Genomic DNA, 285,141 nt, shown 5'->3' with positions numbered 1-285,141 from the left:
GCCAACCTTCTGATCAGCAAGCCCTAGACTCTGCAGTTTAACCCACAGTGCCACCTGGGTCCATACATACATACATACATACATACATACATACATACATACATACATACAAACATAATTGAACGTTAAAAAACTTCCCTCTACAGGGCTGCCTTCAGGTGTCTTCTAAAGGTTGTATAGTTCCTTATCTCCTGGGCTTGGGGGTCGCATAACTCCAAACCCTCCAACATTTAGGAACGTCCTAAGGAAAAGCGAGACGTTCCAAGATCAAACGGGACGGCTTCTGTAAATCTGGGACTGTCCCTGGAAAATCAGGACACTTGGAGGGTCAGCAACTGGGTGGGGGAGGAGAGGGGTGGTCTAGAAGACCACATTTGGCCCCCAGGCCTGAGAGTCTCCAATCCCTCCTGAAAGGATTTTGACACCACCATTTCATACGGTCGCAAGAACATGGCTTTCTCGCGGCAATTTATCAGGGCGGACTCAGTAGCTTGGGCAGAAAGATGCAAGCGAAAGAAAGGAGCTGAAATATGGAGCCAGCTGGGTTCACCCTCCGAGTCTGGAGCTGATATTAATTAGCTGTTTTAATTTTAATGTTTTTATGCTGCTGCCTTCTGTGTTTGATTTTTGTGATATTATCGGAATTTATTGTTTTGGATTTTAGACCGGGTGTCTCATATGTTAGGGTTTTATCTGGTGCAGGTCCCCCTCCAGCTCACATTTTGTGTGTGTGTGTGCTTAGAAGATCGCTAACTTGCCCTTTAGGAAAATTTAGAAAGGAAAGCAAGGTGCAGATTATTAAAGTTATTATCTGGGTTAAATCAGGATTCAGGCAGGGCTGAGACGCAGAAGCAAAAGAACTTAATTCTGTTTAACAAATTTCACTCGATTAGTTCAAAAACCTCTGGAAAAACCCAGAGGCAGTTCCTATAAAGCCTTGACACAGTAGTTCATCTGTTGATAACTTCACGGCTGGACTGCTACAATGCCCTTCATGTGGGGCTTCCCTCGCCGTTGATCCAGAACGGGCAAAATGCTGCAACACAATTGCTGACGGAAGTGAAGCCTTGTCAGAATGCAATGCCTGTGCTCAGAGATCTGCACTGCTTGCCGTTTTGCTGCTGGACCAGGTTCGTGTTTCGCTAGCAGTATATAAAGCCATTAATAACTTGGGACCAGTTTACTTACGAAATCATAGAATCATAGAATTGTAGAGGGACCCCAAGGTTCATCTAGTCCAACCCCCTGCAATGCAGGGATCTCAGCTAAAGCACCCATGACAGATGGCCATCCAACCTCTGCTTAGATACCTCCAAGGAAGGAGAGTCTGCCACCTACCGAGGGAGACCGTTCCACTGTCAAACCACTCTTACTGTCAGAAAGTTATTCCTGATGTTGAGTTGGAATCTCCTTTCTTGAAGCCATGAGTTCAAGTCCTACCTACCAGAGCAGGACAAAACAAAACAAACTTGTTCCCTCCTCCATGTGACAGTCCTTGAGATATTTGAAGATGGCTCTCATATCTCCTCTCAGTCTCCTCTTCTCCAGGCTGAACATACCCAGCTCCTTCAACCGTTCCTCATCAGGCTTGGTTTCCAGACCCTTGATCATCTTGGTCGCCCTCCTCTGAACACCTTCCAGCTGGTCAACGTCCAATTGTGGTGCCCAGAATTAGACACAGCATTCCAGATGTGGTCTGACGAAGGCAGAACAAAATGGGACTATGACTTCCCTTGCTCTGGAATAGCATTAGCCTTTTTTGCTGCTGCATCACACTGTTGACTCATGTTGTGGTCCACCAAGACCCCTAGATCCACTTTTCACATCTACTACTAGCAAGCCAGGTGCCCCCCATCTAAGCAGAGGCTTGGCGGGATTCTGTCAGAGTTGCTCTCTTGCCCTCTTCCATGGGGTGGACTAGATGAACCCTTAGGTGCCTCGCCGCTCAGGATTCCTGCAATTCTGCGGCTTTTTGCTGGGGAAACGAGGCCTCGGCTAGAAGGGAAGCCTTTTCCTTTTCTTTCTTTTGCAAAGAGAGCCGTCATGCCTTTGGACACATGTGCCCAACATGTGGCTATCCCAATAAAAACAGTTGCCCGTAGCAACAGAAACTTGAAAGCGTTTTGCTATTTCCTCTGAGTTATTGGTACGAAGAAAGCGGGGAGGGGGGGAATCCAGGCTGGGAAGCGATGGCTTAGCATGGGGGGTGGGTTGTGCCAGACAATAAATTTTCAGGGCAAGGGAGTGCATGCGTGAGAGAGCAAGGGGATGGGGTCCCCTGCCATGGGAGTGATCTGTAAGGCTGGAGACAGATGACGGGTTTATATTCATAGCGCTGAAAGGACTATGATAGAGACATCAGGGGCTGTGTGTACACACCATATTGCCTCTGGCAAACAGATTTCACAAGTCTTCGTTGCAGCGCCTCCAGAGTTGACGAACGGGCAAAGGAAATGGGCGCATGCTCGGTGGAGGGGGTGGGGACGGATCCGCCTCTTAGTATTTCCTTTTTCCTTCCGAAAACTTACTTTTCCATTTCAGAAAATGCACATAATAAATCCCCAACAAATACCCTACGCGTATGAATGATCCCATTTTTCGTTTTTCTGGTCTTAAATTCGGTTCCCCGCATTTGCAAAAAAAAAAAAAGTTCCAAGTCCTCGCGGAAATTCCGCAGCATTTTAGTGGAGATCTGTCCTGCCGTACATATTTTTGCATGAAATCTTCCCTAACGGCATGCTATTTTCATGAAAATGCTTATGTATTTTATGAACACTTAAAATACTTAGGATACTGACGAGCTGGAACGTGTCCAGAAGAGGGCAACCAAAATGGTCAAAGGCTTGGAAACAATGCCTTATGAGGAACAGCTTAGGGAGCTGGGTATGTTTAGTCTGGAGAAGAGAGGGTTAAGGGGTGATATGGTAGCCATGTTCAAATATATAAAAGGATGTCATATAGAGGAGGGAGGAAGGTTGTTTTCTGCTGCTCCAGAGAAGTGGACATGGAGCAATGGATTCAAGCTACAAGAAAGAAAATTCCACCTAAACATTTGGAAGAACTTCCTGACAGTAAGAGCTGTTCGACAGTGGAATTTGCTGCCAAGAAGTGTGGTGGAGTCTCCTTCTTTGGAGGTCTTTAAGCAGAGGCTTGACAGGCATATGTCAAGAATGCTTTGATGGTGTTTCCTGCTTGGCAGGGGGTTGGACTGGATGGCCCTTGTGGTCTCTTCCAACTCTATGATTCTATGAAAATATGTGTTTCTATACAAACTGCTTAACAGTCTTAGGGGTGCGGTCGGTAGAGCGTGATACCTCTTAATCTCAGGCTCGTGGGTTCGAGCCCCATGTGGGACAAAAGATTCCTGCATTGCAGGGGGTTGGACTAGATGACACTCAGGGTCCCTTCTACAATTTCATTAATTATTCTGCGAATGGCAGAATTGCAAAATTCAGAGAATTTTGAATTTCAAAGGACTGACTGATTAGGACCAAGTATAACATGCCACAGTAGGCAGTTACAAGTTCTCTGTGCCACAAAAATGGCCCACCAAGCTTAAGCACAGAAGAAGACCCTTTTTGGATCTGACCAAAAATCCCCCTAAGTCCCAGCCTCCTGTTTCTCACAGCAACCAAGCAGGTGCCTCTGGGGAAAGCATTATAAGCAACACCTCTCCCCTGCTGTTTGTCCCTAACAGGCAATGTTTGGAGGTAGACTGCTTCAGAACATGGAAGTTCTCCAAGTTCTTCTGTATATTTCTCTAAAGCTTTCTAAATTATTACCCAGCAGCCAAATCTGTTGCTTTTCCTCATAGAGAAGGAGTTCCGTCCCTTCAACTGGGAACTGAAAGTTGTTCAGTGTTACCAGGGGTGCAAACTTGAATAAAATATTTTTTGGGGGGGAGGAGCAAGTAAGCTCTGTCCTGCATAATCGGTCACATGATGCAGTGCACAGACACCATTTGAATGGCAATGCCCCTCAACTTGGGGTGTGTGTGTCCTGGCCCCCTAAAATATCTTATTGGGGAGCAAAGACTCTTTGGCCCCTAGGAGTTGGCTCTTAAGAGTGTTACAGCAACATCCCAGAAAGAAAGACAAGCTGGAAGGTGTGGAGAGGAGGGTGACCAAGATGATCAAGGGTCTGGAAACCAAGCCTGATGAGGAACGGTTGAAGGAGCTGGGTATGTTCAGCCTGGAAAAGAGGAGACTGAGAGGAGATAGGATAGCCATCTTCAAATATCTCAAGGGCTGTCACAGGGAAGAGGGAACAAGTTTGTTTTATCCTGCTCTGGAGAGTAGGGCTCGAACCAATGGCTTTAAGTTACAAGAAAGGAGATTCCAACTAAACATTCAGAATAATTTTCTGATGGAGAGAGCTGTTTGACAGTGGAACAATCTCCCTCGGAAAGTGGTGGACTCTCCTTTCTTGGAGGTTTTTTAACAGCATTTGGATGATCATCTGTCATGGATGCTTTAGTTGAGATTCCTGCAGTGCAGAGGGTTTGACAAAATGACCCTTAATTGTCTAAGAGTAAGTGATCCACGCTATCACCTTGCTTACCACAGTAGCTTATCAGATGCCTTTTGGGAAGCCCATTGCCAGAATATCAAGGCAACAGTCTTCTTACTAACATAGGAAGTTGTTCATCTAACCCAGTGTTGTCTGCACCAACTGGCAGCATCTTGCTAGGGAGTCTTTTCTGGCCCTACCCAGAAATGCAAAGGATTGAACCTGCACACAAAGCAGATGTTCCACTGCTGAGCTACTGGCTTTCCCCCCATTGTTTGGCATTTACAGGTAGACTGCTCCTGTACAGGGAGAGCTCAGACAACCACCATAACTAATAAAAAGAGGTCGTCCACAGGGACAACTGGGGTTTACATTTAATTGTTTATTGAGCCTGCTGTTTGGCTCCTCCAAATTACCGGGGGAAATGCCTGGCCAGAGAGGGATCCCACTTCTGACACAATGTTGCCCCAGGGCTAGCAGCTGGATACTGGAGAAACACATTCCGACAATAAATAGCCAGCATCGTCTAACCTCCGTGCAAACAAATCAGGATGGATGCTCAGTAGGGCAGTTGCCTGGGAGTGCTCTGGCTGTTCCCAGCATCCAAGACCGTCCTTTTGCCAACGGAGATATGATCCTCAACTCACCACACCTGCGCAGAATTAGTTTTGTTTTAGAAGCAGAATTAAATTATCAGGCTTCAAAACAGCTGCCTGGGCCCTGATGGTCCTGGATGTTGTTGTTGTTGTTGTTGTTGTCACACCAGTGTATAAAACCTACGTGCCTCTCCTCCTTTCCCGGCCTCGAGCTGTAATAATTTCCATCTGCAGCTCACTGTAACCCGATCAGCCGGGGGACCTCGCAAAGTGCGCTTTCGCTCAGATCTCGCGTCCCCCGCGCTCGCAAATCTATTTTAAATATTTAGGCTGTCTTGTTAAATGGAACATGATCACAAATTAACTGGAGTCTTGGCAATGCAAGGCGGGACACTCTCTCTCTCTCTCTCTCTCTCTCTCTCTCTCTCTCTCTCTCTCTCTCTCTCTCTCTCTCTCTCTCTCTCTCTCTCTCTCTCTCTCTCTCTCGGTTTCCCTGCTCTCTCCCTAAAGGGAGAGAGGATCCTGTTTGCTCAACTCTTTCAATGAGATGTGGCACAGAAAACGTTGTGCATCCTTGGAGACCTAAGTCCATTTTTGCTGACCAGGTGAAGGAAGATTTGGGCGGGCTGGTATTTATACCCACAACTTTCAGCAGTAGCTGGGGGCAGCTTTGCACAGCCCCCCACCCCCATTCCTTTCGCTTGGGGACTGGAGTTAATATTGTCCCCCCTGGTTCAGCCGAGCATCAGAGCCACAGATTCTGAACTCGAGCACCTGCAGAAGCTACCCGATAATGTGCAGTGCGACCGCAAGTCAGGAGTTAACAATGGATTTCTGTCCGCACCCGCCGTTATAGTGCCGTTGGTCACAGCCAGGAAATCGGAGCCGTGTCGACACGTGTTGCCACAGTTCCTACACCAACTCCCAGATGTTTTCGGGGCAGATGTTGAAAGTCAGAGGGGCCACGTGCACAAGTGCTAACTCCAAACTGAGCTGCGGGAGAACATGCCGTGCAGAGGAGAAACCCATAACTTGGCGCCGTGCCACTTTCTTTCTGTGCGCACGAGGCACGTAACGGTCAGCCCTGCTATGCAACGTGGTCAACGGAGGGTTGACCAACAGGCCCCCTTGCTCCACGACATATTCATTGCCTCGGCTCCGCTGCATCTGTCCTGCATTCCACAACTCCCGGATTTGAATTCAGCCACAAGAATTTCGAAAATCCATTTCCAAAAATGAAGCGTGCTCGGTTTGGCACAGGGCTCCTTGCCTTTGAATCATTTGTGTTTTCTGCATTACTGAGCTACAGGCATCTCCCAAGCAAAAATAAAAAATAAAGTTAAGGGCTCATCCACACTTACCTTTTGCCCTGTATTTTCTAGGCATAAGTCAGTGCTTTAAAGCCCTGTGTCTGAGTGCTTTCCCTGCCCCCCACTGCCTTTTCCCCCTAGGAAAACCCGCTCTCTAATGCTGAATTGGAACAAACAGCAATTTGGTCTTCCAGTGTTTTACCATTTGCTCTGATGCAGCTTTAAAGTGCATACCCTCCAACATTTCTCTGCTTAAAATAGGGATGCCCTATTCAACAACAACAACAACAACAACTTTATTATTATAAGACTGAAAAAATTCCCTATACAGGGCTGCCTTCAGATGGCTCAGGCATCGGATAACTCCATACCCTCCAACATTTCTCCAGTGAAAATAGAAACGTCCTAAGGAAAAGCAGGACATTTGGGATCAAATCAGAAACGAGGACAGCTTCTGTAAATCTGGGACTGTCCCTGGAAAATAGGGACACTTTGAAGTTCTTCTAATGTGGCAGAATTCATGTAATCACCTTCAAAAGTCAATTGTACTGCCAGATTGATTGATTGATTAATTGATGGATGGATAGATGGATTCCCAATACAGGGCTGCCTTCAGATGTCTTCTAAAGGTTGTATGGTTCCTTACGACCTTGGCTTGGGGGGTCACATAACTCCACCCCCTCCAATATTTCCCCGATGAATATTGGGACGTCCTAAGGAAAAGTGGAGCATTCCGGGATCAAATCAGAAACCGGGACGGCTTCTGTAAATCCAGGACTGCCCCTTGAAAATAAGGACACTTGGAGGGTCTGAAAGCACAGGCCTATACCTGGAAAGAAACACAGCACAAAAGGAAGGGCAAATGAGCCCTAAGATCGCAGTCCTCGTGATTCTGAACAGATTTCAACAGGAGCAGATGCTCTTGCCATTGAACTGCAGCCTTTCCCATTCCCTTTGGTCCGCAGGAACTTTTTAAAATCTTTGGTTTTCTTTCTCACGGCCCGTCAGCCAAGCTCTTGCCTGGCTCGGCGGTGCAGCCCAACTCCTATCTTGTGAGAGAGAGCTTGGAAGATTGAAAGCCCCACAGTCCTTATCAGTCTGATCTCCTGGTGGCAGCGGCTGTGACCTCCCTTTCCCTGGTCGTGACTGATCCCCGAATCACGCTGCCTCCTCGTCTAATTTCGTTTCCTTCACATCTTCCAGGACCAACTGGGAGCCTGAGAAGCGCACGGCTGACCTTGACGTATTTTTGATCTCCTCGCAGAGCCTGGAAGAAACCGGAGGCCCCTTTTCCCACACGTTGTCAGGGCGGATTTTTGCAAACGCAAGTGACGGGCCTTGAGTGGAACATGCGCCCCCCACCCTGCATGCGCACACCCCTGCCCATCGGGGGCATCTCTCTGCCAGCATCTTCGAGGCTTCGGCATGGGCCACGGAGGAGATGCCCAAACATCACGTTTTTCTGCCCCCTGGAGGATGCCGCTCAGATGCAGGCGGGAGACGGAGAAACATGTAGGCTATGGAAAATACCACACTGAGGCCAACTTTCCCATTTACAGGCGTGTCAACAGCATGGGCCAGAATCGAGCTGTGCCCCCTTCTGCTTCCCATCCGCCCCAATAAGGTAAAGGTAAAGGACCCTTGGACGGTTAAGTTCAGTCAAAGGCAACTAGGGGGTTGTGGCGTTCATCTCACTTTCAGGCCGAGATAGCAGGCATTTGTCCACAGACCGCTTTCCGGGTCATGTGGCCAGCAGGACTAAACCACTTCTGGTGCAACGGGACACCGTGACGGAAACCAGAGCGCACGGAAACGCTGTTTACCTTCCCGCCACAGCGGTACCTATTTATCTACTTGCGCTGGCGAGCTTTCGAACTGCTAGGTTGGCAGGAGCTGGAAGAGAGCAATGGGAGCTCATCCCGTTGCGGGGATTCGAACCATCGACCTTGAAATATACTCGGAGTCGAGAGTGAATTTCATGCTCTTTATTCAGCTCGTAGCCATCAAGGAGAAGAAGAGGAGAAGAATGCCCTTTTCCCCAAACCATCTGCTTATATACATTATTTACACAATGGGCTCTGCGTGATTGGCTACTTCAGGGCTACACCTGTGGGCCAATCAGTTTGTGTATTGACTTCTGTCAGCAGCCTGATTGGCAGCTCCTGCAGGCCAATCAGGTTGCAGATTCACTTCTGCCAGCCGCCTGATTGGCTGCTCCTGCAGGCCAATCAGGTTGCGGATTCACTTCCACCTGGAGTTGGATTGGGTGGCTCCTGCGGACCAATCAGACTGCTGATTCTGGATCCTATTGTTCTATGATTCAGCTCAGTACATAACAGACCTTCTGACCTTCTGAACGTCGGCTCCCTTGGTCTGAAAGTGAGATGAATGTTGCTACTCCATAGTCACCTTTGACTGGACTTAACCGTCCAGGGGTCCTTTACCTTTACCTTTTTACCTAAGGCCGCATACAAATAAAATTGAGTATGGATGGATGGATGAAAACAGGTGGAAAGGGAGGGGGGGTGTCAGAAAAGCTCAGGGCATTTTATCACACCCCAAACGGGGAGGGAACAAATGTCCACAAGCATTGAAGGGGGGCGGGGAGAGAGATGAAGCAACTGAGTCATCTGAAATGTCAAGCAGCTCCACATCGCGACACAAACAGATGAATCAAAGCAAAGGCATTAAGAAAGTCCTGGAGAACTAACAGGATGTCATGATTAATCCCTGCCCATTCCGGGACAATCATACTTACAAACACAGCAAGGAGTAATAAAAATTCTTGGATGAGAGTCACATGAAACAGAGATTCCGCAGCCCTCTCAAACAACGCTGAGACATTAGGAGCCATAGGCACCGACTGCTAAGAGCCGAGGCAGTTTGAATATATATATATATATATATATATATATATATATATATATATATATGACATCTGTCATGGATGATTGAGCTGAGATTCCTTCATTGCATGGGGTTGGGGTAGTTGACCCCCAGGGCCCCTTCCAGCTCCACGATTCTAATAATAATAATAATAATAATAATAATAATAATAATAATAATAATAATAACTTTTATTTATACCCCGCCCTCCCCAGCCAAGACTGGGCTCAGGGCAGCTAACACCAGATACAGTATAAAACAATTGATTAAAATACAGCTTAAAAACAAGATTTAATACAACATTAAAATGCAGCCTCATTTCAATAGAAATTCACACCCAAAAATGTTTGGGGAAGAAAATGTCAAATCTTCACCAAGGCCGACTATCCAGGCTGGCCCCACGTGGGCCAGAAAAAAGCCAGGGAAGTCTCCAAATATGAGTTCCATCACAGAGGGGAAAAGGAAAGAGGGGGAGGGGATCGAGTGGATTCCAGGCCAAATGCCAGGCGGAACTGCTCTGTCTTACAGGCCCTGCGGAAAGAAATCAGATCCCGCAGGGCCCTGGTCTCATGAGACAGAGCGTTCCACCAGGCTGGGGCCAGTGTTGAAAAGGCCCTAGCTCTTGTTGAAGCTAATCTGACCTTCCTTCGGGCCCAGGACCTCTAAGGTGTTGCTATTTATGGACCTTAAGGTCCTCCTCGGGGCATACCGGGAGAGGCTTTTTCGTTCCAACAAATACTTTTTGTTCCGAAAAAGGCTTTTTCGTTCCAACAAATACTTTTTGTTCCGAAAAAGGCTTTTTCATTCCGACAGGCTTCTGGGAGCTGACTGCTTCCAATTAAAGCCCTGGTGTGACATGATCTTTTCATTGTAATTCTCTGCATGGCTTTAATAGATTTTATGTGTGTGTGCCTGTATATAGATGCAGAGCTATTTTTCTGGAAAAGGAGGCGCCAGAACTCACCATGAACAACTCCCTTGATGTCTTAGAATTGCAACGGCATCCACCTGAGAGGCACCGGAACTGATTTCTGGCGAGTTCTGCCTGAAAAAAGCCGTGTGTGTGTGTGTGTGTGTGTGTGTGTGTAATTTCTATACCACTTTTTTTAAAAAAATCTCAAAGCAGTTTACAGAATATTAAAACATCAATAAAACAATTCAGAATCAAACATTTCTGAAGAAAGTCTAATATAGAGTAGTAGTAATAATAATTATTTGTTTATTTATTTATTTATTTATTTATTTATGCCCCGCCCTTCCTGGTTTAAAAACCAGGCTCAGGGCGGCTGACAACAAATATAAAATATTGATTAAAATGTGCCTTAAAAACAGCATAAAATACAACATAAAATGCAGCATCAATATCAATAAAATTCAAAAATCAAGGGGTCATTGGGGGGGGGAATCCAGTCAATAGACCTCAAATGATGTACACTATACAGTCAAAGCAACACAGTTGACAGAAAACTAAAATATTATCTTAAAGATTTCAAAATAAAACATTACAAAGGAGGTCAACTATAGAATACAAAGTTGCCAAAAAAAATCTTAAGCATTTCAAAGAACAACAACAACACCATTGCTAAGTGAAGTCAAATATAAAATGCACATTTAAAACAGAGAATAAAATATTATCATAAGCAAGGCACTGTGGCAGTGGCCCAAAGGGCCGCAATAAATATGATGATATGCACCCCTGACTACAGTTAACACAGGTTCCCAACATGCACCATAGCTGCCAAGTCTCCCGTATTCCCCGGGAAACCCCCGTTTTTCCAGCTGTCCCCAGCCGAAAAAACGGATTCTTTTTTGTTTTTTCCCGGTTTATTCTGGCGCGGTGGCCATTTTGGAACTGGGCGGAGCATGCTCAGAAGCGACTTTTGATGCTGCTCTGCCCAGTTCCAAAATGGCTGCAGCGCGACTTCTGGTGCGGCGGCCATTTTGGAACTGGGCACAGCAGCATCAAAAGTCACTTCTGAGCATGCTCCGCCCAGTTCCAAAATGGCGACAGCGCTACTTCCGGTCTGCTACTTCCGGTCCGGTCCCTTATTTTTCAGAGAGGAACTTGGCACGTATGACATGCACACTAACCCAATGTAAGAGAACATAGTGGGAATCAGAACGTAATCAGCAAAAATTGCCAGTGCTTATTGCACATGCGTATTAAACATGAAATGAGGCAATGATGTACTGTATATGATTGGTGGAAATTGAAATGCTTTGCTTGAAATTTTATGAATACCACTGGCTGGACCACCGGGCCAGGTTGCAGTTTTGCGGAACGATCCGACTGTAACCTATTGCTTCGCAATAAACGACGCTGGTCTCCAAACTCCTTACGTTTCTGAGTTTTATCGCCGTAAACGCAGGAAATAAGCTATTTTCTGGCTTACAGCAACACGTCTGTTTGGCAGGCACGAAAAGATGAGGCAAAAGAATCCAATAATTAGGATTTGTTGTCAGGGATAGCGATGTGCCTCTGGTCTCACCAGGAGCTGGTGAGTCTGGGCCCATACGCATATATGTATGTGTATATAGTTTTAATTCTAGCAATGTTTAATTGTTTTTAATGATTCCCGCCCCCCATGTTTTAAGTTGTTTTTGTTTTTATCTGTAAGCCACCTTGAGTTCCTGTCAGGGGAAAAGACAGGACATAAATTAGTAATAATAATAATAATAATAATCAACAGCACTCACAGTCTGAATATTGGGGATATGGGGGAATGATCTATGAAGACAGCAGTGTCGAGAAATGCCACCCCCGGAGACGAAAGCAGCTAGGAAGAGAGGTCACAGAAGCTGTGCCAACTTCCAAGCCACGGTGGCAGGCTTTGGTGCCCCGAGCTATTCCGACTTCTCTGCCTTCTGCGCCAGGAAATATAATTGTGTACTCCTGGCTCCCGGTGGAGTGCAGGGTCAGGTTCAAGCCAGTGGTTTTAAGGTGCTGGTTTTAACCTTTAAAGCCCTAGGACCCTCGTACTTACGGAACCACCTCTCGTGGTATGCCCCATGGAGGACCTTACAGTCCACAAACAATAATACTTTGGAGGTTCCGGGCCTCAAGGAGGTTAGACTGGCTTCGACCAGGGCCAGGGCCTTTTCAGCCGTGGCCCCAGCCTGGTGGAACGCTCTGCAAGATGGAGCTTTTCCACCGGGCCTTTGGTCCAGGCCCAGTCTGACCCCCTTCTTTTTTCTATGGGACCCTATATGTAAGTGGCCCCCTTGGGTCTTTCTATCGGCCCATATGGGACCAGCACGAGTGGCCGGGCCTGGTGAACTTATAATTCCTTACCCCTACAGTTATGATTCGTGGGTTCCCACTTAATTTTATTTTTATTTTAAATGTGATTCGAATTATATTTTAAACTGTAATCATTTGATTTTGTGTTTTTAATGTATTATATACTAGCTGGCCCGGCCACGCGTTGCTGTGGGTCATTCCTGTGATTCCCCCCACCCTGTCCCGGCCTGCGATCCAGGCGCTCGCCCTCTCCCCTCCCCCCCGGGCCTAGTGGGGGCCTAGCAGCCTTGCAGGGGCCCCGGGGGCTGATAATGGCCGCCTTGGTGGTTTTAGTTGCTTGGTTGATGATGTCATAATTTGGCGCTGCTCTTCAGAGCTTGCAATCTGCCTTTCTATTGGATGCTGCTGGAGTCTTCAGAGCTTTTTCTGGTGATGTCTAATTTGTGTGCCACTTTTTTGCGTTTAATCACTATTTAATGAATGAAAGTGGGCTTTTGGGGGGGGGATTATGCCAGATCCCTCACTGATAGGCAAGGTACGCTTTGTCCTAATTTGATGCAATTTGGTTCAGCGGTTACGGAGAAAGGCTGTGACCTCTGTGCGCGCAATGCCTACGTTTATATATAGATAGATAGATAGAATTGAGACCTTAAAATCCCCATAACAATTGAGTAACGTGTCTTAAGAAGTCGTAACCCACCACCAGGGATGTTAATCGAGGGCCTTTCGGGTGCTACTGTTGCCACGGCGCCCAGTCATCCTATCCAGCATGATGCCAAAAGAAGGTAACATGTTAACTGAGAGCCTGCATTCCCCATGGATAATTGTAGGAAAAGGTGAGCAATTAAATATTGGGAGACAGAGATGGGCAAGAGCAGGACAATGTCTGGAGGGGGCGAGAGAACACATAACCCAACACAAATGGGATTAAATTTGACAGGAAGAAATTAAGCATCGCTTAATCGCCAAGCAATTAAAAAAAACGTTTCCTGGAAACTTTTGGCTCGCGATGAATGCTCGTAGGTGTCTCTGCAGAGCGTTGCAAGCAAGCCAGCTAAGACTCCTCAGAGCCGACGGCAGGTCCTGAGTGTCGCAACAAGTCCAAGCATTTTCCTACAAAGGGGGCTTAAGAACCAGACACATTTTATGCAATGTTGTCGTAACATTGGTTTGGAACATCCAGGAGGACGTGACCCCGAAACATCAAAACAGCCATGAAGGATCAGGCCAGTGGCCCATCGAGTCCAGCATCCCGTCCTCCAGATGTTAGGTACATGCGTGGTGCTGTGGTCTAAACCACTGAGCCTCTTGGGCTTGCTGATCGGAAGGCCGGCAGTTCGAATCCCCGCGACGGAGTGAGCTCCCATTGCTCTGTCCCAGCTCCTGCCAACCTAGCAGTTCGAAAGCACACCAGTGCAAGTAGATAAGTAGGTACCGCTGCGGCGGGAAGGTAAACGGCGTTCCTGGTTTCCGTCACGGTGTCTCGTTGCGCCAGAAGCGGTTTAGTCCTGCTGGCCACATGACCCGGAAAGCCGTCTGCGGACAAACGCCGGCTCCCTCGACCTGAAAGTGAGATGAGCGCCACAACCCCAGAGTCGCCTTTGATTGGACTTCATCGTCCAGGGGTCCTTTACCTTTTTACCATTAACTCCAGATGCCAACCAGTAGGAAACCCAGAAGCAGAATTTGGGCATAAAAGCCCTCTCCTGTGGTTTCCAGCAACTCGTATTCAGAAGCATTACTGTGGAAGCAGAGCAGAACCACTGTGGTTAGTAGCCCAGACCCTCCAAGCGTCTCTACGGTATTGTCCAGGGACAGTCCTGGATTTGCAGAAGCCATCCTGGTTTCTGATTTGATCCTGGAATGTCCCGCGTTTCCTTAGGATGTCCCTATTTGCATTGGAGAAGTGTTGGATGGTTTGGAGTTATGTGAACCCGCCCCCGAATATCACTTGCCCAAAAATGGAAAGAAGAAGTCCCAGCGAAAGAAGAATAGATACAAAAACTCATGGAATACGCAGAAATGGCGAAAAAACGTACCGGAAAGATAAGAAATCAAGATAGCAACCTTTTTAAATAAAAGAACGGAACAGGTTTATGGAATATTTGCAAACAAACTATAAAGAGATAAGAACATTGGCAGGGTTATTGTAACAACCTGCAGTTTTGTAAGAGCGTTTATTTAAAGCAGATGAATATACGAGCAAATTAAGTTAATTTGGCTAGGCAGAAAATGTTAAAAATAAATTTAAGGAACTGCAGAAAGAGGGGGAAGGAAGTGGAGTTTTGAAATGTTAAAACGATTGAAATGTATAAAATTGAAAATCATAAAGCAAAGGGTTATGTAAACCCCACCCCTCCCCGAGTCAAGGAGATAAAGAATTGTACAGCCTTCAGAAGACAGCCCTGTATAGGAAAGTTTTGAATGTTTTATGTTTTACAGTGGTACCTCGCTAGACGAATGCCTCGCGGCAAGAAAAAAATCGCAAGACAACAACGTTTTGCGATTTTTTGGCAGACTCGGAAGACGCCCGGCTTCCGCAGCAGCCAGATTTCCCCTCGCTCACCTTAAGCCTGCCTGCTTGCGCACGAACGGCCTGGCTGTCTTGTTGGGCGCGAGGGTCCGGCTGCTGGGAAAGGAGGGAGGGAGCCTCTCCCTGGCCCTCCTCCTGCTTCCCCCTCCCCAGAGCCTTAAAAACTTCCAGAGCGGCCATGGTGGGCGAGTCGGCGCCTTTTTTTGCACTCCCCCCCCCATAGGAACACATTGATTAAATTTCAATGCATTCCTATGGGAAACTGCACTTCGCAAGATGAAATTATCGCAACACAAAACGACTCGTGGAATGAATTCATTTCGTCTTGCGAGGTACCACTGTATTATGTTTTTATATATGTTGGTAGCCACCCAGACTGGCTGGGGCAGGGGTCCCCAAACTTACCGTGCTTCAGGCCGGTGCCCAAAGCACCAATCACGTGGTGGGCCGGAGGGCGGGGGAGCGCACGCCCATACGCGCGCCCATACGCTATTTCCGGCGCACTTCCGGGTCGCAGGAGCACTGGAAATAGCTTGTGTGCATGCGCACGGGTCTCCTCTGACCCGAAAGTGCAGCGGAAATGATGCTTGCGCATGTGCACAAGCTATTTCCGGCCCTCCTTCGACCTGGAAGTGGGCAGTCGCGCCGCGCCAGTAAGAGGGGGCGGCAGCAGCGGGCGGCGGGGCCGGATAAATGAGGCCTTCAGGCCGTATCTGGCCCCCGGGCCGTAGTGTGGGGATGCCTGGGCTAGGGCAACCCAGTCAGATGAGCGGGGTAGAAATAATACAATTATTATTGCCATTGTTGTGGAATAGGAAGTCCCTGTTTTCACCGGAGAAATGTTGGAGGGTATGTCCTGGACACGAGCTGGCCAGCCCCACTCTGAGACTCAGCCTGACAGATCTCCAGAGACGGCAAAACACACACAAGTGCTCAAGAAACCCCCCACGTGTCATTCAACCCGCCGCAAACCTTGATTGTTTATTTGCACAGCGGTAATAAGATATAATTACGCAAAGAAACGCTTGCTTTGGCTCACACGCTCTCTCTCACACACAGAGCTCCTGCCAAGAGCAACTCGAAGGGTCTCGTATAACAGCCCCTTGTATTTATTTTTAGGAGAGAAGCACACAAACGGAGGAATGAAGTTTAAGCGTTTGGGCTGCAGGAGTCGCTCTCCAATAAAGGGAGGAGGGGCTGGGAGGGCAGGTGCCTAGACGGGGCTGGGGTGGGGTGGTGCAATGGTTAGAGTGTGCAAAGTGCTGCACCAACAAGTACAAAACAACTCCTCTGCAGCGCCACAAATCCAACTCAATGGTGTAATGTTGGAAAATGTCAATCACTCTTCCTACCTGGGCAGTTATCTTTCCACAAGGGCCGACATTGATGCCAAAATCCAGCATCGCCTGAGCTCTGCGAGTGCAGCTTTCTTCCGATTGAAGTGCAGAGTGTTTGAGGACTGGGACATTCGCAGGGAAACCAAAATGCTTGTTTACAAAGCTATTGTACAGTACTACCAAACTTACTGTATGCTTGTGAAACATGGACCACTTATAAACGCCATCTCCAACTCCTTGAAAAATTCCATCAACGGTGTCTCCCAAAAATTTTTACACATCACTTGGGAAGACAGGCGAACTAATGTCAGTGTATGGGAAGAAGCAAAGATCACTAGTATCAAAGCAACGATTCTTCAACATTCGTTGGACTGGTCATGTTGTGCAGATGCCTGATTATCGTCTTCCAAAGCAACTACTCTATTCTGAACTTTAAAATGAAAAGCGTAATGCTGGTGGTCAAAAAAATAGGTTTAAAGACTGTCTCAAGGCAAATTTTAAAAAATGTAGTATAAACGCCGGCAACTGGAAAACACTGGCCTGTGAGCGCTCCAGTTGGAGAACAGCCTTTACCAAAGGTACCATGGGCTTTGAAGACGCTCGAACTCAGGACGAAAGGGAGAAACATGCTAAGAGGAAGGCATGCTTGGCAAACCTTCACATTATCAACTCCTGCCCGGAAACCTATGTCTCCACTGTGGAAGGATGTGTGGATCCAGAATTGGCCTCCACAGTCTCTTACAGACTCATTTTAAAGACCGTGTTTGTGGAAGACAATCTTACTCAGCTATGATGGATCTCCAAAGAAGAAGAGCGTTGAAGACCCAGGTTCAAATGCCCACTCAGCCACTGACTCTCAGCCTGGCCTACCTCACAGGGTTGTTGTGAGGGTAAAATGAGGGTGAATCATAGAATTGTAGTGAATGTCCCGGTCCTCAAACACTCTGCACTTCAATCTGAAGAAAGTTGCACTCACAGAGCTCAGGCGAGGCTGGATTTCCATGCTTTGCTTTGCTGCATATTGTGTGGCTTTGAATCTCCTGCTAGGGGTCTCTCACCGAAGAGTACTTGCGCAAAACTCGGATCCTGGCATCCAGAAAGTTTGCCTTTTATCCCTATTATTTCCTTTCACACCAGCACAATTCAAGTGCACACCAGAACTTTAGATTGGTAGAATTAAAGCGGAGTAATGCTACATTGCCTTGGCACAATAAATCCACTTAAAACGACAACAAACAACTCGGATTTGTTTTGCATTTTGGAAAGTCGCAAGGTTACATTAATAAAGGAACAATGATTTGAATGCGCTTTATACATGCAACACCAGAGGGCTCCAGAGAGCAGGAATTTTTATATGCAATTTCCCATAGGGTTTTTGATTGTTTGTTTGTTTCTGACTTATTTATATTAGGTTTTGGTTTTTCCCCACCCAGGAAACACATTGAAAAGTGTGGGATGGAAGGATGATTAATTGGGGGGAGTGCAAGCACCCCTCAAGCAGGCATTATGTCTGCATACACACCAGTTATTTAAAGCACATGGCTTCCCACAGAGAAGCCTGGGAACTGTAGTTTTCAAGAGGGCTGAGAATCATAGAAGTTGGAAGAGACCCCAGGGGCCATCCAGTCCAAAGCCATGCCAAGCAGGAAACACCATCAAAGCATTCTTGACATATGCCTGTCAAGCCTCCGCTTAAAGACCTCCAAAGAAGGAGACTCCACCACACTCCTTGGTAGCAAATTCCACTGTCGAACAGCTCTTACTGTCAGGAAGTTCTTCCTAATGTTTAGGTGGAATCTTCTTTCTTGTAGTTGGAATCCATTGCTCCGTGTCCGCTTCTCTGGAGCAGCAGAAAACAACCTTTCTCCCTCCTCCATATGACATCCTTTTATATATTTGAACATGGCTATCATATCACCCCTTAACTTTCTCTTCTCCAGGCTAAACATACCCAGCTCCCTAAGCCGTTCCTCATAAGGCATTGTTTCCAGGCCTTTGACCATTTTGGTTGCCCTCCTCTGGACACGTTCCAGCTTGTCAGTATCCTTCTTGAACTGTGGTGCCCAGAACTGGACACAGTACTCCAGGTGAGGTCTGACCAAAGCAGAATACAGTGGTACTATTACTTCCCTAGATCTAGATGCTATACTCCTATTGATGCAGCCCAGAATTGCATTGGCTTTTTTAGCTGCTGCATCACACTGCTGACTCATGTCAAGTTTGTGGTCTACCAAGACTCCTAGATCCTTTTCACATGTACTGCTCTCAAGCCAGGTGTCTCCCATCCTGTATTTGTGCCTTTCATAAATTTTTTTGCCCAAGTGTAGTACTTTACATTTCTCCTTGTTAAAAGTCATCAAGGAGAAATGTAAAATTCAGGGTTCCTCCAGAATTCTTTGGGGGAAGTCACAATCCTTTCACAGATGGGGTGCATGCAGTCGTCAAACTTCCACCACCAGTCGTGGGCAAGCAAATCAGAATGCGCACCAAATAAACCTTGAAGAACCCGAAAGGCATTTGTATTTTCGTTAATTTACAAACGGCTCGAAGGTAAGCAAAACTCTCTCTTTTTTTTTTAAGACTCAGATGAGAATTTATTTGTAGCCAACAGGTACTAAGAAATCAATGGGTGGCAGGTGTTTTCTTAGAAGATTAAAATATTAAACAGTTTAAAAATAAATATAACTCCAAGTGGTATATCACACACTGTTGTTGTTTAGTCGTTTAGTCGTGTCCGACTCTTCGTGACCCCATGGACCAGAGCACGCCAGGCCCTCCTGTCTTGCACTGCCTCCCGCAGTTTGGTCAAACTCATGTTCGTAGCTTCGAGAACACTGTCCAACCATCTCGTCCTCTGTCGTCCCCTTCTCCTAGTGCCCTCAATCTTTCCCAACATCAGGGTCTTTTCCAGGGAGTCTTCTCTTCTCATGAGGTGGCCAAAGAATTGGAGCCTCAGCTTCACGATCTGTCCTTCCAGGGAGCACTCAGGGCTGATTTCCTTAAGAATGGATAGGTTTGATCTTCTTGCAGTCCATGGGACTCTCAAGTGTCTCCTCCAGCACCATAATTCAAAAGCATCAATTCTTCAGACACACACAATCACTCAATTTAATTAAAACAAAAATACAACCCAAGAAAAATAAAACAAAAGCATAATAACATGTGAAAACATAAAACAAAACTTCAAGCACACAAAACTAGATTTAAGCACACAGAACAGTCATTATATGGCAGAGGCGAGGGCATTCTATGGTATAGGAGCAACAGCAGAAAATGCCTGTTTGGGGGGCTCTGCCCTATGAAATTCTGTAGGGTTCGGTCCTGCAGGTAGAATTTCCCCAAACGACCTAAGTGATCTTACTGTGGGAATGTTCAGGAATGTGGATGAGGAAATATTAAATATATCCTTTCCCAGCTTGTGTTAGCAAGCTCCAAACCTAGCAGAGTAACATTCCCTTTCAATGCACAGCAGAAAACGGCCGTACAGGTTTGCTTAAACCTCTAGAATAAAGTATATTTCCTGGATTTTCCCCTTTATCCCTCTTAAAAGAAAAGACACGACACAGTGCTCTTTTAAAAGTATAAAAAGAGTTTACTTACAAGCTTCTTGAGATACAGCACAACTCAAGAGGTAGACTAGCTTAGATAAAAGTAGTACTGTATATACATGTGAAGTTCACTTATATGAAGTGAGACTCCATTTCCTCTCTCTCTTGGCTGGAAGCCTAGAGAGTGTCTCCTCACTAAAATGTTGCTTGCTCGAAGTATGTGGTCCAAGAGAGGGAAAATGGCTACTGGCCAGTGAATTTATCTGCCACCCTTCTCATCTCATTTGCATGTGTGGAGGAACAGGAAACTGACCTGGTCAGGTGTTCCTCCATGTGGTTCTCCGTGTGGACACTCTAGGAACTTGTTGTGGCTTGACTGCACCTGTTCACATCCCACACTTACAAGCCTGTGCAGGGCCAGGTGGTCATCCAGGTAACCCGGTTCAGAGCTTTTTATACATTTATTGGATACTATTTATTTGGTGGGACGCGGGTGGCGCTGTGGTCTAAACCACAGAGCCTAGGGCTTGCCGATCAGAAGGTCAGTGGTTCGAATCCCCGCGACGGGGTGAGCTCCCGTTGCTCGGTCCCAGCTCCTGCCCACCTAGCAGTTCGAAAGCACGTCAAAGTGCAAGTAGATAAATAGACACCTCTCTGGCAGGAAGGTAAACGGCGTTTCCGTGCGCTGCTCTGGTTCTCCAGAAGCGGCTTAGTCATGCTGGCCACATGACCTGGAAGCTGTACGCCAGCTCCCTCGGCCAGTAAAGCGAGATGAGCGCCGCAACCCCAGAGTCGTCTGCGACTGGATCTAATGGTCAGGGGTACCTTTACCTTTACCTTTATTTATTCCAGGGGTCCCCAAACTAAGGGCCGGGGGCCAGATGCGGCCCAATTGCATTCTCAATCCGGCCCGCGGACGGTCTGGGAATCAGCATGTTTTTACATGAGTAGAATGTGTCCTTTTATTTAAAATGCATCTCTGGGTTATTTGTGGGGCATGGGAATTCATTCTTTTCCCCACTTCAAAATATAGTCTGGCCCCCACAATGTCTGAGGGACAGTGGACCGGCCCTCTGCTGAAAAAGTTTGCTGACCCCTGTTATTCGGTACTGTTCATTAGGGTCTGAATAGAGGCAATAGGGCAATGCAAAGATGGTTGTGCCGCCACCAACACTTGTCATAAAAGAACCTTTGATGATAAGCAAAACTCTCCGCGCCAAGGAGTTTAGCAGGTCTGAGGCAGGCAGCAAATCGAAGGGTGTGACACACTGCATAAGAAGAGAAGGTGAAAAGGCTTCTTATCCTTGAGCCAAAGGACCCCACGTCCATCAAGAGGACCCCGGAACCGGGATTTCCACCAGCTGTGGACCACAGCTCTGCCAAGACCAGCCTTTGTAGCCCTTTTGCTACACCGAGCCCTTCCTCCGCACAGCACATGTCTAATTTCTCCTGGTTTTGAAACAGCAAAAGAACAGCTCCAAACAGTTGTTTTCCCCGCAAGCAATACGATGGCATTTTCTTGGGGAGGCCCTGCTGGAACATTCTGGAAGGGCTGTTGTTTTTCCGCTTCGCAACAGCTGCTCGCAAGCAGCCAGTTGTTGCGAAAACAGAAGATCATTCGGCGTGACCTCCTTTCCTGCTTTTCGCAGAGCACGGAACAACAGAGGGATCCCAATTCATCGGCTCCACTTTAGGGCAATGCCCAACAGCGCAATGAACAGGCATCGACAGCCCTTGGTGGCTGGTGGCTACTAGCTAGCCACCAAACAAACGCACCGTCCCTCGGAATGAGCACCGGAGAGCAGAAAGCAACCAAAATCCAGGGAGAAACTTAGATGGCGAGGGTTGTGGAAGCTTCCCTGCTCAGACCATTTAGCAATTTAGACATTGGCGGCTTGAGATGGGACCCGTACGCTGCAGAGGCCAGAGGGCTGGCTCCCAATGTGGGTTCTCAAAATAAGCCCTGGTCTATCTGTGTGCTTACGCTCCAGCAACTGTTTAGATTAACTAGATGAAAGCCAGCTGCGAGCAAAAACGGAGCAGCTATAATGGGGTGTTTATTTTTTTGTAATTGGATGAATTTGCGGCTGAAAAGGAAAGAAGCCAGGAGGGGAGGACAGGGGTGCAAAGGGGAAAGGAAAAGTCCCAGCAACTGATCGACACAGGTCTTCTCTTTCAAACTACCATCTGCCCTGGTCTCTCTGCAACAGGGGATCTTCCATACAAAACGGATCTCGCAGTAAGGCAACGGGGAGAAGCTCCTGGTTGATCCGCAGTCTGGAAAGACAATGGAGGTCCCTTAAAAACATGAGAAAAGCCTGCTGCATCAGGTCCACAGTCCAGCATCCTAGAATCATAGAGTTGGAAGAGACCACAAGGGCCATCCAGTCCAACCCCCTGCCAAGCAGGAAACACCATCAAAGCATTTCTGACAGATGCCTGTCAAGCCTCTGCTTAAAGACCTCCAAAGAAGCAGACTCCACCACACTCCTTGGCAGCGAATTCCACTGTCGAACAGCTCTTATTGTCAGGAAGTTCTTCCTAATGTTTAGGTGGAATCTTCTTTCTTGTAGTTTGAATCCATTGCTCCGTGTCCGCTTCTCTGGAGCAGCAGAAAACAACCTTTCTCCCTCCTCTATATGACATCCTTTCATATATTTGAACATGACTATCATATCACCCCTTAACCTTCTCTTCTCCAGGCTAAACATACCCAGCTCCCTAAGCCGTTCCTCATAAGGCATTGTTTCCAGGCCTTTGACCATTTTGGTTGCCCTCTTCTGGGATCCTCTTGTTACCTGCAGGAAAACAGCAAGCAGGATTCAGCTGTTATAAGAAAAAACTGCTCACTTTCCCTTAGGGGGTATTCCGGAGCCCATGCAGAGTAGTTAAGTGGGTTCCCTATTGGCAGGAGAAAACGACAGAGGCCAACCAAAGAATATTGAGAAGCAAAGTGGCTAGTAAGCCTGATCTTTATTAACTGTTGCAACAGGGTCCCCACTCCCCACACGCAGGAGGGAGGAGAACCCTGAACAATGGTAAGCAAGCCCTTATATAGACTTTTGAAATTGCCCACCCTGCAGCCCAAGACCACCACCCCAAAACATCATACATACATCACAGAAGGAGGTGGTCTACAGCAGAGGAGGTGGTCTACAGCAGAAACCCTGCCTGCCAGGATACCTAATAATGGTCACTGATTGCATTGCCTGGGTAGCCTGGCCATTCTTCTGTAATGGTTAATACTGTTATACTGCGGGTTACGAACCCTGCGGGTTGCGCGTTTTCGGGTTGCGGACCGCACCGAACCCGAAAGTACAGGAACAGGTTTCGGCGCTCGTGGATGCACATGCGCAGAAGCACAAAATGATGCCATGCGCAGAAGCGCCGAATCGCGTCACGCGCATGCGCAGCGCTTCAGGCTACAAACGCTGCGGGTTGCAAACGTGCCTCCCGCACTGATCACGTTCGCAACCCGAGTTATGACTGTACTTTAGTTCCTGAGTCCAGGTCACAGGCTCACCTTGTTCGTACACAAACATGCACCTAAGACAGGTAAGCAAAAGACAATGGAGAAACTTTCCCATTTCCTTGCTCCTTTCATGTGAGGGACGTTGCAGGGTATGTCAGCTGATGGGCAGTTGGGTCCGCTCTGAGCGAGGATGGAAGGCTTTGTGGGTCGAGCGGGAAGCCCTGTTGGGCCAAACCTGGCCTGACGATTGAGACAGCCCACGCCCCCCCCACGCCCCACCTCTGTGCTACTCCTCAATGAGCTGAACAGATGACCGTGCTATCACTGCTGTTATGTACTGAGCTGAATCCTAGAACAATAGGATTCAGAATCAGCGGGAGCTACCCAATCCAACTCCAGGTGGAAGTGAATCCGCAACCTGATTGGCCTGCTGGAGCAGCCAATCAGGCGGCTGGCAGAAGTGAATCTGCTACCTGATTGGCCTGTAGGAGCAGCCAATCAGGCTGCAGGCAAAAGTCAATCCACAATATAATTGGCCCACAGGTGTAGCCCTGAAGTAGCCAATCACGCAAGGCCCATTGTGTAAATAATGTATATAAGCAGATGGTTTTGGGAAAAGAGCCATTCGTCTTCTCTTCTCCTCCTTGATGACTATGAGCTGAATAAAGAGCATGAAATTCACTCTTGACTCCGAGTATATTTCACTGGCGACGAAGGTGGGATCCTGCTGAGCTGACCGCCACCACGCACTGCACCGCAGCACCGCCACCTGCTGCACCGCTGCATCGCACCGTGCATCCAGGCTTCAGCTCCAGGACCCAAGGAACCCAGAATGGCAACCGACAGCAGCTTCTCGCCATTCAAACCAGCATCAGGAGACTGGGAAGGGTACGCCGCCCGTTTCAACTTCCTCCTGCAAGCGAAAGAAGTCACCAACGATGCCATGAAGAGGGCGACATTCTTCAGCGTCTGTGGAGAGGAGATGTTCGAAATCGCCCGGGCTCTCCTTGCACCTAGAGATGTCGCTACCGTCTCTTACAAAACAATAATGGAACGGCTGAAGGAGCACTTCTCACCACAGCCCTCGGTGGTAGCTTGCCGAAATGCCTTCTACGCAAAGCGGCAAGCCCCGGGGGAAACCATAACTGGGTTTGTGACCTCCCTCCGCCAAGCCGCCCGGCTATGCAACTTCTCAGAGTTGGAGAACATGCTTCGTGACCGCCTCGTTGGTGGCCTGAGGGACGAGATGTTGCAACGACGCCTCTACGCCAAAAAAGACCTCACGTTCCAGATTGCTCTGGAGGAAGCCCTGGCAACCGAAGCAGCCGAGAGGTCAACGCAAGAGGCACGACCGGCCCCGCCATCCCAACCGAGGGTCTACCACGAAGACCTCACCGACGAATCCGAATCTGACAGGGAGGAAGTACACCGAGTACAGCGGCGCACTCAAGCAGCACACACACCACAGCAGCCTCGACGAGAAGGAGGGAACTGTGCAAGCTGCGGGGAGAACCACGAGAGGAGGACCTGTCGTTTCCGCAACGCAGAGTGCAGGCAGTGCAGAAAATTGGGACACATCGCCCGGGTGTGTCGGGCTCGACTCACCCGTCGACAAGCATCAGATGACCGACCCAGGAGCCCCAGGTCACACGGCACCATGCACCAAGGCAACTCGACGGAGATCACGGACTACCAGGTATTCCAGTTGCCCCATCCCAACACAGAGAAAATTTATATAGAGGTACAGATAGAGGGAGCCCCATGCCGCATGGAGCTGGACACGGGTTCAACTCTATCCATAATCTCGGCCCGAACATTAAGGGAACTGTGCCCTAATGGGGGTCCCAAACTAAGGCCGGCCCCATTCACCCTCCGGGACTTCCAGAAACGTAAGGTCCCTACTATGGGGGTGGGGACCTTCAGGGTGCAATATCGAGGGCGAAAGCAACAATTGGACTTGCTGGTAGTTAAGGGCCCCTACGTTAGCTTACTGGGACTGGCATGGTTTGGACCTCTGGGGCTAGCCGTTACCGGGGTGAACCGCACTAGCTTACAAGTGGACGTGGACGCCATATGCAAAGAGTTTCCAGGGGTTTTCGATGGGGCATTGGGACGATATACAGGACCCCCCATTGCCCTACAGCTAGACCCCGCTGTACGACCCATCAGGCACAAGGCCCGCCGGGTCCCGTTTGCCCTGAAACCCCGCATAGACGAGGAATTGGACCGGCTCGTGGAGCAAGGAGTGCTGGAGCCGGTGCCCAACGCCCCCTGGGAAACTCCAATTGTCACACCCGTCAAGCCTAACGGTTCGGTCCGCATCTGTGCAGACTACAAATGCACCATAAACAAGGCTCTCACGGCCCATGCATACCCAGTGCCAGTGGTCAGCCATGTCCTCGCCACCCTGGCTGGGTCAAAAATCTTTGGCAAACTGGACTTGGCCCAAGCATATCAACAGTTGCCTGTGGACGAAGCCACAGCAGAGGCTCAGACGATTGTGACGCACAGAGGGGCATTCAGAGTAAAGCGGCTGCAATTTGGCGTTAGCGTGGCACCAGGCATATTCCAGAATCTAATGGACTCTCTCCTTAAAGGGATTCCTGGTGTCACCCCCTTCTTCGATGATGTACTGATCGCCGGGCCCACACCAGAGGAATTTGAGGACCGCCTCCGCTCCGTCCTGCACCGTTTCCAGACGGCGGGCCTCAAGGTGAAGCGGGAAAAGTGTTTACTGGGAGTGCCGCAGGTGGACTTTCTGGGATTTAAGGTGGACGCAGAAGGGGTCCATCCAACCGGTGACAAGGTACGGGCCATTTGTGAGGCCCCAGCGCCCAAGAGCAAGCCCGAACTTCAGTCATTCTTGGGACTATTGAACTTTTACCATGCCTTCCTTCCCCATAAGGCAGCGGTAGCGGAGCCCCTACACAGACTCCTAGATAAAAGGGCCCCTTGGGTGTGGGGCCAGCGACAAAGGGCCGCATTCCAGGCAGTCAAGGACTTGCTCGTCTCGAACTCGGTCTTAGCACACTTCGACGAGAGGCTGCCAGTGGTGCTGGCATGCGACGCCTCTCCCTATGGCATCGGCGCTGTCCTGGGACACCAACTCCCGGATGGAAGAGAGGTGCCGGTGGCATACTTCTCCCAGACGCTTGCTGCAGCCGAACGAAACTACTCACAGATTGACAAGGAGGGTCTGGCAATCGTGAAGGGCGTAAAAAAATTCCATGATTTCTTGTACGGGCGGCCCTTTACCATAGTGACTGACCACAAGCCGTTGCTTGGCCTGTTTGCCCCTGAGAAGCAGACCCCCCAAGTGTTGTCTCCACGTGTCCTCAGGTGGTCAATTTTCCTTGCCGGCTACCAGTATGCACTAATCCACCGCCCTGGGAAGGCGATGGGCCACGCAGACGCCCTCAGCAGGCTACCACTACCAGAAACAGGCCCCGACCCAGCGCCTGCGCAAGAGGTTATGACCCTGGAGCTGCTTCCCGACCGACCCATTCAGGCACAAGAAGTTGCGCACCATTCCACAAAAGATAGGGTCATCTCCCGGGTCCTGGACTGGGTGTGGCGAGGATGGCCCAGCAGCAGCCCCGGGCCAGAATTCGCTGGCTACACAAACCGCAAACATGAACTGTCGGCCCACAAGGGGTGCCTGTTATGGGGAAGCAGGGTTGTTGTTCCCCAGCCCCTCCGCAAAAGGGTCCTCACAGCCCTACACGAGACACACCCAGGGGTAGTGAGGATGAAGGCCCTTGCCAGGAGTTATGTGTGGTGGCCGGGGATTGACAGAGAGATAGAGGCCTGGGTCCAACACTGCCAGACCTGCCAAGAATCCCGCCCGGATCCCCCAAGGGCCCCAGTCCAGCCCTGGGAGTCCGCCCGACATCCATGGTCACGCTTGCACGTGGACTTCGCTGGCCCCTTCCAGGGAAAAACATTCTTCATAGTGGTGGATTCCTACACCAAATGGCTGGAGGTCGCACTGGTACCATCCACTTCTACGGCGGCAGCCATCCGGGTACTACGTAAGCTGTTTGCGACCCACGGGCTCCCTGACACCCTCGTCTCGGACAATGGAACCGCATTCACGTCAGAGGAGTTCCAGACCTTCACAGCGCAGAACGCCATCCGCCACATCCGCTCAGCACCATTCCACCCTGCCACCAATGGCCAAGCGGAGCGCATGGTGCGGACCACCAAGGACAGCCTCCGCCGCATGACACAAGGGGACTGGGAATACCGCCTTGCCGCATTTCTTCTAGCACAGCACAGCACCCCAAGCACAACGACGGGCCGGAGCCCAGCTGAATTACTAATGGGCCGGCGCCTTGCAACTAGACTGGACCGACTTCACCCCGACAGAGCTCAGGATGAGGTAGTGGTGGGGAAAGGCAGGAACCCCCGGACATTTGTGGCCCAGGACCCAGTGTATGCAAAGAATTTTGGGGCAGGCCCAGCATGGGTACCCGCCACAGTCACCAAGGTGGCCGGTCCCGTGTCGTACGAGGTACTAACGGAAGGGGGGGCAATGTTGGCGCCGCCACTGCGACCAGATACGGCGACGATTCCCAGGAGGAACCCGGGAGGAGAGCGGGACAGAGGGGTCCCAAGGGGACAGCAGGGCAGTGAGGCCTGTAGAGCGAGAGGGGTGGGCAGAGGAAGCAGAAGCAGTAGGCACAGAGGGGCGCCCCGAGGCTGGAAGGACACCGGAACCAGAGCTACAACCTAGTGGTTCAGTGGCGCCAGACCAGACAGCCCCGGCACAGCCAGCAGCCTCGGAACACGAGCCAGAACCAGAACCCCTGACCAAGGAACACCCCAGGCCACAACGCACACGGAGGCGGCCAGCACACCCAGAAGGCCGAGGGGCATTCGCTTTCTGCAATATGCCTCTCGGCTCAGCTGGTCCCTCGCCCATCTGCGCTACAGATGTCAAGATTCGCAACAGGGAGTGTAACACCCCCCACCCCCTGCCACGTCATTCCTCCTGCTGCTTCTCTTCCCCCCCCCCAACCCTGCAAGGCCCGTAAAGAACACCAGGAGATCGTACCCTCCAACATTTCTCTGATGAAAATAGGGACGCCCCATTCCATAAGGATAATTTTACTACAGTATTTATACCCCCGCCGCCCATCTGAGCTGAGCTTGGGAGACACTCTGTAGGTTTTGTGGCTTTGTCTTTTGGGGCTGTGTGTTAGTAAGTTTGTGTGCTTATTTGTTTTCTTACTTGTTTGTGTGCTTGTGCTGGTTTTCTAGGGCTGCTGCCTCTTGGATTTGGGTGACTGTCCAGGCGTGTGTGGGTGTTTGTTTCTGGCTGTGACCTTGTTTGTTTCTGGCTGTGACCTTTCACCTAGAAGTGTGAGTCAGGAGGGTCGGGTGATTAGCTGTGGGCGGAGCTAGTCAGAGCTTGGAGTGCAGTTTGACCCATCTTTTTGATCTAGGGCAGCAAGTCTCACACGTTTGTTAGGGGGGACCTAGGCCTCTTCCTCTTTCCCCCTTGACTTCAAGGTTTTCAAGATGGAGGTGGAGGGAACAACCGTTGTCACCTGCAATTCCTGTGCAATGTTTGTTTTCTTGCCAAAGGATGTGGGTAGCTACACGTGCAACAATTGCAAGTTGGTTGCCCTACTAGAAAACAAGGTTGCCCTTCTGGAAGAGAAGGTGCAGCAGCTTCAGGGGCGTGTATCTACGCTCCAGAGAATTAAAGAGCTGGAGCTTTTCTTGGATGCAGCAGAGCACACTGTCTGCACCAAGGAGGAGACAGGGGATCTCCCTGAGGAGGAGGTCAGTTCCCCAACACAGCAGCCAGATGTATGGAGGAACGTGACTCATAGAAGTAGAAGGCCCAGGGATCGCTCTGAGTGCTTAGAATTACGCAACCGTTTTGAAGTGCTCATGGAAGACGAGGAACAGACTCCACCTGAGGATCTCTCCCTCATCACAGTTGATGAGGAATATGAAGACGAGCAGCAAAGTCAGTCCTCCGGGAATATGCAGGTAACCTTGGAAGGGACAGCACATGGAAGAATCCCAACCAAGCCTATGAAGAGGCGTGTAGTGGTGATAGGGGATTCCCTACTGAGGGGTACAGAAGCAGTGATCTGTGGGCCTGACAAGATGTCTCGAGAGGTGTGCTGTCTACCTGGGGCCAAGATCAAAGATGTAACAGAACGGCTGCAAGGAATCATAAAACCCACCGACAAATACCCCTTCCTTTTGGTGCATGTGGGAACCAATGACACTGCAAGCCATAGCTTACAGAAGATCAAAAATGATTATGAGGCTCTGGGCAGGAAGTTGAAGCAATTAGATGCACAAATTGTCATCTCTTCTGTCCTCCCAGTTGAACGACATGGCCCAGGGAGAGAGGGAAAAATAGGGGAAGTGAACAACTGGCTTCGCAAATGGTGCAAACAGGAACGGTTTGGATTCCTAGATCACGGTCTGCAGTTTCTTGAAGATGGACTTCTGGCAAGTGATGGACTGCACCTCACAAAAGTTGGGAGGAATGTTTTTGCCACAAAACTCAAAAACCTCATCAGGAGGGCTTTAAACTGACTTATGTGGGGGAGGGAGACAGTGGTCCTGAAGGTAGGAGTCTATCAAATGCTGAAGATGATCATCCAAATGTCAAGGACCAAATGGAGCAAGCAGCATGCAGACCTAGTGGTGGGACGAAAATATCCTTAAATAAGAGACATGGGGGAATGATCAACGGTCTTCAATGTCTGTATACTAATGCACAGAGCATGGGAAATAAACAAGATGAACTTGAGCTCTTGGTACAGCAAACTAAATATGACATAATAGGCATCACTGAAACCTGGTGGGATGAGTCTCATGACTGGAATGTAGTAATAGAGGGATACAATCTATTTAAGAGAAATAGACCAAACAGGAAAGGAGGAGGAGTAGCTTTATATGTTAGGGATATGTATACCTGTGAAGAGATCCAGGATTTAAAACTTCAAAGCCAAATTGAGAGTATCTGGGTCAAAATTAAGGGAGAGAAAAACAACAGTGATCTCATTGTGGGAGTTTACTATAGATCCCCAAGCCAAACTGAGGACACAGATGATGCCTTCCTGGAACAGATGGCCAAGCATTCCAAAGGAAGTGAGATAGTAGTAATGGGGGATTTCAACTATCCTGATATTTGTTGGATGTCAAACTCAGCCAAGAGCATAAGGTCGAACAGATTCCTCACTGGCCTTGCAGACAACTTCATTGTCCAGAAAGTGGGAGAAGCAACAAGAGGATCAGCCATTTTAGATCTGGTCCTAACCAATAGTGATGACTTGGTTAGTGGGGTAGAAGTGGCAGGATCATTAGGTGGGAGTGACCATGCTCTTCTGGAGTTTATTATCCAGCAGAAAGGAGCAACCAAGCATACTAAGGTCCAAATTCTAGACTTTAAGAAAGCCGACTTCAGAAAACTTAGGGAAACGCTGGGTGAAATCCCATGGACAGTAATACTAAAAGGGAAGGGAGTTCATGATGGTTGGGAGTTTGTTAAAAGGGAGATATTAAAAGCACAACTTCAGGCAATACCAATGAGACGGAAACATGGAAGGTGCCTAAAGAAGCCAGGGTGGCTATCTAAAGAACTTTTGACTGAGTTAAGATTTAAAAGGGATATGTACAAAAAATGGAAAAGGGGGGAAATCTCCAGAGAGGAATTCAAACATATAGCCAGCACGTGCAGAGACAAAGTCAGAAAAGCTAAAGCACAGAATGAACTCAGGCTCGCTAGAGAGGTTAAAAGCAACAAAAAGGGCTTTTATGGGTATGTCCGTAGCAAAAGGAAAAACAAGGAAACAGTGGGGTCACTCAGAGGAGAAGATGGTGAAATGCAAACAGGGGACAGAGAAAGGGCGGAACTCCTCAATGCCTTCTTTGCCTCAGTCTTCTCCAAGAAAGAAAACAACGCCCGACCTGAAGAATATGGAGCAGATGATTCAGCAGGGGAAACACAGCCCAGAATAAGTAAGGAGGTAGTACAAGAATACTTGGCTAGTTTAGATGTATTCAAGTCTCCAGGGCCAGATGAACTACATCCAAGAGTATTAAAAGAACTGGCAGAGGTGATTTCAGAACCACTGGCAATAATCTTTGAAAATTCCTGGAGAACAGGCGAAGTTCCAGCAGACTGGAGGAGGGCAAATGTTGTCCCTATTTTCAAAAAGGGGGAAAGAGAGGACCCAAACAATTACCGCCCAGTCAGCCTGACATCAATACCAGGAAAGATTCTAGAGCAGATCATTAAGCAAACAGTCTGTGAGCACCTAGAAAGAAACTCTGTGATCACTAAAAGTCAGCATGGGTTCCTGAAAAATAAGTCATGTCAGACTAATCTGATCTCATTTTTTGACAGAATTACAAGCCTGGTAGATGAAGGGAACGCTGTGGATGTAGCCTATCTTGATTTCAGCAAGGCCTTTGACAAGGTGCCCCATGATATTCTTGTAAAGAAGCTGGTAAAATGTGGGCTAGACAATGCTACCATTCAGTGGATTTGTAACTGGCTTACTGACCGAACCCAAAGGGTGCTCATCAATGGCTCCTCCTCATCCTGGAGAGTAGTGACTAGTGGGGTGCCACAGGGTTCTGTCTTGGGCCCAGTCTTGTTCAACATCTTTATCAATGACTTGGATGATGGGCTTGAGGGCATCCTGAGCAAGTTTGCAGATGACACCAAATTGGGAGGGGTGGCTAACACCCCAGAGGACAGGATCACACTTCAGAATGACCTTAACAGATTAGACAACTGGGCCAAAGCAAACAAGATGAATTTTAACAAGGAGAAATGTAAAGTACTACACTTGGGCAAAAAAAATGAAAGGCACAAATACAGGATGGGAGACACCTGGCTTGAGAGCAGTACATGTGAAAAGGATCTAGGAGTCTTGGTAGACCACAAACTTGACATGAGTCAGCAGTGTGATGCAGCAGCTAAAAAAGCCAATGCAATTCTGGGCTGCATCAATAGGAGTATAGCATCTAGATCAAGGGAAGTAATAGTACCACTGTATTCTGCTCTGGTCAGACCTCACCTGGAGTACTGTGTCCAGTTCTGGGCACCACAGTTCAAGAAGGATACTGATAAGCTGGAACGTGTCCAGAAGAGGGCAACCAAAATGGTCAAAGGCCTGGAAACAATGCCTTATGAGGAACGGCTTAGGGAGCTGGGTATGTTTAGCCTGGAGAAGAGAAGGTTAAGGGGTGATATGATAACCATGTTCAAATATATAAAAGGATGTCATATAGAGGAGGGAGAAAGGTTGTTTTCTGCTGCTCCAGAGAAGCGGACACGGAGCAACGGATTCAAACTACAAGAAAGAAGATTCCACCAAAACATTAGGAAGAACTTCCTGACAGTAAGAGCTGTTCGGCAGTGGAATTTGCTGCCAAGGAGTGTGGTGGAGTCTCCTTCTTTGGAGGTCTTTAAGCAGAGGCTTGACAGCCATCTGTCAGGAATGCTTTGATGGTGTTTCCTGCTTGGCGGGGGGTTGGACTGGATGGCCCTTGTGGTCTCTTCCAACTCTATGATTCTATGATTCTATGATTCTATGGGTTGCCCCAGCCGCTCTGGGCAGCTTCCAACATATATAAAAAACGTAATTAAACATTAAACAGCTTCCCTGCACAGGATTGCCTTGGGGGTCGGATAACTCCATCCCTTCCAACATTTCTCCGATGAAAATGGGGACATCCTAAGGAAAAGCGGGACATTCCGGGATCGAATTGGAATCCGGGACAGCTTCTCTAAATCAGGGACGTCCCTGGAAAATAGGGACACTTGGAGGGTGTTGAAGATCTCTGGTGGCTCAAAGCTGTGTAGCCCATTGTTTGAAATACCTGCCGAGGGCACCTAGAAAGTTATTTCTGCACACTCTCTAGCAAGTCAATAGTCTTGCTGTTTGTCACCAGCATCTGCTGTTAAGGGCTAAATTGCTAATGATCTTCTTGTTCCAACAGGCTTTTGGGGAATGAATGGGCTGGTGCCCTGCTGTTTCTGTTATCTGTATGTTTTTCATTGTTGTTGGTACCCGTCTGTCTCGAAGAGCAATGGAGTGCGCCTCCCGGGGTGAAGTCAAAACAATCCGTTAGAAGTACAGTGGTACCTTGGTTGTCAAACTTAACTCATTCCGGGAGTCCAGTCGACGCCCGAAACCATTCAGAAACCAAGGTGTGGCTTCTGATTAGCTGCAGGAGCTTCCAGCCCCGAAGCAGAAGCTGCGTCAGACGTTCGGCTTCCAAATAAAGTTTGCAAACCGGAACACTTACAGTGATACCTTGGTTTACAAACACAATTGGTTCCGGAAGTCTGTACTTAACCTGAAGCATACTTAACCTGAAGCGAACTTTCCCAATGAAAGTAATGGAAAGTGGATTAATCCGTTCCAGACAGGTCCGCGGAGTACTTAAACTGAAAATACTCAAACCGAGGCATACTTAAACCGAGGTATGACTGTACAATGATACCTTGGTTTACAACCATAATCCATTCCGGAGGTCCAGTTGTAAACCAAAACAGGTTGTAACCCAAGACGTGCTTTCGCCAATGGGGCCTCCCCCCTCTGGTAGTTGTTTTTCTTTTCGACATCTGGTGGGAGGGCATTCCACAGGGCAGGTGCCACTACTGAGAAGGCCCTCTGCCTGGTTCCCTGCAACTTGGCTTCTCGCAACGAGGGAACCTCCAGAAGGCCCTCGGTACTAGACCTCAGTGTCTGGGCAGAACGATGGGGTTGGAGACGCTCCTTCAGGACAACCAATCTCTGCTGGGGTTCTCTCACCAAGGACTACTTGCCCCAAACTTGGGTCTTGGCTTCCAGGATTTCCATCAAGAATGCAGCTGCCCGTGTTCCCAAATGTTCCTTTTATGTTATGGTTTCCTATTAGGAGCTGGCAGGAGGTGCAGTCCAGGCACTTTCTCCTGGGAGTGGAGTCTGGTGTCCAGGCCTCCCACAGGGCCCAAAACAACTGCTGCCCCTTGGCAGACCTGCTGGTCCCTTCACCATCTCGCTCTGGTTAATGGATTTCCCCGTTCAAGGCCCAGAACTAAGGTTTCGCTTTCCAGATTAGAAGCACACAAAGCAAAGCTCTCCACCCGCATCGGTTTCAGCTACGGGTCAGCGCTGGTTGAAGACAGCTGGGAAAGGCCAGTGTTATCATTCCCTGGGTCTCAGTGACAGGACGAGACAGAAAGCAGACAGGGCACTTGAGAATCAAAGAAGCTTCATTCATCAATGGCTATCTCCATCGGCACGTGGGGGGGAGAGTGGGGAAGAAGCCATGTGACCTTTAATAGGATGGCGGTCAAAGATTTCCATTAGACGCTCCTCTGAGATCTTCCGTCCCAACGGCTGGCTGCCGCAGTGAGCTTTTCTCCTTGAGTGACCTCCAAGGCTTATCTTGACAAGGTGATGACTGAAGCCTGGCCGGAGATCAGGGGGAGGCTTCCCCGGTACATTGAAACCGCACCGTGTGTGGCCTCCCAAACACCGCCACCCATGTTCAACACAAGGCCTGATTAGATAACGTCAACATCGGAGCAAAGCCATGCTTGCTTTGACCAGCGTGGAGACAGGGCAGGATCAAGGCTGCTGCCTTGGGCGGTGGTGGCAGAAAATGTTGAAAGCAGTTATTACCAGGGCCTTTATACCCATAGAGGCTAGTGGCGCAGGGCGCCAGGGCGCCAAGTTCCGGAGGGCACCAGAGAAGAGGAGGAGGCTGGACGCGGCGCCTCCCGGCATCAGCTCGCCGCCCTCGCCCGCCTCCGCCATGCTGCGCCTGCGCCCAGAGCCTCCGTCTGCCGTGGCTACCGCGGCATGAAGCGCCCAGCTGAGCTGGGAGGCAATGCATCCAGCCTCCGCCTCTTCCCCGCCGGAGGAGCCGCCCTCCAGCCGCTGCCCCCTTCCTCCAGCCCCGCTGGCAGCTCCGTCCTCCCTAAAAAAGCTCTGGGAGACGGGGGGGGCGCCAGAGGGAGCTTTGCATCACAGCGCCGGATATGCTTAAGACAGCCCTGGTTATTTCTATTACTATTAGAATCTTAGAATCACAGAGTTGGAAGGGATCTAATACGTGACCTTATGTCCTGGTTGATCCTTAGATAACCTTTGGAGTATTTCTCTTGATAAGAAATCAAGGGACTAATAAATCTATTACCGAACAGGTGGAAACGTACCTGAATGTTGCAACAAAACTGTTAAGATTGCTAGCTCCTAACTTGTTTGCTTTGCTTCCCTAAGGCTGTGATATTATGTTCTATAGATCTTTCATTAATGGCTATATGCCAGTAATAAACATTTGATTGATTTTTACATGCTACAAATTCTAGCAGAATTCTTCCATTATTATTTCTTCTTTGGTCATGCCAGACCAATCTGATCACTCTATTTTTTGTTGTTGTTGATGATGATGGAATTACAAACTTGGTGGATCGGGGAAATGCTGTGGACATAGTATATCTTGATTTCAGTAACGCTTTTGACAAAGTCCACCATGATATTCTTGCGAGGAAGGTGGTAAACTGTGTGTTGAATGAGGTAACAGTTAGGTGGATTTGTAGCTGGTTGACTGACCCAACCCAAAGTGTTCATCGTCATTCTGGGGAAAAGTGACAAGTGGGGTGCCACAGGGTTCTGTCCTGGGCCTGCTGTTGTTCAACGTCTTTATAAATGACTTGGATGGAGGAATTGAGAGGGTGCTCATCAAATTAGCAGATGACACCAAACTGGGAGGGTAGCTAATGCCGCAGAAGACAGAATCAGAATTCAAAATGACCTTAATGGATTGGAGAACTGGGTGCAAGCTAACAAAATGAATTTCAATAGGGACAAATGTAAGGTTCTGCACTTAGGCAGGAAAAACCAGCTGCACAAATATAGTATGGGGGACACCTGGCTTAATAGCAGTACATGTGAAAAGGATCTTGGGGTCTTGGTGGACCAGAAGCTTAACATGGGTCAACAGTGTGATGCAGCAGCAAAAAAAGTGAATGCGATTCTAGGCTGCATCAACAGAAGTCTAATGCCTAGATCAAGTGAAGTAATAGTCCCACTCTATTTGGCCTTGGTCAGATCAGACCTGGAATACTGTGTCCAGTTCTGAGCACCGCAATTTAAGAAGGATGTTGACAAGCTGGAAGGTGTTCAGAGGTGGGCAACCAAGATGACCAAGGGTCTGGAAACCAGACCATATGAGGAACAGTTGAAGGAGCAGGGCATGTTTAGCCTGGAAAAGAGGAGACTGAGAGGAGATATGAGAGCCAGCTTCAAATTTCTAAAGGGCTTTCATATGGAATAGGGAACAAGCTTGTTTTCTCCTGCTCTGGAAGGTAGGACTTGAACCCATGGCTTCAAGTTACAAGAAAGGAGATTCCGACTCATTATCAGGAAAGACTTTCTGACAGCAAGAGCTGTTTGACAGTGGAACGGTCTCCCTTGGGAGGTGGTGGACTCTGCTTCCTTGGAGGTTTTTAAGCAGAGGTTGGATGGCTGTCTGTCTTGTATGCTTTAGCTGAGATTCCTGCATTGCAGAGGATTGGACTAGATTCCCGTTGGGTCCCTTCCAATTAAGATTGTATGATTCTTTTTTAATGTAAGGAACAATTCCGCCCCCAAACACTTGGTAGATGTGTGTGGTGTCACCCGCCTGTCATTCACTTCCCAGGATATTTGTAACACCTTCCATTAAAATTAGATGTGTCTATTTTTAGATCTGCTCTGGCTGCCATCTTGTTGTTCGGGGGAGAGCGAGAAAGAGAGAGAGAAATGACATCATAAGTGTGTGAGTCAACGGTACGAATGAGCAAATGTTTCCGTTGTGTCCCGGTTCTAAGGCAATAACTATCGCAATTCAAACTCCATATTTCAAAAGGGCCAATTTAATAATTCAGGGTGTTGATGGCAGGGCAGTGGCTGAAAACTCTCTTACTTCACTTTTTCACAACATCTGTCTGCAAGGAATGCCAAACAGACAATATGTGTGGGTTGTAGCCATCTAGTTCAGCCTCAAAACTGAGCCCTGTCCATGGATTCCACAGGGTGAATTTGGGCAACTGGATCTAGCCAGCAGTCGCCACCCACGGGACATGTTTGACGGATGGGCAGGGCCACAACCCACCTGTCAATCACCTGGTGTCACAAATGACATCAAGCTTAGGCTCATATGTTGGTATGAAAGCCCATGAACGACTTGGATCCAGGGCATGCCAAAGTATATCAGAGTTGAAGGTCCCAAAAAGTTCCCCGTTGAACATTCAGACTACGGATTGGTGAAGGAGTCTTTTCATTGGAATCTATCTGCAATCCAGACCGTGGCTCTGTGGGACTGCACAATGCATTTCTCATATATATATGTATATATGTTGTGTGTGTGTGTGTGTGTGTGTGTGTGTGTGTGTGTGTGTGTGTATGTGTGTGTGTGTGTGTGTACATATATATATATATATATATAAAGGTAAAGGGACCCCTGACCATTAGGTCCAGTTGTGACCGGCTCTGGGGTTGCGCGCTCATCTCGCATTATTGGCCAAGGGAGTCGGCGTATAGCTTCCAGGTCATGTGGCCAGCATGACAGAGCTGCTTCTGGCAAACCAGAGCAGCACACGGAAACGCCGTTTACCTTCCCGCTGTAGCGGTTTCTATTTATCTACTTGCATTTTGACGTGCTTTCGAACTGCTAGGTTGGCAGGAATATATATATATATAGAAAGAGAGAGAGAGTGTTCAAATTTTGACACAATGCTGCATGCGAATATGAGAGTGACCCCGTACCATTTTCAAAGACAGATGTCACACCTGTGCCAAACCCCATGTTTCAAAACACACCGCTCAGACGAAAATGCATGCTGGGAAAAGAACCAAGTTGCAAACCAGCACCCTCTAGCATTTGCTACACTGGTACTGCACCTATAGAACCTTCCCTCTCAACAACACCTAGGCCGAAGCCTTTACAGATAGGCCAAAGCCTTTACAGACTAGGCCGAATGGAGGTACTGACTCACCTGGGTGGGGGTTTGGGGGAGGGTGGGGGGAGAAGGGGGTGTGATACATCATGGATCGGAACAGGGTGGGGAAAATCACAGGGATGACCCACAGCAACGCGTGGCAGGGCCAGCTAGTACTGATATATTAATAGGTTAATATTAATAAAATAGGACATCCCTATTTTCATTGGAGAAACGTTGGATGGTATGAAACAGGTGGAGATACATGCTCAGTAAATGGGGACTCAGCAATACAGCTGCCGGTAAAATGTTTTAAATGTGATGTGTAGTATACAAAGGTGACACAAGATGGCGACAGTGAGCTATGCAAAATTTAATGTATTTTTCAAAACGTGTTTTTTTAAAAAATGCATTTTCACAGCATTCTTTTTAATAGGCGTGTAGATTCCACCTGGGTCACCCGGGAGCTACCGAAGAGTAACGAAGCTTGGATCCGAACCTTGACCCGTGATGCGGCTGGACAGCAGCCGGAATTTCTTTGCCACATTCTGGCACAGGCTGGGCTTCCGCACATCTATCTCTGCTCTCAGAGCAGCAAGGCCTATTTTGGAAAGTTAAAACAGAGAGAGAGAGAGAGAGAGAGAGAGAGAGAGAGAGAGAGAGAGAGAGAGAGAGAGAGAGAGAGAGAGAGAGAGAAATAATGAAAGTACACGTGAGCGAGTTGCTGACATTTACAAGGTGATGAAGCGATAGGTCTGGTAACTGGAGCAGGCAGTTGATGGCAGAGAGGCAGCCAGGCCACATGCTTGTTCCATCCAGCTTCCACTTCAGCAGAATCGAGCGCTTATCTCCCAACACTGGCCAGAAGGGAGAGGGCAGCTGTGGAGGGTTTGACTCATGAATGTGGGCAGGTAGTGGGAGAGGAACGGGCCGGCGTCGTTTTCTTGGACTAAAGTGCTTTCTGTCACGCCTCTGTTGGTAACTGTTATAGGAATTCTAAGGTCTTATACAGGAGTCAGCAATTTTTTTCAGCAGGGGGCCGGTCCACTGTCCCTCAGACCTTGTGGGGGGCCAGACTATATTGGGGGGGGGGGTGAATGAACGAATCCCAAGCCCCACAAATAACCCAGAGATGCATTTTAAATAAAAGCACACATTCTACTCATGTAAAAACACCAGGCAGGTCCGACAAATAACCCAGAGATGCATTTTAGATAAAAGGACACATTCTACTCATGTAAAAACACCAGGCAGGCCCCACAAATAACCCAGAGATGCATTTTAAATAAAAGCACAAATTCTACTCATGTAAAAACACCAGGCAGGCCCCACAAATCACCCAGAGATGCATTTTAAATAAAAGCACACGTTCTACTAATGTAAAAACACGCTGATTCCCAGACCGTTCGCAGGCTGGATTTAGAAGTCGATTGGGCCGGATCCAGCCCCAGGACCTTAGTTTGCCTACCCACGGTTTACAATCTATCTGTAAATATTCAATAAACCATTTCCATTCTTTTATAAAAATTCTGTTATCTTGATTTTTTTATTCTTCCGGTAAGTCTCGCCATTTCTGCATATTCCGTACGTTTTTGTACCCTTTGCCGGGTCTACTTCTTCCTTCCATTCTGGGGCAAGTAACATTCTTCCCACCATAGTCGCATACATGAATAACGCAATGCGTTTTGTATGCTATTTTCACGAATGCGCACATTTTTTTTTGATGCATGCAAAATTTGTGTGCATTTCCCCCCTGCATTTGTGCACTCATTGTTTGGCTGGATAACTGCGCTGCAAGAGAAGAGCATGTTTCTGTGTTTCAGTATGTGTGCTGTTTCAGAAAGCGCAGGTTATAGTGTAAAGAATATTAGATAAGATTGGATATTTTTTTCTCTTTGTTTTCTTATTTCTTTTTTTTAAAAAATTCTCTTTTTTGTCTTTTTTGTGGTTTTTCTTTTTTGTAAGCTTTTTTCGTTTTTCTTTCTCGTAGTTTAAATTTTTATGTTATGGTGTTATGATAAACGTGTTAAGTTGAAAATCATCAATAAAAATTATCAATAAAAAACAGAAAGCGCAGGTTAGGCAGGTTTAAATGCAGACTTAACCAATTCCCCACCGCCACTATCCCTGACCCAGGGGATAAAGACAAAGACGCAAAAGGCGGGGTATAAATATAATAATATTAATAATAATAATAATAATAATAATAATAATAATGTGAATTTAGGCGATGGAGTTATCTCGCCTGTTTTGAATCTGATTGAGAAATGCTGCCCTCTAGGGGTGTATTCCAGTAGCACCCCTAACATTTAAAGCAGCCTCGTCCCACTTTAAACACTCACAGCTTCCCACAGACAATTCTGGGAACTGCCGTCCATTTGGGGTGCTGAGAGTTGTTAGGAGCCAGCCTATGAGCCAGAGCTATAGTTCCCAGTGCTCCCTAGGAAGAGGGATTGGTCGTTTGACACGTTCTGCAGCTTCATGAAGGGAAGTGGGGGGGGTCTCCTAAAAACCCTCGGCGCCGTTCGCAAACTACAGCTCTCAAGGTCATTTGGGTGAAGATGTGACAGTCGAAAGTGGCGTGGGATTGACAAACTATGATAGCTAGGACGTGGAAGAGGCAAGCAGAATATGAAATGGAAGAATGGTATAAAGAGGTGTGAGATATATAGCTATTAGTGACAAATTAACATGTGCCATTAAGGTAAGGCGGGGAACATAGCTGCCAAGTACCCCGTATTTCCCGGGAAACCCCCGTTTTTCCTTACTGTTTCCCGGAGGTCTCCCGTTCCAGCTCCTCTCCCATTAATTTCCCTTATTTTTGTTCCTGTTGGTGGCCATTTTTCTGGTGCCGCTTTGCCCATCTATGGGCGCTGAAAATGGCTGGCGCCGGAAGTCACATCTAAGCATGTCAGGAAGTGCTTAGACGCAACTTCTGGTGTCGCTTTGCCCATCTATGGGCACCGAAAATGGCTGGCGCCGACACCGGAAGTTGCGTTTACACACTTCTGGACATGCGTAGACGCGCCTTCCGGCGCCGGCCATTTTCTGGTGCCCATAGATGGGCAAAGCGAGACCAGAAGTTGCGTCTACACAACTTCCGGTGTCGCACGGCTGCCGATCCTGGATTTCTCCGCGGGGTGCTTGGCAGCTATGGCGGGGAATACACAGGAGAAATGATTTGGAAGAGATGTGGAAGGTGTTTGTAGAATTTGTACTGTTAAAATAGAAAGGGGTCAAACCGTCGCAAGAGGTGTTGAAATTTCGGGAGGCCAAGACTTACCAAAAGAGATGAGGACAATATTTATGTACGCTACAACTGCGGCGAGAATTTTGGTAGCACAAAAGTGGAAGACTGGAGAAATACCAACTAAAGAACAATGGCAGGAAAAGTTGATGAATTATGCAGAAATGGCAAAATTGACGGACAGACTTCAGGAAAAAGACAACAGTGACTTTGAAAGAACCATTTATAGTATATTTGCAGAAGCAAAGGAAGACTACTGACTTGATGATAGGATTTATATAAACTCTCACATCTTCATTAATAAAATAAGCAGAAGATAAAAAAAAGAATATAGTGTACGTTTTAGAAATAGCAGTGTGTAATAAGGGGAAATAAATCAGAAGGGGGCGTTGGGGGAGGCCCAGGAGGGGAGAGAAGAGGGATTGCAATATGAATTTATGGATATGTGATGTATGTATCAACAGAAAATAATAATAATAATAAATTTTAAGAAATTTTGGGAGGCTGGATAGTTACATTGGAATGGTCTCGGTGGTGGGGTGCACATTTTTATTCTTATTTATTTATGATTGTTCTGGGGAGAGACATTCACCAGACCCTATCAGCTCCCTATCAGTCTCGCTGTTCCTTCAGAGGGAAACATAAGAGACCTGATGAATCAGGACAAAGGAGCTCCATCTAGTCCCCAAACCTGGGTCTCCAGCTGCTTTTGGACTACAATTCCCATCATCCCTGCCCACTGTCTTGCTAGCTAGGGATGATGGGAGTTGTAGTCAAAAACAGCTGGAGACCCAAGTTTGGGAGACACCAATCTATTCCAACTACTTGTACTCACAGTCGTTAGCCACATGCTCTGATAGGAAGACCAGAAGAGAGACCTGATCTCAGCAGCACCCTCTCAGCTTGCGATTTCCAGCAAATGGGATTCAGAGGCACCCAGCCTTTGTACAGTGTCCAGACCAAGGGAAGTCATAGTCCCACTCTGTTCATCCTTGGTCAGACCACACCTAGAGTCCTGTGTCCAATTCCAGACACCACAATTTAGGAAGGATGTTGACCAGAGGAGGGCGACCAAGATGATCAAAGGGTCTGGAAACCAAGCCTGATGAGGAACGGTTGAAGGAACTGGGTATGTTTCGCCTGGAGAAGAGGAGACTGAGAGGAGATATGAGAGACATCTTCAAATATCTCAAGGGCTGTCACACAGAAGAGGGAACAAGTTTGTTCTGTCCTGCTCTGGAGGGTAGGACTCTAACACATACCGTAATAATAATAATAATAATAATAATAATAATAATAATAATAATAATAATATATTTATACCCCACCCATCTGGCTGGGCTTCCCCTGCCACTCTGGGCGGCTTCCAACATCAAATATCACAGATTAAAAACTTCCCTAAATAGGGCCGGCTTTAGGTGTTTTCTAAATGTCAGGTAGTTGTTTATCTCTCTGACCTCTGATGGGAGGGTGTTCCATAGGGCGGGTGCCACCACCAAGAAGGCCCTCTGCCTGGTTCCCTGTAGCTTTGCTTCTCGCAGTGAGGGAACCGCCAGAAGGCCCTCAGCACTGGACATCAGTGTCCGGGCAGAACAATGGGCGTGAAGACGCTCCTTCAGGTATACTGGACCGAGGCCGTTTAGGGCTTTAAGGGTCAGCACCAACACTTTGAATTGTGCTCGGAAACGTACTGGGAGCCAACGTGGGTCTTTAAGAAAGGAGATTCCGATTCAACATCAGGAAGAACTTTCTGACAATAAGAGCCATTTGACAGTGGAACGGTCTCCCTCGGGAGGTGGCAGGCTCTCCTTCCTTGGAGGTTTTTAAGCAGAGGTTGGCTGGTCATCTGTCATGGATGCTTCAGTCGAGATCCCTGCATTGCAGGGGGTTGGACTAGATGAACCTTGGTGTCCCTCTACAATTCTTTGATTCTGTGATCTTGTAAGTAAACTGGTCCCAAGTTGTTAAGGGCTTTATATACTGCTAGTGAAACCACGAACCTGGTCCAGCAGCAAATCGGCAAGCAGTGCAGATCTCTGAGCACAGGCATTGCATTCTGACAAAGCCCCACTTCTGTCAGCAATTGTGTTGCAGCATTTTGCCGGTTCTGGATCAACGGCGAGGGAAGCCCCACATGAAGGGCATTGCAGCAGTCCAGCCGTCAAGTTATCAACAGATGAACTACTGTGTCAAGGCTTTAGGGGAACTGCTTCTGGGTTTTTCCAGAGGTTTTTGAACTAATTCAGTGAAATTTGTTAAACAGAATTAGTTTTTTGCCTCTGCGTCTCAGCCCCGCCTGAATCCTGATTTAACTGAGATAATAACTTTAATAATAATCTGCACCTTGCTTTCCTTTCTAAATTGGACATTGTCCTAGAAGGCAAGTTACTCATCTTCTAAGCACAAAAAATGTAATCTGGAGGGGACCTGCACCAGATAAAACCCTAACATATGAGACACCCAGTCTGTTAGGGAATTTTATAGGGGGGGCACCCAAACGAGGCTTCATTTGGGAATCAAGATTGGCACAAATGCCCTCAAGGGGACCCCGTCTGATCCTACAACACCACTCTAGTATTGCACCAACACGAACCCCTCAAGATCAAGCCCTGTGTAATAAAGGCTCCCTTTCCTACCCCTTCTCTGTTGCCTGAGACTCTATGTAACCATATTTCTTTATGAATGAATACCGTGGATCTTTATTTCTAAATGAAACCCCCTTTTGCGACTCTGGCCAAGGGCTCTCAGGGATGCAGGGAACAGCCATAATCCTTTAAGCAAGAGGTCAGGTAGCCAGGGTGGTGCTCCTCTGCATATCCATAATCCATTCAGGTACCATCTCCTGCCATTCCCGACCCTCCGAAGCCAGAGGCAATACACACACCTGGACCCATTGTTTTTCCCTGCCAGGTACTCAAGGATCCCCTCCCAGATACTTACTGGTACTTGCTTATCAATGTCCTGGGACATCATGCATTGTTACCTTATGCTAATCCTGTTTACCTCCTGTTTACCTGTATGCTAATGCCCCTTGCACCTTCCCCTTTTCTGACGTTTTACCCTGTCACAAGTGACGTATGTATGATGCTTTCGATGTGCATTATGGGATGGTGGTGGGAACTTTTAAAAGTTCTTGCAGCCCTGTTCACGGTGTTCAGTCTGGCATTGAACCTGCTGCGCAGTAATAAACCTTGCTGTTTGCTCCGGATCATGGCTGGACTCCTTCCTTTTATACCCCGCAACGACCACAGGCCCTTGCCTGATGAGCTGGGTGGCTGAGCATTCTCGCACCCAGAATTTTGCCCTAACACAGTCTAAAATCCAAAACAATAAATTCCGATAATATCACAAAAATCAAACACAGAAGGCAGCAGCGTAAAAACATTAAAATTAAAACAGCTAATTAATATCAGCTCCAGACTCGGGAGGATGAACCCAGCTGGCTCCATATTTCAGCTCCTTTCTTTCGCTTGCATCTTTCTGCCCATGCTGCTGAGTCCGCCCTGATAAATTGCCGCGAGAGGGTAGGACTCGAACCAGTGGCTTCAAAGTCCTGGAACGAAGAGTGCGGGGAGCCCTGACCAAACCAGCTGGGAACTTGGTGAGGAGCGGCATGGTTTGTACCTGTTGAGCCAGAAGAGAGGGGAGATAAGTGGGGGGGGGCTCACGGTGGCTCAGGCGGGGAGGCCGAGGGTAGAGTAGGCAAGTGAGCAGAAGCAGGCTTTTAAGACTGTAAACATTTTGAGGCATGGATGAGCCCCAAGTGTGGGAGAAGAAGCAGAGGCCATTTCAACAGCAGAGGTGGAAAGGACCAGGGACAAGGAGATTAAGTAGGATGTTCCAAACAGGGGGAAGCCCTTAAGTGCATTCTAGGGCAGCAGGAATTGCCAAGGCAGGCCTGGCTAGGGAAGAAGGATGGATCTGGCAAAGAGCTGACATGACAAGAATCATAGAATCGTAGAGTTGGAAGAGACCACAAGGGCCATCCAGTCCAACCCCCTGCCAAGCAGGAAACACCATTAAAGCATTTCTGACAGATGCCTGTCAAGCCTCTGCTTAAAGACCTCCAAAGAAGGAGACTCCACCACACTCCTTGGTAGCAAATTCCACTGCCAAACAGCTCTTACTGTCAGGAAGTTCTTCCTAATGTTTAGGTGGAATCTTCTTTCTTGTAGTTTGAATCCATTGCTCCGTGTCCGCTTCTCTGGAGCAGCAGAAAACAACCTTTCTCCCTCCTCTATATGACATCCTTTCATATATTTGAACATGACTATCATATCACCCCTTAACCTTCTCTTCTCCAGGCTAAACATACCCAACTCCCTAAGCCGTTCCTCATAAGGCATGGTTTCCAGGCCTTTGACCATTTTGGTTGCCCTCTTCTGGACACGTTCCAGCTTGTCTGTATCCTTCTTGAACTGTGGTGCCCAGAACTGGACACAGTACTCCAGGTGAGGTCTGACCAGAGCAGAATACAGTGGTACTATTACTTCCCTAGATCTAGATGCTATACTCCTATTGATGCAGCCCAGAATTACATGACAAGGGAGTAACAACTCCCAGAGGACCAGCTGGGATGCAGCAAAAAGGCTGTTGTGCAGCAAAAAACCCCGGCCCCTGGGAAGGCACAGCTGATGGATTGTTGCACAAGCAATGTGGAGAGGAGCCTCAGAGGGACGAAGGGAGGTCCAAAAGGCATGTTTCTGTTCAGAGCGTCAGCCAGCCATGTCCTCCCTCCAGAGTACTCCATTCCGTCTGTCCCCCGGTTTCCCATTCCCCTCTCCTCTCCAACTAGCATTACAGGGGTACCTTGGTTCTCAAACGCCTTGGTACTCAAACAACTTTGAATCCAAACACTGCAAGCCCGGAAGTAGGTTTTCCGGTTTGCGAACTTTTTTCGGAAGCTGAACGTGCTCCGTTTTGAGTGTTACGCTCCTGATTTGAGTGCCACACTTCCGTTTTGAGTGTTAAGCTGAGGTCTGTCTGTTTTTGCTATTTATTTTGCGTTTCTGTTTCTGCGGCTCTTTTATGTTTTGTTTTTGTGACTGTGTGGAACCCGGTTCAGCTACTGGTTGATTGATTGTGTGACTGCAGTACATTGTTTATTGCTTTCATTTCATGGATCAATGGTCTCGTTTAGATAGTAAAATTCATGTTAAATTGCTGTTTTAGGGGTTGTTTTTAAAAGTCTGGAACGGATTAATCCGTTTTGCATTGCTTTCTATGGGAAAGCGCGCCTTGGTTTTGGAATGGACTTCCGGAACAGATTACGTTTGAGAACCAAGGTAGCACTGTATTGGACTACTGAACATGCAAATTTCTCATTGGGTTGCTGTCTGCGAGCAGAGGCTCTTTTAGGTTTCCCTTTCAAAATAACGTTTGTACTTCTGCAAACCCTGGGTTTTGCACACACATGCATGCACACCGCGACATGCTGCTCCCTCCTGCTCTTATTGGAGCCCTTTTGGGCTCCAATCGTGTTCACCAGCCATGATTGCAGTTAGAATGTCACCAGCCCCACGGGATTGTCTGGCTTGGATGCAGGAGGAAGAGGAAGAAGCAGGGTTGGACGACAAGGCATTTCGCTGGGAAATGCCTGGTAATGAAGGGAGAGATTGGCCAATTGTGTTATTGAGCTAAATCTGATCATATAGTCTGCATTGTATAATTCTGAGTGCATGGTTTAGCCACCCTCCCCCCATTGCTCTCTTTGCCTCTCTGTGTGCCAAAGGGTAAGCCAGACAGAATGCCCTGCTAAGCTATCAAGGCCAGATGACTGTCTTGTCTGACACTATCAGTCTGACGCACAGAACAGGCATTCAAGGCTGCTGGAGGATGCTACCGGGGTAGCATGAGTCAGTATGTGTTTATGCATAGGACTGGACACGGATCTTCCTTAGATGTACTTGTGACCCCCTTGCGTGCGCACATTTACAGAGGAGGGGGAAAGGAGCCCAAGAAGTGTATAAGAAGCTTTGCAATTTGTGTTTCTTTACTCTTGTCATGAGCTGATCACCTAGAGTCTCTTATTAATAAGAAATTAAATTCTTTCTCTGAATTCAACCCTTGGAGTCTTGTTGACTATCTCTGTCCTTGCCTGGGCGCAACTTAAAGGACCCTTAGTAGCTGATAAGGCTACAGTAACTTTCTGATGACCCCAAAGATTCATAGAATCATATTGGGTTCATTGAGCTGGCAGGGGACTTATAGGTTGTCTAGCCTAGACCTTGCTTATCGTAGGAAAATGACAGCCTTCTTCCTCTTCTTTTTCCTCTTTTTATTCGGCGACCACTCATAGCTGAGTAAGATTGTCTTCCATAAACATGGTCTTAACAGTGAGTCCGTATGTGACTGTGAAGGCCAATTCTGGACCCACTTCCACAGTGGGGACATAGGTTTCTGGGCGGGAGTTGATCCTGGTGAGGGTTTGCCGAGTGTGCCTTCCTCTTAGCACATTCTTATAAATGCCACCTCCAACTCCTCGAAAGATTCCATCAACGGTGTCTCCGAAAAATTCTACACATCACCTGGGAAAACAGGTGAACTAATGCAAGTGTACTGGAAGAAGCAAAGATCACCCGTGTCAAAGCGATGATTCTTCAACATCAACTTCGTTGGACTGGTCATGTTGTGCGGATGCCTGATGATCGTCTTTCAAAGCAACTCCTCTATTCCCAACTTAAAAATGGAAAGCGTAATGCTGGTGGTCAACAAAAGAGGTTCAAAGAGTCTCTCAAGGCAAATCTTTAAAAATGTAGTGTAAACACCAACAACCGGGAAACACTGGCCTGCAAGCGCTCCAATTGATAACCACAGTATCCATAAGGATATAAGGAAGACCTGCAGGATCAGGCCAAAGGCCCATCTAGTCCAGCGTCCTGTTCTTGAGCTAAGATGGCAGCTGAAAGGACTTGTTCACTGCACTTTTTTGTTTTGTTTTCTAAGTTAAACACAGTTATTGCTTCGATAGCCTTGGCCTTAAGGCAGTTTGCACATGAGATTTTTTGACAGGCAAAGGCAAAAGAGAGCCATTTGTTAAAACAAATTGAGCAAACCGGGTCTAATAGTTGCATAAACTACACAGGGCTCTTGTTCAAGGGCAAAGCCGAAAGGGGATTAAGAGGCCATCGCTCCTTGAAATCCTATCCCTCCAGCAATACGCTAAAGGCTGGGGGTCCAAGCCCCAATTTGCTTCAAAAGATCTGGGCCCCTGAACACACAAGCAAAAGGAGTAACTGATATTCTTAACATATATCTCATACTTGAAGCCACGTCCAGATAATAATCCCCCTTCCTTGCCCTTATGGAGAGCTCTCAATGACACAAAATGCAAAAACCTTTTAGCACAGGAGACGTTTGCTGTTCGAGCAGGTTTTCTAAACATTCCCATCCTTCAGGAGTGAGGAAAGTGTTAAGCCCAGAGGACCACATTTCCTCCGGAGCAACATTCCCAGGGGGCTGTTTGCCCAGTAGTGGGTGGGACCAGGGGGGAAAAGGTGGGGAAGAAGAGAGTCAAAAGTGCGAGGAACAATGGATGTGGTTCTTGCCCTTGTGCAAACCCCTACATTCCAGTTGCTGCAAAAGTCAGGTGCTTTGATATCCCACACATCTCTTGATCCGTGGGTGTAGCCAGGATTTTTGTTCTTTTTATTGTTGTTGTTGTTGTTGTTGTTGTTGTTATTGTTGTTAATACATAGGTAAAGGGGACCCCTGACCATTAGGTCCAGTCGTGACCGACTCTGGGGTTGCGCGCTCATCTCGCATTATTGGCCGAGGGAGCCGGCGTATAGCTTCCAGGTCATGTGGCCAGCATGACAAAGCCGCTTATGGCGAACCAGAGCAGCACACGGAAACGCCGTTTACCTTCCCGCTGTAGCGGTCCCTGTTTATCTTTGACGTGCTTTCAAACTGCTAGGTTGGCAGGAGCTGGGACCGAGCAACGGGAGCTCACCCCGTCGCAGGGATTCGAACCGCCCACCTTCTGATCAGCAAGCCCTAGGCTCTGTGGTTTAACCCACAGCGCCACCTGCGTCCCCTTGTTAATGCATAAAGGTAAAGGTAAAGGGACCCCTGACCATTAGGTCCAGTCGTGACCGACTCTGGGGTTGCGCGCTCATCTCATTATTGGCCGAGGGAGCCGGCGTACAGCTTCCAGGTCATGTGGCCAGCATGACTAAGCCGCTTCTGGCGAACCAGTGCAGCGCACGGAAACGCCATTTACCTTCCTGCTGTAGCGGTCCCTATTTATCTACTTGCACTTTGACGTGCTTTCGAACTGCTAGGTTGGCAGGAGCTGGGACCGAGCAACGGGAGCTCACCCCGTTGCAGGGATTCGAACCGCCGACCTTCTGATGAGCAAGCCCTAGGCTCTGTGGTTTAAGCCAGTGGTCCTCAACCACCGGGCCACGGACCGCTACCGGTCCGTGGATCAATTGGTACTGGGCCGCCCAAGGAACATTAAATACAATTAAATTAAAATTATTAAATCAAAACAATCTAAATAAAATATAAATAATCAACGTCCCCCCTCGGCGGGCCGCGAAACAATCAACGCCCCCCCCCCTCAGCGGGCCGCAGTAAAATGATCAAACGTTGACTGGTCCGCGGCGATAAAAAGGTTGGGGAGCACTGGTTTAAGCCACAGCGCCACCTCCCTATTTTCATCGGAGAAATGTTGGAGGCTTGCTTGCAGCCGTATAGCTGAGTTCTTCAGGAACTCCTGGAACAAAATTATTTTTTATTCGTTTGTTTGTTTGTTTGTTTTAAAAAGAGTGCGATTTTATTCCAAATGCAGAAATCTGAATTTCCTTGAGGCAGGATTTGCGGGGAGCGAGGACATTTGCACACATTGCAACTGGTACTTTGGACGTGGGAGACAGACATCCCACAGAATTATGTAAGGATCTGGTTAGAATGAACCAGAAGGCTGAAAGAATTCCACCCACCTCTTTCCCCAAGCTAAGCATGGGAATAGGAAAGGCATGTGCTGCCCTCTTCAGGTGATGACGCCAAATTCCATGCAAGCATTTTTTTTAAGGAAAATAATTTTCATTTATATTCAACTCTTTTCTCCACAGAGCTTTGCACGAGTTTTTAATTCGAGGCTTTAGCCTATCCCATTGCGGCTTTGACATTCTGTACATTTTAAAATTGCTATTGCAACATTTCGTTAGTGGTAGTCTTATTGAGGTTTTTTTTAATAAACGAATGAGTTAATGAATGAATGAATAAAATATAAAAAAATAAAATAAAATAAAGTTTTTCTTTTTTTCTTTTTAAAAATAAATTTTATTGTTTAAAATGTTGCAAAAAATAACATATATGTGACATAAATTCAACTTCTTCTCATTCAATCATATACAAAAATAATACAAAAAACAAAATACATAATTCAACATAGGTTCTTCTTCGCAATGTGAACAGTATACCATCCTTATATTTCATCCTATTTCTTCCCTCTTAGATAAAGTTTTTTTGAATTTTTCTTTTCTTTTCCCGTAAAACACTGAGGGTTGCTGCTTCCCAAACACAAAATCAATGCCATTTTTATTCTCTCTCCCGTCTATCATTTAAGCCCCGCCCTCCGAGGCCCTGCCCTCCCGCTTTCCCCAATCCCAACCCGCCCTTTCCGCTAAGCCCCGCCTCTCCCTCCTTCCCAACCTTCTCTCCCGCGCAAGGTAAAAAAAAGCTTAGACGGAACCTCCGGCAGGGGACGCTAGAATCCTTTGCTCTTCCTCCTTCCTCCCTGGTCGGCGTCGCTCTAGTAACTCGGCCTCCACGCTCCAGGCAGAGGAAGCGGAAGCGGCCGGGTAGGTTCCGGTTTGGTACCGGAAGCGCTCGAAGCCACGCTGTGCGGCTGCTGCGGGGGTGCTGAATGCCGCGCGTGATCGCGCTGCCTGTCTGAATTGCTCGGAAGGCGGAGGGTGTGGGCCTGGGGAGGGCTGTGGGTGTGTGGCTCTCGCCCCCACCCCAATGGAGGCTGCTGGGGTGGCCCCTATCAGAGCCCAGTGAGTATTAGGGTGCCCATCCTCCGCACCCCAAACCTTCCTTAGACCCCCCCTCCCTCGTTCCCTTCCCTAGTTCTGCACCCCAAGGAACATAGGAAGCCGCCCTATACTGAACCCATTGGTCCCTCTTGCTCAGTAACTCCTGCACTGACAGGCAGCGTCTTTTCGGGGGTGGGGCGTGTGGCCTTGGAATGTTAATAATAATAATTATTTTTAGCTCCCATTAGAATATTAGCATGCCCATTCCTAGGCTGATGCCCAAATAATAATAATAATAATTTATTTTTCATACCCCACCCATTTGGCTGGGTTTCCCCAGCCACTTTGGGCAGCTCCCATTAGAATATTACCTTGGGCCTGCCCATTCTTAGGCTGATGCCTTAATAATAATAATAATAATAATAATAATAATAATAATTTTTATATATACCCCACACATCTGGCTGGGTTTCCCCAGCAACTGTGGGCGGCCCCCAGCAGAATATTAAAAACATGATAAATACACCAAACACAAACAACTTCCCTAAACAGGGCTGCCTTAGGATGTCTTCTAAAAGTCAGATAGTTGTTTGTTTCCTTGACATCTGATGGGGTGGGTGGGCGTTCCACAGGACAGGCACCACTACCGAGGAGGCCCTCTGCCTGGTTCCCTGTAACCTCGCTTCTCGCAGGGAGGGAACTGCCAGAAGGCCCTCGGAGCTGAACCTCAGTGGGGGGTGGAGATGCTCCTTCAGGTATACTGGGCCAAGGCCATTTAGGGCTTTCAAGGTCAGTACCAACTTGGGGGGGGGGGTTGAACCCGAGCTCTTCTGCGTGCAAAGCAGGCAGCCCTCCTCTCCACTGGCTATAACCCCCCCCCCAAAAAAAATAACCCAACCACCATCATTTTCCCTTTCAACACCTCTACCCCCAATTTCAGTCTGCTGACCTTGGCTCCTGCTGCCTCTACTTCCCCTCTCAACCCCCACTCCAGTAGGAAGCCGTTAAAAGCAACAGCGCAGGGCAGCAGATCGGGGCTGGGGGATTTTTTTATTGGTATATAACTGGTTGAAAGGCTCTGAATGGCGGTGTTGGTTTGTTTTTTTAAACAAAGTTTCTGATCAGATAAAAATAGCGATTGGTTTTAAAAAGCGGGAAGGTGAGGAGGGTTAAGCTCTCAGTCACTTTGCGAAGCAGACCATATACATCCCCCAACATAACTCTTTGCCTAGAAAAGGCTGTCTCATGCCAAGTTGGACCACTGGGACTGCCCAGCACATTTCTGTCTGAGGGAGTTTGCCACGGTCTAATGCAGGCCTCCCCAAACTGCGGCCCTCCAGATGTTTTGGCCTACAACTCCCATGATCCCTAGCTAAGAGGACCAGTGGTCAGGGATGGTGGGAATTGTAGTCCAAAACATCTGGAGGGCCGAAGTTTGGGGATGCCTGGTCTAATGCAAAGCAGTTAAGACCCTTTCCAAGGAAATGAGCCTGGAGTTTCCCCACATGCAAATCATGTGCTCCGTTATAGAGCTAATAATAATAATAATAGTAATAATAATAGATTTTATTTATACCCCGCCCTCTCCAGCCAAGACTGGGCTCAGAGTGGCTAACACCGGATATAAAACAATTGATTAAAATACAGGTTAAAAACAAGATTAAATACAACATTAAAATGCAGCCTCTTTTCAATAGAATCTCAAATCAAAATTGTTTGGGGAGGGAAATGTCAAATCTTCACCAAGCCAACTATCCAGACTGGTCCTACGTGGGCCAGAAAAAAGCCAGGGAAGTCCCCAAATATGAGTTCCATCAAAGGAAAGAGGGGGAGAGGATCAAGTTGATCAAGCTGCAGCTTCTGGTAATCTGCTCACCAAGTAGTGCAGCAATAAAATTGCTAGCACATTTGCAAAGCTAAGCCAAGTCCGGTATAGTTTCAAATTGGATGGGGGACGACGACTGCATTTTGGGCATTCGTGCATTGCAGTGGGTTGGACTAGATGATCTTTGGGGGTTCCTTCCAACTCTACATTTCTATAATTCTATGAAAGATTTAAGATTGTGATTAAGGGTTGCAAAGCAAATGGTAACTTGGTAGCTTTGCAACATGTGCCGCAGGGCTTCCCTTACAGGAGGATTCCAACTCCTATGAATGTTTCCTAAACCCGTAACCTTCGTTCATGACGCAAATTTCTGATGGGTCATTTTCTCTTTTAAAAAGACAAAGCGTCTCAGACACGTATGCACGGAGCTTCTTGGAGCACGTGTGGGGTTTTCATTTTTATTTGAGAGCCCACAGGGTGGTGTAAGTGACTAGAGTATTAGACTAGGACCTGGGAGACCAGGGTTCAAATCCCCTCTCAGTTATGAAGCTCAGTGGGTGACCTTGGAGTCAGTCACGGTCTCTCAGCTTTTGCAGGATTGTGGGAAGGATAAAATGGGGAGGAGGCAGAGAAACATGTTTGCAATCTTGAGACCACTGGAGAAAAGATGGAAAATAAATGCAATAATAAATAAACTTTAAAAAAATTATTGGGGGTTGGGGTGCAGATTCATCTGATGGGAAGTATTTTTGTCACCGTGTGGTAAAACAGAACCCTTATTCTTGAATATTCTTGAACCCTTGGTTCTTGAATTTAATCCGTTCCGGGAGTCCGTTTGACTCCCGAAACCGTTCGAAAACCAAGGCGCGGCTTCCGATTGGCTGCAGGAGCTTCCTGCACTCAGTCGGCAGCCGTGTCGGACGTATGGCTTCCGAAAAACGTTCACAAACCGGAACACTTAGTTCCGAATTTGCGGCGTTCAGGAGCCAATTTGTTCGACAACTGTACTGTAGTTAAGTTCTGATTTAAAAACCGGTAAATCGATAAATCTCAAAAATGTAGCCCTCTACTGACTTAACCCCCCTCATTGTCTCTATGAAGCATCACCCGTAGGTAATGTGGTGTGGACACAAAGCTTCGTAACCTTTTTCCCCTATAGGTACCTCTCTACAAAGGAAAAGTTCCACACGTACCTTGATCGGGAAGGGGAGGTGACGAATGAGAAAGATGTGCTAGCTGCGGAGGACAGTGCAGAGAATAATACCAGTGGAGACCTGAATGAGCCTCCTGCCAAATTGCAGAAGCTGGGGAAAGATGGAAGCAATGCAGAAGAAAGGAGCCCGGCGGAAGAGGAAAACAGAACTGCGAAGGAGCCTCAGGGCCAAAAGAGGGCCCGGGGGCAGAATAAGGGCCGCCCTTGCATGAAGCCGACTCACTACGAGAAGAACCGCCTCTGCCCATCAGTCGTCCAGGTAAACTGTGTGAGGATGATTAGGACTTGATGAACAGATTGACAAAATTTGAGAGCTAGCCCTCTTAATGGCATGGGGATGCGGGTGGCGCTGTGGTCTAAACCTTGCCGATCAGAAGGTCGGCGCTTCGAATACCTGCGACGGGGCGAGCTCCTGTTGCTCTGTCCTAGCTCCTGTCAACCTAGCAATTCAAAAGCACACCAGTGCAAGTAGGTAAATAGGTACCGCTGCGGCAGGAAGGTAAACGGCGTTTCCGTGCACTTCGGTATCCGTCACGGTGTCCCGTTGCGCCAGAAGCGATTTAGTCCTGCTGGCCACATGACCAGGAAGCTGTACGCCAGCTCCCTCGGCCTATAGAGCGAGATGAGCGCCGCAACCCCAGAGTCGTCCACAACTGGACCTAACGGTCAGGGGTGCCTTTACCTTTAAAATGGAGGTTGCTGAAGCATAGGGTGTAAGATGATCAGGGCACGACCTGCAACTTCATACTGTATATATTTAAAAACCTATGCTACCCTCCTTTAAAGCAGCCTTTTTCTCTTGTTGAAGGAACGGGCCGATAAGTGCTTCTTTGGCTCACGCTGCCGTTTCCTACACAGCGTCAAAGAATATATGGCCACCAAGCCACCAGACCTTGGAGACAGCTGCATACTCTTCAAGATGTTCGGCAGGTGCATGTACGGGGTCACCTGCCGGTTTGCTGCAACCCACCTGGGCGAGGACTACGAGAACGTCGTCAATGAAGGCCTTTTGAAGCAGCGGGAAGGGAATCCGCCGACCGTGAAGAACAGCCTCGGCAAAGACCTCCAGCAGCAGCTGCGCAAGAAGAAGTTTCCTTTCGACAAGTCCAGCCAGTACCTCTGCCGCTTAGCTAAGCCCAACCATGCGAAGGGGGCTGGGAGCCAAGTGGCGATCACACACCCCGCTGTGGGGAGAGAGGCCGCGAACTCTTCTGCCTCTCCAGGAAGTGTGGATCTCAGAGCTGCAGAAGAAGAGGTGGCAAAGGTTGTTCCTTCGTCGCCAAAAGAAGGTCCCACGGTGCAGGAACTAGAGAGTCCAGGTCAGCCGCTGGACACAATGGAATCCGCACTCAAAACGTCTGGGGTTGTGACAGATGAAGATATTGTGAAACTCAGACCGTGTGAGAAGAGAAAGGTAAGGGCTGTTTGTGTTACCATTTTCCTTTTAGTTATTCAGAGCGATGCAGAGGTTTCGCCCTCAAACCTCAGGGATGAATTAGACCAGGCATCCCCAAACTGCGGCCCTCCAGATGTTTTGGGCTACAACTCCCATGATCCCTAGCTAACAGGACCAGTGGTCGGGGAAGATGGGAATTGTAGTCCAAAACATCTGGAGGGCCGAAGTTTGGGGATGCCTGAATTAGACTCCACACACAGGACTTGGAAGATGAATCTTTACTTGTCAGGATGGCAACAAATGAGCAGTTTGCATTATTCATATATATTAAGTCCAAGGCAATGCATTTCTTGCCCTTGAGCCCAAGAGAGGGTTTAGTCCTTTTGCTTTCAAAACTCATTCGTGTTGTTGTTTAGTCATTTAGTCGTGTCTGACTCTTCATGATCTAAGTATAGACATTCCTTCTCCATGGTCAGATTTAATGTACTCCCCTCTGCCCTGTTGTAAGGCAGGTACGAGGGTAAACCTTATGAGACACGTATTTGCCCATGTGGCTCATCGGAAGGAGAAACAAATACACATGTATTGCTATACTGCAGCCTCTACGAGGATTTACGTTTGTCCTTTATTACCCCAGTTTTTCAAAAGTTCAAGTACGTAGCAGATGCCCAACGCCTGAGAGCCCTGGTAGAGGACAAGGACCCCGAAATCACGACCAATGTTGCAAAATTTTGTGTATCTGCTATTAGACGTAGGAAACAAGAGTTTCCCAACGGCAATTCGCAGGGGAATGCTAACATTTAATCTTATTATGTTTTTTTAACTCTAAAGTGTAATCGTTGTTCAATTTGTACTGAAATTGTCCCTGGTATCTTTTTATGTTATGCTCTGCCGACTCGCCACATGAGTCGAATTGGTCTGTGACCGTTCAATAAACTTTGATTTGATTTGAGAGACTCTTCATGACCCCATGGACCAGAGCACGCCAGGCACTCCTGTCTTCCACTGCCTCCCGCAGTTTGGTCAGACTCATGTTGGTCGCTTCTATAACACTGTCCAACCATCTCGTCCTCTGTCGTCCCCTTCTCCTTGTGCCCTCCATCTTTCCCAACATCAGGGTCTTTTCCAGGGATTCTTCTCTTCTCATGATGTGGCCACAGTATCCTTCATAGCAGTGCATAAATTATTAGCCCACAGTTAATAACCTCACCCTTCCCGACGCATGACTTACATATTCACGATTTTGTCTTACAGCTAAATCTCTGCGAGAAGCTTTATTTAGCTCCTTTAACAACGGTAGGTAGATGTTTGTTTGTTTGCTTGCTTGCTTGCTTTATAGACTTTCCTTCATCACAAGATCTCGGTGGTTCACAACCTAAAAATACAAGGTAAAAGCACACATAGTTAAAACAGAAACAACAAAACAATAGCCCCCTCTCCCACTAAAACATTTAAAAGGCTGTAGAATGTTAATTAGCCAAAGGAATGTTTTCACCTAAAGATACGTAACAAAGGCACCTGGTGAGTCTCTCTGGGGAAAGCATTGTTGCCACCTTCTGGGCCTCTGGTGGTGATTTCAGAGTCCTGGTTGGTACTTGAAGTATTACAGTACTACAGTCCTGAGCCATTCAAGGCTTTATAGGTCAAAACCAGCACTTTGAATTAGGCCCAGAAACTGACTGGCAGCCAGTGCAGTTGGGCCAGGATCAGTGCTATACGCTCAAACCGCCTTGTCCCGGTGAGCAGCTTGGTTGCCAAATTCTGCACCGGCTGAAGTTTCCGAACCATCTTCAGAGACAGCCCTACTACGTACAATGTGTTGCAGTAATATTACCTGGAAGCTACCAGAGCACAGATGACAGTAGTTAGGCCACCTCTGCCCAGATAGGGACGTAGCTGGGCCACCAGCGGAAGCTGGTGGAAGGTGCTTCGTGCCACTGAGGCCACCTGAGCCTCGAATGGCAGCAAGGGACCCAGGAGTTCCCCCAAGCTATGAACCTGCTCCTTCAAAGGGTGTGTAACCCCATCAAGAGCAAGTAACCTCCCATCCATCTGGTCTAGGGAACTGCCCGCTAACAGTGCCTATAACCGTGTTCTGGGTCGTGCTTCAGTTTGCGTGTCATCAGCATATTGCCAACAACGTACCGCAACTGGCTTTCCAATTCCCCTTTCTTTACCCGAGAATAGCTGCCCTCGTTACTCATACGTAGCTGAATCTTTGTCACCTTTCCCAATTCTTAAAACAAAACCTGCATGCCCCCTGGTTGCTGTGACAATTAAAGCATGCTAGTTTTTTTTGGGGGGGGGAGTTCTGCTTAAAAAGGTAAAGGAGCCCCTGACCATCAGGTCCAGTCGTGTCCGACTCTGGGGTCGCGGCGCTCATCTCGCTCTATAGGCCGAGGGAGCCGGTGTTTGTCCGCAGACAGCTTCCGGGTCATGTGGCCAGCATGACAAAGCTGCTTCTGGCAAACCAGAGCAGCACACGGAAACGCTGTTTACCTTCCCGCCAGAGCGGTCCCTATTTATCTACTTGCACTTTGACATGCTTTCGAACTGCTAGGTAGGCAGGAGCTGGGACCGAGCAACAGGAGCTTACCCCATTTGCAGGGATTCGAACCGCCGACCTTCTGATCAGCAAGCCCTAGACTCTGTGGTTTAACCCACAGCGCCACCTGGGACCCTTTTTGTTGTAAGAATTGGCTACTTTGGCCAATTCTTACAACAAAACCTGCATGCCCCCTGGTTGCTGTGACAATTAAAGCATGCTAGTTTTTTTTTGGGGGGGGGGAGTTCTGCTTAAGGCTTACAAAAACAAGATACAATGATACCTTGGTTCTCGAACAGCCAAGTTCATGAACAACTTAGAACCCGAACGTCCCAAACCTGGAAGTGAGTATTCGGTTCTCGGGTTTTTTTTAAAAAAAAGTAGAACGTGTTCTGAGCTTCCGCTTTTAGTGTTGTGCTTCCGTTTTTAGAGAGATCGCGCTGATTGGGCCGGTGAGGAAAAGCGTCCCAGCAGCGCTCTGAAGCCCAGCTGCTTTGGTGTGTGTGTGTGTGTGAGAGAGAGAGAGAGAGAGATCTCGAATGATTGCGTTGATTGGGGTGGTGGGGAGAAGCATTTTAGGGGTAGTTTTTCAACAGCCTGGAATGGATTAATCCATTTTGCATTACTTCCTATGGGAAATCGCGCCTTGGTTTTGGAAGGTTTTGGTTTCCAAAAGGGACTTCCGGAACGGATTAAGTTCGAGAACCAGGGTACCACTCTATCGGAACATTTGGCTGCGGTCTGGTTAGGAACAGGTGAAAAGCTGGAATGGTGAAGTTGCTGAAATGGATGGAAAGAGCCCTGGCGCTTAGCTGCAGGGTTGCAGCGCCAGCAGCTATTCCCGTTCAGCCCTCAAAACGCCGCACGCCGCGAGATCGGGCCGTGTCTTTGTTTAAACGCGGCGCCTTGCTTGTGCTGGCTCGAGACCTGCCCCGAGGCAACCGTAACCCTCCATTCTCCTGATTTCTTCTGGGGAATTTCAGTGCGGCAACCTTCCTTTCCGAAGAATATGCAAGCGGTTTGGGGCGGACGTCACCTGCGGCGAGATGGCTGTTTGCACGAACCTGCTTCAGGGGCAGTCGTCCGAGTGGGCATTGCTGAAGAGACACCACACAGAGGATCTCTTTGGCGTTCAGGTAGATTGACGGCGGACTTGCAATATGGCCATACTGGGGGCGAGGGGGGGGGAAGCGAGAACAGGAGCAAGCCGCTTCTTCTGCGGCTGATGGAGATAGCGCTGCTGGTCTTCTCCTGGTTGCCGTCTTCTGCCTGGCTGCCATGATGCGCAAAGTGGTCCCAGTTCCCCATGGCTGGTGGCAGAGGCTGGACTGTGCTTCCTTTCACCTCTGCCTTCCCACAGCCACTGGAGGTTGGAGAAGGGAGTTCTTCCTAGTTGGAGGAGAGGGAGAGAGAAGGCTCCCTGTAGCTCCTGAAGAAGCGTCTCCATCCCCATTGTTCTGCCTGGACACTGAGGTCCAGCTCCGAGGGCCTCCTGGTGGTTCCCTCCCTGCGAGAAGCGAAGTTACAGGGAACCAGGCAGAGGGCCTTCTCGGTAGTGGCACCCACCACCCTGTGGAACACCCTCCCATCAGATGTCAAGGAAATAAACAACACTCTGATGGCAGCTCTGTTTAAGAAAGCTTTTAATATTTGATGAATTATTGTATTTTAGTATTCTGCTGGAAGCAGCCCAGGGTGGCTGAGGAAACCCAGCCAGATGGGCGGGGTATAAATAATTTATTATTATTATTATTATTATTATTATTATTATTATTATTATTATTATTATTATTCCTCCGGCTGATAGATGCTCCCCCATGAGAAGCTAATAGGTCCTGATAACCCTCCCCTCCAGGTATTCCCAAAAGCCATTGCCAGCTCCATTTGGTAGTTAGCAGAAGTGAAGGTGGAAGGAGAAGATTCCCTTTTGTTCGGGGGTTTCTTTCTTTGTTTTTCATATTGTCTCCCTAGTTTGGGATACAATAAGCGCCTGTTTGGAGTTGCCTTGTTCTCCTAAATGATGGTTGACACTGGCCATAGTTTGTTGGGTTTAGACATAGCAAGTTAGGGCCGAGGCAGGTGCTCCCAGCCTCCTTGCAGCAGCACTGGAGGGAGGAGATAAGCCATGAAGCTCATGTGTTTTACTCTAAAACAGGCATCCCCAAACTGCGGCCCTCCAGATGTTTTGGCCTACAACTCCCATGATCCCTAGCTAACAGGACCAGCGATCGGGAAAGATGGGAATTGTAGTCCAAAACATCTGGAGGGCCGAGGTTTGGGGGTGCCTGCTCTAAATCATAGTATTTTAAGTCTCCCATATACCTGTCTGTCTTTTCACTGTATTCTATTGATATGTTTTGTTTTGATTTATGTAATACATGCTGAGTGGGGGTGCAAACCTCAAAAAGGCGATGTCACAGATGTGACAGGCGAGTTGGGGAATTCTTGCAGATAAATAATGCATAGCTGCCAAGTTATCCCTTTTTTAAAGGGATTTTCCCTTATGCTGAATAGGCTTCCTCGCGAGAAAAGGGAAAACTTGGCAGCTATGAATAATGTGGCACACGTGCAATGCCTATAAGCTGCTCTCGTGAGTTGGTGCACCCCTTTGACCCTCTTTCACCCTACGCCTCTGCAGCTGGAAGGAGCGTTCCCAGACACCATGACCAAGTGCGCAGAGCTTCTCAACCGGACCATCGAAGTGGATTTTGTGGACATCAATGTGGGCTGCCCTATCGACCTCATCTATAACAAGGTAGCCCGTTGATCCCTTCAAGCATGCTAGTGCTTTCAAGCACTAGGAAGTATCAAAAGTATTAAAAAGTGTCAAATGCAGCGTCATGTCTCAGAAGGCCCATAGATCAGTGGCGGAGCATTTGCTTTGCTTGCAAGATATCCCAGGTTCAATCTCTAGCATCTCTAGGACAAAGAGCTCCTGTCTGAAGCCCTGGAAAGCAGCTGCCAGTCAACATAGACAGCAGTGAGCTAGGTGGACCAGTGATTTGGTCTGACTCACTATCAGGCAGTTTCCTATATGTATTCCATTTCCAGCCTAGTTCCCACAGAGCTTGCCAACCTGTTTCTGGTCTAGGAAGGGCTCGCAGAATCGATAAATATCCCTCCACGTAGAAGCTTAGCATGTCAAGGAGAAGGTGCCTAGAGCAATGTAGTTTGACTCCCAAACACGTGGCTCCAAACTTTTCCCTTCTGATTTGTTTCTGAGGGTGCCGCACTTGAAATGAATTCCCCTGAGTCCCCTCGGATTAGACCCCCCCCCATTTACCTTTAAGGGACGCAGGTGGCGCTGTGGTCTAAACCACTGAGCCTAGGGCTTGCCGATTAGAAGGTTGGCGGTTCAAATCCCCACGACAGGATGGGCTCCCGTTGCTCTGTCCCTGCTCCTGCCAACAGGGACGTAGCCAGGATCAAAATTGGGGGGGGGCAAGGGGGGCCAAGGCACGGGGGGAGGGGCCACAGTGGGGCAAAGAAAGCCATGGTCGTTCAGGGGCGAGGGGGCGCCAGGATCAGCCCGAAATCGGGCTGCTCCGACCCCACTCCTCCCCCTCTTCAACCGACAGGGGCGAGGGGGGCCAGGATCAGCCCGAAATTGGGCTGCTCTGACCCCCTCCTCCCCCTCCGCAATCGGCAGGGGCGAGGGGGCGCCAGGATCAGCCCAAAATCGGGCTGCTCCGACCCCCTCCTCCCCCTCCGCGATCGCCGGGGCAGGTGGAGGGAAAGCTGGCTTTCCCTCCACCCGCCCCACAGCCAGCAAGGGAGAAGGGAGACGTCCCTTCCATGTGCTGCTCTGGTTTCACCAGATGCGGCTTAGTCATGCTGGCCACATGACCCGGGGAAATTGTCTGAAGACAAACGCCTGCAGCTCCCTTGGCCTGTAAAGTGAGATGAGAACTGCAACCCCAGAGTTGTTCGCGACTGGACTTAACTGTCGGGTCCTTTTCCTTTACCTTTAATTTTCCCTTCAATTCAATTCAACTCAGCCCGTTACTTAGCTTGAAAGCGATGGGGAGCCTAAAGGAACTTCTCCAAGTCTTACAAAATTGCAGCTCACCTTTTTTTCTTTTAAAGCAAAAGTTCTGCCAAGTTTGGCACTTCTCCCTCCTTCCAGCTGATGGACCTGTGGCAAAACCTATGGGAAGCCCAGACCATCAAGGACTGAAATCAGTTCTAATAATAATAATAATAATAATACCTTTATTGTCATTGTACAACCTGTGTACACTGAGATTAAATGAGCCTCCCTCCAAACATTCAATCTCTTATCGAACAACACCCCTCCTCGCAAGTCAGTTTCACTATGTTATTTTTTGTTCAGCAGCCTAACAACCCACGGATAAAAGCTATTTTTTAGCCTGTTGGTACGGCTGATTATACTTCTATACCTCCTGCCCGAGGATAAAAGATTAAAGAGGTGATGGCCGGGGTGTGAGTCATCCCTGAGAATTTTTCTCGCTCTCCTAAGGCAACAATCCCTTGCAATGTCATCTAGCGCAGTGTTTCCCAACCTTGTGCCTCCAGATGTTTTGTGACTACAATTCCCATCATTCCTGAGTCTTGCTAGCTAGGGATGATGGGAGTTGTAGTCCAAAAACAGCTGGAGGCACAAGGTTGGGAAACACTGACCTAGCGGACTCAAGGGACAGCCCATGATACCATGTGCTGTATTCACCACCCTCTGTAGGGACTTTCTGTCCATGGCTATCAGGCCAGCATACCACACTGTGATACAATATGAAAGGACACTTTCTATTGTGGGCCAGTAAAAGGAGTTCATCAGTTGTTGTTTAACATTATTCTTTTGCAAGACCCTGAGGAAATGGAGTCTCTGTTAGGCCTTCCTAACCACCTGAGTTATATTGTTTTTCCAAGTGAGGTCTTCACTAAGGTAAACTCCCAGGAATTTAAAGGAGGAGACTCTCCACACAGCCCCCCCCCAATATACAACAGGGCAGGTTCCCCTCTCTTCCTCCGGAAGTCCAACACTATCTCCTTTGTCTTACTAATATTTAGGTGCAAGTTATGATACTTTTTGAACCTCTCCCCTGTACGCTGTTTCATCTCTGCCTGCATTTAGGCCCATTATGGTAGTATCATCTGCAAACTTAAGAATTACTGTGGATGGATCAGATGATATGTGTGCAATGAGTACAGGTAGGGACTTAGCACACATCCCTGTGGGGTGCCAGTGCTAAGCTTCAGGGAGGTAGAATGTAACAGTCCCAATCCTCACTGTTTGTGTCTGATCCCTCAAAAAGTCTTTAATCCAGTCACAGATGGTAGAAGAAAGTTCCAGATCTGCCAGCTTTTTAATAAGAATGTCTGGGAGAATGGTATTAAAAGCCAAGCTTTTAATCAATAAACAACATTCTGATAATGAAATTATGACCTTAACCCTCCCTCACCTCTCCTTTCTCTTCCAAGGGGGGAGGATGTGGCTTAATGAACCGCCCCAACAAGTTCGAGCAGATTGTCCGAGGCATGAACTATGTAAGTTGGGTTTGGGTGTGGTTTTTTTTCTTGGCTGGCTCCTAGCAGTCCTGGATTTCGTTCATGCTTCTGATCCTCCACGCTGCTCCTTCTTGCAACCACAACCATCCCCTTCGTCTCACCTTTGCACAGCGTTGCATATTCTTCAAGCTTTGAGCTGTTTATTGGCTGCTTCTTTGTGATGAATGTGTCCAGGGCCCAGGGCAGACCAGCAAGATGGGTGGGGTATCATAACCATCGCAATATTATTAATACAAGGCCCTTGTGGTGGGGCGTGGGGTTCTTCCTGCTTCTCTCAGTGGTGGAGGGCTGGCTTTTGAGTTTCCCATCTGGTACAGAAGTCGCTGGTCTCAGAAAGGGATTATTCTACTCTGTGGCCCCCTCTGTGCATTCTCAGAGCAGCCGTTGGTGAAAGATTTCGGCAAAGGAATCTCCAAAGAGTCCAGCTTCTTTGCGCTCAGGTTCGGCTTCCGAGGCGCACTTCGCTTGGCTCATTGTTCCTCTTTTCTTTGGCAGGTGCTGGATGTTCCCTTGACTGTGAAGATCCGGACCGGGGTGCAAGAGAAAACCAACCTGGCTCACAAGCTAATTCCCAGCATCCGGGAGTGGGGAGCCTCTATGGTCACGGTACAGTAGCCTTCTTTAACCCACATTCAGATAAGCAGTAACTTCATTAAAAACAAAACAAGAAACTGCATCCACCCTACTACCATCAGACTAGTCCAGGGTTTATCAACCTGGTCCCTACTGCCCACTTGTGGTGGGCGTTTGAAGATTCTAGGTGGGTGGTAGGGGGTCCTATGGCACAAGCTGAATCCTTCCATCGAGCACTGGTGGGCGGTAAGGGAATCTTACCATCAAGAAAGATGCATTAGTGGGAGGTAGGTATAAAAAGGTTGACTACCCCTTTTTGAACCAGGGACCCAGGTGGCGCTGTGGTTAAACCACTGAGCCTAGGGCTTGCTGATCAGAAGGTCGGCGGTTTGAATCCCTGTGACGGGGTGAGCTCCCGTTGCTCGGTCCCAGCTCCTACCAACCTAGCAGTTCGAAAAAACGTCAAAATGCAAGTAGATAAATAGGAACCGCTACAGCGGGAAGGTAAACGGGGTTTCCATGTGCTGCTCTGGTTTGCCAGAAGCGGCTTTGTCATGCTGGCCACATGACCTGGAAGCTATACGCCGGCTCCCTCGGCCAATAATGCGAGATGAGCGCCACAACCCCAGAGTTGGTCATGACTGGACCTAATGGTCAGGGGTCCCTTTACCTTTACCCCTGATCTAGGCCAACATGCTGTTGTTTCCAGCAGTGGCCAGCCAGATTTTAATTTTATTTTATTTTATTTAAAGGTAAAGGGGCCCCTGACCATCAGGTCCAGTCGTGTCTGACTCTGGGGTTGCGGCGCTCATCTCGCTCTATAGGCCGAGGGAGCCGGCGTTTGTCCGCAGACAGCTTCCAGGTCATGTGGCCAGCATGACAAAGCTGCTTCTGGCGAACCAGAGCAGCGCACGGAAACACCGGAGCGGTCCCTATTTATCTACTTGCACTTTGATGCGCTTTCGAACTGCTAGGTGGGCAGGAGCTGGGACCGAGCAACAGGAGCTCACCCCGTTGCAGGGATTCGAACCGCCGACCTTCTGATTAGCAAGCCCTAGACTCTGTGGCTTAACCCACAGCGCTGATTAAGTTTCTTAGCACAGGACAGTTTACAGTATAAAAACACGAAAATGCATAACATAACAACATACAAAACAATAACACTTCCCCCCTCCCCAAGCATACACATCTTAAAAGGCCATACTGTCAGAGACTGAGCAGAGGAGGAATGGTGGAGAAGAGCGGGACGGTATAGATTTACAACAGTGGTTTGCAGGAGGTCATAGCTTAGAGGCAGACGGGAAAGCTGGGAAATAATGGGACAGGAGAAGGAAGAAGCAGCACCAGGGGAGAGACAGCTGACAGATTCAGTGTCTTTAGAAAGCATTCCAGGCCCCCACCCCCAGAACATGGTGGGTCTTGAAGGTAGGAGAGCAAAGAGCTCACAGGCAAAAGGCACTTTCCAGCACCTGTAGCGATGACTCATGAGGACGTGGAAGAGACGGACGGAGTGGGATTTCACTCAGAGCAATGCCATTATTCTGAGAGGCCACATTCCCAAGTTTCTCTCTGTGAATATTGAATAAAAGCAGATGGTAAGGACTTTCCCTCGCTTGTCCAACCTAGACGTTAACCCAGGCATCCCCAAACTGCGGCCCTCCAGATGTTTTGGCCTACAACTCCCATGATCCCTAGCTAACAGGACCAGTGGTCAGGGATGATGGGAATTGTAGTCCAAGAGGGCCGAAGTTTGGGGGTGCCTGCGTGAACCCCTCGTGTGTGAGAGAGATCTCACACGCGCCTTACAATGCTGCCTTTGAGAAGCCCCTAGGCGAGACTCAAAGGCTTCAGCCTTCCCCTGCTCTTGCCCTTTGGCAACCAGTATCCTAAAGTAGACTGCCTCTGCATGTGGAGGTTCCATGTAGCAATTGCACCTTGTGGGGGTTGATAGACCACATCTCTGTTCTTACCTAAGCATTTCAAAAATGCCATTGGAATCTGTGACGGAGGCGTTAACTGTCCCTTTTCTGACCCCGTTAGCTTCATGGCCGGTCGAGAGAGCAGCGGTACACAAAGGCGGCAAACTGGGAGTACATAGCAGAGTGTGCAAAAATTGCCAGTCCGATGCCTCTTTTCGGTAGGTAGTTCTGTTCTTTCCACGTGCCGGTTTTGCTTCCTTTGTGTTGAATCCGGCGCTGCAACGTATTTGGAGCTTGGATATGTAATGCTTTGCTGCAATTTTGGGGTTTGGATTGCTTGGGCTGGGTTTGCCTCCCTCTCCATCAAGCCGCCTTTTCCTCCTCCTGCTTCTGCGAATCTTTGGAAAATCCATCTTTTCTCTTGCCATACAGTTAACCTTCCCATATTTGCACTACCACCCTGCCCCAAGCACAAGAACTCAAGGATGCTCAATGAAGTAAGTTCAGGACAGCCGAAAGACGCCTAACTTGTGGGATGAATTAAGATGATCAGAAATGTCCATGGGGGAGGAAGAGAGGTCTGCCAGCTATGACCACTAAAACCTCTGTATTCAGATGCACTTCACCCCAGTTCCAGTTGCTTGATGATTGGTAGGGGGGCGGGGGCAACAGCAGAGGAGGGTTGTTGTTTTCAGTCTCTTCCTGGAGGCATCTGGCTGGCTACTGGTCAGAAACAAGATGCTGGTCAATATAGACCTTCCTTAGTCTGGCCCATCAGAACTCTTCTTCGTTGATCAGTGGTCAGCAGCCGAGCTAGCCTGTGGGCTGGCACAAAGAACATCACAGGGGTCACGGAGCAATTTGTCTCTTTCCTCCTCTCTGAAATCTCTAGTTTGGACTCCTGCCTCTTCTTGGAGGTGAGTGGAGACTACAGAAGACGTGCGGCTCGTTGTTGCCCGGTCATTCGGAACAGTTTCCCTCTTTCCTTGAAGACATCAATAAATACTTTGGATTGGAGAAGCTCTTTTTAGTGCCATCAGGAAGGGGCAGGCCTGGTGGCAGTCAGATCTGGGTCAGATCTGGACCGGAAGCTGCCTGCTGGTTCTCCTGTTTCTTAGATAGTAAGCTTCCTGGGCAGCGCTCTGCATGCTGCCACCACAAAATAAAAAGGGAGGAGGAGGAGGTGTCTTAAGTGTTAGTGGGTTTTTTTGTGCAACCTCAACCTCGTTTACAGACAGGGCTGTTTCAAATCCATTTACAGTCGTACCTTGGTTTTCAAACGCCTTGGGAGTCGAATGTTTCGGCTCCCAAAGATCGAAAACCAGAAATGATTCTTCCAGTTTTTTCAAAAGTTCTTTGGAACGCAAATGTCCAACAGGACTTCCGTAGCTTCCAATTGGCTGCAGGAGCTTCCTGCAACCAATTGGAAGCCACGCCTTGGTTCCCGAACGTTTTGGAAGTCGAACGGACTTCCAGAACAGATTCAGTTTGACTTTCAAGGTACCACTGTACTTGCAAAAGGCATCACTGTGGCCAGGCACAGTTGAATGAGCCATAAATAAGTGGTCAGAACTATTAAGAGAAGCAGCAAATTTTTATTAATAATAATAATAATAATAATACCCCACCCATCTGGCTGGGTTTCCCCAGCCACTCTGGGCGGCTCCCAACAGACTATTAAAAACACGCTAAAATATCAAACATTAAAAACTTCCTTAAACAGGGCTGCCTTCAGATGTCTTCCAAAAATCAGATAGTTGTTCATTTCCTTGACATCTGATGGGAGGGCGTTCCGCAGGGAGGGCGCCACCACCAAGAAGGCCCTATTGCCTGGCAAAAGTGTATCTGAAGTATTGGGGATTTCTTTGGTGACCCCTGAATTATTATTATTTTCCTTTTGGCACACAGGGAACGGAGATATCTTGTCTTTCGAAGATGCTGATCAAGCCATGCAGAGTGGAGTTTCGGGAATTATGATTGCTCGGCAAGTGTCTTCCCTTCGTTTTGGGTGGTCTGGAGGAGAAAACACCCTTTGTTACCCTCGTGGGTTCCCCCCCCCCCGCCCCCCAAGCAGAAGGTCCAGGTTCAGTCTCCAGCTTCTCCAGCTATGGCTGGGGGAAACTCGCACCTAAAACCCTGGGAAGCCAGTCAATGGCTGGGTTCAGTCAGACACAACTCTAAGCCTTGGATCAGCCTTGAGCAATTTAGTCTGTGTGTGATCTCTGCGCTAGTGCACGCAGCTGCTCAAGTTCTCCTGCTCTGCAGGGAAACAAGCTGCAGAGCAGGTAGCTTACATTTCTGCAGTTTGCCTTACTCCAAGCTGCAGCACGCATTAGCATGCAGCTCATGCACAGACACAAGGTCCTTTGTGGTTTAGGGGTTGTGTCAAAGCTCAGCCCGTGAAGACAGTACAGTCGTACCTTGGTTTTTCAAACAGCTTAGCTCTCGAACGTTTTGGCTCCCGAACTCTGCAAACCCGAAAGTGACGGTTCCAGTTTGCAAACTATTTTTGGAAGCCGAACGTCCGACGGGGCTTCCACGGCTCCCGACTGGCTGCAGGAGCTTCCCGCAGCCAATCGGAAGCCGCACATTGGTTTCCGAACGTTTTGGAAGTCGAACGGACTTCCGGAACAGATTCCGTTCGACTTCCAAGGTACGACTGCAGTAACTTACATGGTCTGGCACAGAGTTCACCGGGCGGTTCGGGTCACTCAGTTCCAAGGCTAAAAACGTACCTGGTGTAGCCCTGGGATCGGTGTATGAAGGCAGGTTCATAACTTCATTTCCCAGCCCCAAAGGACTAAGGTTAAGATTGCCATTACAAAATCGTGTCCAGCTGTAATAGCAGAAGCAGGCGTGGTTGTCACAGAAGGCAGGAGTGGCAAGGATCCTCATTTTGAAATAATGCATGGAGCTAAACAGAAAGAAAAGAGAATAATTCTGGACCTTGCTGAACACAACACTATACAGTAATGCTCGGGGGGTGGGGAGGAGGAGAGACTTGCTTAAGATCCATGTGGTTGAACATACGGTAGCCTAAGACCACATTATAGCCACGTCTTCCTAAAGGACATGGGCCAGATCTCTGCCACAGCTGCTGTTGCTACCCCTGCACACAATTCCTGCTTCTGGCTCCGTCTTTTGCTATTGGTCAGTGGTCATGCATCTGTTTGCAAGGAGAACGCTCCAGTTCAGTCCCCGGCATCTGGGAAAAGGCTTCGAGGGGATCACCGACTGGCAAATGGTCCTCTCCCGTTCCCTTAGATTTTGCGGGTGGTGGGGCTGTTTGAACATGAAATCACCTGGGGGTATCAAATCATAACGATGTGTTACTTTTGAATCCCAAAAGTTCCCCTAGTGGGTTCTCGCTATGCAAATCTAGATTGCAAAAATATTCGGTGACGTGCTCGTGTTTCTCCTCGCGGACTTACGTTCTGCCAGGGCGGCAGGCATACCACTCGGGGATTTGGTATTAGAACCTGAGCATTTCCGTGTGTGTGTGTGTGTGTACGCGTAGATTCTGCTCATGGTTTTCTCACGGCTGTCGTTCTTCCGGGCCACAGGGGGGCGCTGATCAAGCCCTGGATCTTCACTGAAATCAAAGAGCACCGGCACTGGGACATCTCGTCGGGAGAGAGGCTCGACATCCTCAAGGACTTCACCAACTACGGCTTGGAACATTGGGGCTCAGACACGCAGGGAGTGGAGAAAACCAGGAAGTTTCTGCTGGAATGGCTCTCCTTTCTCTGCAGGTAGAAGCTCCTCCTCAGCCCTTGCCAAGTCACTGCATTTTGCCTTTCCATCCAAGTAGTAATAGCAGCTGGCCTTGGGTTCCTGTAAGGCGCTTAGGTCAGTTCAGTTTTTGTAAGGAAGGCAAGACTGGATCCTGCAACAAACATCTTAACGCACCACTAAGTTTCTGCTATGTGTGACACGCTGCAGGGACAGCCTACTCAGCATCTGCTTCTCAGGCTTTGGAGATTTTGAGAAACAAGTTCATGTATTTTAAAAGCCTAGCTTGACACCGGGGAAAGCTAGAAACTTGCTGCTAGTGACGACCAGATACAGTGGTTGTTTTTTAAAGCACTATATACAGAATATGCCTGCTAAGTGTGAGTTCATAGTATCACTGCAATTAAAATTGGGGAAGCATCAAGAGAGATAGCTGCCGCTTCTTTCTTTATTCCTCAGTGGTGTTTTCTCCTCTCAAAAAGGCAGGGCTTCGCAACAGCCTTGTTTAAGACTGCCCTGTATCTCCCATGTTTATAGCTGGATTTGAATAAGCCTAACTTCTGGGGTGAGTGGGAAGAGCGACCCAGATGAGGCTGTTCTCCTACTGTCATGGAAAACGAGTCTTCCTTTTTTGGCACTTTGGCAGGTTGGAATGCGGGATGCCGCTGTGGTCTAAAACCACTGAGCCTCTTGGGCTTGCCAATCAGAAGGTTGGCAGTTCGAATCCAAGCAACGGGGTGAGCTCCTGTTGCTCTGTCCCGGCTCCTGCCTACCTAGCAGTTTGAAAGCAAGTAGATAAATAGGTGGGAAGGTAAATGGCCTTTCTGTGCGCTCTGGTTTCCGTCACAGTGTCCCGTTGCGCCAGAAGCGGTTTAGTCCTTCTGGCCACATGACCCAGAAAGCTGTCTGTGGACAAACGCCGGCTCCCTCGGCCTGAAAGCGAGATGAGCACCGCAACCCCATAGTCGTCTTTGATTGGACTTAACTGTCCAGGGGTCCTTTACCTTTACTTTTTTACTTTGGCAGGTACATTCCAGCCGGCTTACTGGAGCGCCTGCCTCAGAGGATTAACGAAAGACCCCCTTACTACATGGGCCGGGACTATTTGGAGACCTTAATGGCAAGCCAGAACGTGGGTGACTGGATTAAGATCAGGTAAAAAGGGTTTGAACTTTTGCCAAGCAGCGACAGTTTTCTGTGCATGTTAAGCACACAACTGCATTAGCTATGTAGAAGTGGGGGGGGGGGAGAGAGAAGCTGCTTCAGCTGCTATGAAGGCTGATGTAGAACCAGACCAGAAATGTGGGTTTTAGCCCCTGAAGGGAGTGATTAAAGTTAGAACCGGACCCTATTGCATCTGATGCAACACAAGCCATGGGGCTTCCTGTCTCCCAAATCCATGAGGGCCAGTGGCCCCTAGCTGAGGCTTCTGGCCTGTCCCACCCACAGCATCTTAAAAGTAGTCAAGAGTGGAGGTTACAAAAAGCTTGCATCAGCTAGGCAACATGAAAACCATTGATTCCGGCCAAACAGAGAGAACGCAGTGGGTGAATTTGATTTTGCAGAACACACACACACTTTCTGGATGGGTGAGGAGGGTTATGAGAAGGGAACAACTTTTCTTTCCCAAACCAGGACAAAACTCTTCTAGCCCAGCTGTGTGGGAAGGGAAGCTCATATCACTTGGCTGCGAATCTCGCTCAGATGGCCTTGGGCCTGATCTCCCAGCCTAACTTACCTCACATGCTTGTTGTGAGGTGCAAATCTCACTCTGAGCTCTTCAGAGGAACAAGGAGAAGTACAAAAAGGGCAATGCAAATTCTGTCCCAACATCCCAGCTAAATTGCCTTCCTCTCTGTCATTCTTTCCATAGTTCCTTCTAGAAATTGGGAGAATGGCATGCAGCGGTCTAAAATGTGCACCTCTGAGATTTCTGTCATGGCACTTGTGTGCCCTATGGGGTTTTCATTTCATAATAAGAGTTCAGGAGCCTGTCGTGCACAAGCTATCATCACAGGTGTGTGTGTGCTTTTGGAAGAATTTAGAGATGTGTCTGCAGTTTTCTCCATTTCTCCTCCTTGCAGTGAGATGCTTCTGGGTCCTGTTCCTGCCAGCTTCACTTTCCTTCCAAAACACAAGGCAAATTCTTACAAGTAGGAGGGCCATCGTCATTGGGGCAAGATGGGGGAGGCCCTGTCTCCAATGCACATCTTATGTATCCCTTGGTTTTGAATAATAATAATAAAAGTTCTATTTTTGATTTGGCCTCTGTGTGTAGTCTGCCTCGAGGATGATTGCCCCCGACAACCTCTCCAGGACATTTCAAGACGGCACCGATCCAGTTGCTTATACATGCATTTCATTGTCTGATCCAGGGTGAAGGGGACCTGTTAGCTGTTAAAACACATATGGAGTCCAGAGGGGGGAGTCTTAACAATGGTTTCAACTGGGGAAAGGGACAAAGAGGGTTTTGCCCTGCAGGAAGACGTTCAGCGAAACATACAGGAGGAAAACTCCCGCAGAATCGCACAGCCAATTAGAGCAGGTTCAACCTCAGCATCATGCCACTCTCAACTGGTTGTTAAGCAGCAACAACCCCCACTCCCTTAGGTGGAGAATGATTAATCCCTCAAGTTATGAAACTTTTGGGGGGCCAGTCACCACCTCTGTGTCAGCTGAACTTACTTCACAGGGTGGTGGTTGTGGATAAAATGGGGAGGAGGATAAATATGCCTGCCCATCTTGAGGTCCTCATAGAGGGAAAAGGTGGGTAGCAGAAATAATATTGCAGCATATTATTTAGACCTCATGAGAAGAGAAGACTCCCTGGAAAAGACCCTGATGTTGGGAAAGATGGAGGGCACAAGAAGGGGACAACAGAGGACGAGATGGTTGGACAGTGTTCTCGAAGCCACCAACATGAGTGACCAAACTGTGGGAGGCAGTGGAAGACAGGAGTGCCTGGCGTGCTCTGGTCCATGGGGTCACGAAGAGTCGGACACGACTAAACAACAAGTGTCCTTATTTTCCAGGGACACTCCTGGATTTACAGAAGCTGCCCTGGTTTCTGATTTGATTCCGGGATGTCTTGCTTTCCCTCTATTTTCATGGCAGAAATGTTGGAGGGGATGGTTATCCGACCCCCGAGCCAAGGAGATAAGTCACTATAAACAGGGGTGTCCAAACTTTTTCCAAAGAGGGCCAGATTTGATGAATCGTGAGGGCCGACCAAAGTTGTTGAGCTTTTTTAAGGATTGAAGAGCCGGATTAGGCCCCCAAAATGGACTTTGGACATGCTTGCTATAAAGCCTTTGTTTTTTAATGTTTAATGTTTCATTATCGCTTTTACAGTCAAACCTCGGCTCCCAAACACCTCCTTTGCCATACATTTCGGCTCCCAATGTTCCGGTTTTCGAATGTTTTTCAGAAGCTGAACGTCCGGCGCGTCTTTTGCTTGAGTGCAGGAAGCTTCTGCAGCCAATCAGAAGCCGCGCCTCAGTTGCTGAACATTTCGGAAGCTGAACAGGCTTCCAGAACGGATTAAGTTCGACAACCGAGGTTTGATAGTATATATGTTGGAAGCGGCCCAGAGTGGCTGGGGCAACCCAATCCGAAGGGCGGGGCATAAATAATAAAATTAAAATTGGCTGGTATGTATCATTGCAGGCAAGTGCTTTCTCTGTACGCTTGCTTCAAAAAAAAAAAAAAAACCCACTCCTGCTTAGACAACTCTAGAAAGTTGAGGTGGTTTTAATCTGTTTTATGGTGTTTTGACTTTTCTTATTAAAGTATGGCTGCACTTATTGTTATTACTATTATTTGGTCTTTTTGTATACCGCTTTGAAGGTTTGTTTACAATACTCAATCGACACACACACACACAGATATATTATTATTAATTTCATTTTATATATATATATATATATATATATATATATATATATATATATATATATATATATATATATAGAAAATAAAAATAAATGAATGAATGAAAATAAAAGAACACAAATTAATGAAGATAAAAGGGCAAGGAACTGCAACCTCCCCGCCCCCGATTCCCCCCCCCATCACGTCCCTAAAGCGGCGCTATAGCGCCACTTCCATGAGGACTAGTGTCCTCGCTCGCCTGCCTCCCTCTGAGCGTCCGTTACAGGGCAACGGCTCGCGCTCTTTCTCCGCGCGGTCTCCTTGGCGACGCGACACCCGCCTCCCCCTCGCCTCCCTATTGGTCCCTCCTCATCATCAACCCCGCTCCCGCCATCGGTATCTCTCCTCGGCCGGCTCAGCCGCGCCGTCATTGGCCGTGGCGATCCCGCGCCGCCATTGGCCGAGGCGCCTGCCCGTTGCCGGAGAAGCGGAGGGGAAGGGGTTTCCGGTTCCGGTGTGGCGGCGGCGGTGGTGGTAGCGCAGGAGGGAAACGAAAAGAAGACTCGCGGGCGGGGGGGAGGGAAGGGCAAGAGCGCTGAGGAGAGGCCGGCGGGAGAGGCTCAGCAGGCCCCGAACCATGAGGCGGCGGCGGTGGCCTGAGGAGGAGGTGGAGCAGCAACAGCAGCAGCCCTAAGGGGAAGCAAGGCTAGGCCCAAAAGCCCAGGAGGACGGAAAGAGAAAGAGGCGGGCGGGCAGGCCGGGCCCAGCCATGGACAATCAGGTGAGTGGAGGGGGGAGGGGCTGCTCCCGCTCTCGCCCCTCCCTCCCGCTCCACAAGAGGGGGCGTGGCTTGGCTGCATTGGCTGCCCGATAGGCCCCGCCCCCGCCCTGTGAAAGGGGGCGGTGCTTTTGTGCCCCGGGGGGAGGGGGCGTGGCGCGGCTTCCCGTTGCCGCAGAGCCCTGGCTCCTCCCCGCCCCCCGTGGTGGGCGGGGCTTACTGCCGGCAGGGGTCTTTTTAACCTTCGTGGCTACGCCCCTCCCCACACACGGAAGGGGGCGTGGCTCTGCCTCGTGGGTAGGCTCCCATGTGCCAAAGGGGCGTGTCTTGTCATCATTGGATTGGTGGAGTTGGGAAAGGGACCGGGAGGGGTCATCTAGTCTGACCCCCTCGCGGTGCAGGGATTATTGTTTTTTGCCTTACAGTATAGCTCCTTCCTCCAGTTACTAAAATGGGGAAAGAACAGGCCCCTCTCCGCCACAGTATGGAAGGAGTAGCTGCCACGATCCAGGAAGGGTGTGTGGCTTTGCTCCATCCGAAGGCTGGGAGCCCCGCCCCCCCCAAAAGAGTAAGGACTGGAATGCTTGGGGGAGATGAGTGGCTCGTCCTCCTTCCCAGCCATATCTGAGGGAGTAGAGTTTGGTTCTGCTGCCCAAAGGCATTGTTCTTTTCTTTGCCCACCCCTCCATTCTGTTAGCTGTGAACGGGAAAGGGGTGTTTCCATTCTTGGAAGTGGGAGGTTTCATCACTGCCAACCCTTTGATGAGCAGCTCTGCTCCCCAGCTGCTAAGAACTTAAGAAGAGCCTGCTGGATCAGACCAATGGCGCATCCAGTCCAACATCTTGCCCTCACAGCGGCCAACCAGGTCCCTGTGAATAAGCCAGAGAGCTGAACGAGAGCACAAGAGCGCTCTCATGGATTCCAGCAACACATCTTTGGAAGCGTTGCTGCCTCCCAAGTGTGGAGGTTGCGCATAGATAGCCGTGTTGAGGAGGAAGGGGTGTGTCTTTCTGAGAAGGGGAGGAGCTTGCTACTCAAAATTAGGGTAAGTGAGAGAGACTTGGGGGAGTTTTGAGTGCTTGGCCCCTGACCCTTTCTCATTGGGGGTGGGGGATGCTTGGAGAAGGAGGGTGGACAGCTGCCCCTCCCCTTTCATGTACATGTAAGTATATCTGTGTAGACTAGATATACTAGCATGTATATCTGCACGTCCAACCCAAAAATAAGATGAGGAAGGAGAGCTTTGCTTGCACGTATTGTCTTGTTGCAGTCTATGCAGCAGCTTTGTACAGTAGACCAAGTAGTATTGTTTTCATACTTCTCATGGTTGCCCAACGCATGGCTGGCCTAACCCTACCTCTTTTTGAGTTCATGGCAGAAGGCAGTGTTCAAACAAGGAGCTTCACAGCTTTTACTCATAGCATTCCCACTAGGCCTGAATGCCCATGTTGCGCAGATAGGCAACGTGCACCCACCTCATGTCTATATAGCCGATTATATATTGGATCACTATTAATGTGTATCGGTATATACCTGGTTATAAGAACTACTTTGTGTATTTGAAATGCAGTTATTTAGATAGCAACTGGCAGCGTTACTGTATGTGCCATATATGTATATATTCAGCACGTGTGTCTGTATACATACTTTATATTTTATGTTTTTTGAATATCTTCAAATTTTCAAATCAATAAACACAGGTTACATGGGCAGCACGTTCCACACACATGCTGAAATATGCATTATATTGAATACACATTATATAAACTCACAAGCACATACAGCTGGCTACATGTGAATACTTCTGTGTTCATGTAAGCCTGTATCTAATTTAGCTAATACGTTCTGTAGCATGTGAATGCAATGGGAACGTGATGTTTATATAAATGTGTATTTGATACAATTTGTATGTTGGATGTAAGATACGGAGGCAGACTTACACTTGTTGGCTATCAATGAACTGGTACCTACATGGCTGTTCCACCACTTGATAACTGTGAAGTAGCCATTACAGGTCTAACACCAGAGGCCCATTTTTCATATCTCTCCGAAGGCTGTGTGTCTCAGCAGTTCCCAGACATAGAGGTCTGATTCATTCTTGATTTCTTGCCTCCTGAATGACTACACTTGATCACTGGTAGCTGAAAGGTAAACAGACTCCACTGCAAAGCCCTGTGTTTTGAGGAGATGTGAGGAATTCTTGCAATGTTTTATCTGCAATAGCCCATCCACACATGCAAGTTACTTGTGGATATTGCAGTTACCAAGCAATAGCCATGTCTATGTCACCTAGAGCAGTTCTCAAACTCTGGTCTGCAGCCCACAGATTTCATTCAGGTGGTCTGTGGCATTTCTGCAATATATCATATTGATTTAAGCTGCAATTTTATTGCTTATATTGTATTCTATTGCATTACACTTTGTATTTTGTATAATTCAACATGTAATACAATAAAAGATAAGAAATGAAAGAAACAATTAGAAATACAATTAAAAATCATGCAGCGCATTATAATTGCTACAATAGGAAAGAAAACCATTAAGTGATTCACCAAGACCCCCAGCAGTTTTCAAATGGTCCATGGCGAGTAAAGGTTTGGGAACCACTGCCGTAAAGGTAACCAGGACATCCCCCTATTTGCACTCTTCAAATAATGTTCATATTTATGTACATTTATGTGACCTCTCTAAAACACACACTGATGTTCTGGGTGCATCACTGCACATTACAAGGATCCACTGGTAAATACATTTTTTTGTCCTGGCACAAGCCCAAAAAGAGAGTCTCTCTGCCTTTCTTCTGTCCCTGGAGAAAGATGAGGACTCTCTGTGATGCCAGGCAAACTTCAGAAGCATGGAAGATGGAAGTAAAGCAATGACTGTCCCTGGTGTTGTGTTGTGTTGTGTTGTGTTGTGTTGTGAGAGAGCTTCCTGCTGAATATATGAAGCTTAGCTGCCTTGGGAGTTAGTTCCCATCCCTAGGAAGGCAAGGGGCTCACACACACACTTGAGCTCATATCATGTCAGAAGACTCTTATCCTCTTTAAAGGGGAGCATCTTGACAAGATCAGGTTACCAAGGGGAGCCCAGATTTGTTGACCCCTGCACAAATATTGGCCCTTTCATTCTCAGACTGTATTTCAACAATACTATTAAAGGGGAAACCAACCTTTTACCCTTCTTACATTTTTTGGGGTTTACTTACTAGGAAGTGACCCAGGGTCACTTCCCTGCTCTGCCACAAACCTTGTTGGGTGCTTGTGTTTCGGTTGAGGGTGCTCAGCATGACTGATATGGAAGCAGGACAGTACTCAAGCACAATAGGATGCTGAGTGAGAGGTCTGCACTGTGAAGCCTGTACAGTACAGGAGAGAGAAAGTCTTCTGGAAGTAAAATAAATATGTCAGTACCTCATGTTTTGCTGTCATGTGTGTCCACCTTAATGCCCCCAAAGTACCTTGCACAGCACGATGCCCACATTTCAGGTGCATTTCCAGCTTGTGCATCTGTCCAGTGCTGCCCTTTTGACTACTTAACAGTGGGTCAGGAGACCCATTCTTTTTTGGGGGAGAAGAGATGCTTGCTAATTCCAAACATGAAGGGCCTTTGGATATGCACCTTATCCATATATGTGTTGGATCATAGAATTGGTTGGTGCCTTTCAGACTGTCTAGTTCAGGCGTAGGATACCCTTGGTCCTCAGGATGTTGCTAAACTATAACGCCTGTCAGCCCCAGCAGGCTTAACCAATAGCCAGGGATGACGGAACTGGCTGTTCAGCAACATACTGAGGGTCAATGTTTTTGCAGTCCTGACCAGGTCCGGCCTCTTGCATCCCCCAAAGACGCAGCTTCCACTGGAAGACCTCCATTAAGGCCAATGGCCCTATTGTCAAACTCTTTCCATCAAGAAGCTCCTACCGTTCAACAGAACTCTGTTCTCCTGTAACTTCCATCCATTTGATCTAGTCCTGTGCTCTGAGGCAGCAGAGAGCAAATTGTTGCCTTTTCTGTGGGATGGCAGCCCTTTGGGGATGTGAGGAGGGTTATCGTGTTCCATCCTCAGTTCCCCCCGCCCTCTCCAGGATAAGAGTGCACAGTTCTTTACCTCTCATCATGAGGCATACCGTATCAGGGTGCCGTATTTCTTCTTGCTGCTGCTGCTGCTGCATCAACTTTGACATTCCTAGATGTTGCCTGTCTCCTTCCTCATTCCGTAACTTCCTTTGCCTTCCTAGTGCACGGTCCAGGTGAAGTTGGAGCTGGGGCACCGCGCCCAGCTACGGAAGAAGCCCACCACCGAAGGGTTCACCCATGACTGGATGGTGTTTGTGCGTGGCCCAGAACAATTCGAGATCCAGCACTTTGTGGAGAGGGTGGTCTTCCGGTTGCATCAGAGCTTCCCTAAACCGAAACGTGGTGAGTGAGTGTGTGTGTGTGTGTGTGTGTGTGTGTGTACATGCGTTAGCATGTAGCTTTCTCTGTAGGTGTGCTCTGGCATACTTCTGAGCACACAAGTGTTCCCATTGGGGACAGAGTACACATACAAGCCTTGCCCTCCTCCTCCCCCCTCCCCCCAGTATCCCCCTGCTAACACCAAGATATGCTCAGTCCCTGACCATCCCCATGTTGAACGGGATCTGCCAGGGGCTTCTTGTGTTTGCTTGAACACAACCAAGATGCCTCTCGTGGTTGGGGGATCCTACCTGAACTGTCAATGAGCCAGAAATACCTGCAGGCCAGCTGTGAATGGCTCCTTCCTCATTGTAGTCCCGCTCCTTGAGTGAGAACAATTGTTGGCCTAACACAAGGACGCTATGCTTGATGCATTATCATCATCTCCATATTGGACTGCGAGAGACCCTTGCCAGAAACCCTGGAGAGCTGCTGCTGGCCCATGTAGACAGTACGGTACTAGGTGGACCAGAGGCCCAACAAGATACCAAGGTCCAAGGCAGCTTCCTTTGTTCCTGTAATAGGTTATTGTTTTCAATAGTGTATCATTCTGGAGTGTTTCACGTACATGATCTTGTAATCCTTACAACAGACCTGTAATTGCTATCTGTATTGTTCTAGGTATTCTCTATGTAGGTGTGGAGATGCTCAGATTGGCAAAGAAAGAGAAGCTTGCCTAAGGCTACATAGCGTAGAAGCTAGCTACCTGTATGTTTCTTCTGTGATCCAACGGTCCTGAAGTTTTAATACTTAATTTCTGCTTTTCTTCTCAGTTTGCAAAGAACCTCCTTATAAAGTGGAAGAGTCTGGCTATGCTGGCTTCATTATGCCCATTGAAGTCCACTTCAAAAATAAGGTATAATTTCAATCTCTCCTCCTTGCCCTCCCCCCCCCCAAGCTCCCTTCTTGCGTTCCCTTAAAACACATGGCAAACTTAGCGGGCTGGCCAGCCCCTACACTACAGCAATGTAGCTGAACCTCATTGGCCCAGCCAAGTTTTTATCCAGGTCCAGTTATCATTTAACCTGCTCGTTAGTAAGCAATGAGACTGTTTGTGCATTTCACACACATTTTCATGCGGTGATCTATCATGGGACTTCCAGATAAGCAAAGGGCCTCCCTGATCTGCCTCTTGATACTCCTTTTCTCCTTGTCTTTCACATCTCTGCATCTCTTAGCGTGGAGGTCTCCAGTGTGCCGCTCGCAGGCACGATAGCAACTTCAGACACCTCCCAAGACCCTCCCAAATTCTTCTTTTAAAAATTAAATTAGTTTTTGTTGGTGGGAGTGTTCGGTTTTTTCTGTTTGTTTCATTTCTTAAGCAAGTGTATAGATCACTTTGCAGCACGGAGCCACTGAAGCGATGTGCCATGTAACATAAGTGTTGGTATTTGTGGGGGCTGGTTCTGAGCATTGCCAGTTTTCCTTCTGCTAAATAGATGTTCTGCGGTGCCCACAACGGATTATTAGAATTCCAAATGTGTCCCGGGCCCAAAAAAGTTGGGAACCCTGCCGTGGTCTTCAGATTTTAAAAGCAGTGAATAGATTGTGTTGGCCCCAAACCAGCACCTTGGAATATGTAACCTTCCTCTGACTTTGGTTGGTACCTGATCTTTTCATCGTTATCCGTGATGAGATAAAAGTCCAGGCCCGATTGCTGTGAGGGCTGCCATTTAATGCTCATCTGGAAAACCTTTCGGCTCAAGAGTACTGCAGTCAGGCTGCTAACTGGAACCTGTGGAATGGAGCTGTGCTCTTGCCAGTCCTCCAGGATCTTCCCTGCCTACCTCTGTGCCTGGAAGGTGCACTTCAGAGTGCACATTTTGACCTATGCAGCCGAAAGCTTTTGGGCCCGGGGTAGCCTGTTCCCATACAAGCCTGCCTGTGCTTGAAGTTTCGGCTGGGTTGCTCTCTTTGTCTGCTGTGTTTTGTGCTGCAGACAAAAAAAGGAAAAAAGTGTGTTTCAGTATTGTTCTAAGCCAGGGGTAGGCAACTTAAGGCCCATGGGCCACAAGCGGCCCACGGGGGTCGTTTAAGTGGCCCCTGAACTGAGCCGCCCACTCGGTGAGTCCCCGTGCGCTGTGCTATACCAGTGCAGCGCAGGGACTCGCTTCTGTGGTGCTGCAAATCACATCTGCGCATGCTCAGACGCCGGAAATCGTGGATGCTTATGCATGCACGATCCAGCCCACAGAGGGATCTCCGCTGGAGTGAACCGGCCCAGGCGAGGTAAACCTTGCCAACCTCTGTTCTAAGCCATCGCAGGGACCGGGGCTGGAAGACAGCCATGTCTGAATGTCGGCATAGGCAACCCTGAGCTAGAAGTGCCAAAAGTCTGACTCAATATAAGGCATCTCCCTGCGTTCCTATATATAGTTGTTAAAACCCCTTCATGCAGCTTTTCCTCCTTTGCTTTCAGGAGGAACCGAAGAAAGTTTGCTTCACCTACGATCTTTTCTTGAATTTGGAGGGGAATCCGCCTGTCAACCACCTGCGCTGTGAGAAGCTGACCTTCAACAACCCCACCAAGGAATTCCGCCGAAAACTAATCAGGGCTGGTGGGGTGAGTAGCCAAGACAGATGGACCCTGGTCTTTGCATGCTCCATGTAATGATTATTTGCTGTTCTTTGGATTGCTCTAGCCGAAAGTTCATAGAAGAATGGGTTTTGTGAAGTGCTGTTATGCTTCCCCCCCCCCCTAGGCTGGGAAACAAGGTGAGGGTGATAGAGGTTTGTTGTGTGGTGCAGAGAAAATGACTGGATAGGGAATTTCTGGAATTTGCTGGCACAAAGATGTGGAGCAGCATTAATATCCAGGTTGTCTTTCCCTAGGTGGTGGTAATGCCAGAAGGTGCCGAAACAGTGTCCAGGCCCAGTCCTGACTACCCCATGCTACCCACAATACCGCTCTCTGCCTTCTCTGATCCAAAAAAGACCAAACCGCCCCATGGGTCAAAGGTGAGTCACTTGGGAAGAGCGTGGGAATGTCCTTCCAAAACGATGAGGTCTAGAATCTTTCATTGTTCCCATTCTGCAGAGATGCTAAAGCCCTCCAAAGAGGCATAGAATTATGTGCACACTATATATATTCCCTTTGGCCTCCGCATTGCATTATGGTTGAGTTGAACTAATGGCTGGAAATCACAGGGAATTTGATTTCAGGTAAACTTTAAGTGAACCTCCACTAGTCAAGGCCATTCAAGAGTGGGCCAGGCTGCTTAATAATAATAATAATAATAATTTATTTATTCCCCAGCCACTCTGGGCGGCTTCCAACAGAATATTAAAATACAATAATCTATTGAGCATTAAAAGCTTCCCTAAACAGGGCTAGCCTTCAGATGTCTTCTAAAAGTCTGATAGCTGTTTATTTCCTTGACATCTGATGGGAGGGCGTTCCACAGGGCGGGCTCCACTACCGAGAAGCCCCTCTGCCTGGTTCCCTGTAACCTCACTTCTCACAGGGAGGGAACCACCAGAAGGCCCTCGGCACTGGACCTCCGTGTCCGGGCAGAATGATGGGGTGGAGATGCTCCTTCAGGTATAGGGGGTAGGCTCTCCGTCACTGGAGATGTTGAAGTAGAGACTGGGCAGCCATCTGTCAGGGATGCAGTAGTAGCAAGTTGGACTAATGACTTCTAATTCTTTGATACGTTGCATCTGTAGCAGAGAATAGAAGTAGGGGAAAGATACCCTAGGCCCGAGAGGAGAGCCTAGGTGATCCTGCACTTGCAATCGTTATTGCAGAATCCTCAATCTTCCCATTAGTATAAATTGGAAAGACTATGAAGAGTCTAATAGCACTGATTGCAAATATAGAAGGGGTGGGGAAAGGCAAGGTAACTGGCCTGTTTTAATTATTCTTGAATAACTGTTTGAGGGAATGGCTATCCTGAAGCAAGCAGAGCACAAGTCAGGGATAGGAAAACTGTGCCTTGCCTGATGTGAGGCTTAAGCTTGCTTCATTAACGTCCTATAGAATCAAGGCTACAACACCTCTGATGCACATTTCTCGGTCTGTGGTCCAGTAAAGCAGCAGAGTTTATTTCTGAGAATGTGTAGTGAAAAGGGCATTGTGGAACTTGTGTATTGCCCAACTATGGAAATGTGGGGTACCAGTACTGTTTTGGACCAGTGTAAATCTATGGAGGAAGGAGGGGCCTTCCTGGAGCCCCTTTATTCCTTTGTTCCATTGTTTTATTTTCTGCTCGTTTCTGTTCTGTTTACTATTTTGCTTTATTCTGAATTTGAAAGAACACGGCCATAGTGAGATACGACTTAACTGATTATCTGAATGCTTCCTGTATGGTGGCTTTCCCTTTGGAGGAAGATTCCGTTTTCTCCACAGAACCCAATCCTTTCATACAGGATGGGATAATTAAACTTTGCTGGTCTTTTCATTTCTCCTTCGCTGGTGCTTAGGAGGCCAACAAAGACAGCAGCAAAGCTTCCAAGCCACACAAGGTCACCCGGGAGCATCGTGAGAGGCCCAGGAAAGACTCGGAGAGCAAAAACTCCTCCAGGGATCTTGAAAGGGAGCCGGGTAAACCTGCGAAGGACTCCTCCAGGAAACCCACCGAGAACAAGGTGTCCAAGGAGGAGAAGACCCTCCCGAAAGCTGCTTTCAAGGAGCCCAAGCTGGCTCTGAAGGAGCCCAAGCTGGAGAACACGTCGCCAAAGGGTGGTCCTCCGCCGCCGGAGATGAAGCCTTCCAGCAAAAGGCCCCCTGCGGTGGAGTCTCCAAAACCCAGCGCTAAGAAGCCGAAGAAGAGCAGCTCCAAAGGAGCCAAGACCGTCCCGGCAACGTCCCCTCGGACTTCCTCTTACGCCGAGAAGAAGCCAGCCAAGGAGAAGCCGAGCGCCAAAGTGGAGAAGATGAAAACGGAGAGCGAAACTAAGGCGATCAAGAAACCCATGGAGGTGGCGGTGGCAGAGGACTCCAATTCTGAGGATGAAGCTTCTCTGAAGTCAGAGGTGAGGGGCCTGCTCTCTTCCCTGGCAAGGCCAGGCAGGGCTGCGCTGTATGGTGTCTACTGAGTGCAGGCAATTAAAAACAACCCACGCTGGAGACAGTTTGGACCTGGGGCTCTTGTTGAGTTTCAGTCCTGCATCTGCCTTCTCCGCCCTCTAGTCCTGCTAATATTTCTTCTTGGGATTCGTAAAGGTTTTTCAGAATGCAGGGAAACCCTAGAGGTGAGGTACAATGGTGGTTTCCCTCGCTATCGCCCTAAAATGCTTTAAAAATGGCCAGTTCTCTCCCCCCGCCCCAAGATTCCAGTCTGAGAACTGAATGGTTTTTCAAAACTTTTTCTTTAACCGTATTTAAAAACAAAAATGGTCAAGCCACTCTTTTTCCCAACATGCTCAGGACATACATGGCTCCTCCCTACCCCCACCCCTTTCATAATTTTAATATTTTTATTATTCCTATGTCTGGCTTGCCCCAGCCACCCAACAGATATTAAAAATGCAATGAAACTTAGAACATTAAAAACCTCATTGCAGCCACCGCATTGGCTGTCCCAGGCAGCCTAAGCACTGACTAGACCAGGGGTCTAGACCTGGGCCGGTTTACTCCAGCGGAGAGCCCTCCGTGGGCCGCGATTTCTGGCGTCTGTCTGCGCAGACGCGATTTCCGGCACCGCGGAAGCGATTCCCCATGCCGTGCTGTGCCAGTTTACCGCAGTGGGCAGGGACTCGCCGAGCGGGCAGCTCAGTGGGCCGGTTAAACGACCCCCATGGGCTGCTTGTGGCCCATGAGCCTTAGTTTGCCAACCCCTAGACTAGACCCTGGTCACTTTAGCTTGTAACCTGCCCTGGGACCTTAGGGTAAAGGCTGGGTAATAAATTGTAATTGTTAGTAGGGCCCTGTTGGTCCACAGTACCACACCAGACTCTGCATCATTCTTACAACATCCCACTACTTGGGTATCTTCCAGAACTGGGTCATGGAAGAAGGTCTGGCGTTCCACCCTGGGAAACCTTGGCTCCAGTCAAGCCGCCCATGCACCATCCTCGGGCTGAGGGTGGATTTTATTTAAATTAAATCAATTTAAATCACTAGTCAGTAAGACTTGATTTAAGTCTTCTTTTTACAGAAAGACTCGTTCTTGCTGGTATAATCTTAATATTTACAACCAGATGAAGGTTTCATTTTTGGAATAATAAAATTTCAGAGTAGCTTTTACAGTTGTATAAAAAAATACTGATTTGGTTATACTATTAAAAATACTAAATTAACTGTTTATATTCGGACAACTTTTCTGCTGTACTCTATTGGCAGGAGAAAAGTAATCATTTCCTTAATAACAATTTAAACTATCTATTTAACTGAAACCATAACATTATAGCATATGTATCCATGTTTGTTAACTGATGTGGTTAAACCATTTTTTTAAAAAAAAGTTAGACTGAGTTTTAGCACACATGAAAAACTTGAAACAAATTCTTATTTCCTGATGAATAGCCTTTGGACTATAATGTAACTTGAATGGAAAACTAGAAAGATTTCCCCCCCTGGATTTTAAAAATCCAGTTTAAATTAAAAAAATCCAATTTAAATTTTTTAAAATACATTTTTCTCCACCCTACTCTGGCTTTTACACCCTAAGCCACCATTGAACAAGAAAGCAAAGAAAGAAAGAAAGAAAAATAGATAGGATAGGAATGCTTCTGAAGTAGGGAAATAGCAAGATGAATATACCCAGGCCTTTGGCTAATAAAACAATCATGTGGCCTTTTAAACTGGGGGTGGGTAATGTTTCTGTTTGTTACTGTGCTATGTATTTTTGTGTTTAGATTGTAAATTGCTCTGTGATCCTCAGATGAACGGCAGTATAGAAAATCCTATTACAGCTGTTTCCCTCCCCACAACATGAGGATCTAACTTACCCTGTCTTTCTTAAGTCCTGAGAAGAAGGTTGACCAGACTTCCAAGTCTGTGATTTAATCCTCTTGGTTACTAAAGGACAAAACTAAAGAACCCTCCATGGGAAATAAAAGAAATGGGGCTGGGCTGGGCTGCGATCTCTCTCTCTGCCATTCTGCTGTACGGACCAAAGAGTTGAAATCATTCTCTCTCTCTCCCTTCTTCCTTTCTCTGGGTCGACTGAAGTCTGCCCCATCCAGCCCTTCCAACTCCAGCTCCAGCTCCGACTCCAGCTCTGACTCTGATTTCGAGCCATCTCAGAACCACAGCCAAGGTGCGTTGCTGTTTGGAAATCTCACGTGAGTCATGGTGTCAATTAAGCCTACGATGCCTCCCCCCCACCCCCAAGTATAAGGTTTTTGTTTGTCATAATGGCCCAATAATAGCCACTGGTTCATAAAATCCAGCACTCAACATTGTGCTTCCTGAATGTTGAAAGCACTTAACTAAAGACACAGAAAACCTTGGCAAGGGCTGATGTAAGTCAGTTAGGTGGCCAAGGGAAAGTCATTCTCTCTCAGCCTCAGTTGGTGCTGAACTGCATCCACCTACATCAGCCATCTTTTAGCACAGGCATAGGCAAACTCGGCCCTCCAGATGTTTCGGGACTACAACTCCCATCATTCCTAGCTAACAGAACCAGTGGTCAGGGATGATGGGAGTTGTAGTCTGGAGGGCCGAGTTAGCCTACGCCTGTTATAGCTCAACCCTGAGGCTGAGAGAGAATGAGTTGCCCTGGGCCACCTAAGGGGGCCTAAACTGGGCCAGTTTTCCAGCTCAGTCTCTTGACTTACATCAGCCCTTGTCAAGGTTTTCTGTGCCTTTCGTTAAGTAGCTTCCTTTTTTAAAATACCGCCACTGTAGAAAGTCGTGCCGCTTGGCTAGACATAAACGCGACAGCTTCACCAGTTCCCTGAAAACCCCAGAGAGCTGCTGTCTGACAGCATAGACCAGCCTCCCCCCTCCCCCAACCCTGCGGGTTCCCAATGTTTCAGTCAGCATGGCCAGTCATTGAAGAGTTGCAAAAATAACTGCTCACCTGAGGAAATCTTTAGGAAAGTTGCTGCCTTTTCCACCCACCCACCCCTTCGCAAAAAAAGACCGCTAGGGCAGAAACTGGTTTGCAAAGTTAGACATGGTGGTGTACCTGACTTGCTTCACCTGTATCCTCTCCACCTGGCACAATTTCACCACAATTAGGTGCAGTAATTGGGGGGGGGGGTATTCCGCTTTGGCTGGATGTTGCAGGTGTCAATCTCCTCATTGTTCATCTCTGGTTACTTGGGAAGCACCCCACACCTGGTGGGAGCCATAACATGGGTGCTCTTCTGGGGGGGGGGTGTCAACAAACGGAAGCAAATGTGGGTCTACAGCAGGAGCAGCAGTGGTGATAAGTGCTAAGTTTCTAGCCTTTGAGGCTGTAAAGGTGATAGTCCTGATTAATAACAACAAATCGTTAGCACTAATTCTGTCATTTTTTGGTACTAAACAATAAATAATGCTTCGTATTCGTCAAGTGCTTCTCTAAAGTGTTTTACATTATCTTGCTTGCAAGGTAGGTCAGTCTGATCCCCAGATTGTTTGTGGGGTGGGGTGGAGTTTGAGTCTGAGAGAAAACGGCTTGCCTAAGTCTGCCTTTGCCACAAATGCGATGCAAGTGGCAGATGCAAGATTTGAAATGAGGACTTCCTGAATCACACAGCACCATGTCAAATCTGCTGCCATGTCAAATCACCTCTCTGCCACAAGAGATGTGCTTGCCTCTTGCCTCTTCTCTCTCCCACCCACCTTAAAAATGAATTCAGGACACAAGCTGACGGATGGGTTAACCGGCGTGCAGGTGGGGGCACCCAAGGGAGAAGGCAGAGCCATGTGATCACCAATCTTGGAGCGGACAGCTTCAAATAGTCAAATGTTTGCAGCCTTCTCTCCTCCTGAAGAGAGTCTTCCAAGCTTCTACTGTATGGGTGGGAGACCTTTGGCTCTCCATATGTTGCGAAACTACAGCTCCCGCCAGTCATCCCTGGCCACTGGCCATCCTTGCTAGGACTTGTGGGGGGTTGTAGTTGAGTGTCTGGAGAGCTAAAGGTTCCCCACTCCTGCTGTACTCAGCACCTTGTATCACACTTAACTACCACCACCATCGCAGGCGCAACAAACAGAGCAACTGTCCGCACGCAAAAGAGTCTCCACAGATGTAAACAAGGTTTATTTATTACAGGCTTCCCAATGGTGTTTAAAACTCGGGCAAGTATTTTGGAGGCAGGGAACTTGTTACAGTGGAACCTAGGTTTTCGAGCATCTTGGAAGCCGAACGTTTCAGTTTCCGAACGCTGAAAACCCGGAAGTAATTGCTTCCATTTTCGAACGTGCCTTGGAGGTCGAATGGCGTCCGGGGTGCATTTCTCAATTTTCTCCATTGAAATTGCCGACTGTCCAATGGAGCCTCAGTCGTCGAACGTTTCGGAAGCAGAATGGTCTTCCAGAACGGATTAAGTTCGACAACTGAGGTTCCACTGTAGAATAATAATTTATTAGAATAATAATTTATTATTTATACCCCGCCCATCTGGCCGGGTTCCCCCAGCCACTCTGGGCGGCTTCCAACAAAACAGAAATTCTAAAATAAAGAAATCCATCAAACATTAAAATACAGAAATCCATCACACATTAAAAGCTTCCCTAAACAGGGCTGCCTTGAGATGCCTTCTAAAGGTCTGGTAATTGTTGTTCTCTTTGACCTCTAGTGGGAGGGCATTCCACAGGGTGGGTGCCACTACCGAGAAGGCCCTCTGCCTGGTTCCCTGTAACTTGGCTTCTCGTAGTGAGGGAACCGCCAGAAGGCCCTCGGAGCTGGACCTCAGAGTCCGGGCAGAACGATGGGGGTGGAGACGCTCCTTCAGGTATACCGGACCGAGGCTGTTTCTAAACCCGTTTCTTTTTGGTCTGAAAGGTGTGATGGTAACACAATGATTTTGCTGGAGAGATGGCGGGGGGGGAGGGACTTGGGACAGTCGCAAAATGTCTGCTTGCCTGTGGGGCAGACCCAAACCACCTGTGGCCCTCCGTGCTGTGTGAACGCCCCTCTTTCTCCGCATTGTGTCCTGTGGCTCAACAGCCACCCTGTTTACTGTTCTAGACAGGTAGAACAATGAGCTAAGCAGGCCTTGTGGTGGGCCACTCTCCCTGTCTCACTATCAGGCTGTGTTTGGCTTGGGGAGCCCTGGAGCTGTTCCACCCTGTGTACAGGGCAGCCCAGCTGTTCCTGGGGTGGCCCAGTGGGAACTGAACAGAGCCCAAACGGACAGTGCCTGGTAAGCAGCCCAGCACAACTCCGCTTAGCGTTGAACCTGAGTTTCCCTGTCCTGTGCCCATTTTTAAACTGGCTTTCCCGGCTTCTGAACCCCAGGGCCTCTGCGCTCCATGGTCGAGGACTTGCAGTCGGAAGAGTCTGACGATGATGACAGTTCTTCTGGGGACGAGACGGCGGTCAAGGCGGCTCCCATCAGCAGGGATGCGAGGTGAGAGCAGCCCAGGTTTATTTATGTGCTGTTTTTGCCTGTGTTTAAAGCAGGGGTCAGCAAACTTTTTCATCAAGGGGCTGGTCCACTGTCCCTCAGACCTTGTGGGGGGCCGGACTATATTTTGAAAAATATAAATACCCTGCAAGCCAGTCCTGCAGCTGCCTCTGGACCTGGAGGAATGCACTCTGCACGCGCTCAGGAGTGTGTCTCAGCACCGCCCGCTCACCAGCGTTGTTGATGAGCAGCAGTCGCTCCATTGGCCCGTCCCCACAGAGCTCCCAGGCGGCATGCACCACATACTGCGGCCTGTCGTCCAAGGCCAGGTCAGCGGGCAGGCCACACACGTGGAGCGCTGGGCAGGTGGCATGCAGCTCACCCTCCAGCTGTTCTAGCGCGGCCACTGAGCGCGTCACCAGCAGTGCCGAGGCGCGGGTCCAGCAGTCGTGCCAAGCTCCGGCTGAAGCCCCGCGACGCGCCCATCACAATGCCCATGGCGCGGCCCAGACCTGACACCTGTCTCTCCGTCCATGGCTGCGCCGGGTTTACCTCAGCACAGTGGTGGCGAGGGGCTTCCTGCAGCCAATCCAAAGCCATACCAGCGTCGCGGAAGTCAGTCCCCGCGCGGTGAGGCGTCTGCAGCTTCTTTTCAAGGAAACACTGTGCTGGTTTAGCTCAGCGTGGGGACTGACCGATTGAGCGGCAGGGTCCGCAGGCCGGATTTACGAGCCTGGTGGGCCGCATCCGGCCCCCGGGCCAAAGTTTGCCGACCCCTGGTTTAAGGCAATCATGGTCTTCCAAAGCAGCTCGTAGTCTGGCTTACAGAAACACAGAATGAAAGGAAGGGGGCAGGTAGAGAAGTGAGTTTAATCTTCAAGCCCAGAACAGTTGGGGCCACCTGATCTTCCAGTGAGTTTGTTTGAACAGCAGTTGTTAGCTCTTGTACATTTGGCTCGTGAATGGGGTCAGGGTGTCCTTCCCCTCCCTTCTGCAGCCCCGGAGTAGCTGTCAGTTGGCCCACACTACTCTCTCTGGCAAGGAGGGAGTCAGGAGAGTCTGCTCCCTGCAGCCTTCTTCTTTTCTGGCTGATGGCTGGGTGGTCTTCCAGGCAAGCAGGGGGAGCGGCCTCTGGCAGCTTGGTTCGCTGAGCCAGTGGCAGAAGCCAGAGTTCACTGCCCTACTTTTCTGCCTTCCCAGCACTACAGTCAGATGCAATTGGCTGTCTTTTGTGTTCAGAACTTGTAGCTGTTGCCTAAAGCAAACAAAAGATGTGGAGTCAAGCTTTCATGACTTATTTGACCTGAACAGATTGTTCAGGGTTTTCATAAGAATGGGTCATGTTGCGTCGTGGGGCACGTGCTAGTTCTACTCAGAAATGAATGAATATGATTAAATTGGGCCCATTAATACCTTTGAGTGCTCTTGAGTAGAACCAGCATTGGATGCAACCCTTTGCTGCCTATGGAGGGGATGGAAGAGAAGCAGCAGAGGAGGCAGTGTTTTGCCACCACCCCATCAAGCTCAGGATTCTGTGCACCCGGCATTAGCCAACGTAGTGCCCTCCAGACGACGTCAGCCCCTCCCAGGTCCCATCAGCCCCAGCCAGCATGGCACAGTGGTCAGAGGTGATGGCAACTTTTGGCCAGTAGATTCTGGAGGGTGCCACAATGACTAACCTCAGCTCTTCACTGACTGGTTGCTCCATCCTGGGCATTCATCCTGAAGCTGCTTGCTTACAAAGCACTGGCTGTAGCCACTGAGCTACTGGAGACAGAGAGGGGCCTGTCCAGAATGTGGGAGCAGAGCCTCCTGCTTAACCCTGCAGCCTTCCAGGATAAGTGTGGGAAACCTGTAGCCCTCCAGGTGTTACTGAACTACAACTCCCACCAGCCCCAGCGAGCACGGCCAGTGGCCATGGATGAGGATGAAAGTTATAGCTCAGCAACATCTGGAGGGGCAAAGGTTTCCCCACACCTGTCCTGAAAGGCTGCCCCCATTGTCCAGCCCGGACACCAAGGTCCAGCTCCGATGGTCTTCTGGCGGTTCCCTCACGGTGAGAAGTGAGGTTACAGGGAACCAGGCACAGAGCCTTCTCGGTAGTGGCGCCTGCCCTGCGGAACACCCTCCCATCAGATGTCAAGGAAATTAAGAACTATATTTGACTTTCAGAAGACATCTGAAGGTAGCCCTGTATTGGGAAGTTTTTAATGTTTGTTGTGTTATTGTGTTTTTAATGTTTTGTTGGGAGCTGCCAACCCAGTCAGATGGGCAATGTATTATTATTATTATTATTATTATTATTATTATTATTATTATTGCCTCTTCAGACTCAGCCACAGCGATAGCGACAGTGACAACAGTGAGGACTCCTGCCTTCCGAGTCGGGAGCCTCCTCCCAACCAGAAACTACCCCCCTCTAACAATAAGGTAATTGTGCAGCAAAGGCAGTTTGGCTTCCTACTCACCCTAGCTGTCTGGAATTTGGCCCAGGTATACTAAAGGAGTGCAAGGCTGGGGTGCGGGGGGACGGGAGACAGTTGTAGGAGTGGCTGTTTTTGTTTCGTAAGCAGCGGAGAAAGTTGAGAAGAGGAAAGAGAAGGAGAAAGGACCAAAGAGAGAAAGGATACAGAAAGTAATAGCCAGGGAAGATTGGAAGAAGGGTTAGTTCATTTATCGAAGGAAGCAGGGAAGGAGCTGGAGCTCTTTGGTCCTGTCCTCTCGAGGGGACTAAGAACACCTGTGAGGGCAGGCATAGGCAAACCCGGCCCTCAAGATGTTTTGGGACTACAATTCTCTGACCACTGGTCCTGTTAGCTAGGGGTGATGGGAGTTGTCGTTCCAAAACATCTGGAGGGCCGAGTTTGCCGGTGTGAGGGTGTTGAAACAAGGCAGGAACAGAAATAAGGGTGCATTGCTAGCTTGTTTCAACAAATCATTCAACCAACCGCAGTTCGGGTTCAGGCATAAGCTGCAGTTAGTTTTAAGGCAGGCAGAGACTGTTCCCAGTGCCTTCCTTGCAGCCACCCACAAGCCAAAGGCTTGGTCGTATAGGTCAGTGCTATGTTTTGGTGGCAGGGTTTGTAAATAGGGGCACAAGACACCCAAACAATTGATGACCTCCCCTCTTGGCAGAGACGGAGTGCAGAGGCCCTGTAGGAGAAACCACTATCGCCATATTGCCTCCTTCTCCAGACTGGTGTCCTCCAGATATTACTGGACTACAACTCCCATCATCCCTGCCCAGCGGCCATGATGGATCCAGCTCTTAGCATTGAACATCCATGGAGGACTCTGGGTTCAAGAAGGCTGCTGGGTGGCACGAGGGCATCTGTTGAGATCATATCTGAGTAGAGATTTGAATGAGGCGCTTTCCTTCTTTCCTACTCCTTGCCCCTACTCCCATGATGAATCAGTCTTGTTTGGGGAGCTCTGGCTGGTGGTGGGAAAATTCCTCGTGGGGGGCAGAGTTGACTTGCAGTTCCTTTGTTACGAGAAGGGGAGAGAACCTGTTTGCTATATTGTGCCTGGTTTCCAGTTTGAAGGAGCGCAGTCTTTGCACCTTATCAAGGCTCTGCTGCAACGGTTGCCTTTTGTCCCCTCTGAACTGGCTCGTGAGCATGTTCCCCCTCTTTAACTGCTTTCAGGTAACTGGGAGGAAGAGCCCAGAGTCCTGCAGCAAGCCAGAAAAGATTCTGAAGAAAGGGACCTATGACAAGGTACCTCCATGGAGAGGGGCATTTAAATTGTAGGAGGGAGGGAGGGAAGGAGAAGCCATCTGTTGGCAGAGGGAGCCCTTGGCTGCTCAGGATAAACCAAGCCAGCCCTAACGAGGCTCAAGCCACCTCTTTTGAAATGTGCAAAGCTGTCTTCTGCAGAGCCAGGCCATTCGTTCATGCCCAATATTGTCTCCTCTGGCAGGCAGCAGCTCCCTGGCTGCCTTTCCTAGCTAGATTCAAGAGCTCCCAGTACTTTCTCCTCCCACACCCCAAGCTTCTCCCTGTGCAGCACAAAGGGAATATACAGATTCTTTTTTTTCTCGATTTGGTAGGGGGCCCATTTATTCCCTTTCTGCCATCTAGATCAGGGGTCAGCAAACTTTTTCAGCAGGAGGAGAGTCCACTGTCCCTCAGACCTTGTGGGGGGCCAGAGTATATTTTTTTTGGGGGGGGGGGAGGTGGGAAATGAATGAATTCCTATGCCCCACAAATAACCCAGAGATGCATTTTAAATGAAAGCACACATTCTACTCATGTAAACACACCAGGCAGGCCCCACAAATAACCCAGAGATGCATTTTAAATAAAAGCACACATTCTACTCATGTTAAAAACACTGATTCCCGACTGGATTTAGAAAGCAATTGGGTTGGATCCGGGTCCCAGGCCTTAGTTTGCCTACCCGTGTGATAGTGGTGCGGGAGATCATGTTCCTTTTATATATATTTTTCTCCTTTGAAACAAAAGAAGAGGATCTGTTTTTTTTATAAGGAAACTTCATACAGAGTAGGTGCGTTGCTGTTGTTGTTGTTGCTGGAGCAAAGCTTCAAATATCCCCGTTGTTCAGCCCTAGCAGCAACACAGGCTTTGCTACCAGAGGCAGTTTAATGCAGTTGTGGCCCTCCAGACATTGCTGAACAACAATGCCCATCCTCACTGGTCATTGGCCATGTTTGCTGGGACTGGTGGGAGCTGTAGTTCAGCAGCGTCTGGAGACCCAAAGGTCCCCCATACCTACTTTAATGGATGCCAGAGATGCGTGCAAGACTTGCCTTCCCATTTTCTTTTAGGCTGGTTTTTGCGTTGCCGTTTCCCCTCCAACCCCCCAACCCTTTGTACAACTCCACAATGTGCTCATGTGCAATACAGAAGTTCTAATTCACTGGGCACCACTCCTAACCCACCCACCCACCCACTGTGTCCATTTTTTTTTTTTTTGCAAAGGAGGACAAAAACCTTCCCCACTGTCCACCTGAACTGGCAGCAGCATATTTGCCCTTCAGGCTATCGGGGTGTGTGAGCATTAATCAGCACTTTGATGGCGAGAGGACTGAAAACCTCAAGATAGAGGGTTCTCCTAGCTAATCTTCCTTCTTCCCTCTCTTAAGGCCTACACTGATGAGTTGGTGGAACTTCATCGGAGGCTGATGGCTTTACGGGAACGAAATGTGCTTCAGCAGGTAAGGACATGTTAGGTGGTTTTGTGTGTGGGAATGCAAGTTGAAGCCAGAGTGGAATGTTAAACGTTCTCTTTTGCCGCAGTGCAATGAATGGTGCTGCTGTTGTTGTTTTCAGATTATCTTGTTCAAGCACCTTATGCATATATCCAGTTGTAACCTGTAGTTGTTGTTGTTGTTGTTACGTTTTGTGGCCTTGCAAATTCAACGGAAGCTGTCCTGGGAGCACAGACGGGTCTCAAAAGTTGGACAGGCTAGCAGTTTGAAAGCTAAAGACTGAAAAGCATCCCCACCCCCCTAATTACTACATGTAGGCGAGGGACAGGGAGATTTCTGATGAAATGATTCTGTGATGTTTTTTCTTTGAAGTCCTGGGAAGAATTTTTATGAGTCTTCATGTTCCTGCCCCCAGGCAGATGTGGGGTCTGCCTTTGCCCAGCCACGGCTGCCTTCACACCTTTCAAATGAGCAATCCCACTTGAATTACTATTAGCCTTGCCCACAAGTAATGTCTAGTGGGGATAAATACATCTCCAGCCAGGAAATGTGTTCTGCCAGCAGGACTTAGATAAGACCAGTCTTTGAAGTCTCCCAATTTGCTATTGCCTTGTTGTTCCACTGCAGTACAGCAGCCAATGTAGTTTGTGTCCTATGCCTCGAAGCAGCCTTTCATGGAGACAAGAGGGTCAGTCCAGGGGAGGGGAGCACTGCACGTGGCTTTTTAAAATGGTGCACAAAGTGTGAACGATTGGTCCCTGTCTGAATTTCCGCAGTGGGACAGGAAATGAGAGAGAGCAAAAGCAGGGAGCAAACTCTCTGCGTTGGGTTGGCACAGAATATTGGTGTCTCACAGACCTAGCATATAGAATAAGAGAACAAGAAGAACATAGGTTTAAAGAAGATTGGAAAATGTTTATTGAATATATGGAGGGAAATTGTATACATTTGAAAACGCTGGCAGCATTAAGATAAATTCAACTGTGTACATAAGTTTTGGTGGATGCAATAATGGAATGGTTTAGTTTATGTAAAATAGGCAGGGATTTTATGTCATGCAAAATGAACCATGGGAAGAGAAGAAGGCAAGTTCATTTTAAGGTTGTTTAAATGAATATTCTAATATGTAAAACACAAAATTTAATAAAAATTATAAGGGGAGGGGGGGAGAATATTTGCGTCTCACTCTGATCCTTTTCCTCCCCGGCCTAGATTGTAAATCTCATTGAGGAAACCGGACATTTCAATGTCACCAACACAACCTTCGACTTTGACTTGTTCTCCTTGGACGAAACGACCGTCCGCAAGCTGCAGAGCTACCTGGAGGCCGTGGCTACGTGACCCTTGGCTTCTGAAGCGGGACGCTTTTTTTTAAAACCAGAATCCCTGTCTTTTCGGTACCAGGAAATGGACTCGTGGACCTTGGCCGCCGCCTTATCCTCTCGATTCACCTGAAGCACTGCCTTAGGGATCAGCCACGCTCTAGGAACACGCTGCTGCTGCTGCTGCCGCCGCCGCTTCTGCTGCTGCCGCCGCCACCAGCTCCTCCTCTTGGGCTTCAGCCGAGCGCTCGTCCTTGGCGAGCCTGTCCTCCTTCGCTTCAGAAGCTTTGCTTGGAACTGGTAGAGTAAAAGCTGCGCTGGTCCTAGCCGCGACACCGTGCTCTCCTTGGTTGTTTGGTTGTTGCTGTTTTTTTAATTCCGGCTTTTTAAATTTTAGAACGAGATTCTCTTATGTGTGTGTGTTTTTAAAAAAAAGAATGCACGTTTGAGGCATCCTATTTTAAGTTCGGGATAAAACTCAGCTGTCGTTTCTGCGCAGAACCTACGGACATGAAAACAACCTGGCCTGCAGGCGTCGCAAGGCTTGGCGCCCCCCCCCTTGCCTCTTCCCGCTGCCTCACCCCAGGTCACATGGAGAGACTTCCGATCAGATCAGGGCAGGCATTGGTGCAGCCAAATCACACGACTTGCCCAGAGGACAGCCACCCATGTTGGGGCCGGTGGAGTATTGTGGGGCGGGTTCTTTGTGCCAGGTGCAGCGGCGCCCCGGCCTGAACTTGCTCCTCCGCGTGTGGGACAATTTCCGGAACGTACTTGCGCCCACTGACGGGCGCCTGCCATCTCGCACTTGAGGCTTTCGATGTGGTGCTGGATCCAGTTCCCCAAACGAGCCTTTTTTTTTCCTTTCCCCCTGTTTGATCTGCTTTAACTGTAAGGACTATGTTACTGTACGCTGTCCTGTTCTGTCATTCTCACGTACATATATATGAATGACGTATACCTCTATATATGTCATTTATATATATTTACATATATATATATAAGTGTAAGAAGGGCCTAATCGGGTCTTAAGGTCTCAAAAGGGGGGGGGTGTAGGGGTTTTGCGTGGGAGGGCATTGATATTTTGTTTCCGTTTCATTTTTTTAAAGTTGCAGTGGCAGATAGGGAGGGGGGGGTAAAGTACGGTTTGACCTGTTTCTTCAACATACCTGTGGGCAGATAATTTTTTTGCATATGGAAACCAAGCAAATATCCTGAAGATCTCTCTCCCCCCCCCCCCCGTTTCTCCAAAAGGGACAGATCTGTGTTGCTCTTTCTTACTTTCTTCATTTGCCATCAGTGTTCAAATAACTTTTTGCCAAAATGCATTACCACCATTGCCGTTTTGCAAAGAAACGTCCCCCCCCCACCCCACCCCCCCGGTCAGTTTCTATGAAATCAGTTGGCCCAGGGGTGGGGAAGAGATGAACTGACTCAGAGGAGCTTTCGCTTGAGAGTTTGTCTTTCTCCTCCTCTTTATTTTAAAACACCTGCACGGTCACAAAGGTTTTGAAAACAAAACTTTGGCGGGTGCTGGACAACACTAATTGGAATATTTGTCAGTATTCCTTGCTTGGCTAAGTTTTTGTGCATGGGGTGTAGGGGGTGTAGGGGGAAGACCCTGAAGTATGCAGAAACTGCCCACCCCCCAGATGCAAACACACACGTGGTTTTAGCATTTTAGAGGTGCAGCTTACCTTCCAAACAAGAGTCTTAAATCTTTTGCCAAATGTTACAGGACTACTGATGGTGGTGGTGATGCTGTTTGTGTTGCGGCACATGGGGTGGGGGGTTGGCCAGAAGATTTTGCTTTGAGCTCTCTTAGGAGTCCTAAAGTGAGTGCACAGGGGCCCCTTGCGGAAGCGGTGTTTTTAAACCTGACAGTTTTAGTCTCTTCTGGGTTCCTTCCCCTCTCTTCCCCCCGCCTGCAAAAGTTACAACTATTATGTGGCAATAAGCTGATCTGCGTTAGGTCATGTTGACCCCAAATCCTATTTTGAGCTTTCCTTTTTTTTAACTTCTTGTCCGTGTGTCTTGTTTGTCTTTATAAGATGCCAACTTCCAGAGCTGCTCTGTTGCAATGACTCAGCTGTGTCTCATATCTGGCCAGTCGTTCTGAGCCTCAGAATTTGGGAAAATTCCAGAGAAGACTCTGCTGTGCCAACAGAAAAGAAATGGAGAATAGTAGGAGAGCTTTCTGTGCTTGTTGAGGTGCTTCCACTTTGAGTTTGATGGGGGCGCTGCTAGTGGAGGGAGGGGGCTCATGAGCCATGGGCCCCTCGTTCCTTCTGAAAGTTCCCCAAGGGTTTCTGGGTGCCTAATGAATTGGGCTGAAAGGGGTTCCCAGTGTGGCAAAAAGTTACTACTACACCACTCTGTTTGTTACCCAGGCGAGGGACCTACTCTTAAAATAAAACACAGAACCAAATCTTACCACACTGGGCAGGATGATCGAAGAGACTACATAACTTTAAACGTAACCCCTTACCCAGAGATGATTTGAGGTTAATTAATGGAGGGCGTAATGAGGAAGCAAATGGACCTTGAGCAGCATCTGCCGGGGGAAATGGAATTGGGGTTAAATGAGTTGAAGAGAGAATCATTTGGGATGGGATGGGATGCAGTTTAACTGAATTAGTTTATCTGGGGCGTGCCTCTAGCTGGCTTGCCTCTAAATTTGTGTGTATACATATGTTTGAGCGCTTGTATGTATACGTATAGATATATATACACCCACACACATTTGTGCCCATGCCCCCCGATTTTTTTACAAGGACCTTGGCAACACCCCTGGAGCTCAGCAACGCTGCCTTGCTATGCTTGGGGTAAGCAGGCAACATGGATGCTGTGCAGCCTCAGGATGAGGCCTGATTCCAGCCACGGGTACTGCAAGGCCTCCTTTCCAAAGCAAGAACAGGCATTTGTCAACCCCCCTGCACAGCTCTCTCTCCGGCTCCCAATGCCAGTATCCATTCATTCCAGATGTTGTGTCTTTGCGTTTGGAAGTTTCCTTGAGAACAAAAGGCACCCGAGAGGGTGGCGGAGAAGCCTTTCCCCTCCGTGCTTCCTCCTGGATGTTGCCCCCCCCCCCCACCAGGCAGCTGCGTTCTTGGGTGAGCGAGAAGAGGTGGGGCTCTCTTGGGTCAGGGCAGCCTCTCCCGAAACTTAAGTATTAATCGCTCAGGGGGGTGCAGGGGGAGAATGAACATTTGCAAGAAGTTGGGGGGGGAGGTGTTTTCTTCCACTATTAAAAAATGTATTTTATAGATTTTTTTTTAAAAGAATGACCCCCACTTCCTCTCACCCCATTGGTGCCCTTGTAGCTGTTTTGGTCACCAAAGGACTTCCTTGTGATCTGATCACACACACCCCTTTCCTTTCTCCCCCACCCCAACCTCATCTCCTCCTTTTTATTTCCAAAAGCCTTTGAGGCTTTACAGCTGGGACTGGAGCCCAAATGCCGGTTGAGCAGACTTGGGGTTTTATGATACTGGTGTTCCATCCTCCTCCTCCACCACCATTCTGTTGTAGATTCTTTCTCTTAGAATGGCTGCTGTGTTTGTGGGTCCATTGTGGTGTTCGTGTGTGTGTGTGTGTGTGTGTGTGTGTGTGTGTGTGTGTGTGTGTGTGTGTCGAGTGAGAGCATCCATGGGTAGCTGTAACATAGATGGGGAGACTGGATGGTTTTCCCTATCTCTGGCTTCTGGAAAATCACCCCAAAGAGAAGTGTAGTAAGGAATTGGGGGGGGGGGGGTCTTTCCAAATGGGTGTCTTCTTTATGATCTTTCTCTCTCCCCTCCCCTCTTTTGTTCCTTGAAACTGACAGCGCTTTAAGTCTGTTACCTGTCTTTCGGTTTTTGTATTAAGGGGCCTATTTTGGGGAATGGTTAAAATGGATGGTGTTTTTGGTTGGGCAAACCTGTCCTCTCTCTCTCTCTCTCTCTCTCTCTCTCCACCTAAATCTTTGTATACTGCTTGTCCCCTTCATTTTGGCCCAGTGGTGTTAAGTAGATGTGAGATGTTAGGAGTTTTAAAGCTGTGGGATGGGTGGGGAGGGGGAAGGAAGTGTTTTCAGTAGATGTGAAAATTTTAGAGACTTGAAAGCTATTTTCCCCCCTGTTTGTTTTGTTTTTAAGAGAAATTTGGGGGAAAGTAAAATATATGCAATGCTGCCACTTTAAAGAGAGTCTGGAATGAATTCCATACAACTTGGAGCACAAAATCCTACAGCTATAAGCATGGGCTCTTTCCGTTTCCCATTCAAATAATTATAGATACGTTTCAGTGTTAACAGCTGCACAGTACCTGATTCAGGCACCTAAACGGCTGCTTGTATGATCCCCTATGGCAGTGTTACAATCTGGAGATTCTTAAGCCATCTGTGCGCTAGTAAGATTTAACGGGTAGGTCTGGGGCGATAAAGGGCTCTCTTTTAAAAGCAGAAATGCAACACTGTGGAGTGGCAACTTAAAGGCTTGTTTCAAGGGTGCACAAACCACTCCTGAGGTTTTTTACAATCAAGCAGTGTAAACAATTTTATGAAATAAATAAATACGCTTGGCAGCGCTGAGCACATATATAATATTCTGACGAAGAAAGGAGGCAGCCCCTACAGTCATGCTGAGCTTTGGAGGCACTCAGATAATAGGAAATAGATGGAGTTTGGTTTTTGAGACTCTGTGCCATGTCAGATAAGACCCCGACCTTCTGTGATTTGAGGGGAGAGCAACCTGGCCTTATGTTAGGCCCCAGTAGCTGTGCCATTTCAGCTGGCTGCCTACCAAGGCTAACTGATGGAATTGGTGGGCTGCAATCTTGCAGCTTGGCTTCATCTACCAGATTGTTTTAAGTCTGTCTCTTTTTTTGCCACTTAGCAAATAGGATCGAAAATGAAAATAGGAACAAACGGATGGTGCAATTCAACCAGGACGAAAGTTCTCCTTGACCTGAGGTGCAGTAGAAATGGAAGGAATGTTTTGTTTCTAGTGGAGAAAGCTCAGAGGGGAACACTCTTTTTAATGCAACAAACATTAATTTTAGCTATTGCTCAGAACAAATATTTCAAAAGTGTTCGGTTTCCCACACACACACACACCGTTCCCCTCCCCCTCCCCCGAATTCCCTTTTTAAATGCCAGGCAGCAGGAAAGATTTGTGCTCCAAATTTGTTTGGGTTTTTCCCACAGGTCTGGTGTCCATTCCTGGTACTCAGCAAAGATTTAGATAGCTTCCATTTGCTGTACCAATGACTTAACAGGAAGCGTTTTAGCCACAAAAACCTTGGAACCAACTGGAAGTGGAGAGAGCCGCAGCTGTTCCGTTACCCATTTCAGCTGTTCTGCCCTCTTCCCCCATGAGCAGCTGTTGGGAAGTGATGAGGGTCTGAGGTCATAGCTCAAAGAGTAGTGGGACCCGTCTCCCCAAAAAATGTTCTGCCCTCCATGGAGTTCCCCCCCCCCCGCCCCCATGTTCTGTCCAAACAGCAGGCCAGAAGTGCTCTCCAATCTGTTTCCACTTTGGTGATTTTTTTTGAAACACCGCTGCTACTTCAACAACAGGGGAGGTGCACCCATCCATGGAAAGAAATAGGATTTTAAAAGTGTTTTTAATTATGGCCAGATCTGCGCTCCCCAAGCGCAGTCGGAGGTGCTTGTGGCCTTCGAAGCATCCTGGGCAGATGTGTCCGCCGTGTTCAGAGTTGTGTGTCCACTGCCATTTCGTGCTAGAGCAGAACTGAGTATGAAAGGTGCTGCCGGTTCCAGAATTAATCTTCCTGAGGATCTCAGGACTTTTTTTTTCCAAAAAAAAGTTAAAATCAGCAAGATTCCAGTTCATATTCTTACCAGTAGGTGGGGAAATGCCCGGTGAGATCTAGTACCTAGAGGGCTAGCTAAGGTTTCCTGTTGGTTACGGGAGGGGCTTTTCATATGTCTTTGCCACTCCCCATGATTAGCAATACCAGAAGAATATGCAAATTAAGAAAAAATTGCATATAATGTATACAGGTTGCAGTATTCAGATTCCCCCCAATCCCTTTTTATTGTAAAGTACGCATGTCCCTAACCATGCTCCTTGAATAGTCATTACACATATCTAATTTTAATTGGCTGGTGGTGGGGATGTCATGAGTGTGTAAAGGCCTTGAGAACAAAAAAAAGAGAGAGAGATGGGAGTTTTGCACTCTTGAAGGAAGCGACTGAGTACTTGATCCTCTCGCTGGTGTGTAATTTTTTTAAGGCTGTCTTCTGCTGGAAGCAAAGGTATTAAATACCTGTTCTATGTACAGAGGATATTAAAAGTACTTTGGGGCTGGGGGGAGGGGGAAGGGAATTTATTTGCTCTGGTGTAAGAAATGCACCTAGCCCAATATTCCGAAATGAAACCTGGAGGGGCGGGGGGGAATGTTTGTAATAAGTTAAGGGATTGGGTTTTTTGTCCTGACTTTTACGCCTTTTTTTGTTTTTGTTAAATTTGTGAAATTTATGGAGGAGTTTTATAGGAAAAAGAAAACATGAAATAAAGGTGAGAGAGTCACAAGTGGTGGCATTTTTTTGTGATGTTTCTCTTGATGGTTTCCTTTGGACCCGGGGTCAGCAACCTCTTTCGTTTCTCAGACCATGTGGTGGGCCGGACCATTTTGGGGGTGGGGGGGGGGGTGAACAAATTCCTATGCCCCACAAATAACCCAGAGATGCACTTTAAATAAAAGCACACATTCTACTCATCTAAAAACACGCTGATTCCCGGACCGTTCACGGGCTGGATTTAGAAGGCAATTTGGTCAGATCCAGCCCCCAGGCCTTAGTTTGCCTACCCATGCTTTGGACTCTTCTTAAGAGTTAACTCTTAAGAGTTGGACTCTTCTTAAGGTTAAGGGGTGATATGATAGCCATGTTCAAATATATGAAAGGATGTCATATGGAGGAGGGAGAAAGATTGTTTTCTGCTGCTCCAGAGAAGCGGACACGGAGCAATGGATTCAAACTTCAAGAAAGAAGATTCCACCTAAACATTAGGAAGAACTTCCTGACAGTAAGAGCTGATCGGCAATGGAATTTACTACCAAGGAGAGTGGTGGAGTCTCCTTCTTTGGAGGTCTTTAAGCAGAGGCTTGACAGGCATACGTCAAGAATGCTTTGATGGTGTTTCCTGCTTGGCAGGGGGTTGGACTGGATGGCCCTTGTGGTCTCTTCCAACTCTATGATTCCCCCATAAGTTCCCACCCACCTCTTACTGTGGGTTCCAAATTTCTTGGAGTACATTTTTCTTAGAAATGTTAAGAAGGTGGCCACCTCTGAAAAATCTGCCACCATCCTTTCTCTCTCCCACTCTATACACAAACACATATGCTATCCCGGAACAATGCTGGTAGGTCTGTGGCATTGGGGAGGATGCAAAACCCAAAAAGGGTGGGGTTGGGTGCCCACAGTAGCTGGCACTCAAGCGATGGTTTCTCGCCCACCCTCTGGTGAATGGAATACAGCAGTAGACTCCCTTGATATATGGAAGTTCCATTTCAGTTTATTTTGTCTACAGACCATAAACAACTCAGATACAGCAGAGGGCTATCAAGACCGCCATAGCAGAGTACACACACACACACACACACACACACACACACACACACATTGTGCCTTTTAAGTTAAGAGCATGAAAACTCCATGAACAATCAGAAATAGTAGAAAGATACAGACAATTGTGACTGAATTCATCTTCCCTTTATCAGTTGTGCCCTGGTTTTGAACTGCATCTTAGCATTTGACTCTGCCATTTAAGCATAAAATTCATCTGAGTTCCCAAGTGTAAAGGAAATACTGGGGAGAAAAATCAAGGTCTTAAAACCCTGTAAGAATTACAGTGCCAAAGAAGCATTCTGACTGAGCCACCTTTCTTCTGCCCCGGGAAAGTCTAGCCGCTGGCTCAGGGGAAAAAAAGGGGGGCATCTAGTTTGGCATCGCCTTAACTCACGTTGCCCAGCTTGGCAGCTGCCTCCCATGGAAGGAGGTGCAGAAATAAGACAGCTTCTCTTTATTTTGATGTCTAGTGCAGGAGTGGGGAATCTGTAGCCCTCCAGATATTGCTGGACCAGATCCAAGCGTCCCTGACCATTGACCATGCTGCCTAGGGCTGATGGGAACTAGGGTTTAACAACATCTGAAGGGACATTGGGTTCCTAAAAGTTGGGCATGGGGTCCCCTGGTCCAGCACCTTGTTGATGGTTAATGGGGTCTGGGAGCTTGCTTGGGGTGGGGTGGAAAACTATTAGGGAATCCGACTCCCATAACCTTTGGTTTTGCCAGCAGGGTGTGTGTGTGTGTGTGTGTTAGAAATTAAAATGAGTAGCAATTATCTCAAGCACCTGTTTTTCAGAGGTTACCTACCTTGGAACATGGAGGCTGCATTTAATGTTCATGGCTCAAAGGTGTTGGAAAGCAGGAGCTGTGTGGCTTTCAAAGGAGATGACAGAAAAAGCAAAAGGCTACGTTCTGTCTCCACTTTTGGAGGCATTATGCCTCTCAATGCCGTTACTGTACCTCAAGGATCACCTCTTTCCACATGAACCGCCCCAGACCCAGTAGGCACAATCTGAGGCCCTTCTCCGCAGGAGGTTCACAGGGTAGCAACACGAGAACAGGCCTCTTTAGTGGTGGCTCCCCACCAGGGCTGGCCCGCCCATGAGGCAAGGTGAGGCAACTGCCACGGGCGGCGGGATTCACTGGGGCAACAGGTTTTATTTATTTCTTATTAAACTTCTATAGCCTTAGATCTCGGGGCAGTTCACACACACAAAAAGGTCTTTACATCAAAAACACAGAAAATCAAAACAAAAAATATAAAAGAAATCCTTCCAGTAGCACCTTAGAGACCAACTAAGTTTGTCATAGGTATGAGCTTTCGTGTATATCATGGTATCTGAAGAAGTGTGCATGCACATGAAAGCTCATACCTATGACAAACTTAGTTGGTCTCTAAGGTGCTAATGGAAGGAATTTGTATGAGCTTTCGTTTGCACTGGTATGAGCTTTTGTGTGCATGCACTTAAGAAGTGTGCATGCACACGAAAGCTCATACCAATGACAAACTACAGGTAAGTTGGTCTCTAAGTTGCTACTGGAATGGATTTTTTTATTTTGTTTCGACTACGTCAGACCAACACGGCTACCTACCTGTAACAGAAAATCAAGTTGCAGAACAGTTTGTGGGGATTTTCTTCCCAAATTTCCCAACTGTTTTTTTTTAATCGAGAGATACAATTGCCTTGAAGTTTCAAAATGAAGATGGAAAATAAAATAAACCTCCAGCAAGTCTTAATGGTTTATAAACTGGTAACGTTCTGGCTGAATATAGCCTTTCAGTTTAAGGAAAGGCCGGCCAAAGACATATTACCTATAAATGTTAAAATGCCAAAGTCTATCTTCCCCCACCCACCTTGTTGGGGCTTGCAGTGCAGCCCCCAAACACACATCATCAGTGTCATGCATTGAATGCACCTTTATTTTTTATTTTTTTTGTAATAATGATTGTCATTTAATTTTTCAAACATTTTCACTATAATCTTCACATTGTTTCATGAGTTGACTTCCCACCCCAACTTCCTAAGTGTTTCTACTCAAAACCTTTTCTCATTTAATACACATTTAAAGCACATTGGGCTCCCCCCCCCCATAAGAATCTTGGCTATTTTAGTTTGCAGAAGATGCTGGGAATTGCGGTTCATGAGGGGTAAACTATTCTCGGTACTGTTTGGGACGAAAACCGTGTGCTTTGAAAGTGCTACGGTATATGTGCAATGTGTATGCAATTGCCCACAGCTGTGAGACCTAGGCCAGGCATCCCCAAACTGCGGCCCTCCAGATGTTTTGGCCTACAACTCCCATGATCCCTAGCTAACAGTACCAGTGGTCAGGGATGATGGGAATTGTAGTCCAAAACATCTGGAGGGCCGAGGTTTGGGGATGCCTGACCTAGGCCATAATAACAGAAGAGTTTGGACAGGAATACCAAAACAAGCAGCCAGGCAACCTTCAATGGTGATTTCTTCATCTTCCACACTCTGCTGGCAATTCCCAGAAGCCTGCCTGGCTAAGGCAATGAGCCACAAGAGGCTTTGTGGGTGTTTTGCTCCAACTAATCCACGAAATAGCCTGTTAATAATGATAGCCAAAGTCTGTACTGTACTCTGCAGCTTAAAACAGCAACATTGTTAAATACTTTTAAATAACAATTGCAAAATGTTTTTTTAAAAAATAATAATAATAAACCAGTTAGTAAGGGCTTTGTTTTTAAAAGCAGCAGGCGATTAAATACAGCGCAGTAAATGTTTCCGAGAGAAAACTCCCATCATATAATTATATTGCCCTTGCATTTCAGGAATCACAACAGGATACAACAGGGACTCTTACCATGCCCATAACAACATTATTTTTCTTGGGGGAGTGGGTTGTCTATTTTGCTGGAAGATGACATATTTCTGTGGAAAATAATAATCATAAGGGGTGCCGCCTGCCACCTTGAACAATCGTTTGAATACGGATATCATAAGAGTCCTAGTAAATGAGACCATGGGCGTAGCTAGGATTTGGGGGGGGGGCATGACATTTGTTAGGGGGAGGCAGAACCAACGTGCCTGGTCAGTTAAGTATTGTTTTACTTGATTGGGGGGGCAGTTCCTCCCTGCCCCCCCCGGCTACGCCCATGGGTGAGACTATTTAGCTTGGAGGGCGGGTGGCGAGAATCTGCGAACTGCGCTGCAGTTGGAAAAAATAAATAAAACTTCAGCTGCTACTGCTTTCGTTTGTTTTGTAGTTATTTCCGGGCGTTTTGTTAAAGAGTCTTGTAAGCCGCCTTGCTGACGAAAAGACCTCACAAAATAAACAACTTGTGGCATATAGGCTTGCAGCGACCACTACGCCAGGAGTTCCACGGGTCACTCGCCTTATACTTAAAACTGGTCTCTCGCCTCCGGTTAACATCTCCCGTAATTCCCCCGCCCACCTCCTCCAGGAGCCACAATCCAGAGACACGTGGCGGCGGGCTTCCCATTCATTCGCTGCCAGCCGCTGGCCCATTCATTCATTCATTCAACCAACCAACCAACCAACCAACTGGGGAGGTCAATGACCGAGGGTTACTCGGCAGCAATACATAAATACACGCGTACGCGTGCGCAGAAGGAGGGTGTGACAGCCGGCTGGTGAATGAAGCGTAAGCCTTTCGCCAGTTCCCAAGATGGCGCCGCCTGCCTCGCGCGCCCCTCCTCCAGCCAATGGCAAAGGCAGCGGCAGATGTGGAGCGGGCGGGGAAGGCCACGCCCTCCGTTTTACAGGCCACGCCTCCAGCCTTTAAATGGGACCGCGCACGCCGCTTGTTCTGCGGCAGAAGCTATTCTCAACAGGGCAGGTAAGAGAGGTGGGGTGATTTGGTTAATTTTTTGCGGGTGGGGGAGGTTTGTTGAGTGGAGTGCGTACTTTTTGGAGCTGGGGGCAATTTTGTGTGCTTCATTTGCCTCAGTGGGAGGGAGGTTGAAAACATAGACGAATTCAATTAATAATAATAAATTGAATGGCTGCAGTTCAATTTTATTGTACCTTCCCTGATACTTGAGGAAGCTGCCCTGGGATTTTATTGTAGGGAAAAGAAGGGTCGTCGTCCCCCCTCTCAACTTTTGGATAATTTTAAACCGGTTTTTAAATATTGGCGTATTAATATTAACCCGCCCTTGGACCTTAGGTGTGAAGCTATATGAGTATATGATATAAATGATAATATAGCTGCTTCTGGTAGTAAAAATTAAAGAGCGCGTTGCATTTAAATTGGGTGCGTGTGAGGCTTTCCAGAAGGCTTGGGTTGCCTGGGGGCTCTTCATTTTAAACTGGTTGGGGGGGGGGGCTGTGTACCGTGGTTTACAGCTACTTTTTTTCAAGAGCTCCAGGATTTTGGGGGTTAGGGTTGAGGAAACTGGCTCGCAGTGAGAAGAGGGAGGGGGCTGGTTGGTAGCAGAGGCTGCACCTGTTCCATAAAGTTCTCTAATAGAGAAAGCGAAAAAGGGGGGGGGGGTCCACAAAGGGGTGGGCTTTTGTGGTGGGTGGGGTGAGCTGAAGCTTTGTGAGAAATGGGTGGGAAGGGGGGGGGTTCGGTGGCTGGTGGCAGATGTTCAGCCCTATAAACATTTGTACCCTAAACGCTTAAAAGAAAAAGGAAAAACTGGAAATTGAACTGTAGCGGCTGCGGGACATTAAATAATGCCCTGAAATGAGTTCAGGCAGGTTTGCAGGAGTTCAGCAATGGTGGGAGCTTGCAGAGCTCTACCCCGCCCCCCTGCTAAACCTCCCAATTTTATCATCCCAATAACCCTGTGAGGTAGACTTAGACAGATGAAGGAGATTAGTTATCCCCTGAGCATTGTAGGAGGATGGCAGAACTGTGCTTTCCCCCCCCTCCCCAATGTTGTGGGACTTCAGTTCCCAGCAGCCAAAATGATCAATTGTCGAGGAACGATGGGCTTTATTGGGAACTGAATTGACTTTCCTTCTTTTCATATACAATTTTTGAATGCGGTTCTTTTCTGGGTTTTCTTCCCCATTGTACCTCCGTTTCATTTATTTTTCCTGTTTCTTTCTGCATTTTTATCTGTCACACTTACCATTTTTACTGTGTTCATATTTTCTGGGGGGGGGGTGAGAGAGAGCTATCGTTCAGCCACCTATGGAGGGTCCACAGGTTCCCACAACCCTCAGGCAGAGAGAGCAGGGTGCAAGTTGAAATTCTGGGCTCCCATTCTCTCGCCTTCCCCACCCACTGTCTCTTGCTACATGTGCATTTTGTAGGGAAGCCTGTGTGTCTTTATAGAACTACCTCTCCCGCAGAACAGGGTGCTCTTATCCTAAACCTCTGCTCCTCCTTTTAAAAAGAAGGCTGCTAAAAGACGAGCTAGCCTTCTTATTTTGAGAAAGGAGGTCACTTTTTGCAAAGCGTTTTTCATGCCCCGTTCCTCTGTGAGGTCATCCTTTTGGGGGGGTGTCAGATTTTGGGGCTGAGGTCTCCCTTCAGCCGAATCAGACAGGGTGTTTTGGGGGGAGGAACAGGGGCAGCCCAGAGTCGATGTACCACATTTTGAAACAATGCTTGCTAAAGAAGAGGTGTGCCATCCAGAATCTGAAATTTTACCTTTGCTTCAGCACATTTCCTGCGAGAGGTCAGGAAATGTTATTGTTTTTTTAACTTCGAAAGAGGTGTGTTTGTGTCTCTTCTGTGACTGCTGTTGCTGGCTTTAGTCTCCAAAGCAGAAGTTGCTGGTGTTGTTGCAAAAATACAGCTTGCGTTTTCTCTTCCTCTCTTGGGAACTGACACTCTTGCAGACAAAAATGCAGATCTAAGGAAGCCTTCCTTTTTTCGCATTTCATCTGCTAGTAGTTCCTTGTTACTCCTCGTTAGCATCATAAAAGGCTTGCCAGCGGCCCATGTACTCCAGCATTCTGTTCTCCCTATGGCCAAGTAGATGCTTGTGGAAAGATTGTTTTGATCAGTGGTGCTTCTCCAACATGGTCAACTCCAAATGAGGTCCAGAGCCAAGGGCCTTCTGGCAGTTCCCTTGCTGCGAGAAGCCAAGTTACAGGGGACCAGGCCTAGGGCCTTCTCGGTAGTGGCACCTGCCCTGTGGAACGCCCTCCCACCAGATGTCAAAGAGAAAAACAACTACCCGACATCTGAAGGCAGCCCTGTTTAGGGAAGCTTTTAATGTTTAATAGATTATTGTATTTTCACCTTGCCGACAAAGGTCCGTATAGTTACGGACTATTGGTTTTCCCAGTAGTGATGTATGGAAGTGAGAGCTGGACCATAAAGAAGGCTGATCGCCGAAAAATTGATGCTTTTCAATTATGGTGCTGGAGGAGACTCTTGAGAGTCCCATGGACTGCAAGAAGATCAAACCTATCCATTCTTAAGGAAATCAGCCCTGAGTACTCACTGGAAGGACAGATCGTGAAGCTGAGGCTCCAATACTTTGGCCACCTCATGAGAAGAGAAGACTCCCTGGAAAAGACCCTGATGTTGGGAAAGATGGAGGGCACTAGGAGAAGGGGACGACAGAGGACGAGATGGTTGGACAGTGTTCTTGAAGCTACGAACATGAGTTTGACCAAACTGCGGGAGGCAGTGGAAGACAGGAGTGCCTGTCGTGCTTTGGTCCATGGGGTCACGAAGAGTAGGACACGACTAAATGACTAAACAACAACAACAATATTCTGTTGGAAGCCGCCCAGAGTGGCGGGGTATAAATTTATTATTATTATTTTATTATCCTGGGGTCCCTTCCAGCTCTATAATTCTATGATTCCACTTGAAGGGCTGTAAATACCATGAAGATGGACCTAGCTTGTTTTCTGCAGCTCCAGAGGGTAGGACCTGAGCCAATTGCTCAGGATCCCAGCTAAACATGGGGAGTCGTATAATCATAGGCTTGTAGAGTTGGAAAAGTACCCTGAAGATCAGGAGGAAAGGCTAGAGCTGTTTGACAGCAAACTTCCTCGGAAGGTGGTGAGATCTCCTTCACTGGAGGTTTTTAGGTCAAGATTGTATTGGCACCTGCCAGGGATTGTGGAGATCTCTCCCTTGCAGGGGGTTTAGACTCGACAATCCTTGGGGGTCGCTTCCAGCCATACATTTCCATTAAAAAGCTTTATGGCAATTCCCTCCCCCCCCCCAGTTCACTGGAGTGGTAAACAAAGCAAGGCCAAAAATGTAACCAAGAAGATGGAGAGAAATCCCCCTGGGGAGCTCACTAGGATTCTCACCAGAATTCTGGTAACAATGCCATTTGCAGAGTTTTTCCCCAAGAGAGTATGTTATTTGTTAACATTCGATATCTCTTCAAACAGTTGAGTTTTATCGCCCTGCAATAATACCCCAGATCTGGATACAGACCCTCTTAAACTTGCTCTGACCCGTTAAAAAACGGGGGACGTAGGCGACAGCGTCATGCAATTATTCTGAGCTTCTACAGTTCAGAACAGTCCGCACTGACTGTGGCTCTTTTGGAGACTCAGGGCAGCTCTTTGCAAAATGTCCAAAATTCTCCATGCGCATTTTGCGACTGGCGTGGGTTCCAGTTGCGAACCATGTGGAGATCTCTAGATGCCAGGTTGGTAACTGACCTCTCCATCTGGCTGGTCCGTAGAAGAGCTTATTCATTGCGTTCATCTCCTGCCTTTTCCTCCAAGAAGCCCCTCCTCGGTTAATCCCTACAAAGACCCTGGCTGTGAGGAATGCGAAGAGGCTGCGACTGACTCCAAGGTCACCCAGTGAGCTTCATTATGGGGAGTGGGGATTCAAACCCTGATCTCCCAGGTCCTAGTCCAACGCTCTAACCACTACACCACCCTGCCCTCCTGCTATGTGGCATTTTCTATAAATCGAGTAGGCAAGTAAGTATGGGGAAAGCAAAAGGCCCCGTAGAGAAGGATCTTAAGTATTTCCCTGGAAACTTGAATTTGTTTGATGTTTCAATGTGTTGTAAGCCACTTGGAGATTTTTCTTCTTCTTTAAGATATAAAGCAATATAGAAATGAGATGAATAATAAGAAATTTTATTGTGGGGGGAAATGGCATCTAGGCATCCTGTTGCGGTGACCATAACCTAAGTTTAAGGTACCATTATCTTACTGAGTTTTTAACACTTATTTGTTGGCCTTGAGCAAGCTGTTTGGAACAATTGGAGGTTGCAGCGCTCTTGCTCCATGACAAAAGATCTGATGTTTTAACCTGTTTGAGAAGGGCAGCATGGGCTCTTGTGTTCCCTACGCTGCATTCCCCCCCCCCCCAACTGCAGGTGAAAACTCTCTTAAACACCCTAGTGACCAACCTCGGTTGTGTAAGCCATCTCTGTTGACAAATTGCAGCATTGTTTTCGAGTATTTGCATAAGGAAAGGGAAGTGCAGAAACTGGATCTACTTTCCCTCCTTCTAAAAAAGAAACTAGTAGCTCATTGGTCAAGCATCTACATTGGAAGATGAAAAAGTTGGCACCCATCCCCGGGGTCGGGCTGGCAAGGAGCAGTGTTAGAAACTCAGAAATATAGCTAATCTCCAACCTGGGTGGTGGTCGCCACAACGGACTGTCTACTCGCCCTTTCCACTCCCCGTGAAATTGGTTGTTTATTTTTGTGGGTGGGGTTTTTGCAATGGAGTTTATGATTGCTTATTATTTATTATTATTATTATTACTCTTCATTTCTACAGCGGTACCTCGGTTCTCGAACGCTGATGAACGTTTCGGAACCCGGAAGCAAATGCTTCCATTTTCGAACGCGCCTCGGAAGTCAAACTGCTTCCGCAAAGTGTTTTTCAATTTCCTCAATGGATTTTGCTGACCGCCCATTGCGCCTCGTTTTTTTTATATTTTGGAAGTCGAACAGTCTTCCGGGATGGATTACGTTCGAGAACCAAGGTACCACTGTGTTCCGCTTTCTGTTTTAAAGGGAAAATCTCAAGGCAGTTGACAACACGTTAAAACATGGCAATAAAACCTTTGCAGGACAAAACAAATTTGAGCCAGCCAGACGGAGATGTCTGTCGCGAGCCTGGCATCCAGAGATCTCCAGGGCTCCCCATTGGACCTGTGGCCGTTTGGTGCCTGCCTAATTTTGAACATTGCATTCTGCAAGTGTTTTGGGGGGGTTGTGGGGAAGGGGCGTAACTTGGCAACGGAGCACCTGCTTTGCTTGAAGGTTCCAGGTTTGATTCACTGCCGTAGGATTGGAAGGGACGCCCAGACTGAAGCGCTGCTGCCAGTCTGTGTGGACAGTATTGATCTAGATGGGCCTGGTGGTCTGATAGCATAAGGCAGCTCTGTCTGCCGTGGGGTGTGAAACCCACTTCTGTATAAGTCGAAGACTCAGAAACAGATGAGGTGGTCCAGCTCTTCCTGGGGTCTTCAGGCATGGCTGAGGACTCTCGCAATGGCCAGTTTCCTCTGCAAATTAAAATAAAATATCCCTTCCTTGACAGGACAAAAGGTTTCAGCTTTGCCTCCTCCAGTCCTGTTTAGATTCCTGCATTTATGAAGGAAGATTTATGGGGGCTCACAAACCACCAGGTGCTTACTTTGTGCATGCATAATTCTTTGACATCCGAGGCAAAACCACAGGGGGAATTGTCTGTTGGGAGTCACACGCCCCCAGGCAGCGCTAAGCATCTTGGGCCAATGGATTCTGGCTAAGGCAAAGATTCCTTGTGAACCCAGCCAAGCAGAATGTAAGAGGGGAAAGCAAGGGCCTCTGCCCCAAGGAGCATCCAATCTGCATTCCCTCCCTTGAGAGATGCATTGTATTATTTCTGTGTTTTATGGCACTTCCTTGGGCCGCTGTAGAATTTTCATTCATCTCCTTTGTATTCCTTCGAGGAGCTCAGGTGACTAGCATCGTCCGTCGCCTTCCTCCACCCATTTTGCCCCCTCAGCACAGCCTTGTGAGGTATTTAAGACTTGAGAGAAAAAGCAGCTAATTATTTAAAAGAAAGAAAGAAAGGCAGCCAGGATAACATTATCTGGTAGCCCATTATATGGTAGCATGCGCTTAATGTACGATTTCAGAGCTTTGATCTCTGCTGTGTCACTGGATTGCAACTAATTCCCTTGCCGCCGCGTTAGTCACTGAAAGGGAGAAGGAACATTCTGTTAGTTATTCCATGAAGTGGAGGATTATTGCTTCATTATGTTTTAATGTTGTGATCTCCAGATGAAAGGGTGGAATTTGAAGTTAATAAATAATAAAAATTGCTCGTAGCTTGGTGGCTACATCGATGGGTCTGTTCTGAGTCGGGCTTGGTTGAGTGCACCTGGAACCCTGGGACACAGCTGTCCCTATCTGCAACACCCAGGGGGTCACAAGTCTCCTCACCTTCAGCTTTTAAGGGGTTCAGGAAGCTTCCAGCATTCAGACGCTCCATACTGGCCCACCTGCTAGCTGTAGGTGACAAGAATTCCAGGCGGGCAAGCAGGCAGACAAAGCAAGGTTGCAGCCCTCATTGTTTGGAGAGGCAAACGGACATTTTATTTCCACAATTGTGTCGGTGCTGAGGTTTTTAGGCGTGCTTAAAATGTGGTTAAACCACTGAGCCTAGGGCTTGCCAATCAGAAGGTCGGCTGTTCGAATCCCTGTGGCGGGGTGAGCTCCCGTTGCTTGGTCCCAGCTCCTGCCAACCTAGCAGTTCGAAAGCACGTCAAAATGCAAGTACATAAATAGGAACCGCTACAGCGGGAAGGTAAACGGCGTTTCCGTGTGCTGCTCTGGTTCGCCAGAAGCAGCTCTGTCATGCTGGCCACATGACCTGGAAGCTATACGCCGGCTCCCTCGGCCAATAATGCGAGATGAGCGCGCAACCCCAGAGTCAGTCATGACTGGACCTAATGGTCAGGGGTCCCTTTACCTTTACCTTTAAAATGTGGAAATGCACCTGCTCAAAGTATATTTTCTTTTCATTGCGGCTGGCAAACTGGTTTTCTTCTCCCCCCCCTCCCCTTAACATATCTGGAACCCAGAAGCTCTGGGCAGCACAGGATGGGGAGAACGGAAGTCTTGGTGGTTTGGTTCACAGGGCAATTTAAAGCCCCTCTTGCCCCCGGAACCTGCCATTACCATTAAGTCAGAATAAAATGACTGCTGCATCACTGCTTGAGGGTGGCATTTGCAGAACAGAACTGGGGGGGGGGTGTTGGTGTGAAAAGGACACGTTCTATTCATTTAAGAACACGTTGATTTCCGGACCGCCCGTGGGCTGGATTTAGAAGGCGATTGGGCAGGATCCGGCCCCCGGGCCTTAGTTTGCCTACCATGGACTAGTCCAGGCATCCCCAAACTGCGGCCCTCCAGATGTTTTGGCCTACAACTCCCATCATCCCTAGCTAACAGGACCAGTGGTCGGGGGAAGATGGGAATTGTAGTCCAAAACACCTGGAGGTCCGAAGTTTGGGTATGCCTGGACTAGAGACCATATGAAAAAGGAACATGACATTTTAGCTGCACTTCATTTATTTTCAGCTTTGTATTCTGAGCTTCTGTGTTTCTAACGCTGCTTTCCCCTGCAAGGGGGGGGGGAATCTGTTCCGTATATGTGTTTTGGAAGGTGCTATTTTGCATGCATGCACCAAAAACAACTACTGTAGGGCAAAGTGCAAAAGTGAGTCAGATCTGCTGACTGTGGCTCAGGCGGGGCGTCACGGCTGCTGAGCTCACTGCTGCTTGTAGGTGAATGTGCTGTAGTAACCCCAGCTTGCTGCTGCTGCGTCTAGAGACCCGTCTTCACATGACGGGAGCTGGGATGATGCTTTGCAGCCCTCCCATTGGCTGAAACGGCTTGGATGATTTTGGCAGCCGAAGGGTGGCTGGAAGCGAGGAGGCAGCAGGTGCAGCAAAGTCTGCGTTGAGCAACTTGGTTCTCTTCTCTCTCTCTCTCTCTCTCTCTCTCTCTCTTTCCCATAGTGTCAGCTAGGAAGGAAGGAGAGAGAAACTCTATATACTGCAGTACAGTAAAGAGCTTTTGCATTTCCAGCTAGAACCTTCTCAATGGAAGGGGGGGTGGGGAGCTAATAAATCGTGGATAAGTGGCCAGCTCTTTTCTTCTTTTATATTTTTCAAATTACGTTTTCAACAAAAGTAACAAAAATAAAAATAAACAAAAACAACAAAGTATACCAAAAATATATCAAATGCATCAAATGGGATTCTCCCTCCCTTAAATTTTCTTTTCAGCTGCGTACCATTTCTACTCCAAATTATTTTTAACCTCAAGTTTCCTGTGCTGTCTCTAAAATTACAAGTGCTCTTAAAATCCTGCCAATGTATTAACCTGTTTACAGTGTGTCATGAAAAATCTACCCCAAAATGCGTTGCCTTTTAAGAAGGACAGACGCGGGTCGGAAGCTCCAAAATTTGCACTTAAGTTCAGCTCCGCCGGAAAATGGCAGAGACCACACGATGGTGTCAGGAAAAACAAACTGATCCTTTTATTACAGAAAGAAAGAACCACAGCTGTAGGGTCCCTGCCTCAAAGAATGTAGGAAGGAACCCTGGGAAATGGTGAAGCTCCCTCTTATACCCTCCTGTCCCCACGTGAAAGTCCCTGGACTGGGAGGGAGGGGAAAGACAAGGAAAATGGGTGCTGATGGGATTAGCTGGGTGTTGATAGGACTATTTCTTCATATGGTGAAATGTCAATTGTTCTCCTCCCGTTGTTGGTGGGTTTCCCTTTGTTTGATCAGTCTAGATGGGAGTTGAGGTGGGCCGTTCCTAGTGTTTTCCCCCAGGTCATGCAAGGATGAGGGATTATGTAAAAGGTGACACTTCTGGAGGTTTGAATAAACTGTCCCAGGTAATCCATCTTTGCCCATGTGTGTCTTTTGAATCAGGATGGCGATGGGGCAAGGTTCAGGTGGGCTGGGGTCATGCACGGGTTATGCAGCATTTCCTTTTACAGGAGACATATCTAATACAGAGAATTCTATGCAAAAGGTAGTAGTAGTCTTGATATATAAAGGTTCTAAGATATAAAACAGCAATTCTAATACAGAGAGATCCTAGCCTATATAAAGCAGCAATTCAAATACAGAGGCAGCGGATAGATTTCCTAGAAACGTTAAAAGGCACATAATGAGGGAAACGTGTAGAGGGTACATCAAGGGATACGCATAAGGATTTCATAATAAGAGGACATATAATAAAGGCAGGGTTCATGGTAAGAACATGTAATAAGGCTGCATTATTAACGTGAGTAGAAAGGTGTCGCTTTGGATTTGGGCGGTTTCCCCCCCCTCCTTCTCCTGGAGACATTGTTTCGGAGGCTGTTGCAAAACTATCCTTTGGCTGTCAGTGTTGCCTTTGGCTGTTGCAGTGTTGCAATGTTTACCCACACCTCATTGAGTCCTGTAAAAGGATTAGCAGGATGTCGGTGGCTTGAAATGTGAATCGTTGGGAGATGTTTGCATATGCTGTTCCTTAGGGCAGGGTTGCATCCGAGCAGGAGGGGTGCGGGTCTCTGGAGTGGAGCAGAGGTGAAGAAGGTGGCATTGCGAGGGATTCTGGGTAACTTGCAGCTGTCAGATTCGGTCACCCCTCTCTGTTCATTAGTAATGGTGTCCTGCAACACCCCCCCCACCCAATATGATTTTATAACAAGTGCATAATAAACATTTCCCCTTTAAAAATAATAATAAATTTGTCATCTTGGTTTCTGAGCTTTCCACAGTTAGTTTCTGCCATTTCTGCATAGTCCATTAACTGGTCAGCTCTTTATCTGCATTGCTGAAGCAAGACAAAAACATGGGCCAAGTTGCAGCGCGTTGCAGAGTGGAGTGACGCCCTGTCCCAGGTTACTCCTTTCCAGCTCCCTTGAATAGGCCAGTTGCATTCTGTGGCCACAAAGCACAAGCGGTCCCTTTATTGGGGGGCTTCCACACGCGTAATGTTTCTGTTTCTTCTTCTAAAGATGTGTTTGTACTTCTGCGAGCCTTGGGAGTTTCCCAAAGTCTGCTGATGAGAAAGGGAGCGTTGCCAATATTTGGTTAGCTGCACACGCAGCCTGTGTCTCAGAAGTAGGGGAATTGAGAGGTTTCCTGGTAGGCTGGGGGGGGAAGTGGGGCAGAGAGCAGGGCCGGATTCAGGGTTGATGAGGCCCTAAGCTACTGAAGGTAATGGGGCCCTTTATATGTCCAGCTGTCCTTTGTCAGCAACAAATCGTCGCTGTTTTTTGTGTTGAATATATGCAGTATGGTCATTTATGGACCTCATAGGTATCTCAAGCCATTTGCACATAACAAAATATGTATTTTACAAAGACTCATAATCTAGTCTCTAGAAACTGGCTATAACATGAAAAAGTAATAGGTGTAAATATATGATGCAAACTACTAATTATGAATAGCAGAATGTAGGCACCCTATACAGTGGTACCTCTACTTACGAATGTTTTTGTACTTACGAATGGAGCTCTGTCCGCCATCTTGGATGCGGTTTAGATAGGATTTTTTCTACTTACGAATTTTTAGATAGGGTTACTTCTACTTACGAATTTTTTCTCCCAATGCATTCCTATGGGATTCGACTTACAATTTTTTTCGACTTACAAATGTGTGCTCGGAACGCATTAAATTCGTAAGTAGAGGTACCATTGTATATGGAATTGAGCAAACCGGTGATATTTTAGGGAGCAGGCTAGCAGGCGGGGCCCATGACTTACACCATAGGAGCCTACACAACACAAAACACTGTTGCTGGATGTAGGTTTTATCTTACTGTTTTTTATCTTATATTTTGGAAATGTACATCCAGTTTTTCCCCCTTTAAATTTTGTGGGGGCCCCAGAGCTATAGCTTGTTTAGCTTATACGTAAATCTGGCACTGGGCGGTGGAAGTTGTTAAAATTTTGATGTAGCTTATACAGTTCATACGTCTGCTGCATGTTGCGTCTTTTCAGGGTTACGGACGCGCCGAACCTGGAAGTCCTGGAATGGGTTACTTCCGGGTTCGGTGTGTCCGTAACCTGCACACAAGTGCTGCATTGCGTCACGCGCGTGTGCGCAGATGCGGCGCTTCATGTTGCGAATGGGCCGCCAGAACGGATCCCGTTCGCAACATGAGGTACCACTGTATAGTGCCATCCATGTGAGATCAGTGGCCCACTTGGGCTAGCACCCTGTGCCAACCAGATGCCCCTGCCAGCGAGCAAGGATCTGAGGACGGCAGCAGCAACTGTCCCTAGCAACTATTATTATTAAAGTTCTTAGTATATTGCCCAAGACAACCCAAAGCAAATTACAACCGGGGGGGGGGGACCCACCCACCACATAGATATATTAAAACCAGGGGGGAGGGCGGGGGAAATACTAAAATCACCCCACCTATTTTTATTTTATTAAAAGTTTTCAATAATAATAATTTTATTATAATAGATACTTACACCCTGCCCATCTGGCTGGGTTTTCCCAGCCACTCTGGGCGGCTCCCAACAGAATATTAATAATGATGATGATAAAGCGATAAAACATGAAACATTAAAACCTTCCCTAAACAGGGCTGCCTTCAGATGTATTCTAAAAATCTGAGAGTTGTTGATTTCCTTGATATCTGACGGGAGGGTGTTCCACAGGGCAGGCGCCACCACCAAGAAGGCCCTCTGCCTGGTTCCCTGTAACCTCACTTCTCGCAGGGAGGGAACTGCCAGAAGGCCCTCGGAGCTGGACCTCAGTGTCCGGGCAGAATGATGGGGGTGGAGTTACCAGGTCTCCTAAACCTCCCACCCACTTTCAAAAGCGGTGTTAGAAACTCGGATATATAAATTGCAGGACTGGAGTGCTTTTCCTGCTGTCAAGCTGGGTCCAACGGCATTCTAACCGAAGCAAAAACTGTTGGAATTGAAGGACCTAGTGTCCTTTTTCATTTTAGCAGGCTAGAGTTCGACTCGCGCGTGGGTGCGATCTTTCCTTTCCAAAGCTACGGTTCACTGTGACGGGGGGGGGGGGGGCTTTTGCGCTGGGTTTGTGTGGATTGCAAAGTCTTAAAACGGAACTGTGTTTTGACTTGGGTCCCTGCACTTCCGTGTGTTTTGGGTCCTGACAGGTGTAGGTCGTCTCCCCCCTAGCAAACCGCCTCTTGCCAAAACTCTAGAAGTGCTCCTTAATTTTCAACCAGACAAGTGAGTAGATTAAGAGGAACAGGACTGCTGAAACTGCACATCTTCACAGACGTAGGTTTCCTGTGACTGCTGTGTGAACTCTTGTTTGTTCTTGGGTATGTGTGTCTCTTTTTTTTTTGCTCAGACCTGATATGCAAAGAGAGCTATATTTGTATGGATTTTTGCGTCATGTTCCACCCAGAAAGTGTCTCAGTCACAACTAAATTTCCCATGAACAGGACAGAGGAGGTTCTCTGCTGTTGCAGCTCTCTTTGCATAAATGGAAATTGCTTCCATTGAATGCTGAGCTGGAAGATGGAATTAGTTGGGGGGGGGGGTGTGCAGTTCTGCATCCATAAAAGCTGGGGGGAGAATGGAGGACGGTCGGCCAAGGCAGGAAATGCACGTGAAGCCAGTTACTGCCCTCTTTTTGGTGGGGCACCATTCCAGTTCCACAAGAGTCCTCCTTAATCTAAATGGGTGACTTTCCTTCCAGGGAGGTGCTGAGCGAGATGGCAACTCAAGTGGCGGTCGCGAACGCCTCTCTTGGGGTCTCCATGCAGTCTCCTGTCCAACAGCCCTGCAAAGTGTCCATCAATGATGTCTTTGTGGCCACTTCACCCAGGTTGGTTAAACCATTCTCTCTCTCATACGTGTCTGTACATGGAAGTTTTTTTTTGTTTTTTGTTTAGTTTTATATACCCGGAGGTCTCGGGGCGGTTCACAGAAAAGATCACAACATATATAATTGGAATGAAAACAACAACCCAATAGGATGTCAGTCAGATCAACCCAAAGCCTTGGTTAAAAAGGAACGTTTTTGCCTGGAGCCTAAAGGTGTGTGTGAGGGGGAAAGAGTACAGAACCCCCCCCCATCCTGAGGAGTAGTTCCTCCACCAGCAGCGGAGCCAGCGGGGAGGGGGAAGAGTCCAGTGGGGAAGGAGGAAGTAGGGAACAGGGCTCTGGCAGGATAGCAGAGCCGCTGCTACACGTGGGAGAGGAAGAGAGAGCGGGGGGAAAGGGGGAGAAGGAAAACATGGAAAGGAGACCCTGTTTCCCTCCGGTTCCGGAATTACGCAGGAGGAAACGTGGAAGGAGATTTGGGGTGCCCAGACTCTTATGTTGGAATAAAACGCGGGAAGTGCCATTCCAGGGTTCTGGGTCAGACTGAGAACATGTACCCTGTACAGCTCTAGCACTGTAAATAGCCTGCACACAATAAAAGCATGAAAAGGCAACGGTCTGGAGAGTCATTACTTTAGAGTAGTCGCAGCGCACCATCTGTGACAGTGTGTAATGAAGGTGTCAGGCAAACCTCCCCTGGGGAGAGCATTCCACAGATGGGGAGCTACTGCAGAAAAGGCCCCGTTCTCATGTTGCCACCCTCCGGACCGGACCTCTTGAGGAGGAGGCACACGAAGAAGGGCCTCGGAAGATGATCTCAGGGTCCGGGTAGGTTCATATGGAAAGAGGCGGTCCTTGAGGTATTGCAGTCCTGAGCCATTTAAGGCTTTATAAGTCAAAACCAGCACTTTGAATTGGGCCCGGAAACTCATTGGTAGGCAGTGCAGCCAGACCAGGATCAGTGCAATATGCTCAAACTGCCTTGCCCCAGTGAGCAACCTGGCCGCTGAATTCTGCACCGGCTGAAGTTTCCGAACCGTCTTCCAAGGCAGCCCTATGTATAATGCAGGCCTCCCCAAACTGCGGCCCTCCAGATGTTTTGGCCTACAACTCCCATAATCCCTAGCTAGCAGGACCAGTGGTCAGGGAAGAGGGGAATTGTAGTCCAAAACATCTGGAGGGCCGAAGTTTGGGGATGCCTGGTCTAATGCATTGGCAGTAATCTAACCTTAAGGTGACCAGAGTTTGGCTGCCCTTGAAGATGATCTAGAGAGGCTTTAGCTATAAACGTTGTGTGACAATTCAGCATGCTCAGTTCTCATTGAGAGGTTTTTGAGGTTTCTTCCCCCTTGACTTGAGAAGCGTATGTAGCTCAGGTTTGTGTAATTTTTGGCACACACGCCCTCCAAGATCACAGTGGAATGGTCTCCCTCGGGAGGCTGTGGACTCTCCTTCCCTGGAGATTTTAAAGCAGAGGTTAGATGGACATCTGTCATGGATGCTTTAGCTGAGGAATTCCTGCATTGCAGGGGGTTGGACTAGATGACCCTCCAAGTCTATGATTCTATTAATCATGTTTCTTCTAAGCGAGTGTCTGTAGCCATGGTGCAGTCATGACAAACTCTTGGTACTCGGATTACTGAGGTTGGTGGGTTTCCAAACGAGCAATCTTAAATATTGTTCTAGTTACAGGTAGGTAGCTGTGTTGGTCTGAGTCGAAGCAAAATAAAAAAAATTCCTTCAGTAGCACCTTAAAGACCAACTAAGTTTTTATTTTGGTATGAGCTTTCGTGTGCATGCACACTTCTTCAGACACACACTTCAGAAGTGTGCATGCACACGAAAGCTCATACCAAAATAAAAAGACTTAGTTGGTCTTTAAGGTGCTACTGAAGGAATTTTTTTTTATTAAATATTGTATGTTTGATGCATGGGGGTTGCGGTTAGGCTGTATGCCCGAGTGCCTTTTAATTCCCGGAAACAAGGATCCAATCGCTGGAGCAATCAGACAAGTTAATTGGGAATGGCCTAAGTGTGGGTTGTCAAGGTAACAAAGGAACTGGCTCTGTGCCAGAAAACAAATATATCCTCCCCCCCCCCCCCGCATCCCTCGGCTAGCAGGTGCTTTGGAAAGACAAAAGGCAGAGTTGAGGCCGAGACAACATGGAGCCATGCCTGATTTTTCTGGGAATCCCAGGCTGTGGCTATGGGAGAAGCAATACCTTCTTGGGCTTTTCATGCCATGAGCCCCTCTGTCTTAGGATCAGGTTGTATATATGTGTCAAGAAACCATATACAGTGGTACCTCGTGATACAGACGCTTCAGGTTACAGACTCTGCTAACCCAGAAATAGTACCTCGGGTTAAGAACTTTGCTTCAGGGTGAGAACAGAAATCGCGCTGCGGCGGCGGCCCCATTAGCTAAAGTGGTACCTCAGGTTAAGAACACGTTCAGGTTAAGAACGGACCTCCAGAACGAATTAAGTTCTTAACCCTGGATACCACTGTATACTAAAGATAAGACAGTCTCCGCTGTGCCTCATTCCCAAAAGGAGACATGGATCCTGGAATCGGTGTTAGCTCCATCTGGTACCCAGGCTGCATCAATAGGAGTATAGCATCTAGATCAAGGGAAGTAATAGTACTACTGTATTCTGCTCTGGTCAGACCTCACCTGGAGTACTATGTCCAGTTCTGGGCACCACAGTTCAAGAAGGATACTGATAAGCTGGAACGTGTCCAGAAGAGGGCAAACAAAATGGTCAAAGGCCTGGAAACGATGCCTTATGAGGAACGGCTTAGGGAGCTGGGTATGTTTAGCCTGGAGAAGAGAAGGTTAAGGGGTGATATGATAGCCATGTTCAAATATATAAAAGGATGTCATAGAGAGGAGGGAGAAAGGTTGTTTTCTGGTGCTCCAGAGAAGCGGACACGGAGCAACGGATTCAAACTACAAGAAAGAAAATTCCACCTAAACATTAGGAAGAACTTCCTGACAGTAAGAGCTGTTCGGCAGTGGAATTTGCTGCCAAGGAGTGTGATGGAGTCTTCTTCTTTGGAGGTCTTTAAGCAGAGGCTTGACAGCCATCTGTCAGGAATGCTTTGATGGTGTTTCCTGCTTGGCAGGGGGTTGGACTGGATGGCCCTTGTGGTCTCTTCCAACTCTAAGATTCTATGATTCTATGATTCTATGACCCTCCCTGCCTGCAGACTGTTTCTCCAGAGCGGTCCATGCTCTGGTTATCCCCCACTTGGACTACTGCCATGCACTCTCCATGGGGCTGCCTTTGAAGATGACCTGGAAACTGCAACTAATCCAGAATGTGGTAGTTAGACTGGGGACTGGGAGCGGCCGCCAAGACCATATAACACTGGTCCCGAAAGATCTACATTGGCTCCCAGTACATTTCTGAGCACAATTCAAAGGGTTGGTGCTGACCTTGAAAGCCCTAAACGGCCTCAGCTCTGTATACCTGAAGGAGCGTCTCCACCCCTGGCCCTGCCTTCCACCGGGACCACGTTAAAGAATGTTCACATCTAAACCCACCTCCTGTAGGGGGGGTGATATTTGAAATCAACCCCCTTAAGAACAGCCTGCAGGATCACGTCCATGTTCAGCATCCTGTTCTCACAGTGGCCAACCAGGGGGAAACCAGCACAAAAGAATTCTCCCCTCCTGCGGTTTCCAGCAAGTGGTGTTTGGAAGAGAATAACCATCATGCCTATTAACCTTCAGTGGTCCTCTAATTCCTCCAAGATTTAAGAAAGGTTTCTCCCAGTATACCTGAAGGAGTGTCTTCACTCCCATCTTCCAGCCTGGACACAGAGGTCGAGCTCCGAGGGCCTTCTGGCGGTTCCCTCCCTGCGAGAAGAGAGGTTGCAGGGAACCAGGCAGAGGGCCTTCTCGGTGGTGGCACCCGCCCTGTGGAACGCCCTCCTGTCAGATGTCAAGGAAATAAACAACTATCAGACTTTTAGAAGACATCTGAAGGCAGCCCTCCTTAGGGAAGTTTTTAATGTTTGATGCTGTATTGTATTTTTAATATTTTGTTGGAAGCTGCCCAGAGTGGCTGGGGAAGCCCAGCCAGATGGGTGGGATATGAATGATAAATTATGATAAATTATTACTACTACTACTACTACTACTACTACTACTACTACTAGAAACTCAGATATATAAGCTAGTCACCAAATGTCTCCTTAAACCAAGGTTACAGTTGCCAAAAAGGAATGTCTAGTTGCCATTTCTGGGCAAGACGGCTCTAAAGTCTTATTTTTCAAAGGATGGACTGGTTGTGATCAATTTTCAGTTAAACATCTGGCTCGTTCAGAGGACAACCTTGAGCTCAGTTAAGAGCTTTGAGAACTTAAAAGAAGAAAAGAACTTAAAAGAAGAAAAGTCACTTGATCCAAGGGCGGCCCGCGTACATATTGGCCTGTTTCTTAATGGTGACATGGACCATTCATATTTTTAAGAGGAGAGAATTCTTTCAATCCCAAGAAGGAATTCTTATGCCGCTGGGGTTCAATCAACATTTTCCAGGGAAGGTTGCGTGCTCTTGGTGCCTGTGGCATCTTGGGAAAAGCTGGCCAACCTCTCTCTTCCTCAACGCACCATAAATCAGCTCAATTTCTCAATGTTCCCTTCTCTTGAGATCTGAGGGGCTGATGAAGGCAACAAAGGAATCTTGTCCTACTTGAAAACCTTCAGCCACATTTTTGTGGCTTTGAGCTATTTGTGGGACCGAGTCAACTTTGTCAGATGACAGTGGAGAGGCGCAGGATGCGTGGGTGGAAAGAATGGTTTTACTTCGGAACACAGGAAGGCTGTTTCGTGGAACATCGGGCCAATTGGTCCTTTTAGCTCAGTTCCCCAAACTTGGTTCTGCAGCACTTTTTTTACATATATAATTTTATTTATTTATACTTTTCAGGTTTATACATTTCACTAATTCTACAATCAATTGGACATTTCAAAACGTGACTTCCTTCCCCCTCTTTCTGTGGTTCCTTAAATTTATTTTTAATATCTTCTACATATCCAGATTAACTTAATTTGCTGATTCGGCTTATTCTTGCGAAACTTCAGGTTATTGCAATGATCCTGCCAATGTTCTCATCTGTTTACAATTTATCTGTAAATACTCAAAAAAAAACATCTGCAGTCTTTTATAAAAACTTTATATCAATTTCTTATTCTTCCAGTAAGTTTCGCCATTTCTGCATATTCCGTAAGTTTTTGTACACATTCTTCCTGGGACTGCTGCTGCATTCTGGATTAGTTGTCGTTTCTGGGTCACCTTCCAAGGTAGCCCCACATAGAGCGCATTGCAGCAGTCCAATCAGGAGATAACCAGAGCATGCACCACTCTGGCGAGACAGTCTGCGGGCAGGGAGGGTCTCAGCCTGCGTACCAGATGGAGCTGGTGGACAGCCGCCCTGGACGCAGAATTGACCTGTGCCTCCATGGACAGCTGTGATTCCAAAATGACTCCCAGGCTGCGCACCTGGTCCTTCAGGGGCACAGTCATCCCATTCAGGACCAGGGAGTCCTCCAAACCTGCCTGCTCCATGCCCCAAAACAATACTTCCGTCTTGAGTCAGGATTCAACCTCAATCTGTTAGCCGCCCCCCATCCTCTGACCACATCCAGACAGTCGCACAACGTAGGTCTCGAACCCACGCCCCTGAGAGCGGGTGTCTCATGCTTTACCGACTGAGCTATGTCTGGCGATGCATGCTCCTGTTGTCTTTCCGGCGATCAATCCCTGCTCTCGAATGTGTTGCCTTGTGGCTTCGGACTGCACTGCTACTAGGTCTGCAGGACCCACAAAGGGTGGAACCCTGGGACACGGGAGGCTGAGGTTCTGGCGGCGACATCACAAGCGCAGCATTCTAGAAGGGGGGGGGTCCCCTTTGGCCTGCAGTGGCAGGAAGACCTCTGCCGGAGAAACACCCTGGGGGGGAGCGGGCAGGGGGAGGGGGCAAGCTTTCCAAAGGCCGGTGCCAGAAAAGAACGGAGGAAGGAAATATCCCCGCGGCACTTGTTCCCTCCCCACAGCCTGAAAGAGGGGGACGAAATATGCCACATTGACATGGGAAGAAGGCGCTTGAAGACAGAACATCACCCAGCTTCCGTTTCGGAGAGTTGGGAGCAGCGAGGAGGCAGGGTGCGTCTGTGGCTAAACACTGGCATGATCAGTCTCCCCCCTCCCCCCCATTTCTTTTGCTAGCACAGGTTGAGGCATCATTGTTTATACAAGATGCTTTTCTTTTGCAACATGGCGAGGGGGCCTGGTGCAAGTGCGCCTTGGGTCGTGGAAAAGGGGCAGCTTTGCATAACCTGAGCGCAGCTTTGCAATGTTTGCAAACAATGTTTTATTGTGTTTTTAATGATGTTTTATTGTGTTTTTAATATCCTGTTGAAAGCCGCCCAGAGTGGCTGGGGAGCCAGATAAAATAATAATTTTGATTTTTATTTATTTCTATGTATAATTTTTATATCATTTTTTTAAAATGTTGAAGGCAGTTTGGGGGGGGCCCTCTAGGATGCATCCTGGCTTTTTAAAAAAATTATTAAAGGAAGCTTATTGGTTCCTTTGACTTAAAAAGAAAAAAAAACACCTTTTTGAAGTTTTACCAGGCTGCTTTTATATTGCTGTTTTGCTTCTAGTAACTACCCTGTTTCTCCGAAAATAAGACGTAGCCATAAAATAAGCCATAGCAGGATTTTTAAGCATTCAAGGAATATAAGCCATAGTGATAGGCAGTTTAACCTTGTAGGTTAAACTGCACCGTACTTAATAAAAAAAATAAGACATCCCCTGAAAATAAGCCATAGTGGTTGGGGGGGGGTGTTGAGGGAAAAATATAAGACAGTGTCTTGTATTTGGAGAAACACGGTAGATTGCGGAGGATCCTGCTCCCCATCAGTAAATTAGAGCAAAAATCCCTCTATATTTTTTTGCAGAAAGGCGTCCTCCGACAGAGAGGACTGTGCCTGAAATCCCACTTTCGCGAAAGATTAAATAGTGCCCCAGGGTGGGTTGGGGTGGGGATACCGTTCAGGGAATGTGGTGAAAAACAACTTAATCTGGTTCGGGTCGCATTGCTGCAGTGATCTGTTTTGTCTTGTCCCCTCCGCAGCTTTGAAAACCACCACCCACCACCAGCGGCAGAAGAAGCAGATTCGCCAGCGGCAGAGATGTTCCGGTCCAAAGGTAGGCAAAAGGTTTCTGGTGTGTCTGTTGCACGCTGGGGGGGGGGGGCAAGCCGGGTTTGAGACAGTGGTGTAGGTGCAGAATTCTGAGAGGGGCACGGCAGGCTCCCTTATCGAGGCTGCGTGGCTGAGTTCCTGCAGAGCAGCATCCGGGCAGGCAGAAGACATTCAGGCGTCATCCCCAACCTCTGATGGCGCCGTGCTTCAGTTCTGGATTTCTCCCTGCAATACAATGGGGCAGGGTTGTGCCCACTACCCGCCCCCGCCCAACAGCGTGCACCTCCAGCCCGGCTGCCCAGTCCACCAGGGGGGCGAAACACTTTCCCCGCCCCGGGTACCAGCTGTTAGAATACTAGGCCCACAGCCCAGTGTTCTTGTGCTGCGACCCCTCTGGTTAAAGAAGACAGCACACATTTTGTAGTTGCTAAACTACTTTATTATAAAGGTAAAGGGACCCCTGACCATTAGGTCCAGTCGTGACCGACTCTGGGGCTGCGTGCTCATCTCACATTATTGGCCGAGGGAGCCGGCGTATAGCTTCCAGGTCATGTGGCCAGCATGACAAAGCCGCTTCTGGCAAACCAGCACATGGAAACGCCGTTTACCTTCCCGCTGTAGCGGTTCCTATTTATCTACTTGCATTTTGACGTGCTTTCGAACTGCTAGGTTGGCAGGAGCTGGGACCAAGCAACGGGAGCTCACCCCGTCACAGGGATTCGAACCGCCGACCTTCTGATCAGCAAGCCCTAGGCTCAGTGGTTTAACCACAGTGAGATGCAGAAGCGTTCTGCCATCTCCTCTCAGTCAGAAGCGAAAGCAAAGTGTGAAGAAAGAGCATCACATGACAGGAGATCGGGTTATATCCAGCAGTCATATGTAAACAATCAGTCAGTCACATGCAGCTGATGATCCATGTATAGGATTTATGCTAACACCAGCAACCCACGCACCTCTGGGTTATTTGTGGGGCATAGGAATTCATTCATATTTTTTTTTCAAAATATAGTCCGGCCCCCCACAAGGTCTGAGGGACAGTGGAGCGGCCCCCTACTGAAAAAGTTTGCTGACCCCTGGTCTAGGGCTTGCTGATCAGAAGGTCGGTGGTTAGAATCCCTGCAACGGGGTGAGCTCCCGTTGCTTGGTCCCAGCTCCTGCCCACCTCCGTCTGTTGTTGCTATTTATTTTGAGTTTTAGTTTTTGCGGCTCTTTCTTTGACTGTGTGGATCCCAGTTCAGCTACTGATTATGTGACTGCAGTACATTGTTTATTGCTTTCATTTTATGCATCAGTGGTCTTGTTGGATAGTAAAATTCATGTCAAATTGCTGCTTTAGGGGTTGTTTTTAAAAGTCTGGCACGGATTAATCCATTTTGCATTCCTTTCTATGGGAAAGCGCGCCTCGATTTTGGAACGCTTTGTTTTTGGAACGGACTTATGGAACGGATTAAGTTTGAGAACCCAAGGTACCACTGTATATAAAAACCCGCAAGTCAGAACAGTTGATGATCCATTAGCCAGGATTCCTATGATGCCCATTTTAATGCTTGAAGGACTTGTTTAGGCTGCCCATTTAATACTTTTTTTATGGCCCCTGTTTTTCCCCCCTCCATCTTGTTCTCTCTCCCATGGACACCCCAGCTTCCCCTTCTGTAGGAATATGGACCTCCAAAAGGGATGGGGAAGTTCTGCTGAGGATGGACGAAAGCGGAATCGGGTGTGAGACCCCCATCACGATTAATGAACTTCTTCTGAACTCCGTCGCTCAGTTTGGCGACTATCCCGCCCTGTCCTCCAAGAAGGATGGCAAATGGACCAAAATCACTTACAAGCAATACTACCAGGAATGCCGGGGAGCCGCCAAGAGCTTTCTAAAGGTTTGGGGGTTTGTGGGGACAAAGCATCTCTTTTTTTTTGATCCCCCATCTTCTTCCCTTTACCTTCACAGGGATCCTGCAAGGTAGGCCAGGCTAAAAGATACAGTAGATAAATGGCCCCAGGCTTGCCCAACTCTCTGAGAATTTGGGACCTAGAGCTTCCCAGTCTCTGTTTAGTTGGGGGAAACCCAGCCACACAGGCGGGGGTATAAATAATAAAATTGCTCTGATAGCGTATTTAAGCCACCACAAACGGGCGGCCTCTTTTGAGGGCAGAAACTGTATATTCTCTTTTCTATATATAATTTTTGTTCGATTTTACAACTCCGTTCACACTCATAATCACAAATAATAGAAATCACACAAAATTCTTGCAAATCTGAAGACTTCCCTCCTCCCCTCCGTGGGTTCTTTGAATAAATTTTTTTTTAAAAAAACTGTGTTTTATAAGTCCATCTAATTTACAGTCCTCCATTGTATCCAAAATCTGCGTAACATTGCAAGAGCTATTTAAAACCTGCCCAAGAGTTGCAAGTGTTTACAGTGGTCTTTCAGATACTATATGTATATTTGTCCCATCCTTTATTGAAGTTTTGATCCTCCTGGCTTCTGGTTTTCCCAATTAGTCTTGCCATCTCTGCGTAGTCCAATAATTTCATCTGCCGGTCCACCCTAGTAGATATCTTGTCGTCTTTCCAACTCTGGGCAAGAAGCATCCTTGCAGCTGTTGTAGCATATATAAACACTATTTTCAGTTCCTTCAGTATCTCTGCACCTGCAATTCCTAACAAAAAGGCTTCTGGTTTTTTTTAACAAAAGTTATTTCAAACAATTTTTTTTTCAGTTCATTGCAGGGTGGATAAAAATCAATGATTTTTTTTTTACAATTCATTGTATATCACTTGTGAGCATTTTCACCCCTCCCATTCTGAAAATCTGGTGATATCTGCTGTTGGGAGGGAACAGTTAGGAATTGTTACTTTGTTGTTTTTCATTCCTGACTCTGCTCTCTGCTGTGTGCTGTGTGCAGTTTAATATCTTCTGTAGACAAGATGGCTAAGTGAGAGGCTGTAACACTCACAAAGTCAGATCTGTAAATATGCAGTAGTTAATAGAAATAAATGAGGAATGTTTTGAAACCTCTACAAATGCTTCTGCTGTTCACTGCTGATTTGGTGCTCATAAAGCCCAGTTATGAGTCCATGATTCCCGGGTGTATGCTGAAGGTGTTCCAGACGTCCTGCCCAGGCATAGGGGCCTAAGAAGACCTGGACAGATCCTGGCATTTACCCACATATGGTAGCAGGCGGATGGTTGCTGGTAGCAGACTGGTGGTTGCAGATGGCTATTGATGGTTGGATAATTGGATGTTTCTGATCCATTTCCATCTGATGCTGCACATCGGAGTTGAGCTGTGAGCTGAAGCTGTTTTTCAAGCTGCTGTTTGATTTACAGAAAGGTATGTTGCTGGCTGCCAGGAAGACAGCAGAGACGCTTTTCCAGTTTGCCTGTTAATTGTGCTGAGTGGGGAGAGAAGTTGCTGAGAGAGTCAAGAGTATTTGGGGTGCATGAAGGGAAGTGTCTTGCTGTTAACTAAACACAGGCATGGCTTCTGCACATTCTGGCCAGATGTCTCTATCTTTTCCTCTCCTTACACCAGAGACCTATCCTACATGGCAGGTCAAAATGAAAGCACTTTTACAAAGGGAAAAGCTTTACCATATTATAGAAGATGACCCCCCTAATGAGGATGATGATGGATGGCCAGCGTGGCATGAGGCAGACATGAGAGCCAGGGGGACAATTATTCTGAGTGTCCAGGACCAGTTGTTGGTCAACTTGGAGAACCAGCAGACTGCACGGGCTGTTTGGAATAAACTTCGAGATATGCATCTAAGACAAAATGCAGGATCCAGTGTGCTTTTCTTTAAAAAGCTGTGTAGGCTGGAATTGCAGAAAGATGGTGATTTGCCCAGCCATCTAGCCCAATTAAAACGTCTCAGACAGGATCTTGTCCAGCGAGACTTAAATATTTCAGAAGCTGTTTTTGCAATGCTTATCATAAACAGTTTGGATGAATCTTATGATGCTGTAGCTGCTCAATTGTCGTCTTTGCCCAATGACCGTCTAACAGAAGATTATGTGTCTAGCGTGCTCTTGAATGAGTGGGATCGCAGACAGACTGCTAGAGAAAGCAGGGACAAGGCTGTTGGAAATGCCTACAAGCCTTCAACAGGGGAAAGTGAAAGTGTTGCAAAAGCTCTTAAAATGCGCCGCTGTTTTTCTTGCGGAGAGGTCGGCCATTTTAAAAATCAGTGTAAAAACTCTTCAAAGAAGAAGGGCAACTTCAAAGGCAAAGGGGGAGGAGGCCGAAAACCCCAAGGGCCAGCTGCATCAAAGGCTTTGATTTCACGCAGTTCTAATCAACTCACACGTTCTGTTTTTGTTGTCGACTCAGGAGCCACAAGGCACGTGGCCAATGATAAAAATCTCTTTCTTCATCTTGAGAAACAGGGAGGAGCAATTCATCAAGCGGATGGAACGACTATTAAAAGTTTGGCTCAGGGAACGGTTTCTTTGCAGAGCCTTAATGCAACAGTTAAAAATGTTATGTATGCTCCTCATTTGCAGGATAATCTCTTGAGTGTTTCTCAGCTAGACGCTCAAGGATTTAAAGTGGTGTTTGCAAACTCTCGGTGTGAAATTCTTCGAGACAACAAACTCATTCTTTATGCTAAGTGTGTTGATGGTTTATATGTATTGCCTTTTGTTACAGGTACAGCTGCTGGAGCAACTAAAGAAACTGAAAAGGCGTGCTGTAATATATCAGTAGATAAGAATGAGAAATTGCATAACCATTGTATTCATGATTATCATCGTTTGTTTGGTCATTTGCATTTCCAGGCAGTAGGTAAAATGCAAAATATGGTTGAGGGCATGAAAGTTCAAAAGTGTCCTTATCATATGAAATGTGTCTCATGTGCAGAGAACAAAATTAAGCAAGCTCCCAAAGGTACAAAATCTGGGAGGGAGGTTAAGAAACCTTATGAGATTGTGCATGCAGACTTGGTTGGACCTCTAGCGCTCTCTAGAGGAAACTCATGTTATTTTTTGGTTCTGATAGATGCCTATTCTAGATATGTTTGGGTCTATATGTTACAAAAGAAGTCTGAAGCCTTCTCTAAGTTTCAAAAATTTTGTGCATGGCTCAGGAATGTTCACGATGAGCATGTACGTTGTCTTTTTACTGACAGGGGTGGAGAATTTTGTTCAGAACAGTTTGAAAACTTTACTGCTGAACAGGGCATAGAGCACATGACTGCCACGCCCAGATCTCCATGGCAGAATGGTTTATGTGAAAGAGTAAACCAGACCTTGCAACAAGGAATTAAAACTCTGTTGCATGATTCAGGCCTACCCAACCCCTTTTGGGCTGAAGCTCTATCGTGTTTCACCTATATTTACAACCGCAGATATCAATCAGCCATTGATTGCACCCCATACGAAATGCTGTTCAAAAGGAAACCGTTTGTAAAACATTTAAAAATTTTCGGTTCTGAAGTTTGGGTGCACACTCTGCAAGGTGACAAACTGAGCAAATCTGGTCAACATGGCATTTTTCTAGGTTATGAAAAAGGTTCTTATCGTGTGCTGATGACAGACACAAACACAATTAGGCTGACCAGAAGCATGGATTGTAATCCAAAATGGGACAAAGTTGGCATTTTTCAATGTCATCCCATTTCAGATGATGAGGTGGTGAAACCAATTAACAAAGAGGCAAAACCTGTAATTGATGCTGATGGTAGCACAGATTCTGACACTGATACAGATGATCAGAATGAAAAGACCTCTTTTAAGAAATCAGATGGGTCTGACACTGATCTAGAGGTAGAATCTTTGCCAGATACAGGTCACCATTCTCCCAAGGAGGAGGAACCAGACCCAGAGGATCCCAGAGTATTGCGTAGATCTGAGAGAACTACCAAGGGACAAGCACCTAAACGATTTTCTAAAGAATTTGCTAAAGCTGCTATTTCAGATATGGCTGCCACTAGCAATCCAAACTCAGTTTTTGAACCAACTAACTACAAAGAGGTTCAAAATTTACCTGAAAAAGATGCCGAACCTTGGCTTAATGCCATGAAAGCTGAATTGAATTCCCTAAAGCAAAATGACACGTGGGAATTGGTTCCAGTAGAACCAGGCATGAAACTTGTAGACAGCAGGTGGATTTACAAAACCAAGACTGATCAGACTGGTAAAGTGGTCAGATATAAAGCCAGATTAGTTGCACGTGGTTTTTCTCAAGTTCCTGATCAGGACTATCATGAGACATATTCACCGACAGTCAAATTTGAGACAGTTAGGCTGTTGATGAAAATTGCTGCAGAAGAGGGCATGACCATATCTCATCACGACGTAAATACTGCGTTTTTGTACGGAATTCTCAATGAGAGTATTTACATGTCACCGCCAGACGGAGTGCAGATAAAAAAGGGAATGGTGTGTAAATTAAAAAAATCCCTGTATGGTCTAAAACAAAGTGCTCGATGCTGGCACACTAAGCTGACAGAAGTGCTGTTTTCCTTAGGTTTCCAGCAAGGAAAGGCTGATTCTTGTGTTTTTGTTAAAGAATCTAACCAGCACAAATTGTACTGCATTTGTTTTGTGGATGATATTTTGTTTTTCTGGAAGGATGCAAATATTTACAAAACCACTCTTGCAAAACTGCAAAAGCATTTTGATATGAAAGACCTAGGGGAAGTCAGCAATTATCTCTCACTGGAAGTAGAGAGAAATAAGCAAGGTGATGTTTTGCTGCATCAATCACGTAAGATCAATGATGTGATTGAAAAATTAAATCTGACAGATGCCAATTCTGTAGACACCCCCATGGTCACAGGGTACCAACATGATACTAATGCTAATGTTTTTCCTGACACTACATTGTTCAGAAGTGTTTTGGGTAAACTTAGTTTTATAGCAAGGTGCACAAGACCAGACATTGCTGTTAGCGTAAATTTGCTCAGCAGATATGTAAATCAACCTACAGTGCAAGACTGGAAGGCACTGAAACGCATAGTTAGGTATTTAAAAGGCACTATGCATTACAGGTTGAAGCTTACTAGCCAAAAATCTGGAGGTCTTGAGATCTATGCCGATGCCAGTTTTGGCAGTGATACAACTGATGGCAAGAGCACCTCAGGTGTGTGTTATTTGTACAATCAGTGCCTATTTGATTGGTCTTGTAAGAAACAGGCAACAATAAGCATGAGTTCATGTGAAGCAGAACTCAACGCTTTAAATTTTTCCCTCATGAATGTAGAGTGGTTGTTGCAACTATGTGAGGATATGAGAGTAAAAATTTGTTGTCCAGTTCAAGTTTATCAGGACAACAAAGCCTGCATAGAACTAATCCATTCAGAAGGGTGCAAGCAAAGAACAAAACATTTGCTAATCAAATTGCACCGTGCCAGAGAATGCATTCAGAAGGGAGTTGTAAAAGTCTCATATATGCCAGGGAAAGAAATACCTGCTGATGCTTTGACTAAAGCTGTTAATAAGGAACAACTTGGTATATATGTAAAGAAATTGCTTTTGTGCTAGATTTTCATAATGGTCAGAATGAAAAGGGGGAGGTTGTGAGCATTTTCACCCCTCCCATTCTGAAAATCTGGTGATATCTGCTGTTGGGAGGGAACAGTTAGGAATTGTTACTTTGTTGTTTTTCATTCCTGACTCTGCTCTCTGCTGTGTGCTGTGTGCAGTTTAATATCTTCTGTAGACAAGATGGCTAAGTGAGAGGCTGTAACACTCACAAAGTCAGATCTGTAAATATGCAGTAGTTAATAGAAATAAATGAGGAATGTTTTGAAACCTCTACAAATGCTTCTGCTGTTCACTGCTGATTTGGTGCTCATAAAGCCCAGTTATGAGTCCATGATTCCCGGGTGTATGCTGAAGGTGTTCCAGACGTCCTGCCCAGGCATAGGGGCCTAAGAAGACCTGGACAGATCCTGGCATTTACCCACATCACTTCCCAATGTTTTTTAATGCATTTGCATTCCCACCACATATGATAAAATGTTCCTTCCTTTTCCTTACATCTCCAACATCTGTTACTTTCTTTCCTAAACATCTTTGCCAAAAAATGGGTGCGTTTGGGAAGATGCTGTCTTACCCGAGTCTCTCCTCTTTGTGTTGCAGTTGGGCCTGGAACGCTTTCATGGGGTTGGCATTCTGGGATTCAATTCCGCCGAATGGTTCATAGCAGACATCGGAGCGATTCTGGCTGGGTGAGTTTGACCATTCTGAAAGAGGAAGCGTAACTCCGAACGGGACTAGAACCTCCTTGCTGTTTCTTCTTTTCTTTTTTGTAAATTTATTTGTGTTTTTTTTCAAATTTAAATTTTTCAATCTCCTATCAACCAACAATATAAAAACAAGGTTCCATAGAATCTCTAGGACTTCCCCCCCTCCCCTTTGTGGAACCTATTGTCAATCATTTCCTCCTGCATCTTTTATAATACAGTCCAAATCTTTTACATCTCCATGATATCCAAAATTCACCATTAAACTTGTTCCAATCCCACGAAGGGTTTTAGCTGTTTACAATGGTTTTTAAGATAGGTTACAGCTAGGTAGCCGTGTTGGTCTGACGTAGTCAAAACAACAACAACAACAAAATTCCTTCCCGTAGCACCTTAGAGACCAACTAAGTTTGTCATAGGTAGGAGCTTTCGTGTGCATGCACACTTCTTCAGATACACTTCTGTTTCAGTGTATCTGAAGAAGTGTGCGATAGGCATAGGCAAGCTCAGCCCTCCAGATGTTTTGGGACTACAACTCCCATCATCCCTAGCTAACACGACCAGTGGTCAGGGATGATGGGAGTTGTAGTCCCAAACATCTGGAGGGCCGACTTTGCCTATGCCTGGATTATAATCCCCCCCCAATTCCTTATTAAAATTTCAGTCTTCCTGATTTCTGATTTTTTTTCCCCGGTCATTTTTGCCATTTCGGCATAGTCCCATCAACTTGAGAAACCTGCTCGCTTCTAATCCCTTGGCTCATCGAAGGATTCCTGCTGCCTTAAGATGGGCCACTTGGGATGCCTAACTAAATTTGTTTAGTTGCCTCCCTTTCCCACCTGCCGGGCTTCCAACTTGCTCTGCGGAACAACTTTACCCTGTGCCGCTTGGGGAAGACCAGATTTCAGGGCAGTTCACTGAAATAGCATGCCTTTCGCAGAGCCCAGACCACAGTGGTCCACCTGTTGATCACTGCTGCCACACTGACTTGCAGCAGCGCTCTGGGGGTTTCAGAGCAGGGAAGGACTTGATGCCTTTTCCAGCCTTACCTGGAGGCATCTGAAATTGAACCCGGCACCCGCGTGAAAAGCAGGAGTCTCCGTTTAAATCCTCGCCAAGTCTCCATTTAAATCCTTGCAGCCAAAGCCGGATTTAGGTTTGTTGAAGCCCTAAGCCAGTGTTTCCCGACCAGTGTGCCTCCAGATGTTTTGGGACTACAACTCCCATCATTCCTGACCACTGGTCTTGCTAGCTAGGGATGATGGGAGTTGTAGTCCCAAAACATCTGGAGGCACACTGGTTGGGAAACACTGCCCTAAGCTACTGAAGGTAACGGGGCCCTTTCTATCATAGCTGCCAAGTTTTCCCTTTTCTCGCGAGGAAGCCTATTCAGCATAAGGGAAAATCCCTTAAAAAAAGGGATAACTTGGCAGCTATGCTTTCTATGTCCAGCTGTCCTTTGTCAACAACAAATTGCTGCTGTTTTTTGTGTTGAATATATGCTAGATGGTCATTGATGGACCTAATAGGTATCTCAAGCCATTTGCACATAACAAAATATGTATTTTATCAAAGGAATTGTTGAACTGAAATACAATTAAGAAGTACATTAATAATGAAATAATTATGAAGCTCGAACTTAAAATGATTTTTTTATTCGTAACAAACAATAATGCCAACACATTGGCATTTGGCAATAACAAAAGTTCCGTTAGAAACACAGTTTACAAAAACTAATGATCTAGTCTCTAGAAACTTGCTATAACATGAAATAATAATTGTAGGTTTTATTTGTTTTTTTATCTTATATTTTGGAAATGTATACCCAGTGTTTTTTCCTTTGCATTTTTTGGGGGGGCCCCAAGAGAGTGGAGCCCTAAGCTATAGCTTGTTTAGCTTACATGTAAATCTGGCAATGCTTGCAGCGCTCAAGAACAACCTCAAAAGGAAGCTTTTGAATTGTGCACCCCCCGAAATGTTCAAAACCGCCTGTTGCTCATCATTTGGAGGGCTAGGAAAGAGGGCACGGGGCTGTGGTCTGTGTCCAAGTTTGCATCCTCGTCCCTCTGTGTTCAACCCACGTCTCAGATGTCTGTTGCCACCCGGGTTACAGGTCTTCTGCTTTTTCCCACACACACACAGAGGTTTTGCTGTTGGCATTTACACAACCAACTCCCCAGAGGCCTGCCAGTATGTCGCAGAGAACTGTGGAGCCAATATCATCGTGGTGGAGAACGACCGGCAACTTCAGAAAATCTTGGAGGTGACGTGGAGTCGTGAGCTGTGGCTTGGGCATCAGGGCCGTCTCTAGGCCTGGGCTGGGTGGCGCAATGCGCCAGGGTGCCTGGCCACCAGGGGCGCTGCTGCGCCCGCCAGACAGCTGATGGCTGAGCCCTATGGCTCCGCCGCCGCCTCCTCCTCTCCTTCGGCCCGCAGGAATCCCCTCAGCCGCTGCCCGCCGAGCCGCTGTCACCTGCGAGAGCGGCGGCGGTGGGAGCGGCTCCCGAGGGACCTAATCCACATCTGGTGCCCGCCGCCCCACCACCACCACTCCTGGGGCACAGGTGGCGGCGTGGCAACCGCCTCCTGCTCCTCGGGCTGCTGGGAGCCCAGCGAGAGAGCTCAGGCGGAGGCAGCGGTAGACCGGTCAGCCGGCCGGGGAACAAGCGGTGCACTGCGGGACCCGGAAATCACCGCTCATGCTTGTTTCGTCTGGTGTGGATGGTGGCCGCTGGGTCATGCGGGCTCCGGGCTGGGGAGGTGGCGGGGAGCTGCCTTGGCTGGGGTGGAGAGGGGTCGGCGGCGTGACCTGGGCTGGCAGTGGGACAGCGCACAGCAGGTGAGGGGCAGTGGGAAGCCTGGGCTGGTGGCGCTGGGGACCCTGAGCCAGGGCGAGAGAGAGCAGCTTGGGGAAAGGGAGGGGGCGCTGGAGGGTCCTTTGTGCCACAGCGCTGGATTTGCTTAAGATGGCCCTGTTGGGATTTGCTTAAGACGGCATGCTTGGTTGAAGGGGCCTTGCTGCAATCCTGTGGGCATTCGAGTGTTCGGGCGTACCCTAGCTTGAGAAATTATACTTCTAGGGCCGTAAGGGGGGGGGGGGCGCAAAAACCAGATTTGGTAACCCGGGTTGAAATCAAACTCCTAAAACCCTACCGTGTCGAGGGAAACTGCGATCACAACATTTAATTTGCATTTATGGTGGTACCTTGGTTCTCAAACTTAATCCATTCCAGAAGTGCATTCCAAAACCAAGGCGCACTTTCCCATAGAAAGCAATGCAAAACGGATTAACCCGTTCCAGACTTTGAAAAACAACCCCTAAAACAGAAATTTAACATGAATTTTACTATCTAACGAGACCCTTGATCCTTAAAATGAAAGCAATAATCAATGCACTGTACTATAAAACAAGGCAGTATTGTAGATGATAAAAGTTAAAGTTATTTTTTTTCTTACCTGTGCTGATGATAGTCATTGTTTGGAGGGGGGGGCTTTTATCCATTTCCGCAGTCACACAATCAATCAATCACTTGGTAGCTGAGCTGGGTTCCACACAGTCACAAAAACAAATTAACCTAAAAAGCCTCAAAAACAAAAATGCATAATAAATAGCAAAATCAAAAGCGCCAAACTTAATCCATTCCGGAAGTCTGTTTGACTTCCAAAATGTTCGAAAACCAAAGCACAGCTTCTGATTGGTGCAGGTGCCCCGGAAACAATAGCCGACAGCTGCATTGGACGTTCAGCTTCCGAAAAGCGTTCGAGAACTTCTGGGTTTTTTTCAGTGTTTGAGAACCAAGGTGCCACTGTAGTGTATTAAGCCATCGGAGCACAGGGATTTCCTCATTGAAATGTCCGCAAAGCTGCAAGATTCCTGCACTGAGTTGGACTCAGATGGATGACCTCTGAGGTGCCCCCACTCAGTTCTGTGATCTTTCTTGCTCTAGGTTAAGAAGCAGTTGCCTCTTTTGAAGGCAATCATCCAATATGGAGAAGAGCTCAAGGAGAAAATGCCAAATCTGTACACCGTGAGTATCTCCTCTTTTCCTTCTGTTCCACCTTCTCTAAACCTCCCCTGAGTTCTTCATTGAGATTTAGAGTTGGAAGGGAACCCCAGGGGTCATCTAGCCCAACCCCAGCAACTTCTTTTTCTCCCTTTTTTCCTGTTTGAAACCTTGCTGGCCCTGCCTTCTCCTGCATTGCCCCCTTGCCCAGGTGACTAGCAATATCTGGTTTCCTTTTCTTTTTTTAATATAATTTTTACTAAATTTTCTGTTTTACCATTTCAAATAAACATTTTTACATGCTTAAGATATCAGTGACTTCCCTTCTACTCTTTCCATGGTTCATTTTGCACATCTTAATTCCCTGCATATTTTACAAAAACGATAGTCGTACCTTGGTTCTCGAACAGAAGGCGTTGGAGTCTGTTCGACTTCTGGAACTGTTTGAAAACCAAGGCGCTGCTTCCGATTGGCTGCGGGAGCATCGGCGCTGGACACTGGGCTTCAAAAACTGGAACATTCATTTCCGTTTTTTGATCGTTCGGAGCCAAAACGTACTAGTTTCGGGGCATTCGACAACCAAGGTACGACTGTACCAATGGATTTTCCATTAATGCACCCATCAAGGCTTATTTACACTGTTGAATTTACCTTATTGCTGCCGGCGTTTTTCAGCTGTACACAATTATTTCCCATATATTCAACAAACGTTTTCCAGTCTTCTTTAAATGTATGTTCTTCTTATTCTATATCAGGCTTCCTCAACCTTGACCCTCCAGATGTTTTGAGACTACAATTCCCATCATCCCTGACCACTGGTCCTGCTAGCTAGGGATCATGGGAGTTGTAGGCCAAAAACATCTGGAGGGCTGAGGTTGAGGAAGCCTGTTGTATATGTTAAGTCTGCAAGTTGTGCATATTCTCTCAAATTAAGTTGCCAGTCTTCTTTGGTTGGGACCTCGCTCTTTTTTCCATTTTTGGGCTAACAAAACACGGGCCGCAGTTGTTGCATGCATAAATAAACTTTTTCTGACACCTGGGAATCTAAGTCTGAATTATCGCCAAGAGAAAGGACTCTGTTTTTTGGGGGGTGGAGTGGGGGGAAGTACGTTTAAACTTTTTTTTTCAATTCATAACAATTTCCCAGCGCTATATCTGGTTTTCAACTTTGCTAAACATCACAATATACCAATATATCACAATGTCTGGAACAAGGGTGAAGCTTCACGTTTTTCCCTGCTTCGTGATTTTTGCATAGCACACAAACACGCACCCTGATTTGCAATACCGTATTGGCCCGAATATGTCACACCTTTAAAATTCAAGGGGGGGGAGGGGAAAAAAGAAAATACCCAAATATAAGCTGCTCCCTTAAATTCTGCAGGCACACACACCCCATTCCGTTTTACCGTATATCTCTTTCAGCAGCAATATTGTAAAAGCCAGTTTTTGTAAGGTCGCAAATTTAAGCCGCGCTTTAGTCGGAATTTTTTTTTGGGGGGGGGGGAATGAGGCTTATATTCAGGCCAATACAGTATACTGCCAGGTAATAATTAAGAAACCAAGATCATGATATGGACTTCAAACCGGTTTGGGATGGTATATAGATATATCACTCAGCCCTAATGGGGTCCTGAGCCGTGTAAGACTTTATAGGTTAACACCAGCACTTCAGATCGGGCCCAGAAGCTTGCCAGTGCAGTTGGGCTGGAATCGCCTTGTTCTGCTTATCTTGTTTAAATAAATGGTATAAATGGAAATGTAGACCCTTTTAAATCAAGTTCTTCCTGGCTGCGGTTGTGTCTCTTGGTTAAAGAAAGGAGATGGGTGGCGCTGTGGTCTAAACCCCTGAGCCTCTTGGGCTTGCCGATCGGAAGGTCGGTCGGCGGTTCGAATCCCCATGACGGGGCGAGCTCCCGTCGCTCTGTCCCAGCTCCTGCCAACCTAGCAGTTCGAAAGCACGCCCAAAATGCAAGTAGATAGGACAGAAAATTCTCAGAAACAGTGACTTTGGGTTAAATCTTGTTTGAAATCATCTCGGAAGCTGTGACAAGAGAAAGAAAAATAAGAATAGACTTGTTGGGAAAGATCGGGATTATATTGGACTAAAATGAGGGAAAGAATTTGGAATTTGGACTAGAATGGCAGCAAGAATCGTTACTCAGAATCCTCAGATTTTGAAGCATGGGAAGCCAAAAATTTTATGATTTTGTATAATATTTGGTTTAATAGATATGTATTTGTATAATTTGGAACAATTGATATGATATGATTGGCTTGTAATTGAAAATTTAATAAAAATTGATTTTAAAAAAACAGAAAACAAAATGCAAGTAGATAAATAGGTACTGCTGCGGCGGGAAGGTAAATGGCGTTTCCGTGCGCTCTGGTTTCCGTCTCGTTGCGCCAGACGTGGTTTAGTCCTGCCAGTCACATGACCCGGAAAGCTGTCTGTGGACAAACGCCGGCTCCCTTGGCCTGAAAGCGAGATGAGCACCACAACCCCATAGTCTCCTTTGACTGGACTTAACTGTCCAGGGGTCCTTTTAACCTTTACCCTTTTGTCTCTTTCGTTTGTGCAGTGGAGCGAGTTCATGGCGCTTGGGGCCAGCATCTCCGATGACCAGCTCGATAAAATCATCATGTCCCAGAAGCCCAACCAGTGCTGCACCCTGATCTATACCTCGGGGACGACGGGTCAGCCCAAGGGAGTCATGTTGAGCCACGACAACGTAAGTGAGATTCGCTGCTTTGGGAAACTTTCGGAGGAGTCGTCGCAGCCCCTAGGGATGAAATCCGAGTTCTCAAACTGGTCTCCCGTATCAGATACCGGCCACTTGAGTTGTGCAAGAAATCGCCATGGGTGAAAAAGGAAGAATGTGGTCATAATTAAGCCCCTTTTGAAATTGGGGACGTGTGGGTGCCTCTGGTGGGGAAGGGCAACAAGAGACCCTGTCGTGTCCCCCCCCCTTTTTTTATTAGGATCCCCAAACAAAGGAGATCCAAAAGCATGAAGGGGGAGTGTCTTCCATTTTACATGCAACTGTGGCTGCATAGATTTCCCCTTTTCTGCCTTTTGCCTCCCCACCCCCACCCCACCCCCAAAAAAACATTTTAAAAGGGCATAGGATGTAAATTGGATCAACCAAAGGCCTGGTTAAAAAGGAACGTTTTTGCCTGGCACCTAAAGGTGTATAATGAAGGCGCCAGGCAAAATTCCCTGCGGGGAGCATCCCACAGACGGGGAGCCACTGCGGAGAAGGCCCCGTTCCTGTGTTGCCACCCTCCGGACCTCTCGAGGACGCGGCACATGAAGGAGGGCCTCAAAAGATGATCTCAGGGTCCGGGTAGGTTCATATGGGAAGAGGCGGTCCTTGAGGAATTGCAGTCTGTTGGAGGCAGGCATAGGCAAACACTGCCCTCCAGATGTTTTGGGACTACAACTCCCATCATCCCTGACCACTGGTCCTGTTACCTAGGGAGGATGGGAGTTGTAGTCCCAAAACATCTGGAGGGCCGAGTTTGCCTGTGCCTGGTTTAAGGCTTTATAGGTCAGAACCAGCACTTTGAATTGGGCCGGAAACTTAATTGGGAGCCAGTGCAGTCAGACCAGGATCGGTGCAATATGCTTAAACAGTCTTGCTCCGGTGAGCAAAGGTGGTTATGAGTACACCCATTGGAAAAGGGGTTACCTGGACCTTGTTGCGGGCTGCGAAGGGCCCCCCAAAATGTACGTCCAGCACTGTGTAGAGGCAACTGATCCAGCAGGGTGGATTGGATTTAAATCACTGGTCAGTAAGACTTGATTTAAATCTTCTTCTTTTTTACAGAAAGACTTGTTCTTGCTGGTACAATCTTAATATTTACAACCAGATGAAGGTTTTCATTTTTGGAGTAATAAATTTTCAGAGTAGTTTTTACAGTGATATCAAAAAAAATTACTGATTTGGTTATACTATTGGAAATACATAGGCAGGCAATTATGAAATCATTGTCAGGTTTAATAAGTTCACTGTTTATATTTGGACAACTCTTCCGCTGTATTTCCTTAATAACAATTTAAACTATCTAACACCATGACATTATAGCATACGTATCCATGTTTATTAAATGATCTGGACTGCATTGTAACTTAATAGAAAATCTTTAGAAAGGTTTTTCCTCCAAAAGCATTTTATTTTAAAAATACAATTTACTTTTTTTAAAAAAAATCTTTTTGGTGGGCAGCGCATCGCTTGGAGGAAGGATCTGCTTCCCCTGGGGATTCTGCCACCTGAGGACTCACAGCTGTCCATGGAGGCGCAGGTCAATTCTGCGTCCAGGGCGGCTGTCTACCAGCTCCATCTGGTACGCATGCTGAGACCCTCCCTGCCTGTGGACTGTCTTGCCAGAGTGGTCCATGCTCTGGTTATCTCCTGCTTGGACTACTGCCATGCGCTCTACGTCACTTGGAAGGTGACCCGTAAACTACCACTAATCCAGAATGCGGCAGCTAGACTGGTGACTGGGAATGGCCACCAAGACCATATAACACTGGTAATGAAAGACCTCCATTGGCTACCAGTACGTTTCTGGGCACAATTCAAAGTGTTGGTGCTGACCTTGAAAGCCTAAACAGCCCAGTATACCTGAAGGAGCGTCTCCACCCCCATCGTCCAGCCCGGACACGGAGGTCCATCTCCGAGGGTCTTCTGGCGGTTCCCTCCCTGCGAGAAGTGAGGCTGCAGGGAACCAGGCAGAGGGTCTTCTCGGTGGTGGCGCCCGCCCTGTGGAACACCCTCCCATCAGAGCTCAGGGAAGTAAACAACTCCAGTGGTACCTCGGGTTACAAACACTTCGGGTTACAGACTTTGCTCACCCAGAAGTAGTACCTCAGGTTAAGAACTTTACCTCAGGATGAGAACAGAAATCGTGCGGCAGCAGGGGGAGGCCCCATTAGCTAAAGTGGTACCTCAGGTTAAGAACAGTCCTCCAAAATGAATTAAGTTTGTGGCCAGAGGTACCAGTGCACCTGACTTTTAGAAGATACCTGTTTAGGGAAGTTTTTAATATTTGATGAATTACTGTATTTTAATACTTTGCTGGAAGCCTCCCAGGCTAGCTGGGGAAATAATAAAAATAATAATTGTGTGTGTGTGTTGCATTGTCACTGAAGTGCCGTGCCTTTGCAGATCACCTGGACGGCCCGGGCAGGCGGCGACTACGTCGGCCTGAGCAAAGCGACGGAGCGTCAGGAGGTGGTGGTCAGCTACCTGCCTCTCAGCCACGTGGCTGCGCAGATGATCGACATCTGGCTGCCGATCACGTTTGGAGTGAACACCTGCTTTGCGCAACCGGATGCTTTGAAGGTGATGTTCGGGAAAATTTAAAAATGAAACCCAGAACCCACAGCCCCGCAAGAACACACAGAAGCACTGGGGGGGGTTGCTTTATTTCCCCCCATTTCATTTTTATTAAATCTCCAAAAAGATTCCAAAACATTTATCATCATATACAATTTCTTTTTTAAAAAACAAACAACCCCACAAAGTTGTTGTTTCTTCTTTTTTAAAAAATAAATTTTAATTGCAAAACAATATACATAAAACAACACAAACATAAAAAACACAGTTACATCAAGAACTACACACACACACTAACAAGTCTTCTAACTTCACACATACTTTTGACTTCTGAATCACCTTATTGTGCTTTCTGCATATTCTTAACCTATACGCACTTCCTGTTATATCAATTACATATCACAAAGGAATTTTGTAAGTTTCTAGCAATCCTTAATATTCAGGATCCAATCTAAACCTGTCAGGAGATCTGCATCTTCACAATATTGTTTTATATATTGTTTGCATACTATCCATTCTTTACTCACTTTCTGATTTGTATTTTCTCTTGTTCTCCCAGTCATTTTTGCAAGTCCCAAGTATTCTATCACCTTCACCTGCCAGTCATGTGAGAATTAAGTCACCAGTTTTTTTGCTCTTAGGAGTCTAGCTGCTGTAGTCACATACATAGATGGTTCTAATTTATTATTATTATTTTGTATTTCAGTGGACATGATACCTAACAGAAAGGCTTCTGATTTTGGGGGGGAAGGAGAATTTGAAAATCTTTTTAAGTTCATTGTATATTATGTCCCAAAATTCTCGTATCCTGACCCAATCCCACGGTTTCTTCTTGACTTCCCACCCTCCCTTTTTCTGGTGTTTCCATTTTATCAACTGTGTTTATAGCACATATAAAGGTAAAGGGACCCCTGACTGTTGGGTCCAGTCACAAACGACTCTGGGGTTGCGGCGCTCATCTCTCTTTACTGGCCGAGGGAGCCGGCATACAGCTTCCAGGTCATGTGGCCAGCATGACTAAGCCGCTTCTGGCGAACCAGAGCAGCACACGGAAACGCCATTTACCTTCCCCCTGGAGCGGTACCTATTTATCTACTTGCACTTCATGCTTTCAAACTGCTAGGTTGGCAGGAGCAGGGACCGAGCAACGGGAGCTCACCCAGTCACGGGGATTCAAACTGCCGACCTTCTGATCGGCAAGCCCTAGGCCAGGGGTCCCCAAACTAAGGCCCCGGGGCCGGATGCGGCCCAGTCGCCTTCTAAATCCGGCCCGCGGATGGTCCAGGAATCAGCATGTTTTTACATGAGTAGAATGTGTCCTTTTATTTTAAATGCATCTCTGGGTTATTTGTGGGGCATAGGAATTCGTTCATATTTTTTTTGTTCAAAATATAGTCTCGCCCCCCACAAGGTCTGAGGGACAGTGGACCGGCCTCCTGCTGAAAACGTTTGCTCACCCCTGCCCTAGGCTCTGTGGTTTAGAGACCACAGCGCCACCCGCACATATGTTTTTACTAATAATCTAAACTTCAGGTCTCCCCATGGGGATTGAACCTGACCTTTGGCTCCCTCTCTCGAAATGTTATGTTCCGCCAGGGCACTTTGGTGGATACCCTCAAGGAAGTGCGGCCCACAGCGTTCCTGGGGGTCCCTCGCGTCTGGGAGAAGATGCAGGAGAGGATGAAGGCCGCCGGGTTGAAGTTCTCCGCCTTGAAGAAGCGGATCGCCACCTGGGCAAAAGTGGTCGGGCTGGAGACCAACCTGAGACGTATCAATGGGTAGGAAGAACGTGGTGGCGTCGTATTGGGTGCTAGAGCCCTGGGGGTTGCCGGGGGCAGAACAGCAGGGGATCTAATGTATAGTGTACTATAAATTTCATATCTGTGATCCATAATTTCTCCCAAGCTGCCATTTCAATATTATGACCTATAGCGTGGTGTAGTGGTTAAGAGCGGTAGACTCGTAATCTGGGGAATCGGGTTCGCTTCCCCGCTCCTCCACATGCAGCTGCTGGGTGACCTTGGGCTAGTCACACTTCTCTGAAGTCTCTCAGCCCCACTCACCCGGCAGAGTGTTTGTTGTGGGGGAGGAAGGGAAAGGAGCATGTTAGCCACTTTGAGACTCCTTAATGGAAGTGAAAGCCAGGCTATCAAGTCCAAATTCTTCTTCTCAATGTATCATTGCTGAATGAATGAATCTTTATTTGTGTCAGCCATCGGTCATAGCAATAGAACAACAATACAATATACAAAGAATAGAAGTAAAAAGTCAATTATATAAAATACATAAAATAAAATCCTTCCAGTAGCACCTTAGAGACCAACTAAGTTTGTCATAGGTATGAGCTTTCGTGTGCATGCACACTTCTTCAGATACACAGAAACAGAAGTCACCAGACCCTTATGTATAGCCAACAGTGCCCTTCAGCTCTCTATATTGGACAAAGAGGCCAAACCCTACGCCAAAGGATAAATGGACATAAATCTGACATCAGGAATCACAAGACAGAGAAACCAGTGGGAGAACACTTCAGTCTCCCAGGACATTCTATACAATATCTCAAAGTAGCTGTCTTATTACAGAAAATTTTCAGGAACAGACTAGAAAGAGAAGTTGCTGGATTGCAACTCATTACTATGCTTAAAACCATGGAGAGCCCTGGTCTGAATAAAGACATTGGATTCTAATCTCATTATACATGATAAAGCTTTCTTTAGCCATCTCACCCATTGCTTTTTCCTGCAAGACCAGTTGCAGTCGTTAACAGTCAACAGGTTTACCCCACCTATCAGCCAGTCACCCATTCCCACCACCCTTCTGAGTAATATCCCTCCCTACCCTCTGACTATACATAAGGGTCTGGTGACTTCTGTTTCAGTGTATCTGAAGAAGTGTGCATGCACACGAAAGCTCATACCTATGACAAACTTAGTTGGTCTCTAAGGTGCTACTGGAAGGAATTTTTTTATTTTTTGTTTCAACTACGTCAGACCAACACGGCTACCTACCTGTAACATATAAAATACATTTTAGGGTTTTGAATCAATATTCAAATTGTGGATGTTATTCTGATTGCCCCAGCTGAAAACCTTGCTACCTTTGTTGTCCCCTGCTCATCTTGATCTGCCCAGAGAAAGGACACTGGGGCAGTGGCTGGGCGACCCGGAATGGACAATAAAAGAGGGGCGATAATCTCATTCCTCAAGTCTTTATAAAGAGGGCAAGCCAGAAGGGCATGTGCCACCGATTCGGGACTGCCATCTCCACAGGGACAGGGCGTTTTTTGTGTGGAATCTGTTGGAATCGTCCCTTAAGTACAGCCGAGGGCAATGCATTCAATCTTGCGAAAGTAAAAGCACGTCTATATTTTAGAATTGCTCGGTTATGCAGATAGGGTGCATAGATAGATAGTCGAAATGGGAAGGAGGAAAATAGGCATACCATGGGCAAAATTTCCTTATTGTGGCCCAATTTCTCTGGCGCTCGATATAATTTAGGCGCTGACAAATTAGACTGTTTGCTTTACTAAAACCCAAAGTGAGTAGCTGTGGTGATAAACCACAAGAGTGAAGTTTTTGATAGTTTTAGTCCAGACGCTCTTGTGACAACCTTGCAGCACTAGGGATATTAGACGGGGGGGGGGGGGGTGAGTTTAGGCGAAGCCAAAAGTTAAGTGTCCTGTACCAGATCTGTAATTCTACCAAGGGAAGATTAGCCTCTAGGTGCAATGATGCGTTTGGTACACAGAGTGGTGTCCGCCTTTTGTTTCCCATTCCAATAAGACAAAACCAATGTTCTAGTCCTCATGGATCTGGCTGAAATAAGGACATGGGACCTCCCCTTGGGCCAGGCCAGGCTCTCTGCCTGTGTTGTACAGTACTGTCAAATCCAGCCCTCTTAGGACTCCAAATATCCACAGCCACAGTCAGCATGACCAATGGTTAGGGGGGGATAGGTGCTGGGAGGCTGTGAAATTCTGGAGGGTGCAAGGTTGAGAGAGGTTCTTCTGCTGTGGTTCTCCAAAGGCCCGAGTCGCCAGGTTTTAACTGCAGATAGTCAGCGGGGCTGAACTTGGCTCTGGCTTGTTGTGGACCTGTGCTGTACCCATTGAACTTGTCCCCGCTGCAAATTCAAGGATATACAGCCTGCACCGAGTTGCTTATCTTTCAGCCCCATGCCCGCAGAGGAGTGGGCACATGAGCCTACTTCGTAGGGCTGCCGCAAAGGTTGCCGGAACATGGCGCTGTACCGTAAAGTGTGCCAATGCTCGACCTAAATCACGGTTTGAGCTGAACAATGAAGGAAGCAGACAAACAATGGTTTGGAGAGGCTGTCTGTATTTGTGTCGGTGTCGGTTTAGACCTCCTGCCAAACCAGCGTTGCTGCAGACAGGTTGCCCACAGACTTCCTTGTCCAAACCGCAGTTTCCGGTTTGCTTACCAATACAGAAACCATGGTTTGTCCCTCTTACAGACTATGCCAAGCCATTGCTAAGGATGCCAACACCAACATTTCTTCCTATGATGCCAGCAGTTTTCATTACTTTCTAAAGTACTAGGTTTTCTTAAACCCCCAAGAATTTTGTGTGTGTGTGTGTGTGTAAGCCATTAAGGTTTTATATGCTTGCTACGTGGTTTTTTTTACATCCCACTTTTTTTTCCTCCAAAGAGGCCTGGGTCTCCTGCCCCTCCCCCTTGCCATTTTATCCTCCCTTCCCCCTCCTTTAGGAAACATAACTGGAATATGAAGGGAAATGCCATAGATCAAACTAAGAACTTCCAATACTTAGGCATCACCTTCTCTTACAACTCCAAATTATCAGCACATTTGACCGCATCAGCCACCTTAGCAGAAAGAAGTGCTAACGCCATTCTTAGACTATTTAGAAGGAAAGGTGGTGTTTTCCTTCCTATGGCCTTAAAAGTCTTTCAGGCAAAATCTCTGGTCCAACTTCTATACGTTTCACAAATTGGACTCTCTGCCAATCTTAAGATTCTTGAAACAGTCCAATCGAAATTTCTTAGATCCCTATTTGGCACCCCTAAGAGCACATCTAATGTAATATTAAGGCAGGAGGCAGGACTGCCCAGAGTTGAATTTGAAGTCTGGGAACAAACAATATCCCTCTGGTTGAAAATTCATTATCCGAACCCCCAGCCATTTTGAAGAAAGCCCTGTATAGGGAAGTTAAAAAAAAAAACTTTTCATATTTTGTTTCTATATATGTTGAAATATGCCCAGAGTGGCAGTAGTAAATATATATCTGATGATTATGGGATGGGACCTGCCTGTTTTCATCGGAGGAATATATGCCATATGCCAGGGATGTTTTAGATATGATTCCTGCATTGCAGGGGGGGGTTGGATTTGAAGACCCTCCAACTCTTGATTCCATGACTCAGTTCACTGCTGTTAGGTTAACCAGGGGTGGGAAAGGGGCAGTCCTCGTTATTATGTCTCCCCCCCACCCCCGCTTCCCATCCAGCTTACCTAACCACCATGGAGAAGGGGGAAATGTGATTTGCACAAGTTTGGAGATCGTATGGTCCTGGTCCTGAATGGGGTAACTGTGCCCTTGAAGGACCAGCTGCGCAGCCTGGGAGTCATTTTGGACTCACAGCTGTCCATGGAGGCACAGATCAATTCTGTGTCCAGGGCAGCTGTTTATCAGCTCCATATGGTACGCAAGCTGAGACCCTACCTGCTTGTGGACTGTCTCGCCAGAGTGGTGCATGCTCTAGTTATCTCTCACTTGGACTACTGCAATGCGCTCTATGTGGGGCTACCTTTGAAGGTGACCCGGAAACTGCAACTAATCCAGAATGCGGCAGGTAGACTGGTGACTGGGAGTGGCCACCGAGACCACATAACACTGACTGCTCCTGAAAGACCTACATTGGCTCCCAGGATGTTTCCGAGCACAATTCAAAGGGTTGGTGCTGACCTTGAAAGAATTAAATGGCCTCAGCCCAGTATACCTGAAGGAGCGTCTCCACCCCTTTGTCCAGCCCGGACACTGAGGTCCAGCCCCGAAGGTTTTTGGCAGTTCCCTCCCTGTGAGAAGCCAAGTTGCAGGGAACCAGGCATAGGGCCTTCTCGGTGTTGGCGCCCGCCCTGTGGAATGCCCTCCCATCAGCTGTCAAATAAATAAACAACTATCTGATGTGTAGAAGACATCTGAAGGCAGCCCTGTTTAGGGAAGTTTTAAATGACTGATGTTTTAATGTATTTTTAATCTTTTGTTGGAAGCCGCCCAGAGTGGCTGGGGAAACCCAGCCAGATGGGTGGGGTATAAATAATAAATTATTATTATAGTATGGCAGCATTCCGCTTGGAACCTGCAAAACTCAAGAGATTCACAAATTGTGAAACTCCTGATAAGACGAGGGGGCCTTTTCTTCTTCTTTCTCTCTCTTCCCCCCCCCCCCATTCAGACTTAAAACTGGAAGATCACCACACTCGAGTGAAGGAAACAGGTATAACTTAAAGAAGTTTTACGGTTAAACCTGCACTGTTGAGAAGCGCGCGCGCACACACACACTTCTTGTTGTTGTTGTTGTGCCTCCTGATTGGACTCGACAGGAGTTTGAAGCCCTGCTGTAAAAGGCTGTAACTGTTTTTAATATAGAATCATAGAAGTGTAGAGTTGGAAAGGGGACCCTGAGGATCATCTCGTCCCACTGCCCGCAGTGCAGGACTTGTGTAGTTCTCGATCGAATGCTTTCGATTATTTCACCACTTGCTGGTTGTTGCCCTGGTCTAGTCTGGAAGAAAGGGCACAAGATGCAAACTCAATAATTGAAATAAAAAATGATTTTAAAGAAGAAAAAGTTTGCAGGATATTGGTTCGGTTCCACACACACACACACACACCCAGCGATCGTTTCAGCGATTTCCTCCCAGACGGCCAAATCCCAGCTATGTCTGGGAATTTCCGGACGTCTGGCAACCCTTACTTTAAAAACTCAGCGTCAAAATGTTAGGATGCAAATCGGATTTGAAGTGAGAACAGCAGTGGGGAGTGAAATCTTTGTTTTTACTGTGAGATTAGGTGAAGGTATAGAGCAGGCATGGCCAAACTCAGCCCTCCAGCTGTTTTGGGACTACAATTCCCATCATCCCTGCCCATTGGTCCTCTTAAGCTAGGGGTGGTGGGAGTTGTAGTCCCAAAACATCTTGAGGGCTGAGTTTGGGGATGCCTGGTATAGAGTAACTATAATATGCAGCAGAAATTGAAATTTTGAGGGAAACACGGAAGGAGGGAGGGGAAATCATATGAGGAATGATAGATTGCTAAATCTGAAATGCTTTAAAAAAAACCCATAAAAATTAAAAATAAATGAAACGATGATAATATATTGGGAGCGGTTTATCTCCCATCATAGAATTGTAGCATTGCTTGGGGCATCTAAGTCCAACTCCCTGCATTGCAGGAATATTTTTACCCAATGTGGGGCTTGAACCCACGACCCTGAGATCAAAAGTCTCGACCGGCACGAGACAACCACGCAAGCAGAACGAGCGTGGTATTGTTGACACGCACAGACGTGAGGTTTTCTGGAGTTCCAGTCAGGGACTCAACCTAGGTTCTTCACTTCCGTAAATGGCTTTCTGTCCAATCTCCATAGGTCCGACGACCTCCCTCTGAATTTCCGCCTGGCCAGGTCCTTAGTCTTCAAGAAAGTGCGGAAACAGTTGGGCTTGGACCGCTGCACCAAATGCTACACAGGAGCTGCTCCCATCACGAAAGACACCCTGGAATATTTCCTGAGCCTCGACATCCGCATATATGAACTCTACGGAATGAGCGAGAGCTCGGGGCCTCACACGGTTTCGCACCCGAGTGCGTACAAGCTGGGAAGGTAGGGGCATAATTTGTATTTATTTTGGGGGAGGGGGGGATCCTGTGACTTCTGCTCTGTGTTGGCTGGCCCGTCTCGTGTTTTGTGGATTTAAAAATGACAAGTCTCCCCCCTGCCCCTCCAGTTTGCTTTTAAATTGTGCCTGTTCTCTGTCCCGTACCAAAACCGTTTTGCAGAAGCCCATAATCCGACCGACCCCTGTGTTTGGATCTGCATTCTACATTGAACTACCGTGTTTCCCCCTTTTTAATACGTAGCCATAAAGTAAGCCATGGCAGCATTTTTTAGCAGTTTCTAAATATAAGACACACCCCGAAAATAAGGCATGCCTTGGACATGCACGGCGAATGCTCCTTACATAAACATCATCTCTCGGGGAGGATGTATTTTGCAAGGCTGGTATTCTGGTGGCTAGGAGTGAGGGTGATGGTGGTGGTCTCTGGGCAGGTGCAAAGTGCCCTCCCTCCTGCAGCCTAGGCAGGGCATTGCAAAACAGAGGACACTTTTTCCCTTGTCTTTTTTTAAAAGAAGTTGCTCCCAGGGTGGGTCCATAATAAAAAAACTGTAATAAAAATCTAATAAAAAATTAAGACATCCCCTGAAAATAAGACACCTTGTGTTTTTTTGAGGGAAAAAAGTTATAAGACGGTGTCTTAAAAAAGGGGAAACACGGGTAAGTCTTGTTTGCTTTCAAATGAGGACCGCCAGAACAATATCTTTCCCCCACCGCTACTTATGAAAGCATGCGTACGCAACTTTTTGGCCTTTAAAGAACGTACGGGCACACCCCCTTTGCCCGTTTTGGGCAGCGTCTCAAAAAACTAAAATAACTTGCAAACAATAAGAAACAGGAGTTTGAGAAAAACCAACCAAAACATAAATGGGGAGGCTTACTGTAAGCCACACCCGCAAATAAGCCTTGCACCTTTAACAATCGGGGGGGGGGGGAGAGAATGCCTGAATATTAGCCACTCACTTAAAGTTCGGCAGGCACTCACACCCGTAAATGGCAAATGCAGAAGAAAATCCTACAACAAAAAGCCCGTTTTTGTAAGATCGTGAATTTAAGCTGCACTTTAACTTTTCACAGTCATAATTTTTTTGGGGGGGGGGGGGAAAGCGCAGCTTATATTCGGGCCAATACAGTACAGTGGAACCTCGGTTTATGGACACCTCGGTTTACGAATTTTCGGTTTACGAACGCCGCGGACCCGTCTGGTACGGATTAATCCACTTTCCATTACTTTCAATGGGAAAGTTCGCTTCAGTTTATGAACGCTTCAGTTTATGAACAGACTTCCGGAACCAATTACACCCATGCTTCGGGTTAAGTACGCTTCAGGTTGAGTACTCCGCGGACCCGTCTGGAACGGATTAATCTACTTTCCATTACTTTCAATGGGAAAGTTCGCTTCAGTTTATGAACGCTTCAGTTTATGAACAGACTTCCGGTACCAATTGTCTTCATAAACCGAGGTACCACTGTATTTTGTTTTTATTATTCCAGTGATTTTTAACATAGGAAGCTGCCATGTACCGAGTCACACTGTTGGCCCACCTACTTTGGCATTGCCTGCACTGACTGGCAGCAGCCTTCTCTCCTGGCCCTACCCAAGGATGCTGGGGGTTGAAACTTCTAGTGGCATCTTGAAGACCTGACAAAATTCATTCTGGAACAAGCTTGTGCGAACTACAGTCCCCTTTGCCAGATGCGGCGAGGCTTTTGCCATGTTGAATGTGTGGGTGGTCTTTCAGGTTTGTGCCCAACTAGGTCCCGTTAAGATCGTGGGTCACCCCTGAGTAGGGCTAGCAATTGGATACATCCAGGGTGGTTGAAAGTCAATGGGTTTTTTTTATTTTTTAAAAAATCAGATTTTTTAAAAATTTAAAATGGATTTTTAAAATAGAATGCTTTTCGGATCGGAGGAAAAATCTTAAAGTACAGTGGTACCTCGGTTTATGAACACAATTGGTTCCGGAAGTCTGTTCATAAACTGAAGCGTTCATAAACTGAAGCGAACTTTCCCATTAAAAGTAATGGAAAGTGGATTAATCTGTTCCAGACGGGTCCGTGAAGCACTTAAACTGAAGCGTTCATAAACTGAAACATGGGTGTAATTGGTTCCGGAAGTCTGTTCATAAACTGAAGCGTTCATAAACTGAAGCGAACTTTCCCATTAAAAGTAATGGAAAGTGGATTAATCTGTTCCAGACGGGTCCGTGAAGCACTTAAACTGAAGCGTTCATAAACTGAAGCGAACTTTCCCATTAAAAGTAATGGAAGGTGAATTAATCCGTTCCAGATGGGTCCGCGGCGTTCATAAACCGAAAATTCATAAACCGAGGTGTTTATAAACCGAGGTTCCACTGTAGTTTTCTATTTAAGTTACATTCTAGTCCAAAGGCTATTCATCAGGAAATAAGGATTTGTTTTAAGTTTTCCATGTGTGCTAAAACTCAGTCTGAGGTTTGTTTGTTTTTTAATCTTTTAACCACATCAGTAAGCAAACATGGATGCATATGCTATGGCGTTACTGTTTTAAGTAAATTGTTTAAATTGTTATTAAGGAAATGATTATTTTTCTCCTTCTAATAAATTACAGCAGAAGAGATGTCCAAATATGAACAGTTAACTTATTAAACCTCACCATAATTTCATAATTATCTGTTTATGTATTTAATAATAATAATAGTAGTAATAATAATAATAATTTATACCCCGCCCTTCCCAGTCAAGACCGGGCTCAGGGCAGCTAACAACAAATAATATCAACACAAGTATAAAAGAAACAATTCAGTTAAAACGCAGATTAATACAATGTTAAAATTCAATTTTAAAATTAAAAATCTACGAATAAGATAAATCCATTATGAAATGGTTTAATAGTATAACCAAATCAGTAATTTTTTATATAACTGTAAAAACTACTCTGAAAATTTATCATTCCAAAAATGAAACCTTCATCTGGTTGTAAATATTAAGATTATACCAGCAAAAATAAGTCTTTCTGTCTTAAATGAGTTTCTGTCTTAAATAAGTCTTTAAAAAATGATTTAAATCAAGTCTTACTGACTAGTGATTTAAATCAAATCCAGCCTGGATACATCCCTAAGATGCCATGGGACTCTTAAATTAAACACAAGAAGATTAAGGCACAAGAAAACTTGACTTTAAGCCCCATCAAGAAGGGCGGGGGGGGGGGGGAGAGAGAGAAAAAGAAAGGATGAAATACCTAAAATGTGTTATGTTTTTTGAAATGTAATTTGGAAATGTCTGTAATACTGAGCAGCAAATAATAAGGGTGGTTAGTGAAGCATCAAGGCAGGAAGTTGACTTTTAAATTTGTATTAGATGTGAATTGATTTGATGTTAGTTCGTTTTGAAAAAAATGGAAGGGGATAAAAATCAATTGGGGGTGTGAGGGGGAACCCCCATCTTTTGGGAAAGGGGCAAGTCGGTTGGCTTCGACTGCTCACAGGTTGCTTTTTCTGCTTTTTCCTCAGTTGTGGCAAAGAGATCACGGGCTGCAAAACCATGCTCTTCAGGCCGGACAATGAGGGCATTGGCGAAGTTTGCTTCTCTGGGCGCCATGTCTTTATGGGTTACCTGAACATGGAAGAGAAGACGAAAGAGGCCATTGATGACGAGGGATGGCTGCATTCGGGGGACCTTGGCAAGCACGACGCAGAAGGGTTCCTCTACATCACGGGAAGAATCAAAGGTAAAAAAAAGACTCCCCTTCTCATGGTCCTCGGAAGAACCAGAATCCTTAACTATAGGTGAAGTTTAGCTTTTTCCAAAACTGGATCTGCTACACAGGTTGGAATATAGTTCAGTGTACATTATTATTATTATTATTATTATTACTACTACTACTACTACACTATTTATACCCTGCCCATCTGGCTGGGTTTCCCCAGCCACTCTGAGTGGTTTACAGCATATGTAAAAACAAAATAAAACAGGCTTCCTCAACCTCGGCCCTCCAGAGGTTTTGAGACTACAATTACCATCATCCCTGACCACTGGTCCTGCTAGCTAGGGATTATGGGAGTTGTAGGCCAAAAACATCTGGAGGGCCGAGGCTGAGGAAGCCTGTAATAAAACGTCAAACATTAAGAACTTCCCAATACAGGGCTGCCTTCAGGTGTCTTCTAAAAATTGTGTACAGTCGTACCTTGGGTTGCGAACACCTCGGGTTGCGAACAACTCGGGTTACGAACTGCGCAAACCCGGAAGTGTTTTCGCCGCTCGTGTGCAAAGTGCGAAAATAGCGCTTTGTGCATGCGCAAAACGGCGGTTCGGGCCTTTTTCGGGTTACGAACTTTTCAGGTTACGAACTGCGACCCGGAACGGATCGCGTTCGTAACCCGAGGTACCACTGTAGTTCTTTTATCTCCTTGACATCTGATGGGAGGGTGTTCCACTGTAGCCTCACTTCTCGCAGGCTGGGAACCGCCAGAAGGCCCTCGGAGATGGACCTCGGTGTCTGGGCTGAACGATGGGGGTGGAGACGCTCCTTCAGGTATACTGGGCCGAGGCTGTTTAGGGCTTTCCAGGTCAGCACCAACACTTTGAATGGCGCTCGGAAACGTACTGGGAGCCAATGCAGGTCTTTCAGGACCGGTGTTAAGTGGTCCTGGCGGCCGCTCCCAGTCACCAGTCTTCCCAGCGAGAAGTGAGTTTATAGGGAACCAGGCAGAGGGCCTTCTTGGTAGTGGCGCCCGCCCTGTGGAATGCCCTTCCATCAGATGTCAAGGAAATAAACAAATATCTGACTTTCAGAAGACATCTGAAGGCAGCCCTGTTTAGAGAAGTTTTTAAATGTTTGATGTTTTGTCGTGTTTTTAATATTCTGTTAGGAGCCACCCAGGGGAAACCCAGCCAGATGGGCGAGGTATAAATAATAAATTATTATTATTATTATTATTATTATTATTATTATTATTATTATTATTCCTGCATTTTAGAGGGTTGGACTTGATGACCCTCGTGGTCCCTTCCAGCTCTACGGTTTTATGAAACAGTGTTTTCGACCCAATTTCTGAAGACTCCTATCCACTGCCAAACGTTTAGTTTGACTCTATAATGGGGTGGCCGACAGAAGTGACTGACGTGAGAACCGGTGGGGGCCAGGTGGACCTAAATTGCTCACTAAGGGTGGGGGCACAGGATTTCTTATTCTGCCCCCATAACGGCCCTGAAACAGTTTCCAATTTTGCAAATAATCTGGGTCCTGTGCAGCGTCCATTTCCAACACTGTCAAGGCTGATTTGATTGCCGATGCAAATAAAGTTCTTCTGGGGGGAGGGTCATAGCTCAGTGGTCAAGTGGAAAGTTCCAGGGTCAGTCCTTGGCATCTCTGGGTGAAGTTGGGAAGGACTCCTGCCTGAAACCCTGGAGAGCTGCTGCCGGTCCGTGTAGGCAGTACTGCCCTAGATGCACCCATGTTCTGCCTTGTACAAGGGAGCCCCCTAAATTTATATATATTTCTTTGTCTAGATAGCACAAGGTGCTTTAGTTTTAGAGAATTGTAGAACTGTAGAGTTGGAAGGAACCCTGGGGGTCATCCAATCCAACCCCCTGCAATGCAGGAATCTCAACTAAAGCATCCACGACAGATGTCCATCCAAATGCTGTTTAAAAACCTCCAAGGAAAGAGAGACCACAGCCTCCCAAGGGAGACTGTTCCACCGCCAAACAGCTCTTGCTGTCAGAACATTCTTTCTGATGTTTAGACGGAATCTCCTTTCTTGTAACTTGAAGCCATGGGTTCGAGTGCCGCCCCCCCCCCCCCGAGCAGGAGAAAGCGAGCTTGTTCCTCCTTCCGCGTGGCAGCCCTTGAGATATTGGAAGATGGCTCTCTTATCTCCTCTCAGTCTCCTCCAAGCTAAACATACCCAGCTCCTTCAACCGTTCCTCATCAGGCTTGGTTTCCAGACCCTTGATCATCTTGGTCGCCCTCCTCTGCACACCTTCCAGCTTGTCAACATCCTTCTTAAATTGTTGTGCCCAGTACTGGACACGGGGCTCCAGGTGTGCTCTGACCAAGGGAGAACAGAGGGGGACTATGAAATGTAGCTCACAGCAGAGCATGTTGAAGGGTGTGTGTGTGTGGGTCCAGCTCTGAGGGCCTTCTGGTGGTTCCCTCACTATGAGAAGCCAAGTTACAGGGAACCAGGCAGAGGGCCTTCTTGGTAGTGGCACCCGCCCTGTGGAACGCCCTCCCACCAGAGATCAAAGAGAAAAACAACTACCAGACTTTTAGGAGACATCTGAAGGCAGCCCTGTTTAGGGAAGCTTTTAATGTTTAATAGATTATTGTATTTTAATGTTCTGTTGGAAGCCACCCAGAGTGGCTGGGGAAACCCAGCCAGATGGGTGGGGTATAAATAATAAATTATTATTATTATTATTATTATTATTATTATTATATTATGCCGTGTCATCTCCTTCCAGAGCTAATCATCACAGCGGGTGGGGAAAACATCCCTCCAGTCCCTATTGAGGATGCCATCAAAGAGGCCATCCCCATCCTTAGCAACGTCATGTTAATAGGAGACAAGGCCAAATTCCTTGCGATGCTTATGACTCTGAAGGTAAGTCCTGCTATTTCCTGTCTCCTTCCCCAATCTTGGCATGTGTTTCCGTGTCAGGGCAGTTATTGGGATCAGGTCAGCCGCAACGCTCGTTACAAGAAAAAAGCTGCCCCCTTTCCGCAGTGGTGTCCAAACTTTTTTCAAAGAGGGCCAGATCTGATGAAGTGAGGGGCCGTAAGGACCGACCAAAGTTGACCTTTTTTTAAGGATTGAAGTGGTTAAGGGTTTTTTTTTAGGATTTTACCCCAGGAAATAAACTGCCAGATTAAACCGACCGGAGGTACTTACGGGGTATTCCGGGGCCTTAAGTGGGTTCCCTATCAGTAGGAGCAAATAACAGAGGCCAACCAGAGTATATTCAGAAGCAAAGTGGCTTGTCAGCCTGATCTTTATTCAAGGAACTGTTGCAACAGGGTCCCCACTCACCACGCGCAGGAGGGAGGAGAACCACGAACAATGGTGCGCAAGCCCTTATAATAGACTTTTGAAATTGCCCACCCTGTAGCCCAAGACCAACCCCCCCCCCAAAAAAAACCACACACACTCATCATACATACATAGCAGAAGGGGGCAGTCTACAGTAGAAACTCTGCCTGCCAGGATACCTGATAATGGTCACTGATTCTTCTTTTAGCTCCTGAGTCCAGGTCACAGGTGTTGGGCAAAATACACACCAACCGAGTGGCAACAGTGGCAGGGTCGACGAAATAACAAAGTCGTCTTCAGTATCTTTGCTTGCTTTTGTTTACAATTATATACACCACACTTCTCTACTCCCTTCCTCTCATTTCACAATACATCACCCCCCACCCATGAACCATTTGGGTAGCTTAAATACGGAATTCAAAATAGTCAATTACCCAATCACATTACAGTGAGCAAACTCTCCCTTCAATTATTCAAATTAGCAAAAGCTCACAGGTGTGCTATCATTCGGAACAAGGTTGCAAACACACATCTCTGTGTAGCACCATTGACCGCATCAGTCTTAAAGGAAAAACCTAACAACAGGCTCACCCTATTCATACACAAATACACCCTTAGGACAGGGTTTGCAAGTGAGAAGACAATGGGATGGCTTTCCCCATTTGCCTCCCTTTCTGCAGAGGAATATTTGAGGTCACTGGGAGAGTCGAAATGGCTTCAGAATGGCTCTTCCATACTATTTCAGACACATGGTTCATATATTTAGATATTTTGAGACCTTAAAATTCTTATAGCAAGTTGCAGGCGTAGGGAGCACAGCAACTCTTTCCTGTAGATCTTGCCTCCCTCCCCCCCCCCCCCAAGGCAGTTGCAGGGACAGAAGGCCCTTGTCTTCCCACAACTGGCTAAACTTCCTCCTCTCCCAGGTCCTTCCCAAGCGATCTGAGATTCTGCTAGCGTGCCTGTCTGTACTTCTCCCTCTTCACACCTCTTCTGGTTCTGGGAGACTATTCTGGGAGACTAGCAGGGAAGGGAGCTGGTCACAGCCAGGAGGGAGAGACCCCCCCCCTGGCTCCTTTGCCATCCTGACTTCCATCTCTTGTCTCCTGGCTCCCCTTTTCTGCAGCCTGATTTCTGCACTGCTCTCTGCCGCAGACTCTCCCTTCTCCCTAAGCCCTGTCACTCTTTCAACTTCCTCCTCCTCATTCTGCTCCCTCGCCTTCTCCCTCTGAGAGGGGGGTGAATGTGGCCTAACTTCTTCAGTCCAGTAATTTGGTAGAACTTGGGTTGGAAAGATGTGTGGAAAGGATCTTGGTCCACATTGTTGGCTGACGCACCTGCGCCGCTCCTTTTGAATTCTCCCGTTCCAGTGCATGGTGAACATGGAAACCGGAGACCCAGAGGATGCGCTGACGCCTCAAGCCATCGAGTTCTGCCATAAACTGGGCAGCAAGGCCACCAAAGTGTCCGAAATTGTGAACAGCAAAGACCCGGCTGTGTACGGCGCCATTCAGAAAGGGGTCACGTCTGTCAACAACCGAGCCACTTCGAACGCTCAGAAAATCCAAAAGTGGTTGCTTCTAGACAAGGACTTCTCCATCGGAGGCGGAGAACTGGGTGAGTGGGTGAATCTGGTGTCCTTTTCTTTCGGTAGTCAAGTTTTTATTGAACTTTAAAATCTTGCCATACGTATTCCAGATTACAAATTCGTTCTATGTCACTCTTTAAACTTAAGAACAGCACTCCAGGCTGTTCTTGCCTCCAATCCCTTGTGGTGGTCTAAACCACCGAGCCACTTGGGCTTGCCGATCAGAAGGTCGGTGGTTCGAATCCCCTCAACAGAGTGAGCTCCCGTTGCTCTGTTCCAACGCCTGCCAACCTAGCACATGGGTAGGCAAACTAAGGCTGGATCTTGCCCAATCGCCTTCTAAATCTGGCCCGCGGACGGTCTGGGAACCAGTGTATTTTTTACATGAGTAGAATGTGTCCTTTTATTTAAAATGCACCTCTGGGTTATTTGTGGGGCATAGGAATTCGTTCACCACCACCCCCAATATAGTCCAGCCCCCTCCCCACAAGGTCTGGGGGACAGTAGACCAGCCACCTGATGAAAAAGATTGCTGATCACTGACTAGCAGTTCGAAAGCACGCCAGTGCAAGTAAAATGGGTACTGCTGTGGCAGGAAGGTAAACGGCATTTCTGTGCAATCTGGTTTCCGTCACGGTGTCCTGTTGCGCCAGAAGCGGTTTAGTCCTGCTAGCTACATGACCCGGAACGCTGTCTGCGGACAAATGCCAGCTCCCTCAACCTGAAAGCAAGATGAGCGCCGCAACCCCATAGTCTGCTTTGACTGGACTTAACCGTCTGGGGTCCTTTACCTTTTTTTACCTTTTACCTCCCATCCCATTTACATCCTGCCTTCTAATAAACATTTCCCCTAAGAAATATCCCTCTATTTCATATGTTATCAATATTTCAAATCCTGCTCACAATTTCATCTGATGATGGTATTTTTTCAGATATTCCAAAAGGGGCTTCCATTCTTCCGTGCGTAGTCCATTGTGTTGGTTTCTTATTTCCGCAGAGTCCATTCGCTTTAAAATCCATTATTTTGTTGGTGTTTTCTCTTCATTCCAGTTCTACGCATGCAAGATTCTGGCTGCTGTTGTTGCATGCGTAAATCTTTAGTTGCCGTTTTGCGTTGCAAGGGGCTAGATTGGATGACCCTTGGGGGGGGTCCCTTCCTTCACCGTGATACCATGGGGGGGGGAACCATACAGGAGGTTAAAAATGCTGCAATGGGTAAATGAATGAATGGCCTGCCAGGACGCATTGTCAAAATTTCCAGGTAGTTTTTGGGTGGATGGAGGTTGGCAACCACTGGAGTGCAGTCAGTAGCAGCCGCTTCCCAGGGTTTTAAAAGGGGCCCTGAAGATCATCCAGTCCAACCCCCCCCCCCAGGAATATGCAAGCTTGGAGACGGTGCCAGGGATTGACTTTTCTTTGGGGAAGCTTCATGCTTTCTCCAGCCTTGCTGGGCAGATCCTAACGCTCCTCCTCTTGTTTCCAGGCCCCACGATGAAACTAAAGAGGCCCGTGGTCGCCAAGATGTACAAAGCGCAAATAGACCAGCTTTACGCGGAATAACCGAGCACCTAATGATCGCCGGAGGAATACATACCCCCCCCCCTGGCCCTGCCTCTATCAGAAGTCCAATCTTCGCTGCACGGACCGTCTTCATATGGAAAGAGAAGCGCCACCGTCTTGCTCCTCTTTCCTCTACCCTTATTGAAAAACGAGGTTTCAATAAAGGCAGCTCCCCGAATTCAGCTTGGTTTTTCTCACCGACAGTTGCTCCCTGCCTAGCCCAGCCCACCCCCCAAAGCCCAAGTATTTCAGTTGCAAAATGAGAGCGGCCTTTGCTACTGTCTCTGTCTCTCCCCCGCCCCCTCCACTTCCTGGGCTTGGTTTTGGAACCCCGTTTTGGCACAGGGCTCCAGCTTGCTCTCGTGGCTTTGTACCCAGGCAAAGATTTCTGCAAGGATCTCCCTCCCTTGGCCTTTTCTGCTACGTCTGTGTCTTTCACAACCCACCCTCACCCTTTCTTTGAATGTACAGAGAGTCTGGTTTTTGCCCCCTAACTGTGCCTTGCAGGGGGGGGGACCCTGTGGTTTAGAGGTGCAAATAATGGCAGCATCTCCTGCCCCACGGTCTAAACGGAGTGCTATTCTAGCAAGCGGCTGGCGGGGGTTGCAGTGAAACCATCTCCCCGCTGAACTGACTTCCCTTTTTTCTTTGGTGAAATGTGGCACAACTTTATAGTTGTGTGAGCTTTTCCCCCCTCCTCTCCCACAGAGACACTAAACCCACTGAGAAACAACCACAGATGTATTTCACGTGTGGATAAAAGGAAATCCGGTGCACTCACTAAAATCGTTATTATTTTTCTATACTTTGGAGTCTGTTCACGTGTTGAGGCTCGGCTGTGTAGCATCCGTTTGCGTGGAGCCTTTTTAGCAGAAACACAGATAGCAGCATCAAAGCCTGTCCTCCTGGCAACCAGGTTTTAGCGGTTCCTCCTGTGGCAACGAGGAAATGTTGGAAGGCGGTGGGCCCTTGGAAAATCATTGTCTGTGAACATGCTTTTTGCCCTCTGGGGGGAAATGAGCACATGGGACTCCCTGGCATGCAAGAACAGACTCTAAAACTCTTCTCTGAAAGTTGTGCCCATTCAATCATGCCACAAGCATTGCCAGGCTGGGAGAACATCCGTGTAGCTTTCTGGGGCTTTTTTCTTGTTCTTTTATAGGAATTTTTTTTCCCTCCTTTTTGCCTGTACTTGCTAACTTGACTACAGATGTAAGACCTACCTACAGCAAAATAACTGGGAGATATTTGCTCCCAAATGCCTCTTGTTCATGCTGAAGCTGTGAAACCTCGTCGTGGAGAGACAGTATGTTGTAGTGTGCTGCTGAGTTGAGAAATAGCCTATGGGGGTATTGTGTTTGGGTTTTGTTTTTGGTTTTTTTGAGAGAGTTGTGCCCGTGCAGGGATAGAGGGAGGTAACTGGGGGCAAGGCGAGGAGCTGTTGATGTCCAAAGAAAATACTTCCGGAATGTAAATGGCACTGGGTATTTGGTGGTTGTGGTTAAATCATGTTTGCAATTGAATGTATTGGGGTTAAAATAGTGGGGCAGGAGAGGGGAGGGTCATATTGTACCCCCCAAAAAGACAATGTTTGCTATGAGCCAAGGTTTATGTACACCTCTCCTGCCCTGTTGGAATGAGTGTTTAATAAAATGTCTGAGTATCTCAAGTCTTGGCCTGTGTTTTCCCCTTTCGTTCTCCTCCTAAATAATACTGCTCCTTAGTGTGCATTCTCCGGTTTTAAAGAATACTGCTTCTTAGTAGACAAACACCTTGGACTTAAGTTGTCTTGGCCTTTAAAAAAAAGAAAGAAACATTTGCTGCATTGTGGGTGTGAAGAGTTTTAATTGGCTATTTTAACGGTACTTCGCATTTCAATAGCTTTACTTCCCTTAAGCCTGACCAGAGAACTTCTATGTTTCAGGGCAGCACACAAATAACTTGTCATACCAAGCTGGGCCAAAGTCAATGTTTAGGTCCGCCACCTTGATTCAAAATGGCATCCAAACGTGGACAAAGACCACTGCCTCTATCTTGGGAACCGTTGTGGCAACTTGGGCAACAATATCTTAAGAAGCATCCAAAAACGACACAATTGCAACCCATCGTGTCAAACTGGGCGACACTACCTTCAGGACCCTCCAAATCGGCACAGTTTGGACCTAAAATGGGTGTGGTGTTGTCGAAATGTGCGGGGATATCTTTAGAGGCCCACATGTTGGCACAATTGGGGCCTTTCATGCCAAGAACTGGTCAAAGTCTCACCACACACGTTTTGGTCTGCCATCTTGATTCAAAATGGTGGCCATTGGATCAACGTCAACACGAATTCCACAAGGAACCCTCCTGCCGAGTTTGAAATTGGCGCAATTTGGGCCTGTTGTGCCAAAAATCAGATGTAAGTCACACCCAAGTCACGTTTTGGGTGACCACCTTGGTTTGAAATGGCAGCTGCCACTCCATCCAAGCGTCGACGAAAACTGCCGTCCGTTTCCCCTCCCTCTCGCCAGGTTTGCTGGTGGCATTTCAAGAGATGTCCAAGTGTGCTGCTTTCCAAAAATGCATAGATTCAAGTCCTTTCTGTTTTTGTTTTGGTGCTCGCCTATAATGAATGGATATACTATGGGTGCCAATATAAAATGGATGCCATTTGCGGAAGAAAAAGAGGTGACCTTACTTTGTACCAGTGAGTTGTTGTTTAGTCGTTTAGTCGTGTCCGACTCTTCGTGACCCCATGGACCATAGCACCAAACTCATGTTCGTAGCTTCGAGAACACTGTCCAACCATCTTGTCCTCTGTCGTCCCCTTCTCCTAGTGCCCTCCATCTTTCCCAACATCAAGGTCTTTTCCAAGGATTCTTCTCTTCTCATGAGGTGGCCAAAGTATTGGAGCCTCAGCTTCACGATCTGTCCTTCCAGTGAGCACTCAGGGCTGATTTCCTTAAGAATGGATAGGTTTGATCTTCTTGCAGTCCATGGGACTCTCAAGAGTCTCCTCCAGCACCATAATTCAAAAGCATCAATTCTTCGGCGATCAGCCTTCTTTATGGTCCAGCTCTCACTTTCATACATCACTACTGGGAAAACCATAGCTTTAACTATACGGACCTTTGTAGGCAAGGTGATGTCTCTGCTTTTTAAGATGCTGTCTAGGTTTGTCATTGCTTTTCTCCCAAGAAGCAGGCGTCTTTTAATTTCGTGACTGCTGTCACCATCTGCAGTGATCAAGGAGCCCAAGAAAGTAAAATCTCTCACTGCCTCCATTTCTTCCCCTTCTATTTGCCAGGAGGTGATGGGACCAGTGGCCATGATCTTGGTTTTTTTTGATGTTGAGCTTCAGACCATATTTTGCGCTCTCCTCTTTCACCCTCATTAAAAGGTTCTTTAATTCCTCCTCGCTTTCTGCCATCAAGGTTGTGTCATCTGCATATCTGAGGTTGTTGATATTTCTTCCGGCAATCTTAATTCCGGCTTGGGATTCATCTAGTCCAGCCTTTCGCATGATGAATTCTGCATATAAGTTAAATAAGCAGGGAGACAATATACAACCTTGTCGTACTCCTTTCCCAATTTTGAACCAATCAGTTGTTCCATATCCAGTTCTAACTGTAGCTTCTTGTCCCACATAGAGATTTCTGAGTACAGACACACAAAAATCCCTCTTTATATCTACCGAACACACACTGGCAGACATTCACACACAACTCCCTCGCTTTCAACCGGGGTGCAGGGGTGCCGTCCCGCAGTCTTGATTCGCAAAGAGCATGGGATGATTTAAAGCAATTATTTCCAGGGCCACAGAATAAGGTGAATACTCTGATCTGCAGAGCTTAAGCTATAATAAATGCATTTATCTTTTTTTAAAGGGCTTCAGGATCTTGCTTTTGCTGCAACTGACAATGTCTGCCCTGTAAGCTACATGCAGGCTCAGCAAGTTGAGCTCTTGACTAATCCTTCCTTCCTTCCTTCCTTCCTGTTCATGCGCAAGCCTCCAGCCTTGTAGCCTTGATGCCCTGAGCAACGCAAAGCACCTTGGCCCAGCTGGAACATTAATTCCCACAATGCCTTGGGGCTCTGTACAGGAAATCAAATACGTTGCCTGGAGCCCCTCTTTCAAATGTCCTTTAAAACTCCAGGTTTTCCCCCTTTATCCTTGCATTCTTCCCCCTCTCCTACGGCTTTGAGGGGTGGAGTGCCTCTGAATGTGGAGGCTCTCTGTATAGCTGTTGTAGCCAACAGGCCTTTGTGGGTCTATCTCATTTATTGTGAAATAAAAAAATTCCTTCAGTAGCACCTTAAAGACCAACTAAGTTTATATTTTGGTATGAGCTTTCGTGTGCATGCACACTTCTTCAGTGGTTTGTCCTTTTCCAATATTCTGGAAATAACACGAATAAATAGTGTGGAAGGTGGCGGAGGAAATGAAATAAAATGCATAAATAAAATGGAAAGTAGGGGAGGAAATAAAATAAAGCAAAAAGCCTGAAAGGGATGGGAGGGTAGGTGGGAGAAAACAAAATGAAATAAATAGCGTGGAAGCGGTTGGCAGGCGGCTGGGTCGAAAGGCGCTCTGCATGCGCTCAGGAGCCCGCCGCCCTCGTCCCTCCCCACTCCTCCTCCCCGAATAGCGCCGTTCCTATTGGCCGCCGCGGATGCCCAATCAGCGCCAGGGTAGGCCTCGAGAGAGGGGGGGGTAGCGCCGCCCTCCGTGGTCTCGAGGGGGCGGGGCGTGGAAAGAGCGGGAGTGGGCGTGGCCTCGGCCCCGACGTCACGCGGGAGGCTAGCAACAGTTGCCTCGAAACCCCGCGCGAGGAGGCGCCATAGTGACTGTAGCCCTGGAGACGGTTACTTGCCAACGGGAGCCGCCGCCGCCGCCTCACGCAGCCCCGACCGCCGGAGCCCCGCGCAGCCCTGAGGGGAGCCTGGAGGCGCCGGGGAGCCACCGAGGTAAGCCTGCCGGGGGGGACGGCGCCGCGCCGGGGTTCCCTTCCCCCCGCCCCGGATCTACTCCGGAGTCACTCCGGATTAGCGGGGGGCTCCCCCCCCGCTCCCCGAACAGGAGGAGGAGCCGGAGTGACGCCGCAGTGACGGTGGCGGGGAGTTTCGTGAGGAGGCAAGCGGAGGGCGCCTCTTCAGAGGACCGGGGGCGTTTGGGGGAATCCGGAGTGACTCCGGATCGGGGCGGGTGGGGAGCCCAGAAGGGAGCTGGGGGTGGCCGTGCGTGCGCGCGCTTGAGAGAAAGGGGAAAGTGCGGGAGACAGGGGCTCGCCTTTGCCGCGGGCGGCTTCGCCAATCCGGAGTGACGTCGAGTTTGGAGGGCTGGGAACTTCAGCGGCCGGGGAAAGTTTTTTATTCTTATCCTTCCTGCGAGGGGGGAAAGAAATCTGTAGTGAGCCTGGTTTCGGATGAGAGCAATGAGGGCGGGCGGAGTGGCGCTCTGTTCTGTTGTAAAGATGGGCTTTTAATTCGGAGAGGCTCCGGATTCGTGTGGGGGGAGAGGGCGGAGTGAGGGGCGAAGCGGGACACTAACGGGGAGCGCCCGGTTGCCCCAGGCAACTCTTGACTGGAAGGTGCAGTTTGCAACTAGAGGAAGCCGCTGGGTGCACGACAAGAGCTCCATTTCTCTACCTGAGGCTCCGAATTGCCTGCACTGTCTGGCAGCGTCCTGGACTATGTGCCGTCTCGAACCGGGAACCTCCTGAATGCAGTCCGTGTGCTCAGCCACCGAACTGCAAGAGGAAGGAGAGCCATTCAGGTTCGGTGGTGCTCCAGAGCAACCCGCTTCTGCAGCAACAACTCCGATTTGGTGTGATTCAGGAGTGGGGTGTGTGTGTGTGTAATCTTAGGCACTTCCAGATGTTGGCTGTACTGTACTTTTATTTTATTTATTTATTTATTTATTGGAGGGGGGAGGGTGAATGTGGGAGAGACGTGAAATGCCAGGAAACTGCAATAAAGAAACGGTGGTCCCACGAAATCCAGAGTAAGCGAGGGTCTGCCCTATTATCCTTTGGCTCCAGACCTGCCTGAGTAAGTGAGCTATGGAAAGGCCACTCTTTGGCAAGGCTAGACATGCGTTCCCCACACCCCCCACACCTGTCAGTAATTGCTTTTCCTTCGCAACAGTTCAGCAACCAGCATTGCCAAAAAAAATGCTCCTCGGTGGATCGGATGTTCCGTGGATGTCGGCCACTGCAAATTCTCTTTGATCTCGCTTCTATTCTGTCCGTTCTTTACAGCAGCCTCTGCACCGTTATTCAGCCGTTTCTCTATTTCAAATCTTTGGCACCCCTGCTTTTCAGGTATAAGGTTTCCCAAAGTGATTTGCAAAATGTTGAAAAGAGCTTCAAAGCCAGCAATTACTGGTACCGAAAAGAAAAACGAAGAGTTGTGTTCCTTTAACTTTTACTTTCAGTCTTTCCCCCTCACTTAACGTCCATTCCCCAATAATCCTCCGATAAACTTTCCACCTATTTATTTATAAACAGCCTAAAAATTGCTCTGTCGTGTACAAAAGCAACAACCACAACAACCCAGACTTTGCAGGTCTGGAATCGTAATGCTCTCATGTTCTGTGTGCCTTGTTTAGTTAATTCCAGCTGGAGCAATCCAGATGAACGGCTTTCTTTCCACAAAACTGCTGTGTGTGGCTTGACTCACTTGCCTCGAGTTATCTCCTCTTGTTTCTCTTTGCTTGCGGCAATCAGGGATCGTGGTTGAACTAGAGGTATATAGGATTGGGAGCAGAGGTTGTGTTCCGTTTACTGATTTAAAAATCCTTGTTGAATATTAAAGTTTTATTAAATATATATATTAAAGATCAGACTGAATCAGTCCCCCACCCCACCCCCAACTAGTTCTCTTGCTTACATATTTAAGATCCTTTGCAGATCAGATTCCTGCTTCTCAAAACAGTGTGACAGTTTTAATGCAAGGCAAGATAAGGCTAAGCAGAATTCAAGAGAAATTCTAGTTAGCGTCATCGAGTTTAAACCTTTGCAGTAACAGGGTAAGGACCAGGTCGTTTCCATGGCAATCGACTTACACAGATATAAGCATCGCACAAAATGTCCAATTATCGTTCTCCTTCATCAGGGACAAATGGGGAAGAGGAAAGAAAAAAAAACCTTTCAAATTCCTAGGCGCCATCACCAGATTTCCAAGCTGCAGGCCTGAATGAATGTTTCAAATTCCTGGGTGGCTGCTTCAAATTACTAGAATTTATCTCCCCCTCCCCATCCCTGCTTTTAAGGGATATGAAGCATCTTGCAGGGTCTACTTAACTGAGATATTTGAAGCCTGCTATTCCCTGGATTACAAATTGTGTTAGTAGCTATCGTCAGCATCCCAACGCTGCTTGCCAGAAAATGCCATTTTCTTCTAAAAGTCACAAACCGTAGAAACACAATGAATTATTCAGTGAGCATAAAACTACTTCCTTGGTGCGAATTTTGGAGTTTGCATCGGAGGCCAAACCTGTGTGTGCGAAAGAAATAAAACCAAATTCTTTTGCTGCCGTTTGCAGGGCGGGAGACGGATAGCGGGGGAGGAATTTACAAAACTCTAATAGCTCTGCCCTCCTTTCAGAACTCATTGATTAAACATTTTGGTCTGCAGGCTCCTCTGTTGTCAAATGTACTCCAAACCTAACAGCCTTTTACAAGCGGCAAGATATGCAGCGGGGTGGGCTGGCTCTATCTTCCTATTCAGCAAAGGGTTTCTCTCCGACGGCTGCCAAGATATATTTAAAACGTTCACTCCCCTCTCAAGTCTCAAATGCCAGCGCAGTTAAAGTCTGGCTAACATTCCTTCTGGAGTTGATTTCAGTCTGGTTGGCGTGCCAGGGCTTGCTGCTCGGAGAGCAGAACCTCTCCTCCTGACTTGAGATTGTATTTCGGATACCCGCAAAACCATGTCTTCCTTTTCGTCGTCGTGCTGGGACATTTTGAGCCTGCCTTCTAATTGTTCTGCCATATCTCTCGGCACCTTGACTTGGAGTGGACCTTAGCCCAAATTCACATCAGCAAAGCAGCTGGCTTTTTCAAGTTTGGGTTGCCCTGGATCGATAGGCATGAAATCAGATATATTGTTGTAACTCGCCCTGGGACCTTATGTCCAAAGGACTGGCGAGAAATCAAATAAATACAGAGCCTTGGTTTCTGCATTAAATCAGAATCCTTGATGAGACTTCTGTTCCCTTAATAAATGCAAACGCGGCTTAAATAATCTGAGCTGCTGTTGCAGATCTAAGGTATTGCAAGCAGAACATTGACAAGTTATCTGAGCTGTCACAGAGCTCAGGTCTAAGGTCTTTCAGGCAGAATGATGCTAAGTAATCTGAACCTCCCAGTTCATAAATCTCATTGCCTGGACTTAATGTCTTCCGGTCTGCCCGATCCAGAGAGTTGGATGGCATTTTGGCCCTCATCTGCAAACGGCCCAGGCACAAGTCAATCACAGAGTGAAGCCGAATCTCCATGCAATTTGCATGAGTTGCGTACATCTTTATGAAGTGATGCCATACTTCAGGGGTTAAGGGGTCAATCTGCCAAAAGTAGAAGGTCTTGTTTTTAAATGGAAAGCATGGTAGAAATAAATAGTTTCAGAAACGCATATATGAAGGCCGGGATCGAACCTGCAAACTTGGGGGTTATCAGTGCCATGCTTCAACCAACTGAGGTATCAGATCTATCGATGGCATTTTAGCCATGATGGTGAAATGGAATCTCCCAAGTCCAGAGGCAGCCCGTTTCTGTCTGCTGAGGAGCAGACAGTTCCCTCCATGCCTTTATCAAGTTGCATAATTGGAAGATATTTCAGCAGGGATGTTGCCCGGTTAACGGAACATTTGCTGCCAAATGCAGGTAAACTTGCATGTTCTCTTCTAGAACAGTGCGTTCCATCCTATTAAAAATAAGTACTGTACCATTTAAGCCTGTGATGAGCTGCTGTTGGAAATGGGGGTTGTGTACACCCCCATACATTTAAAGCATATCTCCCCCCCCCCCCGCCCCAAGAATCTTGAGATCTGTAGTTAAAGGTGTTTTGCCTCTGTGGAACTGTGAGGGGTAAACTACATATGGCAGGATGTTGGGTGAGTCCTTGTTTGAATATGACAGATCGCTTATGAATACACAGCAGAAGGTTCTCTAGAGTTTGAGAGATTTGAAAAGATAGAGATTCTCTCTCAAGTTTGCGGCGTGAGTTTGGGAGAAGTTTTGGCGGGTCCCTCTCTCTTCCCCAGCCGCCGTGATCCTGCTTTCAACGTGCAGCAAGTGGAACTGAAATCCCCACTGAACAGGGAACCAGGGAAGGCTCAGAAACGGATTAGGAATGGCTGAAAACATTTCCGCCCAGCCCGTCCCCCCATCCTTTCTGGTGACATTTCTCTCTCTGCAAGGAAGGCTGTGGGGGAAGTTCCTCTGTGCGGTTTCCTGTGACGGTGGGGGCAGCTTGCTAGTTTCGCGATGCTGGAACTTGCGGGAAAGGAAGTCGGCACCTTCCTTGCCCTGATGAATATTCTCTTGGGGGCTTCCATTTCGACCCCAGGCTGTTAAAGTGTCTGCTGTCATGGTTTTCACATGGACCGAGCCAGTTTAAAGGAGCCTCTGTGCCATTATGGGGGGGGGGGTCTGCTGATTTTCCAAGGATGTTCCCTCTCTGCAATTGCTAAGTCTTCCATCATATACTTCATTTTACATATCATTATTTACAGTATTCCCTGCCAATCTAGCAGTTTGAAAGCACGTCAAAATGCAAGTAGATAAATAGGAACTGCTCTGGCGGGAAGGTAAACGGCGTTTCCATGTGCTGCTCTGGTTTGCCAGAAGCGGCTTTGTCATGCTGGCCACATGACCTGGAAGCTATACGCTGGCTCCCTCGGCCAATAATGCGAGATGAGCGCGCAACCCCAGAGTCGGTCACGACTGGACCTAATGGTCAGGGGTCCCCTTTACCTATTTACAGTATTAGAAATGGGACCTCCAAAGGCATGTCTTCTGGGTGGGTAGAAAATTGTTTCTGTTTGCATATTATTAAGAAACGACCTAATTTACCTCGCTTGCGCTCCCTCCCGAAACATCATCTTCCCAGACATTGTAAACCCCCCCCCCCAAAAAAAAACTTATAGTGGGACGGAGCGAAAGCTAGGGAGACATAGTTTGCATTTTGTTTTGGAGAGTAGCACGAATGAAAAGGAAAAGGGGGTTTGTTCCTCTCATCATTCCTTTCCTCATCACAGAGGAACCGGTTTCTCTCCAGGATCACAACTTGCACCTGCCCTCACCAACACCTGGTGGGGCTCAGGCAGCCCTGCCCTGTTTTGTAGGGGAACCGAAGCACAGATCTATAAATGGAAAAGAAAAAAAATGCCAGAGAGACCTGGTCTCTGCCTTGGTGGGCTTTGCACCAGGCCAGTTTGGAAAACCGGGAGCCTGCGAGTGCACTTTGGATCACAAGCGAACTTCTGAAATGAGAGGCGCCTGCTAGCGGAGACCTGTGAATCCTGCTTGTGTGCAATTTTCTTCATGGGGAGGCTTTCTGTGCATGGCCCAGCGCACACCTGTCGTTAGGGTTTCTTTGCATGTGCAACATACAAAAAGCACTGCTCTTCAGAAGCAGGTTCTCTTGACTGCCTTTGCTCTTTCATATGGTGCTGGAGGAGACTCTTGAGAGTCCCATGGACTGCAAGAAGATCAAACCTATCCATTCTGAAGGAAATCAGCCCTGAGTGCTCACTGGAAGGACAGATCGTGAAGCTGAGGCTCCAAGACTTTGGCCACCTCATGAGAAGAGAAGAATCCTTGGAAAAGACCCTGATGTTGGGAAAGATGGAGGGCACTAGGAGAAGGGGACGACAGAGGGCGAGATGGTTGGACAGTGTTCTCGAAGCTACGAACATGTGTTTGACCAAACTGCGGGAGGCAGTGGAAGACAGGAGGGCCTGGCGTGCTCTGGTCCATGGGGTCACGAAGAGTCGGACACGACTAAACGACTAAACAACAACATTGATCTTGTAATTCTCATTTCATTCAGATTCAGGCCTTTTCAGTGTGTTCCCCGTCCCACACACACTTGTGGAATGCTCTCCCCAGGGAGGCGCACCCAGCTTCATTGTCATCAGTTTTAAGGAACCAGGCAAAGATTCCTTTCTTTATCTGGTTCCTTAATTTGAAGGGAGGCACTGTCACCTCTTTTAGTGGGGTGGGGTCATCTATTAAGTCCTGAATTCGTCCGTCCGTCCCCCCCCCCCCCCGGTTTATCTGCATTTTTACATTGCTGCTGGATGTTCTTAGTTGGCTTTAACGTAACTTGCTTTGGGCAACTCTGTGAGGAAAGTGATTAAGAAATATAAACAGTGATAGTTAATCAGATTTCAGATAAATTAAAGACCTGGTGTCCATTGTTAACACTTAAGCCACTTTCTTTCAATCTCCTCCTTCGTTTTCTTTCTCAATCCGTTCACGATATCAAGTTGATATCCTTGCCTGCCAGGCATGGGACGCCTGAAAATGTCGTTGATTAAATTATGTCTTTATCTTGCCCTTCCTTCAAAGGAGCTCGAGGTGGTGGTAAATGTAATGTTTGTCTCCCATTTTACCTCCACAACAACTGTGTGGTGTAGGTCATGCTGAGAGACTGAGCCTGTCTCAAGATCATGAGTAAGGGATATGAATCCTCGGTAAGGTTTTAGCCAAAAATTCTAACCCCCGGGATACTGTACTTCATTCAGCCTGTGCCCTCAATGGCCTGCTTGCACTGCAACAGATTCCTTCTATCTATCATACGGTAGTTATTCAACTGTCTGACGGCATTTCTTGACTACAGAAGGCTAAAGCAGGTATCCCCAAACTTTGGCCTCCAGATGTTTTGGCCTACAACTCCCATGATCCCTAGCTAACAGGACCAGTGGTCAGGGAAGATGGGAATTGTAGTCCAAAACATTTGGAGGGCCAAAGTTTGGGGATGCCTGGGCTAAAGGATTCACATTATAATGCGGCTCAAACTTACTGTCCTCTGTGGACTCCTAGATCCCCTCTGGGGGTTCCTGGATCCCCTGAATCTACAGTGGTACCTCTGGTTACGAACTTAATTCGTTCTGGAGGTCCGTTCTTAACCTGAAACCATTCTTAACCTGAGGAACCACTTTAGCTAATGGCATAGCTGCCAAGTTTTCCCTTTTCTCACGAGGAAGCCTATTCAGCATAAGGGAATTTCCCTTAAAAAAAGGGATAACTTGGCAGCTATGGCTAATGGGGCCTCCTGCTGCTGCCACAAAGCGATTTCTCTTCTCATCCTGGGGCAAAGTTCTTAACCCGGCATACTACTTCTGGGTTAGCGGAGTCTGTAACCCGAAGTGTTTGTAACCCGAGGTACCACTGTACTGACTTTTCAATTAGTAAAGCAGTCATAATTGCCATTTTCAGATTCCCTCGTCTCCTTTCATTGTCTGAACATTTTTTTAAAAAAAGACAGTGTGTAAAACGAATGGACTTGAAAGTCAAGGATGGGGAACCTGATGTCCTCCCCCTCCATCGTGATGTGGGACCCCCAACTCCCATCAGCCCCCAGTTTCAGGTCAGGGATGGCAGGATTTGTGTTCCAGCAGCGTCTCCATCCCTCCCCAAGTCCTTGACCTGGAGCTAGCTGTCGTGTGTTCACAATCCCAAAGCTTTCAGGTCCACACCTTCTTAAAAACAAAACAAACACACTGTGCTCACTTTCTCCGTCGCCAAGCCCTGGTTTTGTGAGGTTCCATCACTGCCTCTCCGGCTGTGCCTTGTCCAGCTTGTGCCACTAAATTGGATGAAGCTAACCTAGGCATTGGGATGCGGGTGGCGCTGTGGTCTAAACCACAGAGCCTAGGGCTTGCCGATCAGATGGTTGGCGGTTCGAAGGGGTGAGCTCCCGTTGCTCGGTTCCAGCTCCTGCCAACCTAGCAGTTCGAAAGCACATCAAAGTGCAAGTAGATAAATAGGCACCGCTCTGGCGGGAAGGTAAATGCCATTTCTGTGCGCTGCTCTGGTTCGCCAGAAGCGGCTTAGTCATGCTGGCCACATGACCTGGAAGCTGTACGCTGGCTCCCTCGGCCTATAGAGCGAAATGAGCGCCGCAACCCCAGAGTCGTCCACGACTGGACCTATCATATCATCACTTCCACTGGCTTTCTAAGGCCCATTTGACTTCACTCTCCAGGATGTCTGGCTCAAGGTCAGCAACCACACTACCTGGGGTGTACGAGACCTCCATATCTTTCTGCTATAATTCCTCTGTGTATTCTTGCCACCTCTTCTTGATGTCTTCTGCTTCTGTTAGGTCCTTACCACTTTTGTCCTTTATTATGGTAATCTTTGTACGAAATGTTCCTTTCATATCTCCAATTTTCTTGAACAGATATTTGGTTTTTCCCATTCTATTGTTTTCCTCTATTTCTTTGCATTGCTCATTTAAGAAGGCCCTCTTGTCTCTCCTTGCTATTTTTTGGATGTACTTCCAGTTTAAAATTTGGCATGGGGGAAGCAGAGGGAGGAGAGGGAAATGGAGACACGGGTAAAGTCAGGGAGATGGGGCGTTGTGTTTATTTTGGACACTCAGGCTTAGCTATGACAATCGGGACTTAAGGAAGGCATTTTTCCTCCTTGTGGTCTGTGCACGTGTTTGTGTGTGTGTATTTTTTGCTTTGTATACAAAACTCACAGAAGTCACAGACAGTTGCCGCTTTGCCAGCGCATCGTGGGTTAATACACAGAGCTTTCCTCTGCCGGGAGTGTGGAGTCTCTGCGACTTTGAAACATGTCCTACGTGATGTGTCTCTTGGCTCTTGGCTGCCGGTGAAGCGGCTTTTCATATATATACCGGTATATACTTTTTAAATTACATTTTCTGTTCTACAATTTAGAATATTCATTTAAACAACCTTAAAATATCAAAAAACTTCCCTTCTTCTCTTTCCATGGTTCATTTTGCATAACATAAAGGTAAACATAAAGGGGTCCCTGACCATCAGGTCCAGTCGTGTCCGACTCTGGGGTTGCAGTGCTCATCTCGCTCTATAGGCCGAGGGAGCCGGCGTTTGTCCGCAGACAGCTTCCGGGTCATGTGGCCAGCATGACAAAGCTGCTTCTGGCAAACCAGAGCAGCGCACGGAAACGCCGTTTACCTTCCTGCCGTTGCGGTCCCTTTTTATCTACTTGCAATTTGATGTGCTTTCGAACTGCTAGGTGGGCAGGAGCTGGGACCAAGCAACAGGAGCTCACCCCGTTGCAGGGATTCGAACCGCTGACCTTCTGATCAGCAAGCCCTAGACTCTGTGGTTTAACCCACAGTGCCACCTGGGTCCCTTGTTTTGCATAACATAAACCCCCGCAAATTTTATATAAACTAAACCATTCAGTATTCCATTACTGCATCCATCAAAACTTATTTACATTGTAGAATTGATCATAACGTTGCCAAAATTTTCAAGTGTACACAATTTCCCCCCATAAACATTTTCCAGTCTTCTTTAAATGTACATTCTTCTTGTTTTCTTATTCTGTGCGTTATGTCTGCAAGCTGCGCATATTCCGTCCGCTGAAGTTGCCATTCTTCTTTAGTTGGGACCTCGCTCGTTTTCCATTTGGGGGCTAACAGAACACGGGCCACAGTCATGGCATACATAAATAACCTTTGCTGGTGCCTGTGAAGCGGCCTTTGTAGGTCGCGATTCTCTGTGGTGCGAAAACTCCTTTAGAAACACCAGTTCCCCACTCGAGATGGAAACAACCCAGCTTTCGGTTTAGATGAAAACGTGAACCGCGCCCTAACTCATCCTTGCTTTACAGGCTATTTCTCCCTTGGTTGGGGGTGAAATGTGTCACAGAGCTTCAATGAGAGATGGTGGAGATGATGTATATCCTTTCCACCCAGGCACCATGCTCGCTCAAATCATCAAGGTTTTCGGCTTGGAGATGAGAGTGGGCGGCTTGTGTCTGGCTGTGGAAGGGCGGGTTCAGATTACATCCCTTGGCCTTCTCTCGCTCTTTGTATCCTCTCTTCGGTTTAGCCTTTAAGCACAGAGCCTCTGACGTAGGTTTGTGGGGGGCCTCTTGCCATCCCACCCAACTGTTGGTTGAGCTGGGATTTGAACGCAGGAGCACCACTCCTCAAGCCCCTGCCAGAAGGACTTGGACCTCTGCGAATCCCGATGCAAACAAACCAATCTGCACCTCTCCGGTAATGAGCAGATTAGATTTCTGCCGGATTCAGCACTTTCTGTTTTAGACGTTTTAGGCGCAAGTCATTGTTTGGCATCCGTCTTCCTCAGGAGACAACAGAGGAGTGCGCTTTGGGGGGGGGTGAGGTCAAGCTGCTGGACAGCTGCAGTGTGCCTGCTGTGGCTGTTGAGACCGATGCAGGAGAGACATGTTTTGTTGCAGCCAGGGCAGTCAAAGGCATCCAGTTGTATGTTTTGACGGGAAATGCATTTAAGAGACTTAAGCACATATCTAAAAGCAAGCTGTGTGGTGTTCATTAATGGAAATAATTTGCAACGTGTAAGGCAGGCTCAGAATGTACTTTTGGGAGGGTGGGTGCAAAATGGGATATGGTCCCATGTTAGACAGGGTTATACTGTAACCCAGGCACAGCATCAGTCATCCTGTTCTGCTCCTCCCAGTTGTCAGAATCCTGTTATGGGTCACTTCCATATATATATATATATATATATATATATATATATATATATATATATGGGTCACTATATATGTGAAGCACACGACTTTCCCCAAAGGAAAGTGGTTCATTAAATGTGCTGGGAAGTGCAGTTCTCTTGGGGCAAACTACAGTTCCCAGAATTCTCTGGGGATAGCCATGCTCTTTAAATGTGTGGTGTGGTTGTGACCTTAATGCACTTGCTCAATTCTTTACCACCAGGGCTGGCATCCGTGGTGGGCCTGGCTGGGCAATTGCCGTGGCCCCACATCCCATTGTGTTGAGACCCACCCACCCACCCTGTTTGCTGCATTTAAGGAGGTGGACTTCCTCACGGGATGGGGACATGGAAAATGTCCTCATATAATCATAGAATTGTAGAGCTGGAAGGGAGCCCGAGGGTCATCTAGTCCAACCCACTGCCATTCAAGAATCTTTTTGCCCAACGTGGGGCTCGAACCCACGACCCCGAGATTAAGAGTCCCATACTCTACCAGCATATCTTAGCAGTTGCTTAAAAACCACCCACGAAGGTTGGATTTCTCCAATGAAGGAGAAAACCGTCATTGCTCAGTGGGAATACAGTACAGTACTGGAAATTTTAGAATCCTTGCCCAATGGCTCTTAAAAACCTGGATCCAGTGCTGTTCCCGCCCCCGCCCCCAGCCTTCTGAGACCCATCAACCCCAGAGGCATCTATCTGCCCTCTCACAGTTTGGTGAGGGGGAATCTGCTCTTTCCATGTTCAGAGGCACCATTTGGTAAGCATTGCTTCACAGATTCTAGGGCTGCAAACTTTCTCTTTTGGAGGGAGGTGCATTTTAATATGAGAAGCATAAACATTCCGGGAAGATCCCAGAACTAAAGGCACCTCTGAAGTTTCATGCCCATGTTATGATACATAGATAGTATTGCATATTAAAGGTAAAGGTACCCCTGACCATTAGGTCCAGTTGTGACCGACTCTGGGGTTGCGCGCTCATCTCGCATTATTGGCCGAGGGAGCCGGCGTATAGCTTCCAGGTCATGTGGCCAGCATGACAAAGCCGCTTCTGGCAAACCAGAGCAGCACATGGAAACGCCATTTACCTTCCCGCCAGAGCGGTTCCTATTTATCTACTTGCATTTTGACGTGCTTTCGAACTGCTAGGTTGGCAGGAGCTGGGACCAAGCAATGGGAGCTCACCCCATCACAGGGATTCGAACCGCCGACCTTCTGATCAGCAAGCCCTAGGCTCGGTGGTTTAACCCACAGCGCCACCTGGGTCCCCAGTATTGCATATTACTATACTATAAATAATTATCACTGGAGGTAACTACCCCCCTTGGTTTTTGTGCTGCCCCCCTACGTCCTTATCCGGTGCCTCCTGCCCCAGCTCCCTGGTAGTTTTGCTTCTGAGAAGAGGCTTGTTGGTGAGATTGTTGCAGGTCACTTGTTTTTTTGGGAGGGGCTGCTAGATTTCTTGCATCTCAGCTGCCGTTCTTGTAGGTCAGGCCTGCCCATCTTTTCGCAGGGGCTTTCTCTGGAAAGATTTGGGCGGAGCGAAAGTTTTGTTTTGGAGCAGTTTGAAACCGCCTGGCCGGGGGGGGGGGGGGAGCAGCAGCGATCTCTCGTGGAAAGGCCTTAATCCCCTCCACCACCCCGGTGTGCCACCCCGGATTACGGGGTGTTGGAGGAGATTAAGGCCCCCCCCTCCATCCCTTGGAAAAAACAACAGAACAACAACTTCTGCATTTGAGGATTCAACAATATTATCAATTTGAGCCAGCCGCTTGGGCACCAAGATAATCGCTCCCGAACTCCAGCCTCCAAGTCCTATCTGCTTTCCTCCAGTTTTAATCGGGGGGGGGGGGGAGGTGTGTTGGGGGGGGGAGATAGAAGCACATGCAGATGTTCAATTAATAACGGGAGCGCTGGCTGAGTTTGCACCGGTCCCTGCATTGTTTATTGAGTAACAACGGTTGCCCCGGGCGACGCAGTCCACTCCCGTTTCCAGGGGCCGGTTGCCCGGCAACGGATAGAATGCTTCCCAAACTAAACAATGCGCCCCCCTCCTCCTCACCACGACTCTCCCTCCTCCCTCCTCCCATTAAAACACACTAAATATGTCAGGCTGATTTGTCAATCGTTCCAGGGCGGGTGGCGGGGCGGGGGGGGGGAGAGGGGTTTGCAGAGAGAGGGAGAAGGAAAATAATCATTTCTTCTCTATAGTAATTGAAATGATGCTGTTTTATTTTATTTTATGTTATTTTATTTTAAAAATGCTGCTTGTTTTTCGAGAAGAGCAGCAGATGCAAGCCAACTACCCCCACGAACCCAATTTTCCTTAGAAACCAATGTCCAGGAAAGCAGGAGGAATTGGGGGGGGGGGCTGTTTAAAAGAAAAAGAGTTGTGTCCAACATTGGTCATACTCAAGAGTGAACTCAACGAAGTTGACGGGCAGGGCTGACCTGGGGCAAACGACCCGAGGCAGCATGGTGCAATGGTTAGAGCGCTGGACTAGAACCTGGGGGAGAGACCAGGGTTCGATTTCCCCCACTTGGCCACAAAGCTCGCTAGGCGTGAACTTGGGGGCCGGCCACTGCTTCCCTCAGCCTAGCCTGCCTCGCAGGGTGGTTGTGGGGCTTAAAGGAGGAGGCGGAGAGGCATGCAAGTCATTTTTAAGCCCCTAAAATAAAATTGATTTTTTCCCCCTGGTTCTGCTCTTAAGCGTAGAATCCGCCTGTTCTTTCAGGAACAGCAGCAAAACGGGGCTCTTGGAGCCGATAGCAGCCGTTCTGCAAGGGGGGGCTTCTCCCTGCCCCCCTTCCACTGACTCTTATTTGATTTCTTACTACAGTGAAAAGTGCTTTGCAAAGCCCCCTCTTTGGTGGTAGTTTGTGTGTATGAACATGTGCGTATATGTGCCGGCGGGAGGGAGCCTTTTGCTGAATGGAAAACAAGCCTGACAGAGGAAATGTTTTTGAGTTCCGCAATGAGACTTTAAATTGTGACATCTTTCGGGGTTGTAAAGAGCTGTGCTTTCGCTGTCGTTATGAGCCGGGCTTCGTGCCTGACTTGGAAAAATCTTCACATGACTCTCCACGCTAGCAGGGCTGTGAAGTAGCAGGTATGGGGCAGGCAGAGTTTGTGGGTGCTATAAATAATAATAATGATTATAGTAAAAATAACCGGTGTGTTTATTTATTTATTCAAAGCCTTTCTGTCTTGTTCATCAGCCAGAATGCTCCAGACTGAGCATCTTACAAATGACACTCCCTGCCCTTGGTCTTTAAAAAAAAAAAGAAACGACACAAAAGGAATGGTGGGGAGGGCAGAGGAAAGCAACCCAACGGCAGCGGCAACTTGCTAACGATAGGCAGGTGGGCTGGAAATGGGCTGCTCCCAGTTTGTTTTTAATTTTTTAAAATAAAGACTTGTTAGGCCCCTAGCAAAAAATAGAGTTGTGTACACGCTATGCATTTAAAGCTCACGGTTTCCCCTGAAGAATCCTGGGAGCCGGGAATTGCTGCCCTGCAAACTATAGTTCCCAGGATTCCTCAGTGAGGAAGCCCTAAGCTGTAAAAGTATATGGTGTGTACACAGACATAGTTTGGCAACCCAGTTTCCCTGGAAGTGGCTGTAATGCAGCCAGACGTTTGGGGCAGTAATAAGAATAATTAATAATCCGCATTCATACAGCTGCTTTGGGGGCATAATCTTCTTGGGATCTTCACAAGATCTCTGCAAAGCAGTATTAGAAACTCAGGTGTATAAGCTAGGTGCCAAATGGCTCCTTAAAACAGGGTTACAGTCGCCAAAACAGAATGCCTAGTTGCCATTTTGGCTGCCAGACGGCTCGGAAAGTTGCATTTTTCAATGCGACTTTCTGGTTCCTGAAATTCATTCTGATTGTGCAGCTACAGAATGTGTTGCTAGTGTGTGGAAACAGTCAAGATCCAAATACCCCCAGGCAAGCAGCTCCAGATGGTGGAGACGTCAGGTGTCTTCATTGCGTCGCAAGTGGCCGATAGCCAGGTACAAAATGCACCTGGTGAATTTCGACTCTGATGTAAACCCAGCCAACATTCTCCCCTTTATTGGAGACCTGGGGTGGGGCGGGGCCTGAAGGTTACTTGAAACCACCTCTTGAGATCACAGCAGAGGTGGAGATGTTTTCTTGACTCTCATATCTCTGCCACTCTTCAGCCATAAATTCCTAATGATGCTTAGGTTCAGTTTTATGTTTTAGGCATTGGCCGTTAACAACACTCCCGGTAAGGAGAACTTAAGTAAGGAAACCTAACATCAAACAGGGTTGTTGTTCTTTTTGAAGAAGACTTTTGGTGATACACTCAGAGAAAGCCCATTGAAATCACTAGACTTGAGTAATTTGACTTCCATTAATTTTAGTAGGTCAGCTCTGAATTATTCCGTAATTGGATGCTGTCCTTTAGATTATAAATGTCAAATTACGTACTTAGGTGAATTGCATTCTCTTACTAAAATCCACTGGGCTGTACTAAAGGACCTGGTGTCTTTAGGTCACTCTTTTAAAAAGCAATGACAAGAATTTAAGCTATCTTCCTGAGGTCCGGGCACTGCCTCGGCCTGCAAAGGAAGGGTGCAGAACCTCGGTCCAGTATACCTGAAGGTATACTGGTATACATCTCCACCCCCATCGTTCTGCCCAGACACTGAGGTCCAGCTCTGGGCGCCTTCTGGCGGTTCCCTCACTGCAAGAAGCCAAGTTACAGGGAACCAGGCAGAGGGCCTTTTCAGTAGTGGCACCCACCCTGTGGAACGCCCTCCCGTCAGATGTCAAAGAGAAAAACATCTACCAGACTTTTAGAAGACATCTGAAGGCAGCCCTGTTTAGGGAAGCTTTTAATGTTTAACAGACCATTGTATTTTAATATTTTGTTGGAAGCCACCGAGAATGGCTGGGGAAAGCCAGCCAGATGGGCGGGGTATAAATAACAAATTATTATTATTATTACTATTAATCAGCCCGAGGGCCGCATTGCCTTCTGCACAAACTTCCAGGGGCCACATTCCAGCGGTGGGCAGAGCCGGGGACCAAAAGTGGGCGGTGCAACAAACATCAAATTCACCTCTAGGCAGTAGGCTTGTTTCTACATAAATGTGCACATTCCTCTCTACGCAGGGGAGCTAGAGAAGAGGCAGAGAATTTGGACACAACGCACATACCCTCCAACATTTCTCCGATTTAAATAGGGACGCCCTATTCCAGAAATATTATTATTATTATTATTATTATTATTATTATTATTATTATTATCCTGCCTATCTGACTGGGTTGCCCCAGCCACTCTGGGCAGCTTCCAACATATATAAAAACATAATAAAACATTAAACATTTTTTTTTAAAAAAGCCTTATACAGGGCTGCCAATCAGATGTCTTCCAAAGTTGTATAGTTACTTATCTCCTTGGCTTGTGGTGGCGGGTCGCAGGAATCTACTTGAATTATCATCTGCAATTTCCTTAATCGTGTGGCAGACCTTTCAAAACCTCTACTTTGGCGCCACTTGAAAAGAAAGCAACGTCCCTCCTCCTTTAGATTCGATCCTCCTTCCCCTTTTTCTCTGTTTCCCTCCCTTCTCTTTCTGCCTTTTCTTCTAAAAACACGGAGCAATCCAAACCACCATTGTGACCCGCTGTTTGGTTCTGAAAACACCACCGATCCGGGGAACAGGGGGGTGACAAGAGCACGCTTTCTAAACGCTGTTTGGCTTCTCCAGGGTCACGGCACATGTTAACCCCAGAAATAGAACCCAGAAGTTGGTTCCTTTGCTTCTCTGGCCCCCCTCCCCTCTTTCCAAATAGTTCCTTTTCCTGTTGCATGCTCTCTGCCTGGATACGGAGCCCGGCTCAGGGTAAATAGAGACGGTTTCTAAGGACTCCATCTGTCCCGAGCGTCTGCCTAGTTTGCTTGCGAGTCAGAGTTTGCCCGACAGTGACGCAAGAGGCGGTGTCTATTTGCGACTCTCTTTCCTACCATCAGCATTCCTGTATTATGGAAACCCACTTTGCTCTTTGGTATAACTCTGTGGGACGGCTAAAAGAAAAAAATGGGGGGGGGGAGTGTTTTGTTATCGATTGGCAAGTGCTCCCACATGGCTTCAGTTAAGGATTTAAGAAGAGCAGGACTTCCCTGCTTGAATGAGGCCCATCACTGAAACCTGGTGGGATGAGTCTCATGATTGGAATGTAGAAATAGAGGGATACAATCTATTTCAGAGAAATAGACCAAACAGGAAAGGAGGAGGAGTAGCGTTATATGTCAGGGATGTGTATACCTGTGAAGAGATCCAGGATTTAAAACTTCAAAGCCAAGTTGAGAGTATCTGGGTCAAAATTAAGGGAGAGAAAAATAACAGTGATCTCATTGTGGGAGTTTACTATAGACCCCCAAGCCAAACTGAGGACACAGATGATGCCTTCCTGGAACAGATGACCAGGCATTCAAAAGGAGGTGAGATAGTAGTAATGGGGGATTTCAACTATCCTGATATTTGTTGGATGTCAAACTCAGCCAAGAGCATAACGTCGGACAGATTCCTCACTGGCCTTGCAGACAATTTCATTGTCCAGAAAGTGGGAGAAGCAACAAGAGGATCAGCCATTTTAGATCTGGTCCTAACCAATAGTGATGACCTGGTTAGTGGGGTAGAAGTGGCAGGATCATTAGGCGGGAGTGATCATGCTCTTCTGGAGTTTATTGTTCAGCGGAAAGGAGCAACCAAGCATAGTAAGACTCAAATCCTAGACTTTAAGAAAGCCGACTTCAGAAAACTTAGGGAAACGCTGGGTGAGATTCCATGGACAGAAATACTAAAAGGGAAGGGAGTTCATGGTGGTTGGGAGTTTGTTAAAAGGGAGATATTAAAAGCACAACTTCAGGCAATACAAATGAGACGGAAACATGGAAGGTGCCTAAAGAAGCCAGGGTGGCTATCTAAAGAACTTTTAACTGAGTTAAGATTTAAAAGGGATATGTACAAAAAATGGAAAAGGGGGGAAATCACCAGAGAGGAATTCAAACATATAGCCAGCACGTGTAGAGACAAAGTCAGAAAAGCTAAAGCACAGAATGAACTCAGGCTCGCCAGAGAGGTTAAAAGCAACAAAAAGGGCTTTTATGGGTATGTCCGTAGCAAAAGGAAGAACAAGGAAACAGTGGGGTCACTTAGAGGAGAAGATGGTGAAATGCGAACAGGGGACAGAGAAAGGGCAGAACTCCTCAATGCCTTCTTTGCCTCAGTCTTCTCCAAAAAAGAAAACAATGCCCGACCTGAAGAATATGGAGCAGATGATTCAGCAGGGGGAACACAGCCCAGAATAAGTAAGGAGGTAGTACAAGAATACTTGGCTAGTTTAGATGTATTCAAGTCTCCAGGGCCAGATGAACTACATCCAAGAGTATTAAAAGAACTGGCAGAAGTGATTTCAGAACCACTGGCAATGATATTTGAAAATTCCTGGAGAACAGGCGAAGTTCCAGCAGACTGGAGGAGGGCAAATGTTGTCCCTATTTTCAAAAAGGGGGAAAGAGAGGACCCAAACAATTACCACCCAGTCAGCCTGACATCAATACCAGGAAAGATTCTAGAGCAGATCATTAAGCAAACGGCCTGTGAGCACCTAGAAAGGAATGTTGTGATCACTAAAAGTCAGCATGGGTTTCTGAAAAATAAGTCATGTCAGACTAATCTGATCTCATTTTTTGACAGAATTACAAGCCTGGTAGATGAAGGGAACGCTGTGGATGTAGCCTATCTTGATTTCAGCAAGGCCTTTGACAAGGTGCCCCATGATATTCTTGTAAAGAAGCTGATAAAATGCGGGCTAGACAATGCTACCATTCAGTGGATTTGTAACTGGCTGGCTGACCGAACCCAAAGGGTGCTCATCAATGGCTCCTTCTCATCCTGGAGAGTAGTGACTAGTGGGGTGCCACAGGGTTCTGTCTTGTGCCCAGTCTTATTCAACATCTTTATCAATGACGTGGATGATGGGCTTGAGGGCATCCTGAGCAAGTTTGCAGATGACACTAAATTGGGAGGGGTGGCTAATACCCCAGAGGACAGGATCACACTTCAAAATGACCTTAACAGATTAGACAACTGGGCCAAAGCAAACAAGATGAATTTTAACAAGGAGAAATGTAAAGTACTACACTTGGGCAAAAAAAAAAATGAAAGGCACAAATACAGGATGGGAGACACCTGGCTTGAGAGCAGTACATGTGAAAAGGATCTAGGAGTCTTGGTAGACCACAAACTTGACAGTGTGATGCAGCAGCTAAAAAAGCCAATGCAATTCTGCGCTGCATCAATAGGAGTATAGCATCTAGATCAAGGGAAGTAATAGTACCACTGTATTCTGCTCTGGTCAGACCTCACCTGGAGTACTGTGTCCAGTTCTGGGCACCACAGTTCAAGAAGGATACTGACAAGCTGGAACGTGTCCAGAGGAGGGCAACCAAAATGGTCAAAGGCATGGAAACAATGCCTTATGAGGAACGGCTTAGGGAGCTGGGCATGTTTAGCCTGGAGAAGAGAAGGTTAAGGGGTGATATGATAGCCATGTTCAAATATATAAAAGGATGTCATATAGAGGAGGGAGAAAGGTTGTTTTCTGCTGCTCCAGAGAAGCGGGCATGGAGCAATGGATTCAAACTACAAGAAAGAAGATTCCACCTAAACATTAGGAAGAACTTCCTGACAGTAAGAGCTGTTTGACAGTGGAATTTGCTGCCAAGGAGTGTGGTGGAGTCTCCTTCTTTGGAGTTCTTTAAGCAGAGGCTTGACAGGCATATGTCAAGAATGCTTTGGTGGTGTTTCCTGCTTGGCAGGGGGTTGGACTGGATGGCCCTTGTGGTCTCTTCCAACTCTATGATTCTATGATTCTATGTGTTCTTTTATTTAAAATGCATCTCTGGGTTATTTGTGGGGCATAGGAATTCGTTCATATTTTTTTTCAAAATATATTCTGGCCCCCCACAAGGTCTGAGGGACAGTGGACTGGCCCCCTGCTGAAAAAGTGACCCCTGATATAGGGTACTAGCCTAGTCCCCCTAGTCCGGTGACAATGTGCCACTGGATGGAAATAGCTTCTTTTGTTTGTTTGTTTGTTTTAGCTTTAATTAAATTCACTCTGTAAAAAATCTGACACACATAAAACCAATGAGAGATAAGGAATGGAAAGTGACTCCGCCGCAAGAAACTTGACAGTACAGATTTAAATCCATACAATTTAAATTGGCTTAATCTTGAAGTGTAATCCAGTGAGAGTGAAGACAAGGCACTTGAGGTCCTGGACAAGGCAGTAAAACACTCTTAGACCTTATGGATCCTTGGGCTGAGAACCAATTTTTGACGCGGTAAAAGAGATGTGTTCACTCCCAATTACAATTTCCATCTCCTGCTGGCCAACTCTGTCAGGAGGAGGGCCTATGGCATCATCTTCTTTCGTGATTTCACTGTTCCTCTCTAGCTGTTCCATCACACATTTGTGTACATAGATTTCTTTTCTGATCACGACATCATTTTTTATCATTGCTGTTGTTTGCGTATCTCGGTTTCCCGTCAGGGCAGAACTCAAACTCGAGAAACTTGCGGCCGAACTTCCCCCTTGTTGTGCCGAATGTAATAACGCAGATAGAAATCGCTTGCCATGGCTGCATATGCCCACCAGCCCACCGAGAAACCAGCATGCACCCTTAGCTTCTGCTGTTAATTAAAAACTGTCTCTTTATTTTGCAATTTATAAATTGTGAAAATATTAATATAAAAAATAGTATTTTGATATGGCAGTAAATTTATGTGAAAAGAATTAAGGAATAAAGGGGAGGTAGGGTATAAAAGATAATGAGTTTTTTGTTTTTATTGTAACATGAAATTGCAATCACAAATTTATGTTATAATTTTTATCTTATTAACAGATTGTGTAAATTTTATTTTCTTTCCTTTTCCCTCCCCTCTTAAGTTGTACCCCTTTTCGGTATTTGTTTATGGTATGTAATAAGCATGGAAATAAGCATGAAAAAATAAAACAATTTTAAAAAACGGTGTCTTTGTTCCCCCCACCCCATCATCCTCTCTCTCCTAGAGCCAGGCATGCAGGAGTCCGAGGGCGGCTCAGATTCCACGACTCCTGTGGCGCTGCGAACGTCGGCATCGGTCCAGGCCCCTGTGGTCCAGCCAGTGCCAGCATCCCAGCAGGTAAGGAGTCCTCCATCCGCTCTCCTCTCCGAGCGATGCCTTCTTGCTTTCTTTAACTCCGAGCCTTTGGGCGGAAGAGGGGGGAATCTTATCTGCTTGCTGCCTCCCACCACCACCAAGCTGGCAACAGGAATAGGCACCACAGGGCATCTACATAGCGTGAGTTTGCAAACCACGGTTTAGTGCGCTTCCCCATTTGACAAGCCACGGTTATAACCCTAACTCTGCTTCCAGAGGTCCCTGCCCTATAGAAATGGGAGTGGGGAGTGGGTGGGAAACAGCCAGTTCTAAACCATGGCTTTTATGTGTGGAAGCGCAAGTGATGGTTTTAAAACCATAGTTTACTGGTGATGTCTGGAAAGAGCCAGTGTTTAGTGTGTATCCTTCAGTGTTTGCCAAGTGTTCAGCAGCAGCCTCTGTTGGATACAGCGAGCTGCTTGCAGGCTGTTTGAATTTTCGGCTTATTGCTAGATTCCAATGTTGTTTCCTTCCAGGGTTTATATGCGTGTTGAACGCCGCCTCGAGGGATGTTAGCAGAGAGGTGCTTTTGTAAAGGCACCCAAAAGGGTGATTCTGTGTTTGTTTGTCTTCCAGAGGGTTTTGGTGCAAGCTACAGGCTCCACTCCGAAAGGGGCGCAAATGCAGCAGCTGTCCGTCCCCAGAGTCCAGCAGGTTCCACAGCAGGTAATGTCCATTTTGCAACAGAGACCAGGTCGCTCCCAGACTTCAGCTGAACCCTGTCCTGGCTTCAGAAAAAAAGTCAAACGGAAAAGAATAGACCATATTGCACCATCAAATGTCTTGGTTTTGGGATAATAGCGTAAGAACTAATATACAGTGGTGCCTCGCTAGACGAATTTAATTTGTTCCACGGGTCTTTTCTTATAATGAAAAATTCGTCTAGCGAATCCCATAGGAATGCATTGATTTTTTTTTTAAAAAATTCCCCATAGGAATGCATTAATTGAATTTCAATGCATTCCTATGGGAAACCGCGATTTGCTAGACAAATTTTTCATAAAACGAATTCGTCTAGCTCGAAAAATCCTTTCGTTAAGCGGAAATTTCGTTAAGCAGGGCATTCGTTAAGCGAGGCACCACTGTAACCTTAAATTGCAAAAAATAAAAAATAAACTCTTGAGATTGTTCTCACAGCACCATGTGGATACCTTTTGAACCTCCCCCCCTGTCCGCAGATTCGTCACTGCCTGTAATTAAACCCATTATGGTGGTGTCATCAGCAAACTTAATAATTGCAGTAGATGAGTCAGATGGAATGCAATCATACGTACGGTATATAACGAATACAGGAATGGACTTAGCACACATCCCTGTGGAGTACCAGCGCTGAGCTTCAGGGAGGTAGATGTAACAGGTCCAATCCTAACTCTTTGTGTCCGATCTCTCAGAAAGTCTTTTGTCCAATCACAGATGTTAGAAGAAAGGTCCAGGTCCCTTAACTTTCTGATGAGAATGTCCGGAAGGATGGTATTGAAAGCCGAGCTATAATCAATAAAGGGGAAAAAAAATATTTCCAGAATGAATTTCAACCAAAAAGGTCCTACTCAGCACCTTAAAAACGAGGCATTCATTGAGGTTTCAGTCCTCCCACTACCTGGGAGTAAGTACCATTGAACTCAGGGGCACATACTTCTGAGTAGACACATTTTTCAAAACGTAAATCAGAAGGGGCAGGATTCTCTCTTCTTTTGATAATTTGGGAAGTCACCTAACAAATGCAGGCCTGCTCTGAATTAGTTGACATATGTATCTATAGATTATTTATGACCTGGTGTTTAATTGGCATCCTCAAAGTTTGGAGACAGAAATCGTGCAAAGTCAAATCAGGAAACATCGCAAACCTGCTGTCCCCAACTTGGTGCTCTCCAAACGTTGTTGGGTCACAACTCCCATCAGCCCCAGCCAACATGGCCAGGGATGATGGGACTTGTAGTCCAAAACATACAGGCAGCACTTGGTTGAGGAATCATAGAGTTGGAAGAGACCACAAGGGCCATCCAGTCCAACCCCCTACCAAGCAGGAAACACCATCAAAGCATTCTTGACATATGCCTGTCAAGCCTCTGCTTAAAGACCTCCAAAGAAGGAGACTCCACCACACTTCTTGGTAGCAAATTCCACTGCCGAACAGCTCTTACTGTCAGGAAGTTCTTCCTAATATTTAGGTGGAATCTTCTTTCTTGTAGTTTGAATCCATTGCTCCGTGTCCGCTTCTCTGGGGCAGCAGAAAACAATCTTTCTCCCTCCTCCATATGACATCCTTTCATATATTTGAACATGGCTATCATATCACCCCTTAACCTTCTCTTCTCCAGGCTAAACAGGCTGCCTTAAATAAAAAACTACAAGAGCCACCACTTTTTTTTCCCCAAACGAAGCATGAAATGCTTGTCTGAATAGAGCATCCTTTAAGGGAGCACCAGTGGGGAAAAGTTGCTTGGCAGTGACTCTCAGCCATACTGACTCTCGCTTGGACTACTGCAATGCGCTCTTTGTGGGGCTACCTTTGAAGGTGACCCGGAAACTACAACTAATCCGGAATGCAGCAGCTAGACTGGTGACGGCCGCTGAGACCACATAACACCGGTCTTGAAAGATCTACATTGGCTCCCAGTACGTTTCCAGGCGCAATTCAAAGTGTTGTCCTGGGAGAGGCTTTTGCTCAACTAGGGTGCAGGGACACGATACTATTTTGCCCTCCTTTGCGCCTCCCAGCCCAGCGAGCTGGCAGGGTGCTGAGGCTGTTGTAGCGACACAGTGGCAAGATTTCATGGCTGCTGCCATCTCCGTGGCTTTCTCTTAGGTGCAAACGGTACAGCACGTCTATCCAGCTCAAGTCCAGTACGTGGAAGGAGGAGAAGCTGTCTACGCCAATGGGACCATGTAAGTAACCCTCCCCTCACTTCCCAGTTAATGTATTGGCCTGAATCTAAGGCTCACTTCCCCCAAAAAAATTCCGACCGTGAAAGGTTAAAGGGCGGCTTAAATTCGCGACCTTACAAAAACGGGCTTTTACAAGATCGCTGCTGGAACTGACATACGGTTGGACGAAACGGGTGTGAGTGCCTTTGGAATTTTAAGGAAGCGGCTTATATTCGGGGATTGTCCTTTTTTTTCCTCCCCCCCCCCCGGCACTGAATTTCAAAGGTGCGGCTTATATTTGGGCATGCACCGAATTATACAGTATTTGTTTGTTTCTTTAGATTCAAATACACACCCTGTCCCGTCCCCCCTTCATCCAGGTGAATACTGGGGCAATGTACCATACGTATAGCATGCCCAATCACCTTTCCACCTCTGCCTCTGCCCCACCCCCACCCCCGAGGAGCTCAGGGTAGTTTTTTAGTTTAGAGAGAAGATGATTAAGAGGAGACAAAAGTGTATAAAATAATGAATGCAGGGGGGGAGGAGAAAAGTGGACAGAGGAATGCTTTTTCACCCTTTTTTCTGTGGTGGTGGATCTGAATGCCATAAGATCCAGTGGATCTGAATGCCATAAGAATTCAGGACAGATAAAAGAAAGCCCTTTTTCACGGAGAGAAGGGAGATAAACTCTGGAACTCCCACCCACTGGAGGCGGTGATGGTCACCCACATAGGTGGCTTTGGAAGAAGATTAGGCAAATTCATGGAGGACAAAATCTTATCAGTAACTCTGATGGCTGTTTCCACCGTTGGAGGCAGTTATGCCTCTGGAAATCAGTTGCGGGAGGGAAGAGGGCTCTTGTGCTCGGGTCCTGCTTACAGGCACACTTTCCCATAGAAAGTAATGCAAAACGGATAAATCCGTTCCAGACTTTTAAAAATAACCCCTAAAACAGCAGTTTAACGTGAATTTTACCGTCTAACGAGACCATTGATCCGTAAAATGAAAGCAATAAACAATGTACTGCAGTCACACAATCAACCAATCAATCAGTAGCTGAACTGGGTTCCACTCAGTCACAAAAACAAAACAAAAAAGCCACAAAAACGCAAAATAAATAGCAAAAGCAGACAGACCTCAGTGTGGCACTCAAATCAGAAGCGTAACACTCAAAATGGAGCACGTCCAGCTTCCAAAAAATATTCGCAAACACTTACTTCCGGGTTTGCAGTGTTTGGGTTCCAAGTTGTTTGAGTACCAAGGCGTTTGAGAACCAAGGTACCACTGCATGCCTTGCTCCTATGGAGAAGATATCAATGACTTCCCTTCTTCTCTTTCCATGGTTCGTTTTGTACATCTTATATCCCTGCATATTTTTTACAAAAAACTGTACCATTCAGTTCATTATTGCCTCCATCAAAACTTGTTTACACTGTTGAATTTATCTTAATGCTGCCAGCGTTTTCAGCCGTACACAGTTATTTCCCATATATTCAATAAAGGTTTTCCAATCTTCTTTAAACATATGTTCTTCTTGTTCTCTTATTCTGTATGTTAAGCCCGCGAGCTGCGCATATTCTGTCAGCTTAAGTTGCCATAACCTTTTTTGACACCTGGGAATTTCGGTCTGAATTATCCCCAACAGAAAGGACTCTGTTATTTTGGGGGAAGTACTTTCAAACCCTTAGGTCTTCACAGACCCGCTTGCATAACTGTCAAGTTCTCCCTTTTTTTTAAGGGAAATTCCCTTATGCTGAATAGGCTTCCTCGCGAGAAAAGGGAAAACTTGACAGCTATGCGCTCGGAAGGCCCTCCTGCCTGTGTGTTCGTAACCAAACCCCTTGTCTCTCCGTCTCCTGTCTCCTCTCCCCACCCCAACCCCGGTCTTCCGGCAGACGTGCCGCTTATTCCTACAACACCGAGGCTCAGATCTACGCCCCGAGCAGCGCCTCCTCCTACTTCGAAGCGCAGGGAGGCAGCTCTCAGGTGAGCACGGGGCCTTCGTCTCCCACGACTATCCCCTCGCACGGCATGGTGGGCATCGCGATGGACATCGGGGGAAGCCAGATCGTGTCCAGCTCGGGAGCCTACCTCATCCACAGCGGCATGGAGAGCGCCAGGCACGCCCTCTCTCACACCTCGCGCTCCTCCCCAGCCACGGTACGTTGGGGCTTGCCACCGCCGCCGCCTCCCCGGGCGGCCTGAAGTCCGATTGAGGTGCATTCTGGGAAGTGTGTGTGTGTTTCAGGCACCTGCAAGGGATGGCGGTGGTGGTTGTTGGACATTGGGACTGGCAGGGCGGAAGCAGTAGGCGGAGCCAGAGCTGGGGGCAGGTGGAGTCAACTCAATCTAGGTTCTTCCCCATCTGTGCCACTGCTGAGGAATAGGAGGGCAGGGGTGTGGGTGGTGCTGTGGTCTAAACCACCGAGCCTCTTGGGATTGCCGATCAGAAGGTTGGCAGTTTGAATCCCCGCAACGGGGGTGAGCTGCCTTCATGGGATGCGGGTGGCGCTGTGGTCTAAATTACCGAGCCCCTTGGCGGTTCGAAACCCCACGACTGAGTGAGCTCTCGTTGCTCCGTCCCAGCTCCTGCCAACCTAGCCATTCGAAAGCACACCAGTGCAAGTAGATAAATAGGTACTGATGTTGTGGGAAGGTAAACAGTGTTTCCGTGTGCTCTGGTTTCCGTCACGGTGTCCCGTTGTGCCAGAAGCGGTACAGTCCTGCTGGCCACATGACCGTCTGTGGACAAATGCCAGCTCCCTCAGCCTGAAAGTGAGATGAGCACTGCAAGCCGACAGTCGCCTTTGGCTGGACTTAACCATCCTGGGGTCCTTTACCTTTACCTAATTGGAGAACAAAACATACTGCAGAGGGGGAGGAAGCTGGGAGGCAGCCCCACTCACTGTGCCAGTTGCAAGTAAGAAAGGAGGCTGGTTGGTTCTGCCTAGGGGCTAATCAGAGTTCATAGAATCATAGAAGAGTAGTTGAAAGGCATTGCATAACCCCCTGCAATGCAGGAATCTCAGCTCAAGCATCCATGACAGATGGCCATCCAACCTCTGCTTAAAAACGTCCAAGGGAGGAGAGTTCATCACCTTCCGAGGGAGACCGTTCCAATGTTGAACAGCTCTTACTGTGATGTTTAGTCGGAATCTCCTTTCTTGTAACTTGAAGCCCTTGGCTCGAGACCTGCCCTCCAGAGCAGGAGAAAATAAGCTTGCTCCATTTTCCACGCGGCAGCCCTTGAGATATTGGAAGATGGCTCTCATATCTTCTCTCAGTCTCCTCTTTTCCAGGCTAAACATACCCAGCTCCTTCAACCGTTCCTCATCAGGCTTGCTTCCCAGACCCTTGATCACCTCAATCGCCCTCCTCTGCACACCTTCTAGCTTGTCAACATCCTTCTTAAACTGTGGTGCCCAGAACTGGACACAGTATTCCAGGTGGGGTCTGACCAAGGCAGAATAGAGTGGTACTATGCCCTGATCTGGACTCTATACTTCTGTAAATAGCTTTTTCTGCCGCTGCAACACACAGTTCAAGTTGGGGGGCCAGTGCCCCATTCACCTAGTGGATCAGCCTCCACTGGGAGCAAAAAGTTGGGCATCTCTGCCGCAGTAGATAAATAGACATTTGGGGCTCAGGTGTGTGTTGGGGTGGGCCTAAAAGCAACTCTTCTGTCTCGCTTGCAGTGTTGCCAGACTTTGCATTTACATCCCAGTGCATTGAGCCTTTTATATACCTCCCCTCGAGAAGGGAAAAATAAAAGGCTTTAAAGCTGTGCAGATTGGACTGCTTTGAGGAAAAGTTGATGGAGCTGAGCAGTACCTAAGAAGAGAAGGCTTAAGGGAGGGATGGTGGCAGATGAACCCATTGAAATGAATGAGCATGGCCAATTTAGGTCCATTAATTCCAATGGGTCCGAGTAAACCCTTTCTGCTTTCAACCCCCAAGTATTCACTGTGTTTTGATATGTGACTTTTAAATCAATGAGGGGATAGACACCTGATAAACCTATATTTGCAGCGCAAGGGGCTGTTTCTTTCTCTTTCGCACCCACTCCGCCCCCCCCCCCAAACCACCTGCACTTTGTGGCTTCTTTTGCATGCCTCCCCCCCCCAATGTAACATTCATGCTTTCCTGCGCCTGATCCCACGCCCCACTTTGCCTGTTTGAGGGACGGGCTTCACAGTGGCTCAGGCGGGTCCCCACCCCCCGGCTGTTTGTCTGATTTCCCTTCTTTTTTTCTCTCTTTGGCCCTGCCGCCGCCCCTTTTCCAGCTTGAAATGGCGATTGAAAACCTCCAAAAAAATGAAGGCATAACGTCGCACAAAAGCAGCTTGCTGAACAGCCATGTAAGTTTGCCTCCCGCCGGCCCGGCCCCTCCGTAGACACCAAGCACCCTGTTTTCCGGCTTCTGTGCACTTTTCAGAATCCCATTTACTGCAGCGAAGCACAAGCCGAGCATCTTGTGGCACTTGAAAAGCAAGCACGTGTTTCTCCCTGCGTCACCGCCCCCCCCCCCCGGTTGCCAGGAGCAAACCTCTGCCCTGTAAACGATTCATTAAATCAGTGGTTCCCAATTAGCTAAGTACTGCAGACCCCGCTATTTTCCCGAAAGCCAAACCATGCAGCCCCTGCTTTTGAAAATGTTGACATTTCTAGGGTAGTTTTTGTTGCACAAATGGTGCAACAGACCTCCTGGTATCCGCAGATCCACCAATTAAATGTGTTCCCCGGTTTTGAGCTTGTGAGGGACACACATCATGAGGCAAGGCAAGGGGGAGGGTTTTTTGGAGGGCAGCAGAGACAGATAGACTGCAGGTGGTCAGAAAGGACAACACTACCTGCTGGGAAGCTTCCCCCCTCCCAAAATGCAATATAGGAACATTGTACCTAATCAGATCCATCTACCCCAGTATTGTCTGCACTGACTGGCAGCCGCTCTGCGGGGTTTTGGGCAGAGCAGGTCATACAATCGTAGAACTGTAGAGTTCGAAGGACCCTCAGGGGGGGGGGGTCATCTAGCCCAGCCCCTTGCAATGCAGGAATCTTTTGCTTGGCGTGGGACTCGAACCCACAACCCTGGCATTAGGAGCCTCCCGCTCCACCGGCTGAGCTATCCCACATGCAGATGCTGAGGACCTTCCATGTGTGAATTTGGCCGCCGAGCTGCAGTTTCTCCCCTATAAACGAAGCCCCCTGTTTTAGCCCCTGTGGTTCCGAACAAACGGCTGATTTAAAAGGAAATGGTGGGGTGCTTCCATGGACAAGCCAGGCTGTTGAATCATTTAGCTCAGTGTTGCCTGCACTGGCTGGCAGCGGCTCTCTGGGGTTCCATGTAGGGGTCTCCCTCTCAACCTTCCTGGGGATCCCAAGGGTTGAAATCCTGGACCTTCTGCGTGTGTGAGATGGCAGGCCGCCTCCAACACAGCAATGGCCAAGCTGCCCATTGACTCCCACAAACATTAAGCCTGGGGCATATTAACTCATTTGTATGTGCTGCTAGGTACCAATCAATTACTTGCACCAGGGGCGTTGGTGGCGCTGTGGTCTAAACCACTGAGCCTCTTGGGATTGCCAATCAGGAGGTCGGTGGTTCGAATCCCCGCGACGGGGTGAACTCCCATTGCTCTGTCCCAGCTCCTGCCAACCTAGAAGTTTGAAAGCACATCAGCGCAAGTAGATAAATAGGTACCACTGCGACAGGAAGGTAAACAGCATTTCCGTGCGCTCTGGTTTCCGTCACGGTGTCCCGTTGTGCCAGAAGCAGTTTAGTCCTGCTGGCCACATGACCCGGAAAGCTGTCTGTGGACAAACGCCGGCTCCCTCGGCCTGAGCAGTTAAATCCTTTGACTGGACTTAACTGTCCAGGGGTCCTTTACCTTTACCTTTTTTTAAAATTACTTGTACCCCACCCATCTGAAAGGGTTGCCCCAGCACCTTTGGACAGCTTCCAACATACAGTGGTGCCTCGCTTAACGAATGCCTTGCTTAACGAAATTTCCACTTAACGAAAGGATTTTTCAAGCGGAGCTTGCCTCGCTAGACGAATTCATTTTATGAAAAATTCGTCTAGTGAATCGCGGTTTCCCATAGGAATGCATTGAAATTCAATTAATGCGTTCCTTTGGGCAAAAAAAAAAATTCAAAAAAAATTAAATGCATTCCTATGGGATTCGCTAGACAAATTTTTCGTTATAAGAAAAGACCCGTGGAACAAATTAAATTCGTCTAGCGAGGCACCACTGTAATAAAAATGCAGCAAATAATAGTAATATTCTTATTTATTCCCCAACCACTCTGGGTGGCTTCCAACAGAATAGAAAAACAGCAAACATCAAACATTTAAAACTTCCCAGCTGCATTCAGATGTCTCTGGAAAGTTGCGTAGTTGTTTATCTCCTTTGACATCTGATGGGAGGGCGTTCCACAGGGCGGGCGCCACCACCGAGAAGGCCCTCTGCCTGGTTCCCTGCAACCTCACTTCCCTCAGGGAGGGAACCGCCAGAAGGCCCTCGGAGCTGGACCTCAGTACCCAGGCTGGACAATAGGGATGGAGTCGCTCCTTCGGGTCTACAGGGCCTGGGCCGCTTAGGACTTTAAAGGTCAACACCAACACTTTGAATTGTGCTGGGAAAGGTACTGGGAGCTAATGTAGATCCTTAGGACTGGTGTTACATGGTCCCAGCAGTTGCTCCCAGTCCCCGCCTGGCAACCGCATTCTGGATTAGTTGCAGCTTCCGAGTCACCTTCAGAGCTTTGCTTCTGGTCAACTGCTGCTTCGAGAAATGTGCCCCTTATCCGCAGCCTTCCTTGTCTTCAGTTGCAGCAGATCTTCCTCTGCTTGACTCCTCTTTCTGCCCTGCCCTGAAGTGGTGCCTCTTCTTGCTACCTGCTGCCAAGTTAACTGCATGCTCACACCCCTTCACAGAGCTCTTGGCAGCCTCTCTCAGTTGTTGGGTTCGGGGGAGAAAGAGCAGGGAGCAACACAACAGTTGGGGGGGGGGCAGGAAAGAGCTGGAGTGTATTCCAGCGTGTGTGTTATCAAGCAGACTCCGAACTTAGGTCTGTCTGAAGCCGTCCAACACTCGCCAGCACGTTTCCTGGCAAAGCAGCTCCCGGCAGGGTTCAGGTCCTGTGCTTCATGAGTTGGGGGGCAGGAGTCTTTCCCTGAATGGTTTCATGGGCCCAGTTAGATGCCCCGGTAAGGGATTGAACCTTCTGCATTCAAGATCGCACTTGCTCCACTGCGGTTTTCCCACGACAAATTCAGGTCTTGCCTCTTGCACTACAACAACAACCAAAATCGGCCTTTCTAACCATTTGGGGGGCTTACGGTCAGACCGTAGTAGAATTTATTTTATTGCATGAAACTTATACACCGCTCAAAGCAGTTTGCAAAAGATGACACCTGCCTTTTGTGGATTTGCTTGGTGGTAAGGGGAGAGGTTCATGGAATCGAATTGTTGGATCATAGAATTGTAGCCTTGGGAGGGCCCCTGTGGATCATCTATCCCAACCCCCTGCAATGCAGGGATATGCAGCTGTCCCATATGGGGATTGAACCTGCAACCTTGGGGTCACCAGCACCACACTCTAACCAACTGAGCTATCCTAGTGCTCTCTTTTATGTTTGATTTCAATTGATGTGTGTGAACGAACAGGGCCCAGAATGCAAAATCCTCTTAATTCCTCTTTTTCCCCCCTTCTCTCCCTTAAAAATAAATAAATAAAAATTAAATCTTCAGCTTCAGTGGCTGCTGGACAACTACGAGACGGCCGAAGGGGTCAGCCTGCCCCGGAGCTCTCTCTATAACCATTACCTGCGCCACTGCCAAGAGCACAAGCTGGACCCCGTGAACGCCGCGTCTTTCGGGAAGCTGATTCGCTCCGTCTTCATGGGACTGAGGACACGCCGGCTTGGCACAAGGTTTGCAAGGAGGGCGGGGTTGCGGCAGAGGAGGCTTACTTCCCAAGCCTGTGCAACCCCCATTGTCTCTAGGCAGGGCCGCGAAAGAGCCTATGAGAGCTGCAGAAAGGCAGTATTTGCAGTGCCCAGCTCGGTGGACCCGATTATCTGACTCGGCATAAGGCTGCTTCCGGCGTTCTTATTTAAAACCAGCCCTTTGTTTTTGGAGCCTGAGGACTAGAATCCTGCTAGAGTGGGGAGGGTTAAGGAAGGACAATAGCTTATTATTATTATTATTATTATTATTATTATTATTATTTGTTATTTATACCCTGCCCATCTGGCTGGGTTTCCCCAGTCACTCTGGGCAGCTCCCAATAGAATATTAAAAACACAATAAAACATCAAACATTAAAAGCCTCCCTAAACAGGGCTGCCTTCCGATGTCTTCTACAAGTCAGGTCGTTGTTTATTTCCTTGACATCTGGTGGGAGGGCGTTCCACAGGGCGGGCGTCACCGTTGAGAAGGCCCTCTGGCTTGTTCCCTGTAACCTCGCTTCTCGCAGGGAGGGAACCGCCAGAAGACTCTCGGAGCTGGACCTCAGTGTCTGGGCTGAATGATGGGGGTATTGATGCTCCTTCAGGTACAGTGGAACTTCGGTTTATGAACACCTCGGTTTACGAATTTTCGGTTTACAAACGCCGCGGACCCATCTGGAAGGGATTAATTCACTTTCCATGGGAAAGTTCACTTCAGTTTATGAACAGACTTCCGGACCCAATTACACTCATACTTCGGGTTAAGTACGCTTCAGATTGAGTACTCCACGGACCCGTCTAGAATGGATTAATCCACTTTCCATTACTTTCAATGGGAAAGTTTGCTTCAGTTTATGAACGCCTCAATTTATGAACAGACTTCCGGAACCAATTGTGGTCATAAACCAAGGTACCACTGTATACTGGGCCGAGGCCGTTTAGGGCTTTAAAGGTCAGCACCAACACTTCGAATTGTGCTCAGAAACGTACTGGGAGCTAATGTAGGTCTTTCAGGACTGGTGCTATATGGTCTCGGCAGCCGCTCCCAATCCCCAGTCTAGCTGCCGCATTCTGGATTAGTTGTAGTTTCCGGGTCACCTTCAAAGGTAGAGCGCATTGCAGTAGTCCGTCCAAGCGGGAGATAACCAGAGCATGCACCACTCTGGAGATACAGTCCATGGGCAGGGAGGCTCTCACCCGGCATATTGGAAGAAAGCACTTGCTCTGCCTCTCCTGTCCAAAACACCAGGTAGCACCGGAAGCTCCCTCCTGATTGAAATTCTGGAGAGCACCTGCCAGCCAGTGAAAGCAATGCCAATCAACATGGACCTACGGGGTCTGACTTGGTATAGCAGAACTTTCTACGAAGGGTGCTCGGGAGTCTTAAAACGCAGAGCCACGGCGATATGAAAACCCTAGACCAGGCATCCCCAAACTGCGGCCCTCCAGGTGTTTTGGCCTCCAACTCCCATGATCCCTAGCTAAGAGGACCAGTGGTCAGGGATGATGGGAATTGTAGTCCAAAACATCTGGAGGGCCGAAGTTTGGGGATGCCTGCCCTAGACTTTCAAGTTGCTGGTTGGGTTGTTGTCGTTGTTTTTACTTAACCGATCTTCTCCCTCTCAGGGGAAATTCCAAATACCATTACTATGGTATCCGCCTCAAGCCGGACTCCCCGCTCAACCGCTTGCAGGAAGATACTCAGTATTTGGCGATGAGGCAGCAGCCCATCCACCAGAAACAAAGGTATTTGATTTTCCAAAATATAAACATACAACAAAACCATTTCCAAATCTAATTACTGAGATTACTCTGAATCTCCTGGCTTCTCCCCATCTCTTCCATGGGTCCTGTTTTCAACTGCATATCGATACTTCTCCAATCTTCCGTCTTCCTAGATTATGGTATCTATACGTTCTGTTAACATTACAAGTGTGGTCTAAACCACTGAGCCTCTTGGGCTTGCCGATCAGAAGGTCAGCGGTTCAAATCCCCGCAACGGGAGGAGCTCCCGTTGCTCAGTCCCAGCTCCTGCCAACGTAGCAGTTTGAAAGCACGTCAAAGTGCAAGTAGATAAATAGGTACTGTTCTGGCAGGAAGGTAAACGGCATTTCCGTGCGCTGCTCTGGTTCGCCAGAAGCGGCTTAGTCATGCTGGCCACATGACCTGGAAGCTGTACGCCGTCTCTCTCAGCCAGTAAAGCAAGATGAAACCAACTTTTATTTTAGAGGGGGATTGGGGAATGAATAAAGAAACAAAACAAAACTCTGGTGTGTTTTTTTGTATGTTCCTGGTTGTAGCCACTGGCCAAGAAGACGGCATCTCCACTAAATTGGCTGAGCTCGCATTTTAACCAGAACCTTTACCTAATTTGCTTTTGCTCAGAAGCAGCGCTCAAACCAAGTTGCAGCCGTCGTTCAAAATACACCCTTCGGATGTTGCCGTTTCCCCAACCGAACAACATGTGCTTGAGGTGTCTAAAAACGTGTGCGTTGGCAAAAAACGGCATACAGAAATGCGCTACGCTAGCTATGCTTGCAAACAATTTAAAAAGTGTGCGTCATTAGGAGAAATGCAAGCTCATAATGCCACAACAGATGTCTGCAGTGACTTTAAAAAAGGAGAGAAATAACCCAAAGCGATGAGGAGATTTGGAGCAGTGTTGAAGAAATGGAAGTCTCGGTTTGACGCTTTTGTCCCTCCCGACTGTAGGTACAGGCCTTCGCAGAAGTTGGACGGCCTGGCGGAGGCCGGTTCAAACAGCAGCCTACACTCCACGCCCGAGCAATCTGTTGCTGCGCAGAGCCAGCACCACCAGCAGTTCATTGGTGAGGAGCTATCTAATGCCAAGGTTGCAGGTTCAATCCCTGTATGGGGCAGCTGCATATTTGTGCATTGCGGGAGGGTCAGACTCGATGATCCTCAGGGGTCCCTTCCAACTCTGTTAGGAAATCAGTAATGATGTGTGTGCGTGTGTCTCTGTGTGTCTGTATAAATAAATACATGTGCATGTATACAGTGCCGGATTTACATATAAGCTAAACAAGCTATAGCTTAGGGCCTCACTCTCTTGGAGGCCCCCCAAAAAATTAAAGGAAAAAAACCTGGATGTACATTTCCAAAATATACAATTAAAAATGAATAAAATAAAACATACATAATGCAACAGTGTTGTCTACTCTCCTATTATGTAAATAATGGGCCCCGCCTGCTCCCTAAAGTGTCACTGGTTTGCTAATTTCTTTATATAGGGTGCCTACATTATGCAGCTCCTGCCAACCTAGCAGTTCGAAAGTACATCAAAGTGCAAGTTGATAAACAGGTACCGCTCCAGCAGGAAGGTAAACGGCGTTTCCGTGCGCTGCTCCACTTCGCCAGAAGCGGCTTTGTCATGCTGGCCACATGACCCGGAAGCTGTACGCCAGCTCCCTCGGCCAGTAAAGCAAGATGAGCGCCGTAACCCCAGAGTCATCTGCAACTGGACCTAATGGTCAGGGGTCCCTTTACCCTTTACCTTTACCTCTGCAAGGACTGGTTGCACGGCAGCATGTGCAAATGGCTTTATTAGGTCCATAGATTACCATATAGCATATATTCAACACAAAAAACAGCAGCAATTTGTTGTAGACAAAGGACAACTGGACACATAAAGGGCCCCATTACCTTCAGTAGCTTAGGGCCTCATCAAACCTAAATCCGGCCCTGCATGTATAAATTGTATGTGTGTGACAGTGGTCTATTTATATGCACACACACACAAACAATCCAAGTGCGGCCTACAACAAAACGTTGCAGTATATTCTTGTCAGCCAGCCATGCTCCTTTCTAGGACATTCATTTCCCATTCAGTCTATTTTTCCATGGCTTAGTCCTTTCTGGGCTGCAGGGGTGCCCTTCCCTCAATTAAAGGTAAAGGACCCCTGACAGTTAAGTCCAGTCGCGAATGACTCTGGGGTTGCGGCGCCCATCTTGTTTTACTGGCCGAGGGAGCCGACGTTTGTCCTTAGACAGTTTTTCCGGGTCATGTGGCCAGCATGACTAAGCCGCTTCCGGCGAAACCAGAGCAGCGCATGGAAATGCCGTTTGCCTTCCTGCCAGAGCGGTACTTATTTATCTACTTGCCCTGGTGTGCTTTCGAACTGCTGGGTTGGCAGGAGCAGGGACTGAGCAACAGGAGCTCACTCCGTCGTGGGGATTTGAACTGCCGACCTTCCGATCGGCAAGCCCAGGGCTTAGTGGTTTAGACCACAGCGCCACCCGTGTCCCTTCCCTCAATTAGACCCCCCCCCCAAAAAAATATCAGGGATAGGGAACCTTTTTTGCCTGGAGGATGATGGAAGTTGTTGTTCAGATACAGCGGTAGTTGGACCCAGTGGCCCAGTGATGGCTTCCCACATTCCTGTTTAAACCCACACTTTATTTAGACCCTTGAGGCTGTAATCTTGTTTTGTTTTGGGGGGGGGAAAGGGCCATAAATTAATTGCTAGAGCACGTCGCCTTTGCGCAGAAGGCCCCAGGCTCAACCCCGGGGGGAGCTGGGAAAGAATCCTTTAAGAAAACCAGGAGAAGTGTGTTTAGCACAGATGGAACGATGGCCGGGCTTTAAGATGGCAGCCCTAGCAGTGAGGACTAGCAATTTGCTTCATCCTTAGGGGGGAAAGCAAATGCATCCATGGTAGAGCATCAGTCCCCGGCGTCTCCAGGGTAGCATTCCTGCCTGAAAACCCGGAGACCGGCTGCCAGTCAGTGTTGACGTTACTGAGCTAGATGGACCCAACAGTTTAGCTTGTTTTAAGGCACCTTTTATGTATTTCTAAGGAGCAGCCGGCTTCTTCCTGGCTTAGGGAGGGAGGCGTGATGCTCACACACGCAACGCCAGGACACTGTGATGTCATACATGCAACAACACACACACCCGTCACCCTCGCAAGCTGACGCCTCTGGCCCTATTATTACACACACACACACACACAACCTTTTTTTGGTAGTAATTCTTACGAGTCCCCTTTTGAGGGAAGTTTCCAGTATTCTCTGGGCAAATATACTGTATAGATAGAGGCACCTCTCTTCTCAATTGCATTCAAACTTGGGGGGGGGGACGTTAATATGAGATGTCCGGAGGGTGGCAACATGAGAACGGGGCCTTCTCTGCAGTGGCTCCCCATCTGTTGAATGCTCTCCCCAGGGAAGTTTGCCTGGCACCTTCATTACACACCTTTGGGCGACAGGCAAAAACGTTCCTTTTTAACCAGGCAGGCCTTCGGTTGATTTGATTGACATCCTATGCCCTTTTACAACGTGGAGGGTTTTTTTTGGGGGGGGGTGTTATTGGGTTGTTGTCTTTATTTTGATTATATACTTTGTGGCTTTATATTTTGATTTTGTTCTGTGAACCGCCCTGAGACCTCTGGCTATAGGGCGGCATATAAATTCAATCAATCAAAATAATAATAAGAAGAAGAATTGTCGTGTCCCCCCCCCCCCAAAAAAAATAATCCACCAGATGCCACTATTTTCTTCCTTTCTGCTAACGTTTTTCTCCCTGCCCTGCAGACGTCACCCACATCCTCCCTGCATTCCCAGCCCTCGATCTGGAAAACGTGCTCCTGCAGGAGGGAATCGAGGCGAGCGACGTCAAGACTCTTCAGGTCCTCTACAGGCGGCATTGCGAGGTGATTGTAAAGCAGCTTTATCAATCTCCAGTGAATGACAATTACAAAGAGAGAGAGAGAGAAGGATGCAAAAACAATCCCCCTAGGGCAGATCAGTCGGGTTAAGTTTGCCAAAGGCGGTTGCCATTCTTTAGGGTTGTCCGTAAAGGGTGCCATATTTCAACAAAACCGTCTACATACCGTATCTTTATGTGTATAAGACGCCCCCTATTTGGGGGAACTTCAAGTTAAGAAAACACCCCTCACCACTACCCGTGTCTTAAGACGAGCCCCAATTTAAAATCTAATTTTTTGGTTAAAGAACCTAGTCTTATACATGGAAAAATACGGTAATTTGTATTATTCAATGCATGTTTCACTTCACTTTTAATTTGTATACTGCTTCCAAAAGCTGTTCGCAAACCGGAGCACTCGCTTCCAGGTTTGCAGTGTTCGGGAGCCAAAACGTCCAAGTAGCAAGGCGTTCAAGATCCAAAGTACAACTGTATTACTATACACTTTACAAGCCGAAAGAACAACAAAGATTGTGTATGTTATAACAACGATCTCTTTATAAAAATGTGATCTCTCGGATAGTTTTCCTAATGCACCAGTAGACCATACGTTCGGTTTCTAAAAGAGAAATACACAGAAGTTCCAATGCTTTCCAGTTCTGCGCCACCAGGGACGTTTCTTGGTTGGGTGGGGGCTGCCAGGGTAACTGCCGTGGGCACATTTGGGGGGGGGTGCTCCCGCCACCCTCCCCAAACCTGCCCCTCCACCGTTTTGCGAGACTGGGATCTGATCCTTGCAAGGTGTCACGGTCCGGTCGGCGGGAGTCAGGACCAGAGGCAAGATGGTGGTGAAGAAGCAGGGTCGAAGGCAGAGGCGAAGGTCCACGGGGCACGAAGCAAGGCGAAGGCAAAGCGAGGGTCCAGGAACAAGAATCAAGGCGAAGGTCCACGGGGCAGGAGCAAGGCGAAGGCGAAGCAATGTTCCAAGGAGCAAGGAGCAAGGCGAAGGATCCAGGAACAAGAAGCAAGGCAAAGGTCCACGGGGCAGGAGCAAGGCGAAGGCGAAGCAATGGTCCAAGGAGCAAGGAGCAAGGCGAAGGATCCAGGAACAAGAAGCAAGGCAAAGGTCCACGGGGCAGGAGCAAGGCGAAGGCGAGGCAGGGGTCCAAGAAGCACGGCAGCAACAAGGCAAGGGTCCAAGGAACAGGAGGCCAGATGCAACCAGGCAGGGATAGCGTTGCTGTGGCAAAGAGCTGAAGGGAAATGCTGGGCTTTTATCCCTCCCAGCTCCTGCCACCAGGTGCAGTGAGATCTCAAGTGGCCTCACCTGTGTGGCCACGCCTTGCTTCTCCAGCACAAGTTGAGGCATGCCCCAGTCCTGCAAAGCACTATAGGCCCCAGAGCCTGACTCCTGCCCATACTCCTGACAGCCGCCATGAGGATGCAGCAGCCATGCCACTCAGGGCGGGTACCGCAACCAGCAGCGGTGAGGGCTGGGCAAACGCGGTCGGCTCAGTTCGTCCTCCGCACTTCACACTGCCGCAGGTGCTTGTGCGCACACACGAACACACGCCCCTGTCCCAAGCGCTATGGAAACATGCCCCGCTGCTGTGTGCCACTGGTAGGTGCGAGGCGGCGGCCATCTTGAGGCCTAGTGGCCTGGGAGGCCCAAGCTTTTAATGTTTAATAGATTATTGTATTTTACTGTTCTGTTGGAAGCCACCCAGAGTGGCTGGGGAAACACAACCAGATGGGCGGGGTATAAATACCAGTAATAAATTGTTATTGTATTATTATACAGGTGAAACCCGGAAAATTAGAATATCGTCGAAAAGGGCATTTATTTCAGTAATGCAACTTAAAAGACGAAACCAGTATATGAGATAGATGCATGACATGCAAAGCAAGATATGTCAAGCCTTTGTTTGTTGTAATTGTAATTATTTGTCATTAGGCGGGTCAATTATAAATGGAATGTAATTAATGAAATGTAATAGTGATGCTTATTTTTGTTTATTTTTGTATTATTGTAACTATTTGTTTTATTACTGTGGAATTTCCAAAAGAAAGCATTTGTAAAAATTAAAAAAAAGTTGCATTACTGAAATAAATGCACTTTTTGACGATATTTACATTTTCTGAGTTTCACCTGTATTGCTCCGTGCCGACTTGTGGCACCGGCAGCGACTCCCGCTGGGTTCTGGCCAGGGATCTCTGGCTCCTTTTGCTACGCTACATTTCCAGGGGTCCCTCTCTCTCCCCAGGCCAACGTGGATGTCGTGATGAGCCTGCAGTTCCCTTACATCGAGAAGCTATGGCAGTCCTTCTGGAATTCGGAGTCTCACTCGAGCGAGTCGGCCTCTGCTGCTGTCCCTTCCAGGTAAAACGCCACGCTGCGCAACCTCCTAGCAACAACAGCAGCAGCAGCAAAATAATGTTGTTGGAAATTCTACACATTAAAGAAGGGTAGATTCCCTACTTCATCCCACAGTCAAAAACTGACAGCCATTTCTAGGGATTGTGTGCCTCCTGAGCAAAGGGAAACCCAACACTGTAAGAACTTGATCGATAAGCAGTTCATCATCTCCCCACCCCCTCAATCAATAAGGAAACTGAAACTTCCCGGCTGAAGTTTGCAAAATGCTTCTATTTTGCATCATGTGTCCTGGCAGCCATGACCTCAGCTGGCCATGGGAATCCCCACCCTTGGCCTTAAAAGTGTGTTGGCAGAATGAGCGAATCGTTACATTGCTGCTCTGTGCAATACGGTTATATATACTATATTTTTACAACCTCATGTTTCTGCAGCTTAGTTAGACGAGCTTTGGCCTGAAAACAAAGGAATGAACTGTCACTTCCAAATCTTTTTTTGGGGAAAGGTAACCCCAAAATCAGTAAATCGTTTTTTTGTCTATGTAACCGTATAATGCATTATGTAATTATGCATGATAGTCATAATTGTGTATTATAATACAGGAAAAACAGAGCTTGCAGTTTTTCTAAGACATGTACAACACTTTGTACATAGTACATCATATATAATTTTTAAATTAAATTTTCTGTTTTACAATTTAAAATACTCATTTAAACATCCTTAAGATATCAGTGACCCCCCTTCTTCTCTTTCCATGGTTCATTTTGCATATCATAAATCCCTGCATATTTTACAAAATCTAAACCATTCAGTATTTATTCCATTATGGCACCCATCAAAACTTATTTACACTGTTGAATTTATCTTAATGCTGCCAATGATTTCACATAGTACATCACTTTTTATGGCTTAGAATAAATCAAGGTTGTGTATGGTTTCAGTATTTCTGAAAAGTTCTTGAAGTCACATTACATGTACAGTGATTCCAACTTTTCATTCGGGGTGACCTCTTTTTTTTGCAACTGTGAAGAATTACTCCCTTTTTCAGTGTTTCAGTTCACCCCTTTATGATACAGGAAATTAGTTTTTTTGGTGGGGAGTCAAAAAGTTGCAGTCCTAATGTGCAAACTGTTTTGCAAGGATATCATCGCAGGTGTGGCTTGTCATTGTGAACCCCCTTCCTCCCTCGCTCCAGCACTTGCTCAAATAGCCACCTGGCACCCCTAACTTGATCTGCTCTGTTGTCCTGCCTTCATGGGACGCGGGTGGTGCTGTGGTCAAAACCACTGAGCCCCTTGGCGGTTCGAATCCCCACGACGGGGTGAGCTCTCATTGCTCCATCCCAGCTCCTGCCAACCTAGCAGTTTGAAAGCATGCCAGTGGAAGTAGATAAATAGGTACCGCTGCGGCGGGAAGGTAAACGGTCCGTTTCCGTGTGCTCTGGTTTCCGTCACGTTGCGCCAGAAGCGGTTTAGTCCTGCTGGCCACATGACCCGGAAAGCCATCTGCGGACAAACGCTGGCTTCCTCGGCTGAAATGCGAGATGAGCGCCGCAAGCCCATAGTCGCCTTTGACTGGACTTAACCACCCAGGGGTCCTTTACCTGCCTTCCTCCACCCCGAGTGCCCCCCCGTTTCAAATTTCAGAAGCCAAGAGGCTGCTGACCCTCACCCTTGTCCCTCCCCGTGCAGCGAAGAGCCCCGCGACGCCCTCGTCCCGAGGCACAAGCTGATCGCCATGTGCAAATACATCCCCATCATGAAATGGATGCGGGGCTGCGACCACATCTTGTACCAGACGCTTGTGGAGATCCTCATCCCAGATGTTCTCCGGCCTGTTCCCAGTGAGTACATAGGGGGGGGGAGGATGCCGCTAAATCCATCTCTCTCCCCATCTCTCTCTCCTTCCCTCCCCCTTTCTCTCAAGGCTCCCTCTTGCTCTTTTCATCTGCTTAAAGTGCCTAAATTATTGTCACCCTGTACAAGGGACATTAAGGGGGCAGAGCATCAGCCTTGCATCATCATTTATTTATTTATACCCCACCCACCTGGCTGGGTTTCCCCAGCCACTCTGGGAGGCTTCCAACCGAATATTAAAAACACAACACAGCATCAAACATTTAAAAAACTTCCCTGAAACAGGGCCACCTTCAGATGTGTTTTAAAAGTAAGATAGTTGCTTATAGTTGCCTTGACATCTGCTGGGAGGGCGTTCCACAGGGCGGGAGCCACCACCAAGAAGGCCCTCTGCCTGGTTCCCTGTAACCTCACTTTTTGCAGCGAGGGAACCGCCAGAAGGCCCTCGGCGCATGCACAACACCCCAATCCTCAGGATACCTGGGGCGGGATCGGGGGTGTAGTAACCTCCTGCCTGAAACCTTGGAGAGCTGCTGCCAGTCAGAGTGGACAGTACTGAGCTAGGTGGTCCCCATTGGACTGAGTATATAATAAGAGAGCTTCCATATAAGAGATCCTGGATAACTCAGTTGGCTAGAGCGTGGTGCTGATGATGCCAAGGTTGCGGCTTCGATCCCCGTATGGAACAGCTGCATATTCCTGCATTGCAGAAATGATCCCTTCCAAATTGGTCTGACCCTCTTTTAAGCCCGTCCCTCACTCTTCTGGAAGCAAATTCCATAGTTTAACTCTGTGCTGTGTGAAGAAGTAAAATGCTGCTGGTGATTTTCTCTTTTCTTTTTCTTTCTTTCTTTTTTTCTGTGAAGGAATGAATGGGTTCGCTGCCCCCCCCCGCCCTGCCCTGCATTATTCAGAAGGATTCTATATCTCTTATTCTTCTCTTGTGACTTCACTGGCAGGCAGTACCCTGGCCTTGTTTCCTCCCTTGCTAATCATTGATCTCCTGCAGATTTTGTTTAATTGGGAGAAACTTTAGAATATAACGAGAGCCGGGGGGGGGATGTGGGGTGCTGTGAAGGTCTTGCCAGCCTGACGAGGCTGTTCCGTCTACATCTCGCTTTGTTCCCCTCCCCCCCCCCGCAGGCACGTTGACCCAGGCCATCCGCAACTTCGCCAAAAGTTTGGAAGGGTGGCTAATAAACGCCATGAGCGACTTCCCCCAGCAGATCGTCCAGACAAAGGTAAGCAGTCTGAACAGCTCTGGGGCAGCTGCGCTTGGAACCGATCCCTGGGTCCTCATAGCCTAGCCACAGTTATCCAAACCAAAAAACAGTTTTTTACACAAACACACACACACTTATTTTCATAAAACCATAGTCATATCAGTACTTTTATGGGGTTCCCTGAACCCCCAGACTTCCCTCCACCCCTCCCTTGGCTTCCAAAGTTCATCTTCCTCTTTTAACTGCATCTAATTGCATTTACCCAAATTGTTATACTTCATTTTTGCCCTTTGTTGTTTTAAATTACAAGTGTTATGTAAATCCTGCTTACGTTTGTAGACTTTTGCAGTGTTCTTTAATATATTCTATAAAGTTATGCCATTCTCTATTAAATTTGTTATCTTCTTGGTGCCTGATCTTCCCGTTCAGCCTTGCCATCTCCGCATAGTCCGTCCTCTTCATTACCTATTCCTCTTTCAATGGGGCTCTTTCTTCTTTCCATCCCTGGGCATATAGTATTCCTGCCGCTGTTGTCGCATACATAAACAGTACTTTCTTGTCCTTCGGTAATTCTTCTCCTACTAAACCTAATAAAAAGGCCTCTGGTGTTTTTTTAATAAAAGCTATTTTAAACATTTTTTCCCCAGTTCATTATAAATCATTTCCCAGAAGGCCTTAGCTATTTTACAAGTCCACCACATATGATGAAATGTTACACTTCCAACACATATGTTGGTCATGTTTTTATACATTTTTGCTAGTCTTGTTGGACCGGCAGCACAAATTTCCATCAGGCACCCAACACACACACAAAAGCAGCGGGGGACAACCACAAAACACACTTTTCTCCTTGTTTACACGCAGGACCAGAGGCTTAGTCACTAGTTCTTATCTAGTATAAAGCGGCGATTCCTTTCTGAATCTCCCTTTGTTGAATAACTTTAACATGGTGGTTGCCAATTAGCTAAGTACCGCAGACCCCCCTGTTTTCCAAAATCCAAGCCATGGACTTTTGAAAATGTCGATGTCTCTATGGTAGTTTTTGCGAATGGTGCCATTGACTCCTTGGGTGGGCCACCAGTTGGGAACCAGTGACTTCACAGGTGCGAAAACAGAATACAGTGGTACCTCTACTTACGAATTTAATGCGTTCCAAACGCACATTTGTAAGTAGAAAAAAATTGTAAGTCGAATCCCATAGGAATGCATTGGGAGAAAAAATTCGTAAGTAGAAAAAATCCTATCTAAAAATTCGTAAGTAGAAAAAATCCTATCTAAACCGCATCCAAGATGGCGGACAGAGCTCCATTCGTAAGTAGAAACATTCATAAGTAGAGTTATTCGTAAGTAGAGGTACCACTGTAAGGGGATTTGCAATGATACAACAAAGTGTTCCCTGCCTGGATACGAAAGGTGAAGGAGAGGAGAGGAGACTTTGATTTTGAAAGAAGAAGGTGGTTTAATGTGGCTTTGGGCGGTTTGTTTTAAGTGTGGAAACCGAGCACATTCCGTCCTTATATAATTTGGGTACCTGTTGTGCCTGACATTGCCTGTCATTTAAGTGCTTAATAGACACATATGCCTAACATGCCTAATTTCACACCCAACCCCAGTTTTCCAACAGCACAGTTTCCTCCAACCCACATTTTGTGTGCACCTGTGCAGGCACACAAACGTCCCTGCAGGTTGGCCTTCGATGCACTGTGTGTGGGGCTGCCCTTGAAGACTGTTCAGAAAATGCAGTTGGCACAGAAATGCAGTTGCTGGATTGCTAACTGCTGACAATTCACCCAATAAGAAAGTCAATAGGAGCCAAACTTACAGTTGTGGGGGTCACATGTCCCACTGATCGTAGGATCACTCCTCCCTGCCCTCTTAAGGAAGCTAAATTTGGTATTCAGTAATGTAGACTGTTTCCCTTCCCGCCGAAGCGGTACCTATTTATCTACTTGCGCTGGCATGCTTTGGAACTGCTAGGTTGGCAGGAGCTAGGAACGAGCAACGGGAGCTCACCCCGTCGCAGGGATTCAAACCGCCGACCTTCCGATCGGCAAGCCCAAGAGGCTCAGTGGTTTAGACCACAGCGCCCCCCCCCCATATTTTTATATTTACCTTTATACAAATTTAATAAACAAATGAAGCACAACTCCCATGTCTGTTGCATTTCATCCGCTCTCTGCTTCACGTTCTCAGTTTGGCCTCACTTTATTTCTCCCCCCCTCTCTCTCTTCCCCAATCCCTACTACCACATCCCAAACACACCAGGTGGGTGTGGTGAGCGCCTTTGCACAGACTCTCCGCAGGTACACCTCCCTCAACCACCTGGCGCAGGCAGCTCGCGCCGTCCTCCAGAACACCTCGCAGATCAACCAGATGCTCAGCGACCTCAACCGGGTGGATTTTGCTAACGTCCAGGTGAGCCAGCAGCATCATAGAATCGTAGTGCTAGAAGGGGCCCCAACGGTCATCCAGCCCAACCCCCTGCAATGGACTCCTGGATCCTTTGCTGTCACTTGAGGCTCAAGTGGACTCAGTGGCCCAGAGTGCCTCCCATCAGCTTGGGCTGGTGGCCCAGCTACACCCCTATCTGGACAGGGATATCCTAACTACTGTCGCCTGTGCTCTGGTAACTTCAAGGTTAGATTACTGCAATGTGTTACACGTAGGGCTGCCTCTGAAGATGGTTCAGAATCTTCAGCTGGTGCAGAATTCAGCGGCCAGGTTGCTCACTGGGTGGCAAGATGGTTTGAGCACATTGCACTGATCTTGGTCCGACGGCACTGGCTACCAATTAGTTTCTGGGCCCAATTCAAAGTGCTGGTTCTGACCTATAAAGCCTTAAATGGCTCAGGACCGCAAGACCTCAAGGACCGCCTCTTTCCTTTTTAACCAGGCCTTTAGTTGGTCTGACTGACATCCTATACCGTTTTTAAATGTGTTTGTTTGTTTTGTGGGGAGGGGGCTATTGGGTTGTTTATATTTTCATTATGTATTTTGATTTTATTCTGTGAACTGCCCTGAGACCCCTGGGTATAGGGCAGTATATAAATTCAATAGATCATCATCATCTCGGCTTTAAAAAGTCCATGACAGGTGGCCCCCCCAACCATAGCTGCCAAGTTTTCCCTTTTCTCGCGAGGAAGCCTATTCAGCATAATGGAAAATCCCTTAAAAAAAGAGATAACTTGGAAGCTATGCCCCCAACCTTGGCCACACATCCTTTTGCGCAAGGTGCCTAGTGCTGTGCCTGGAAGTCTTCCGGGACTTCCTTATTGCCTTGTCAAGCCCCTTTCTGAGCAGTTCATAGAATCATAGAGTTGGAAGAGACCACAAGGGCCATCCAGTCCAACCCCCTGCCAAGCAGGAAACACCATCAAAGCATCCTTGACATATGCCTGTCAAGCCTCTGCTTAAAGACCTCCAAAGAAGGAGACTCCACCACACTTCTTGGCAGCAAATTCCACTGCCGAACAGCTGTTACTGTCAGGAAGTTCTTCCTAATGTTTAGGTGGAATCTTGACAGCAGGATTTCCCAAACTTGAGTCTCTTGCTGTTTTGGGAGAGCGACTCCCGTCATCCTTGACCTGTTGTCCAGCATCATTACAAAATGTCCTGAGAGGTGTGCGCAGCTGAAAAACAGAACAACCCGACAGGCTTGCCGTCTAAAAGGCATGACTCAGAAGGTGCTCCTGATGTGCATAAATTAAGCCCCCCCCCCAAAGCAGGACAAGAGGTCACAGCCCTCTCCAACAATTCTTTCCAAACAACTGGCATCGAGAGGTAGACTGCTTCATGTTGGATATGTGACTGTAAGGTTTCAATCTGAAAAAAAAACCAAATTTCTGACATCTTAAAGGTAAGCTGCTTCTGCATACGCAGGTTCAGCTTGCTTTTCCTTGTCTCCTCCTTTTCCCCTTTTGTTTTGATGCTCCATCACTGGGGCTCCCCCATGCTGGCAGAGCCGAGCACCCATGCATGAACATAACCAGCTTAGGACCCTTGTACCTACGGGACCACCTCTCCTGGTATGCACCACAGAGGACCTTACGGTCTTCAAATAATAACATCCTCAGGGAGATTAGGCTGGCCTCGACCAGGGCCAGGGCCTTTTTGGCCTTGGCCCCGGCCTGGTGGAACGCTCTGCCACGAGAGATCAGGGCCCTGCAGGATTTGACGTCTTTCTGCAGGGCCTGTAAGACATCGTTCTGCCAGGCCCTTTGGTCAGGCCTCAGCCTGACTCCCCTTCCCTTTTTGTATAAGAACTAGTACGAAAGAGGCCTCCCAGCATTCTCACAGGCCCATCCATATAAGATCAGCGTAAACAGCTGGGCCTGATGAGCATTTACTGTTCCCAACCCAAATCCTGCGGAAAGCCATCTAATTCAGATTTTAATTTGTGAGCTGAGAGGGTTAATAGCTCAGCAATCGTCCTGGATCACGGGGCCTGTTCTCATAAAAACAGGAAGTAAACAGGAAGTACCTGTGTGTACAGGAAGTGCCTGTGTGTGCTGTTGTAAACTTTCCGTTATATGGGACTATATGTTTTTTATTCTGTCTGTTTGTGTCGCAGTTCCAGCCGAGGATGGAGTTGAACTCTCCTGGCTGTGAGCTGCCCTAAGCAATAAATCTCTTTGTTTTAATGAAAAAGGGAGTGGACCTGAGTTATTTCACAGGCACGGAAAGTTTCCGCTGCTACGGACTGTTATCTGAACTTGGGAGAAAAGTTTCTGGACGTTTTTAAAACAGAAACTGACATTTGTGACGGAGCGTACTGGGCGAGTGTTTCGCAAGTGTCTGGAACACAGCTAAAGTGGTTCGTAGGCAGATAGATTCCTCTGCTATCCTTCTGTCTCACAAAGCTGTGTTATCGATAATTGCCAATTAGACAATTGGACAATCTAACATAATTTTTATCCTGACTTGTTTTTAAGAGGTGATTTAATTATGGTTTGATTTTATATCATTGTTTATATTTGATGTTAGCCGCCCTCAGCCCGGTCTTGGACGGGGAGGGTGGGATACAAGTAAAAGTTTATTATTTATTATTATTTATTATATGTACCTCCCTCCCTCTTTCCCTCCCTCCCTCCCTCTCTCTCTCCCTCTCTTTCCCTGGCCCAGGAGCAAGCCTCGTGGGTGTGCCAGTGCGAGGAGGGCCTGGTGCAGAAACTGGAGCAGGATTTCAAGCTGACCCTCCAGCAGCAGAGCTCTTTGGACCAGTGGGCCAGCTGGCTGGACAACGTGGTGACCCAGGTCCTGAAGCACCACGAGGGAGGAGCCGGCTTCCCCAAGGCAGCCAGGCAATTCTTGCTGAAGTGGTCCTTCTACAGGTCAGGCCCTCTTGCCACCCGGGGTTAAAACCCCGGCTGCTTCCCTTCCGACCCCCTGCGTGCTGCGGCAACTCTGCATCGCGTTGATAGCGATTTTTGTGTGTGTTGTGCTTTGTCCCTCTACAGCTCCATGGTGATCCGAGACCTCACCCTGCGCAGCGCGGCCAGCTTTGGCTCCTTTCACCTGATCCGCCTGCTGTACGACGAGTACATGTTCTACCTGGTGGAGCATCGCGTGGCTCAAGCGACGGGGGAGACGCCCATCGCCGTGATGGGAGAGGTGAGGGCCACCTAAGCTGCGGATTGAGCCTCCTCCGAGGGGAGCCAAAGGCACGGAAGCTGCTCCGAGTGCAGCCACAGGGCTGCACAAACCCAGAGGGTCATTGTTGTTGGCATTGCTATTGCTATTATTAAACCGCTGAGCCTCTTGGGCTTGCCGATCGGAAGGTCGGTGGTTCGAATCCCCGTGACAGAGCGAGCTCCCGTTGCTCTGTCCCAGCTCCTGCCAACCTAGCAGTTCGAAAGCACGTCCAAGTGCACGTAGATAAATAGGTACCACTGTGGCGGGAAGGTAAACAGCGTTTCCATGCGCTCTGGTTTCCGTCACGGTGTCCTGTTGCGCCAGAAGTGGTTTAGTCCTGCTGGCCACATAACCCGGAAAGCTGTCTGTGGACACACGCCGGCTCCCTCGGCCTGAAAGCGAGATGAGCGCTACAACCCCGTAGTCGCCTTTGGCTGGACTTAACCGTCCAGGGGTCTTTTACCTTATTTTACCTTTACATAGCCGCCCCCCCCCCCAAACAATGGATCAAAATAAATGCTGGTAGCTTTGTGTAATAAAATTGGCTTATTAGAATTGTCGGTTGGTAAAATAAAAAAACGGATTGGGAGATAATTTGTGAGGGAGCCCCCCGTGATTTTGACTGCCAAGGGTCTCAGAGATCAAGCTGCTTGGCTTCAGGAAGTCCTGAAAATATTATTATTATTATTATTATTATTATTATTATTATTTAGTATTTGTACCCCGCTCATCCGGCTGGGTTTCCCCAGCCACTGTGGGTAGCTTCCAACAAAGATTAAAATACATTAAAAAGTACAGTGGTACCTCGCAAGACGAATGCCCTGCAAGACGAATTTTTCACAAGACGAATGCGTATTGCGATCTGACGGTGACTCGCAAGACGAATTCGTTTTGCGAAAAATTCGTCTTGCGAATCACGGTTTCCCATAGGAATGCATTGAAATTTAATTAATGCGTTCCTATGGGCAAAAAAAAAAAAGAAATTTCAATGCATTCCTATGGGAAACCGCAATTCGCGAGACGAATTTTTCGCAAAATGAATTGACTCGCAGAACGAATTAAATTCGTCTTGCGAGGCACCACTGTACGCAGGACCCAAATTGCTCAGGGCGTTTGTGCATCACAACAAGAGCTGTGACCCGCGAGCAGCTTTGGACGCTCCACAGCTCGGGGGGGGGGGTTAACAAGGCAGCGGTGGGGAATTGATGAGCAAAGTGGGGGAGGGGCGGTTTCTCCAGATTCACTCACAACCAAATGCCACCCGCCCGTTTTCTCTTGCAGTTCAGCGACCTGGCCTCCATGTCCCCAGCCTTGATCGATAAAGGTATTTCTTGCCTCAGATCACCTCTCACTTTGCTCCTTTCCGGTCATGGGCCCGGTAGGGAGGGGGTTGGGGCTGAGTTGATTAAATATGTGTACCCCGCTTCTCCAACAACAAAGGCCGAGCTCGAAGCAGCTCACAAGAACTGCAGCGCCCTTGACGGACAACCGCTATAATGTCAGACACAATAGCATATAGAATTGTGGGGTTGTAGAGTTGGAAGGCACCCCCAAGGGTCCTCTAGTCCAACCCTCAACAATACAGGGCAAACAACCAATCCATGAAAGCAATTAATACAAGTCATAGTAACTATTGCCAGGATGCTTCCCGGTCACAACAAAAAGCGGGTTAGCTGTTGGCTATCCAGTGCATTGCTTCTCAATTCACAATACATGAATTATAGACACTTGCAGAAAACGATACATTGATAAACCATTTGGGGTGGGTGGGGCCGTTGGGTCATTGGTGGCTGGTAGGAGGAAAGGGGGGTGGCAGCTGCAGGGTCTTGCAACCCGAACCCTGTGGCTTGTATTCAGCTATGCTCAACTCGGAGCGAACCTGCTAGAATGAGTGGACCTAAGTCAGCCGTGTCCATTCATTCCGGTGGGTCTGCTCCGAGTCGCGACTCCTGCTGGATGCAGCCCTGTGACTTCTGCCTCTCCTCTCTCCCCGCAGACGACATCAGCGACCTGGGCAGCGAGGCGGAGGCAGACTCCCGATGCGCCGGCGAGCCCCTCGTGAAGCGCGAACGCAGCGATCCCGGCCCCTCGCTGCAAGAGATCTAAGAGTTGGCACAGCGGGAGACGCCCAACTCCCGTCGCGTTCCAACTCCGGAAGCAAAAGTTTCCAAAGCTTTCTGGAAACCCCAAAGGCTGGGTTTCCACCTCCTCCACAATCCGAGTGCCTCTTAGCTCCTCTTAACGTTTACTTGTCTTCACAGACGTGGTCCCTGGCAGCTGCCTGATCGGCTGCGCGGGCAGAAGATGGCCCAGTCGCGGCAAAGGGAATCAGCGGCCGGCTCTTCCTTGCCAATGGGGGGATGCCTGGCCCTTCTGCGCTGAACGTGGAGCTTTCTGTCTGTCTATCTGTCTGTCTGTCTCAGTTCCCCTCTCCCTCATATCCCCGTGCTCTTGGCCTTAACTGACTCTTTGAATGGATTGCGGAACCTTCGGAGACCGGGTGCTTGGTTGGCTGTGACAGCTCCAAACCCAGCCGTCTCCTCCAGGGTTCCCTAGATTACCACTGTGATGAATCTCTGCTTGCCTCCCCGAAAGACCCCTTTCCTTTCCACTGCGCCTCGTGGGGAGGCAGAGGTGGGGGGCGTCTGGTCTGCCCCCCCCGTGCTTCCCCCTACTTGCCAAATAAATTTACAATGTGGCACCCAGCCTGTTGCGGTTCTTCTTTTAAACTGCTCCGTGGTGGAAGGGCTTTCCTCCGCCCCGCTGGCCGGGTGTCCATATGCGCCCCCTTCTGTGCACTGAGCTGCAAGTGAGACAGGTGCCGTTCTTAGAATCATAGAATCCTAGAGTTGGAAGAGACCACAAGGGCCATCCAGTCCAACCCCCTGCCAAGCAGGAAACGCCATCAAAGCATTCTTGACCTATGGCTGTCAAGCCTCTGCTTAAAGACCTCCAAAGAAGGAGACTCCACCACACTCCTTGGCAGCAAATTCCACTGTCGAACAGCTCTTACTGTCAGGAAGTTCTTCCTAATGTTCTTGGGGGTCCCGCAACCAGCTTGGGCTTAGCGCATCAAAGCTGGGAATTGTGCAGTTTTTAAAGTGAGGGTCTTGGCAGCTGAGCAGAGGGCGGGGCACTCTGGTTGCTGTCGGTCCTGCTTTGAAGGGAAAGGCAACACCCACTGGGGGTATCGGGGAGAGAGTTGGACATGAGAAGAGAGGAGAGATTGAAGAGGAGAAAGGTGCCTGGTGGCGGTTGGAGGATGGATGGCAGCTAACAGATTGAGGTTGAATCCTGACAAGACAGAAGTACTGTCTTGGGAGGACAGGGGGTGGGTGGGGGTGGAGGACTCCCTGGTCCTGAATGGAGTCACTGCCTCTGAAGGACCAGGTGCGCAGCCTGGGAATCATTTCGAACTCACAGCTGTCCAGCTCCATCTGGTACACAGGCTGAGACCCTACCCGCCCTCAGACTGTCTCGCCAGAGTGGTCCATGCGCTGGTTATCTCCTGCTTGGGGTACCACCATGCACTCTGCATGGGGGCTACCTTTGAAGGTGACCCGTAAACTACAACTAATCCAGAATGCTGCAGCTAGACTGGTGAGGTCCAGCTCCGAGGGCCTTCTGGCGGTTCCCTCCCTGCGAGAAGTGAGGTTGCAGGGTACCAGGCAGAGGGCTTTCTCAGTAGTGGCACCCGCCCTGTGGAACGCCCTCCCATCAGATGTCAAGGAAATAAACAGCTATCTGACTTTTAGAAGACATCCGAAGGCAGCCCTGTTTAGGGAAGTTTTTAAAGTTTGAGGTTTTATTGTGTTTTTAATATTCTATTGGGAGCTGCCCAGAGTGACTGGGGAAACCCAGCCAGATGGGCAGGGTATAAACAACAAATAATAATAATAATAAGCAATAAACAGCTATCTGACTTTTAGAAGACATCTGAAGGCAGCCCTGTTTAGGGTAATTTTTAATGTTTGGTGTTGAATCGCTTTTTTATTCTGTTGGGAGCTGCCGAGAGTGGCTGGGGAGACCCAGCCAGATGGGCGGGGTATAAATAATAAATTATTATTATTATTATTATTACACCTGCAGCAGGTACCACAAAGGATCCTTGCAGAGCTACAGTTCCCAGCACTCTTAAACTACGGCCCCCAGAATTTCTGGGGTAGGGGAAGCCGTGTGCTATTTAAATGCATGATGCAGGTGTGACCCAACGTAAGAAAGTAAAACTTACAAAAGTCTGGCCACTTCTGCCTCTTGTCCTCCCACCCCACCCCTCACACACAAAGTTGCCCCGAAAGAAACGTGGCCCTGTGGCTGATGGGAGGTCTTTTCCCCTTCCATGAAGCACTTTTTTGGGCACTGAGCTAAGCTGCTCCTGACCGCAGGTGGGCCAGGTGAGCAGCTGGAACTTTAAAAAGTGCGGCCTCTTCTGTTTCCCACAGATCTTGCGCGGTGCCGGTTTCCTGTCGAACCATTGGCCGGCAAGTAGTGTGGGGTTCTTCCGAAACCAAACTTCTGAAGGCATTGAGACATTTCTCACCGAGAGAGCGGGAAGGGTTGGGGAACGTAAAGGCGGTTTCCGGGGAAAGTTTTGATGCGTGGCACTGAGCCAATATAACCTCCCAATTCCCGCATTTCGGCTAGGAGCCATAGCTTGCACAGTTAACTAGAAAGTGAGTGAAATAAAAATGGATCCTTTTCTACGTACGCAACCGACCAGTGCACTAAATACCTAGTGTTGGGAAAGATGGAGGGCACAAGGAGAAGGGGACGACAGAGGACGAGATGGTTGGACAGTGTTCTTGAAGCTACGAACATGAGTTTGACCAAACTGCGGGAGGCAGTGGAAGACAGGAGTGCCTGGCGTGCTCTGGTCCATGGGGCACAGAGAGTCGGACACGACTAAACGACAACAACAACAACAAAGTGTGGAGCTAGAGAATGTGTGGTTCTCCTGAAGTCTTATTACAACTCCCCTCGTCCCTAACCATTAGCTGTGACAGCTGAGATGATTATTCAATTTATATGCTGCCCTATTCCCCATAGATTTCAGGGCGGTTGATGGTAGGAGGGGATCCAGCCTATTCCTGCTGTAATGTAAAATTGTGTAAGGTGAACTATCGTGCCCCCCCCCTTTAACCCTCATCCATGGTTCCCATTCCCTTCCTCTTACTGCTCACGATTTTGTAGAATGTTACCTTCCCTGTCCTGCCAAGACGCATTTGGCTAGCAATCCAGCATCCTTTCCTAGTCCTTGAATTCAGGCGGGGGGGAGATCCCCTATTTGGGCCTGGGACAATTGCAGGCTGGGCTTGAGAAATACCGCACACCAGAGAGGCAGCATGGGATGCTCGGCTTATGCAGCCCCAATTTCTGGTACCATGAGAGGTAAAGGTAAAGGCGAAAGTAATGGATCCCTGGATGGTTAAGTCCAGTCAAAGGCGACTATGGGGTTGCAGTGCTCATCATGGGCGTAGGCAGGAGGGGGCAGTTGCCCCCCCCCCCGGAAGCAGGGCCGCTGGTGGACAGCCTGCCCCGCTGCCCGCCACCGCCCGGTGCCGTCTCCCTTCTCCCTGGCTTGCTGTGGAGAGGGTGGAGGGAAAGCCTCAGAGCGGCTGGCTTTCCCTCCGCCCGCCCCACAGCCAGCCAGGGAGAAGGGAGACGTCCCTTCTAGCCGGCTGGCTGTGGGGCGGGAGGGAAAGCCCCAGCAAAGCGTTTGGCTGGCTTTCCCTACACGCGCCCCATAGCCAGCAAGGGAGAAGGGAGACGTCCCTTCTAGCTGGCTGGCTGTGGGGCGGGTGGAGGCAAAGCCAGCCAAACGCTTTGCGCGGCTCTGGGGCTTTCCCTCCACCTGCCCCACAGCCATCCGGCTAGAAGGGACATCTCCCTTTTCCCTTGCTGGCTGTGGGGCAGGTGGAGAGAAAGCCAGCTTTTCGTCCACCCGCCCTGGCGATCGCGGAGGGGGAGGAGGGGGTCGGAGCATCCCTTTTTCGGGCTGATCCTGGTGCCCCCTCGCCCCTGCTGATCATGGCTTTCCTTGCCCCACTGTGGCCCCTCCCCCCGCCCCTTGGCCCCGCCCCTTGCCCCCCTAATTTTGATCCTGGCTACGTCCCTGGTGCTCATCTCGCTTTCAGGCCAAGGGAGCCAGCGTTTGTCCACAGGCAGCTTTCTGGGTCATGTGGCCAGCAGGACTAAACCGCTTCTGGCACAATGGGACACCATGATGGAAACCAGAGCGCACAGAAACGCCGTTTACCTTCCCGCCACAGCGGTAACTATTTATCTACTTGCGCTGGTGTGCTTTCCAACTGCTAGGTTGGCAGGAGCTGGGACGGAGCAACAGGAACTCACCCCGTCGTGGGGATTCGAACTGCCGACCTTCCGATCGGCAAGCCCAAGAGGCTCAGTGGTTTAGACCACAGTGCCAACCGCTCCCAGACAGAAGCGCTCATTGTCCCAGTGACCACGGCAGCTGTCATTGGGACTTGTGGGGCGCAAGGCGGGAAGACAACAGTAGGTGGCGCCAGAGCCCCCACCACCACCACCGTGCAAAGGAGCCTGATGGCTTGCTGCAGATTTCAGTCTTGCATTATTTTTTGCTTAGCGCAGTGATGGCGAACCTATGACATGCGTGTCAGACCTGACACGCAGAGCCTTCACTGCTGGCACGCGCCCCATCGGCCCATTCGTGCTATTGTTTCTTTCACCCCATTTGTTCTCCCGCCGCTCCTCACGCTACAGCTTTTCTCTGCTGTTAAAACCCGGGTCCTTTGTTGTTGTTGTTGCTGCTGGTAGGCAGAGATTGGTTTTTAACCCTTTCTGTGCTGTTTTTTCCTAGCGCTTTGGCAGACGGTGACTGGGTGTAACAACGTTCGTTTTTTAACCCGTTCTGTGCTGGGTTTTTTTGCACTTTGGCAGGAAAAAAAACCCCAAAAAGCAAAGCAATTTTTGCACACACACACACCCAAAAAACCTCCAAAACTTTGGTCAGCAGCTCCCCCAAAAAAGCTCAACAGCCCTGGGCACTTTGTGATAAATAAGGGGTTTTTGGTTTGGTTTGGTTAAATAATTAGTTTTTGGTATATTAAATGCAGTTATATATTACAATTATACATTTTTGTTATTTAAACTATAAATATTGCGAAATTATGGTTTTTTTCTCAAAGTGACACACCACCCGAGTTATGCTCGGTTCTTTGGCAAATTTTGTCACACCAAGCTCAAAAGGTTGCCCATCACTGGCTTAGCGTCTCCAGGCTTAGACCTGGAAAGAGGAGGAGCACCCTGTTCTCCACAATTGCCAATCAGATGCAGGACGTGAAAGCAGGCACTGCCTTTCTGCAGCAGAGTGCTCCTGAAACTGGAAGCTCCCTTTTTAATATATAAATTAAAGAAGCACACTTATTCATCACATTTACCACACCGCCTCCCCTTAATGCAAACGTGTGCCCCCCTTTTCCCGTCCTTGCAAGGCATTTCACAGCAATCCAAAGACCCCCCAGGAGACAGTCGCCCAAACCAGGAGCGCTTGGGTTGTATAGTGCCTATCCAGTTCCCAATGATTTTACTGTATAGAAGTAGAAGTGGTCGGGACCTACCCAAATCTGCTTCATCTTCCATAAATTTTAAAAATAAATAATAAATCCCCCCCCAAAAAAATGGTGGTGGTGTGTGTAAGGAAGGGGGAAGAAAGAGAATGTGCTTTAAATGTATGTTGCTTATGCACACATTTGCTTGGATAAAATCAGGTGCCAATTTGAATCAAAGCGGCAGCCTTTCAGTACTGCCGATTCTAGCTGAACTTTGCGTGATGGTTCCTGAGATCACTGCATTTGGGACCAATGTGACTGCTTTGGGGTTTCTTCCTACAAGCAAGCGGTATATTTTGCATTTACCGTTTAGCCCTGCCAATCCACCCTGTTATACTGTGAGGAATTATTCCTAGCCTCCAATTAAGTCAAAGGATCCTCTCATCCAGCCTGGGAGGCTGACCGCCGAGCCTCTGTGTGGGTCCCTGTTCTGTTACTGCCTTCCTCCAGCCTCCCTTGCCAGGTTCTGAAGGGGTTTGCATTGAGAAGGATTGGCTCAGCAAACCACTATTGGCGCAGAGAGACGGCAGGATGGCTCATTCTCAAAAGAGGCTTCCTGTTGTCTCTCTGAATGGGTTCGCTGCCAGGGGTGAGCCGTCATTCAGCAAGGAGGCATGCCCAGGTGTAGAGCCACGGGGGGGGGGGAGGACTCCCGTCCTCCTTTCACAGTCCGGAAGCCAATACGTCTGGGTACATGACCAAGTGTGAGTTTGGAACACACAACCCTTGGCCTATTTTACAGGGAGTTGTAGTGTCACGAACTGGCTGGGTGCAAAGAAGTGGCGGGAGGAGCCAGTTGGGGAATGTCCAAGGGAAGAAGGCTCAGAGCCCGGGGATTGGCGAGTGGTCAGAGGGAGCAGAAGCAGGAGAGGTGACAGGATTTAGTGAGCGGGAAGAGTCATTGGCAGAGAGCAGTCCAGAATCAGAGGTGCAAGCAGAGGCTGGAGAGGAGGGAGGCTGAGAGACAGGCTGGTGAAGAATCTTGGGTTTCTCCCCGCCCTGCTGCAACAAGCTCCCCTTCCTTCTGGTCTCCCAGAACCAGGAGAGGGATAAAAAGAGCAGAGGAGAGGTTAGCTTCACGTGGGCAGTGTCTTAGATTGCTTGGGGGGGGAACCCTGGAGAGGAGGAGACTTAGATGCGCGTTGGAAGGTGGGGGACCTTCAGTTTCAGCAACTGCTTCATGGGGGCAAGATCTGCTGGAGATGGGATAGGCCTGACACCCCTGTTGGTGCCAATAAAAAGCAAGCTCTTGCTCAGGGTACTGCAACAAACAGAGGACAGACAAAGACAAAATGATGAACAGATGTGTGTTTGGGTGGGTGGGGGCGTAGAAGGAGGGCAAGGGTAGGGGGGGACGAAACAGCTTTTGACATTCCAAGGGAGGAGGAGAGGGTGTCGGAAGCTGGCGGGGCAACAGGTTTGAAGGAGCAGGGAGAGTCTGTGGCAAAGAGAAGTCCAGACTCGGAGGCAGAAGCTGAAACGGGAGAGGAGGGAGGCCAAGAGGCAGAGATGAGGCAGGTTGCTGAAGAAGCCAGGGTGTCTCCCTCTCCTGCTGCAACCAGCTCCCCTCCCTCCTGGTCTCCCAGAACCAGAAGAGGTAAGAAAAGGGCAGAGCGGAGACAGGTAAGATGGAGATGTCTCAGATTGCTTGGGAAGGAATTGGGCGAGGAGGAGCCTTAGAGAGCAGTGGGAAGGTGGGGACCTTCAGCCCTCGCAACTGCTTCCTCGGGACAAGACCTACTGGGAAGTGCTGCTGGGACCTGCACTAGGCCTGCACTGTTTTGGATTCTTTGAATAAAGAGTTAACTTCACTTGACACCTTGCGAGTTATTCCCAACCTCTCCTAAGTCCCAACTTGACATGTACAGTGGTACCTTGGTTGTCAAACTTAATCCGTTCCGGGAGTCCGTTCAACTCCTGGAACCGTTCGAAAACCAAGGTGCGGCTTCCGATTGGCTGCAGGAGCTTCCTGCACTCAATCGGAAGCCGCATCGAACTTTCGGCTTCCAAAAAACATTTCAAACTGGAACACTTCTGGGTTTGCAGCATTCGGGAGCCAATTTGTTCAGGGGCCAGGCCGTTCGACAACCAAGGTACCACTGTAGTCTGAACAAGACAAAGACCTTGACTCCCCCCCCCCCCCGACTACAGTTTTGCCTGTGTGACGTAAAGCCAGGTTTCCATGCAGTTTTAACTTTGCAAAGATACCATAGCGAGTCCTCCCGGAGAGACAGGCACACAGTTCGAGTTCTAAAAAGCTATCTGTGTGTTTTTAATAGACAAAATGGCAGGAACTCTGTCCCCATCCTTGATCTAGTGGCACAACCTCCTGTCCGATTAGTTGCACTGGTCAGATTCCCAGTGGGGTGGAATCCTGTCCCTGGGGTTCACCGTCGCCTCCCTGCACGGATGCCGCCTTTGACTGGCCGGCCGCAGGCTTGTTTTTCTTGGCAACACCGCTCTTCGCTTTCTCCTCGAGGCCCACGTGGGACTCGTGTTGCAGGGGGGGCTGCGAAGGCGGCCGGGCCTCCCATTGCAACTCCTCCCCAAAAGCGTTCACGTCATAGAGGTAGTCCAGGCTCGTCACCGCACTTAGGATTTCCGGCACGCTGTAATCGAAAGACAGCAGCTCGTCGGGCAAGTTGAGGGACCGGATGTCACTGGTCGAATCCTCGCCAGAGAAGCAACTGTCCCTCAGGCTGTCTCCCCAGTGCCGGCTGTGGCGTCCATTGCCCAAGCCGTCCAACGAGGCCTCGGTGTCCGAGTTCACCGGGGAGCAGTCAAACAACTTCATGGCATCCTCCAAGAGGACCTTTTCTGGGAGGTTGAAGGACACCTCCTCCTCTATCAATGCGTTCCCATCCGCGATGATGCTCTCCAGGTCCACGCAAGACTCTGCTTCAGCCATGATGTCCACACTCGGCACACCGAGGATGGCCTGGTGCTCTTCAGGAGAGGCGTTCAACGGGGCTGGGGGGTCCTCTGCAAAATCTGGGTTCCGGATGTCGTCTGCCTCATCCGCTTGGAAGTCCTTGAAAGCTTGGAAGGCCAAGTCTTGGCAGTCTTTCAGGGGCTCATATGACGCCACCAGGGCTGGCCGCTCGCTTGGGTTCAGCCCAGGAGGGAGTGCAGAGAGAAGCTTACGCTCCTTGCTCTGCCCCGGGCCCTCACCGTGGAGAGAGACCGCCTCTGCAAAGGGGGAGCCGTGGGCAGGGCTCCCCACGAAGCCAATGTGGTCCGCCAAGTTGGTGGAGGGCCCCTCAGGCTTGAAGAAGGGCAAGACGAACGGGGGGTTACTGGCGACCGGCTGGTAGGGCGGGTATGGGACTGGCTGGACAGGGCTTTTGAGGTATTTCTGGCTGTCAAGCAGGTAGGTGTTTTGCGGGGCCGGCGCACCAGGGAGTTTGTACACGGAGGGCTGGACGAAGTTGGCCGTAGCCCACTCAATGCGGTAGATCCTGGGGTCGAAGAAGCACCCGCACGGAGCCATGTGGAAGCCTGGCAGGGGGCGAGGAGAGAGGAAAATGAGGGACAGACGAGGAGCACCCTCTAACATGTGTCCTGCTCAAATCTGCCAAGGCAAGGCTGGCTGCCACTTCCTTTGACTGCGAAGGGGGCAGGGGGCAGGCAGGTGTGGGGGACTCCCTGGTCTTGAATGGGGTAACTGTGCCCTTGAAGGACCGACCAGGTGCACAGCCTGGGAATCATTTCAAACTCACAGCTGTCCATGGAGGCACAGGTCAGTTCTGTGTCCAAGGCGGCTGTCTACCAGCTCCATCTGGTACGCAGGATGAGACCCTCGCTGCCCGCAGACTGTCTTGCCAGAGTGGCCCATGCTCTAGTTATCTCCCGCTTGGACTACTGCAGTGCGCTCTATGTGTGGCTACCTTGGAAGGTGACCCGGAACTACAACTAACCCAGAATGTGGCTATTAGACTGGTGACTGGGAGCGGCCGCCAGGACCATTTATCACCCGTCCAGAAAAACCTGCATTAGCTCCCAGTACCTTTCCGAGCACAATTCCAAGTGTTGGTGCTGACCTTTAATGCCCTAAACGGCCCCGGCCCAGAATACCTGAAGGAGCGTCTCCACGCCCATTGTCCAGCCCGGACACTGAGGTCCAGCTCCGAGGGCCTTCTGGCGGTTCCCTCCCTGCGAGAAGCGAGGTTACAGGGAACCAGGCAGAGGGCCTTCTCGGTAGTGGCGCCTTCCCTGTGGAACACCCTCCCATCAGATGTCGGGGAAATAAACAACTACCTGACTTTTAGAAGGCATCTGAAGGCAGCCCTGTTTAGGGAAGTTTTTTAAGTTTGAGGTTTTAATGTGTTTTTAATATTCTGTTGGGAGCCCCCCAGAGTGGCTGGGGAAACCCAGCTGGATGGACAGGGTATAAATACAGTGGTATCTCGCAAGACGAATGCCCTGCAAGATGAATTTTTCGCAAGACGAATGCGCCTTGCGATCTGATGGTGACTCACAAGACGAATTCGTCTCGCGAAAAATTCGTCTTGCGAATCGTGGTTACCCATAGGAATGCATTGAAATTTAATTAATGTGTTCCTATGGGCAAATAAAAAGTTTTATAGCCAAGTTTTATTGTTTTTGGCACAGTCACCATTGTGCTAACTCTGCTGCAAGAGTCTCTTCCAAACTGCAGGAGCAGTGAACAACATTATAGCTCATTATTGTCGCTTGTCTTCACTTACCCCACCCCACTGCCCTGCTCACAGTTGTGAAGATTATTCTTACGTTATGAATGGTCCGTGTCACCATTAAGAAAAAGAGGTCAGAATGGGCCAATATATAGGTAGACGGTCCCTGCATCAAGTGACTTTTCTTCTTTGAGTTCTCAAAGTTCTTAACCTATCTCAAGATTGTCATCTGAACTTGCCAGATGTTTATCTGAGAATCAATCACAGCCAGTCCATCCTTTGAAAAATAATACTTTAGAGCCACCTTGCCCCAAAATGGCAACTCTGGGCATTCCATTTTGGTAACTGCAACCTTGGTTTAAGGAGGTATTTGGCGCCTAGCTCAGTGTTTCCCAACCTTGTGCCTCCAGATGTTTTCGGACTACAATTCCCATCATTCCTGACCACTGGTCTTGCTAGCTAGGGATGATGGGAGTTGTAGTCCCAAAACATCTGGAGGCACAAGGTTGGGAAACACTGGCCTAGCTTATATATCTGAGTTTCTAACACTGGGAAACAGCCTTATTCTGAGCCAGGCCTTTAGTCTAGCTAGCTTAGTATTTATCTTCACTGACTGGTAGCAGCTTTGCAGGGCTTAAGGCAAGGAGTCTCTTCCCTACCATACCTCGAGAGACTCGAACCTGGGGCTTCATGCATGTGCAGCAGAGGGGCTTTTGCGTCCCATCCCAACAGCAAGCAAAATCAAAACTAATCATGCTCGTGTACTTTGAAGTGATGAATTCCACGGCAATACGCTCAGTTTTCTTATAGCAATAGCTGCTGACCAAATCTCAGGTTTAGTCCGTCGGAAACCTAGCCAGGCATCGCCCTGCCCTGCCCCGAGTCGAGATTTACAGGCCACAATCCGCAAAGGCCCACCCACGCGCCCGCAAGAGTTGCTCCTTTCTACGCACCACGTAAGCGTTACCTGCCGGAGGTGTTGCAAATAGCTCTTTCTCCTGGCTGGGGGGGTGGTACAAACTGGGTGTCCCTGTAACGTCAACACAAAGAAAAATTCATGCTCTAGCCTCTGCTCTTGCCAGCTGCGTTGTTTCTCTAGTTTTGCCTCCCGGGAATCTCTTCCACTGCTTCTGGTTGGCCTCCGAAGGGCTGGGCAAAAGGGGACCCTTTGGGTGTCACCCCTTAGCAACAATGCCATGCCCTCAGATGAAAATACTGTCGTACCTCGGAGGTTGAACGGAAGTCGAACACTCGGAAACCAAATCGCAGCTTCTGATTGGCTGCAGGAAGTTCCCGCAGCCAATTGGAAGCCCCGTCGGACGTTCGGCTTCCAAAAATAGTTCGCAAACCGGAACACTCACTTCTGGGTTTGCGGCGTTCGGGAGCCAAAAGGTTCGAGAACTAAGCTGTTCGGAAACCAAGCTACAACAACTGTAGGGACATTTCTCGCCCCTACCCCATTCTTGAGCCCCCATTTTTCTTCTGACCACAACCGCAGAGTTTTTCCACCCCTGCCCCACACACACACCAAGGGGACACAGCACACAAGCCTTCCGGCGTCCTGAGAAAACTCCTTCATCCCAATTTTATTTCGTTTTTGGTAGATTTACAGAAAGGAAAACGCAGGCCAATAAATGCATTTTAGAAACGGGCGACATTATATGTGGATGCACAAAGCATTTTTTATAAAAAATAATAATAAATCAAGACTCCTTGTGCTTCCCGCTTTCTTGCTGCCCAGGGCTGCCCTGCCCCTCTGCCTGCCCCTCAGACCTGATGTGAGGCTGGGCCTTGGGGCTGCTCCAGCCTCTCCTCCTCCTTGCCTGCTCTCCAGCAGCCACTATGAGCTGCCCAAGGGAGGATCCTGGCAGCAACAGCCATGGGGAGGGCATCAATCCTTGGAGCCATCAATCCTCCTCCCTGAGCTCAGTGGGGGGAAAGGGACATACCAGGATCAAATCAGAAGCCAGGATGGCTTTTGTAATTCCAGGACCATCCCTGCAAAATAGGGACACTTGCCATATCTGGTTTTTCTGTGCTGCAGTCAAAACCGCGGTTCTCGAATGGCTCCGTTTTGGAACGTTCCGGTTCCCGAACACCGAAAACCCGGAAGTAAATGCTCCGGTTTTTGAACGTTTTCCGGAAGCCGAATGTCCGATGTGGCTTCCGCTTGAGTGCAAGAAGCTCTTGCAACCCATCGGAAGCCGCGCCTCGGTTGTCGAACATTTCGGAAGCCAAACCGTCTTCCGGAACGGATTCCGTTCGACAACCGAGGTTTGAATGTTCCTTTTATAGCCTGCCTTCCTGAAACTCAAATCCATTGTGCCTTTTCGGTGAGCCCTTCTCTCTCTCTCTCTCTCTCTCTCTCTCTCTCTCTCTCTCTCTCTCTCTCTCTCTCTCTCTCTCTCTCTCTCTCTCTCTGTGTGTGTGTGTGTGTGTGTTTTGCATTGAGAGTTCCTTCTTTTTCCTTCTGTGAGTTTTGCAAGAGCTCAGAGGCGAGTCCACCGCCCCTTGCCCTCAAACTCTCTGTGTGCCCAAAAGCTGCCGGGCGTCTATGTGCAATTTTGCAGCACACTTCATAGTAGCTGTGCTGCTCGACCGAATTTCGGCCACGCCGAGGTATCAGAGCTCTATTCCGCATGGAATTTAACACACACACACACACACACACACACACACACACACACACTCCTGATTCCCCACCCCAATAATCAGAATATAATTCAAAAAGCCATGGGTCTGAAGGAATGTGCTGCTGCCGTGGCGGAACATTTCCTTCCGTACCAAGATGGTACATGTTTTGGCAACGTTGCTTCAGCCGTGTGTTAGAACACTTATCCCCCAAATATGAACGGGCCAAGGGGGAAAGAGGTCTGCGAGGGCACCAGTCATTGCTAGCAATGTGAGAAAAGGGAAAGGGAAATAGGGACCGAGGTTGGCCTTGGGATGGAGAGGCCATGACCGAAGGGCAGGTTGCCGCCTTGCAATAATATGGCGTGTAAAATTAGTTCTACAGGAAGTTGTGAGGGGGGAACCTCTCCTCCTGTAATATGCTATTGAGCCAACAAGCCAAGCACCCCCCGGGAACTTGCCATGCCTGTCCTTAGATGTGGGGCTGGCCACATCCCAGAAAAAACAAGGTAAGAAACCCCACTGGCATAAACTGATCCTACCTACGGAGGCAAGGTTTTCAGGGAGAACAAAAGCCGGGAAGGGCCGGTTTGACTGTCCGTCTGGTCGCTCTAAAGGCCGAGGGGTGTACGTCTCATGCTGGGGGTAAAAGAGTTTCGGTTGCTGCATAATCCCTCTGTTGAGCTGAAGGGCAGTCTGCCCATCTGGACCCCCTTTGCCGAGGGGCGCCTGCCCAAGGACTGACTTCCTGGAGGCGTCGCCACGGAGAAAAAGTTCTGTTTTGATGGTTACTCGGGAAAGCGTTCCAGGTTGGCGCAGTAAAGTTCTGAGGCAGAGAAGGGGCATTGGAAGTGTAGAGTTGGAGGGGGGACCCCACCCAAGGGTCATGTAGTCCGACCCCCTGCGGTACAGGAATCGAACCCGCAACCTCGCCGAGATGAAAAGTCTCGTGCTTTTACCGACTGAGCTATCCTTCAGAGATGTGAGAGGGAGAGGTGGGAGAATGAGTATGGTGGTGGGGAACGGAAATAAAATTGAGGGTGAGAATCTAAATAAGCTTGTTCCCTTTACCTTTGCAAAATTCTGATACCTAAGTCAGAATTTGCCTTTTTTTTCTTGAGTAGGAAGTAGTCCTTATGATTTATTACATAAGGAAGTAGTCCTGATGCTGGGCTTGAGGGCATCCTGATCAAGTTTGCAGATGACACCAAATTGGGAGCGGTGGCTAATACCCCAGAGGACAGGATCACACTTCAAAATGACCTTAACAGATTAGACAACTGGGCCAAAGCAAACAAGATGAATTTTAACAAGGAGAAATGTAAGGTACTACACTTGGGCAAAAAAAATGAAAGGCACAAATACAGGATGGGAGACACCTGGCTTGAGAGCAGTACATGTGAAAAGGATCTAGGAGTCTTGGTAGACCAAAAACTTGATATGAGTCAACAGTGTGATGCAGCAGCTAAAAAAGCCAATGCAATTCTGGGCTGCATCAATAGGAGTATAGCATCTAGATCAAGGGAAGTAATAGTACCACTGTATTCTGCGCTGGTCAGACCTCACCTGGAGTACTGTGTCCAGTTCTGGGCACCACAGTTCAAGAAGGATACTGACAAGTTGGAACGTGTCCAGAGGAGGGCAACCAAAATGGTCAAAGGCCTGGAAACAATGCCTTATGAGGAACGGCTTAGGGAGCTGGGTATGTTTAGCCTAGAGAAGAGAAGGTTAAGGGGTGATATGATAGCCATGTTCAAATATATAAAAGGATGTCATATAGAGGAGGGAGAAGGGTTGTTTTCTGCTGCTCCAGAGAAGTGGACACAATTTTTTTTAAACAACAACAACAACAACTTTGGACAAAGTGCCCCTGAGCATGTGAAGTCTTCTTTTCTTAAGTTGTACAGGAAACCATCTGGTCATTGCTCCACCTTGCAATAGTCTTGTCTGTAAAGTAAGGTAGGTAAAGGACCGCTGGATGGTTAAGACCAGTCAAAGGTGACTATGCGGTTGCGGCGCTCATCTCGCTTTCAGGCCAAGGGAGCCGGCATTTGTCCACAGACAGCTTTCTGGGTCATGTGGCCAGCAGGACTAAACCGCTTCTGACGCAACAGGACACCGTGATGGAAATCAGAGCGCACAGAAACACCGTTTAGAATCATAGAATCATAGAATTGTAGAGTTGGAAGAGACCACAAGGGCCATCCAGTCCAACCCCCTGCCGAGCAGGAAACACCATCAAAGCATTCTTGACATATGCCTGTCAAGCCTCTGCTTAAAGACCTCCAAAGAAGGAGACTCCACCACAGTTTACCTTCCTGCCACAGCGGTACCTATTTATCTACTTGCCCTGCTGTGCTTTCCAATTGCTAGGTTGGCAGGAGCTGGGACAGAGCAACGGGAGCTTGCCCCATTGCGGGGATTCGAACCACCGACCTTCCGATTGGCAAGCCCAAGAGGCTCAATGATTTAGACCACAGCGCCACCCATTGTACTAACTCTCAGATCCATCGTCAGTCCTCCTGAGTGTCGTGAGGGTACACTTGTGAAAGGTGTCACCCCTCATTGCCCCCCTTGCTTTCATCTTGGCCAACCAGATTCCCCCAAGAGAAACCTCCAAACAGGACCTTGGGACGGCTGCGTTCTTGCAAAGTGGTGCGGAGGACACAGCCTTAATTATGGCAGCTGGGTTCTTGGAAGCACGATCTTGCAGGCCAAATCGTATGTGGAAAACAACGGAAGCTTGGCTTGGCAGGTAGTGTGATGCAGTGGTTAGAATACTGGGCTAGATGTGGGGAGACCTCGGGTGGCTCTAGACCCAGGGCGGGGGGAACACGCTATAAATAAGTCAGAAATTAGATTGTTATTACCAAAGGGGGAAAAATCTCTATGGAAAACCGTGTTTTAAAATTTCCTGCTCTCTGGCGCCATCTCATGTTGCATGTTTACAGTGCAGTCAAATCTCTATGCTTCTTTACTCATGTAGCCAAGTCCCTGGATTCAAATCTTCACACAGGCATGAAACTCGAGGGCCGGGGTGATCTACAGTTCCCAGCACCCTCAAGAAACTACAATTCCCAGGGTTCTTAGTGAGGAGTCGTGTGCTTTAGATGTATGTTGTGAGCACTGCCTCTGGGGCAAACTGAGTTGAGATTCAGGAGTCCTTTGAATGGGACACTCCTGAGTCCTGGTGAGTGTGTAGTCACGAGGCTATTGTGACAGGAATGCACAATCCCACATTCAAGACTCTTTGTGCTTGCAGTAGTGTTGTGACTGTTGCATTGCCTCTTTTCCAACTGGGGCATGTCCCATAACTTTCTGAAATCCCATCCCCTTTTCTGTCCTGCCTTCGTCATACTAGGTAGTAGAGCCCCTCTAGACCAGGAGTCAGCAAACTTTTTCAGCAGGGGGCCGGTCCACTGTGCCTCAGACCTTGTGGGGGCCGGACTATATTTTGGAGGGGGAAAATGAACGGATTCCTATGCCCCACAAATAACCCAGAGATGCATTTTAAATAAAAGGACACATTCTACTCATGTAAAAACACCAGGCAGGCCCACAAATAACCCAGAGATGCATTTTAAATAAAAGGACACATTCTACTCATGTAAAAACACCAGGCAGGCCCCACAAATAACCCAGAGATGCATTTTAAATAAAAGGACACATTCTACTCATGTAAAAACACCAGGCAGGCCCCACAAATAACCCAGAGATGCATTTTAAATAAAAGGACACATTCTACTCATGTAAAAACACCAGGCAGGCCCCACAAATAACCCAGAGATGCATTTTAAATAAAAGGACACCTTCTACTCATGTAAAAACACGCCGATTCCCGGACCATCCATGGGCCGGATTTAGAAGGCAATTGGGCCGGATCCAGCCCCCGGGCCTTAGTTTGCTTACCCATGCTGTAGTCTAGACAGTGTGATGGGAAAAAGTGGGGGAAAGTTTAGGGAAGTTTTTAATGTTTGATGTGCTGTCGTGTTTTTAATATTCTGTTGGGAGCCGCCAACAGAGTGGCTGGGGAACCCCAACCAGACAGGCGGGGTATAAATAATAAGTAGTAGTATTAGTTGTTGTTGTTGTTGTTGAACAAAGCAGAACAAACCCATCATGGATTTATTCCGTGCAATTATTGAGTCGAAACACCAGATTGTGAAACACCAGCCCAGCAATGGTTGACGTGTCTTAGATTAATTTAATTAATTTAATTAATTAATTAGTTGTGTGTGTGTTTTTAAAATGCATCGTTTTGAGAGGAAACAACATTTCGGTACAAATGAACGCGCCGATCTCTTTCTTTCAAAGTGCAGTTTAATACAGGCCGGAGAAAGACGGGTGGTAAACGTGTGCAGAATGTCCATAAAGTGAGAGATCCGTTCGTTCTCTCATTCCCTCCACATGTCCTCTATAAATAGCTTAAATACAGTGTCCGTCATTCTCTGGCTGCTGGGGGGGACAGGCAAGTTTCAATGTCGTGTAATGGAGGCACCCCGCACAGTATGGCCAGGCTGGCGGAAAAACTCGCCGCACAACAGATTGGGCGAGAAGCCATGCGACGAAGCTACCGGCCTTTCTCCCACGCAACAAGGGTTTGGCAGCGCAAAGCCTTTCGCCGGTCAAACAAGCGTAGCACTAAGTCGTCGCAATGGATCGAACCCGCTATACTCTGTAGGGGTCAGTGCAGGGCTCCTGTCATCCTCAGCGGTCAAGCAGTCCCTCTAGCACTGTTTCTTCAGTTTCGGGAGGTCGATGTACGGCAGTGAAAAGAAGCTACCCTCGCTGGGCCAGTAAGCCACATCGGGCTCGCAGCTAGGGAAGTCATAGAAGACATCTAAGTAGACGACCGTGGTGGCGCAGTAGAAAATGGCTACGACGATAGAAAGATGCCTGCGGGTTAAAGAAGAAAGGAAAGCATGTTGTCTAGGGCTGCCATACGTCCAGGGGAGTTTCCTCAACAACTTTCGGGGTGTCCTGCTTTTTTATTTTTTGAAATATCATCATCATCATCATCATCATCATCATCATCATTTATTATTTATATCTGCCCATCTAGCTGGGCTTCCCCAGCCACTCTGGGCTGCTCCCAGCAGAATATTAATACAGTCGTACCTTGGTTCTTGAAAGTAATCCGTTCCGGAAGTCCGTCTGACTTCCAGAAACGTTCGACAACCGGGGCGCGGCTTCTGATGGGCTGCAGGAGATTCCTGCACTCAAGCAGAAGCGACGTCGGACGTTCAGCTTCCAAAGAACGTTTGAAAACCGGAACACTTACTTCCAGGTTTCCGGCGTTTGGGAGCCAAAACATACAAGTACCAAGGCGTTCGAGAACCAAGGTACGACAAAATAATAATAATAATAATGCGATAAAACATCAAATATTAAAAAAATTCCCTAAACAGGGCTGCGTTCAGATGTCTTCTAAAAGTCAGATAGTTGTTTATTTCCTTGACATCTGAAGGGAGGGCGTTCCACAGGGTGGGCGCCACTACGAAGAAGGCCCTGGCAGAAGGACATCAAGGAAGGAGCCTGTCTGGCTTCTCCAGGGAAAGTGTTCCCGAGACTGGGAGCAGCCATTTGCTGCTCACTGAGAAGCATTCGATGTAAACCCTCCAAAATTATTTTCTACAGTTTAGTTTTTACCTCTGCAGTGCACGGGATCCAGTTGCGCACGGGATCCGTTCTGGGGATCCAGTCGGATCCCGAGGAATTTGCAACGGGAGGTGCCTGTTCTGCGCATGCGCATGCGGGTGGCGCATAGAGCACTTCTGCGCATGCACATGCGGAGAAACCCAGAAAAATACTTCTGGGTTTGTTGCGTGCATATCCCGAAGGATACGCAACTAGAGGTGTGCGTATCCAGAGGCACCACTAAATCTTCAGTACATTTTATTTTATTGCTATGCAAATAAAGATCCTTCTTCATTTGCTTCCTGAGGCAACTGCTTCATTGGGAGATGGCCAAGATGGCTAAGCACCTTGTCCCAACAGCGCGTACCATCTCAAAGCTTTTGCCAACTTTCAGCTGGCTTCTGCCACCACTACCCAATAAATGAAGACCGTTCCACCTCGTCTAACCCTCCGGGGCAGCCAAGAGCAGCTACTTCTTACCAGATGCTGTGAAGGTAGGCGAAATTGACCCTCTGACAGATGCTACACAAAAACTTATCCGTTAGCCAACAGGTGATGGCGATGCTCCACCACACTACCATGGTTCTGATGAGACGGTGAATGCGGACGTTATTGCACCTGCGGAAGAGGTCATAATCAGGAATGGTTGGAGCGTTCCCCTGAGGCCGGGGGTAATGGTGACAAAATGGGCATTATCATCATCATCATCATCATCATCACAACGGGGTGAGCTCCCGTCGCTCTGTCCCAGCTCCTGCCAACCTAGCAGTTCAAAAGCACACCAGCACAAGTAGATAAATAGGTACCACTGCGGCAGGAAGGTAAATGGCGTTTCCGTGCGCTCTGGTTTCCATCACGGTGTCCTGTTGCGCCAGAAGCGGCTTAATCCTGTTGGCCACATGACCCGGAAAGCGGTCTGTGGACAAACGCCAGCTCCCTCGGCCTGAAAGCGAGATGAGCACCACAACCCCACAGTTGCCTTTGACTGGACTTAACTGTCTAGGGGTAGTTTACCTTTACCTTTTATCTATTATTATTATTAATTTAACTTATACACCGCCGTATACCCTGAGGTCTTGGGGCAGTTCACAACAAGACCACAACATATAAAATCAAACCAAAAGCAGTAACCCAATACACGCACACACACACCCCAAGCCACATTCTAAAAGGGTGTCGGATGTCAATAAGATCAACCCAAGGCCTGGTTAAAAAAGAACGTTTTTGCCTGGCACCTAAAGGTGTATAATGAAGGCGCCAGGCGAACGTCCCTGGGGGAACGACTGCATTGACGCATTGAGTCAATCACCCATTCCCACCATCCTCCTGAGAAAAACCCCACCCCACCCTCCCACTATATATAAAGGTCTGGTGACTTCTGTTTCAGTGTATCTGAAGAAGTGTGCATGCACACGAAAGCTCATACCAATGGCAAACTTGGTTGGTCTCTAAGGTGCTACTGGACAATTTCTTTTAATTTTTATATATATGAGATAGTGGCTAGAGAAACAGAAGGGAGGGAACAGCCAGCAAAGATGTCATTAGAGAGTGGGGCGGACCCTCCCTCCCCACGAACCAGGAGGTCCGACCGTATTAGAGAACAAAGTGTGCAGAGAGGAGGAGAGACTTTCCGTTGGCACTCAAGATGTTGCAGAAGATGGAAGGGGGGGTGTTGGATGTCAAAGGAAATAAACAACTATCTGACTTTTAGAAGACATCTGAAGGCAGCCCTGTACAGGACAGCCAACTGCTCTCCTTGTGGAGGGATGATGTGGATTTTTGCTTGCAACCTGATGCCTGAATGAAAAGGACTATGAAATAGGAACTGCTCGTTAATTCTTATCTGCGAAGTTACCAAAGCGGGAGGCGGACTCTCCACTAGGGGGCGCTTAAAATTGCCTGTTCAACGCTTGCAGGGTTCTCTGCCCACAACTTAACTTACTTTCTGAATTCCAAGTTGCTCAAGTATAAAAGGTGTATGGCAATGGAGTTGAGGGCGTAAGCGTTCAGGGTGGGCTTCACAAAGGACATCAGGGTGCTGAAGACGGTCACGATGCCCACCAGCCACGCGAACTGATCCCTAAGTGGGTAAAAAGGAAAAAGACAGAAGACACAGTTTGAGTGCCGAAGAGCTCAGGGTCCTTTACAGCAGCGTTTCTCAACTGCTGTTCCGCGGCACACTAGTGTGCCGCGAGACGCTGGCTGGTGTACCGCGACGTGCGGCGACGAGAAGGGCGATTTTGCAGCTGCAAACTCCACCTCCCTGGGCGTCCTATTTCTTCGCCCCTTCTAGTTTCCACAGACCAATCAGCTTTCATTATTTCCATTTTCCCCATGCCTCACGTGACAGGATCATCCCAGAATCCTTTAGCCAAGATGGCAGCCCCCAGCAGCTAATAGTGCCGCACTTGTGTCTCTTTTTTGGAAAATCGAGCGGACTTCAAGTAGCTACTTTTAAAATATTCAATCTCCATCATTCAAAAGGTAGTTTGTTGCTAATTCACGGAGGCATGAAGACCAAATCGTCCTCTCACAAGTCCGAGAACACGCACAGGGTAAGATACGGGACGGCGGGGTCGGGTGGGGTGGATCAGAAACCCGGATCTTTTAAGAACTCGGCAGCGCTGACCCGCCAGAAAGCAATATTTGGCAAGTGTTTCTTACAGTCATAATTATAATATAGGGCGGCACAGAGTTAATTTTTTAAAGTTTTTTAATGGTGGTGTGCCTCGTGATTGTTTTCACGGAACAAGTGTGCCGTGGCCCAAAAAAGGTTGAGAAACACTGCTTTACAGAACAGGTGGGAAGATTTTCACGAGCCATCTCCCCAGGGGCAGGAAGAAATGAAGTCAAGTATGTTTGATAGCTTGAGTTAGCAAAGATCAGCCTGTCTTTATGGAACCAGGACAGCCATTGCTCTTAATAGGATCTCTTTGCATCCATTGGAATGTTTATGTATGTGGGGGTTTTTGGTGTGTGTGTTTGTTTGTTTTTTGTAGGAATAGAAAGTGTGTTGGAAAAAATTCTAGTTGCAATTTGGAGGGCTGCAGAGACAGAATAATAACAATAACTATAATAACTCAATATCAATGAAAAGAAAAGAACTCACCCTAAAACTCACCTACAGGTGGTACCTAACACCAAGAAAGCTAACAATAATACTCCCAGGAACCTCACCAAAATGCTGGAGAGGGTGCACTTCTGCAGGTACATACCTCCACATGTGGTGGGAATGCCCCAAAATTCAGTTATTCTGGGCAACAACCATACGGGAAATTTGTAAAATAACCGGAAAAGCAATAGAAATTATGCCAGAATTGGCCCTACTAAACATCTTTCAAGATAACAAAGCCCATTTAGACCACAAAGACCTCATAACCCACCTACTTACAGCAACCAGAAATGTCATAACCAGACATTGGAGAGACCTGGCAGGAATAAACATAGACCAATGGTACCAAGTAGTATGGGAAACAGCCTTACTGGAAAAACTAACCAACAAGCTGAAACTGGCACGGGGACAAATAGAAGAGGATGCCTTCACCCTGGTATGGTTCCCCTTTATCACACACACAGCCCAACAAGATAATGAGGAAAAATTTACCGCCAGCATACAAATCAGTATGGCTAACCTGAGCCAAAAATACCCACCCACCCCATTCACACATGAAAACAAAGGCCATCATAGCCAATCACAAATGGACAACCACACCCTTGGCCAACCCCAGTCTCTCTCACCACCAAAAGAACACAAGCGAATAAAGGAGTACCAACACAAACAAAGCTGACGTCACGCCCTACATATATTAAGCAAAACAGAAACACCGTCACCTATTCTGGCTTATAAAAGCTAGCCGGGAAGGGCTGGGCGATGGGCTTTGCGGGTTGGTGAATGCTTCTCTCTGTGAGGGAGCCTTCCCAGCATAGCTGCCAGGTTTTCCCTTTTCTCGCGAGGAAGCCTATTCAGCATGAGGGAATTTCCCTTTTAAAAAAAAGGGAGAACTTGGCAGCTATGCTTCCCAGACCCACTGAAGGAGGCGGTTATTAAACCGCTTCTTTAAAAAACCATCTTTAGATGCGGCCAATATGGCCAACTATCGCCCAGTCTCAAATCTTCCATTCCTGGGCAAGGTGATTGAGCGGGTGGTTACTGAACAACTCCAGGCACGCCTGGAAGAAGCGGGCCATTTGGATCCCTTCCAGTCGGGATTCAGGCCTCATCATGGGACTGAAACTGCCTTGGTCGCACTGGTTGATGATCTCCGGCAGGCTAGAGACAAAGGTGAGAGCTGTTTCCTAGTTCTGCTGGATCTCTCAGCGGCTTTTGACACCATCGACCATAACATCCTTCTGGACCGTCTAGAGCAGGGGTCCCCAGACTACGGCCTGGGGGCCGGATGCGGCCCAATTGGCCTGCCAATCCGGCCCGCGACGACCCCCGCCGCCCGCCGCCGCCCGCTCTTACGGCGCGCAGCACGGCAGCGCTCTCCCGGGTCGGGAAAAAAGCGCCGAAAATCCTTTGTGTGCATGCGTATGGGCCTCTCCCGACCCGGAAGAGGTCATTTCTGGTGCACTTCCGGGTCGGGGGAGGCCCATACGCATGCGCACAACGGATTTTCGGCGCTTTTTCCACCCTGGAAGCGCGCCGCTGCGCCAGTAAGCGCACGGGCACGCACTCCCCCGCCCGCCGGCTCGCACAGGTGCGCGCTCCCCCGTCCTCCGGCCCGCCGCGCGGTCGGCGCGGTGGGAACCGGCCCAAACGCCGGTAAGTCTGGGGACCCCTGGTCTAGAGGGTTTCAGGAGCTAGGGGCACTGTTATACAGTGGTTCCGCTCCTTCCTCCTGGGCCGTGTTTAGAAAGTGGTGGTGGGGGATGAGTGTTCAGACCCCTGGGCTCTCACTTGTGGGGTGCCTCAGGGTTCTGTCCTCTCCCCCATGCTTTTTAACATCTACATGCAGCCGCTGGGAGAGATCATCAAGGGGTTTGGGCTGGGTGTTCATCAGTATGCGGGTGATACCCAGCTCTACCTCTCTTTCAAATCAGAACCAGTGAAGGTGGTGAAGGTCCTGTGTGAGTGTCTGGAGGCGGTTGGAGGATGGATGGCGGCTAACAGATTGAGATTGAATCCTGACAAGACAGAAGTACTGTTCGTGGGGGACAGGAGGCGGGCGGGTGTGGAGGACCCCCTGGTCCTGAATGGGGTAACTGTGCCCCTGAAGGACCAGGTGCGCAGCCTGGGAATCATTTTGGACTCACAGCTGTCCATGGAGGCACAGGTCAATTCTGTGTCCAGGGCAGCTGTTTATCAGCTCCATCTGGTACGCAGGCTGAGTCCCTACCTGCCGGCGGACTGTCTCACCAGAGTGGTGCATGCTCTAGTTATCTCTCGCTTGGACTACTGCAATGCGCTCTATGTGGGGCTTCCTTTGAAGGTGACCCAGAAACTACAACTAAACCAGAATGCGGCAGCTAGACTGGTGACCGGGACTGGCCGCTGAGACCATATAACACCGGTCCTGAAAGATCTACATTGGCTCCTAGTACATTTCCGAGCACAATTCAAAGTGTTGGTGCTGACCTTTAATGCCCTGAACAGCTTTGTCCACCCACATTGTCCAGCCTGGACCCTGAGGTCCAGCTCCGAGGGCCTTCTGGCGGTTCCCTCCCTGCGAGAAGTGAGGTTGCAGGGTACCAGGCAGAGGGCTTTCTCAGTAGTGGCGCCCGCCCTGTGGAACACCCTCCCATCAGATGTCAAGGAAATAAACAGCTATCTGACTTTTAGAAGACATCTGAGGGCAGCCCTGTTTAGGGTAATTTTTAATGTTTGATGTTTAATCGCTTTTTTATTCTGTTGGACCTACATTGGCTCCCAGTACGTTTCCGAGCACAATTCAAAGTGTTGGTGTTGACCTTTAAAGCCCTAAACGGCCTCGGTCTAGTATAGCTGAAGGAGCATCTCCACCCCCATCGTTCTGCCAGCGATGGGGTCCAGCGCCGAGGGTCTTCTGGCAGTTGCCTCGCTATGAGAAGCCAAGTTACGGGGAACCAGGCAGAGGGCCTTCTCGGTAGTGGCGCCCACCCTGTGGAATGCCCTCCCACCAGAGGTCAAAGAGAATAACAATTACCAGACCTTTAGAAGGCATCTCAAGGCAGCCCTGTTTAGGGAAGCTGTTAATGTTTGATGGATTTCTGTATTTTAATGTTTTGTTGGAAGCCGCCCAGAGTGGCTGGGGGAACCCAGCCAGATGGGCGGGGTATAAATAATAAATTATTATTATTATTATTATTATTATTATTATTATTATTACTACTACTACTACTACTACTACTAATATTACTATTCCCACCCCCATCCACCCTCCCACCCCCTATCTATCTCGTTCTCCCTCTTTCTTCTTAGTGTCTCAATAAATGAAACTGACTTGCAAAAATGATACATGTAAAAATATGAGAGGCACTGAACACATCTTTGTAATTCAAGAAACCTTAAATAAAAAATATTTTTAAAATAACTATAATAACAATAACAATAGTAATAATAATACAGTGGTGCCTCGCTTAACGAATGCCTTGCTTAACGAAATTTTCGCTTAACAAAAGGTTTTTTCTAGCGGAGGTTGCCTTGCTAGACGAATTCGTTTTCGTCTAGCGAATCGCAGTTTCCCATAGGAATGCATTGAAATTCAATTAATGCGTTCCTATGGGCAAAAAAAAAATTTCAAAAAAAATTCAATGCATTCCTATGGGATTCGCTAGACGAATTTTTCCGTTATAAGAAAAGACCCATGGAACGAATTAAATTCGTCTAGCGAGGCACCACTGTATTTATATATACCCTGCTCATCTGGCTGATGATGGGAAGGCGTTCCACAGGGAGGGTGCCACTACTGAGAGGGCCCTCTGCCTGATTCCCCAGGTGCCCCAGCAGTTCCTTATTGCCCCCCCCCACTTACCTGTTTTTGATGAACGACGGGAAATAGTGACAAGGCATCCAGAATGCATAGCAGAGGGCGATTGCCCAAAGGATCGAGAGCTCGTCCAGCATCTGCCCTGCGTAGCTGAGAGTCATATGGAAGTAGCCGGAGAACAGGCCTGCAGGAGGAGAAGAGGGGGATGTTGCTTGGCGCCTTCTGCACTCAAAGCAGGTTCTCTCCCACTGGGCTGCGGCTGGTCCTTTCTTTAGGGGGTCAGGCTAGATGGCCCACGAGGTCCCATGCAACTCTACAGTTCTATGAGTCCGTAACTTTAGGCTCTGGGCTGCCAGGGCTCCCAGAAGAGTAATAGAATCACCGAATTGTAGAGTTGGAAGGGACCCCGAGGGCTAAACGTCATGGGTGCTTTAGCTGAGATTCCTGCGTGGCAAGGGGTTGGACTAGATGATCCTTGGAGTTCCCTCCATACTCTACAGTTCTAGGATTCTAACCCTCTGCAATGCAGGAATCTTGGCTAGAGCATCTCTGACAGATGGCCATCCAACCTCTGCTTAAAAACATCCAAGGAAGGAGAGCCTGGCACCTTCCGAGAGAGACAGTTTCCACTGTTGAAAGGCTTATGTTTAGTCTGAATCAGTGCAGGATTTACAAATAAGCTAAACAAGCTATAGCTTAGGGCCCCACTCTCTTGTCCCCCCCCAAAAATTTTTTCACTATCTATATAAAAATGTAAATGTCAGTTTGTACATGACCCAAAATCTCCGAAAGTGCTTGCCCGATTGCCTTGAAATTTTGACACAACATTGCATATGAATATGCGAGTGTTTGCATATACTTAGATTATATAGATGTCACACCTGTGACAGGTAAAAACATGATTTGGTGGGGAAATAGCGCCTCTGTTGGACGTCAAAGCAACAGACGCTATAGTAATTCTTTACCCCCAGGAGGCCACGGGGAACGAGGTGCCATCGTTCCGACGCAAGCATGCAGAGGGTACTGGGAGCGGGTGGCCGGCGGCTCCTTCTGGGAAAGCACGGGTGGGATCCTCTCCCTCCACCGCCAGCGTTTCAGCTCTCCCCACCGCCTTCGACATGTTAGCCTTCACTAAGGACCTACAGCTGGACCGCCTGCCCCCTCGCCCGCCGGAATCCACCAGGGGAACCGGGCAGACCTTCTCCAACATGTCCATACAGTATGCGAGGGGGAGATGGGGGGCTTGGGGTGGAGGGTGGCGTCACGCGGGGGGAATATACGTCACCCGCTGGGGCGACAGAGGGAGGGATGCTGTTACATCATGCGTCTGTCCTGGGAAACGGGGGCCCTGACGGAGCCACAGCAACGCGTGGCCGGGGACAGCTAGTTAATATATAAAAAAAGGTAAAGGACCCCTGAAAGTTAAGTCCACTTGCAAACAACTCTGGGGTTGCGGCGCTCATCTCGCTTTACTGGCCGAGGAAGCCGGCAATTGTCTGCAGACAGGTTTTCCGGGTCATGTGGCCGGCATGACTAAGCCGCACAGAAACACTGTTTACCTTTCCGCTGGAGCGGTACCTATTTATCTACTTACACTTTGACGTGCTTTCGAACTGCTAGGTTGGCAGGAGCTGGGACAGAGCGACGGGAGCTCCCCCCCGTCACGGGGATTCGAACAGCCAACCTTCTGATCGGCAAGCCCAGAGGCTCAGTGGTTTAGACCACAGCGCCACCCCCATCCCATTAATTAATATACAGTGGTACCTCTACTTACGAATTTAATGCGTTCCGAATGCACATTCAAAAAAAATTGTAAGTGGAATCCCATAGGAATGCATTGGGAGAAAAAATTGGTAAGTAGAAGCAACCCTATCTAAAAATTCGTAAGTAGAAAAAATCCTATCTAAACCGCATCCAAGATGGCGGACAGAGCTCCATTCGTAAGTAGAAATATTCATAGTTATTCGTAAGTAGAGGTACCACTGTACTTCTTCTTAATTGTATTTCAGTTCAACAATTACTTTGATAAAAATGCATATTTTGTTATGTGCAAATGGCTTGAGATACCTATTAGGTCCAAAAATTACCATATAGCATATATTCAACACAAAAAAGAGTGACAATTTGTTGTTGACAAGAGCCCCATTACCTTCAGTAGCTTAGGGCCTCATCAAACCTAATTCCGGCCCCGGTCTGAATCCTTTATTGAAACTTGAAGCCTTTGGTTCGAGTCCTGCCCTCCGGAGAAGGAGAAAACAAGCTTGTTCCCTCTTCCGTGTGACAGCCCTTGAGATATTTGAAGGTGGCTATCATATACAATGGTACCTCTAGTTACAAACGTAATTCGTTCCGGAGGTCTGTTCTTAACCTGAAACCCTTCTTAACTAGAGGCGTGCTTTCGCTAGCACACGATTTCCATTCTCATCCTGGGGCAAAGTTCTCAACTCGAGGTAACTCTTCCAGGTTAGCGGAAGAGTTGCACATAAAGAGTGCAACTTGGTCTGAGATCATCTTGGTCTGCTAAAACTAAAAGAATGGACTTCCTCTATAAGTTAAGTTTTCTAATTCTACCATTTCATCTGAAATTCCTGCTATTGTTGGCATTGTTCTGTCTCTCCGTTTCTGGGCATATATCAAAACAAAATAAAAAAATAACTGTATCTGAAGAAGTGTGCATGCACACGAAAGCTCATACCAATGACAAACTTAGTTGGTTTCTAAGGTGCTACTGGAAGGATTTTTTTTCCGACTAAGGCAGAGCAACACGGCTACCTACCTGTAAAGGTAAAGGTACCCCTGACCATTAGGTCCAGTCGCGGACGACTCTGGGGTTGTGGCACTCATCTCGCTCTATAGGCCAAGGGAGCCGGCATTTGTACGCAGACAGCTTCTGGGTCATGTGGCCAGCATGACAAAGCTGCTTCTGGTGAACCAGAGCAGCGCACGAAAATGCCGTTTACCTTACCTACATCTACTTGCACTTGACGTGCTTTTGAACTGCTAGGTTGGCAGAAGCAGGGACCAAGCAGCGGGAGCTCACCCCGTCACAGGGATTCGAACCGCCGACCTTCTGATCGGCAAGCCCTAGGCTCTGTAGGGTCACCCGCGACCCTCCTACCTGTAACTGGGCATATATCATTCGGGATGCCATGATTGCGTAAATAAATAAATTCTTTTGATCTGAGGGGACAATCCCTTCCCAAAACGGGCACGATTCTGATTCCCCCACAGAACATACCAATCAATGTTGACATGATAGTAAGACCCGGGATGGGAATTGGTCGGTACTGGATATACTGCGTGTTCAGGAACATCAGCATCGGAGGCAGGATGAAGAAACCAACATTGCTGATCTGCAAAAGAGCAGCGAACAAGGTGAGAGTGTTCTTGTTGTTATCATTTTTACCGTGTAATTTGGAACGTCCCGCACTTTGAATCACTTGATTGCAACCATCAACTTCAAAAAAAGAGCAAAAAAACAACAACTACCCCATTATTACGGAATCAGTGCTTTTTCCCCTTAAAAAAATGTTTGGAGGTACTCTCATTTTGACTCAAGAAAATCCGGTCATCTTCTTATAACTCTTTTGGGCCTATCCACACCACACATTGAAATAAATACTTTACCTTGAAGAATCTTGGGAGCTGCAGCTTGCTCTGTGTATACTACAACTCCCATGATTCCTTTGGAGGAACACTTTAAAAGCATTTCACAAATTACGGGATGGATGTAACGAGCCACTTGCCCAGTGTGGGCACCACTATCCTAATTAGGGCTGTGATCCTAAATGCCCTCATTCCCCGAGTCCCTATCATGGGAAAATAAATTGAAAATATTATGATATTAATATAAGCCCCACGGAGATTCGCAGAGTCAGGACGCAACTCCAAGTGGCCACAACACTCCCCTCGGTTCCCCAAGCCTCTGCACAGAACCGCCGACTCGATCCTCGCTTTCATATTTCCGGGATTGCTGTGGAGGTGTGAGAGGCACAAGTTCAGGCTGGGCGAAGTGAGCTCATTTGGGATGCTTGCCAACTATTCCCACAAGTTCCTCTCCCTCGGCTGGGAACGGGGCCGAAGGTGGAACTGGGAGCGAAGGCGCCGCTTCCTAGCCCTGCCCTCACAAAGTCCTCGCAGAATCGTGGTGGAGGAAGGTACCCGGGAAGGCATCTAGTCTGACCCCGTTGCTCAGGGCAGGAGAGTAACTGCCACACCCCTGGCTGCTGCTGCTTCTCCTGCTTAGCTTCCTTGCCGTTCCCACACATTGCTTCTAAATCAGGCATCCCCAAACTTTGGCCCTCCAGATGTTTTGGACTACAATTCCCATCTTCCCCTACCACTGGTCCTGTTAGCTAGGGATCATGAGAGTTGTAGGCTTCCCTCTCTTCGCTATTCCTCAAACTCCCTACTTCCCAGCTCGTCCCCTCCTCTGATAACAACAACAACAACAACAACAACAATTTATTATTTGTACCTCGCCCATCCGGCTGCGTTTCCCCAGCCACTCTGGGCAGCTTCCAACAAAGATTTAAAATACATTAACATGTCACACATTAAAAACTTCCCTGAACAGAGCTGCCTTCAGATGTCTTCTGAATGTCAGGTAGTTATTTATTTCTTTGACATCTGATGGGAGGGCGTTCCACAGTGCAGGCGCCACCGTCGAGAAGGCCCTCTGGCTTGTTCCCTGTAATTTCGCTTCTCGCAGGGAGGGAACCGCCAGAAGACTCTTGGAGTTGGACTTCAGTGTCTGGGCAGAACGATGGGGGTAGAGATTCTTCTTCAGGTATACTGGACTGAGGCCGTTTAAGACTTTAAAGGTCAGCAACAACACTTTGAATTGTGCTCGGAAACGTCCTGGGAGCCAATGGAAGTCTTTCAGGACCGGTGTTATGTGGTCTCGGCGACCGCTCCGAGTCACCAGTCTAGCTGCCGCATTCTGGATTAGTTGCAGTTTCCAGGTCACCTTCAAAGGTAGCCCCACGTAGAGCGCATTGCAGTAGTCCAAGCGGGAGATAACTAGAGCATGCACCACTCTGGAGAGACAGCTGGGCTCCATTAAAAATGGCTTCTCCGTGCAAACCAGGAAGTGACCTCTCCAGAAGACAATGGAACAACTCTCCTTTTCTTATCTCTGTGGCTGTGATCTCCTCGGTGACGCGGTTGAAGGCGCATGTGTATGCCGTCTGATTCTCAGCCTCCCACCCCACCAACCCTCTGCGCATCGCCGGGTCCTGGCAACCCCGCTAGGCCACGTTGACACATCACAACACTACAGTTCCCAGCACCCTTAACTCATCCCAGCTCCATTTCAAAAATAGATCCCATTAGAATTAGGGGGAAAGGGATACCAAGGTTATTATCAAACATCTTTTTTTAAAAAAAAATCGAAACAAAAACAATCTAAATAAAAGCACAAAACAAAAAACAAAACAAAAAGAGAGAGGGAGAGAGCGGGGAGCTAGAAAGATAGAGAGAATGTACAGGGGGGCCCATAAGAGAGGAAACAGAGAAAGAAGAAAAATAGAGAACTACTGATTCTCCCCACCCTTTCTCTACATATAAGCGTCTGTTGTTGTTTAGTCGTTTAGTCGTGTCCGACTCTTCGTGACCCCATGGACCATAGCACGCCAGGCACTCCTGTCTTGCACTGCCTCCCGCAGTTTGGTCAAACTCATGTTCGTAGCTTCGAGAACACTGTCCAACCATCTTGTCCTCTGTCGTCCCCTTCTCCTAGTGCCCTCAATCTTTCCCAACATCAGGGTCTTTTCCAAGGATTCTTCTCTTCTCATGAGGTGGCCAAAGTATTATATTACATATAAGCGTCTGGGGACTTCTAATTCAGTGTATCTGAAGAAGTGTGCATGCACACGAAAGCTCATACCAAAATAAAAACTTAGTTGGTCTTTAAGGTGCTGCCGGAAGGAATTTTTTAAATTTTGTACTGATTCTTTGTCCATCAGCTCGATATAAATGTTATTTAAACTTCCCACTCCAAGATAACACCCAGCAAAAACACTTTCTCTCAAGCAACATGTTCAAATATATAAAAGGATGTCATATGGAGGAGGGAGAAAGATTATTTTCTGCTGCTCCAGAGAAGCGGACACGGAGCAATGGATTCAAACTACAAGAAAGAAGAGTCCACCTAAACATTAGGAAGAACTTCCTGACAATAAGAGCTGTTCGACAGTGGAATTTGCTGCCAAGGAGTGTGGTGGAGTCTCCTTCTTTGGAGGTCTTTAAGCAGAGGCTTGACAGCCATCTGTCAGGAATGCTTTGATGGTGTTTCCTGCTTGGCAGGGGGTTGGACTGGATGGCCTTTGTGGTCTCTTCCAACTCTATGATTCTATGATTCTAATATTACCGTTGGTCCTCAAGCCCGGTGTCGTAAGTGCCATTTTCTTTTTTCCACGCAAATTGGTTCCCAATCTTTAGTAAATGCTTCGTGTGACTTTTCTCTGGTTAAACATGTCAGCACATGACCGTTCCCTTGTTATCTGCTTTGGGGTGGGGGGTTGGGGGTGCGGTGGAGATGCTTCAGATGTGCTCTGCTGTGCGCCTGCAGCCTAAAGGCGAGATCACACAAGGGGGGGTGAAGTCAGGGGCTTCTGGAGACCCTGCCCCTTTTCTGCCTCCCCAAGCCCTGCCGTGGGGCAGACGCCAGCCAGCCAGCTAGAGAAGCTGAGCCGGTAGAGCCGGTTTGCTTTCTGGATCCCGGTGAAGGTGTGTGGGTGGTCAGCTGCTTAAATGGGTGCCCCACTTTCTCCGCGCCAGGAGAAGCCGTTCTGAAAGAAACAACACCACACCCTCCTCCCTCTTTGGCATCAAGCCAGAATTTGGGGCTTCGGGACTGAGGGAGAAGGAAGCTTCTTCACCTCTAATGCACCCTTAAGATAAGATAAGATATCTTTATTGTCATTGTCCCCTTGCGGGAACAACGAAATTACTCGGTTGCTACATCCACTCCGATAAAGCATTCCGCATAATCCAAAATTACAAAAACCTAATTAAAAACAGTAGATATAATACAAAATAACAAGTAAAATAAGATGACTTCAAAGTCCAGACTTTCCATTTAAGGCCAAAATCGCTCTAGAGAAGAAACTGTTCCTGAGACGGCTCGTTCTTGCAATACTTCCCATGATCTTCCCAGAGCCTGGCGCGGAATTTGCAATCGGAATATTCAGTCTGTGCAGGAAGAGGTCCGCGTGTGGTTGGGTGCAATGTGCAACTGGTCCAGATTCGAGCTGTAAATGGCCACGACGACTCGGGGCCCAGGAAACTTCCAGCTTAAACCAAGCATAGGCAAACTCCGGCCCTCCAGATGTTTGGGACTACAATTTCCATCATCCCTAGCTAACAGGACCAGTGGTCGGGGATGATGGGAATTGTAGTCCCAAAATCGGGGGGGGGGCGCAGTTTGCCTATGCCTGGCTTAAACCTTCAATTTAGTTGGAATCTCCTTCCTTGTACAGTGGTACCTCGGGTTACAAACGCTTCAGGTTACAAACTCCGCTAACCCAGAAATAGTACCTCAGGTTAAGAACTTTGCTTCAGGATGAGAACAGAAATCGTGCTCCGACGGCACAGTGGCAGCAGGAGGCCCCATTAGCTAAAGTGGTGCTTCAGGTTAAGAACAGTTTCAGGTTAAGAACGGACCTCCGGAATGAATTAAGTTCTTAACCAGAGGTACCTCTGTAACGTCAAGTCCTCCCCTCCAGAGCAGGAGACAACAAGCATGCTCCTCCCACTTCCATGTGACAGCCCTTGAGCTATTTGAAGAGGAGATATCATATCTCCCCTCCTCTTTTCCAGGCTAAACATGCCCAATGCCTTCAACCGTTCCTCATCAGACTTGGTTTCCAGGCCCTTGATCATCTCGGTCGCCCTCCTCTGCACACCTTCCAGCTTGTCAACATCCTTCTTAAACTGTGGTGCCCTGAACTAGACACAGTATTCCAGGTGGGGTTTGACCAAGGCAAAATATAGTGGGACTATGATTTCCTTTGATCTGGACACTACGGTAGACTTCTGTTGATGCAGCCTAGAATAGCATTCATAGAATCATAGAATCGTAGAGTTGGAAGAGACCACAAGGGCCATCCAGTCCAACCCCCTGCCGAGCAGGAAACACCACCAAAGCATTCTTGACATATGGCTGTCAAGCCTCTGCTTAGAGACCTCCAAAGAAGGAGACTCCACCACACTCCTTGGTAGCAAATTCCACTGCCGAACAGCTCTTACTGTCAGGAAGCTCTTCCTAATGTTTAGGTGGAATCTTCTTTCTTGTAGTTTGAAGAAGATTTGCTTTTTTCACTGCTGCATCACACTGTAGACTCATGTTCAGACCCCCCCAGATCCTTTTCACATGTCTTGCTATTAAGCCAAGTGTCCCCCATCCTATATTTGTGCATCTGGTTCTTCCTGCCTAAGTGCAGAACCTGACATTTGTCCCTATTGAAATTCATTTTGTTAGCTTGCGCCCAGTTCTCCAATCTGTTACGGTCATTTTGAATTCTGATTCTGTCTACTGCGGCATTACCCTGTTTCCCTGAAAATAAGACATACCCATAAAATGAGCCGTAGCAGGATTTCTAAGCATTTGCAATATAAGCCATACCCCGAAAATAAGACATAGTGATACCGGTAGGTGCAGTTCTGGAGGGCGCCAAGGAAGAGGCAAGGCTGGATGTGTAATTAAAAAAATAAGACATCCCCTGAAAATAAGCCATAGTGTGTCTTCTTGAGGAAAAATAAATATAAGACAGTGTCTTATTTTCGGGGAAACACGGTAGCTACCCCTCCCAGTTTGGTGTCACCTGCAAATTTGACGAGCGTCTCCTCAATTCTTCACCCAAGTCATTTATAAAGACGTTGAACAACAACGGGCCCAGGACAGAACCCTGTGGCACCCCACTTGTCACTTTTTCCCAGGATGACGACGAACACTTTGGGTTTGTGTTATTTACTGAGCTTCGATTCCTAGAACAATAGACAGGTAGGATCCTAGAAGGCAGCAACCTGATTGGTCTGCAGGAGCCGCCCAATCCGGCTCCAGGAGGAAGTGAATCAGCAACTGGATTGGCCTGCAGGAACAGTCCAATCAGGCTCCAGGAGGGGAGTTGAATCAGCCAATCACATGGGACCCATTGTGTAAATAATGTATATATAGCCAGGGGTTTGGGGGGAAAGCACTCACTCACTGTTTACCATGAGCTGAAAAAAAGAGCATTAAATCAACACTCAACTCCGAGTATATTTCAGTTCAGTTTGGTCAGTCGATCAGCTACAAATCCACCTAACCGTTATCTCGTTCAACCCACATTTTGCCAGCTTCCTCGCGAGAATATCATGGGGGCACTTTGTCAAAAGCCTGAATGAAACCGAGATATTATCTGGAAGAATACATGTCGTGCTTCTGAGGGCTGCTTCACAAACTTGGTTCCTCCTCGTACAGCCCGCAAAAGCAACTCTGATGCCCAGATGGAACCCTGATTTATTTATTTTTCATTTGTGAGGGAGCATCTGAAAATTCGGACCTCCTTGACTAGATCAGTGTTTCTCAACCTTTTTTGGGCCACGGCACACTTGTTCCATGAAAAAAATCACGAGGCACACCACCATTAAAAAAGTTAAAAAATTTAACTCTGTGCCGCCCTATATTGACTATAGGAAGGAGGAAATTAATCTCCCTCCCGCCGCCCCATGGGAGGGGAGAAGCCTTCAGACCCCCAATTCTCCTCTCCCGCGGCCCGAAGTGGTACAGTCCAGGCAAGGCTCTGCCTGCCCCCGGATTACAAGGGCGCACGCACTTCCAGGGGAGCTGCGGGGCGGCTCAAAGGCGAAAGGTTACCTTGGCTGCTGCTTGCGAGTAATTCCGGACCGCGAAGCCCAGCGTCCGCCACGCAGCCATGGCAAAGGACGGGCGAAGGAGGCAGGGGAGGCGGAGCAACCTCGATGCGGCTTAAGGGGGGCCGGCGGCGGATCTGGAGCACGCCTCCCTAGGGGGCCTCCCTAGACTCTAAAACCACCCTCCAGTCGTTTGCACTGAGCTTTGGGAAAGAGGAGGATAAATATTGCTTTCCGGTGGGTCAGTGTTGCTTATTGGCGGCCGCCAGGCATGTGACAATGTAAATCGCCCTTCTCGTCGCCACACGTCGCGGCACACCAGCCAGCGTCTCGGTTGAGAAACGCTGGACTAGACCATAGCCAAGGTTGTCAGCACATTTTCGCCAGGTCCTGGTGAACAAGTACATTTTCTTTATTGATAAATAAATAAATAAGATGAAATAAATGATGGCAGACAGGAGGGAGGCTTACCGTGTTGTAGTATTCTGCAATGTACTCTGACTGTGCAAAATTCTCTTCGCACCAGTCTACTTCAGCACTTTGGTAGGCAAATATACTTGGCATGCTGGCAACACCTTTACAAAAAGAAGAAGAAGAAGAGGGGAGGTGGAACACAACACCTTAGTACATACAGAGGGTTTCAGTGGAGAAAAAGAACCTGCCTATCCAGCTTTTCCCAATCTCCTTCCTTCTGAAATATTGCAGCACACACTTTTGTACCTGGCGACGGCTCCGAGCTGGTGTGCAAGAATCTGCCAAAAAGATGCAAACAAAATGAAGGAACCTTATTCCACATGTGGTGGACTTGTCCCCAAATAAAAAAAATTGGGACATGATTTATGAGGAACTAAAAAAACATGCTAAAACATACATTCCTAAAGAAACCTGAAGATTTTTTTATTAGGCCTTTTAACAATAAGCATCTCAAATGAAAATTAAAGAGTGTTTCTTCATGCAACAACAGCACCCAGAATGTTAATTGCAAAATATTGGGGAAAGAAGTTAACACCAACAAGACACGAATGGCAATTAAAGTTGTGCCAGTACCTCGAACAAGCCAAAATGACAGAATTAATAAGAAATCACTCAGGTGACACGGTTAAAAAAGTATGGGATTGCTTTAAAAATTACCTGACAAAATATGCTTCCATTAACAGCACTTGGTTGTGCCTAGATTAATTTCACAGATATAAGGGAATTTTCTTTTTAATAACTGAATACAGATTACTTAGGGACGCGGGTGGCACTGTGGGTTAAACCACAGAGCCTTGGGCTTGCTGATCAGAAGGTCGGCGGTTCGAATCCCTGTGACGGGGTGAGTTCCTGTGGTTCAGTCCCAGCTCCTACCCACCTAGCAGTTCGAAAGCACGTCAAAGTGCAAGTAGATAAATAGGTACCACTGCGGCAGGAAGGTAAACGCCGTTTCCGTGTGCTGCTCTGGTTCGCCAGAAACGGCTTTGTCATGCTGGCCACATGACCCAGAAGCTGTACGCCGGCTCCCTCGGCCAGTAAAGCGAGATGAGCACCACAACCCCAGTGTCGCCCACGACTGGACCTAACGGTCAGGGGTCCCTTTACCTTTACAGATTACGTAAATGTAAGAGAAGTGTTGAAGCTGCAAAGAGAGGGAAGTCAATAAACATATAAGGGACTCAAACCAGTTTAGTGGAACAGAAAGAATGTGACTGTAAGGGGAGGAAAGAAAAGAAGGAATACCAAGGTAATTTTGTGTATAGAATATTCAAATTATGGTTTGTACTCCTCAAATAATTTTGTGTATTGGACAAATCTCTCTCCCCCCCCTTTTATATTTTTCTTTTAGGTATTTTCTTTTTGTGTGGGTGTAAGGATTAATTTATTCTCCCTTTTTTTGTAAATTTTAAAAACTCAATTGAGATTATTTAAAGGGCGGGGGGGAATCTGCCAAAAAGTTATGTCTAACTCTAACATCTGGCTACGAGCTACAATGGCTGTGTTCTCCTCCCTCTTCTGTAGGGAATGCTATGCCTCTGAATGACAGCTGCAAGTCTAAACCAGGGGTAGGCAACCTAAGGCCCGGGGGGCCAGATGCGGCCCAATCGCCTTCTCAATCCAGCCCGCGGACGGTCCGGGAATCAGCGTGTTTTATACATGAGTAGAATGTGTCCTTTTATTTGAAATGCATCTCTGGGTTATTTGTGGGGCATAGGAATTCGTTCATCCCCCCCCCTTCGAAATATAGTCCGCCCCACCCCCCAGGTTCTGAGCAGGCAATGAAATATCAGGACCGTGGGGGTGCCTGTTTCAGGTGGAAGCGGGTTCCTCCAAACTTTTATTCAGTGCCGGATTTATGTATAAGCTAAAGAAGCTATAGCTTAGGGCCCCACCCTCTTGGGGGCCCACAAAAAATGTAAAGGGGAAAAACTGGATGTACGTTTCAAAATAGAAGACAAAAAACAGAACCTGCATACAGCAACAGTGTTTTGTGTTGTGTAGGCTCCTAGGATGTAAGTCATGGGCCCCGCCTGCTAGCCTGCTCCCTAAAATATCACTGGTTTGCTCCTTTCTATATATAGGGTGCCTACATTCTGCATGGACTGCTTGCATGGCAACATGGGCAAATGGCTTGAGATACCTCTTAGGCCCATCAATTAGGTAAATGGACCCCTGATCATTAGGTCCAGTCACAGACGACTCTAGGGTTGCGGCGCTCATCTCACTTTGCTGGCCGAGGGAGCCGGTGTACAGCTTCTGGGTCATGTGGCCAGCATGACTAAGCCGCTTCTGGCGAACCAGAGCAGCGCACGGAAACGCCGTTTACCTTCCCGCCGGAGTGGTACCTATTTATCTACTTGCACTTTGATGTGCTTTCGAACTGCTAGGTTGGCAGGAGCAGGGACCAAGCAACGGGAGCTCACCCCGTTGCGTAGATTCGAACCGCTGACCTTCTGATCAGCAAACCCAAGGCTCTGTGGTTTAACCCACAGCGCCACCCGCGTCCCATAGGTCCATCAATTACCATCTAGCATATATTTGACACAAAAAACAGTGACAATTTGTTGTGGACAAAGGACAGCTGGACATATAAAGAGTCCCATTACCTTCAGTAGCTTAGGACCTCATCAAACCTCAATCCAGCCCTGCTTCTATTGCCGCTCCCTGAAAGCCTTTAGCTTGTGTCACAACTAAATGAAGCCCATGAGATAACCATGAGATGGTCAGAAGAGGAGTGCAGTGGTCTGGCCGGTTTATGAGGGGCAAAGCAGGTCCCAGGCTGCTTAAGGCTTGAACAGTAATGCCTTGAACTTAGCTTAGCTATAGACTGGTATCCAGCACAGATCTTTTAATACACGGATGCAGAAACATCCCCTCCCAGAGCCATGCAGGTGCTCATAGGGACAGAGAAATTTGACGGACGGAAGTGGCAGCAGGACGAGGAGGGGAATCTGTGTTAGAGGGTGTGTCCCATGGGCCTGGCGTGTCTCGGATCAAGCAGAGAAGAAGCAAGAGATGATTGAACCAGTGGGAACGGCGCCTCGGTCCAAGCAAAGGAATGACCAGGTGCTCAAAGTGAGCTCCTGGCTGTCCCTTCGAATCTTTATCTGTAGGAATGTAGAATCATAGAAGGTAGAGTTGGAAGGGGGAACTCAAAGGTCCTCTAGTCCAACCCCCTGCAACACAGGAATCTCAGCTGAAGCATTCCCGGCGGATGGCCACCTAACCTCACCTAACAAAGGTGAGCCCGCCACCTCCCGAGCGAGACCAAGCTGGAGGCGAGACCAAGCTGGAGCGAGACCAAGCTGTCTTGTGCAGAGTCTGAACCTTTGGTCCACCTAATTCAGAACTGTCTACACTGACTGACAGAGGCTCTCTGGGATTTCGGAGAGAAGTCTCTTCCACCTTCCGCTTGCAAGGAAAGGGCTCTCCCGCTGAGCTATGGCCCTACCCCAATTTGTACCCATCAATTTGTACGCCTGGCATTGCGTATGCCGTGATGAGCAGGGTGTGTAGCATAGGTGCCCAACTCCCTGGGGCGCTGGGGGCCGAAGCACCCACAAAATTCCCATGAAGGGGCCGGGCACCCACAAATTTCGGTACCAGGACCATGCACGCTGCATGGCACCCATGGCCTCTGGCACCCACAGTCGCGGGGCCAAGCTGGCACCCCTGGTGGGTGAGCATGGTTTGGGAAAAAGGTTTGCAGGCCAGGCTGGTAGTCTGGAGTTTCCTTACCCCTGGAATCGACGAAGACAAGCTGTTGTTTCAGATTACATATTCCTGGAATTATGCAAGGAGATCTCTCTCTCTCTCTCTCTCTCTCTCTCTCTCTCTCTCTCTCTCTCTCTCTCTCTCTCTCTCTCTCTCTCTCTCTGCATTGAGATAAGAGATTTTCCCATGCCTATTGCCTCCCTCTCAACAAGAATGAAGGCAGTGGGCAGGGGTGGCTGTAAACAAGTTTTGTAGAGCTAGCGAATCAAATTGGTGGCAATTCACATTTTATTGCCAAGCAGTCGGTTTCATTAGGCCAATTGCAAGGTGCTTAGGAGAGCAGGGCAGAGTTCGTACCTGCCCTGCTTGATGGGGAAGGAATTTGATTCCCTCCGCATTTAAAGGCAACTGCCCCTAGCCTGCGCTCTGCAGAATGATACACAAACCCGAGCACAGCCCTCTTTTGAAATCTGCCCTTCTCCGAATTTTGCCGTGCAATGATCCAGGCCAAGGGATGCGTCTAAAAATGCATATTCTGGGGTGAAAGCATGTGTGGAAATTAGTGAAAACAACATAGTACTGGTAGATCCATTGCGTTAATGCTTTGTGAAAATGTTCATACAGAGCAAAATTGCAAAGATTTGGAGAAAATTGTGCTGGTGAATTTTCACGAGGGAAAATAAAATGTCAAATTGATGTGGAAATGTGGAATTTAAGATGGGGGGAATCAGAAATTGAAATTGACTGATCTGAGACTGATAATGTGGGATGGAACACTGGGGCAGACAAGTCACAACAGTTCCTAGAGTGTCCACTAAGAGGAACCATAGCTGCCAAGTCTACCCTTTTCTCGCGAGGAAGCCTATTCAGCATAAGGGAATTTCCCTTTTAAAAAGGGAGAACTTGGCAGCTATGAGAGGAACTCACCTGGAGGGACACCTGACTAAGTTCAGTTCCTGTTCCTCCAGATATGCAGATGAGATGGATTAGCTGGCAGACAAAATCCCCTAGCCAGCAGCCATTCTCTCTCTTAGCGTTTTCTCCTTCAACGGGAACACATCTCCAGGAGAATCTCCAGTTAGGATGGTTCTCCCTCTTGGCCTGCTGCCAAGAGAGAGACCAGATGGAGCCTCACTTTACTAAGTAGTCTCCAGATGTACATATTTGTAACTTTTCTACGTAAGCCTGCCTTTCTGAGATTATGCTGTTAACTCAGGATGTCATGTGAGTAAGAGGGACAAAGGGGATTTGCCAGGAAGTATATTATTGAAGTATATTTGTTGCAGAGGTTCTAACAAACCTAACGCTCACGCTTTGCTGCGCACTAAAGGGGAATGTCACTCTGCTGATATTGGAAGCTTGCTAACACAAGCTTGGATAGGATCTATCTAATAATATATCCTAACCCACATCCCAAACATTCCCACAGATAACATCAACCCAGGAGAGATTGCAGTCATGCCTTAGCTGAGGGCTGAGCATCTATTTTCGCAACCTCCAATTGTCCTGTTTCCCTTCCAGCTGCCATGGCAGGGGACCACACGGCATGGTCTGTTTCCCAGGCTGTTGTAAGGTTGAAAACGACGGCGTCTGAAGCATGTTTTCAACCCTTGAAATGTATAATTTCAGAGAACCCTGCCGACTCAAGGAAATGTCCACCGGCTTGCCCCATTCTGGTCCTCGGGACACCAAATCCATATAGGACTCTGCTCTTCAAAAGGAAAACCCCCTGGGGGGGGCATTTCAAGTGCCGGAACAACGCCTTGTGCCCCAGCCCGTACCTGAGCCTCTGCTGAACCTGCGGGCCAGTGGGCGTTGCAACCTCCCAAGTGGGATAGCTCGGTCGATAGAGCATGCTTCATCTCAGGCTCGTGGGTTCGAGCCCCGCGTGGGGTGAAAATATTCCTGTATTGCAAAGGGGTCGGACTTTGCAATCCCTCCCAACTCTACAATTCTTTTTTAAAAGAATCTTATTGTTCATTTGATTTTTCAAAGGTTTTAACAAATGGACAACACCTACAGCAGGCATATCCAACAGATAGATCGTGATCTACCGGTAGATCACTGGACGTCTGCAGTAGATCACCGGTAGATCATTGGCTCCCCCCCCCAAAAGCTGAACAACTGTGGCTCCCCTAAAAAAAAGCTCAACATTTTACCTCCTCCCTGAAGAAACTCAACAACTTTGACCCGAACCCCAAAAAAGGGGGTAGATCACTGCCAGTTTTTTACACTGAGTAGATTGCAATCTCTTGGGAGTTGGCCACCCCTGACCTACAGTATTTCGTTCACACATTTGCGGACTCCTTGGAGGTTTCTAAGCAGAGGTCGGGCGGCCATCTGTCATGGATGTTTGAGTTGAGATTCCTGTATTGCAGAGGGTTGGACTAGTTGACCACTGGGGTACCTTCCAACTCTACGATTCTGTGCTTCCATGATTCTTTCTTACTTCCCACCCTGAAGGTTTTATTCTTATCCTTTATTGCTGCATTCTACTCGTCGCTAACTCCATCTTATTGTTTTTGCTCCGCTGCTCATATCTCAAACCCTGCTCGCGATTTCATACTGCATACCCTCCGGCATTTTTCCGATGAAAACGGGGGGGATGCACCCGTGTTTTAGAGTAAAGGGAACTGCTAGTACCATGTCAGAATTCTGGTCACCTGGAAATGAGTTAAACCGACTGGCCTGGGACACTACAGGAGGCCACACTTTTTGTTTTTGTTTTAACTATATATTTGTGGTTTTACCTTCTGAATGGCCCTGAGATAATGTGATGAAAGGTGGTATAATAATAATAATAATAATAATAATTAATTTATACCCCCGCCCATCTTGCTGGGTTTCCCCAGCCACTCTGGGCGGCTTCCAACAAAAGATTAAAAATACATTAAAACATTAAGAACTTCCCTAAACAGGGCTGCCTTCAGATGTCTTCTAAACGTCAGGTAGTTGTTTATTTCTTTGTCATCTGATGGGAGGGCGTTCCACAGGGCGGGTGCCACCACCGAGAAGGCCCACTGTATATAATTATAATGCACTGCCCAAGCCAGCCATGTGGGTGGGCTATAAATATTAAAATTATAATTATATTTACCACCTTCCCTGCAACAAGTTCACCATCCCTGACCTCAAGGTGACGATGCAAGGTATTGTTCTTCGCATCTCAGATGAGTTGCGGAAGATTGATAGCTTTGCTGAAAGTGTAATAAAGAAAATTAGGTGCCGAAATCCAAACGGAGCAGAAAAAATCTATTTATGGTATGCGACCATGGCTGCGCAGATGTTATTGGCCCAGAGATAGAAAGAGGACAAAGTCCTGACCAGAGAAGAATGGCAGATGAAGCTGATGGATTTATGCCAAAATGGCAAAAATGACTGGAAGAATCAGAAAGAAGGAAGGCCAAAATTTTAATGGGGAAATGGATAACTTAGCTTGAAAACCATTGTAAGCAGTTAAAATTGTTGGTAGGATTTGGGATAACACTTGTAGTTTAATGGTGAATTTTGGATGTAAAGGTAAAGGGACCCCTGACCATTAGGTCCAGTCGTGACCGACTCTGGGGTTGCGGTGCTCATCTCGCATTATTGGCCAAGGTAGCCGGCGTATAGCTTCCAGGTCATGTGGCCAGCATGACAAAGCCGCTTCTGGCGAACCAGAGCAGCGCACGGAAACGCTGTTTACCTTCCGGCCAGAGCGGTACCTATTTATCTACTTGCACTTTTATGTGCTTTCAAACTGCTAGGTTGGCAGGAGCTGGGAATGAGCAACGGGAGCTCACCCCGTCGCAGGGGTTCAAACCGCCAACCTTCTGATCAGCAAGCCCTAGGCTCTGTGGTTTAACCCACAGCACCATCTGCGTCCCTTTATTTTGGATGTAACAGAGAGGGAAAAGATTTGGATTATTATAAAAGATGCAGGAGGAAAGGATTAATAATAGGGGAGGAGGGGAGTTTCTTTGGAATCTTGTTTTTATGTTGTGTGTTGTATGTTTGTGATTGTAAAATTTTAATTTGAAAAACCAAATAAATAATAAAAAAAAATTTTTAAAAGAAAATTGCCCAGTGTATTGGAGGGTGAGGGAAGACTTCAGAAAGACAAAATGTAGGAGAAACTGCTGGCAAATGGAGTTGGCTTATGCTAACCAGACATATAAGCCTTTGACAAAATCTGAGCTGAGAGTCTGAGCATTGCACCTGCAGGGGCATTCAGCCTGGAACAAACCCTCTTCTTCTTCTTCTTCTTCTTCTTCTTCTTCTTCTTCTTCTTCTTCTTCTTCTTCTTCTTCTTCTTCTTCTTCTTCTTCGTCTTCTTCTTCTTCTTCTTCTTCTTCTTCTTTGAAATAGTGTTTCCCAAAGTGGGCACCTGGGGGGGGCGGGAGAACCCACGGGTGCAAATGGGGAGCACTGAATAAAATTAAGGGGTCAGTAGAATCATAAAAGACAGCATCTTAAAAAAGCAGAGACATCACCTTGCCGACAAAGGTCCATATAGTTAAAGCTATGGTTTTCCCCCTTTGACTGTGTCGACCACAGCAAACTATGGCAAGTTCTTAAAGAAATGGGAGTGCCTGATCACCTCATCTGTCTCCTGAGAAATCTCTATGTGGGACAAGAAGCTACAGTTAGAACTGGATATGGAACAACTGATTGGTTCAAAATTGGGAAAGGAGTACGACAAGGTTGTATATTGTCTCCCTGCTTATTTAACTTATATGCAGAATTCATCATGCGAAAGGCTGAACTAGATGAATCCCAAGCCGGAATTAAGATTGCCGGAAGAAATATGAACAACCTCAGATATGCAGATGACACAGCCTTGATGGCAGAAAGTGAGGAGGAATTAAAGAACCTTTTAATGAGGGTGAAAGAGGAGAGCGCAAAATATGGTCTGAAGCTCAACATCAAAAAAAACCAAGATCATGGCCACTGGTCCCATCACCTCCTGGCAAATAGAAGGGGAAGAAATGGAGGCAGTGAGAGATTTTACTTTCTTGGGCTCCTTGATCACTGCAGATGGTGACAGCAGTCACGAAATTAAAAGACGCCTGCTTCTTGGGAGAAAAGCGATGACAAACCTAGACAGCATCTTAAAAAGCAGAGACATCACCTTGCTGACAAAGGTCCGTATAGTTAAAGCTATGGTTTTCCCAGTAGTGATGTATGGAAGTGAGAGCTGGACCATAAAGAAGGCTGATCGCCGAAGAATGGATGCTTTTGAATTATGGTGCTGGAGGAGACTCTTGAGAGTCCCATGGACTGCAAGAAGATCAAACCTATCCATTCTGAAGGAAATCAGCCCTGAGTGTTCACTGGAAGGACAGGTCCTGAAGCCGAGGCTCCAATACTTTGGCCACCTCATGAGAAGAGAAGACTCCCTGGAAACGACCCTGGTGCTGGGAAAGATTGAGGGCACTAGGAGAAGGGAAAGACAGAGGATGAGATGGTTGGACAGTGTTCTCGAAGCCACCAGCATGAGTCTGACCAAGCTGCGGGAGGCAGTGGAAGACAGGAGTGCCTGGCGTGCTCTGGTCCATGGGGTCACGAAGAGTCGGACACGACTAAACGACTAAACAACAACAACAGAAGCATAAAGGAAGAAGAAACTGTCTGTAGATTGAGAAACTGCCTGTGCATGTTTCATCTGTTGTGTAATGACGCTTACTGCCAGGTCAGGTGCAGCAGGCATTTGGCCTACAACTCCCATAATCCCTAAATAAGAGGACCAATGGTCAGGGATGATGGGAGTTGTAGTCCAAAACATCTGGAGGGCCAAAGTTTGGGGATGCCTGTCCTAGAATACCTATAAAAAATTCCTTCAGTAGCACCTTAAAGACCAACTAAGTTTTTATTTTGGTATGAGCTTTCGTGTGCATGCACACTTCTTCAGATACACTTGAAACAGAAGAGTCAGACCCTTATATATATATACAGAGGGTGGGTGGGAATGGGTGATGGACTGATGGGCTGATGGGAGTGGTAAACCTATAGATGGCTGTTAACGACTGCTGATGACTGCAATTGGTCCTGGGGGAAAAAAGAAAGGGCTGAGGCGCTAAAGAAAGCTTGATCATGCATAATGAGATAAGAATCCAATGTCTTTGTTCATCCCAGGTGGCTCCATGGTTTTAAGCTTGGTAATGAGTTCCAATTCAGCAACTTCTCTTTCCAGTCTGTTCCTGAAATGTTTCTGTAATTAAACAGCTGCTTTGAGATCTTGTATAGAATGTCCTGGGAGATTGAAGTGTTCTCCTACTGGTTTCTCTGTCTTGTGGTTCCTGATGTCAGATTTATGTCCATATATCCTTTGGCGTAGGGTTTGGCCTGTTTGTCCAATATAGAGAGCTGAAGGGCACTGTTGGCATTTGATGGCATACACAATGTTAGAAGATGAGCAATTAAATATCCCTGAGATGGTATGTTGCAATTAAATAGTCCTGAGATGGTATGTTGTTGAACATCCAACATACCATCTCAGGACTATTTAATTAAAACCATGCAGCCACCTGGGATGAACAAAGACATTGGAGTCTTATCTCATTATGCATGATCAAGCTTTCTTTAGCGCCTCAGCCCTTGCTTTTTCCCCCCAGGACCAATTGCAGTCATCAGCAGTCGTTAACAGCCACCTACATATTTACCACTCCCATCAGCCCACCAGCCCATCACCCATTCCCACCCCCCCACCCTCTGTATATACATAAGGGTCTGACTCTTCTGTTTCAAGTGTATCTGAAGAAGTGTGCATGCGCACGAAAGCTCATACCAAAATAAAAACTTAGTTGGTCTTTAAGGTGCTACTGAAGGAATTTTTTTATTTTGCTTCAACTCAGACCAACACGGCTACCTACCTGTAACTAGAATACCTATGTTCGCTTGCAATTTTAGCTGACATTTCTATTTTTGCAAAGCAATTTCTCCTAATACAATGACCGTTTTTGAGTGTTATTTTTACTAATATGCGGGGGTTGGACAGAGGACCCTCATGGTCTCTCCCAACTCTATGGGTCTATGCATTTTTACGTACAGTTTGCCCCGGTTTGTGCAATTTTTCAACAGGTTACTCGGAGGAGGAATTGCGTTGCAAAATTCAGAGAAGTGCAGATTTCAAAGGATGCCTGTGTTTCAGTTTGTGAAATATTTCGGACAGTAAAATTTGATAGGTTCATCTTTAAATGAAAACCCAATCAAATTTCTCTGCCACCTCAATAGCAGGTGGTATGGGAATGTGACTCTTAACAGCATACAGAGGTTACGGTAGTTTTTTTGTTTTGTTTTTAAGCAAATTGCTCATTTAACGTTTGAAACTCTTGCCTGAACTCGAGTCGGCTTCCAACTCTTTGAAAAGTTTCAAATTGCAATCAGGCAGTTCCACGCCTCCATCCTCTTAAATTCCAGCTTCCCGAAGCGCTGCGCTTTAGATTGTAAGCCTTTCGGGGCAGAGACCTGCCCTCTTGAACTTTGCGAAGATACAAGGAACAGCCGCAGAAGTGAGAATAAGTCGCATTTGATGAAGCCCGACCTTGGAGCTGACCCACTGAGAGCAACGGACTTTTGAGTTAATTCCTCTCATTCCAGTGGGTCTACTCTGAGCAAGGCAAGCGCAGCCCAAGAGCCTTGCAACTTCTAGAACGGGGAGTGTTTGAAAAGAACGTGCACCTTTCAAATCCAACCCTTGCTACGTAAAACCAGCATTCATCTGCCAATCCATCACCTGCCGAACACTCTCCATGCACATCGAGGAAGGAGCATCTTTCCGCAAAGCAATCACACACTGCTTTCCCCTGAGCATGTGCAGAACGACACAGAGTTTATGCAGAGAGCTGAAGCGGTAGAGAGGACCCCGGGGGGGCCTTGCAGGATTTCAGACAAAACAAGGCTTTCAGGTTACCCGCTTTTATAGATCTGGAATTCCTGGATTGAAGACGAGCCCTTCTGCTTACCTGGTGCGTCTCCGCTCCCTCCGCCGAAACTCCAGGTGTCAAAAGAGCTCTTGAAGGCGTTCCTGGGGTATCTCTTGCCGCTGCAACCTGCCTTGCCACCTGCTCTTCGCTAGGGAAGAACCAGCCAGGGGAAGTCAGGGTGGAAGCTGACAAGAGCAGCAAGCCGAGGGATGACTCTGGCTCAGGGAGAAGTCCCCACCCGGCTTCTATAACCTCTGCGAATCACAGGGCTGCAGGGGATTTAAATAAATCTGCATAGCCAGGCACAGCTTTGAGGGCAGGGGAGGGGCAGGATGGCAAAGGCACCGCGGCAGAGCCCTGAAGCTCTCTCTCACACACACACACAAACACATTTCGACATATGCCAAGCTTCTTATCGCCTCCCATCGAGCCTTTGCTCCCTCGCTTTGCGCACCTGTGTGTGTGCTTCCGTCTCAACACCTCTCCTTGCCTATTGGCTCAGTTGCCCCAAAGGCACAAGGGGCTCGCAGGGCCAGCGGTAGAAATGGGCAAGGCTGGCCACATGCCATGCTGCCCCTGCAGGGCCCAAACAAGCATTTTCCTCCAGAGATTCCCTGCCTCCTCCCCACCCACCCCCACTTTCCTCTGCGGTCTCGGCCGCTGCCTTTCGCCTGCCGCCCCCCGAGCGCAGAAGTTCTGCCGGTTTTTTGCTGTCTGGCTTTCACGGGAGCACTTTGGACTTTACTTTGGTCGATGTTTTGGTAGAGCGTGGGACTCTAAATCTCAGGGTTGTGGGTGCGAGTCCCACATTGGGCAAACGTTTCCTGCATGGCAGGGGGGTTGAGAAAGAGCTAGATGACTCTTATGGTCCCATCCAACATCCAACCCTTCTATGATTTTGTACTGCTTTGTGCAAATTATTACAGTGAAAACAATTCAATATGAAAACAATGGGGGTGGGGGTGAGAGGGAATACCAAAAAAAAAAAAAAAGGCCCAGGAGCAGTATACAAGACACGCCATGACCTTAAGAAATAAAACTCTGGCAGTGAAGTTGCCAGATATTCGTAACTGCCATTGTTGTGCGGTTTGCCAATCATTGCTGGAGGCTTCTGCAATAAAGTTCTGGCAGATGGTGTGAAATGCTCATGGCTGTTCTTTTCCTTGCATGTGCCATTCTCTCTGCCAGGGCTAAAGTCCGACTTGTACCTGGTAAGGATAGCTTATCTAGATCCTTTCCACTGCCAAGTGAGAGGTTGCATTGTGTCCTGTAAACCTAGAGAGCAATGATAATAATAATAATAATAATAATAATAATAATAATAATAATAATAATCTTGGAGTACAATAGGATTGTGATCATATTATGATTAGGAGCACTATGATCAGCTGTAACATGAATGAGTCCTTTATGTGCATGTGATGAAAACTCTTGTATTGGAGCGCACTTCCACCAGATTTGGGGATATGTGCCATTCAGAACCAAGGACCGGTCATGGAGGCAGGGCCAGTGCTAGGGTTTTTTGCGCCCTAGGTGAGATCACCTTCTGGCGTCGTCCCCCCGGGCGTCTGCCTTCTCCCTGCGGGCCTGGCCCAGCCTTCACCCCCTTCCCTTCCCAGCGCCCCTCCCGCCTCCCACTTACCTGCGACATCGACGGCTGCGTTGCTCTGGCCGCCCTTGGGCTTCAGCCACGGACCCCTGGGCGCTACAGCAGCTCCCGCCTGCCCGAGAAGTAGAGCGTGGCGGCAGCGCCTGGAGCCAAAGGCCCGGCTCTGGCGTGCGCGCGTGCCGCGGGAAGGAGCTGCTCTGGCCCCACGTGTCCTCCACACACTGCTGCCCTCGACGCTCCGGGCACGCCTGGGCTGAACCGGCGCCACTGCTGCTGCCACCTGCCCTGGACTCGGGTAGGTGGCATCGGGGCGCAGTGGCCGCGCGGCAGAGAGAGTCCTGTGAAGCCAGCAGCGCTCCCCATCGTGCCAGCGCCCCCTCCATTTTGGCGCCCTAGGCAACTGCCTAGTTCGCCTTAATGGACGCGCCGGGCCTGCATGGAGGTCATATGAGCCTTCTTCCCCTGGGGGTTCCCTTGGGGTGCCTCCCACCACCCCTCTGCAACCAGCTAGTCAATGACAGCCGATTAACTATATATATAAAAGATTTCTTAGTGTACAAAAACAAATGTGTTGTCTCTTTTTCAAGTTGTGTTTTCTACAGTTCCACTCCCTTTGTTGTGAGACATTAGTTTTACCAGTACATAAAATGTTAGGTTATGAAGAAAAGAGGGGGGGGGAGGTGAGTGGGGTGGGGGTCAGGGGTTATGCTTCTATTCTTCTACTTAGTGTATGTGTGGGGTTTTGGGTCAGCGTTACTTGTATGGGTCCTCTTACTATTCACCCGTTGCGTTTTCTTCGTGGTTGAGAGAGGTTGGGGGTGGCCTAGGGTGTGGTCGGTTGTCTTTAGTTGGCTGTAGTGAGGAGGAATTAAAGAACCTTTTAATGAGGGTGAAAGAAGAGAGCGCAAAATATGGTCTGAAGCTCAACATCAAAAAAACCCAAGATCATGGCCACTGGTCCCATCACCTCCTGGCAAATAGAAGGGGAAGAGATTTTACTTTCTTGGGCTCCTTGATCACTGCAGATGTGACAGCAGTCACGAAATTAAAAGATGCCTGCTTATCGGGAGAAAGGCAATGACAAACCTAGACAGCATCTTAAAAAGCAGAGACATCACCTTGCTGACAAAGGTCCGTATAGTTAAAGCTATGGTTTTCCCAGTAGTGATGTATGGAAGTGAGAGCTGGACCATAAAGAAGGCTGATCGCCGAAGAATGGATGCTTTTGAATTATGGTGCTGGAGGAGACTCTTGAGAGTCCCATGGACTGCAAGAAGATCAAACTTATCCATTCTGAAGAAAATCAGCCCTGAGCACTCACTGGAAGGACAGATTGTGAAGCTGAGGCTCCAATACTTTGGCCACCTCATGAGAAGAGAAGACTCCCTGGAAAAGACCCTGATGTTGGGAAAGATGGAGGGCACAAGGAGAAGGGGATGACAGAGGACGAGATGGTTGGACAGTGTTCTCGAAGCCACCAATATGAGTCTGACCCAATTGGGGGAGGCAGTGGAAGTCAGGAGTGCTTAGCATGCTCTGAGAGTTGGACAGAACTGAACCACTAAAGAACTACAGTGAGATTTGTCACCTTGGCTGCCTCGAAGCTGCATCCGTCCCACACACACCCCCATTGCCCCATTTCCAATTAAGCAAGCCTCGACTGAAGTGGCGGCAATCCCATGCAAATCCAGACTAGCAGAAAGGCGTTTGCAAGCAGAGCTTGGGAGAATTTCCCCATCGGTATGCAAATGCAGGGTTGCCTAATATATGGCAGACTTTGCCCTCCCAGTTGCAGAGCAGATTAAACCAAGATCTTCACAAGGGAGGGAAGGAAACTGCCTGCAGCCTGGAGATTTCAAAAGCACAGAGCACCCAGATTCCCACAATAGGCAGGCGTCTTGTGGCTGGAGAGCAAATCAAGCTGGCTCCAGAGTGATTAGTTCTTTGTGGCCATTGAAAATCCGGCTGTCCTCCTGGCTGGGGTGCAGGAGAAGGGACGTTGCAGTAGGGGTGCCCAGGCAGTGGACCTCCCTGCCTTAAGAGGTCTGGGGATCTGTTAATGACTTTCCTTTTTGCCTTTGCTGTCATAGAATACTGTGCACGGTTCTGGACACCTCGGCTCAAAAAGGGTATTGTAGAATCCTAGAGTCTCCTCAGGTGCTGGAGGAGACTCTTGAGCGTCCCGTGGACTGCAAGAAGATCAAACCTATCGATTCTGAAGGAAATCAGCCCTGAGTGCTCACTGGAAGGACAGATCGTGAAGCTGAGGCTCCAATACTTTGGCCACCTCATGAGAAGAGAAGACTCCTTGGAAAAGACCCTGATGTTGGGAAAGATGGAGGGCACAAGGAGAAGGGGACGACAAAGGACGAGATGGTTGGACAGTGTTCTCGAAGCTACGAACATGAGTTTGACCAAACTGCAGGAGGCAGTGCAAGACAGGAGTGCCTGGTGTGCTATGGTCCATGGGGTCATGAAGAGTCGGACACGACTAAACAACTAAACAACAACAACAAAAGAATCGTAGAATTGTAGGGTTGGAAAAGAGCCCCGAGGGTCCCCTAGTCCAAACCCCTGCAATGCAGGGATCTCCACTAAAGCATCCATGACAGATGGCCACCCAACCTCTGCTTAGATACCTCCAAAGAAGGAGACTCCACCACTCTCCTTGGTAGTAAATTCCACTGCCAAGCAGCTCTTGCTGTCAGAACGTTCTTCCTGATGTTGAGTCAGAATCTTCTTTCTTGCAACTTGAAGCCATTGGCTTGAGTCCTGCCATCCAGAGCAGGAGAAAACAAGCTTGCTCCATCTTCCATGTGACAGACAGCCCTTCAGATATTTGAAGGTGGCTCTCTTTTCTCCTCAATCTCCTCTCTCCCAGGCTCAACATACCCAGCTCCTTCAACCGTTCCTCATATGGTCTGGTTTCCAGACCCCTGGTCATCTAGGTTGCCCTCCTCTGCACACCTTCCAGCTTGTCAACATCCTCCTTAACTTGTGGCGCCCAGAATTGGGCACAGGACTCCAGGTGTGGCCTGGCCAAGGCAGAAGAGAGCGGGACTGTGACTTCCCATGATGTGGACACCAGACTTCTGTTGATGCAGTCCCTTCCAATGCTTTAATGCAGGCATCGCCAAACTTCGGCCCTCCAGATGTTTTGGACTACAGTTCCCATCATCCCTGATCCCACTGGTCCTCTTAGCTAGGGATCATGGGAGTTGTAGGCCAAACATCTGGAGGGCCGCAGTTAGGGGGTGCCTGCTTTAATGCTATGGTGGCCTTATAAGAACATCGGAAGACCCCTTCTGTGTCACGCCAAAGGGAGCCCATCAAGCCCAGCATCCTGTTCTCACAGGCCAACCAGATGAAATGCTCTTCAGAACAGAGCCACAGAAATTAACAGAGCCAACTCAGTGATGGTAGTTAATTTCAATGGGTGCCAGAGCAGGAACTGGGCACAGGTCAGCAATATCTCACGAAAGAGATATAAAATAAAAAATTCCTTCAGTAGCACCAAAGTTTTTATTTTGGTATGAGCTTTCGTGTGCATGCACACTTCTTCAGATACACTTGAAACAGAAGAGTCAGACCCTTATGTATATACAGAGGGTGGGAATGGGTGATGGGCTGATGGGAGTGGTAAACCTGTAGATGGCTGTTAACGACTGCTGATGACTGCAATTAGTCCTGGGGGGTGGGAGCAAGGGCTGAGATGCTAAAGAAAGCTTGATCATGCATAATGAGATAAGAATCCGGTGTCTTTGTTCATCCCAGGTGGTTCCATGGTTTTAAGCTTGGTAATGAGTTCCAATTCAGCAACTTCTCTTTCCAGTCTGTTCCTGAAATTTCTCTGTAATAAAACAGCTGCTTTGAGATCTTGTATAGAATGTCCTGGGAGACTGAAGTGTTCTCCTACTGGTTTCTCTGTCTTGTGGTTCCTGATGTCAGATTTATGTCCATTTATCCTTTGGTGTATATATACAGATATATATCTCACGAAAGAGATATAGATATATATCTCACGAAAGAGATATAGATATATATCTCACGAAAGAGATATATTTACAGGTAGGTAGCCGTGTTGGTCTGGATCGAAGTAAAATAAAAAAATTCCTTCAGTAGCACCTTAAAGACCAACTAAGTTTTTATTTTGGTATGAGCTTTCGTGTGCATGCACACTTCTTCAGATATAGATATATATCTCACGAACGAGAAGTTGCTGAATTGCAATTTATTATTACCCAACCTATTCCCAAACCGGAATTAAGATTGCCGAAAGAAATATCAACAACCTCAAATATGCTGATGACACAACCTTGATGGCAGAGAGTGAGGAGGAATTAAAGAACCTCTTAATGAGGATGAAAGAGGAGAGCGCAAAATATGGCCTGAAGCTCAACATTAAAAAAACTAATATCATGGCCACTGGTCCCATCACCTCCTGATATCCCAGCTTTCACTCCCCTTAAGGAGTCTCAAAGCAGCTAACATTCTCCTTTCCCTTCCTCCCCCACAACAAACACTCTGTGAGGTGAGTGAGGCTGAGAGACTTCAAAGAAGTGTGACTAGCCCAAGGTCACCCAGCAGCTGCATGTGGAGGAGCGGAGACTCGAACCCGGTTCCCCAGATTATGAGTCTACCGCTCTTACACTACACCACGTTGGCTCCCTGCCATTCAATACATCCCTGCCAATGATTTTAACTGTTAACAATGGTCTTTTAAGGAAGATATAAATTTACTCCAGTCTTTTGAAAATAATAAGAATAAGAATAATTTATTATTTACCACTCTGGGCAGCTTCCAACAGAATATTAAAATACAATAATCTATTAAACATTAAAAGCTTCCGTGAACAGGACTGCCTTCAGATGTCATCTAAAAGTCTGGTGGTTGTTTTTCTCTTTGACATCTGATGGGAGGGTGTTCCACAGGGCAGGTGCCACTACCGAGAAGGCCCTCTGCCTGGTTCCCTGTAACTTGGCTTCTCGCAGCGAGGGAACCGCCAGAAGGCCCTCAGAGCTGGACCTCTGTGTATGGGCAGAACGATGGGGGAGGAGACTGTTGTGTAGTGGGTCTTCAGTGATTTCAGCTCAGTGCAAATAAGAAACAGGAGGCGAGGATCTGGTACAACATCTCTTTACAGTGGTACCTCGGTTTATGAACACAATTGGTTCTGGAAGTCTGTTCATAAACTGAAGCATTCATAAACTGAAGTGAACTTTCCCATTGAAAGTAATGGAAAGTGGATTAATCCGTTCCAGACGGGTCCGCGGAGTACTCAACCTGAAGCGTACTTAACCCGAAGCATGGGTGTAATTGGTTCCGGAAGTCTGTTCATAAACTGAAGCGTTCATAAACTGAAGCGAACTTTCCCATTGAAAGTAATGGAAAGTGAATTAATCCGTTCCAGGTGGGTCCGCGGCGTTCGTAAACCGAAAATTCATAAACCGAGGTGTTCATAAACCGAGGTTCCACTGTACTTCAAAGAACAAGGAAGAGCCAGAACCCAGGGAATGGGGGAAAACTGGGGCTTATATAGTAACAGAGAACTAGCAGGGGGAAATATACATTTTGGCGGGAACCAATGGCAAGGATTCCCTCCAGCGTAAACCAATCCAGCAGCGGATCCAAGTCCTGCACTCTGAACTAGCAAGTGATAGACATTCCCGCTGGAACTTATACATTCAAATAAACTCTGTGATACAATACAATAAACTCTATATTACAATACATACTTGGCTGTGCTATTACTTTAATACACAACAGAGACACTCCTTGATCTTCCTGGTTTCTAATCTTTCCCATTAATTTCGCCATCTCTGCATCCTCCATCAGTTTGGTCCGCCATTCTTTTTTGTTGGCACGTCTCCTTTCTTCCATCTCTGGGCTAGAAGCATTCTTGCTGCCATCGTTGCATACATAAAAGGTCTTTTATCCTCTCTTGGGATCTCTTCACCTATTATACCTAACAAAAAAGCTTCTGTTTTTTTAAAAACAAATGTATTTTTAAACATTTTTTTAAAATTTATTATATATCGTTTCCCACAAAGCTTTTACCACCACATATGGTAAAAAGTACCCTCCTTCCCTTTGCATTTCCAACACAGATTTGAACTAGTTTTGTACATTTTTGCAATTTTACTCGGTGTTAGATACCAGCAACACATCATTTTCATATACAGTACTTTTCTTTCAATGAACAGCACGCAGTAAATTTCATTTCCTCTTTCCATAACTTTTCCCAAGATGAAAGTTGGATATTATACCCAAAATCTCTAGCCCAGTGTATCATCACTGCCTTGACTTCTTCGTCTTTTGTATACCATTCCAAAAGTAATTTGAACATTTTTGATACTATTTTCACATTATTTTCCCAACAGATCTATCTGAAACCTCGATCTCACTGTATCAAAACCTCTTTTTCTTATCTTCCTTAAAAACATAATTTAATTGGGAATACTGTAACCAATCTGTTAACATTGCACTTAACTCTTAAAGTAAAAAGGTAAAGGGACCCCTGACCATTAGGTCCAGTTGTGACCGACTCTGGGGTTGCAGCGCTCATCTCGCATTATTGGCCGAGGGAGCCGGCGTATAGTTTCCAGGTCATGTGGCCAGCATGACAAAGCCGCTTCTGGCAACCAGAGCAGCACATGGAAACGCCGTTTACCTTCCCGCTGTAGCGGTTCCTATTTATCTACTTGCATTTTGACGTGCTTTCAAACTGCTAGGTTGGCAGGAGCTGGGACCAAGCAACGGGAACTCACCCCGTCACAGGGATTCGAACCGCCGACCTTCTGATCACCAAGCCCTAGGCTCAGTGGTTTAACCACAGCGCCACCTTAGCTTTGCCTAAACTCAAATCCCCCCGGTCTAATATCCCTAGTGCTGCAAGATTGTCACAAGAGCGCCTGGACTAAAATTGTCTATCAGACACTTTACTCTCGTAGTTTATCACCACAACAGCTGCTCACTTTGGGTTTTAGTAAAGCAAACAGTCTAATTTGTCAGCTCAGCACCTAAATGATATCAATCGCCCGAACAATTGGGCCACAATAAGGAAATTTTGCCCGTGGTATGCCTATTTTCCTCCTTCCCATTTCAACTCTCTGCCACCCTATCTGCATAACCGAGCAATTCTAAAACATAGACGCTCTTTTACTCTCGCAAGATTGGTCTTGCCCTTGGCTGTACTTGAGGGATGATTCCAACAGATTCCACACGGAAAACGCTTATGTCCCTGTGGAGATGGCAGTCCCGAATCGGTGGCGCATGCCCTTCTGGCTTGCCCTCTTTATAAAGACTTGAGGAATGAGATTATTGCCCCTCTTTTATTGTCCATTCCGGGTCGCCCAGCCACTGCCCCAGTGTCCTTTCTCTGGGCAGATCAAGGTGAGCAGATGACAGCAAAAGGTGGCAAGGTTTTTAGCTGGGGCAATCAGAATAAGGTCCACTATTTGACTATTGATTCGAAACCCTAAAATGTATTTTATATAATTGACTTTTTTATTTCTATTCTTTGTATATCGTATTGTTGTTCTATTGCTTTGGCCGATGGCTGACGCAAATAAAGATTCATTCATTCATTCATTCATTCATTCTGCTAACAGTTGGAGAAGCTTCTCTATACAAGATCTCAAAGCAGCTGTTTTATTACAGAAAAATTTCAGGAACAGACTGGAAAGAGAAGTTGCTGAATTGGAACTCATTACCAAGCTTAAAACCATGGAGCCATCTGGGATGAATAAAGACATCGGATTCTTATCTCATTATGCATGATCAAGCTTTCTTTAGCGCCTCAGCCCTTTCTTTTCCCCCCCAGGACTAAATGCAGTCATCAGCAGTCGTTAACAGCCATCTACAGGTTTACCACTCCCATCAGCCCATCACCCATTCCCATCACCCCCACCCCCCACCCCCTGAATATACATAAGGGTTTGGTGGATTATGTTTCAGTGTATCTGACGAAGTGTGCATGCACATGAAAGCTCATACCAAAATAAAAACTTAGTTGGTCTTTAAGGTGCTACTGAATGATTTTTTTTATTTTGGTTCCAGAAAGTTATTCTAAGATCCACTGCTCCCTACTTGGCTTCTCTGTGCATGGGAATTTTGTGCAAACCACACCCGGGATGCAGATTTCAACAGACTGCCAGCTTTGGGGGTAGAAAATGGTTTATCACCTGGACTGGATTGGGTAGTGATGCTTGTGGATTTTATCAGCATATGCTATGCTTTAAACCTGCCGTCCTGGAATGATTGAGGGAGTTGGGTATGTTTAACTTGGCTGAGAGGAGGCCGAGAGGTGATAAGATAGGCATCTTCAAACAGCTAAAGGGCTGTCTCATGGAAGATGGAGCAAGCTTGTTTCTCTCTGCAACAGAGGGGAGGACCCAAACTAATAGCTACAAGAAAGGAGATTCCGACTCAACATCAGGAAGAACTTTCTGACAGTAAGAGCTGTTTGACAGTAGAATGGTCTCCCTCGGCAGGTGGCGGACTCTCCTTCCTTGGAGGTTTTTAACCAGAGGTTGGATGGACATCTGTCAGACTAGGGTTGCCATGCGCCCTCTTTTTCCAGGACATGTCCTCTTTTTCAAGGGTAAAATTTCTGTCTTGGCAGATTTTTGGAATTTGCCAATATGTCCTCGTTTTTTCCTTTGGTACCAAGGGATCACATGCGTGCTCGGGAACTGTTAAAATTCGACAAGAGCTGGACATGTATAAACGCAAACGTATATAGGGAAATGATTTATAGTGAGTTGGGGGGGAGTTCAAAATTACTTCCCCCCGCAAAAAAAAAAACCAGAGTCCTTTTTATTGGGAATAACCCCGATAGGTATCAGAAAAGGTTATTTATGTATGCAACAACTACGGCCTGTGTAGTCCAACCCCCTGCAACCCCGAGGGAGACCGTCTCCTCTTGTTGGACAGTTCCTACCATCATAAAGTTCTTCCTGTTGTGTACTGGGAATCTCCTTTCTTGGAACTTGAAGCCATCGGTTTGAGTCCCATTCCAGAGCAGCAGAAAACAAACTCAATCCATCCTCTGTGTGACAACCCTTGAGATATTTGCATCTCCTCTCAGTCTCCTCTTTTCCAGGCTGAACATCCCCAGTTCCTTCAACCGTTCCTCATCAGGCTTGGTTTCCAGACCCTTGATCGAGGGGTCCCCAAACTAAGGCCCGGGGGCCGGATGCGGCCCAATCGCCTTCTAAATCTGGCCCGCGGACGGTCCAGGAATCAGCATGTTTTTACATAAGTAGAATGTGTCCTTTTATTTAAAATGCATCTCTGCGTTATTTGTGGGGCCTGCCTGGTGTTTTTACATGAGTAGAATGTGTGCTTTTATTTAAAATGCATCTCTGGGTTATTTGTGGGGTATAGAAATTCATTCATATTTTTTTTTCAAAATATACTCCGGCCCCCCACAAGGTCTGAGGGACAGTGGACCGGCCCCCTGCTGAAAAAGTTCACTGACCCCTGCCCTTGATCATCTTGGTCGCCCTCCTCTGCACACCTTCCAGCTTGTCAATATCCTTCTTAAATTGCAGTACCCAGAATTGGACACAGTATTCCAGGTGTGGTTTGACCAAGGCAAAATAGAGTGGAACTATGATTTCCTTTGATCTGGACACTACGGTAGACTTCTGCTGATGCAGCCGAGAATAGCATTCGCTTTTTTCACTGCTGCATCACAGTGCGGGCTCATGGTATCCTTTTGCTATACTTTGCTGATCTTTGTAAAACTATGATCCTGGCTTCAGGTATCTCATTCCAAGAGTTATTGATTTACTCCGAACCAGAAGTAAACTCAGCCAGATGGGAGTTGGGGCAAAACCGTACTTTTATACATTTTCTGGACAGTCCATTCATCCCCTAATTCCCACCCCTGTCCTTTGTGAGGCGCCAGAAGGGGGGTTACATCAGATGTGATAACAGGTAAGTATGGGTCTTAGGTGGAGTCAAGTGGTTTGTTGAAAGTACTGTTTGTTATTCATGTGTCTGAAGTCTTCTAATACCAGTGTTTGGGCAGAGTTAAGTTCTGTTACATGGCCACTGGTCCCGTCACCTCCTGGCGAATAGAAGGGAGGGAAATGGAGGCAGTGAGAGATTTTACATTCCTGGGTTCCATGATGACTGCAGATGGTGACAGCAGTCATGAAATTATAAGACGTCCGCTTCTTTGGAGAAAAGCAATGACAAACCTAGACAGCATCTTAAAAAGCAGAGACATCACCTTGCCGACAAAGGTCCGTATAGTTAAAGCTATGGTTTTCCCAGTAGTGATGTATGGAAGTGAAAGCTGGACCATAAAGAAGGCTGATCGCCGAAGAATGGATGCTTTTGAATTCTGGTGCTGGAGGAGACTCTTGAGAGTCCCATGGACTGCAAGAAGATCAAACCTATCCATTCTTAAGGAAATCAGCCCTGAGTGCTCACTGGAAGGACAGGTCGTGAAGCTGAGGCTCCAAGACTTTGGCCACCTCATGAGAAGAGCAGAATTCTTGGAAAAGACCCTGATGTTGGGAAAGATTGAGGGCACTAGGAGAAGGGGACGACAGAGGACGAGATGGTTGGACAGTGTTCTCGAAGCTACGAACATGAGTTTGACCAAACTGCGGGAGGCAGTGGAAGACAGGAGTGCCTGGCGTGCTCTGGTCCATGGGGTCACGAAGAGTCGGAAACGATTAAACAACAACAACAACAACAACAACAACAACAACAACAACAACAACAAAGTTCTGTTAATGGCTGTGTTTTTTATTTGTTTGGCAGGAGTGGATGTGCCGGAGGCAAGGCTTGTATGAGACAATACAGCATGTCCAGGCATTTCCCCAGTTACTCCTTTTTGTGTAGACTGTTAGGCTATTACCTTGAGGTGTCAACCTTTGTTTCGGCAGGGTGTCACCATATTTGAATTGGTTCCTTAATAAACTTTATTTCCCTTGAATGGTTGTGTGGTTACTGTGGAGACTCGGTAGATGGCAGTGTGGGGACTGTCTACATTGAGTATGTCAGAACTGCAACAATTTTACATTTACACATACACAGTTCTTTCTTGGGTTACATTCACTTCGCTACATATTTACATAGGGTATCTCTTAGACAAGGCACGTCCAACAGGTAGATCGTGATCTACCGGTAGATCACTGGACATCTGTGGTAGATCACTGGTAGATCACTGGCTCCCCCCAAAAGCAGCTTAACAACTTTAGCTCCCCTTAAAAAAAGCTCAACATTTTTGCCCTGCACCCCCCAAAAATGTGGCTTTCTTTCACCCTAAAAGAAGGTCAACAACTTTGACCTGAACCCCCAAAAAACAGGGCTTTCCTCCTCCCTAAAAAGCTCAACAACTTTGACCTGAACCCCCCAAAACAGGGCTTTCCTTCATAGAAAAAGTTCAACAACCTTGACCTGAAGCCCCCAAAAGGGGGTAGATCACTGCAAGTTTTTACCTCTGTGAGTAGATCGCAGTCTCTTGGGAGTTGGCCACCCCTGTCTTAGACCATGGGTAGGCAAACAAAGGCTTGGGGGCCGGATCGGATCCAATCGCATTCTAAATCCAGCCCATGGACAGTCCGGGAATCAGCATGTTTTTACATGAGTAGAATGTGTCCCTTTACCGGTATTTAAAATGCATTTCTGGGTTATTTGTGGGGCATAGGAATTTGTTCATATTTTTTCCGCCAAAATATAGTCCAGCCCCCCACAAGGTCTGAGGGACAGCGGACTGGCCCGCTGCTGAAAAAGTTTGCTGACCCCTGTCTTAGACAGTTCGCATAATATACATTTTACAGGATTATGTCAACTTGGAACTCGCATATGGTTCAGTTAGTCTTTGGGTATTGAAATATACTCGGAGTCGAGAGTGAAGTTCATTTTCTTTATTCTTTATTCAGCTTGTAGTAATGTAGCAGGGGCCCATCATCAATTAAGATGATAACGAAAATCCCAATAAATCTTGGAATATGCTCATAAATCCCTATCTACGTGTACCATGCATCAAATTATGTTTGTATCTTTGTGATTTGTGTATTAGCTGTCCTTCTGTCGCAGTAGGGACGGCTTCTTGCTGAATCATCAGTTTCTTTAAAGCAACAGGTTACCATAATTCTTCTAATATAGCACATTCCAAGATTTATAGGGATTTATAAGCATATTCCAAGATTTATTGGGATTTCTGTTATCATCTTAATTGTGGCCCATTGGGCCCCTGCTACAGTAGCAAAGGAGAAGAAGAGAAGAATGGCTTTTTCCCCAAAATGTCTGCTTCTATACATTATTTACACAATGGGCCTTGCGTGATTGGCTACTTCAGGGCTGCACCTGTAGGCCAATCAGGTTGCAGATTCACTTCTGCCAGCAGCCTGATTGGCTGCTCCTGCAGGCCAATCAGGTTGTGGATTCACTTCTGCCAGCAGGCTGATTGGCTGCTCCACTGTCCTAAGGAAAAGCGAGGCGTTCCAGGATCAAATCAGAAATCGGGATGGCTTCTGTAAATCTGCGACTCTCCCTGGAAAATAGGGGCGCTTGGACCATCCCCGTAGGCCAGCTAGCCGCTTGCAGGCCACTTCATAATCTAAATTGCAAAGACAGCAGAGGGAGAGCCAGGATGAGGGTCTCGTTTTTCTCCCACCCTTTCTCTCTCACACACATGTGCAAATGAGTTTCCTTCACACTTCCTCCCTCCAATGCAGAAGCTATGCTTTCTTGATCACCACCTTGTGGCCATCCAAGGTACAGCAACACCTATGGATGCATCCTCTCTTTTTTTTGAAATCTTTTTTTATTTGGAACCATCCCCCCCCCCCCCGTGTGAATCATGAAATGAGGAGATCCAAATCCAGCCCCAAGTAAAAAGCCAGAATATCAAAACTGGGTGTGATATGCACACAAGCGAAATTTTCTCAAATTGCACCATTGTATAATGTGGAAATGTCAGCACAGGTTTTTAAAACCGTTGTAAGTTGGGACCCAGGTGGCGCTGTGGTTAAACCACTGAGCCTAGGGCTTGCTGATCAGAAGGTTGGCGGTTCGAATCCCTGTGATGGGGTGAGCTTCCCGTTGCTTGGTCCCAGCTCCTGCCAACCTAGCAGTTCGAAAGCACGTCAAAATGCAAGTAGATAAATAGGAACCGCTACAGCGGGAAGGTAAACGCCGTTTCCATGTGCTGCTCTGGTTTGCCAGAAGCGGCTTTGTCATGCTGGCCACATGACCTGGAAGCTATACGCCGGCTCCCTCGGCCAATAATGCGAGATGAGCGCCACAACCCCAGTCCGTCACGACTGGACCTAATGGTCAGGGGTCCCTTTACCTTTACCTTTTAAGTTGGTTTTATATATTGTCACTGCAGATATCTTGCGCATTTTAACACTGGGGTGTAGTTAAAGTTGGAGGTTTTCATTTGCATACTAATTCTCAGATATCCACACTCACACCCAATTTTAGATTTTGTGTGCATTATCAGATCGGTCGGTTATCAGCACGATAACGCCAAGGTTGTGGGTTCATTGGAACCAGAGTGGCTGGGGTAGTTCAGTCAGATGGGTGGGGCATAAATAGTAAAATTATTATTATTATTATTATTATTATTATTATTATTATTATTATTATTATCATGGAATAGGATGTCCCTATTTTCATCAAAGAAATGTTGGAGGGCATGTCATTTCATGAGGCTGCCTCTACAGGAGAGAATAATAAATAATAATCATTTTTTATTTATACCCTGCCCTTCCCGGTTCAGAAACCCGGGCTCAGGGCAGCTAACAACAAATTTAAAACACTTAATTGAATACAACATAAAAGCAGCATAAAATACAGTGTAAAAGCATGAATAGCAATAAAATTCAAAGTTCAAAAATCAATTTGGGGGAAATCCATCCAATAAACATTAGATAGATAGCATTGCAGGGGGTTGGACTAGTTGACGGCTGGGATCCCTTCCAACTCTAAGATTTGATGATTCTGTGACCTTAATCATCCCTCCCACCTCCTTTAGCCTGCAAGAACCCTTCCCTAGTATATTTATATCTTTTCCTCGGCTTCCCCTTGAAAAATGTTTAATAATAATAATAATAATAATAATAATAATAATAATAATAATGTATATACCACTTCGTATTTTAAAGGGGAAACATCTCAAGGCAGTGTATATGGCCTTAACCAGGCATCCCCAAACTGCGGCCCTCCAGATGTTTTGGCCTACAACTCCCATGATCCCTAGCTAACAGGGCCAGTGGTCAGGGATGATGGGAACTTAGTCCGAAACATCTGGAGGGCCGAAGTTTGAGGGTGCCTGGCTTTAACTAACAACAGTGTGTCAGACAGACTGTATCACATTGCTCCTTTTCTTTGATTTCTTTTGGTCAATGATGCCTCCGAGACCCTCACTCTTAATATATGCTTAATCTGGCAATTCAAGTCCAGTCAAAGACAACTATGGGGTTGTGGCGCTCATCTCGCTTTCTGGCCAAGGGAGCCGGCGTTTGTCCACAGACAGCTTTCCGGGTCATGTGGCCAGCAGTACTAAACCGCTTTTGGCGCAACAGGACACCGTGACGGAAACCAGAGCGCACGGAAATGCCATTTATCTTCCCGCTGGAGAGGTAGCTATTTATCTACTTGCACTTTGACGTGCTTTCGAACTGCTAAGTTGGCAGGAGCTGGGACAGAGCAATGGGAGCTCACCCCGTCGCGGGGATTCGAACCGCAGACCTTCCGATCGGCAAGCCCAAGAGGCTCAGGGGTTTTGCAAAGCACCCAGGACTCGTTTTCTGGTGGATTTCAGAATGCAGGGGTGCTCCAAAGAGCTTCAAAGAACTCCCCACTTCGTTGCTATCGGCCCCGCTTCCAATTCCACAGAACAGGTTCCAGCAACGTTGTTGTTTGCGTCATCTTGCCGCCTCCTGAAGGGCAGGAGTTTAATTTCAGAGACTGTGGATTCCATTGACCTCCTTGATTCCCCGACTCTCTGCCTGGTTGCTCTGACAGCACCATGTGCTATGCAATTGTGTAACTCACCGCATGCCAGCAGAGGTCCCCCAAGTGCTACTAAGAAGAGCCTGCTGGATCCGTCTGGCATCCTTTCTTACAGTAGCCACACGGATGCCCCTGGGAAACCCTCGAGCAGGATTCGAACACAAGACCACTCTCCCCTCCTGTGCATTCCAGAGATTGGCATACAAAAATATGCTCCATGAATCTGTTCTATCATCTCTGTTCCATCATTTAACTCTGCGCTGAGTCAAGAAGGGGCTATCTTTTCTCTGTCCTGAGTCTCATTTATTTATTTTGGATACTGCCCTAAACCCGCAGGTCTCAGGGCGGCCACAACATATAATCACAATATAAAAAGGCAAAATACATAATGAAAACAAAAGCAATCCAATAATCTTCCGCCCCTCTCCCCAATACATTTTAAAAGGGCATCAGATGTGACTTGGCCCCTGGTTAAAGAGGAACGTTTTTGCCTGGTGCCTAAAGGTGTATAATGAAGGCGCCAGGCGGGCCTCCTTGGGGAGAGCATCCCACAGATTGGGGGCCACTGCAAAGAAGGCCCCGTTCTCATGTTGACACCCTCCAGACCTCTCGAGGAGGAGGCACATGAAGGAGGGCCTCGGAAGATGATCTCAGGGTCCGGGTAGGTTCATATGGAAAGAGGCAGTCCTTGAGGTATTGCAGTCCTGAGCTGTTTAAGGCTTTATAGGTCAGAACCAGCACTTTGAATTGGGCCGGAAGCTAATTTGCAGCCAGTGCAGTCTGGCTGCTGAATTCTGCACCAGCCAAAGTTTCTGAACCGTCTTCAGAGGCAGCCCTACGTATAATGCATTGCAGTAATCTAGTATTGGGGTTATCAGAGCACAGACAAGAGCCGTCTTCCGATATTCAGCTTCATTGAATGCCCACAAGTTTTATTGTCAAGAGAGAGGGATAATAATCATTTAAAAATGCCCATTTCTGCCCCTTTTCCAACTCTACGATATACTCACTTTCAAAGTGAGGTGACCAGAACTGTACACATTAAAGGTAAAGGTAAAGGGACCCCTGACCATTAGGTCCAGTTGTGACCGACTCTGGGGTTGTGCGCTCATCTCGCATTATTGGCCGAGGGAGCCGGCGTACAGCTTCCAGGTCATGTGGCCAGCATGACAAAGCCACTTCTGGCAAACCAGAGCAGCACATGGAAATGCCGTTTACCTTCCCGCTGTAGCGGTTCCTATTTATCTACTTGCATTTTGACGTGCTTTCGAACTGCTAGGTTGGCAGGAGCTGGGACCGAGCAACAGGAGCTCACCCCGTCACAGGGATTCGAACCGCTGACCTTCTGATCAGCAATTCCTAGGCTCAGTGGTTTAACCACAGCGCCACCTGGGTCCCTGTACACATTACAGTACAGTATTACAAATGTGGTTGTGCCATAGATTTATAGCAGGGGTCCCCAGACTACGGCCCGGGGGCTGGATGCGGCCCAATTGGCCTCCCAATCTGGCCCGCGGCGACCCCCGCCGCTCGCCGCCACCGCCCGCTCTTACGGCGCGCAGCGCGGCGGCACTCTTCCAGGTCGGAAAAAAGTGCCGAAAATCCTTTGTGCGCATGCGTATGGGCCTCTCCCGACCCAGAAGAGGTAATTTCTGGTGCACTTCCGGGTCGGGGGAGGCCCATACGCATGCGCACAAACGATTTCCGCCACTTTTTCCGACCTGGAAGCGCGCCGCCGCGCCAGTATGCGCACGGGCACGCACTCCCCCGCCCTCCAGCCCGCCGCGCGATCGGCGCGGTGGGAACCAGCCCAAAGCCCGGTAAGTCTGGGGACCCCTGATTTATAGCTTTCTGTCCTTTCAGGAGAAGCCTGTGAAAACATAACAGTGCAGAACATTCAATTTTATGTTTAACTTGTGCTGGTTAGCAAAGCCATGTTTGCAGGGAGCACAAACTCGTAAAACATTGTGATGCTGTCAAGGAGACAACTTTTATTATATGTGGTGGTCTTGGAAGGTGCTAAAAGCATTCTGGGAAATGATATATAATGAGTTGAAAAAAATGTTCAAATTAACTTTTATTTTAAAAAAATAGAGGCTTTTTTTTTAAATTAGGAATTGTAGCTGCTGATATCCCAAGGGAGCAGAAAAGACTTTTTATGTACCCAACAACAGCTGCATGGGTGCTAGTAGCCCAGATA

The 285,141-nt window shown here is 47.8% G+C and overlaps 6 protein-coding genes and 1 pseudogene across 11 annotated transcripts; 4 read left to right on the top strand and 3 right to left on the bottom strand.

Annotated features, from left to right (window-relative positions):
• The first annotated feature begins 51,471 nt into the window (after positions 1-51,471).
• Positions 51,472-72,613, top strand: DUS3L (dihydrouridine synthase 3 like). The gene is made up of 13 exons (XM_035120032.2): positions 51,472-51,645; positions 54,609-54,921; positions 55,471-56,076; positions 57,313-57,354; positions 59,587-59,739; positions 61,242-61,358; positions 64,043-64,108; positions 64,625-64,735; positions 66,743-66,839; positions 68,530-68,605; positions 70,185-70,373; positions 71,380-71,508; positions 72,438-72,613. Exons 1-13 carry the CDS (start codon positions 51,611-51,613, stop codon positions 72,508-72,510), a joined length of 2,007 nt encoding a protein of 668 aa, XP_034975923.1. The 5' UTR covers positions 51,472-51,610; the 3' UTR covers positions 72,511-72,613.
• Positions 72,614-74,792: 2,179 nt separating this feature from the next.
• MLLT1 (MLLT1 super elongation complex subunit) lies at positions 74,793-99,671 on the top strand. Of its 2 annotated transcripts, XM_035117925.2 has the most exons (12): positions 74,793-75,004; positions 79,240-79,420; positions 80,230-80,312; positions 81,876-82,019; positions 82,289-82,414; positions 83,879-84,430; positions 86,571-86,658; positions 89,794-89,905; positions 92,233-92,332; positions 93,550-93,621; positions 95,010-95,081; positions 96,288-99,671. In XM_035117925.2, the coding sequence occupies exons 1-12, from the start codon at positions 74,993-74,995 to the stop codon at positions 96,414-96,416; spliced, it is 1,671 nt and encodes a 556-aa protein (XP_034973816.2). In that variant the 5' UTR covers positions 74,793-74,992; the 3' UTR covers positions 96,417-99,671. The 2 variants fall into 2 exon arrangements, with proteins under 2 accessions (XP_034973816.2, XP_034973818.2); XM_035117927.2 differs by lacking the exons at positions 93,550-93,621; positions 95,010-95,081; positions 96,288-99,671 and adding an exon at positions 93,038-93,543.
• A 7,976-nt stretch (positions 99,672-107,647) lies between these two features.
• On the top strand, positions 107,648-165,138 carry ACSBG2 (acyl-CoA synthetase bubblegum family member 2). 3 transcript variants are annotated; one of them, XM_035117923.2, is made up of 16 exons: positions 107,648-107,796; positions 120,557-120,685; positions 127,831-127,904; positions 129,542-129,777; positions 135,988-136,076; positions 138,234-138,354; positions 140,039-140,119; positions 142,678-142,827; positions 145,267-145,443; positions 147,034-147,215; positions 151,872-151,913; positions 153,066-153,299; positions 156,804-157,021; positions 159,760-159,899; positions 161,696-161,942; positions 163,397-165,138. In XM_035117923.2, the coding sequence occupies exons 1-16, from the start codon at positions 107,663-107,665 to the stop codon at positions 163,471-163,473; spliced, it is 2,331 nt and encodes a 776-aa protein (XP_034973814.2). In that variant the 5' UTR covers positions 107,648-107,662; the 3' UTR covers positions 163,474-165,138. The 3 variants fall into 3 exon arrangements, with proteins under 3 accessions (XP_034973814.2, XP_060131345.1, XP_034973813.2); XM_035117922.2 differs by lacking the exon at positions 107,648-107,796 and adding an exon at positions 110,428-112,843; XM_060275362.1 differs by lacking the exon at positions 151,872-151,913.
• A 3,150-nt stretch (positions 165,139-168,288) lies between these two features.
• Positions 168,289-221,714, top strand: RFX2 (regulatory factor X2). Of its 2 annotated transcripts, none has more exons than XM_060275360.1 (18): positions 168,289-168,420; positions 189,281-189,393; positions 189,988-190,077; positions 192,218-192,297; positions 194,175-194,439; positions 196,563-196,637; positions 200,034-200,215; positions 201,860-201,979; positions 202,946-203,061; positions 205,787-205,905; positions 208,163-208,278; positions 209,919-210,115; positions 211,272-211,369; positions 213,617-213,766; positions 216,473-216,681; positions 216,808-216,961; positions 218,264-218,306; positions 218,979-221,714. In XM_060275360.1, exons 2-18 carry the CDS (start codon positions 189,289-189,291, stop codon positions 219,086-219,088), a joined length of 2,229 nt encoding a protein of 742 aa, XP_060131343.1. In that variant the 5' UTR covers positions 168,289-168,420; positions 189,281-189,288; the 3' UTR covers positions 219,089-221,714. The 2 variants fall into 2 exon arrangements, with proteins under 2 accessions (XP_060131343.1, XP_060131344.1); XM_060275361.1 differs by having other exon boundaries at positions 168,290-168,420; positions 209,964-210,115.
• On the bottom strand, positions 188,426-188,847 carry LOC118087277 (protein mago nashi homolog; annotated as a pseudogene).
• Positions 221,715-226,733: 5,019 nt separating the features above from the next.
• On the bottom strand, positions 226,734-233,129 carry PRR22 (proline rich 22). The gene is made up of 3 exons (XM_035117278.2): positions 232,397-233,129; positions 230,191-230,253; positions 226,734-228,069 (listed from the first exon to the last, which is right to left on the bottom strand). The coding sequence occupies exons 1-3, from the start codon at positions 232,740-232,742 to the stop codon at positions 226,922-226,924; spliced, it is 1,557 nt and encodes a 518-aa protein (XP_034973169.2). The 5' UTR covers positions 232,743-233,129; the 3' UTR covers positions 226,734-226,921.
• Positions 233,130-236,156: 3,027 nt separating this feature from the next.
• On the bottom strand, positions 236,157-266,597 carry ACER1 (alkaline ceramidase 1). Of its 2 annotated transcripts, none has more exons than XM_035120319.2 (7): positions 266,386-266,597; positions 254,726-254,829; positions 247,638-247,752; positions 244,445-244,583; positions 239,434-239,571; positions 237,972-238,109; positions 236,157-236,750 (listed from the first exon to the last, which is right to left on the bottom strand). In XM_035120319.2, exons 2-7 carry the CDS (start codon positions 254,816-254,818, stop codon positions 236,582-236,584), a joined length of 792 nt encoding a protein of 263 aa, XP_034976210.1. In that variant the 5' UTR covers positions 254,819-254,829; positions 266,386-266,597; the 3' UTR covers positions 236,157-236,581. The 2 variants fall into 2 exon arrangements, with proteins under 2 accessions (XP_034976210.1, XP_034976211.1); XM_035120320.2 differs by lacking the exon at positions 266,386-266,597 and adding an exon at positions 258,467-258,486.
• Between the last annotated feature and the right edge of the window lie 18,544 nt (positions 266,598-285,141).

This window comes from Zootoca vivipara, chromosome 6, assembly GCF_963506605.1.
Source record: "Zootoca vivipara chromosome 6, rZooViv1.1, whole genome shotgun sequence".
In the NCBI taxonomy this organism is placed as follows: Eukaryota; Metazoa; Chordata; class Lepidosauria; order Squamata; family Lacertidae; genus Zootoca; species Zootoca vivipara.
Note: the sequence above shows the minus strand (reverse complement) of the source record. Positions and strands in the feature narration are given on the sequence as shown.

Excerpts from the sequence above, each read along its gene's own strand:
- MLLT1 (XM_035117925.2), top strand. Across the intron at positions 86,659-89,793 it reads ATCTCAGAACCACAGCCAAG|GGCCTCTGCGCTCCATGGTC; the intron begins GTGCGTTGCTGT and ends TCTGAACCCCAG. Across the intron at positions 92,333-93,549 it reads TACCCCCCTCTAACAATAAG|GTAACTGGGAGGAAGAGCCC; the intron begins GTAATTGTGCAG and ends AACTGCTTTCAG.
- DUS3L (XM_035120032.2), top strand. The coding sequence starts at position 51,611 with ATGGAGGCTGCTGGGGTGGCCCCTATCAGAGCCCA. Across the intron at positions 57,355-59,586 it reads ATTTAGCTCCTTTAACAACG|TGCGGCAACCTTCCTTTCCG; the intron begins GTAGGTAGATGT and ends GGGGAATTTCAG. Across the intron at positions 71,509-72,437 it reads GGTGACTGGATTAAGATCAG|TGAGATGCTTCTGGGTCCTG; the intron begins GTAAAAAGGGTT and ends TCCTCCTTGCAG.
- RFX2 (XM_060275360.1), top strand. The coding sequence starts at position 189,289 with ATGCAGGAGTCCGAGGGCGGCTCAGATTCCACGACTCCTGTGGCGCTG. Across the intron at positions 200,216-201,859 it reads ACACGCCGGCTTGGCACAAG|GGGAAATTCCAAATACCATT; the intron begins GTTTGCAAGGAG and ends TCTCCCTCTCAG. Across the intron at positions 211,370-213,616 it reads AGCAGATCGTCCAGACAAAG|GTGGGTGTGGTGAGCGCCTT; the intron begins GTAAGCAGTCTG and ends CAAACACACCAG.
- PRR22 (XM_035117278.2), bottom strand. The coding sequence starts at position 232,742 with ATGACCCTTGGGTGGGGTCCCCCCTCCAACTCTACACTTCCAATGCCC. Across the intron at positions 230,254-232,396 it reads TGAAAACCTTGCCTCCGTAG|GGACACCCAGTTTGTACCAC; the intron begins GTAGGATCAGTT and ends TTGACGTTACAG. Across the intron at positions 228,070-230,190 it reads ATTTGCAACACCTCCGGCAG|GCTTCCACATGGCTCCGTGC; the intron begins GTAACGCTTACG and ends GCCCCCTGCCAG.
- ACER1 (XM_035120319.2), bottom strand. The coding sequence starts at position 254,818 with ATGCCAAGTATATTTGCCTACCAAAGTGCTGAAGTAGACTGGTGCGAA. Across the intron at positions 247,753-254,725 it reads TTGCAGAATACTACAACACG|ATCAGCAATGTTGGTTTCTT; the intron begins GTAAGCCTCCCT and ends GCTCTTTTGCAG. Across the intron at positions 244,584-247,637 it reads TATCATGTCAACATTGATTG|GCCTGTTCTCCGGCTACTTC; the intron begins GTATGTTCTGTG and ends CTCCTCCTGCAG.
- ACSBG2 (XM_035117923.2), top strand. The coding sequence starts at position 107,663 with ATGGCAAAGGCAGCGGCAGATGTGGAGCGGGCGGGGAAGGCCACGCCC. Across the intron at positions 157,022-159,759 it reads CATCACGGGAAGAATCAAAG|AGCTAATCATCACAGCGGGT; the intron begins GTAAAAAAAAGA and ends ATCTCCTTCCAG. Across the intron at positions 161,943-163,396 it reads CATCGGAGGCGGAGAACTGG|GCCCCACGATGAAACTAAAG; the intron begins GTGAGTGGGTGA and ends TCTTGTTTCCAG.